Raw genomic sequence first — 257,404 nt, 5'->3', positions numbered from 1 at the left:
GGTCACATCGTAAAAACCTCCTCCGGGGAAATCCTGCAGGCAGTAAATGTCCGCAGCAGTGAACCCACAACAGTCCAACAGGACCCTCTTCACGAAGAAGGTGCGGTCCACAGGTGCACCTTCATCCACCTTCTTCACAGAAACACGGATGGTGTTCCGGACCCCCTGATCTGGGGCACAAGCACTTGCCGCAGCCATCGTTGCAGGTTGGCTGCTCCCCTGAACCAGCGTTCGGCCGAAGCCAGCATTAAGATCCACTGGTTGCAAGGGAGCACAGCCAACCCGACGTCCTCCTTTCACCTCCAAGACAGCACTCTCCTCCTCTCAGTCCACAAGAGAGTGGGTCTTTATTTTGTTCCAGATGTAAGCTGGTTCAGTGAGTTTGAAGGTGTGTTCCCAGATGTTTTGTCACCTTTTTTTTATTTGAAAAAATATACTTTATTCATAGAATGTACAAAAAATAAAACATTTATACACCTACCCAGTCATGCAAGCCACTCCGGGTTACCCGGGGGTACGTACACCAACTAAAAGGAAAAAAAAACAAAACAGAGAAAAAAAAAACAAAGCAAAGAAACCGCCCCGGCAGTCGTCACCCCGCACAGTCCCAGTTGGCCCCCTGACCAGTTGGGGAAGGCGCCAGCTGGGCCCAGTTACCAGATAGGATTCTTTTCCCTTTTCTGGACGAGGGGGCTCATACGGTGGTCTTTCCCCACCGCGCCTTGGCGGCGGCTGCCCCAAGCTTTAGCGCGTCCCTCAGCACGTAGCCCTGGACCTTGGAGTGCGCCAGTCTGCAACACTCAGTCGGGGTCAGTTCTTTCAGCTGGCAGACCAGCAAGTTGCAGGCAGACCAAAGAGCGTCTTTCACCGCATTGATGGTCCTCCAGGCGCAGTTGATGTTGGTCTCGGTGTGCGTCCCCGGAAACAGCCCATAGAGCACGGAGTCCCGCGTCACGAAGCTGCTCGGGACGAACCTCGACAAATACCACTGCATCCCCCTCCAGACCTCCTGCGCATAGGCACACTCCAGAAGGAGGTGATCAACAGTCTCGTTCCACCCGCAGCCACCTCGAGGGCAGCGTGCGGTGGTGCAGAGATTCCGGGCATGCATAAAGGATCTCACTGGCAGAGCCCCTCTCACCGCCAGCCAAGCAATGTCCTTGTGCTTGTTTGAAAGTTCTGGCGATGAGGCATTCTGCCAAATGACTTTGGCAGTCTGCGTGGGGAACCACACGACGGGATCCACCCTCTCTTTTTCCCAAAGGGTCTCGAGGATACTACGTGCTGACCACTGCCTGACGGCCTTGTGGTCAAAGGTGTTTCCTTTCAAAAATTTCTCCACGAAGGACAGGTGGTAGGGGACGGTCCAACTACTCGGAGCGTTCCTCGGCAACGAGGCCAGGCCCATCCTTCGCAACACCGGGGACAGGTAGAACCTCAGTAAGTAGTGACACTTGGTGTTTGCGTACTGAGGATCTACGCACAGCTTGATGCAGCCGCACACAAAGGTAGCCGTCAGGGCGAGGGTGGCGTTCGGTACGCCCTTTCCCCCATTTCCCAGGTCTTTGTACATGGTGTCTCTGCGGACCTGGTCCATCTTCGACCCCCAAATGAAGTGGAAGATGGCCCGGGTGACCGCAGCGGCGCAGGTCCAGGTAATAGGCCAGGCCAGCGCCACATACAACAGTACCGAAAGCCCCTCGCACCTGACAACCAGGTTCTTACCCGCGATGGAGAGGGACCGGAGCGTCCACCTGCCCAGCTTCTGCTTCAATTTGGCGATACGCTCCTCCCAAGTCTTAGTGCATGCCCCAGCTCCACCAAACCAAACACCCAGCACCTTCAGGTAGTCTGTCCTGACGGTGAACGGGATGAAGGAGCGGTCGTCCCAGTTCCCGAAGAACATGACCTCGCTCTTACCCCTATTGACTTTGGCACCCGAGGCCAGTTCAAACTGGCCGCAGATGTCCAACAGCCTACTCACCGACCGACGATCGGTGCAGAAGACGGCGACATCATCCATGTACAGGGAGGTCTTGACCTGAAGGCCTCCGCTGCCTGGGATAGTCACGCCCTTCAGGCTCACGTCCTTCCTGGTGGAGGCGGCGAAGGGCTCCACACAGCACACGAACAAGGCAGGAGAGAGCGGGCAGCCCTGCTTGACTCCAGATCTAACAGGAAAACTGTCTGATTCCCACCCGTTGATCGAGACTGCGCTAACGATGTTGGCGTAGAGCAGCCGGATCTAATTGCGGATGCCCTCCCCGAAACCCAATTTGGAGAGGACGTCCCTCATGTAAGCATGAGAGACCCTGCCGAAGGCCTTCCCCTGGTCCAGGCTGACGAGGCAGGTGTCCACCCGCCTGTCCTGTACGTAGGCGATCGTATCCCTGATGAGCGCGAGGCTCTCAGCGATCTTCCTGCCCGGCACAGCACAGGTTTGGTCAGGGTGAATCACTGACTCCAGGACAGACCTGACCCGGTTGGCAATGACCTTGGCCAGGATTTTGTAGTCCACGTTCAAAAGTGAAATGGGACGCCAATTCTTAATTTCTTCCCTCTCCCCCTTCCTCTTGTAAATGAGGGTGATGATGCCCTTCCTCATGGACTTGCACATTTCCCCTGCCAGAAGCGCACTAGCGTACACCTCCAGCAGGTCCTGGCCGACCAGGCCCCACAGAGCAGAATACAGTTCGACCGGTAAGCCGTCACTTCCGGGAGTCCTATTCCTCTGCAAGGACTTGAGGGCTCTGGCCAGCTCGTCCAGGGATATCGGCCGGTCCAACCACTCCCTCGTGCCGTCGTCTAAGACCTCCGTGATAGACGACAGGAACGACTCGGAGGCCGTGCTGTCCGTGGGCTTCGTGTCGTACAGTCCGGCATAGAAGGATCTGCTGATCCTCAAAACGTCGGGCCGAGACGACGTCACCGAGCCGTCGTCCTCCTTCAGCCGGCTAAGCACAGAGCTCTCTTTGTGCACCTTCTGAAAGAAGAAACGCGAGCACGTCTCGTGCTGCTCCACGGAGCGGACCCTGGACCGGAAGATTATCCTGGAGACCTCCGCGGCGAAGAGCGAGGCTTGCTGGCCCCTCACCTCGCGGAGGTCCTCCGTGACATCGACCCCCATCAACTGCAGAAGGAGCAGGTTCTGCACCCTTTTCTGGAGTCGCGACAGCTTTCCCCGCCTCTCTCTTGCCTTCTGAACACCCTTGAGGACAAAGAACCTCTTGATGTTCTCCTTCACCGTCTCCCACCAGGCGCCTGGAGACTCAAAGAGGGGTTTCACGGTTCTCCAACCGGCGTACTCCCTCTTAAGCTCCTCGACGTTCTCTGGGGTCAACAGAGTCATGTTGAGCTTCCACGTCCCCTTCCCGGCCGTCTGGTCGTCCTATAAGTGACAGTCGGCCAACAGGAGGCAGTGGTCAGAGAAGAACACCGGCTCGACACCGGTGGATCTGACCGAGAACGCCCGTGACACAAACAGGAAGTCTATCCTTGAGCGGATAGACCAGTCTGGCCGCGACCAGGTGTACCTCTGCTGCGCTCCGTCTGCAGGGGTGCTGAAGACGTCGAGCAGCTTGGCGTCCTTCACCGTGCCCATCAGGAATCTGGACGTGACGTCCAGTTGAATCCCCCCACCCGCTGTCCCCACGCCGGATCTTCCATCTGCATCAATGATGCAGTTGAAGTCTCCGCCTAGGATGACCGGCCTGGACGTAGCCAGCAGGGGTGGAAGCCACTGCAGGACGGCCAACCGCTCACTCCGTACCGCTGGGGCGTACACGTTGATCAGCCTCAGGGGAGCATTCCTGTAGGTGATGTCAGCCACTAGGAGGCGCCCCCCCACCACCTCCTGAACTTGAGAGATGGCGAAGTTGCGCCCCCGCAGCAGAATAGCCAGGCCCGAGGAGCGACAGTCATTACCCCCCGACCAGATCGAAGGCCCACAGGTCCAGGCGCCGGACCATTTCCCGTACCTGCCGAGGTGCGGTATCCCGCACTCCTGCAGAAACAGGAGGTCCGCCTTGATGGTGGTCAAGTAGGCCAACGTGGACACACATCTCGCGGTTGACTTGACGCTGCGCACATTCATGCTCGCAATTCGTACCCCCATTGTGGGCAGTGACCGCAGTACCCTCCCCAAGTCCAAGGTCCAGTCCCTCCATCTGTCCCTTCATGCCCATTGCCCGGGCTAACTGCTGGACGCTCTCTGGGCTCAGGAAACTGTCTGTGCTGCCTTCCGGGTGGCATCCCCCTGTCAGGGGTGCGGAGGCAGGAGGGTCCGGCTCTGGGTCAGGCTGGGGACGTGCTGTTTCCTCCTTCCCGCCTGGAAGTTCCGGTGGGCCCTCCAGTGCTCCAGCGGCACTTGACTGGGTGTCGGAGTGAGCCTCAGGACGCCTCCCGTCACCTGGAAGCGGGGTGCTGCTTTCCTTCCCCCTCGAGATCTTTAACTTCTGCTTCGGGTGGGCCCTCTCCGAATCCTCCTCGTCAGAGGAGCTCTTATAGCCCCCCTGTAGCTGCCTCTTCCCGCCTGATTGTTGCGGTTCCTGGGCCCGTCGACGCACCTTCCTCCTCGCTTTCCGGACTGTTGTCCACTCCCCTGGGTCGCCTGTCGCCGCCTCCATTGGCTCCGGGTTGTCGGGGGGGATCGGAGCCTGCAGGGGTGCTTTGCTGGCCTCAGGCCCATCCTGCAGGGCTGGGCCCTCCTGCACGGCCTGGCCCTCCTGCACATTAGTGGGGTCCTTGCTGGGCCCTGGTGCCTTCCTCTCCTCTGGGGGGGCTGGCCCCGCATTTCCCCTGCCGGCGACCTGGGCGTAGGTGGTACCCCGCCGTGGGCATGCCCTATAGAAGTGGCCCGCTTCCCCGCAAAGGTTGCAGCTTCTCTCTCGTGGGCAATCCTTTGCAAGGTGTCCCTCCTCCCTGCAGTTCCTGCAGATGGTGGCTTTGCAGTCGGCCGCCATGTGACCTGACCTACCACAGGCATGGCAGACTTTAGGTTGCCTGCATAGGTCAGGTAGCCCCTGCTCCCGCCGATCGCGAAGCTGGACGGTGGGTGTGCGACATTCCCGTCTGCGTCCATCCTCAGCATCACCTTGACCTGCCTCTTACTCGTCCAGATGCCAAAGGGGTCCACGATGTCAGTTAGGTCCCCTTCCACCTTCACATACCTTCCGAGGAAGGTCAGGACATCAACTGCTGGCACATGCGGGTTGTACATGTGTACAGTCACCATACGGCTCCTCTGTGCTGGCATCACAAACAGTGGGACAGCGGTCAATACAGAGAGGGGGCCCTCACCTCCTTTCTCCTTGCAAACCTCCAGGAAGCGCTCGCAAAGCTTGGCACTCCAGAAGGTCACATCGTAAAAACCTCCTCCGGGGAAATCCTGCAGGCAGTAAATGTCCGCAGCAGCAAATCCACAACAGTCCAACAGGACCCTCTTCACGAAGAAGGTGCGGTCCACAGGTGCACCTTCATCCACCTTCTTTACAGAAACACGGATGGTGTTCCGGACCCCCTGACCTGGGGCACGAGCACTTGCCGCAGCCATCGTTGCAGGTTGGCTGCTCCCCTGAACCAGCGTTAGGCCGAAGCCAGCATTAAGATCCACTGGTCGCAAGGGTGCACAGCCAACCCGACGTCCTCCTTTCACCTCCAAGACAGCACTCTCGTCCTCTCGGTCCACAAGAGAGTGGGTCTTTATTGTGTTCGAGATGTAAGCTGGCTCACTGAGCTGTAAGGTTTGTTCTCAGACGTTTCGTCACCATTCTAGGTAACATCATCAGTGAGCCTCCAATGAAGCACTGGTGTTACGTCCCGCTTTCTATTTATCTGGTTAGGTTTCCTTGGGTTGGTGATGTCATTTCCTGCGTTGGTGATGCCATTTCCTGTTCATTTTCTCAGGGGATGGTAGATGGGCTCCAAATCAATGTGTTTGTTGATGGAGTTCCGGTTGGAATGCCGTGCTTCTAGGAATTCTCCTCCATGTCTCTGTTTGGCTTGTCCTAGGATGGATGTGTTGTCCCAATCAAAGTGGTGTCCTTCCTTATCTGTATGTAAGGATACGAGTGATAGTGGGTCATGTCGTTTTGTGGCTAGTTGATGTTCATGTATCCTGGTGGCTAGCTTTCTGCCAGTTTGTCCAATGTAGTGTTTGTCACAGTTCTTGCAAGGTATTTTGTAGATGACGTTCGTTTTGCTTGTTGTCTGCATAGGGTCTTTTAAGTTCATTAGCTGCTGTTATAGTGCTATTATACAGCAGCTCATGAACTTAAAAGACCCTATACAGACAACAAATAAAACGAACGTCATCTACAAAATACCTTGCAAGAACTGTGACAAACACTACATTGGACAAACTGGCAGAAAGCTAGCCACCAGGATACATGAACATCAACTAGACACAAAACGACATGACCCACTATCACTCGTATCCTTACGTACAGATAAGGAAGGACACCACTTTGATTGAGACAACACATCCATCCTAGGACAAGCCAAACAGAGACATGGAGGAGAATTCCTAGAAGCACGGCATTCCAACCGGAACTCCATCAACGAACACATTGATTTGGAGCCAATCTACCATCCCCTGAGAAAAAGAACAGGAAATGACATCACCAATGCAGGAAATGACATCAACAACCCAAGGAACCCTAACCAGATAAATAGAAAGTGGGACATAACACCAGTGCTTCATTGGAGGCTCACTGATGATGTTGTGTAGTATGCTGATGAAATGTCTGAAAATGAACCTTCCAGTTCAGCGAGCAAGCTCACATCAGAACCTCAACCTGAGCTACAAATCTTCTCAAAACTCGCTAATGCATCAACAGTGGTGCTGGGGAGTCCTTGTTGAGGAAGAAGGTGGACATTTTGGAGGCTCCCTTGTTGAAGTTGGCCTCATTTGGGCATATGCAACAGAGACAGAGGAACTGAGAATGGAATGGAGTCTTTCCAGGCAGCAAGGTATGAAGATGTATAGACCAGGTAGCTTTGGGAGTTAGTAGGTTTGCCGTTGATATTAATGGCCAGTCTATCCCCAGAATTGGAATCAGAGATATTGAGGAAGGGAGGAGTCAGAGATAAATCATGTGAAAGTAAGTGTGGGGTGAAAATTGGAAATGAAATCAATGAACTTTTTCAATTCTAGGCTATCCCCACCTATTGTTTACTCCTGAATCCTTCTTCCTCCCAACTGTAATTTTTGCATGTAAACAGACATTTTTCTAACTACCATCAGTTCTCAGGAAGGGTCACTGGACCCACAATGTTAACTCTGATTTCTCTTCACAGATGCTGCCATACCTGCTGAGCTTTTCTAGCAACTTGTGTTTTTGTTTCTTGACAGACTGTGGCCATTGAAACTGTAAAAGTACATGATCTAATCTTGCTGTGTACATGTGTGGAACTGTGTGTGTGAGAGAGAGGTAGAGAGAGAAATGTCACATTTAATTTGGGGTACATGTGGCAAATCAATAACATGCTTTATTTTCAACTCTCAAAATGTTGCTGCTGAATTGATTTAATTGGGAAACACAATCCAAGGATAAGAAATCATGCATGTTTTACACAACAAGTAATACTATTCATGGGCAGTCAGAGTACCCACATTCTGTCTTTGGCTCCCCCTTGCTTTTGTACTCTGTGCATCTATTTATGAATTATCTGTCCATTTTTATGAAATGGACATCAAAGCAAATATTCTGCCATCTTTGGAATCTTTCTGCACATCCTGTCAAGAACCCTCAGATCATTTCTAAAATGTTTGTGCCCAGAGCTGAATGCACTACTCCAGCTGTAACTGAACCAGTTCTTTATAAATGTTACAAAACCAAAATACTGCAAATGCTGATAATCAGAAATTTAAAAAGAAAATGTTGGAAATAATTAACAAATCAAGCAGTGCTTTCTTTTCCCTCTACAGCTGCTGACTGACCTTGAGTATTTTCAGTATTTTCTGCTTTTTATTTTAACATGACTTCCTTGTTTTAGTTTTCAATATCTCCATTTTGAACCCCAAGACCCTATATTCTTGGCTCACACTGCTGCCTATAGGTCCTTTCACCTTCAAAGCTCTGTGCACATGAACCCTCAAGACCCCCTGTCTGTGTATATTTTTTATAGCTGTGTCATTAAGTCTATGTTGTCTCTTCCTATTGCTGCTACCAAAATGCACTCTGTCACATCTGTTTGTATTGTTTCATTTGTTACCCATTCTTACATTGTACTGCATTTATAACATTGTCATTGTTTGACACTCTTCCAAGTCTGGTATCATTGTGAAAATATTGAAATATTACTTTATGAATTTTGAAATTTAAACGTACTCAGTGACAAATGTATCTGTGGCCCCAGCACTGATTCTGGGGGAGCTGCGGTTTGAAAAGCAACTATTTACAATGACTTATTGTTTTCAGTCCTTTGGTCAATCTTTCCAATGACCCTTCTATTCCCAAGCTTCAGTTTTGTTAATCAGCCTTTTTGTGATACATTGACAAATGCTTATTTAAAATGCAAGGAGGCAAGATAAATTGCTGTACCATCATCAACCTTCTCTATTCCAAGTGGCTGTTGATTTGTCTGCATAGATTTTAAAGTAGAGATTGACTAGGACATCTTATCAAGTGCCTTACTCAACTGGTTTAGAGTCAATCACATTGTTGTGTAACTGGAGTCACTCATAGGCCAGACTGGATAAGGATGGTGTATTTCCTTCCCTACAGAGTATTAGCAATGCATATGTTTGTAAAAAAAAAAAATTAGTTCAGGAGTTTTGTGATTATATTTAGTGAAAATATTATTTCATTCCAGATTGATTAATTAAACTTGCATATCCCCAGCCACCACACTGGGATTTGTCTCCTGGTCTCAGACATTACTGCTGTATGACTGCATCCCTAGACCATTTATCACATTAAAAGTGAGATGTACTACATTGAAAACAGTCAGGCTGTCATAGCAGATGCAAGCCAAGGTCAGGAATGATAATTGGAACACATATACTGTAGGCTAATAATCTTTTTGATGAGTAACTGATTGATGTATTGGGATTGCTAAAAGTAAGGGTTCACAGCTGGTGAGAAATCAGGGAATTTCCTGAAAAAACTTAGTGGTTGAAGTCTCAGATATAGAGAGAGCACAGATAATTCCATGTTTTGAAAGGATAATCATGGGCATCAGTCGAAGAATTTATGTTCAGAGTGGGATTGATTTAGAGGAGGGCTGGCCAATCAGTGAAAGTTAAAAGAATTAGGATAATAAAATGCTAATTATGAAGTTCTACTCCTCCAACTTATTTGCAGTGTTATTTTCACTTATCATTATACATCTACAATCTACATGCTGAAAGAATGTATGTAAAGCAGGTTGTGAAGTGTCAGCTGCCTTTATTTGTCACTCTGATGCAAATATTGGCCATACATCTCAGCAGTTTCCCAATTCAGGTCCTTCTATAAGGGGATTTCAATAAAGACATGGAGCAAAGAGGCTACCACCAAAGTTAATGTGAAGTTCCACTATTCTGCTTCCTCCAGCATTTCAGTAAAGATGTGCCACCCAGTGGCTAAATTGAGAACTAGTAAAATGAATCCCAAATTATTTAAAGATAACAAGGTGTGGAGCTGGGTGAACACCGCAGGCCAAGCAGCATCAAAGGAGCAGGAAAGCTGACGATTCGGGCCTAGACCCTTGCATTTCCCGCAACTCATCCCTCACACCCCCTCCCCGTAATAACAACCAAACCAGAATCATCCTCCTTCCTCACGTACCACCCTACTAACCTCCGGATCCAACGCATCATCCTCTGACACTTCCGACATCTGCAATCCGACCCCACCCTAATCTGCTTTCTGGATGGACCACACTCTCTGAGACTCCCTTATCCGTTCCACACTCCCCTCCAGCCCTACCACACCTGGCACTTTTCCCTGCAACTGCAGGAATTGCTACACCTGTCCCTACACCTCTCCGCTCACCCCCATCATAGACCCTAAGAAGACCTTCCACATCAAGCAGATGTTCACTGCACATCGGCTAATGTGGTGTACTGTATCAGCTGTTACCGTTTTGGCCTCCTCTACATTGGGGAAACCAAGCGGAGGCTTGGGGTCTGCTTTGTGGAAGACCTATGCTTGGTTCGCAACAACAAGTGCACCTCCCAGTTGCGAACTACTTCAATTCCCCCTCTTACCCCTTGGACGCCATGTTCATCCTGAGCCTCCTGCGGTGCTACAACGATGTCACCCAAAGGTTGCAGGAACAGCAACTAATATTCTGCTTGGGAACCCTGCAACCCAATAGTATCAACGTGGCCTTCATGAGCTTCAAAATCTCCCCTCCCCCTACCACATCCCAAAACCAGCCCAGCTTGTACCCACCTCCTAACCTGTCCTCCCATCTCAAGCCCCACTCCCTCATCCCACCTCCTTGACCTGTCTGTCCTACCTGGACTGACCTATCCCCTCTCCAACCGCCGACCTACACTCACTTTACTGGCTCTAACCCCGCCTCCTTGTCCTGTCTGTCCCCTCTCCACCTATCTTCTCCTTTATCCATCTTCCATCCACTTCCCCCTTTCTCCCTATTTATTTATTTCAGAACCCCCATCCCCTCCCCCATTTCTGAAGAGGGGTCCAGACCCAATACATCAGCTTTCCTGCTCCTCTGATGCTGCTTGGCCTGCTGTGTTCATCCAGCTGTACACCTTGTTATCTCAGATTCTCCAACATCTGCAGTTCCTACTATCTCGGTATATTAGATTGGTTACTTTTCTATAGGATTAAAAAACATAGGCCAGACAGTGTTTCAGGAGCTGTGACTTTTCCAGCATGTGTCAGAGAGCACAGACTATGGGAGACTGTTTTTACTTGGAGAGATGAGGTAAACATTGAGAACCATTGATTTGTTTTTGGTTCAGTATAATCCAGCATTGATTTTAGCTTAGAAAACCCATCAAGTAAAGGTTTTGGAATATTCCTGAGATCATAAGTAACTACAGTTTAACTCCCAAAAAAGGACTGTAGAACAGTTTGGGGAAAGCACAGTTACCTCAATAGAAACATTTAGACTTTCAACTTCCGAATCAAGAGTGTTATATTCGACATCTGGAGGTTACGAAAAGCTAAGAACATCTAAGCGTTCCTTCTTGAGTGTAAGAAGATGTCATTATGCTCAATAAAAGGCAAGGAGAAGATTTGCTTTAAAGTGGGGGGAGCTTCACTGGATTTGAATTGCTGAAAATGATGGTATTGGGGAATAGGTTGGAACTTGGTTTTTCCTGTGTGTTTTAAGATTAATTTCTAACTGCATTCTATGTCTGCATATCTTTCTTTTTTGTTTTGTTTTTGTTTTTGAATGAAAAGGTGAAGAAGCCATAATCTTACCAGACACTCGGGCTGCTGTCTCCAGGTGGTGGTTTAACCTGAGGGTCATTGTGTCTCAGGTGAGGGGACAGGCTGAGAAGAAATCCTTTAAGCTAATCTCGGTCGGTGAGGGAATTGAACTTGAGCAGTTTGTATCAATCTGCATTGCACACGGTTGAGTGGATGGCTGGTTTTGTGTAGTAACCTTCTTTTGGTTAATGAAGAGCTGCAACCTCGTATGAATGTGATTCAGTGACTGACTACTGCATTAACTAAAATTTTATAAAAGACCCAGCAGGCCACATTCATGCTGGCACCTGACTCGTCTGTTAGTCCCATCAGCTGAGATCATAACAACATTAAAAGCATGACAAATAGTTTGACCAAACAAATTAATTTTCTGGAAGGCATAAATGTCAGAGGCAGAAAAGGGAATTTTGGAGTGAATAATCTAGATAGTTGAAGCATGACCATTAATGGGAGGGTGAAGGAGCATACGTGAAATGTCGGAGTCTGTGAACCAGAGTTCAGTGTGGTCAGTACAGCTGGAGAAGGCTATAAGTCATTAAGGAACAGAACTATGAACTGATTTAAAGACAAGAATGAGAATTCACAGTTTGGGCAATAGGAACCAATGTCAGCCAGTGAGGACAGGAAGAATGGGTGAATGGAACCAGATATAGCCAGTCAAAATTTGAATGAACTGGCATCTTGAGGTTTGAGCAACAAGGAAAATGTTGTAATGGTTCAAAATACAAGCAATGGGTGAGTACTTAAGGAGCACACGGCCTGAGGTTAATTACAAGGTTGGAGAGTAGTTCTCTAGAACCATTGTCAAAGGAGAGAAACTATCTTGGGAGAAAGTCTGGGTGGATTTGGGGAGGTGATCAACAACAGTAAGCCAGAGCGAACTGGCAGAAAAGAGAAGCTTCATTATCTATAGACAGAGTGCAGGAGCAGAAGCTCATGCCCCTAAATGGAATTGAATGGCATTCTGTAGCCTTGAAAGTTATCCCTTAGTGTTGACAGCATGTTGAACAACGATTTTATGGTCTCTTTGACCCTCTGTAAGGAAGCCTCTAAAAATAGAAGCTTTTATTCTAACCTGGCAAATCCTAAGATGGGTGTCACAATTTTCACTGAGAAGAATAGAATGCCCTTTTTTTTCTCAGTATACTGGTGTCCAAAAATCCACCCGACCCTCTCTGGGATCTGAATCAGGAACTCATGGTAGAGGAATTTCTGCTCCCCTCCACGTTAATGACCTTGCTTGGGGTGGTTGGAGGGTTTGACCTTAAATTTTACTGAAAACTCTTCTATTTAATCTGCCCTTTGTGTACAATCTGTGCACTGATGTAGTTTGGATTCTTCTTGCTGAATGCTCCCTGAACTTGTGAAAGGATATATTAGAAGGCTGAGGATTTTCTAGCCCTATTTAAAAATAAAGAAATGAATTTTATGTTCATTATTGATTCCAACATATAAGGAAATGTATCAAACAAAGCATTAAAATCTACAATGGTAACAAAGTATGAAGCTGGATGAACTCAGCAGGCCAAGCAGCATCTCAGGAGCACAAAAGATGGCGTTTCGGGCCGAAACCCTTCATCAGAAAAGGGGGATGGGTAGAGGGTTCTGAAATAAATAGGGAGAGAGGGGGAGGTGGACCGAAGATGGATAGAGAAGATAGGTGGAGAGGAGAGTATAGGTAGGGAGGGGATAGGTCAGTCCAGGGAGGATGGACAGGTCAAGGAGGTGGGATGAGGTTAGTAGGTAGGAAATGGAGGTAGGGCTTGAAGTGGGAGGAGGGGATAGGTGAGAGGAAGAACAGGTTAGGGAGGCTGGGACGAGCTGGGCTGGTTTTGGGATGCAGTGTGGGGAGGGGAGATTTTTGAAGCTGGTGAAATCCACATTGATACCATTGGACTGCAGGGTTCCCAAGCAGAATATGAGTTGCTGTTCCTGCAACCTATGGATGGCATCGTTGTGGCACTGCAGGAGGCCCATGATGGACATGTCATCTAAAGAATGGGAGGGGGAGTGGAAATGGTTCGCGACTGGGCGGTGCAGTTGTTTCTTGCGAACCGAGCGTAGGTGTTCTGCAAAGTGGCCCTCAAGCCTCCGCTTGGTTTCCCCAATGTAGAGGAAGCCACACTGGGTACAGTGGATACAGTATACCACATTGGCAGATGTGCAGGTGAACATCTGCTTAATATGGAAAGTCACCTTGGGGCCTGGGATGGGGTTGAGGGAGGAGGTGTGGGGGCAAGTGTAGCACTTCCTGTGTTGCAGGGGAAGGTGCCCTGTATCCACTGTACCCAGTGTGGCTACCTCTACATTGGGGAAACCAAGCTGAGGCTTGGGGACCGCTTTGCAGAACACCTCCGCTTGGTTCGCAATAAACAGCTGCACCTCCCAGTCGCAAACCATTTCAACTCCCCCTCCCATTCCTCAGACGACATGTCCATCATGGGCCTCCTGCAGTGCCGCAATGATGCCACCCGCAGTTTGCAGGAACAGCAACTCATATTCTGCTTGGGAACCCTGCAGCCCTGTGGTATCAATGTGGACTTCACAAGCTTCAAAATCTCCCTCTCCCACCCCCCCCTCCCCCTCCCCCACTGCATCCCAAAACCAGCCCAGTTCGTCCCCTCCCCCCACTGCATCCCAAAACCAGCCCAGCTTGTCCTGCATCCCTAGCCTGTTCTTCCTCTCACCCATCCCTTCCTCCCACTTCAAGTTGTACCTCCATTTCTTACCTACTAACCTCATCCCGCCTCCTTGACCTGTCTGTCCTCCCCGGACTATCCCCTCCTCATCTCTCCACCTATACTCTCCTGTCCACCTATCTTCTCCTCTATCCATCTTCAGTCCGCCTCCCCCGTCTCCCTGTTTCTTTTCAGAACCCTGCCCCCATCCCCCTTTTCTGATGAAGGGTCTAGGCCTGAAACATCAACTTTTGTGCTCCTGAGATGCTGCTTGGCCTGCTGCATTCATCCAGCTTCACACTTTGTTATCTTTGTATTCTCCAACATCCGCAGTTCCCACTATCTCTGATCAAAATCTACAATGGCTTTATCCAGAAAGCAAATCCTGTGTTTTCAACATTACTCATGAATTTGCGTACATATTTTCCCACAGTTTTATGAGCGAAAGAACACTGGCAATATCTACAGCTTAAACCACAAGTCCTCAACATATTACGACATCAGACAAACCTAAACAATGATGCACTTTACTTTGTGGAACTAAAGAAAATGATTTCAGGTGCAAAGTTCAATATTTTGCATAGTGACATTCAAAACACTATTTGTTAGTAAAACTAGCAGCATTTACAACAGGAATAGGACATATACTGGCTGAGATAAACTAGTTAATCTTTCTTTCCCAATATCCAAGTGCAGGGCACTCCAAACTTACTCCCTTTAATTTGACTCCCCCTTTCTCTCTCTCTTCCAGGTGGTGCTAAGGCACATTGTGCAAAGCATTGCTCTAGAACAGCATCACTGAGTTACATCAAGAGTTTTATTAGTTACTTTTTTTTTCAAGAAGCCCACCCACCAGATTAATAATCTGAAGTATATTTTGAATAAAAAGACCCATATTTATGATAATGTGTTTTCTATGAGCTTCTTTCCTATATAAGTAAGAATTATATTAATTACTTGGCATGGGGGACGGAGAATTAACCTCCTCCTAGAAAGCAATCTCTTACATTAACAATGACAATGAAACATCACTGCATGCCAACTGGGTCACCGTCCCACAGCTGGAAACATTTTTCATGTGCTTCTTTAGTTCAACTCAATGTTTCACATAAAGGAAAAGCATATTGTGGGAGAGCTATGTGAGATGCATCCACTTTTTCATGAATAATACGGTTAAAACTGTATTAAGGATTCAGCATGCAAATTTTCTAACTTATAAATCCACTTAAACTCACTTTTTTAATCGAATTCACCTTATGTAAGTATAATGGATGTATTAAAATGCAATTTGTGTAAAAGTACCATATCTTGATAAATCATGGTTCAGTGGTGAGCATTGCTGACTCACAGTACCACAGACCTGGGTTCAATTACACCCTCAGGTGGCTGTCTGTCTGTGTGGGTTTCCTCCAGGTGCTCCGGTTTCCTCCCACAGTCCAAAGATGTGCAGGCTAGGTGGATTGGCCATGCTAAGTTGCCCCTAGTGTCTAGGGATGTCTTTGTTAGGTGTGTTAGCCATGGGAAATGTAGGGTTACTGGGAAAAGGTAGGGGATGTGTCTCGACGGGATGCTCTTCGGAGGGTCAGTATGGGCTTGTTGGGTCGAATGGCCTGTTTCCACACTGTAGAGATTCTAAGACTCCTGTGAAGGAAAACCTATTATTATTTATATCACTGAATGTATCAGCTGCCTGTTAATGCACATCATGAGTAATCCTTACCAATCTACTCCTTCTACAAGCATAATGAAACTCTAATCGACAAGCTACCAAACTCGGACCCACTTGTGTCAATCAAAGATTAAGTAGAGGTTAAACTAATAGAATTTTCACGACAGAAGAATGGTATTAAGTTGATTGCAGCTGTACATGTGCTCATTTGATGATAATATCTGCTTTGAAATCCCTGTGCTTCAAATGGATCTACACCATACTTCAAACCATTACAGTTAACCTCTGCAGTATATATTTTTGCATGAAATTTTAGACATGCCAATACATTCTGAATTCAAGTTAAAACTATTAGTCATTTCTTAAGGAGGAGAGAAAGAGTCAATAATAAAAATTAATTTTGAGGGAATTAAGCTTGACGGTTGTTCATATCACTTTAGATTTTCTGTACTGACTAAATAATTACCTCATGGTTTGGCGATGTAATATAAGTTCATAATTACAATTTTGGTAAAAAGCTACAGGTTCAAGCCAAGCCAATATATATTAAGTGCATAAGCTATGTCAGATGAAATCCAGCCAATGTGAAACTCACAAATGTAATTGTGAAAATACTCATTTGGAAGAGTACTAATTTTAGTGAAATTGATTAAAAAGAACTGGCCCACATAGGTTAGAATCAACATTTGTCAGGTAAAGCAGCAAAGGATGTAACATGAGTACAGACCAGACACCTTACCAATAGTTCGATAGGGAAGGAATGCAGAGCTGAAGTCTCCTAGTTACCAACAGACACAGGGTTTAAAATGAAGCAGAACAAGGGGCTTCTGATAAAGTCAGATTCATAAATCATTACAAGCTGAACAGAAAGTATAAAAGGAAGTGAGAAAGAAGACAAATAGGAACAAAGAGCATATGTGAGGATTGCTTGACTAACAGATGAACATAAAATGAAAACTCAGATATCTATAAAACTATGAATAGCAAGAGTGAAACCATGCAAAGTTTATGGTCTTTGGAGGCACAGGCCATGATTGAAATAAATGCTTTGTATTGGCCTTCATGAAAGAAGACAGCACTGCCAATACCACAGTAAAGGAAGTGGTAACAGACAAATTCGGTATGTTAAAAATAGGTAACGAAAATGTCCTAAAACAGTTAGGAGTGCTCAAAAAGGAAAGGTCACCTGGTCTGAATGGGACACATCCTAAATTGTTCAGAAAAGTAAAAATGGAAAGAGTACAGGCTCTGGCCATGCACTTCCATTCCGTTTTGGATACGGGAAGGGTGCAAGAATAAGAGAGAAACTTCAAACATTACATCCATGCTCAAAAAATGGGAATGGGATAAACCTGACAATTTGAAGCCTGTTAGACTAATGTTGGTGGAGAAACTCTTAGAAATACACTACGACAAACTTAATTTGCATTGGGAAAATATGCTTCAAAAAATGAGAGCTAACACTGATTTCTTAAAGTCAAATCATATTTGACTAAGCTGATTTTGAGTTCTTTTGAAAGTAATGGAGAGCACTGATGATAGGAGTGCTGTTGATGTTTTGTATATGCACCTTCAGGAGGCACCTGATAAAAGTGAGGTCTGTGAGATTAAGGGGACAGTGGATAGATGGATAGGAAATTGAGAAAAGGAGAGAACTTGACAGCAGTGGTGAACAAGGTGTAGAGCTGGATGAACACAGCAGGCCAAGCAGCATCTTAGGAGCACAATGGCTATTTTTCAAATGGAAAAGATGTATCCAGTAGTAAGCCTTAGTTATTGGGACTACTGCTCTTCTGGATCTATATCAAATACCTGGGACTTGGTTCGGCAGAGCATCATTTCAATGTTCAAAGATGATATGAAACTTGGAAGTGTAGCAAAATAGTGAGGATGACAGTAAGGAACTTCAGAAGGTCATTGATTGGTAAACTTGCTAAAAGACATGACAGATAGCATTCAATGCAAAGAAATGTAAAGTGATTCAGTTAGATTTGAAAAATGAGAACAGATAGTATAAATTACATGCTGTAATTGTAAATGAGACAGAAGTGTGTGTGTGCACTCTTGCGTGCACATGCACATCTGTGTAGATAAATGAGATCCCTGGTTGTATAAATAGATACTTTGCTTCTGTGTCCTAGGACTTTATACTAAACCTCTATAACATACTGGGTAGTTCCCAGCTGAAGTATTACATCCCTTTCTGGGCACCACAACTTAAAATGGATGCCAAGACCTTAGAGAGTGTCCTGAGGAGATTTATTAGAATTGTTCCAGGAATTAAAGACTTCAAACATGCAGAAAAATTAGAGAAACTGGGGCTGTTCTGTTCATGATGTAGGAAGTTGAGGGGTGATATGCTAAATGTGTTGAAACTCATATACTGTTTGAATAAAGAAGGAGAATTTGTTTACAGAGGCAGAGAGATTGGGAACCAGCAACAGAGGTTGCCTAATTTTAACTTTGCCAATTGTCTACAATGAATTGTCGCATGGAATGCACACCTGAAAGGACTATGGAAGCATATTCAATAATATCTTTCAAAGGGAATCAAGGAAATACCTGAAACAGAAAAATTAAGAGTCTTTGGAAAAGAGCTCTGTCAAACATCTAGCACAGGAACTTGGTCAAATAATCTCCTTCAACAGACTCTGATTCCATCTGTTTGAAAAATAAAACGGATTAAAATCTTAGTTCTGTGTGCCTAAATATGGCTGAGTGTAGTAAAAATTATGATTGCTTTGTTCCATGTAGCTTTCATATCTTTACAATGTAATAGGGCTACAGAGAAAAGTCAAATGTCTTTCACAATAATTTCTGACATGATGACGGGGGACAGGCAGGTGAGGTGGGTCAAGAGTAGTCAGGCTAGAGACTAGTCAGCTCTGGTTAGCCAATGTTGGAAAGTGGTCAGAAAGAATGATTGACTTAGGTTGGGTGATAGGCATGCTTGATCAGGGCTGTGATCAAGCGGGCAGACATTAATGTGGTATGTAGTTGGAAGGGGTAGTCATGTTATGTCTGACAGGCAGTTGAAGGCTCTAACATCAACTTCAGTAGAGACTTTTCCAGACAGTCCTGGGAAGCAGGGAAGCCTCGCTGGAATTTCAAACTTCCACGGGAATTCTATTGAATTTGTTACCCATCTTGGTGTGTGTGTGCATTTTCTGACATGGAGACCAGAATGATGGTCAATTTTGTTTAACTGTACCTCTAATCAAGTCATAATTTACACAGTGCTGTTCCCAAGGCGACCTCTAGTCTGCACTGCAGCATAAAGTGCATCTGAATGTTGCAGAAGTGCAGCCCACAGTATGTATCTGGACAATAATGTCAGCTCTACGATTTCATAATTTTTAGGGCTCCAGCTCATAATTTAAGATGTTCAGTATAACAATCATGTGTTTCTTTGCATTTGTGGGGATGGCATATGTGTCACTTACTGTTACCCTATTAATGAGCACAGTCTTTGCTAAAACGCAAACCAATTTAAATTGACAGTTGGTTTATAACTGATTTAAACCACCAGTCGTCACTCTCTCTAATAAGAGCTGCATATGGTCCACTGGGACTATATTGACTTTGTCTTTTATCTTAAGCCTTATTAGTGATTGATTTATTCTCATACTTTTTACACAAACAATTTCCATACATCTGAAATAGTGATCAGAGATAATGGGAACTGCAGATGCTGGAGAATCCGAGGGAACAAATTGTGGAGCTGGATGAACACAGCAGGCCAAGCAGCATCTCAGGAGCACAAAAGCTGACATTTCGGGCCTAGACACTTCGTCAGAAAAGGGGGATGGGGAGAGAACTCAAATAAATAGGAAGAGAGGGGGAGGCAGACCAAAGATGGATAGAGAAGATAGGTGGAGAGGAGAGTATGGGTGGGGGGATAGTGAGGGGATGAGGTTAGTAGGTAGGAAATTGAGGTGCAGCTTGAGATGGGAGGAGGGGATAGGTAAGAGGAAGAACAGTTTAGGGAGGTGGGGATGAGCTGGGCTGGTTTTGGGATGCAGTGGGGGGAAGGGAGATTTTGAAGCTTGTGAAGTCCACATTGATACCATTGGGCTGCAGGGTTCCCAAGCGGAATATGAGTTGCTGTTCCTGCAACCTATGGGTGGTAACATTATGGCACTGCAGGAGGCCCAGAATGGACATGTCGTCTAAGGAATGGGAGGGGGAGTTGAAATGGTTCACGATTGGGAGGTGCAGTTGTTTACTGTGAATTGAGCGGAGGTGTTCTGCAAAGTGGTCCCCAAGCATCCGCTTGGTTTCCCCAATGTAGAGGAAGCCACACCGGGTACAGTGGATGCAGCATACCACATTGGCGGATGTGCAGGTGAACATCTGCTTGATGTGGAAAGTCATCTTGGGGCCTGGGATGGGGGTGAGGGAGGAGGTGTGGGGGCAAGTGTAGCACTTCCTGCGGTTGCAGGGGAAAGTGACGGGTGTGGTGGGGTTGGAGGGGAGTGTGGAGCAGTCAAGGGAGTTGCGGAGAAAGTGGTCCCTACGGAAGGCAGACAAGGGTGGAGTTGGAAAAATGTCTTTAGTGGTGGGGTCGGCTTGTAGATGGCAGAAGTGTCAGAGGATGATGCGTTGTATCTGGAGGTTGGTGGGGTGGTATGTGAGGACTAGAGGGATTCTCTTTTCGCGGTTATTGTGGCGGCAGGGTGTGAGGGATGAGGCTTGGGAAATGCGGGAGACACGGTCAAGGGCGTTTTCGACCACTGCGGGGAGTGGGGCGGGGGGTGGATGTTGCGGTCCTTGAAGAATGAAGACATCTGGGATGTACGGGAGTAGAATGCCTCATCCTGGGAGCAAATGCGGTGGAGTCGAAGGAAGTGGGAATAGGGGATGGAATTTTTGGAGGAAGGCGGGTGGGAGGAGATGTATTCTAGGTAGCTGTGAGAGTCGGTGGGCTTGAAATGGACATTGGTTTGTAGGTGGCAGCCTGAGATGGAGACTGAGAGGTCCCGGAAGGTGAGGGATGTGTTGGAGGTGGCCCAGGTGAACTTGAGGTTGGGATGAAAGGTGTTGGTGAAGTGGATGAACTGTTCGAGCTCCTCTTGGGAGCACAAGGCAGTGCCGATACAGTCATCAATGTAATGGAGGGAGAGTGGGGTTTCGGGCTAGTGTAGGTGCGAAAGAGGGACTGTTCCACAGAGGAACCTACAAAGAGGCAGGCATAGCTTGGGCCCTTGCGGGTAACCATGGCCACCACCTTTGTCTGTAGGAAGTGGGAGGAATTGAAAGAGGTTGTTTGAGGGTGAGGATGAGTTCGGCTAGGCCGATGAGGGGGACTGGTCAGGTCTGCGGGACAGGAAGAGGCGGAGGGCCTTGAGGCCATCTGCATGGGCAGTGCAGGTGTATAGGGACTGGACATCCATGGTGAAAATGAGGTGTTGGCGACTGGGGAATTGGAAGTTGTGGAGGTGGTGGAGGGCATGAGTGGTGTTGCAGACGTGGGTAGGGAGTTCCTGGACCAAGGGGGAGAAAATGGAGTCCAGATAGGTGGCGATGAGTTCGGTGGGGCAGGAGCAGGCGGAGACAATGGGTCGGCCAGGGCAGGTGGGTTTGTGGATTTTGGGAAGGAGATAGAAGTGGGCAGTGTGTAGTTGGGGAGCAATGAGATTGGGGGCTGTGGGTGGTGATGAGGTCATGGATGGTATCGGAGATGATGGTTTGGTGTTCGGGGGTGGGGTCATGATCAAGGGGGCATTAGGAGGTGGTGTCGGAGAGTTGGTGTCTGGCTTCAGCAATGTAGAGGTCAGTGCACCATACTACCACTGCTCCTCCCTTGTCTGCGGGTTTGATGGTGAGGTTGGGTCTTCGGTCCGCCTCCCCCTGTATCCCTATTTATTTCAGAATCCTCTCCCCATCCCCCTTTTCTGATGAAGGTTCTCGGCCTGAAACGCCAACTTTTGTGCTCCTAAGATGCTGCTTGGCCTGCTGTGTGCATCCAGCTTCACACTTTGTTATCCATGCATCTGAAGTTGCTGTACAAATATTTTTTCAGAAATCCTCTCTCTTGGCCAAATGTTATCATAATGCAATTGGAGTGGAGGTGACTAAATGTGACATTTATAGGAACATAAGAACAGGCAAAGGCCATTCAGTCCATCAAGCCTGATCCATCGTTTAATGTGTTCGTCGCTAATTAAGCACTTAAATTCCTTTTATCCATACTGTTGCCAGAACCCTTTACACCATTGGTAATCACAAATTTAACCATCCCTATGTTAACACACTCAAACATTATTAACATTTGCACTGAGTTTGCACAGCCCTTTATTACAGAGAATTCCTAAAGTTAACAATCCTGTTGGTAAAAGAATTTCTCCTCTTCACAGTCATAAATGGCATATTCCTGCTGTTACATTGTGGCCTCTAGTTTCCCTACTTTGAGAATCATCTTATCCACATCTGCCCTGTCTTAAGTATTTTGCTGGTTTCAATGAGATCACCTCTCATTCCTTGAAACTCCAGGGAATACAAGCCCAGTTTGCCCAATGTACCATTCTGTCTGTGGCATTAATATCTTACCTAAGATAAGTAGAACAAAACTGCACACAAAATTCCAGGTGCAATCATATCAAACTTCTATACAGTTGATGTAAATCTTCCCAACTCCAGGACTCAAGCCCTCACAGTCATAGTCTTTAGTGGAGGTCTATGGCACAGAAAAAGGCCATTCAGCCTATCAAGTCTGTGCCAGTGAAAAACAAGCATCTAAATATTGTAAGCCCATTTTCCTGCACATAGCCTATAGACATGTATGCTTTGGCATCGCAAACGCACATCTGAATACTTCATAAATATTATTATGCTTACTGCCTCTACCACCCTTACAAGCAGTGAGTTCCAGATTCCCACCAGCCTCTGTGTGAAAACAACTTTACTCACATCCTCATTAAATCTCCTGCTCCTTACCTTAAATATAAGCCCCTGATCACTGATCCATCCAAGGGGAAAAATTCCTTTCTGTTTACCCTACGTACGGTCTCATAATTTTATCCATCTTAAACATGTCCTCCCTCAGTACTCTCTGCTCCAAGGAAAACAGTTCCAGTCTGTACAATTTCTCTTCATAATTGAAACACTCTAGCCCAGACAACATCCTACCAAATCTCCTCTGCAGTCTCTCCAGCAGAAGCACATACCTCCTCTAAGCTGGATTCCAGAACTGCTGACAATACTGTCCCTGTCCCTGTGTCTGTGTAGGTTTCCTCCGGGTGCTCCAGTTCCCTGCTACAGCCCAAAGATATGCAGGTTAGGTGGATTGGCCATGCTAAATTGCTCAGAGTCCAGGGATGTGCAGGCCAGGTGGATTATCCATGGGAAATGCAGGGTGGGCTTGGGTGCGATGCCCTTTTGGAGGGTCGGTGTGAGCACATTGGGTGAAATGGCCTGCTTCCACACCGTAGGGATTCTATTGTTCTGAAGGGTATAGCTCCACAAACATCAACATCCTCAGTGCTAGTAGAGTATGAAAATATGGCTGGAACATTTAACCTCACTCGGACATCTGCAGACTCACCATCACAGCTGTCAGTTTTCAGTGTAAAATGTCCTTAGCATTAGCAAAGGATTGCCTAATGCTTAATTGGTGACTATGCCCTTGATGAACACCATGTAAGGAAATGCTCTGTCACTTATTAACTCACATCTATCCTCAGGTGAATTTCTACGCTGACAGTAAGGTATGCACTGTCACTTATTGCAGGAGGCACTCAAATTGATGGATATAGATTCAATGTCAAGCAGTTAGTTTGTTCCTGAAGAACTAATCCACGATTAAGTTAAATCTTAAAATGTGTATTTGCAAACATTCTCAGGATGAGGTTACACTGCTCCAGTAGTATCAAAGGACACTTTAAGATTGATCACTTTAAAACCCTGACACTGTTAAGCTTTGCCAGGTGATATGTTAATATCTGATTTGATATGCTTTAATTGCTCCCTTACATTTGCATATCTTAAAGCTTTATGGAGTAGTTTCTGAATAAACCCTTTGTACATTACACAAGATTTTCTCTGCCTCTTTGCACAAGCCACCAATCTCAGACAGATTACTGATGTTCTGCACATTTACTTCATTTCACATCATATTAAGTTTGTTTATCCAAGCAGGAGAGCCACAAACCTGCCCCAGGTGGCCTTTTCACCATCCTCCTGCCTTCTACATGGGGCAGGGGGGATTACTTAAAGGTTATTTCCAGTCCAGCCTCAATTTTGAGGTAGGAAGGGGAAACATAGGAGTGGGAAGAGGCCTGGTCACCTTGCTTAGGCTTCAGGCAGGAAGTGAGGAAAAGGGTTTCATCATCGTCAGGGATCTCCTTTTTACACTTGGTGATTTCCCCCACCACTCTTTATGATTTGGTCCCATGGGTGCTCTCTCTCCCCACTGGTCTGTCCATCAAGACCTCCATAGCCTTCTCTCTATTCAACCGCCACCTCCTCCCCACAACTCTCTTCATTCTCACCTCTCCTTTCTCTCCACCATGAGATCCTACCATAGTTACTCGTCCTGGATTGAATCTCAGGGCAGCAAAACAACTTTCGTGGAATAATCCAGTTTCAATTAGCATAAGTATTAAGCATGATAACTTATTATTGCAGAAATGAAGAGGTATTTTGACCATCGATTTTCACTTACTACACCATATGCTTCATTTAAACGTTATAATGGGGGAAAACACGAGGCATGCTGTAATCAGAAAGAAAGACAAAGCAGAGAACAGCCCATGATTTTATGCTTAGGTACAGTGCCTGAGGATGTTGTTTAATCTGAAGAAACATTCAAATAGCTCATAGAAGATGCACATAATATTAACTTGCCAAACAGAATTGATGTTGTTTTGGGGTCAGCATCATTTTAAGTGAGAGAGAAAGCATGGGAATTGCTGCCAGACAATTCCTACAGACGCAGTTGCAGATGAATACCGTGAAGTTCAAGAATGTTGTAATGATAAGAATCCATGTCACAGTTCTTAATCCCCCCCACTTATTTTTGTAAGTCATTTTTGACAACTAGAGTGCCTTGTAGAGTTAGTTGAGTTCGCAAGTAATTAGTGTTCATGCAATAAATTACATAAGTTGCATGGGGACCCTGTGAGATTCCCCCATCGTAGCAGATTCTGAAAAGATTGCCAAGAAACTGCATTTTCTGTTGTAGTCAGTTCCTCTCCTAGAACCCTCCAGTTGTCTCCTTTTTAAATCAGAGGATTCAGAGAATTTTGGTGAAATTAAGTGAAATAGTCACTCAGGAAAAGGCTATTAAATAGATTGTGAAAACTCAGTAATTATGAAACTGACCTCATGTTGACCTCCCACACCCCAGCTGCTTCTCCCCAGATCCCTAATATCCTGTAGGCCCGACCTGACAACAGCCCTTGCCTCCCCTCCACCTGGGATCTGACATCCCTGGGGATCCAATACCCCACCTTGCTCCATACCCGAGCTCCATCTGTTGCTGCCGGACTCAACCACTGAACTCTCCCGCCACCGCTACCAGACCTGACCCTCGAGTTATCTGTTGCTGCTAGAACCAACCCCCTGAACCCTGCTTGCTGCCTATGTCACTGCCAGACCCCACCCCCCAAAACCAACTGACCGTCACCACCACCAGACCAGGAGGCAATGGCCTAGTGGTATTATTGCTGCACCATAAATCCTGAGACCCAGGTAATAATTCTGGGACTCTGGGTTTGAACTCTGCCATGGCAGTGGTGGAATTTGAATTCAATAAATATCTGAAATTAAAGAGTCCAATGATAACCATTGTTGGAAAAACCTATCTGATTCACTAATGTCCTTCTAGGGGAGGAAACTACCATCCTCACCTGGTCTGGCCTACAAGTAACTCCAGATCCACAGCAATGTGATTGATTTTTAACTGCCATCTACCCACTTAGGGATGGGAAATAAATTGGACCCATCACGTACACACACTGCACTCCGCCAGACCTGATTTCTCTCGTTCACTCTGACCTACCTAAAACACTGCACCATTACATGGACCCCTGGCAACCTTGCAGTCTAACACCCTTCCCAGTTGGCAACCTACTCAGAGAGGACCCTAACCCCAGCCAAGATGACAAATTAATAGCTCTCACTCTACTGGGCTGGGACCTTACAGCCTGCCCATCTGACATCATAATACATGGCGTATTACCCCTGCTCACTTGGCAGCGTAACCCCTTCCTATCTGGCATCCTATTCTCCCAACACCCTAACATCCTGCTGATGTAACTAGCTTTGGACAGCAGCTGGCAAAGTAGCTGTCAGAATATGCCAGCTGACTGCCGTGAAAGAGGGCATGGTTGTCTTCCTCTGACGGTAGTATGCTAGAAATGAACTGGCAGAATGGAAGAACAGCTCCTCATTTCTGAGGGGCCAGTGAGCAGAATCTCCTGTCATAAATGCAAAACTTTCTTTTATCTTTTTCTCATCAGTCCAAGGTGGTTTTCAACTGCACGGGTATGGAACACAAAAATGTTGTAACACATGGTGACTCCAATTTGAGAATCACATTCCAGTCTTCATGGGCACAAAATTAATTACTGAAATAGAAGCTGCTAAAATACAGAGGTGTGCTCCTGCCTGTCTAAGGTACAGAGGGGGGGCAATGGCCTAGCAGCATTATCGCTGGACTGTTAATCCAGACAATGTTCTGGAGACCCAGGTTCAAATCCCATGATGGTAGATGGTGAACTTTGAATTCAATAAAAATATCTGGGATTAAGAATCTAATGATGACCATGAATCCATTGTTTTTTGTCAGGAAAAAAACCCATCTGGTTCACTAATGTTCTTTAGGGAAGGAAAACTGCCATCCTTACCTGATTTGGCCTACAAGTGACTCCAGACCCACAGTAATGTGACTCTAAGCTGTTCTCTTGGCAATTAGGGACGGGTAATAAATGCTTCCTTGCCAGTGATGACCTCACCCATGAATGAATAAAGAGGAAAAAATGCCTGTTATCTACATTGCAGGGCTTGCTGCTTGCACCAAAGGCTATGAAATGGCATTTGTTGTTTAGTTATCCCTTATCTGTGCTCCACAGCTGGTGGGACACACATCCTTGAAGAAGCAGAGGGCAAATTGAGAGCACATTTGCTACACAACTCTGTTCCACAGAGGCAGCTGAGACACATTGTGAGATTAGACTTCAGGACTGTGCTAGGATATTTCCATGGCCTTAAAGAATCCCAAGGTCAGGATTCAGTGAGGTGGCTGGGGTGTCCCAAGCCAATCCTTGCCAGCAGCAAGATCCAGAGCGGCCAAGGCTCCTGATTCTACAATGCACGTAGTGGGCTATCCCACCATAATACATTCTTATACCATCACTGGTAAAATGAGGGATGTTCAGAGGACGCTGTATTTAGATGCAGGAATTTCAAGGGGCATTTGGTTCAAGGTGGAGGGGAAACCAGTCTGGTGGAATCATTTAGCTGACTTCAGCCTCAAATTTGATGCAGAACAGTAATGGACATTGAGGCACGATAGCCCTCCTGGCATTCCCTGCCCACCTCAAAATAGTGACTGGGGCAGGAAGCAGGCATTATATCATCTCTAGTTAACCACTTCAGGGACTCAATGGGAGCAAGAACAAAGGCATAGCCCTATGATTTGCTTTCCCAAAGAGGGATAAGAGCATACATAAAATTTTACCTTCTGTGAGCTCACCAGTGGGCTCTGGTGCAAGTGGTGGTCAAGGTAGAAATCCTCACCTCAAGTGCTACAACCTGTGAGGTTTAGGACAATGTGTTGGTAAATGGGATTTAGAATGGGCGGCTATGACTTCAGCTAACACAGACACAATAGCCTGAACAGCCTCTTTCTGCATAGTAACATTTATATATTGGCTATCATGGCCACTCACTCACCTTGCAATCCAAGCCAGTTTTATTTGCTCGAGGCTCAAAGACAGAATTCAGGTGCATCCCGAAACCTGATGCCTTTTTCGATCACCCGCAGGAATTGATGTTTTGTGTTTACACTGCTTCATGAAACCAGGCTTAATTAATGATGCTTAATTGTTTACATTGCATGTGGAAATTTCCCTTCAATTTTTCAGTGCTAATTTCCCAAATGCCCTCTGATTTCTGGATTTTGTTGAAACAATTATTTAATTGATTGTGACTTACTGCTGAGACACAATTTCAATGGGAAAATCCAAGTATAAATGTAATATGCATCAAAATCTTAAATGGAAAATAATTTATCCTTGCATGAATAGTCCTTGTACCACTTGCCTTTTCTAATTTTTTTTCCCTATATTGTATTATTGTGGAAGGAATGTTATTCCAAAATTTAATCTCGTTATTTTTCTAATTTATTACTATGATTTCGTACTTTTGAAGGTCTGTGATGCTGGACTTTTATTTCTTTATTTTTCTAATTGTTTTCGCTAGGAATTAGTATTTAAGCATCTGTACCTAGGTATTTTTGTACCTAAAATGGCACCTAAATAGTGATATTTAAACTCTTCACTATATTCATGTGTGTGTATATGTGACAATAAAGCTAATTCTAATTCTTTAGAAATGTCATGACAGATATTGCTGGAAATAAACACCAACTTTGATTGCTAAAGAACATAGAGAAAGCTGGGCTATAGTTGCATGTAGATGTGTCTCCATTAGAAATCTATTTCCGGAACTTTTTTCACTAGTGTGTCACTTCACTTAGGCAGGACAATGTGGGAGGGAAAGTGACCACTGAAACTTGATTTCATGTTTGTATTTGCAGAAGTTAAATTACAATAATTTAATAGTTCTGTATTCCGCTTCCGTTGCCATGTGTTCAGAGGATATATGACAATTGATTAGATACTGTACTGTACGTGACTTTCAATTCTTACGACGACTCATAAATATATTTAAAGAATAACAGAATTCAAACTAAATCCAATATATTACTGTCAGCAACATACAATGGAATAAAATTGCTGGTCTTTCATAAATTGTTTTGTTTAACATGAATATTATGGATTCTTTTAACATTGCTTGGAATACAGCTACTCCTTTGATGCAATGTATCACTTTCACTTCATTAAATGTGATTCTGTCATAATCGTCCACATATCATATACTGTCCAAAGTTGAAACACTTATCCCTTATACATTCCTGACATTTTCCCTAAGAACTCTGGAGTCACATTTGATCTCAAGGGGAACCTTCAATTACATAGCCAATTTATCACTAAGTGTCAATTTTCACCTCCTGAGGCATTGCCAACTCTACCCCTGCCTCGGTACAGTAACTGAGAATCCTAATCTACACCCTTGATAGCTCTAAACCTGAATATTATGACGCACTTGTACATCTGCCACATTGAAGCCTTTAAAAATTTCATGTCACCCACTTCCTAACTTCACACTGAATCCCATTCCTCAATCTCTCTGGTACTTGCTGACCTACGCCAGCTACTAGTTAAGAAACAACTGAGTTTTAAGATTCTAGTCTTCATTTTCAAAACCTTCCTTGGCCTTAGCCCTCAGTTAAACTCTGTAATTTCCTCTAGCCACACAATCCTCTCACCATTCCCAATTTTAAATACGCCATCATTGATATTCCTCCCTTCAGCTACCGAGGATTGAACCTTTGTAATTCTATCCCCAGAACACACAACCTCTTCACCTCCCTTTCCCCCTTTTACATAAATCTTTGCAACTTTAACTTCCTTGATCAAGTCTTTGGTCGTCTGTTGTAATATCTCATTTATCTGGCTTGGTGTCAATTTTCTTCAATAATGTCACTCTGAAACAAGCTTTTATTAATAATTCTTACTTTAAAGGTGCTACATACATCAGCATGCTTGAGGTGACCATTGACCAGAAGCTTAGCTGGACCAGCCAGATAAATACTGCAGCTACAAGAGTAGGTCTATGGAACAAAAGACAAAAGTAAGTTATTCATTCCATCAAAGCCACCATTTAATAAGATCACAGATAATGGGAACTGCAGATGCTGGAGAGGACCGAAATGTCAGCTTTTGTGCTCCTAAGATGCTGCTTGGCCCGCTGTGTTCATCCAGCTCCATACTTTGTTATCCTATATTTAATAAGATCACAGTTGATTTAGTTTTGGTCTCAACTCCACCTTCCTGCCTGACCACAAAACTCTTGACTCTCTGGTTGATCAAAAGTCCATTTTACTCTGCCTTGAATGAATTCAAAGACTCAACATCCTCTGTCTTCTGGGTTAAAAAATTCCACTGACTAATGATATTCTGAGAGAGAGTAATTCTCATCTCCATATTAAACAGAATCACAGATTTGTTGTGGCCCAGAAGGAGTCTTTCAGACTATAATGCCTGTGCGCGTTCTATTATCTATTGCCAACCTGCCTTTCCTTAAAGGAATCTGATTCTGTGGTCAGAGGCTATAAATTCTGGGGTAATACACTTGTTGTCTCACCAAAGCCTGTCCAAAGCTTGCAAGGCATAAGTCAGAAGTGTGATGGAATATTTTCCACTTGCCTGAGTGTGTGCAGCTCTAACATCATTTTAGAAGCTTAACACTATCCAGGATGAAGCAGTCCACTTGGTCAGCATTGCCCTGATCTCCTAAGATATTCATTCCCTCCACCATTGCTGCATAATGGCAGCAGAGTGTGTACCATTTACAAGATGAACTGAAATAATTTGCTGAATCAACTTTGACAGCACCTTCCAAACCTGTGAACCTTACCAACTGGAGAAAACAAGGACAGCAGACATGTGGGATCACCATCACAAGCAAGTTCCGCTCACATCCACACATCATTCTGACCTTGAACTGTGCCAGTGTTTTCTCACTTATAGCTGGGCCAAAATACTGAAATACTTTTCCTTACAGCTCTGTGAGTACACCTACACCACAAAGGTCTGTGGTTCAGGAAGGTAGCTCACCACCACATTCTCAAAGGCATTTAGGGAAGGACAATAAAGGCTGGCCTTGTGAGTGACTTTAACATCTCAAGAATAATTTAAAAAATATATCTTTATCCATTTTTGAGATTTACCAAGCCATATGTGTATTCCTGGTTATGAGAGATGGCAAACATTTAATTCCGGCTCTCTGCATTTAACAGACAGAAGGGAATTCTAAGAAGAAAATTTGTGAAGATTTCCCTTTTGTTTCAAATGAGCCTTGGTATTTCTAGTTAATAAATTGTGGGGTTTTATGTTACTATCCTCTCAACTAACTGCTCAACTGAGCTTTAGATATATTCAGTGATTCTACACTAAGGGTAAAATCAATGAAATTCAGCAATGTGATCAGACTTGTTGCTGTAACTCATAAACATATTTTCAAGAATATAGGACACATGATTCAAATTTAATGGAACATATTGGAGCAATGCATGAACATGCTGTTTAATAATGTCACTAGTGTTCAATTCAGAACTTTGGGTTCCACTCATAGGGCATCAAAGGATTAGCTACACTCTAGGCAATATTGAAATTTCTAATGCTTCATAGTAAATGTGTTTCCTTCATGATCATTCATGTGACTACCTTACTATATTTCAGTAATATTTGTTTAAATGTAGTAGGATGCATTATTGTAGATATCTTTATTGTTCTTTTGAAGTGAAGCACAATTGCTGAGATATGAAAATCAATAAATATTTAAGGATTAGGATTTTACTTCTAGCCAGCTTCAAGTAAATATATAAAAGCAGGACAAAGATGACAGCCCAAAACCCATAAAGGTTATAGAAAGTAACTATCGAAAGGTTCTCCGCTTGGAGGAACCTTTACTTTTCTGCTTGAAGAACTGGCAGGGATCAGTATCTTTGGTTTTACCATTCATTGACACAATATGTGTTAGAATCAGCCTCCTGATGTATATATTTGACTTAAATAAGATGAGGGAAAGAAGCCTACAAGTCACAACAGGGAGTAACTGAGAACATTGATGCTATACAAAGTTAGTTGAAGAATCAATTACAGAAATTAAAGAGATGGTAAATGATTTGTGCAGGTTTTTTGCATTCACTTTCATGGTAATGGATACAGGGAACCAGAGCAGTCAAAGCCAAGAAATGGAAGTCAGGGAGGCAATCGGGAAAATCTCAATCACCAAGGAAGTGGTATGGAATAATAGTTGATAAAGACATTTGATAAAACATCACATCAAAGGTAAAGGGATGTTAAATGAGCTGGCAAAGATATGTCAACTGGTGTATAATGTGGAAAATGTGAAATTGTCCATATTGGCAAGAGGAATAAAAATGAAGCATGATAATTAAAGGGTTAGAGATTATGGAGCCCTGAGATGTAGATCAATCTGCGTGTCCTAGTGTATAAATCACAAAAGCTTAGTATGTAGATACAGGAACTAATTAGGGCAGCTGATAGAACATTCTAATTTATTGTGAGGGAAATTTGATATGAGAATAAATAGATTATGTTTTAGTTATACAGAACACAATGAGATCTGGAATACTGAGCACAGATTTATTCGCCTTATTTTAGAAAGGATTATATGTGTTGGAAGTTGTTCAGTGAAGATTTACCAAATTAATAGCTAGAAAAAGGGGGTTGTCCTGTGTGGAAAAGGCTATGCTTGTGTTGGTGGAGTTTAGAAGAGTAAGATTTGACTTAATTGAAATTTACAACATCTGGAGGGTTCTTGATAGGGTAGGTGCAGAGAAGATGCTTCCTCTTTTGGGACAATCAAGAACTGGGGTCACAATTTCATTTAAAACAGAGATTAGGCAACAAAATTGCAAACAAAAGATAGTTGAGTTTCTGAACCCATCCTCCTGGGTGGAAGCAGAGCCTTTGAATATTTTTAAGGCAGAAGTAGGTAGATACTTATTAAGCAAGGGGGTTAAAAGTTACCACGGGTATGTGAGAATGCAAACTTGAGATTACACTCGGATCAGCCACGATCCTATTGAATGGTGAAATAGGCTAGGAAGCTGAATGGTCTACTCCTGCTTGTTCATAACAAAGACAAAATTGATTTCATTAGCATTCATTTTCTGGACACAGTAGGGGTTGAAGTGCTGCTAACTTGGGTCCACAGGGCACACACATTTTTGGAGTGAATCATCTGATGCCACAGGGGTGTGGTCATTAGTGTGCATTGTTACAAAATTGAAACATATTGACTATTGGCCTTTAATTCTGTTGACTAATGTAATACTTGGGACTTTGGTTTGAAGAGAAACAACTTTAAAAGAGTCAGGACGCTATATTTTAAAATGGCTGCAGAAGGCTCCTTAGGCTGCAAGCTGTCAAAACCCCCACAGAATTACAAAACGGATGCCCAAACAACATTGCTAAAGAACTGATTGGCATTAAGGTAATTGAGGCTAAGGTTAATTACTGCCAGACATCTCTCCCTAATGAGAACAGCCTTATGATCATTAGGATTATGGTGACTTCACCTTTTAATTGAAACTGATGATGGTACAGACCCTTTGTTTACATAGCCCATAGTTTACATATCACCTTTTGAAAAGCTTATATCGTCATAGAGGGTAATTGGAATTATAGCTGAGATTAATAATCAATTACCTTTGGCAATCATATTGGCTAACAGAATATTAATGTATTAATTGACTGTCTGTGTTGATGGATCTTCCAACAACAGGTGAAAGTGAATCCCATTGGGTTATGGGACTATGACTATGCCGTTTGAATGCCAGTCATGACAGCAGACATCCTTCTTGCAGACAGAAAAAAAAGGAACTAAAGTGAACTTTAAACAAAGCATAAACAGCCATGGTAACAGATGAAGCGCTCCCAAACAAGGTCATTCCAACAGTTAGAGATTTCAAAATAAGTACACAAAATTCTCCAATTTCAGATTTTCAGACCTAAGTTGATAGAAAGAATGGTCCAGGTTTCTAATCTAAACAAAATTTACTATTTATAGCAGTATTTAGACTCGAGCTAAAGGCAAGCAATTATAATCTGTTACTGTCCTTTACACACATGCACTCACACAGAAGTAGATTTGGAAAAATGTTGTGAATAAAAGAAAACTGGGTGGCAAATCAATGGCTTCCATTCATGAGTTGCTGAGATGATCCTTATGATTATCATACGGATCGTGGCTTTTCAGCCACCTTTCTTCAGATGCTTGATTCTGTGACTCCCGTTTCTCTCACTGTGTAAATCTCCGTTTGGGACCCTATCTCTAACTTGGTGTAATACATCAGAAGGATAAGTAATTTAAAAAGAAAAGTAACTTCTAGTGCCAAAGAAACTACTCTGGAAAGGGGTGAATTACAGTTAGAGACTATCACCTAGGGAAAACCAACTCAGAGCTTAACTCTTGGCACAGACCTCCACAGTTACCTGCTTCCGCAACTCATCCCTCACACCCCGTCCCCAGGCCCCAAGAAGACTTTCCACATCTGGCAGATGTGCACCTGCACCCCCCCCCCCAACTCCCCGCATTCCTTAGACAACATGCCCATTCTGGGCCTCCTGCAGTGCCACAACGATGCCGCCCAAAGGTTGCAGGAACAGCAACTCATATTCCGCTTGGGAACCCTGCAGCCCAATGGTATCAATGTGGACTTCACAAGCTTCAAAATCTCTCCTTCCCCCCCCCCCCCCCCCCCCCCCGCCCGCCACTGAATCCCAAAACCGGCCCAAGCAGGTTCCCTAACCTGTTCCTCCTCTCACCTAACCCGTCCTCCCACCTCAAGCCATACCTCCATTTCCTTTCTACTAACCTCATCCCGCCCCCTTGACCTGTCCATCCTTCCCGGCCTGACCTATCCCCTCCCCACCTACACTCACCTCTACAGGCTCCATCCCCACCCCTTTTAACTGGTCTGTCTCCTCTCCACCTATCTTCTCCTCTATCCATCTTCGATCCGTCTCCCCCTCTCTCCCTATTTATTTCAGAACCCTCTACCCATCCCCCTTTTCTGATGAAGGGTCTAGGCCCGAAACGTCAGCTTTTGTGCTCCTAAGATGCTGCTGTGTTCATCCAGCTCCCCACTTTGTTATCTCCATTAGCATTTGAGCATGTTTCAAGATGACCTAACTCTCTGCAGATACAGGACATCTCTCACACTTGCCACGCCCACCATCCAAACCTTTAGTGCACAGTTCACAAATCTTGGCCATTGACTCTATTCCATGCTCTGTTAATAAATACACTTCCTGTGTACTGCCAGCTCCTGCTGCAGTGACTCTGCACTTCCCCTTTAAGAGGAGCGGGCTAGAATAATGAGTGTGGACTAACTTTTGACTAATGTAAAGAAGTTGTAATTTTGAGCCTTGTGCTTTTTTTATGTAGCCTCATGAGCAATGTCGTTAGTGGCTGCACACAGAAATCATTTAAATGTGCAGATTTGATGATGCCGGCATCCTGTTTTCATTATATTAAATGGCCACAAGTTAACACACAACTAGGCCACTGTGCTGGTTTCTGCACAGTTCCACTCTACTTCCCAATTTCAGGTTTATAAAGTAAAAGAATTTTGACAATATCTTGTTCATCCATCTGGAGGCATTCTGTGGTATTTTGAACTCATTATCTCTAAATGCAGCCACATGTTTTTTCTTTTCCTCTAAATTGCACTAAATATTTTCTGCAAGCCAGATGTATATTTACATAGTTCTAACTGCATACAGAGTATATAAAATTTCCAGACATACTCAAGGTGATGGCTCCCACTAATAGATATAAACCATTTATATGGTTTATAGGATGTCATTTGTGATTAATGTTCTTTCCTGTTGACCTTCCACTCAGATAAATACATTCTAAATAGTGGTGACAGTCTTGCTTCTCATAAAGTAATGGTTTGCATCAGAGTAGTCAACTCTCTGTTAACTGTCACCTGTTGTAGTTCAGGTGCTCCATTCTAGGATGGCACTGTTGCGGGTCAAAAACTTAAACCTCTCTCCCAAACATCACCATGGGTATGTCTGCACCAACTGGACTGTCTTATGAGGAAATGTTGGATAGACTAGGCTGGTATCTGTTGCAGTTCAAAAGATTGAACCATACAAGATCATTCACTTAAGGCACTTGGAACGGGTGTTTCTGCTTGTAAAAGATCATGCTTGAGGGGTAGAGTAGCCAGTCTCCTAATTTGTTTGGATGTTCAGATGCCCTTCCAAACAGTAAAGCTCCAGAAGCCACAACCTCTGCAATTGTTTCAGTAACCATCAATGTCCACCATCTTGCTATCCTACCTGCAGCTGCCCTTATAGTGGAGATTTGCATGAGTGGAGATTTGTGACTCAGTGGGCAATATATAGAACAAAAATGACTTTGCATACACTGCTGTCATCCATCTGATTTTCATGACTTAGCAATGAGTGGATGCTGTGGGAATTCACAAGGTCTAGGAGCATTGGGTTGGTGACCTTTTTCCTGCCAAGGCATACTATGGATACTTCTGAGACAATGAAGATACAAACTGTTTTGTCTTTTTTCCTGCTTAGCACTGTATGCTGACTCGCAGGTCAGTTTCTCACTCAGCTTTTGATTGTTCCACACTCTCTTGCTTAGCTTGGACATGATGCTGCAGCTTTTATAATCCACGTGTTGTTTTCACCATCAAATGTTAGTGATTGAGGATCTTAAATAGGCAAAGTTGTCAACAATCTCCAGTGTCATGTTTTCAATGTGGCAAGATGGTGATATGGAAACATCCTAAAAATGAATATCATTAGAAAGAGCATCTGCAATTGTATTTTACCAGACTCTGAATGTTAGTCCCTTTATCTCTGGAAATATAATAGTCAGGTAACAACTGAAAGAACTGTGGACGCTGTAAATCAGGAACAAAAACAAAGTTGCTGGAAAAGCTCAGCAGGTCAGGCAGCATCTGTGAGCCGCTCTGAGGAAGGGTCACTGGACCCAAAACGTTAACTCTGTTTCTTGCTTCACAGATGCTGCCAGGCCTGCTGAGCTTTTCCAGCAACTTTGTAATAACGTCAGGTGTTTGACAGGCTGTGACAACCTGCTGTAAATCCCACAAGTTTGCACACTTATTTCACTTCTCCCAACAGTAGGTTGTGTTCTATGTTCCCTTTAAAATGTGTTGTATACGTTACAGATTTCCCCAAGACTCCCTCTCCACAATTTACCTCCATGCCTTTCCTTCATATTCTCCTGCTGCTTAGTTTTATGTATTTTCCTGCTGGCCAGGCAATAGTATTATGAGGGAAACTGACCACGTTCAATCTTGTGTGTCTCAGCCAGTCTAGGCCAGAACTGTTTGCCACTTGCCTCAATTCCCACTTCAAAATTTGACCTTAATTACTTTTTGGCTTGAAATTATATTGATGTAAATCAGCACAAAATTAACAAACTACATGCATGAGATTGACTGACTGACTGACTGACTGGATCTCATTAGAGTTAACTCCCTTCTTGCTGGATGGGAAAATAATAGAATGCAGAGGGAATGTATTTGGGTCAAGGCCAAAAGTCTTGAGTGCTGGAAAGAAATGATGAAGTAGTTTTCACCTCACAAGTCAAGTAAACAAAAAATGTTTGCTCTTTTCTCCCATCAACTAAACATTGCAGGTTGGTGAGGACAGTGAACAGCAGAATAAACATGAGGATTGTTTCCACTGCCAAAACATGAGCAGCAGGCATGTGGGAACACCTCCACCTCCCTGGTTTTCTGCAATCGACACCCTGTTAAACTCAAAATAGATCACTATCACTTTATTGAGAGAGATAATGGGAACTGCAGATGCTGGAGATTCCAAGATAATAAAATGTGAGGCTGGATGAACACAGCAGGCCAAGCAGCATCTCGGGAGCACAAAAGCTGACGTTTCGGGCCTAGACCCTTCATGGGTCTAGGCCCGAAACGTCAGCTTTTGTGCTCCCGAGATGCTGCTTGGCCTGCTGTGTTCATCCAGCCTCACATTTTATTATCACTATCACTTCATTGTTGCCAGGTCAAAATGGAAGAGCTCTGCAGAGCTAGTTGGCTGCAGACCAGAGTGGCGGTACTTGGCATCAGTGAAATTTCATTTCAACAACTTCCACCCTCTTCAGACACAATCAAGCGCATTCAGTTGGAGGGAAAATAAGCATGGCAGAAGTTTGAAACTCTATCCTGCAAATGAGAGTTGATGATGGATCAGTTGTTAAACTTAAATGCTACATTTTTGTTATGGTGTTGAGGTACTATATTGGGCTGGGGCAGGCAAGGTCAGAAGCCTGACCAGGTTATAGTGAGGAGACAAAGGGGCAATGTTCTGAAAGCTTGTGGTTTCAAATAAACTTGTTGGACTCTAACCTAGTTTCATCTGACTTCTGACCATATTTTTGTTAACCAAAGCAGTTAAGAGAAATCAGGAAAAGGCAGAAATAGAGTTACATCACAGATTAACCATGAGCTTACTGAATGGCACAGTGGATTGTGAAGTTAAACAGCTTTCTCTTGTTCCTAGGAAGCATAAATTTTTCAAACAAAAGAGAAAATGTTCAGGGTCATGATTCATGTTTACTGCTTCTCTATCCAAGTGTCACCCATCACACTAAGTCAGAGCCATCTCTTTCCAATTATCTGTCAAAACAGTACTTATAATTTATGGAATTTATTTAGAAGCACCAGGGAATGTAAATGTTTTTAATTGACGACCATCTTGACATAAAGTACCATATCTTTGGACACACAGAAATCAATCTGCTGTGTTACTCAGAGTCAGAGTTTTGTGGCAACATGCACTTTTCCATGTATGTTGTATATGGAGTTAGAGATCAATTTGGTAGGGACTTCAGCCTTCTTTTCCTCACACCAGTAGGAATCCCCTTACATTTACCAACTGTGCCATTGGCATGCATTGGAAGAATTTGGAGGTTGATAATGTGTATAATCACATTATGAATGTATCTTGGCCATCAAATCCTGAATTGGGAGTCAATGCTAGAGCTTCAGGCTCAGGGTCAGGAAAACTACTTATTGCACCTCAAGATCTCCAGATGATCTTGAAGAGAACAGTAATTCTTTTATTATGGAATCAATATGAAGTGCTCGTATTCATTCCCAGGACATTAACCTGCTGAACGGCATGGTGGCTCAGTGCCTAGCACTGCTGCTTCACAGCGCTAGGGACCTGACATTTTTAGAATGTGCCGTGCATCACTTCTATTATATATAGTGTAAATAGCAATGAGACAATTCAGCTGAGCGATGTATTGGTACAGTGTTGTACTGGAGTGGTTATCATCTATCCAGCCTAAGCAACCCTTAACCCCATCCAGCCAAGCTTGGGCTGGACTGTCCAAACCAAAAGCTGGCAAGATCTGAAATCCAGCACAGTGGTGGACCCAAGGTCGTAGGGTTTGAGACACTACACCTGTCAAGGTATGACACAGAACCTGATGCAAGCTGGTCCATCAGACTTCTGTTTTCCACACAGAGAAATTTTCTAATGTCTCCACAATGATCCTAACAATTAGGAACTAACTGACAGCAAACAGTTCATCCCTCCTGGCCCCAGTAACAAATGCCTAAAGATCAACAGATCGTTAATTTGAAATGAACAGATTACCATTTCCTTATTCATGCCACCTCTTGTAGATATTCAAAACTGCTTCTGGCTTCTCTTCTCTTTACCTCTCTCCTTCTCTTTCTCTCTGATAGTCACAAAACTTAAATCAGCAAACACATTCATGGTTATCTCCTAAACGGCCTGCCGGTTATATAACTGAAATCACAGGACTTCTTGCAGGTGCTGTTTTGAATTCACTGCTCAAAAATTATTTTCTGAGCTTTAAAATAAGGTTCAACTAAGAACATAAAACTAGGAACTGAACAGCACAGGAATACGCCCTTTTACCCACCATGTCTGTGCCAGCCATGATGCCATTCTAAGCTAATCCCATCTGCCTGCACATGACCCATATCCTGCTATTCCCTGCCTACTCGTGTGGCTTCTAAATGCTTCTTGAACATTTCTATTGTATCCACTTCTGTCACTTTCTTCTCAGCATGTTCCAGGCACCTACCACCCTTTGTGTAAAATACTTGCCTCCTTTAAATTTCCTCCCCCTCACCTTAACCTATCTCCCCAACTAGTATTTGACATTTCCACCCTTGAAAAAATCTCTAACTATCGACCTTATCCATGTGTCTATTTATTTTGGATATTTCTATCGGGTTGCCTTTCATCTTCTGAAGCTCTCGCATAAACAATCCGAGTTTCTCCAACTCATCTTATAGCTAGTATGCCCGAAGCCGGGCGACATCCCAGGAAACCTCTTCTGCACCCTGTCCAAAGTCTATACATCCTTCCTGTAGTGTGGTGATCAAAATTGCACACGCTGCTCCAAATGTGGCCTAACTAAAGTCTTATGCAGCTGCAGTTTGATTCGCCAACTTTTAAACTCAATGCTCCAGCCAATGAAAATGCCTTTTTACCTCTTTATTCACTTGTGTTGCCACTTTCATGGAGGTAGGGACTTGCAGCTCAAGTTTATCAATGCCCATAAGGGTTCTGCCATTTGCAGTATACTTTCCTCTTGGATGTGACCTTTTCAAATGAATCACTTCACGTTTGCCCAGATTAAACTTCATCTGCCATTTCTCTGGCCAACTTTCCAATTGATCTACACCCTGCTGTATCCTAAACAATCTTCTCACTGCCTGTAACTCCACCAATTTTCGTGTCATCTGCAAACTTACTAATCAATTGCTTATGTTATCATCCAATTCATTTAAATACATTATAAACTACAGAGATACCTGAACTGATGCTTGTAAAACACCACTAATCACAGGCTTCCAGTCAGAAAAACACCACTCCACAATTACCCTCTGTCTTCTGTGGCCAAGCCAATTTTGTGTCCAACTTACCAACTCACTATGGATCCCATGTGACTTAATCTCCTGGACCAGCCTACCATGGGGAACCTTTGTCAAATGGTAATAATGCCCAGGAAGACAGCATCCATTGCCCTACCCTCATCCATCATCTTCATCACTTCCTCAAAAACCTCATCAAATTTGTGAGACAAGACCTCCCCCGCACAAAGTCATGCTGACCATTCCTAAAAAGCCCAAATTCAAATAAATCCCTTTTCGAAGAATCTTGTCCAATAATTTCCCTACCACTAATGTAAGGACCACTGGCCAATTTCCTGGATTATCCCTGTTGCTCTTCTTAGACAAAGGAATAATTTTGTCTATTCTCCAGACTTCTGGGATCCTGTCTGTGGCTAAGTGGATACAAAGGTTTTTGTCAAGCCCCAGGAATCTTTTCTCCCTTGCCTTCCTCAATATCCTGGATAGATCCCATCAGGCCTTTGGAATTTATCTACCTTAATGTTTTTTCTGAATGTGCAACTCCTATTTGGACTATCTGTTTATTGTTTCAAAATGCCCTCCTGGATATACCTAATAAATTCTGCCCCATCTTTAGTGCCAGGGGCTTAGGAGTTCCTGTCAATATTGGTGAAGTTAAAAATCACCCATTACAACTACTGTTCTTTCTACATATTTCTGTGAACTGCCTACATACCTGTTCCACTATCTTCCACTGGCTATGGGGAGCCTATAGCATAACACCATCATGAGTTCTACCATATGGCCTTGCTGGATGAGCCCTCCAGGATGTCCTCTCATTACAGCAGTGACATTCCCTTAATCAGTAATGCAACTTTCTTTTCCATCCCTCTTTATTTTGCCTGAAACATCGAAACCCTGGAACATTGAGAATGGCTTCAACATTGCAGTACCATGTACTAATCCGGGCTCTGAGCTCAACTGATATAACAGTGTGATATCACTCCCTTGGTGACATGTCTATCCTGGGCCTCCTCCAGTGTCACAATGACACCACCTGCAAACTGAAGGAGCAGCTCTGCCTCGGGACCTTACAGCCCAATGGCCTAAATGTGAATTTTACAAGTTTCAAAATCTCCCCACCCCCTGACCTCATCCCATAACCAACCCTCCATCTCTCTCCACCTCCTTGCTCTGAATCAGTCAGTCCTCACTCCTACCTATCCGCTCCTCCCACCTCACTGATCAATCCCCATCACACTCTACCTGCACTCACCTATCACCATCCCACTTACCTTCCCTAGCCCCACCCCTCCTCTCTCCTATTTCAGACCTCCCTTATCCCTCCCCTATTTCTGAAGAATGGTCCCGAGCTGAAAAGTCAATTTTCCTGCTCCTTTGATGCTGCCTGGCCTGCTGTGCTCCTCCAACCCCACACTGTTATCCCTGACTCCAGCATCTGCAATTCTTACTATCTCTCAGCTCATCTGCTTTACTTGTAATCCTCCTTGCATAAAAATAAATGCACTTCAGACTACCAGTCTCACACTGTTCATTAACCTGACCATACCTGTTCTTCCTATTAGATTTACTTGCTTTAACCTCACCCTCCACATGCTGACCTACTGCTCTGGTTCTGAATCCTCTGCCACATTTGCTTAATTTGCATAGAACTGAAAAATAAACCTTAATTTTTCCTCCACTGTCGAACCCAAGTTTTCTAATAGTATATTATGAACTTTCACAGTAGTTAAGATTGTAATATAGGTATGTGGCAGCCAATTTTTACACAGAAAACTGTCGTAAACAGAATGTGATACAAATAGCTAATCTGTTTTTGTGATTTTGATTGAGGAGAAATTATGAGGAGTGCCAAAAGTGAAAACTGCCCTGACCTCCTGCAGATAGATTTCTTTTAACATTTATTCATGGGGTATGGGTATGACTATCTAGGCAAGTAATTATTGCCTTTCTCAATTGCCCTTGAAGGTGCTGCTCAGCCAGCTTCTTAAATAGCTGCAGTTCGTTTGGCATAGGTGCAACCAAAGTGCTGCTTTGAAAGCAGTTCCAGGATTTTGTCTCAGCAACAGTGAACAAACAGCAATATAGTTCAAGATAGTGTGGCATACCGTGATGGCATTCCTATGCATCTGCTATCTTTAACCTTCTTGATGGTAGAGGTCACAGATTTGAAAGGAATCATCTAAAGAGTTTTTGTGCAAATTGCTGCAGTACATCTTGTAGATGGTGCACGCTGTGTCATGTTGGTCAAAGAGAGCGAACATGAATGTAGTGGAGGCGTACCAAACAAGTGGACTGGTTTGTCCACAATGATGTCAAACTTATTGAGTGTTGCTGATACTAAACCATCCAGGTTCAGTGATGGGCAGTCATGCTTGACAAATCTGTTAGAATTCTTTGAGCAAGTAAAAAGCAAGTTAGACATAGGAGAGTCAGTGGATGTGATCTATTTGAACTTGCAGCAGGCTTTTGACAAGGTGCTGCACAGAAGACTGCTAAATAAAAGTCCCAGGTGTTAGGAACAAGGTTTTGGGATGGATAGGGGATTGGCTGACTTGCAGAAGGCCAAGAGTGGAGATAAAGTAGTTTGTTTTTGGGATGGCAACCAGTGACTGGTAGAGTTCTGCAGAGATCACTGTTGAGACCACAACTATTCACGTTCTACATTAATAACAGGCACAAACATTGTTGTTAAGTTTTCAGATGACACAAAGATAGACAGAGGAGTGAGTAGTATTGAGGAAACAAACAGGCCACTTGGACTTGGACAGGTGAGGGAAGTGGGCAAGGAAGTGGTAGATTTGAATATAATGTCGAAGTGTGAGGCAATGCACTTTAGTACAAAGCATATAGGCATAGCCATTTACTTTAATGGGGAAAAGTTTTGGAAATCTGAAGCACAAATCAGTCCTCATTCAATAACAAAAGTTGCTGGAAAAGCTCATCAGGTCTGGCAGCATCTCTGAAGAAAAGTCAGAGTTAACGTTTTGGGTCCAGTCACCCTTACTCAGAACTGATGGTAGCTAGGAAAATGTTGGTTTATATGCAGAAAATAGTGAGGGAGAAGGGGTATGGAGTAGATGTTAGGTGGGGATAGAGCACAAAGAGAGAACAGCAGTCAAAGGATTTGATAACTATCTGGCTAGGAGGGTAAATAGTTGTTAATGGGGACTGTTAATGACTAACAATCGATAGTATGTCACAGCAGGCTATGTGATAACAAGAACCAAAAGAACTGCGGATGCTGTAAATCGGGAACAAAAACAAAGTTGCTGGAAAAGCTCAGCAGGCCTGGCAGCATCTGAATGGAGCTCTGAGGAAGGGTCACCGGACCCGAAACTTTAACTCTTTTTTTCTCCTCCACAGATGCTGCCAGACCTGCTGAGCTTTTCCAGCAACTTTGTTTTTGTATGTGATAACAAGGTTTGGTGCGTGAGATAGGGAGCTAGGACATGGCAAGGTTTAGGCCCTAAAATTGTTGAACTCAATATTGAGTCTGAGGGCTGCAGGGTCTCCAAGTTGAAAATGAGGTGGTGTTCTTCCAGCTTGTGTTGAGTTTCGCTGGAACATTGCAGTAAGCCTGAGACACAGATATTGGTCAGGGAACAGGGTGGTGCGTTAAAGTGGCAGACAACAAGTAGCTCAGGGTCTTTTTTGCAGGCAGAACGTAGATACTGTACAAAGCAGTCACCCAGTATACACTTTGTTTCCCCAGTGCAGAGATAACCACATTGTGAGCAGCGAATGCAATCAACTGATTTGAAAGACCAGGTCGCTTCACCTGGAAGGTGTGTTTGGGGCCTTGGATACTGGGGAGGAAGAAGGTAAATGGGCAGATGTTACACCTTCACCAGTTACAGGAGAAGGTGCCGTAGGGCTGTGGGGTGGTATTGGAGGTGGAGAAAGTCTCACTCCATTCTCTCACATCCTCTGTCTCTGTTACACATGTTTTTGATGAGGCCAATTTCAACAAAGGAGCCTCCAAAATGCCCTTCTTCCTTAACCAAGGCTTCGCCAGCACTATTGTCCACAGGGCTCTCAACCGGGTCAGACTCACCTCCTGCACTTCCGCCCTCACCCTTCTCTTCTGTCCTGCAACAGAATGGGTTCCTCTTGCCTTTACCTACTATCCCACCAACATCCACATCCAGAAGATTTTCAGCTGCCATTTTTGCCATCTCCAGTAAGATGCCACGACCAGACACGTATTTCCCTCCCATGCTTTGTTCACCTTCCACAGAGATTGTTCCCACCGGGACACCCCATCCACTTTTCCTTCACCCCCAACATCCCCCTCCCAGCACCATGGCACCTTCCCCTGCAACCAGTGAAGGTGTAACACCCACCCGTTTACCTCCTCCCTCCCCAGTACCCAAGGGCCCAAACCTAACCTCCTAGTGAAGTAACGCTTCATCTGCACATCCCAGAAATGAAGTGTACACTGGGTGCCGGCTTCCAAGAACACCTATGTTCTGCCTGCAAAAGACCATGAGATCCAGTTGCCTTCCAGTTAACGCAACACCATGTTCCCTAGCCAACATCTCTATTTTTTCCAGCAAAGCTCAGCACAAGCTGGAACAATAACACTTCATTTTCCTCTTTGGGAACCCTGTAGCCCTCCGGACTCAATGTTGAGTTCAATAATTTTAGGGCCTAGACTCTCCCATGTCCTAGTTCCCTACCCCACGCGCCAGGCCTTGTTATCACATAGCCTGCTATTACATACTATATATTGTTAGTTACTAACAGTTCCCATTAACAACTATTCACCCTTCTAGCCAGATCATTATCAACTCCTTTGTCTATCCAACTGCTCTTCGAGCTCTATCCCCAATTAACGTTTACTCCGTACCCCTTCTCCCTCACTATTTTCTGCATATAAATCAACATTCTCCTAACTACCATCAGTTATGAGTAAGGGTCACTGGACCCGAAACATAACTGACTTTTTTTCTTCACAGATGCTGCCAGACCTGCAGATCTTTTACAGCAACTTCTGGTTTTTTTGTATCAGAGATATCATGTTGTTTCGGGCCTAGACCCTTCATCAGAAATGGGGGAGGGGAAGAGGGTTCTGAAATAAATAGGCAGAGAGGGGGAGGTGGATCAAAGATGGATAGAGAAGAAGGTAGGTGGGAGATGAGACAGACAAGTTAAGGAGGCGGGGATGGAACCAGTAAAGGTGAGTGTATGTGGGGAGATAGGGAGGAGATAGGTCAGTCCGGGGAGGGTGGAATGATGAACGGGGCAGGATGAGGTTAGTAGTTAGGAAATGGGGGTGTGGCTTGAGGTGGGAGGAAGGGATAAGGGAGAAGAAGAATAGGTTAGGGAGACAGGGATGAGCTGGGCTGAGATGCTGCTAGCTTTCCTGCTCCTCTGATGCTGCTTGGCCTGCTGCGTTCATCCATCTCTACACCTTGTTATCTCAGTTTTTTTTCTTTGTTCCTGATTTACAGCATCCACGGTTCTTTCAGTTTTCCTAAGTCAGGATTTTCTTAAGGTTAACATGCAGATTCAGTTAGCAGTTAGGAAGACAAATGCAATATTAGCATTCATTTTGAGAGGGTTAGAATACAAAAGCAGAGGCGTACTGCTGAGGCTGTATGAGGCTCTGATCAGAGCGCATTTGTAACAGTGTGCGTAGTTTCGGGCCATGTACGTAAGAAAGGATTTGCTAACCTTGGAGAGGGTCCAGAAGAGATTGAGAAGAATGATTCTGGGGTTGAAGGCCTTGACATATGGGGTATGTTTGCTGATTCTCGTCTGTATTGGATGGAATTTAAAATGATCATGGGAATCTCATTGAAATTTATCAAATACTGAGAGGCCTGGATAGAGTGGATGTGGAGAAGATGTTTCTACTACTGGGAGAATATGGACCAGAGGTACAGCCTCAAATTGAAGAGATGACCCTTCAGAACTGAGATGACCGGGAACTCCTTAAGCCAGAAGGTTGTGAATCTGTTGAAATCATTGCCACAGAAGGTTGTGGAGGTTAAGTCACCCGAGTGTATTTCAGACAGAGATAGATAGGGTCTTGATTAGTAAGCAGATCAAAGGTTATGGGGAGATTGGGATTGAGAAACATATTAGCTAACGTCAAATGGTGGATTAGACTTGATAGGCAGAATGAATTAATTCTGTTCTTCTCTCTTATGGTCTAAGTAGAGAGAATTCCAAAACATTCCTAACATGCGCCTTGTGATGGTTAACAGGCCCTGGGAAGACAGGAGGTGAACTACTCACTGTAGAATTCCTAGCCTCTAATCTGCTCTTATAGCCTCAGCATTTCTCAAGTTAGTTCAGTTCAGGTTTTTAGTCAATACTAAGATGTTGATAATGGGGGACTTAGTGATGGTAATGCCATTGGATGTGGTTAGATGCTTTCTTGTTGGAGATATTGAATGCCAGTCACTTGTAAAGTGTAATTGTTTTGCCAGTTATCAGCCCAAGTCTGACTGTTGCCTGAGTCATGATGCATGTAGACACGGACTGGTTCGGTGGTGCATGCTCTGACCATTTCAAATTCACTTAAGATGGTAAGTAGAACTTCAGTTTAATATTTCACTAGAAATGCAGCACATTTGACAATGCAGAATTCTATCAGTAGTGTGTTCGTGTTAGCTTGATTTTTGTGGTCAAGTCCTGGAATGGAAATTAAACAAGGACCTGGTAATTTACAGCGCTACCAAATGAGCCATAGCTCAGCATCAGTTTAGAGAAACCAAGATCAATCTGTGTAAAATGTTGGTTAGGTCACAGTTACAGTGATGTATATAACAGAAATGATGGGCTGAAGTTTCCAAAAGATTGGCTGTCAATTTTGCTAAGTTTCATTAAGGTTTCTCTGAGTTGTAGTAAGCTAACTCATGAAATTCCCCACTATTTGCCTAATTATGTATGCACCACGCTCCAAGGCATCCCATCCAAACTATCATGCACTGTGCAATAGTGCACGTGTTTGCCATTGTCAGAACCTCCCAGGATTGGCAGAATATTTAAATTCAGGTGAAGTGCTGTTATTCAAGAGCTTCCCTTTATACTACATGTCGTGGAAAGAAAGTGAAAAAAAAGTTTGAGGCATATAGGTGACACGTTGTTGTAATAAAAACTCACATATTTTAAATTTTATAATTGACTGACTGACTGTGTCGTTTTAACCGCAGCTACAAGAATCAAGCTGTGTAGGCTACGTATCTTTCATGCCAAACCATCTGAGAATTTGAAGGGAGTACTACACTTTCCCTAATGCCCTGCCTAGCTTGATATCCTCTTATCATTCAATCTGGCTACACCACATGTTGGAAAGTCTTCAAACAGTTGAAAATGTTAAGCTTTATTGACCAGCAGCAAAAGAAAAGAAGAAACAAACAAATGAACTGTATTTGTTTTTGGAAACAAACAGTAACTGCTGGCTTTTCAAGCAACAACAAATTTACAGTCAATAAATGGCTACTGCACCCAGCTTACATCTAGTGCAATTGGATACCAATTAAATGCTTTCTGGCTTGTTGTCCCCTTGCACTGTTGAGTCATGTTGAAAATGATGTTCCTCTTCCAAATGACCTCATTTTCTTCCTGAAAAGATTGCTGGTGCCCTCCCATCTCTTCATTGTCCATCACATCTGCTCTTGGCCTGCTCTAGTTACGTGGGGCACAGTATGCTAGGATTATACAGCATACTCTGTTTGTTTGGACTGAACTGTAAAGCTACCCCAGACTGATCTAAATATCAGAACTTCCTCTGCATGAGGCCTATCCTTTGCTTCACAATGGTCCTGGTGGAAGAATAGATTGCAATGTATCCACACTCGGCTTCAGTGTTTGTGTGTGTGTGTGTGTGATAAACAAGTCATCAGCCATCAGAGATAATGGGAACTGCAGATGCTGGAGAATCTGAGATAACAAAGTGTGGAGCTGGATGAACACAGCAGGCCAAGCAGAAGGGTCGAGGCCTGTAATGTCAGCTTTTGTGCTCCTAAGATGCTGCTTGGCCTGCTGTGTTCATCCAGCTTCACACTTTGTTAAGTCATCAGCCATGCTTGCAGAAGGTAGCCTTGTCTCCTTGTAACCATCTTTGTAAGGCTTCTTGTAATGAAGCAGAAACTTGAGAGATCACAAGGATATAGGCATCATGGTAGCTTCCAGGATACCTGGTATAGACTTCTAAGATATGGTAGATATGGTATCAATGATTACAGATGACTTGTACATTGATACAATAGAACTCTTTCCTGTTGATGAAATCTGCTGCATCAGGATAAGATGCCCCCAATAAAACATTAATCTAGAGTTTATAGTGCTCTGCATCTGGGGGAAGCCAGTTATGTTGGCAAAGCCTACTGCCTGAGCTGCAGCACTGACCTTGTCATGGGAAAACAACATGAAATGGTGCGATCTGGCTTAAAATGCACTGGCAACATCCTTTGGTGCATTTGTAGGTCGATTACTGATATGCTCCATCCAACACCCAGGAAAGGCAGCATTGCATGTAGCAGCATGTTGGTGAATTCTTACAGCTCAAGGCGAAGAGATGTACAGTCTGAAAGACTTTTGACTTTGTGAATTGTGACCCACAAGCAAGACTTTTTAAAGTCATCTGTGTTTTCTTCTGCTTCACAGAGATGACAATGATCAATGACGTGGTCACGATTGCTTGCAACGAGGATTTGCACCTCAGAGTTGGACATTGCATGCATCTCACGTGCAGAATTCTATGACCACAGATGTCTTAAACCTGTACTGTGTAAAAACTTGATTACTTGAATTGTCCCTTGAAGTGCCTCACATTGTTCATTAATAAGCTTCATGGGCTCAAACAGAACAAATTTTTAAACTCATCCAGTGTGGGTGTGGTCACAGTCATTGTGCATTTACAATTCAGCAGTGTATAGAAGGCAACACAGGTCATGCTTGGCAAACTGAACCACAGACTCAGCCTGGTAATCAAGGGGGCCTCCCTAAAGCTCCATGGTCCGTCATTGTACTTCCAGTCAGCCCCAGCAGTTCTGAGCTTCTACTCATACCAGTCAACTCTTCCATTTATGTCACTGTCTCCTAACATGACACTCTGACCCCCTGCCCTTCAGCCTCACCATGCCAACCACAGTGCTGCACTAACGCCATCAAGGCCAGAACAAAAAAAATGTTGCCGGAAAAGCTCAGCAGGTCTGGCAGCATCTGTGAAGGAGAAAACAGTTAACATTTCGGGTCTGGTGACCCTTCCATCTATAAGATACTGTGTAGATTCACCTAATATGATGCCAACAAAGGGGGAAGATATGGTTATGAGCATAGGGAAGGTGATGGCCTAGTGGTATTTTCACTGGATTGTTAATTCAGAGACCCAGAAAATGTTCTGGGAACCAGAGTTTGAATCCTGTCATGGCAGATGGTAGAATTTGAATTCAATAAATATCTGGAATTAAAGCATCTAATGATAACTATGAATCCATCGTCAATTGTCAGAAAACCCCAGTTGGTTCACTCATGTCCTTTTAAGGAAGGAAGCTGCTATCCTTACCTGGCCTGGCCTACATGTGACTCAAAACCCACGGGAATGTGTTTGACTCTTAACTGCCCTCTGGGGAAATTAGGAATGGGCCTGGCCACTAACGCCCTCATCCCAGGAGGAAAAAAAGAAACTAGAAATACTGAGACAACAAGATGTAGAGCTGGACGATCACAGCTGGCCAAGCAGCATCAGAGGTACAGGAAAGCTGATGTTTCAGGTCTAGATGCTTCTGCAGAAAAAAAATTGACAAAATGACAAAAATATTGCCTATTTTGCATTTTTAAAACTATTCCATCAAATCCAAGTCAATTGGCCCTGATTAACTCACGTTTTTTTCAAATCCTTAGTGTTTTCCCTTATTGAGGATTTTTGTCATTTTGTCATTTTTTTTCTCTCAAGAAGGATCTAGACCCAAAAAGTCAGCTTTCCTGATCATCTGATGCTGCTTGGCCAGCTGTGTTCATCCAGCTCTCCACTTTGTTGTCTCAGATTCTCCAGCATCTGCAGTTCCTACTATCTCTAGAAATATTGCGATTACTTCAGCTGAAGGAGAGGAGGTCAAAGAGAATCAACAGAAATTCATACAATTATGAAAAATTGTGATTCTACAAATAGAAAAAGACTACAGAAGTGAGATTGGTTTATACAAGCAGCATGAAACAGGCCTGTAATAAATCAGTGGCTGATGTTCTTTCCACTGAAGTTCACAGAACATAAACTTCATAATTCTTACAGACTTGTTTCTTTATCATTTTTACTTGAATTGAAATTTTAAAATTTGGCAACATTTTCCAGGTAAATAAATACAGGGGCAGAGAGAAAAAGCTGCAATCTTGTACAAACTCATTTTGCATTGTTGGGCCAGTCCCTTTATCTGCTAGTCATGGAATTAGTGATAAGAGTCTATAAATGAATAAGGAAAGAGGTTAAGCTCAGTGGTTTTACACCCAGTCTGGTTGTACAATAGAACATGTCACCACAAGACATAGTTCATGTTGAGATCTTTGCATCTTTTACTGGAGAAATAAATAAATATTTGAGGCAGGGACAGATACAGAGATAATGGGAACTGCAGATGCTGGAGATTCCAAGATAATAAAATGTGAGGCTGGATGAACACAGCAGGCCAAGCAGCATCTCAGGAGCACAAAAGCTGACGTTTCGGGCCTAGACCCTTCATCAGAGAGGGGGATGGGGGGAGGGAACTGGAATAAATAGGGAGAGAGGGGGAGGCGGACCGAAGATGGAGAGTAAAGAAGATAGGTGGAGAGAGTGTAGGTGGGGAGGTAGGGAGGGGATAGGTCAGTCCAGGGAAGACGGACAGGTCAACAGATACAGAGCTGTCTGGAGAAAGGAAGGCAGTGAAATTAATTTGGTTTGGTCTGTTGAAAGATTGGCACAGTTACAACAGATTGCTACGTCTGTGCTCCAAACCCTGAAGTCTGAATCTAATAACACTTGCAGTATACGTGTGTGGATGTATATATAAACCTTTATTTCTTTCCATGCGAAACTTTAATTTGGTACCTCTCACTATGCTTTTCATAGAACAGCCTAAAAATCCAAAGCATTCTAACAAAGCATTATGGCTTATAATTTGTTAAATCACCATTAAGTTACATGCAGTTTTCTCAGCTCCCATCGGTACTGCCTCACTTCCCAAGACGCTACAAAACTGAAACCCCTCAAATCCGAACCTATGTTGTAACCTTTCCCATTGCATTAATTTCTTTCCTACATTAAGGAAAGCAAACTGCACAAAATCTTCCAACTTTGTAAATAAGCTTTTGTATAAGCTCAATATTATTTATTTGTTCTTTTGTATTGTATACAAAATGAAGGACTCTGCTTTTTATTGCGTAAGCTTGTTGTTGTGCATGTGCACACTCGAATTGTTCTGCTCCCCTAGCCACTTAAAACCTTCTTATTTAAAATGTATTTTTGCTTCCTATTTTGCCTTTTTAAAATTATTCCATCAAATCCAAGTCAACTGGCCTTGATTAACTCGTTTTTTTTTTCAAATCCTTAGTGTTTTCCCTTTATTGAGGAGTTCTGTCATTTTTGTAACCATTGCCTGCAAGTTCCTTCTCTTCCTTCCGGACTTGGAACTACAACACTGTTTCCCGTTGCTGGGCCAAAATCCTGGACTCCTTCCTAATGTCAGGATGGGTGTACCTACAATTCTTGGACTACAACAGAATATGCAGATAATAATTACATACGTGATAATGCTACTGTGGCTTCAGCAAAGCAGAAGAGAGCAGCAGAGGAAAGCATGTAAAGTGCAAGGCATATTGAGACGCTACACATTCAGTAGCTGTAAACACAGTAATTTGGATAAAGAACGTTACAGTACTAAAGAGAGTTGGAGAGCCTTGCTCAGGATAAGGATGAACTGGAGATGCAAGCAAGTAAGAACAGTAGTAAACAATTTTAAAGGGAGTATCCACTCAATGTTTGTTTATACAAACAATGTCCAGAGATATGCAGAGGTATGTATGCAGCCATGAAAGCAGCATATCAAAGCATGGCAAAAATATATTAAAGCATGATAGGCTTCAAAATAGACGCGTTGAAGTCAGATTACGAGATGCAGAAAAAAGAAGGAAGACTCTGAAGGGCAGAACAGAACCTCAGAACTTCAAAGACAAAACAGCAGAATAGGAATACTCCATTAAGCAAACACAGATAATCAGATGAACTTGAGACAATTCAAATACTGTACTTTAACCAGATCATGGAAGCTGCTGCAGTTGAGATATTTCCACTGTCACAGCAATTTGAAAATGCTGAGGGTCCACACCGAGGTCAGGAATGGGAGCTCTGGAAGCAGCACTTCCAGAGGTACTGGACTGTATCAGGGTTGCGCACAAAGGAACAGACATGTGGTGGGTACATTTGTGTATGCTGATTATGCTGTCACACTCCCACAAGTCCACCAAAATGCCAAAAGAGTAGAAAACAGCATTACTGTCGAAAATAGGCTGGTCTTAAGGTGTGGCTCAAGGCAACAGCACAACTGTAATGAATGCCCTGCAGGGGGTGCTGATTACTGTCAATGCTGGACAGTAAAGCATTTTGCAGAGCAGCAGCACCTACATGAGGGAAACCGAGGAAAGTAAGTTATAGGGATGAAAGTCAACAAAATAAGGCAATCTTTCTCGGTGTGATTAAAAACAGCCAGCAGATTTTTGCTTATCATCTTAAAAGCATAAGGGTTTGAAATAGATTTTAGGCTTGATATATGTTTAATCAGTAATATCTAATTTAACAATGTCTGATTGCTTACTATGGTTAAAATCAACACATGCTCAACCTACAAGGGCCAGGGATATTAGATCCTCAGGAGCGTGGTAATTCACCACTGGCAAAGACATCAGTGAGATGGTCTAATTATTTGAAGAATCAGCATATTTCAATATGACATAGGAATGTATGCATTCAGCAAGGTCACCTGGAGAGAGAATACAGTGCTCCAAAAGAAAAGCGGAAGAAACTTTGGCCAAAAATTACCAATGGTGTTCAGAGACTTAAGCAAATTGAAGCAGAAGAATCATTTCATTCAGTAAGAAGCTGTTAAACCCATCTGCCTTAACATACTTCACCCACTAAAAAACAAGACTCAGTCAGATAGTATGTTTAATAAGTGGGGTCACTTTGCTAGTGACAGACTTGACACAATAGTGTTCAGGACTGTTAACAGTTTCCAAATACAAACTAAGATTCTGCATGGATTTCACTCAACTGAACAAAGGGGTTCTTTGGTTGATGAATTTGGATTATCATCTCTAAGACAGTTTGGCTATATTGCCCAGAATCAAATCCTTTACCAAATTAGATGCAAACAGCAGACTTCGTCAGTAACTTTTAACTAATAAGGCTGTCTGCCAATGTCCATCAGGCAAATTAGACAATTATATTTCAATCATCTACCTCTCCGAATTTCATATACACCAGAAATCTTCCAGAGAACAATGTTGATGTCTTGAAGGAAAATTCAGGTCCATTTGTCACACTGGCAATATTCTAGCACATGGCCAAAAAGAGTTCAGTGTGGTTTTAACAGCATACCAAATTGCAGGTTTTGCACTCAGTCAGAAATTTCAATCCTCAAAGACAAAAATCGCACATTGGGCCTCATCGTACAGGAGCATGGCAGCACCATGAAATCACAAAACTGAAGCCTCTCAGTGATTTTCCACAACCGAGGGTTATAATCGATGTACAGCTTTTCTTTGGAATGGTGAACCAAGTGGGAACTTTCCGAAATTACCCAGTCTCACTCAACCCATGAGGAAGCTTTCAAAGAAAGACCAACATTAGTACTGAAGGCATGGACAGATCATAGCCTTTCAAAAGATTAAGGAAAAGCTCATTTCTAAGACTTACCAGCTCACCATAACCTAGGCTTATTTATCATTATTATTATGATTATATAGCTCACTGGACTTGATACAGTTCTCATTCACAAGGAAAATGATGGGACCAGGAAGTCAGTATATTTTGCATGAACAGCATTGTCAGAAACTGAACAGAGATATGCTGCAGCTGAAAATGTGGCATTGACAGTTACATTGGATGTAAGGAGTTTGCAGATTATTTCACAGGATTGAGATTCATAGAATCGTACAGAACAGAAATGGCCTTTTCAGCCCATCCGGTCTGTACCACCAACATACTACTACATGCATGAGTCCCATTTTCCTGCACTCGGCCAACAGCTTGAATGTTATGATACTTCAACTGCTCATGCAAGTTTTAAAGGTTGTGAGGTTTCCCATGACAACTCCCTCCTCAGCAGTCTATTCCAGACCCTTACATTGATCTAGTGAAAATGGTCTACCTCAAACCCCCTCTAAAGCTCCTGCCTTTCACCTTAAAATTGTGCTAAAATTCTTCTTAGTTGAAACAGACAATAAGCCCCTAACTACGTTACTGGGATCAAAGGAAATGGCAAAAATGCCACTGTGCATACAGATTCAGACTCAGAGTAATGTGATATGACTATGTGATAGTCAATGTCCCAGGCAAAGCGCAGATTAGAGCTAACATGCTATCCAGGACAACAGTGGATCAGGCAGAAAATCCTCATTGAACAGTTGGAATCGTATTCTATTGCAGTTAACGGTGCACTAACATCCACTAAGATGAAGCTTGAAAAACTTGGGCTGACAAAGTAGACAAGGTGTGTAAAAATGAATTTTGAAAATATCAACTCATGAGATGGGAGCATTGCTAGCTAGGCCAGCATTTATCACCTGTGCCTAATTGCCCAAAGAACAGTTGAAAGAGTCTTCAGTCACATCAGGTAAGGATGGCAGATTTTCATCTACAAGAGTATTAGTGAACTGGATGTTGTTTTTACAATAATCGGTAGTCATTATCCAACTACCATATTTCAGAGTTTTATCAAATTCAAATTTCATATTCTAATAATGGTTAGATTTGAACCCCTGTCCCCAAGATATTAACCTGGGATTGCTGGATTAATAGGCATTATGACATTACCACTATGCTAATATCTCCCCATCACTTCACACTTTGAACACAGGAACAGGTGTAGGCCATTCAGCCTGCAATGATGAGTCAGAAAATGGGAAGGAGATAGAGTGCTTGGTGTCTTGATGTAATGATAACGATCCCTCTCTCAATGTCAGCAGAACAAAAGAACTGATCATTGACTTTGAGGAGAAAGAAGGAGGACACCCCCTCATCTACATCAATGGAGCAGAGGTGGAGAGGATCAACAGCATCATGTTCCTAGGAGTGAAAATAACCAAAACTCTGTTCTGGACTTCCGATGTAGATGTGACAGTCAAGAAGGCACAGAAACACCTCTTCTTCTTCAGGGATGCTTAGGAAATTTGGCATGTCCAAAAGGACCTTCACCAACATTTACAGATGCACCATAGAAAGCCTTCTATCAGGGTCAATAATGGCTTCGTATGACAACTACTCTACCCAGGACTCTAAGAAACTGCAGAGAGTTGTGTACACAGCCGAATCCATCATGAAAGCCAACCTCCCATCTACTGACTCCATCTACACTTCTTCTCACCGCAGAAAGGCTACCAACATCATCAAAAATCCCTCCCGTCCTGAAATTTTCTGTCAGGCAGAAGATACAGAAGCTTAAACACAGGTACCAATGCGTTCAAGAACATCTTCTTCCCTGCTGTTATTAGACTGCTGAATGGACCTCCAATTTCAAACCTAATCTTGATCTTGCTTTTATGTACCTCCTGTGCAGCCATAAATGTATGGTCTGCCTAAACACCCAATGTTTGTATGTCCTTATATGATCTGCCTGGACTGCTAGCAAAACAAAATCTTCCACAATATGCAGGTACACATGACAACACTAAATCAAATCAAACCCTTGAGCCTGTTCCCAGGGCAGAAATGGCTAGCACGAGGGGTCATAGTTTTAAGCTGGTTGGTGGAAAGTATAGAGGGGATGTCAGAGGCAGGTTCTTTACGCAGAGAGTTGTGAGAGCATGGAATGCGTTGCCAAAAGCAGTTGTGGAAGCAAGGTCATTGGGGTCATTTAAGAGACTGCTGGACATGTATATGGTCACAGAAATTTGAGGGTGCATACATGAGGATCAATGGTCGGCACAACATTGTGGGCTGAAGGGCCTGTTCTGTGCTGTACTGTTCTATGTTCTATGTTCATCTTCCTGCTGGGAGGCCACACATGAGTAGCAGACATTTGCTGTCTATTTGAACTGTGTCTGGAAGTGACCAACAAGACCTGCAGATTATTGAGTGAGGAGCCCATTTCCCAAATGCATTTGTGACAACTCCCGCTGCCGTGTGCCATCTTTCAGGTGTGAGATGTTAACAGAAAATTAAGCCCACATTGAAAATATCAATCAAGGTGAGACAACTCTGTCAGAAGGATGGTGGAAGGGTCAAGTAGATCAAAGTTGAAGAGGTATCATGAACAGAGCAACATTTAACAGTTGTAAAAGACCAATCTGGTATTTGATCACTAATAATGATGTTGATGAGGCAAGAAATCCTGAAACAACTTTTTGGCGTACATTTTGGAATCACAAAATGCAGGGTAGAGCTCAACAGTCATTTTAGTGGCGAGGTATGTGGTAGGTAATGGAAAATTTCCTCTTGTGTCAGATGTGTACCATCCACAGTCAGGTATCAACAGGGCCATCAATATCTTCAAAACATCTGGAAAGGCCTTGGGAGAGGCTAGCAACAAATTTATTAGACTTCAAAGGAAAGACATATTAAGTCTAGGAGACTAATTTTCAAGGTGAATTGTATTATTACAGTGGAAATGATATGAGACAGAAAGGGACAGAGTTGCAGTACACAGTTGCCCTGTGGAAATAGTTTAGGATAATGGAGCTCAATTGTGAATGAAAATTCTGGAAGTTCATTACAGAGGCAAGCATCAGACCAGGTGACAAGCTCTCCACTTCATCCTCTGTCAAATGGAGAAGCAGAGAGTTTGTTCAAAACTGCGAGGATTGGTGTTAGCATTGCACAGTTGCAGAGTGACACCCATAGACTGTGAATATTTACCAACAGGACTACTCGTGGGAAGTTTGAAAACAGAAATGTCATTGTTAAAGTGTAGTCTCAGGACAAACATATATTGTGTCAGGACCATGAGAAGGTCAAGGAGATGGTAAAAGACCACAGATGGAAACAACATAAGTGGTGTAACTTGAGACTCAGGACAAAAACATTTTGACTTTGACACTAGTCAGAAAGTCTGCGTAAGGGTCAGAAAAGCAAGGCAAAAGCCTAAACAGGAACAAGATTTTTGAGATAATTATGATTGTACATCTGAAGGAATATTAGGAGACACAGGAAGGTACTGATCTTACCCAAGCTAAGAAGTGAGCATGCTCATTACCGGATGTGCAGCACAGCTAATCCTAATACATCAAATACCATACAGAATAGTACAGAAGTTCCAGGAGTAGTAGAGAATCTCTATTGTATGTGAAAATCAAGTGAATTAGAGTCAGTCATATAGTTAGAGTTCCAAATCATCTCAACCTGAGGGAAGGGGTGATGGTGATAATGTAAAGAATTTAAAACAAATTGCTGGAATTATGTAAACCACATCAGAAAGAAAATTTCCAGGGAGCTGCAGTCAAATGCAATATGCATGGAAGCAGTATTTCGAAACATGGTGAAAACCTATTCAAACAGATTGAAATCATCAAGAAAGAGTGAATAACAGCACATTCTTAAGGGTAAATGGGGTTGGACAACAAAAGTTGGTGCATGCCAATGATGCCCATGTCCCAAGAACAAATATAGAAATATGTGGGGAGGCAATGGCCTAGTGGTATTATTGCTAGATCATTAATCCAGACACCCAGATACTGTTCTGGACAGCTTGGTTCAAATTCTGCCATGGCAGATTACGGAATGTGAATTCAACAAATATCTGGAAGTAAGAATCTAATGATGATGAATCCATTGCTGATTGTTGAAAAAACCCATTTGGCTCACTAATGTCCTTTTAAGGAAGGAAACTGCCATCCTTACCTGGTTTGGCCTATGTGACTCCAGACCCAGAGCAATATGGTTGACTCTTAACTGCCTTCTGGGCAATTAGGGATGAGCAATAAATGCTGCCTGGCCAACAATACCCTCATCCTGTGAATGAATAAAAAAGATCCTCCAAGAGATTTTTTAATGTCCCCTATTTTTTAAATCACTGCCTATTGACACCTGTGCTTTCATCTACCAAGCTATTAATTCAAGATTCCCTTCATTAGCCTCACTAGTTATTTTTCCTGTTTCAAGATGCTCCTTAAAGCTTGCTTCATTTGGCCTAATATTCATTACATGGGCTGGTGTCAAATATTTTGTTTGATAACATTCCTGCAAAGCATGTTGGAATTTTTTTACTGTAATGAAGTAATACCATATTTCGTACAGGTTATTGTTGTATTCCTCTCATACGTTCTGGCATGTAACAACTTTATAAAATTTTATATATGCGTGTTCTCATATAATCTGAACCTAATCTTGTTATACTTTAAAAAAAAATTAAAATTGCTCAGGAGAGCAGGTTTAAGTCCCTAGCTCTTCAAAATAGTGCCAAGGGATCAATTCTATCCACTTTGGACAGCAGGCAGGGCCTCAGATTCACCTGTCATCCAAATGACAGCAGCTCTGATACTGAAATGTCAGCGTCACTTTTTTTGTGCTTAAGTCCTGAACTGAATCTTGAATCTGTGATTCAGACATAAGGATGCCGTCAACTGAGCCACAGCTCAGAGAAACAGAAAATTCTGCAAACACTGAGCAGGTTTGGCAACATCTGTGGAGAGAGTAACAGTTGTTGTTTCAGGTCGTGACCCTTCACCGCAATTGTTGCCACAGCTGCCAGCTGAATCCTCTTATTTCAGATTCCTAACATTTGGATTTGTTTTCTTTTCTTTCCAATTTTCAAAATAATATATCCCCAAATCAACCCTAACCACAATGTTGAAGCAATAGTTCTCCTGTGGATTGAGTTTTATGCCAAAACACATTTGGGCTGTATGGAAGGTCAATTCACAGTCTGCTCTCAGCAGGCACTGCTTTTGTTCGGGCTAGAAGTAACTTACTACTGTAATTCTCCTTGGCCCATCTCTTGAAAAATTGACAGTACTGGAAATGAAAGGAGAAAATTAGATCACATGTGGCTTGCAACGGCCTCAGAGGATGATGAGAGCCTGCGTCTGTCCGGGAAGCTGGTCTCAGTTGAGCCGTTATCCGCTCTGAGTCAGACCCTTTCGCAACCACTACTTCAGGCGTAGGCAGTAAACTCAACCACTAACTCGCTTCTTCCCCGATACGCGATTTCTCTGTTGGGGGAGAAGCCCATCAGATTCAGGACTGTGTACATGGAGAATAAACTAATCCTTGTCTCGCAGACAGCTGATCCGCTTTGATCTCATGGAAATTTAGAGCCCTGTTATTTCCCAGCAATTGTACGCGAGTACAACACTGGCGACTAGGTAGTGTGGAGTGATTAAGAACAATTAAGAACAATTTGTATTGTGGTTCTCACTATCAGAAAATACCCCACTGCGGTTACGTTTCTCCCTCAAGGCTATCTATTCCTGGAACTGCATGAAATATTCTACCAACTCTGAACACAACGCAGTGCAGGAGTATTATTGCCTTAGGCAAACCTTCGGCAGGGTTCCCGCCCTCCCACTGTTCCAGGAAACACAGCAGAATTGATTTCACGAAGAACCAGCAGCAAGGCAACAAGTGTGTGAGTGCCTGGAACCCGGGATAACATGAGGACACTCTGCTCCCTCTCTCACTGGGAAATCTAAACAGTCGGCTGTGTGCATGCACCAAAGCCACCAGTAGGTTCAATCTCTAGTGTTTACCTTCACGGGAATAATGCGAGAACCATTGTAAAAAAAAACATTAACATCAAATCAAACAAGACCCAAAATCCTCGCTCGTGCCCATTGCAATCAGGTTTATCCAATGAAACAAAGAGCGTGCAAGCGCTGGAGATCTGAAACAAATTTTTAAAAAGTTGTTGTATTAACGTAACGTTTATTAGTCTGGTCTCGCTGTTCGCTTCAAAGGAAATTCAAAATCCACCAATGTCACTGTAGTTCGCGAACGTCCCAAACACCCTGAGACCCGCTTGGTCTGCTGTGTTCAGAGATAATGGGAACTGCAGATGCTGGAGAATCCAAGATAATAAAGTGTGGAGCTGGATGAACACAGCAGGTCAAGCAGCATCTCAGGAGCACAAAAGCTGACATTTCGGGCCTAGGCCCTTTGGCCTGCTGTGTTCATCCAACTCTACACCTTGTTATCTCAGAATCCCACTATCCCCGAAACGTCAGCTTTCCTTGAGACCTTTTCGCTTGTTTCCCCGGATTTAAGGAGGTTGGAAATTTGATCGGGTGCTGCTACATTTGGTACAAAGTGAACCCGCGGCAATACCTCACCATTATATTAGTTTCTTTTCCCCGTGACCTATGATCAAAAATGGGGCCGATGTGCTTGAAACGTAAGATTTCAGTTCCTACTTTTTAAACAAAATCGGCACTTTTTGCCACCTTTCCAAAACGTGCTGTTTTAGGCGAGTACCTAGTTGCTGAGAGGTCGCCCCGGCCCTTAAGGTTACGCCTCCTGACTAGAGACCCATTTGCCAGGAGTTTATGTGACAGCTGCTTGGACCATGTGAGAGATAATGAGTAGAATTGGGTCCCGACCCGAAATGTCAACTTTCCTGCTCCTCTGCGGCTGCCTGGCCTGTTGTGTTCCTCCAGCTCCACGCTGTGTTATCTCTGACTTCAGCATCAGCAGTTTTTGCTGTCTCTGGTTTCTGTAAAATAAGGGCTACGGTGGAGGAAATGGAGAAGTATTTAAGCAGCCGTAGAACAAAAGGGTCAAAGTTCAATTTGATAGACATGCTCGGAATCACGAGGGATCGCGACACAGCATATGTTCAGGGCGGAACCGTTCTCGATGATGGAAGGATCGAACATCCGAGAATCTAGGTTACAGCAGGGAAAAAAACATTGGCTGCTTTAGGAAAACTCCTTTTCACACGGTGTAATAAAACTGTGGAAGAAATTGCTGAAGAAACTCAGCAGGTCTGGCAGCATCTGTGGGAAGAAAGCAGAGTTAACATTTGGAGTCTGGCGATGAAGGTCTTACGAAGGGTCATAAGACACTTTTTGCTTTCTTCCCGTAGATGTTGCTAGGCCTGTTGAGTTTCGCTAGTAATTACTGGTTTTGTGCCGTTATACACAGCGAATGGTTAGGATTTGAAATGCGTTGTTTGACATTTTGATGGAACAGGGTGAACTGAGGCCTTCAAATGAGCACTACATAATCATTTAAAGAACAGGAAAAAAAAGCAGGGCTACATGGAAAGGATAAGGGGAGAAGTGTGACCAGCCGAGTTACTTTTTGAAGGTCTGAGGAAGGTTAACTGGACCCGAAACGTTAACTCTGATTTTTTTTTGTTCTCAGCTGCTGCCAGATCTGCTACGCTTTTCCAGCAACTTCTGTTTTAGTTATTCTTGGAGGGAACTGACACAGACACAGCACGAATTGGCCCTAAATTACTGTATAATGCAAAAATCTATTTAAGCAGACAATAGGCTTATGTCTGTTGAGTGAGTTTCACCCAAGGATTTTCTTTTTATGAAGAAAAGTTTTGCAAACCAAATTCAGCCACTATATGTTTCTCCCATTGGACTGCATTGGCGACAGAAGCAGGGCTGCAGGTCCCAGAAATGGCCAAGGCGGAGCCAATATGAAGAGCCTCCTTGATTGGCTGCAGGGAATCGAATCAGATGACGTGGCCCGTGTTTCCGGGTTTCCCCCCTCTGGAGGGGAGAGGTTACTGTCGGTCATTGACACGCTGTCGTTCCGGATTCAGTCTCCCAACAGCTTGTGGAGCGGAGAGACGTGGTAAGTCCGGTCATAGGTTTTTTTGTATCATTAGAGAAGGAGAGAGAATTTATCATGAATTACATCTTATACTACGATTCTACTTAAATTTTATGAGAACCGAACATGCTGGCGAAAATTTATTTCACTGGGCTATTTGGGACCACGACGTTCTCCTAGGGACCCTCAGAGCCTCTCGATTTAGAGCAGAAAATGACTTTTAAGCCTGCTGTCTCACTTTTAATACGTGTATGAATATGTCTGTGAAGTTGACCGATTTAAAAAAGGATAATGATGTGATATCATTGCGCATTAAGTGCTCATCAGCTCTCCTGATCACTCATGGCTTTTTCCCGGTGCTTCTGTGAGGATCTGTTTCTGATCAGTCGGTGAATGTCTGGCTGAACATTTTTTTTGTTTCTTTTGCAGGCAGCAAGCGAGCAGCTCAATTCGAAAGGAACGCTGCTGAGGTGAAATCTGGCGCCACGTTCTAAATTGGAACGCTGATACATCCTCCACGTAGCTGGATACAAGCAGGTAATATAGTTACTCCATGTGTCATTTCCCCATTAGTTCACGGCGCACTCTTGGACAGATTTACTGAAACCTGTAACATCCATGCGTCTTACAGTGACAGCATGGAGCCCGTTTTGCCGCCTCCTGTCGAATTTATTCACGCATTGAGTCATCGTCTGATGAACGCGTATTTCTGAGTGTTCATTCTTCTCCCACTTGCGTTGTGGTTTCCCAAGGTCGGAGAGGATGACTTTACGTGTCTAGGCTTACGACTGTATCCGGGGTTAAGACTGGCTGATATGCTAATGAAACGGGACAAACATCGCAGGAAGTGAGAAGTGGCATATTCTCCTGCCTGCCCTCTGGTAGCCTGGTGCCAAGATGAAGCTTAAGTAAAGTTAATGCTTCACAGCAACAACTCTCCCAGGCTCTTTCAACAGTGTCTTCTGAACCAACAGCCTCTACCCCAAAGGATGAGGATAGCAGATCTGGGGGGACACCACCATTTGTAAGTTTTCTGATGAAGGGTCTAGGCCCAAAACGTCAGCTTTTGTGCTCCTAAGATGCTGCTTGGCCTGCTGTGTTCATCCAGCTCCACACTTTGTTGCCACCATTTGTAAGATTTCTTCCAAGCCACGCAGCTACCTAACTGGAACTAGATCACCAGTCCTTCACTGTCCTTGGGTCAAAATGCTGCAAGCCCTTTTCTACCAGAACCATAGGTGTCCCTACACCCTTGAGGACTGCAGAGATTCAATAGAGCGGCCGTTAGCTTCTCAAAGCCAGTTTGAGAGGAGCAATAAATGTTGCCCTAACTATCAATACACACACCTTGTAAATGAACAAAATTAACATGAAAAGATAAATTATAAATCTAGCCTCTTTCTGTGGCTTTATACTACCTTCCAGCCTTTAAGCACCAAAAGTTGTTTTAAGTTTGCACTTTATTTCTGGCAGTTTTTGTGCCTTTTTCTGTCCAGGTTGCCTATTTGTAGGTGGGAATTCTTCATTGTGTTCTCATTTTCTTTGATTTTATGATCTATCAGGTTTTGCTTTGAATCAGGCTGATTGGATTATTTGAGCAAGTGTCAAATGGATCCTAGAGTTGTCAGGAACTGCATAAGACGTTAACAAAACACGGGTTAGCCTTTAAGATCATATAACACAGTAGCATTTGGTTGGCCGTTGTTTGCAGGAACACTCCAGTTTAACTCAACACCTGAGCTTTACTCTCTCATAACATTGCAAATGAGCAAAGATTTATTCATTGGCGCCTATCACTGCTTCTCTTCCCACTCCTGCATTGTTAATTTCTATCACTGAAGGCTCTATCCTTGGCATCTGCTCAGCTGCACATTGTCTCTTGGCAATGTCATCTCACACACGTGTATTGACAAAATCCAGCCGTAGCTCACCACCACCCCTTTCGACCTCTGTACTGTTGAATCTTTTAGACTGTTTGTTTGCCCAATGTCCAACACTGGGTAAACAGGAGAAGAATTGGGAAGACCAAAGCCATTACCTTCAGCCTCTGCCACAAAACCTGTACCTGACCCTGGTGGTTGTGGCTGAACCACACCCTTTGCAGTCCTAGTGTCACATTTGACCTATCACTGTCACCTGCGATGATCAGTCACCTCCATCCCTACATCAGTTTGTCTGCTGCTAAAATTCCTGTTTGTACTTTTATTTTAAAGCTCTGACTAGATTATTCTGAAGTGTTTCTGGCTGGCTTTCCACATCCAACTATCTGTAAACTTAAGTAATCTGAAACTCTGCTACCCATTCTATACTCTGTCACCAAGTTCCATTCATACATCAGTTTCCAACTTACGTTGGCTCCCAGTTAAACACTGCCTTTGTTTTATCTTTTAGTTGCCATTCTTATTTACAAATCCATCCATGGCACTGCTCCCTATCTCTTCCAGCGCCACAACCTTCTGAGATACCTCCACACCACTAATTCTAACCTCTGATATCCAGATATTTGTATCGGTCTGCCATTGCTGGCTGTGCTTTCAGCTACTGAGGCCATGAACTCTCACTTGCCTTTCAATTCAATTTAGAATTGACTCCATCATTCTCTTTCATTGACCAAGCTTTTGGACATCAGCTATAAACTCCTGTGGCTTGGTGTTCAATTTTGTTTCACAGCATTCCTGTGAAGCACATTGAGCATTTTGCTACTACAAAAGTCATTATACATTTACAAATGGGTGGCTGAAAGAACACCTTCTGAGCTGCTGTACGTTGTGCCGAGATGTTCCGTGTATAATTTAATTTGCTTTGTGGACGGTTAAAATTCTTCATAGCCATTCTCACTGATCAGATGCATGTCCGGTAGCTACAATGCGCCTGTTGAGTATATTTTCCCCCCACATGTCCAGGTCATGCTGCCCTGATCTTAGCAACCGACCAGATAAAACAAGTTTCTTGCTAACCTGTGATGTCTCATTACAGACTCATTTGCTAGCGGAAAAGGTTTCGAAGGTACAGGTAAATTTGATACAGTAACAACCTTTGGTGTTCATTGGAATGCGTTCAGTCAGTCGACAATTCAACTGATAGTCAAGGAGCTAGATTTTTAAAGAGCTCCTCAATTTCAGAAATTTCTGAAATTACCTGATATGAAAGAAAGCTGAGGTTCTCACCACTGCAGAATGAATCTTATGGTGTAATGTTCAAAAGGAAGTATTAAAATGATCAAAAGCTAGTACAAATTAGATAAATCTATTTTCAGTTGTTGAAGAACGAGAAAGGACCACTAATACAACATCAAACGAGAGTTGGAATAAAAGGTAGCTGAATTATTTATGTCCAGAGTTGTGAGTGTATGGAGTATGCTTCTGTGTTTATTTGGATGTGAGTATGAAAAATGTGGGAAAAATAAGCTGGATAGTTGGCTCTCTAAATGAGTAAATCACTGTCACAATGTTGACATGAACTTTTTGGGTTGAATGCAGTGTTTCTGTGTTGCAATCTCAATATTATTTGGTATATGTGCATGCATCTCTAGTGGCACAAACTCAGTAATAGACCAAATTGAGATGGCACTTTATTAAAAATCTGCCTGTTATTAAGTGGATGGTTTGTTTGCTCAACTTTAATTTTGTTTTTGGTTACCTGTTGCCAAGGTGTACTTTATCCATGATGTTAGCAGTTATAATCTGAATGAGAGTCCAATTTAATTCGAGTTGACTAATCAGCAAATGTGCAGCTTGAGCTTGTGGATCTTGTTCAGCTTCAACATTAAACAAGAGCTTTTTAATCAGCGGTTTTGCTGAAAATGTAGACTTGGCCATGGGGTATGGTGCCAGAAGTGCTGTCTGTTCTCCGCTTCATTAAACACCAAGTTATGGGTGTAAGCAAACACTTAATTGGGAGGCAGTTTAATGTTTGGGTGTGTCACTGAGTGCTGTGTTGGTCTCATCCAACATTCTGTCTCATCCTTTCCAACGTGCATTAGGAACATTTTCCAACTCCCAGCTGGTGTTCCACACTGCTTATATAGATGTTGATCTCCTCAACCACTTGTTTCACTGCGAACCAGTGGAGGGAAACATATCTCACACTTGCTGTTTCCATGTTCCGCTAACTTCAATCCCTTGAGCTAAGAAGCACAAATAAGGTGATCGCTAATGAAGAGAGCAGTGGTTTAGTTGTCAAGACCAAGTGTGAATGAGCCACATTGAGTGCAGTTTCTCCACTCTGCATCCAAGCTGCCCAGTCTTCTATGCCCTGTGGCAAAGATGCCTGGTTTCTCTTCCTCTACCAAGCAAACCTAACATCCTGTTCACTGCCCCCTCCACTCCCTCAAAATCTGAGGAGCTTATTAACTTCTTTATAGTTGTCCATACCCATGCCATTCCAGTACTTCTCCTGTCTTTAAGTAAATTCTTCCTCCAATCTAAATGCTCCTTTCCTTTGCTTGTGCCAATTTCCTTTCTGCTGCCACCACATATTGTCATCAGCTGTCTCAATTTTGTGCACAGGATACCGCTGCCTAGCATTTGATCTTTTAGACATTTTTTTTCTGTCATTTGCATATGGTTCTTTTTCAACCTCTTCTAGTATCCTTTTTCAGCTCAGTGTCCTTTTTGTTTTTAATAACTATTTGCTTGGCAACTAAGAATGGTTTCTCTGTATGTGAGGCATTATACAAATGCGAGTTAGTCTCAATCCCAGAAATTCAGAGGCAACTTCTTGCACCCTTAATCAAACTGACTTCACCCTGTCAACCCATGTGACTCCTGTCGCTGAGAGTGCCTCCCCAGTCAGAAGGCTAATGTAGAACGTTCAATACAATCCAATTCCAAATCTCAATTATTTTATCCTGCACACAATAAACTGGTCATGTCTGACTCCTCCTGTTTCTTGCTGCTATTGAATTTTAGTAATATTCACTGCAGAAAAAGTTAAGATAAAACAAAGAACTACAGGTGCTGGCAAACTGAAACGAAAGGAAAAACAAATTGCTGGAGAAACTCCAGGAGGTCTGCCAGCATCAGAGAAGAGAAAACAGTGAACATTTTACCTCCAATAATCATTTTTCAGAAACTTCAATGATTTTCTCTTTACAGGTGTTGCCAGTCCTCTGGGTTTCTTCAGCAGTGAAGAGAAAATCATTAAAATTTCTGAAAAATACTTACTGGATGTAAAATATTTACTGTTTTCTCTTCACTACTGCCAGACCTCCTGAGTTCCCCCAGTTTGTGTTTTGCTTGTGAAAGAGTTATGGTGCATTTAAGTTCCAAACCATTGATATCTTAAAATTGCCCTTGTACAAATGTATTAGTGTTTGCAGTTAAACTGCAACTGACAAAGGTATCAATATGATGGAAGGCATTCTTTGGTCTGTCTGAAACTTGCTGATCTTCCAGTGTAAAGAATGGGGCTCCACTGCCTATTACATATAGCCGGATTCCTGTGATTCATCCAGGACTTTAGTGTTTTGTTCACTCTGGTTTGGGCTTTGCTTAATCAGTAATTAGTACTGCTGGAAGCTGGTGTTGAGCCACGTACATACTGAGGGGACACTAAAGTTCGGGGGAGCTGCTATGGAGGTGCATTTGGGGATTAGATTATCCTTCAAGACCTTTTCAGGTATGGTGCACCAAGGGGCTGTAAAGTGGGTGCCCCTTAGGCTCTGTGCCTTGGAAATCATATGCAGATCAAAGATTGTGAAGATCAGGAGCAGTAAAATTGTATTTTGAGTCCTCACAGAATAGAACCTGGTGTATAAAGAAAAGTTTTGTTTCCATTACACTACTTGTGTTTTCCAAACTGAAATATTTTGCCATCATGCTGTATACTTAGCTAGAAATGTATATTGTAAATATTAAGTTTATTATTGACATTGAGTGGGACATTCTATATAGAAACAAGTTGATTTTATTACACCACAGTGCTGTAATATTCAAGTTGAAATGTTTTCTAATGTATTTTTACAGATTTTATGTATGAAGTGTTTCTGCAGATGAGGAATCACTGGATTTGCTGTAAATGGTGCAACAATTAGATTTATCAATGTTTTATTCAGTGTAGGTTTCATGTGTCATATTAATTCAATAGCCATTTAAATAGATTAAGGTAATTTGTTTCAGGACTGAAGTTGCCCTGAAGTGTTGGCAGTTTGGAATAATGCATTTGAGGGCATCTTCACTGGCAAATTTTATCACTTTTTGTGATGATCGTGTGGAAAACTCAAACTTTTTTTTACATAGCCAATGTTTAATTAGTGGCTGTTAATGCTGTTGGCCTTCTGGTTATGTGGCACCAGGTTGAAGTTAGCGGTAGATCGGTATAGTTCTTACCTCATATTTTTGAACCTTATGCCTTTTGAATTGCTTTGTTAACTCTTGATTTGTTTTGAATGAGTTGAACTTTGCTTCTTCCCATGCAGGTTGGTGTTGTGTATTGGTTTTGAGTAAACCTGAACTATGTATTTGGGTGAGTCACTCATCATTAATGATTGTGGCAGGTAAGACAAACAATTAAAGGTTAATGACACTTGAGTAATGAGACTTTAATATTAGTGAGCATACTTGACGCCCCACAGACAATAGTATTTTATTTCTGACATTTTTAATGCATGGAATTATTTACAAATATTTAGTGTATCCCAAGGCTACATGGTGTTCTGTGCATGAATTTGCTTACGGTTACAGGATCCTCCCTTTTTCCTAGACCTGTCATGCACCATTTTAAAAACATTTCTATTGCAAATAGATGCTTGATACAAATGAAACCATGCCCCAAATTCTTTTATGTCTGGCCATAGCCTCTTCTGCATTCCTTGTTCCAATTCTATTCCGGAACCACCTTACAACTCTTTCTCTAATGTATTGGTGATATCATTGGTGCTGCTTCCCTCAACTCCTACAAATCATGGCAATGCTTTTTAAAAGCATTTTGACTTCCATCACTCTCCTCCCTTTGTCTGACTTGGCATTCCTCCCCAAGCAAACTATAGACAAACTGTAATGTGAAAGATAGGCATTTACTGAGCAAAGTCATGTTTCAATTTTGATTTGTTCAAGAGGGATTTGAATTGGTGTAAATATTTACATCTATGAAAATTCCTGCAAATGAGCAGCAAACTAGGTTTGTCAAATAAACATTTGGTTTCAGAGCTTCATGCATATCCACCAGCAGTCGCCAAAGTTTTTCTAAAAGCTGGAAAGACTAGCTGAACAACTGAGACTCTGCAGTAAATTTAAGTGATATGAGCATTTGACATTCTCACTTCAAACCAATAAATTTTGGGGTGTTAAATGATTCAGTCATTGGCACTTCCTAAATTTTTGACGTGCTAGACTATCAAGGACAGGTGACTGAAACAAAAGTTTGACTGTTCAAGGCTAGGTTAAACTCTAATCTGTTGGTCTGTCCCATGAAGTTAGGGTTGGTATGCAAGGCAAAATGCACTATTTGTAATTTTATGCTTTGGTGCAGTAGAATTTAAGCTATTTTTATTAGAAAGACCTGTTTAAAAATATGTACAATTGAGTAATTATCTCTGAACATTGTATTTCTAGCATCTACTTTGAAAAAATTACATGCAGTTACAACTTGTATAGTTAATCCTGAGCAACTTTATCAAACATACGAACGAGAAGTAGACCATCTGATCTCTCAAACTTGCACCATCAGTTAGTAAGCTTATAATCAGGCCAGCCATGTTATCAAATCCATGTTCCTGACTACCTCTGATAACCTTTCATTCCCATGCATATTAAGAAACTATCTACCTCTGCCTTCAGAAATATTCAAGGACTCTCTCTTCCTGCAGAAACACTCAACACTCTGAAAACATGAGGCAAAATGTTTTCTCATTGGCTGAGCCATTATTTTTAAACATCGACTAACTCCCAGTTGTAGATTCTGTCAAAGGGGAAACTTTCCTCCTGCACCTTACCCTGTCAAGACCCCTCAGGATTTTAATTTTCAACCAATCTGCCTCTTCCAACAATTACAAGCCTAACCTCTTCAAGATTGCCTGCATAAGACGTCCTGCCTGTTCTAGCTATTAGTCAAGAAATAATGTGAACCATCTCCAATGCATTTACATTCATCCTTAAATAAGAAGACCAATACTATTCACCACACTTGCAGGTGTGGTTTCATCAGTGCCATCTATAAACAAAGCACAACCTCCCTATTTTTGTATTCAATGCCCCTCGCAATAAACAACATTCTGTTGCTTTTTTTAGTTACTTGCTGTACCTGCATACTCGCCTTAATTACAATTTTGCACAATGACACCCAGTTATCTCTGCATCTCTAATCTCTCACCATTTGGAAAGTCTGCTTGTAGCTTCAATGGTTTGGAGAATGCACTAAACTAATTATGTCAGAGACTGTTGTAACTATTTCCTTAACTGTAAATATCTGAAAAGAGGATTCATATGGTTAGGTGAAACACTGAAGATTTTCGGTTGCTCCAGCATTTCCTGCTGTGAACTGGATTGTCTGAGTAATATCCCCGTTTTTGATTCACTTTGAGTATTTTCTGTTTAGTTTGGTTACATGTCATATGAGTCAGCTGTTATAATAGATTTTTAACTTAAGGTATTATAGAAAACGGTGGTGGCGTTTTATCAGCATTCCTGATCCATATGTGATAATATGTGGATTTGGAAATCTCCTTCCATCTGGTTGTGGGGCAGCTGCTCTTTGCTTGTCCTGCTGCAGGAGATCCAGTTTGAGTGCTGCATTGAGAAGTCACTTGCCCTCTGAATGCGATTAGAAAGGCATGGGTATGTAGTCTTTTCTTCCCCTGATATTATATTTACTCAATGTTTTTTAATCAAATTTCTGTCATTTTCAATTTTAAAACTTAACAGTAGTGACAATAAAATTCAGCTGTCCTCTGTACAGTATGTTCCACCCTTGGGAGCCTCAGTGTAGTGTAATAATCTTAAAATTTGCAACTTACGCTATATGTCAGGCACACAGCATGCAGACAGCAAATTTCAAATTGAAATGTTAAAGAATGGAAATAGCAATAGGAATAAAGTTTGTTGCGTTCTCTTAATCCTCAGTGTAATTTGTTCTTGAGCATTCAGTCTGTAGGATTGAAAGCTTCCAGCCCCTCAGCATACTGCAGTTGAAGGATTTAGACAGTGACCTGGTGCTACCGCAGAAGCTACCAGAATTTCTAGTGTATCACTTGGGACATCATCCTGAGGCATGTGGCAAGCTGCAGCACTCTGTGTAGGACCACACTTTGCACTAACAGCCATCCGGCTATTATGCAGACCAGAAATCATCAACAAAGAGTTGAAGGACCCCCCAGTCACAGATGACTTTCATCTCTGTGCATTCTTCAGGAACAACTCTGTGCAGCACATTGCCCTGCATCATGGAGCTGCTTTGGAGGAGTCTTGTCAAAAGCTGCTGAGAAATGGCCAATGGTCAGTTCCATCTTTTGCAACATGTGAGAATTTGCAGAACCTAGAGTGATATCAGATGGTCTATACACAGCTTGAGGCAAGGACATTTAGCAATCCTTACCTATTCTCAAGTAGGTTGTGAACAGTTGGGAATATTTCCCTTTCCTTCCAAAAGCAATTCTATTCGGAGTAAGCCTGTCGAATGGATTTATGATATGGAGGTACTGATGTTGAACTGGGGTGGACAAAGTTAGAAATCACACGACACAACAAACCTGTTGAACTATAACCTGGTGTTGTGTGACTTCTGACTTAATGGATTTATGCCGTAATCTGTGATTATATAATAAAGAAAATCTATTATGTTCTAAGTTTCTCAAAAAATGTAAGCAAATTTTTCCTTGTTTGAAAAGACAGCTGTCCACTGGAAGCTAGCAGAGCTGCAGGCTGAAGTTTATAACCACACCAGCCTGGTAACTTGTCTGTTTCAAGACCTGAATACATTTTGAAAATTATTCTTGAAAAATCAGGGCTACTTGACCAACAGATTGATTTCCTCAAAGGCTTGAAGTGCAAATACTACGTAAGTATCTTGTTAAAAGGAGGGGGGGAACCTCCTGATCTCTTTCCTAACTGAGTGACACCTTACTTTGAGATTGTGCCCTCTCGTCTTAGACTCTCCCACAAGAGGAAACAACCTCACTGCATCTAACCTGTCAAGTTCCCTCAAAACTTATTGTCTCAATTGCTCATTGTTATTTTTAATTGCTGCACAGTCCCTCCAAATCTGGTATCAACCTAGTGAACCTTCCTTAGACTGCCTCCAAGGCCAGTATATCTGTCCTTGGATAAGCAGCCAAACTGTTCGTGGTCTGACTAGTATCAGAGATAATGGGAACTGCAGATGCTGGAGATTCCAAGATAATAAAATGTGAGGCTGGATGAACACAGCAGGCCAAGCAGCATCTCAGGAGCACAAAAGCTGACGTTTCGGGCCTAGACCCTTCATCAGAGAGGGGGATGGGGGGAGGGAACTGGAATAAATAGGGAGAGAGGGGGAGGCGGACCGAAGATGGAGAGTAAAGAAGATAGGTGGAGAGGGTGTAGGTGGGGAGGTAGGGAGGGGATAGGTCAGTCCAGGGAAGACGGACAGGTCAAGGAGGTGGGATGAGGTTAGTAGGTAGCTGGGGGTGCGGCTTGGGGTGGGAGGAAGGGATGGGTGAGAGGAAGAACCGGTTAGGGAGGCAGAGACAGGTTGGACTGGTTTTGGGATGCAGTGGGTGGGGGGGAAGAGCTGGGCTGGTTGTGTGGTGCAGTGGGGGGAGGGGACGAACTGGGCTGGTTTAGGGATGCAGTAGAGGAAGGGGAGATTTTGAAACTGGTGAAGTCCACATTGATACCATATGGCTGCAGGGTTCCCAGGCGGAATATGAGTTGCTGTTCCTGCAACCTTCGGGTGGCATCATTGTGGCAGTGCAGGAGGCCCATGATGGACATGTCATCAAGAGAATGGGAGGGGGAGTGGAAATGGTTGGCGACTGGGAGGTGCAGTTGTTTGTTGCGAACTGAGCGGAGGTGTTCTGCAGCCATATGGTATCAATGTGGACTTCACCAGTTTCAAAATCTCCCCTTCCCCTACTGCATCCCTAAACCAGCCCAGTGCATCCCCTCCCCCCACTGCACCACACAACCAGCCCAGCTCTTCCTCCCCACCCACTGCATCCCAAAACCAGCCCAACCCGCCTCTGCCTCCCTAACCGGTTCTTCCTCTCACCCATCCCTTCCTCCCACCCCAAGCCGCACCCCCAGCTACCTACTAACCTCATCCCACCTCCTTGACCTGTCCGTCTTCCCTGGACTGACCTATCCCCTCCCTACCTCCCCACCTACACCCTCTCCACCTATCTTCTTTACTCTCCATCTTCGGTCCGCCTCCCCCTCTCTCCCTATTTATTCCAGTTCCCTCCCCCCATCCCCCTCTCTGATGAAGGGTCTAGGCCCGAAACGTCAGCTTTTGTGCTCCTGAGATGCTGCTTGGCCTGCTGTGTTCATCCAGCCTCACATTTTATTATCGTGGTCTGACTAGTGCCTTGTTTTGTTTTAGCAAAGCCTCCCTACTTCTGTATTCTCTTTTTGCAATGAAGGCAACATTCCATTGGTTTTCCCTATTACCTACTGTACTTGACTGTTAGCATTACTTGACTGTTAGCATTTTGTGACTGCTGCCAGCCAGATCAGCTCCTTTTTCTAATAGTTAAAAGCTTTCCATATGTTTGAGAAACCTCCTGTAGAAAAGTTGCTCATTGTAATAACTGGCAAATAACTTCTTGAAGCTTCAATAAAATTTGGAGCTGAAGAAGCGCAGCAGGTCGGACAGCATTGGAGGAGCAGGAAAGTCAACATTTTAGGCTGGGAGAGAGGGAAGTGAGCTTAGAAATAGTGGGGCTGGGGCAAGGTAGGTGGGATGGTGATAGGTGTATGCAGGTAGAGATTGACCAGTGGGAAGGGTGGTCCAGATAGATGGGAGAGAAGATGGATAGAGTCGATAGCCAGAGACTTTTCCCCACGGCGGGATTGACTGCCACGAGGGGTCATAGTTTTAAGGTGTTAGGAGGAAGGTATGAAGGAGACGTCAGAGGGAGGCTCTTCACCCAGAGAGTTGAGTGCATGGAATAGTTTACCAGTGGTAGTCATGGAAGCAGAGTCATTAGTGACATTTAAGTGACTGCTGGACATGCACATGGACGGCAGTGAATTGAGGGGAACGTAGGTTAGGTTATTTTAACTTTGGATTAGGACTATTCCATGGTACAACATTGTGGGCCGAAGGGCCTGTACTGAGCTGTACTTTTCTATGTTATTGCTAAGATGGACAAGTTGTGTTAGGCCAAGGAGGTGGGGATGAGAGAGGGGCTGGACACAGGATGAGGCCGGGAATGGGGAGATTTTGAAACTGGTGAACTCTATGTTGAGGCCATTGGGCTGTAAGCTCCTGAGGAGGAATGGTACCCTTTGACAGTGGAGGCAGCCTAGGATGCACGAGTTGCCAATGGAATGGGAGGGGACATTGATCTGGCTGGCAACCAGGAGGTGGTGTTAATTGGTGTGTACAGAGCACAGATGCTCTGCAAATCAGTCCCCGAGTCTGCGCTTGGCCTCTCTAATAACTGGAGAAACGGATGCAGTGGACCAGGTTAGAAGATGTAGAGGTGAAATGCTGCCAGATTTGGAAAGATATTTTGGGGCCTTAGATGGCGTTCCGCCAAGCGAATGAGTGTTGGGCCTGTGGGAGAGGAAGAAACAGAGGGCTTTTGAACCATCCTCAGGATGGATACAGGTGTAGAGAGACTGAGGGCCCATGGTGACAATGAGGTGTTGGGGCTGGGGAATTGAAAATCTTTGGAAGGGTGGGGGGGTAGGATAGGAGTTCCTGGACCAGAAGGGAAAGAATTGAGCCGAGGCAGGAGGAGATGAGCTCAGTGAAGCAGGAGCAAGCAGAGACAATGGGTCAATGGGGAGCTGCCAGGTTTATGAATTTTGGGTAGCGGATGCAAAGGGGAGGTGCAGGGTTAGGGAGCCATGAGATTGAGACATCTCCCAAGGTGATGAGGTTATTGATGGTCTGGAAGATGAAGGTTTGGTGATCAGGGTGGGGTCATAATTGGGGTCAGTACACCCATTGGTTTATTGGTGAGGTTGGAATTGGAGTGAGGGACTGCACATTCTGTGGGGGAGGAGTTGAAGTGAGTGAGAGGGGCGGGCAGATTGAGGCCATTGATATCGAGACGGCAGTTGGCGATGAGGTCGAGGGAAGGCAGGAGGATGGGGTGTGTTGAATCGGGGAGAGGGGGCCATAAGGGGGTGTGTTGGACTTGTGTTCAAACAAATAGGTGCGGAGGCCGCGGAAAAAGAGTTTGACGTCTAGACAGGTGTGTAGTTCATTATGTGGGCGCATGGGAATAAAGGTGCAGCTTGATCTATCTTGCTGTTTCTATGCCAGGCCTCATCAAATTAGTTCCTGAAGAATCGGCCTTGCACCATAAAATTTTATTCCTGAATACGGCTTTGACTGCCTTGGTGTACATAAACCTGTCAAACAGCTGTAAGTTGAACTTTGAACCAGCTGGAACGGTTTCAATTGGGCATTGCAACATTCCACAACTCTTTCAGAATGTCTAGTCACACAGCCTGTCGTATCAAGCGTTTTCTTCAGCATCACTCAATGCAATCTAGAATAATGATATTCTTCCCTTCTTGTGACATGTACCCTTCGTAACAGAGGGAAGGTTTTGTCAACAGGTTACTGTTGTGGCGTTTTGAGTTGAATGTTGCTCTTACCGTGACAATAGGGCCATCCCATTGAAACAGATGTCCTTGTCAGGCATTCCGCTGTGTCCTTCTGCAGACTTCACAATGTCTGACTTATCCTGTCATTTTTCAGCTGGTGTTGTGTTCTCGACATATTTTAGTGCTGTCGTCCAGTATAACTTACAATCTGTGCACATTGTTCTTAATTTACTGAATAAACCAAGGTCTGAAGAATTATCTTTCTCCACTGGTTCAAAATCATGATCTGGTTTTAACTCTGCAGCAACCATCACCTGCCCCACTTCCATAACCAGTGTCTCCCTGGTACTTTCTTCTTTCTTTGTGGCATTAGATCTAAAGTGTTAAATAAACTTTTTTGCTTTGCAGTCTGTTAAATTTGTAGATATTGAGTATCACCATTCTTCGGTTAGCCTGTATTGTGATTTGAACACTTAAGTTGCAGGGCTGTTTATAATTTTATAGAGGGTGAAAAAAAACATTTTTTTGGTGGAAACCCATATTTTTCTCTTCCATGTCTGAACTCCATTCTGTCCCACTCTCCCTACCTCCCTCCATCCCCTGGCACCTACCCCCAAGCCAATTCATTGTCCATTTCAGCAGTCATTGGAAAACCTGTCATCATTTGGTGTGGATGGGGATTGTTGGCAATCTTTAAATTGCACCAAATGTTGGTAATCTTTATAACTTACCAGATAAGTAGACACTACAATGTTAAATGAATTTCAATCTTGAAACTTGAGAGCAGCAAAAATAAAATTTAACATCGGTTTAGAATTTTCATGGCCAATTCAACCTCCTCCGTTAATCCTACTTACTTGGAACTGTTTTTGGTAGCAGGTTCGACTGCTTTGAAATGACAGATATCTTTGTGACAGGAGTATGGTTTCAACTCATTTGGCATGATATCTGAGGAACAGTAACTTTGGCTACTGCTTAATTTATGATCGTTGTAGTTCTTAAAGTATACAAGCATTGAGTACTGTTCTAACACACATTACTGTCGACTTGGTTCTTGGCAACAGATCATGCTTAATCCAGTAATGTTGTTCACCTGCAGTTATCAAATTACTTTGCCCTTTGTGTGACTAATGTGTGTGAAAGGTGTGCGTGGTTGTTGAATGTGTATATCTCTAAGGTTTTTGGTGTTGAAACTGTGCTGAGGTACCAGTGCAAAGGCTGAAGAGGGATAGGTCTGAAATTGTGGTTTCAGCTGTGTAAGTGCATGCAAAGACAAGAATAATTAAGATAATGTTCAGTTGTTAGGGTGCATGACATTTTTCCTAAATGTGGCCTTTCAATAAAGTTTTTTGGTGGGGGAAGGGCAGAGTATGGCTGTTGTCACCACCCATTAAGTTGCCACTGACGGAGGAGGGGGTAAAAATGGAAAATTTAATGGGAAAATAAAGATATGCCTGCAAAAATGGATTTTTGAGGTACAAAATTGATAATCAGCTACCACAAATATTTGGCAATCTTGCTTAAAGTTGTTAACAGAGATAGCAGGTACTGCCAATGTTGGAGTCAGACATACTTGTGAAGTGGGAGGAGTACAGCGGGCCAGGCAGCATCAGAGGAGCAGAAAAGTTGACGTTTTGGGTTGGGACCCTTCAGAATTTTTTGCTGGTCGTCACAATTGGGAATTTCAGCATTAGAGGTGCCATTTGATCCCACTGTTTCTGTGCTGGTACATGCTTCAGTTTAGAAGATACTTCTTCAATTTAATTTCTTTGCCCTTTCCCTTTGACCGTGAATAAGTTTCTTCTTAACATGAAGCTTGAAATAGATCCGGCTGAATTAGTAGTTTTGTCAAAATGTGCTAGGTAGATTACTTTCTGCTAATGCTGCACATGTTTCTATCTCCCCGTTCACCTTTTGCATAGATTAGGCTCTGCTAAAAGCTAAGGGCGGAGTAGTGGAAACAGCCATTCCTAAAAATTGTAAATTTCTGGAATATTAAGTGACAAACAGTTCAGGGAAAAAAAGGCTGGAAACGAAGAGAATCTTTTGGTTGGCTGGAGATTTGCTGCCTTTGTAATTGAGCTATAAATCATTTCATACAGTTTGCAATATGAATAATCATATTTATATGATGAATGATGCTCATTGTTGGTGCTGTTTTCTTCTTGATGCTTGCTTGTCAGTTGACTGGCTTGAAGGAGGCATCTGCCTTGAATTTTTAAACACCCACTCTCTCCAGGCAATGGCAGGGGGTTATCATTGGTCATTGCATGTACCGGTGATTCAAACAGGGAGAGCTGCCAGTTTTTGTCTTGTATTTGCTGTGGAAAATTTGTCGTAACATAACTAACTGCACACTATGAAACATATGAAAATTATACACAGTATTTGTCTGATGTTCTGAGTAGCATGCATGGAATATACTATGATGGAAAGATCAAACAATCCTTTTGGAATTCAGACGACCGTTTTATCAGAATTCCAAGGGAAGGGTTGCATGTAGCACCAGGTTTGATACTAATATGATGACATGCATATTTTTAAATTTTCTGTTGAGAAAATATGTTGCATCTCTCTAAGCTAAACCTACAAACTTTATTTAGCTTGTGAATCTACAACATAATTCATACCTTCTAGATTTTTCAGATTGTAAAAGCTGTGATATACAATCTATATAAAGAAGTTGACAAACAAGCTGAAGTTGGTTTGTGAAATGTATCTTCCATCTCTACTTTGTGGTGATCTGTATCAAATGTGTTATTAGCTTGAATAAAAAAATGAAAGAACTGCGAATGCTGTAAATCCAGTGTTATTTGCTTTGTTCAGTTAGCATTTTCTGCTTTACTGATTTGTAGGTTTTTGGTTTGAAAGCTTGCTCTAGGAAGTGTGTTATGAAATTGGAGAGAGTTCAGAAAAGATTTACCAGGATGTTGCTGGGACTGGAGGTCCGAGTTCTAAAGATAGGCTGGGACTTCTTCCAGTCGGTTGAGGGGTGACCTTAGCTTTATAAAATCAGGAGGGGTATCGGTAAAGTGAATAGCAAAGCTCTTTTCCCTGGGTTTTTGGAATTCAAGACTAGAAGGCATATTTTTAAGGTATGTGGAGAAAGATTTAAAAGGGACCCGATGGGTAATGTTCTCACAGAGTGTGGCTCATATGCAGAGTGAATAGCCAAAGGAAATAGTAGATGTAGGTATAGTTACAGCATTTAAAAGACATTTGGACAGGTATAAGAATAGAAAAGGTTTCGAGGGACATGGGCCAAATGCAGGCAAGTCGGACCAGATTTAATTTGGGAAACTTGATTGTTGTGGACGAGTTGGACCAAAGAGTCTGTTTTGGTGCTTTATGACTCTGCGTTGAGGCATTCAACACACAAGCAGCTGAGTTGGAATATCTTGGGATGGGGCTTGTGTCAATGAAGATGAACTGAATGGTCTCCTTCTGTACCGCAACAATCCCAAGATTCTGTGAAAAGATTCTGAGAAGGTAGCAACTTTAAATGCTGAGGATACTAATTAAAAACTTCACAAGATTACCCCCTTAATAGACATAATCTGTAAAAGATCTAACAGCAAAACTGTGATCACTGCTTTTCTTCAAGGTTTATGTTTATTTATCTCTGATCTTTTTTTAAAAGCTTTTCAGTGAAGTCGGCAAATGCTGTGATCCTGCTACATCGCTCTTCCCTCAATTCAAGACGGTTAGGGTGTCATTCCTGTGATGATGATATTCCAGGGCCAAAGTAGCTAAACTGGTGTTTTAAATATAGCGTCCATTACAATGCATAGAATGCAACATGAGACATCTATCTTGGAATATTGAGGAGGGCAGAGCTGGGTCCGGTGGGGGGCTGGGGAATAGAAGATTTAAACATTTGTTTCTGGGCGAGCAAACTGCACTGAACTGAATAGCTTCCCTAATCCACAACTATCCTGTGCTATCGCTGAGGGACGTCTTTGATCACTTACTAGAAAAGTTGGTCCGAAACTGAAGCTCTGCAAGCAACAGTGGACAGAGTTCTAATTTTCTTTCTTAATCTGTCTAATGCAGGTTGACAGCTGGTTCCTGGTTTCGGGAGCTCCTGCTTTATATTTCATTTCCCTGCTTTGTGTTGAGGTTATTTCCTCTGCCAGCAGTTGAGTGCTGCCTGCCTGGCCAATCAGCAGGCAGTTTAATGCTCACCCCACTGTATACGACACTATCTTCCCACCCAGTGCCCGCAGGTGCAGATGACAAACGCCATCCTTCCCACATAACAGTATCCAGCAGCCTGCAAGCAAGTCTGATTCAAATCGATACAATAGCAACAAGCAATTCCGCCTCCCCCAGAATATTTTAGGATGTGGTTATGTGTACTATTAAAAGAGCTATAGTACATTTAAACCCTTTACTCTTGTCCAGCAAAAGCAATTCTTGTGTCTAAGAATTGCAGTAAATGTTTTAATTTTCTAAAAAATGAAATTTCAAACATTGAAAAAAATCCCATTAAAATGGCCTGAAACTTATAACATGTAAAAACTTTGAAGTTTGATCAAGGAAATATGTCTGTGGTTTGTAACTGGGCCAGTTTATTGCCTCTGAAAGCCTCAAAAGTTCAGGGTTTTGCCACAGCCTAGTACTATTCCAAGAATAGTTGACTTCATGTAACCTCTTGTGAAATTAGATATGGCTGTTCGGACTTCAAAATGCAGTCTTTTTTATCTCGACTCTAGTCAGGAAGCAGAATTGCCAAACCCTCCGTGAAAACTGAAGGGCATACAAATTGGGCACTTGGAATGCAGTCAGTTCTCAAATTGTGGTATTGGATATAATTAGACTAGCTGCTATGTTGTGGCAATATTCCTCTATAGGGTTTGCCTAACAAAGGAGATTGTGTTAAACAAACAGCATCTGTGTTGTGCTCTTCTCTGACCAGTTACAAATCTGAAAACCTTCGACTGTGTTCTAAATGTCCACTAAAGCTGAAAGCCCAAATGTGCGAATCGCTCTTCAAGCTAAAGCTAACGTTTGCAAACAGCCACCTCAATATTGTGTATCGGAATATCTCTTGTGTTGCATTTTGTACGTTGTCCGGGACACTGCATGTTTGAAACACAAGTTCAGCTACCCTGACCCCTGAAAATAATATTATCGTAGCAGAAGGATCACCCGAACAATCTTGAATTGTTTGGCGAGAGTGCTGCAGCAGGGTTACAGCTTTTGCTGATTTTGTTGAAATGTGTTTAAGGATTGGAGATAAAATAAATGCAAACCCCTTGAGCGAAAACATCAATTGCAGTTTTACTCTTGTCTGTTGGAGGGTGCTTTTGTTGTGCTTTTATTCTAAACATGAACTTTCAGAATTGTTGTTTTCTTACAAACCTTTTACAGAATAGTTATGGTGCAGGAGGAGGCCATTTGGTCCATCAAGTCTGTACTTGCCTTCCAACTGAGCAGCCTGAAGTAGTGCCATTCTGCAATTTTTCCATGCTCTTGCATGTTGTTGCTATTTAATTGATCTTTTGTTGCCCTCTTGAATGTCTCAATTGAATCTGCTTCCTTCACACTTCCAGGCATTTCCAGACCCGAACAAGCTAATGTGAAAATATTTGTTTTCATACATCATATTTGCATCTTTTCCAAATACCTTAAAACTTTGTGTTTTTGATCTTGATCCTTTTACAAAAGGGTATAGTTTCTTGCTATCCACTCTATCCCAGCCCTCACGTGATTTTGAAAATTTTCATTTAGATTTCCTCTTCACCGAGAGGAACAGCCCAAACCCTCAAACCTATCTTCTTCATTGAAGTTTCTCAGCCTTGGAGCTGTTCTTGTCAATCACTTCTCTGCATCTCCTATACTGTACATTCATATCCTTTTGTGCGCACACAGGCATATAACACATATCCTCAAAGAAACCCGATTCCCCTCTGCTGAGATTTTCATTCTCATAAAGCAACACTTTTTGGCCATGAGGGGTCTTCCTCGATACAAAAAAAGAGTGAGACATAGATTGGGCTAATGTCTGTCATTACGGTGTTCTTAAGGCGTGAGCTCAAGTCACTGAACGTGCACAATTGTTTCAAGAATCTTGGCACTTAAAGCTTGCTTAGGAACTACACTTGAAATGCTCCTTCAGTCACTCGCCCAGATAAACGTGTAGGTTTCACCTGAACACACTCATGGTTTCTTTTTAAATTTAGTGATCAGTCGGGCAGCCATTCCTCAAAATCTCCCTGTTTCCATCCAGATACCAGTAGAAACAACTGGCCTAATGATGTTAGTAATAATGGGAACTGCAGATGCTGGAGAATCCAAGATTGGCCTAATGGTGTTATCACTGGACCCTTAATCCAGAGATAAAAACAAAGTTGCTGGAAAAGCTGAGCAGGTCTGGCAGCATCTGTGAAGAAAAAAATCAGTTATCTTTTCAGGACCCTTTCTGTCAATCCAGAGACCCAAGTAATGCTCTGGGGACCTGGGCTCAAAGCCTACCATGGCAGATGATGGGGATTTAAAAAATTGAATTTGAATTCAATAAAAAGTCTGGAATTAGGAATCTAGTGATGACCGTGAATCCATTGCTAACTGTTGGAAAATTGGTCTCGTTTATGGAAGGAAAATGCCATCCTTACCTGGTCTAACATATGTGTTTTGGGTCTGGTAACTGCCCTCTGGGCAATTAGGGATGGGCAATAAATGCTGCCTGGCCAGTGATGCACTCATCCCATGAATAATTTAGTAAAAGCTCTCTCCATCAACTGCAGCAGGGATGTAAAACAGTTATCATCAATCTTGTTATTTCTAGCGACCTTTTTTAATGCAATGTATGAAGTGACTAACTCAATTACCTTTTTAAATAAACTGGCTCAGATACTTGCACAAAATTTCAAGCTGGTTTTTCCGCAGTCTTCTAAGAAATACTGAATGTGTTGCATCTTTGTAATTGCAGCATGTTGCTTCTTGTTCCTAAGTGAATTAAAGTGAAGTACTACAGATCCTGGAGATCTGGAGTGAAAGCAGAACGTGCACGAGAAAATCCACATGTCTGGAAGCATTTGTGGAGAGAGACTCAAAGAAGAGCTCTGTTGGACTCGAAGCACTATATCTGTTCTCTCTCCACACACTGCTAGATCAATTGAGTTTCTCCAACACTTACTTTTTAATGAGTTAGTCATATGATCATCATTATTGACCAGAATAGTCCAAGGAAGGCTCTTCCTTTTCGGCAGTTTGACCTGTGAGGGATTTGCTTGAAATGTGATTAATGTGCCTTTGTGAGGATTGTCTTAATCCTTTGTGAGGCTGAAACAATTTGAGCTTTAATATTTCAAAATGGGAACTAAGAATTGATTTTTCAGTGTTTTCAAACAGGTAGGCTTGTTGCAATTTGCCGAAACCAAAAAGAAGAGAATGTGTTGGGTTTTATTTTTAAGAAGTATGGGTGTTGTGTGATGCTGATGGATAATGATACATTAGGAATAATCATACCTTGGGAGTGCGCACGTTTTTTAAATTCTTCTGAGCACTTTATTGAAGTAGAGCTCGGTGTAAATTGCAGAAGCATATCCCTTAGCATCATGGACACTGATTTTCATGTGAACAGCTTTTAAATTGTGCAATATGCAGGAGCTGCCTAGGGTTTTGACAACATTTTAAAGAGTGTGGAATGCTTTAAGGTACAGCTTGACTGAAAAGCTGTGTAAGTACTACAGTGCATTAGGAGGGGTGATGGTGGAGACAAAGTCCAGTTTCTTCGTATTCACAAAATGGGCTAGTTGACTGAATTAAAGGCAGGTTAAAATATTGTGAAAGTTGTCTTTCGTAATAGCCCTTGATCTGTCAAAATTTAACCTCAGAACTGACCTGAAGACACATTGCACTCGGGCTTTCACAACATCCCCTCTTCCATTTAAGACTCTCCTTAATAGCCCCAACTTTTCCTTCCAGCAAGTTCTTCTGAGTTGGTGTTCATTTTCATTTTATACCTCTCAATCAAACTGAAGTGTTTTTCTATGTTAAAGGAACGCTACATAGGCAAGTCATCAAATTCAGCTCCAAAATTCAGAGATGAACCTGAGAAAGAAATTGAATTTATTTTCATTCCATTTTGAGATGTGTTTATTTTCTGAGAAAACTCTTTCTGCCTTTGCAATTGGCTAAACTCAACTGCAAGCAAGAAGTTTAATGATGAATGTTTCTTTTTTTAAAAAATGTCAGGATTATAAATGCGCACTAAGTTTTTACTAAATTGACTTGTTTCAGTCATGAGTCAGATCATTTGCGTCCATCAGGAAAATATGGCATTGCATGAAGTATACAAGCCTTGTAAAAATCATTTTCTTCCTCTATAATCATTTTCCTATAAATCTGTTTTTCTTAAATTTCCAATACTGCAAATTTGTGATCAGAACTTGCTCGATCATGCATCTCTTAATAGATAGATAGAAACCATATTTAGTTTTAAATTATTTGTTCCTGACACCTGACTTCAAGTGAAACTAAGTGCTGTAAACTTGCTGTGTACTAAATATTTTACTAAGCAGTTGAGTGGTAGTTTCTTTTATTTCTAGATCAATTACAGAAAGCAGAAGCCTCTGAAATTTCTTCAACTTAAACGATTTTCATCAAACAATGACAATCCAATGTCCACCCTTTCATAACAATTTTATTTTCTGCACCACCATTTTAACACTAGCATTTAACCACGCTACATTTGCCACAGAAGTATAGATCTAGTGAAACAAGGAGATTGCTCAATTCAGATTACAGGCCATTATGCATTGGTTTTGTAAACCATGTGTTTAGCGCTACACGGCAAATACTTGTCAAACTGAGAATTTTCGTATTGGGCTTTATTGGTTAACTCAGCCTAACTTGCACAGTTGGCAAGAAATGCCATAGTTTGTTCCTGATAAATGTTCAATTTGCCTATTTTCATTGTTTCACTGCTAGTGGCTGTCGAGGGCGTAAACTGTAGTGTATTCTCTCAAGATAATAAAATGTGAGGCTGGATGAACACAGCAGGCCAAGCAGCATCTCAGGAGCACAAAAGCTGACGTTTCGGGCCTCGACCCTTCATCAGAGAGCTCTCTGATGAAGGGTCTAGGCCCGAAACGTCAGCTTTTGTGCTCCTGAGATGCTGCTTGGCCTGCTGTGTTCATCCAGCCTCACATTTTATTATCTTGGAATCTCCAGCATCTGCAGTTCCCATTATCTCTGTATTCTCTCAACCTTTTTTGAGCATTTGGTAATCTGATCAGATATCTCCTTTATGGGGCTAGGTGTCATACTTTGTTGTAAAATGCTTCAGTGCAGCACCTTGGGACATTAAAGTTACTTTTAAATTAAATCTGAGGGCAGGGATTGCGATGGAAATCTCACATGACAGCACAGTTCATTAACTTGGTTCACACCGTGTTCCCCTAGGGAACAAAATGTTGAAAACACAGTGAAATATTTATGAAAGAGCAAACATTTGAGTTACCTGCTTTTGTCTTTAATTTGAATGGCGCATTTACACTGGAGGAGAGATGGGGAGGCTGAAGTAATGACTGGTAGCAGATACTTTTATGATTTTAGCCAGCCTTTTATTTCCCTTCCCCTTTTCTTGCACCTCCTTTTGTGTTTATATTGTAAACCAGTTTATTTTAAACTGGTTCATGTTACTGTTGTCTGTGTGAAATGATGCCTCATTAGCCTTTTGCAGTAAATCACTTTTGAAGTGGCTCATGTTAGTTGTGTTGCCCAAATTTGCACTACCACTGATATCGCCAGAAGCCTAATTTGGTACATTTTGAGGTGGGAATTATCCAGCAGTGACTTCCAGCTGCCCATGTGAATTCTCTGCCCAGTTCTTGATCCTGAACTAGCCTGGCCAACTAAGTTGAGTACAAACTTAAGGAATTTGCACGGTACGGGCTGAGAAATGTGTAGAGCACCAAGAAAGGTAATTTGAATAGCTCATAGAATGGAAAGAGGGGATAAATTGGTGAAGTAGGGTTTGGTTGAGGTAGTCATCACTTAAAAGATAGTGACCATAATTCCATTGGACCATAGGGTTGCACACTCGTTAGAGGAAGTCAGTTGGTGGTGGTTTGACTTGATTCCTCAATGAAATGAGAGAGGTTAAGGAGGAAATCCTTCATAATAACCTCAGCCAGTGCAGGAATTGAATGCACACTGTTAGTATCCGTCTGATCACAAACCAGCTAAGAGTTAACACAAGGAGTATGAAAGAACAGAATATTATTTAAATGGAGAAAGTCCAAAGATGTGCAGGTTACGTGGATTCACTGTGCTAAATTGCCCATAGTGTTCAGGAATGGGTAGGCTAGGTGGATTAGTCATGGGGAAGGTGCAGGGCTGGGGTGGGTCTGGATGGGATGCTCTTCAGAGAGTCAGTGTAGATTTTGTTGGGCTGAATGGCCTGACCCCACTCTAGAGATTCTACAGATTTAAACGTTTCTATGGAGAAAAACTACAGAAAGCTTTAACATAGACTTGGTGATGCTTGTACATGAGACACAAAGCTAACACAAGATGCAGTAGGTAATCGGGAAGACTCATGGAATGAATGGAGTATAAGAATAGGGAAGTCTGACTACAACTGCACATGGTTCTGGTGAGACCACATGTGGAGTACTGAGAGTAATTTTGGTCCCCTTAATTAAGAAAATATATCATTTTAATTGGAGGCAGCTGAGAGAAGTCTTGCTAGGATGGTCCCTGGCTTACAGGATTGCCTAACGAACAAAGGCTAAACAGGTTAGGATTCTACTCACTAGAGCAGAATCACTACAGTCAGGACTCTAGAAGAATGTGAGGTGATCTCATTGAAGCATATAGGATTCTTAAGGGGCTTGACTGGGTAAATGCTGAGAAGGTGTTTCCCTTCATCAGACAGCCTTTGATCAGAGGGCATTGTCTGAGTAAAGGGACACCAACTTAAGACTGAGATGAGAGGAACTCCTCCTCTCTCTCATTGGGTTGGGAGTTTTTGGAACTCATTGCCAAAGAGAGCTGAGGGGGTAGAGTCCTTGTGTGTATTTATGGCTGAGATGGATTAATCCTTGGTTAGTAGGGGAATTGAGGGTTATGGGGAGACGTCAGCAAAGTGGATGTGAGGAATGTCAGACCGTTGATCCTGTTGAATGATGGAACAGGCTCAAGGGGCTCAATGGAACATTTCTCTTCATAGTTCTTATTGTCTTAGTTGAGCTAACCAAACCCCTAAAGTTAATCTGCTGTAATGGTATCTAAGTGAGGAAGTGTGGAGGATGAATTACCATGTTCTTAACTAAACGTTTTTCACTAGCTTACGTAGGAGGAAGGATACAGAAACCAGCCACTAACTGGGAGAACAAACTGTTTTAAGAGAGAGCCTACTTAAGTTTTATTTTTGTGCTAATTGTTACCCAGTACTTCGAATGGAAGGAAGGCAAAAGCTCTGTTCAGTTTGTGTGCAACTTTATAATCCCAGCAATCTTTTAGTTTAAGGTGCTGAGCTTCACCTATCAGTAGCTGCTCTCTACTCCACACTCCACGGTACAGTAATCTGGTGGATGCAGCAATGATGAGGGAATGGATATGTTTGTTTCTAAATTGTACTTTTTATTCTTGGCTTTTCCCCACTCTTCGTTTAGGACGCTGAAAGCAGTGGGGTGGTGCCAACACTGGCTCAGATGATGAGAGTAGATTTGTTGCTGAGCTTTTAGTTGATCAGTGCTATTTGTGACATTTCCTTGCTGCGAGTCAGCAAATTCCAAAGTGTAATTAACCATAAGTAGAGATATGCAGCACAAATCAGGCAGCCACATCTAATAGGAGGATGAGATGCAAGCAAGTCATGCATTGATACGGGTTTGAATTAAAACAGAAAGGTAATATGTTTGCTTGTACTTGAAGATTTTGTTTTGTAACTTTTGTTCTCTGTACCTTTGTAGAAAATGTCTGGCAAATTATATTTCACCTGGAAGGATTTGCAAATCTGGCTGTGGGTCCTTTAACTGATTTTTACCAAAAATCACCTCGTCGTGTCACTTCCAGCAGGATTTCCCTCTCTGAGCTCTGCCATGTTTTCTCATGCAAGCGCCCACCACTCTCCCTGTTAGCTACGCACCCACAGCCCACCTACACTCACTATTGTACGCTCAGCGACAGCAGCAGCACTCACCACTTTCTTGGAACCTCCAGGCATAATTTTTTTAAAGCCAGTCATGTATGACTGGGGAGCTGCTGTTTTGATAATGCACTGAGTGGGAGGGGAATGATAAAGAAATATTTGAGGTCTCATACCTGGCACAGTGGCATATTATTGCAAGCACCAGCTCTCATTTGTAAATATATTCCTGTTTCACATCAGTGCCTGTCTGATCCACCACCCTTGCGACAGGAGCAACATGAGTCAAGCTGTGCAGCTTCCTCGCCCTCGGTGCCGTACCATCTTTGAATTTTGTCCAGTCAAGTGCTGCTGTTTCCTTTTAATGCCTGGTATAGTACAATACCATTGCTCAATGTGGCAGCAGCACATACGGGAACGCCTTCGAAAAGTTGAAAACGTTTACTTCGATTCAGTGGCAGCAACAGCAAAGGAAAATGTTAAAGAAACAGCTGCCTGTTCTGAGGACAAACAGGGAGGCTGTTTGAGCAACAACAATTTTTACAGTCAATGATTTGTAGCGCCATGGCCATCATGCCCATATTCCCCAGTGTGGATGGCTCCATTGCTCACTGTTCCAATGTCCCTGCATGGGGGATGTCCAAAACAGAACAAGTTCTTCATTTTTGTGAGCGGTTGGTGTTCACACCACCAAAATAAAGGTTTGGAGTAGACTTCCGTTCCATGGGGGAGGACACGGAGGAGCCCTACAAGGAGGACCACACAATGCCTTCACATATATCAAATGATGGGCAATCTAATCCAGTGTATGCATCACAAACCATGTCATGCAAGTAGGGGTTTGAGTGCAATATTACATGTTGCCTCTATTACATGTTCCCACACAAGTCTTAAATTTATGTCGTCCTCTCCCGTCATTGCCTACTGGTCCCCTGCCGTACAACATAGTCATGCCAGCCATTATGCTGTACTGTTAATCTTCTCCGCCCAGCTGCAGGCCAAACTGGGGTGGAGGTGACTGTGTTGCTGATACCCACCAAACCTATTCCGCTGATATACCGTAATCACCCACCCACTGTGTTGAGTCGGACCCGGTTATTGTCCCCTCGGCATCCCTGTATGCCACCTCCAATCCCCACAGTCTATTTTCCCAATTTGCCCATCACATCCCTTGACTTTCAGTGAGCGTAAGCCCCAGGACTAATCGTGGCCCACCGCCCTAACCAGTTTGGAAGGACAGCACTGATGGAGTTACTGGGCCCCCAAATGATTTCTGTGCAGCCCCCAAGTGATACCTATGAAATCTGTGGACAGGACCTGCAAGACTGACTGTGACCAACCCTTGGACTGCAGTGAAACGCAACCCCTGAACCTGGCCATTGTGACTGACTGCATCCGTACTCCTGCATTGAGCTTGGGCACTACCTCTGTGTACACCTTCACTAATGACTGTCACCCTTGACTGAGGACTACTCCCCTCTGCAACATCTCCACCTGCTTGACTGCTGGTAGTCTTGACAAACTGCCTGGCTTTGTGGCTGTAATAAACAACAAGGCTAGTCAAAAGTTTTGTGAGCCTTTAAACTCTGAATGAAGTGCAGCAGGGCAAAGTGATGATGCTGTGAGCATTCAAGGAGTGTCAAGTGAGTGAATGCTAAGAGAACAATCAAGGAACCCAGAATTATATCCTGTTCTAATCCAGGAGCTGAGTGCATGTTCCTGTGCACGGTGACTTGGCAGCAACACTACACTGCAAGCTGCTTGTCTGCCCCAGTGTACAGTGTTGTAGTGAACAGCTGTATTCTAAATGATGCAGAGATATGCTATGATGTGGTAAAGCCTGGGGAGCATCCCTCTCTGATGAAGGGTCTAGGCCCGAAACGTCAGCTTTTGTGCTCCTGAGATGCTGCTTGGTCTGCTGTGTTCATCCAGCCTCACATCTTATTATCGAGCATCCACTGCCAACCTCTGGTCATTGCCTGTGGCGTGTACCCTGAGATGCTGGGACCACTGCCTAAGATGGAGGCCTAGAGGAGCAAGTGGAGAGTTAGAACTTCCAGGTATGCAGTCTGACTTTAATGACAAGAAGTGTTGCCGTCTAGCTTCTCTCCATGTGGGACAACAGGAAATTGCATACAGCTGATTTGGGATTAGGTGCTAATGAGATGTAAATGCATGCCATGCCAATAGTGTTCTCTCTGCTCATTTGTGAGACCCTCGTCTCTCCATTCCAGGCTGTTTCCAGGTTCCTCTGGAGGCAGCAGGTGTAGATTTAATACTGGGTCTGCTGTGTCAATCAGCAGGGACTATTGTGAGCCTGTGTAAGCTTTCAACGTTGAATTCCTGGTGGTGCATCATCTATCATAGTTGTGATTTTTTTTTGTCTTTCCTTCAGAACTAATGTTGCAGGTGTTCCTCTGTTTGCTGTCAAATCCACCCACTTATTAAAACGTGATCAGTTCCACAGCATTGAAAACTGAAAAGCAATCAGCTGAGATGGTAGTGGTGGAGTGGTATTGTCACTTGTAGAGTCGTATAGCACAGAAACAGACTCTTCAGTCCAACCTGTGCACACCGTTCAGGATCCCAAACCAAACTAGTTCTATCTGCCAGGGAAAGCAAGAACTGATGTTGTCTCTGACTCCAGCAATGTGGAGCTGGTGGACCACAGCAGGCCAGGCAACTTCGAAGGAGCAGAAAAGTCGACGTTTTGGGTTGGGACCCTTCTTCAGAATTTTTTTGTTTCTGAAGAAGGGTCCTGACCCGAAGTGACAACTTTCCTGCAGCTCTGATGCTGCCTGGTCTGCTGTGCTGCTCCAGCTCCATACTGTTATCTCTAGTTCCACCTGCCTGTGTTTGGCACATATTCCTCCGAACCCTTCCTATTCATGTCCTTACCCAAATGTCATTTAAACGTTGTAACTGTACCGACATTCACCACTTCCTCTAGCAGTTCTTTCGACACGCTCCATCAGTTTTAAAAAAATGCCCTTCACGTTTTTTAAAATCTTTCTCCTCTCTCATTTCAAAAATGTCCCCGCCCTCGGGAAAAGACACTGCCATTCACCTTATCCATATCCCTTGTCTTGTAATCATGAGACTTGTGCAAATCCCTCATGGCAACTGGTGGAATTTAAATTCAATTGGTAAAGATCTGTAATTGAAACCTAGTGTCAGTAATGGTGCTATGAAATGATCATTGATTGTCATAAAAAAAACCAACCTAGGAAGGAAATCTGCCATCCTAACTTGATCTGGTCTACATATGACTCTAGTCCCACAGCCATGCAGTTCAGTCTAGGCTGTCCTCTGGAATGACCAAGAAAATTACTCCATTTGTGGGCAGTTGGGGGATGGACAACAAATAATGGCATTGTTGGTGATGCAAGCATCCTGCGATAGAAATTTTAAGAAAAAAGACAACCGCCAGTGAAAGCAATACGGCTTACCTCAGCTCCTTCATCCCACAAAACCCTGTGGACCTCTACATTCCATCAAAGCAGCTATCTGACAAACAATTCCACCCTTTTTTTCATTTCTGTAATTCTACTGGTATGTTGATTTCTGTATTTTAATCATTCTGTGAAAAAATCTCTAGATTTGCTGGGTCCAGTCTCTTCCCCTTTTTCGGGCCTTTGCTGTTCAGTTTCAGCTTTGTATTCAAGATAAAAATCTGTTGCGATGTGAATCAAAGATTAACCGTCAGAACAGTACAACATTCTCAACTTTTGATGCCCTGAACTGATATCCTTTAGTGATTGGGGCTCTTGAAGATCATATAACTGACTAAATGCTGTACTCCAGAAGAGATCTAACCAATAAGCTGCCAGTTTGACCATTCCTTCCTTGTCATTATTGTATTGCAGTTCATTTGCTCTGCCGAGCACTGCTGCTGAGTGAACTCTGTCTTTTTGACTTCGCTTGGCTGTTAGTTGCCCGTTTTTTTTTTCTCCTGCACACAGCATTATGAATACGTGGAAATGAAATTTTAGTTAGTGCTGCCCTTACCTACTTATTTTAATGGTTTTGTTGATTGCACAGAGCATTGGCTGCCACGGCCCCTTAAGTATCTGAATTTGATTGTCTGTCTGTTTTTGTAGGCCGCACGTGTTTCTAAATGTTTTCGTGTTCTGAGCCCAATTGTTTGGTCTGAGTGTTAAGTTTTTGATTAAATTCAGGCTTCAGGTTGACGACATCTTTCTTGAAATTAAAAAGAAGCCATTCATAGTAGCACTGACCTCAGTCCAGGAATGTGTCTCAATCCACTGCAATTGTGTTGTGTGCAGCTTTCTTTGGGAGTGCTGCTTCATTATCTGTGATTGAAAGTAGGGCAAAAAGCAAGGTATTTTGTTTTGGAGATAATGGGAACTGCAGATGCTGGTCTGATGAAGGGCCTAGGCCCGAAACGTCAGCTTTTGTGCTCTTGAGATGCTGCTTGGCCTGCTGTGTTCATCCAGCCTCACATTTTATTATCTTGGTATTTTGTTTTGATTGGGTTAACGTTGTTTGGTTTGAGTAGTAGCCGGGAGGAAATCCGTGCTCACAAACAATTTGTCTATCTGGCCTAATTGTGTTTCCAATTTTCGTGCTGTGGGTAGTTAGGTGGGATGTTTAACTCCTGTTGTAAACCATTCCTGACCTGCCAATTTATAAAGCATGGCTTTTTGAAAAAAAAATTGAGGCTGTTTGGCTTATTTCAATGAGAGGTTTAATTTTTTTAAAGCTAATTTTCACCTTTCTGGTTAGCTTCTGTCGAGTGCAACAGCCTAACTGGTGAGTTGAGCTGCTAAATGCTGGGTGTAGATTTCAGTCCATAGAAAGAAGCTGCACTGGTGTATTCGCAACAACATGTCAATCAATGCAGGATGTCGTCAGGATTTGAATCACCAAGCCTCAATAACAAACTTCTGGGCAACTTTCCACCCAATCCCAAACAATGAGTTTTTGAAGCCTTGCCTTGGTTGACAGACCTTTCCACCTGGAGGGTTTGAGCTGGCGGGTGAAATTATGGCTTAAAGCTCAAAGACGCTAATCTGGCTCCAATCTGTGTGTTCAAAGGAGGATCCCACTGTTTCAGTAGGCTGCTGTAGCTGTGTGCACAGATGATCAGAACTGGAAATGACTGAATTTTGAATGATTAAATCACTGGTGCATTTTAATTCCTCTCCCACCTAGTTTCTGCTGACTCAGGCAGGGTTGAAATCCTTCTCTTAGTATTAACTCTCTTGCCTTGAGTTGGTGACTACACAGAATTGGTGTAAAGGGTACTGTAAAATGGTGTATATGGCCCAGCCAAGATTATGAAGCTGCTGGAGATCGTGGCCATGTCTGTATCCTGTTATCTGAAAAGTTTACAATACAAACCAACTTACTGTGCTGAACCGATTGCCTTGAATGACCTTTTCATTGTATTAATTGAAATAATCAATTACATTTGAATTCAAACTCAGTTGTAGCCTCGTCTTTGTAACTTCTGCTTTTTATGAATAAAGCAGCCTTACTTTATGACAGTAGGATTTCCCAAAATGAAGCTGCAGTTGCCATGGTGATGTAGAAAACAGGAAAGCAAGTTACACACAGAAAACTCCCACAGTCAACGATGTGATGATGAGCAGAGAGTCTGTTTATTGTATTCCTTCTGCGATAATTTTCCAAAACTCCAGAGGAAGCTTCCTTGACTTTGGTGCCTTTGGGAACATCTGCATCCCACTGGTGGGGCCTTAATTCAGTGTCTCCTCCAAAATGGCCTGTGCCAGCAATGCAGCTGCCCTGAGCACTGAGTGGTAAAGTTTGTGCTCCAGACTCGAGTGGGTTCTGAACCAACAATCTCTGGTTCAGTGGTTGAATTGCTCCCAGCTAAGCATGACGGTTCACACATTTAAAAAGACAGATTGAACCCTTTGCTATCAGTCATGCTGATTTTGTTTTCTTGATCTCTGAGATACTGTATAAAGCTTAGAATAACTCCACCAAACATTCTCAGCTTTGTCTGACGTAATATGCCTACTAATGGTGTGTTTTTAAGGAAAATGTCTATACTGACAACATGTACTGATTTAAAATTATGAATCACTTCCTGTTCAACCTTACTGCCATCATTTAGTAGTAAAATTGTACAGAGGGTTCATTGGAGGGGTGTGTTGTGTTTTACAGACATATAAAAAGAAAGTCTTCTGTCTCGATGCTGCATTTCAGACCCCCTCAGCTGGCTGAAAGAGTTGGAGTATAATACTATATCCTTCTGGTAAGGTTAATCATTACAGTATGAAGTATTTCACATTTTACAAAAATTCATAAGTGGTGACGTGGCAAATAAACCTTAAGGTGACATTCTTTTTAAGGTTTTTATTTATTATTTTTCTGATTAGAATAATCGATCCACCCGAAAATTGCTGCTCAATGTGCATGGCTGATCTTTGACTTGTTTGCCACTTGGGGAAAATCTTGCTTCTGTAATTTTATATCTCCTTTCGGACAGCAGCAGTCTTCAAGCAGCTTGGCCTGTGAGTCTTTGGCAGGGTGCTTACTCAAAAATGCACCAGTCTGTATGGACACAGAAATGCTGCTGAACTTGTGGGCACTTTTAACCATGCGTGCTTCAACATGAGTGGTGTAAGGAGTTATCCATGTTGTACTCAAACTGTGCCTTTGTAGAATGCCACTAAGAATGGGAGTGGAACAAGCCAGCGATAGACAGCATTTTTTCAGCTAGCAACCTATAGCAGCCTACCGTGATGAAGGTGGGCCCACTGGGGGGATCACTGGGAAGTGGTCACGGAAAGTTTAGAACGTCAGAGTGTTATGTCTGATTTGTGCCCTAACCTGTGGGAGTCAGATGGAAATGATTTACTCAGGAATTTGGTTACAGTGATGCAGTCATGCACTAATTTTCTTGTTGATTATTTCTTTCATCGGGGAGTTAATGTTCTGTGCCTTGCTGCATGTTTTATTCTGTATCTATCGTGCTGGATTAACTGTTTCCTACCTGAATACTCTGAAGTTATCTATTTCGCAAATGCTTGTATGGGACCTATTATAGGAAATGTGTTTACTCAAGTGGCTTGCATTCTCTCAAGTTTAGATAGTGGAAAATTGTTCATCAAACAATACAACAAAGGAGGATGCCTTTCAGCTCTTCCTATCCGTGCTGATCATTTGATGGAGCTCTCTAATTAATTCTTCTCTCGGCTGTCTTTTCATTTTTGCTGGTTCAGAGCCGGAGGATGATTATGTTACGTCCCATGCCTATTCTCCATTCAGTGCATTGTTAACTCTGTGCCTCAACCTATTTTATTTGCCTTCGATCTGTGTTGCTCGATAACGTTACCCAACAAAAAGCTATTGAGCTCTGTCTTTTAAAATTTTAAGTGAACCAACATCCACATCTTTAAGAAAGAGTGCCCTAGAATTCCGCTGCTCTTTGTATGGGGAACATACTTCCTGATTTCCCTTCTAAATGAAGAAAGAAAGGGAGAACAATGAGGAGGATTAGTTGCAGAGCTCCATAAAATGATCAGCAAGGATATGATGGGCTGAAAGGCCTCCTTTGCACTATAGTTCTATGATCATTTTTCCACCATTTAAACGTGAGTAGATTAAGCAATTAATGAAAACAGGCTTTGTAATTGAGCTGTTTAAGTTTTGGGAATATTCTGGTGAATCTGTACCATCACCCTTCCAAGACCAGCCTATTTTGTTTCCCCTGTTCTAAGGAAAGGCCAATGGACTTGGTGTTCACTTTTTTTTTTGCTCCGCAGATGCTGCCAGACCAGCGTTTCTCCGGCAATTTCGGTTTTTTTGTGTTTTTGAACTCCAGCATATGCCAGTTTTTTTTTGCTTTGTGGTATTTTTCTTGTGGCTTGATTCACAAATTGAACCTGATACTCGAGTGTAATAAAAGGCAGATGCTGGAACCCAAAACAAAATCTAAGCACTGGAGAGATTCTGACACTGTCTGTGGCGAAAAATACTGAGTTATTGTTAAGTCCCATTCAGAGCTGGTACTAACCATAGTTCTGTCCAGAGATTATGGGAACTGCAGATGCTGGAGAATCCAAGATAACAAAATGTGAGGCTGGATGAACACAGCAGGCCAAGCAGCATCTCGGGAGCACAAAAGCTGACGTTTCGGGCCTCGACCCTTCATCAGAGAGGGGGATGGGGTGAGGGTTCTGGAATAAATAGGGAGAGAGGGGGAGGTGGACTGAAGATTGAGAGAAAAGAAGATAGGTGGAGAGAGTTTAGGTGGGGAGGTAGGGAGGGGATAGGTCAGTCCAGGGAAGATGGACAGGTCAAGGAGGTGGGATGAGGTTAGTAGGTAGATGGGGGTGTGGCTTGGGGTGGGAGGAAGGGATGGGTGAGAGGAAGAACAGGTTAGGGAGGCAGAGACAGGTTGGACTGGTTTTGGGATGCAGTGGGTGGAGGGGAGGAGCTGGGCTGTTTGTGTGGTGCAGTGGGGGGAGGGGACGAACTGGGCTGGTTTAGGGATGCGGTGGGGGAAGGGGAGATTTTGAAGCTGGTGAAGTCCACGTTGATACCATATGGCTGCAGGGTTCCCAAGCGGAATCTGAGTTGCTGTTCCTGCAACCTTCGGGTGGCATCATTGTGGCACTGCAGGAGGCCCATGATGGACATGTCATCTAAAGAATGGGAGGGGGAGTGGAAATGGTTGGCGACTGGGAGGCGCAGTTGTTGGTTGCGAACTGAGCAGAGGTGTTCTGCAAAGCGGTCCCCAAGCCTCCGCTTGGTTTCCCCAATGTAGACGGAGCCACACCGGGTACAGCGGATGCAGTATACCACATTAGCAGATGTGCAGGTGAACCTCTGCTTAATGTGGAATGTCATCTTGGGACCTGGGATAGGGGTGAGGGAGGAGGTGTGGGGGTAAGTGTAGCATTTCCTGCGGTTGCAGGGCAAGGTGCCGGGTGTGGTGGGGTTGGAGGGCAGTGTGGAGCGAACAAGGGAGTCACGGAGACAGTAGTCTCTCTGGAAAGCAGACAGGGGTGGGGATGGAAAAAGTCTTGGGTGGTGGGAACGGATTGTTGATGGCGGAAGTGTTGGAGGATGATGCGTTGTATCCGGAGGTAGGTGGGGTGGTGTGGGAGAACGAGGGGGATCCTCTTTGGGCGGTTGTGGCGGGGTGTGAGGGATGTGTTGCGGGAAATACTGGAGACGCGGCCAAGGGCGTTCTCGATCACTGTGGGGGGAAAGTTGCGGTCCTTGAAGAACTTGGACATCTGGGGTATGCAGGAGTGGAATGTCTTATCGTGGGAGCAGATGCGGCGGAGGTGGGGGAATTGGGAATAGGGGATGGAATTTTTGCAGGAAGGTGGGTGGGAGGAGGTGTATTCTAGGTAGCTGTGGGAGTTGGTGGGCTTGAAATGGACATCATTTACAAGCTGGTTGCCTGAGATGGAGACTGAGAGGTCCAGGAAGGTGAGGGATGTGCTGGAGATGGCCCAGGTGAACTGAAGGTTGGGGTGGAAGGTGTTGGTGAAGTGGATGAACTGTTCGAGCTCCTCTGGGGAGCAAGAGGCGGCGCCGATACAGTCATCGAAGTACCGGAGGAAGAGGTGGGGTTTGGGGCCTGTGTAGGTGCGGGAGAGGGACTGTTCCACGTGACCTACGAAGAGGCAGGCATAGCTGGGGCCCATGTGGGTGCCCATGGACACCCCCTTAGTCTCTAGGGAGTGGGAGGAGTCCAAAGAGAAGTTGTTGAGGGTGAGGACGAGTTCGGCTAGGCAGATGAGGGTGTCGGTGGAGGGGGGCTGGTCGGGCCTGCGGGACAGGAAGAAACGGAGGGCCTTGAGGCCATCTGCATGCGGAATGCAGGTGTATAGGGATCATCTGCTAATGTGGTATACTGCATTCGCTGTACCCGGTGTGGCTCCCTCTACATTGGGGAAACCAAGCGGAGGCTTGGGGACCGCTTTGCAGAACACCTCCGCTCAGTTCGCAACCAACAACTGCACCTCCCAGTCGCCAACCATTTCCACTCCCCCTCCCATTCTTTAGATGACATGTCCATCATGGGCCTCCTGCAGTGCCACAATGATGCCACCCGAAGGTTGCAGGAACAGCAACTCATATTCCGCTTGGGAACCCTGCAGCCTAATGGTATCAATGTGGACTTCACCAGCTTCAAAATCTCCCCTTCCCCCACCGCATCCCAAAACCAGCCCAGCTCTTCCCCTCCACCCACTGCATCCCAAAACCAGTCCAACCTGTCTCTGCCTCCCTAACCTGTTCTTCCTCTCACCCATCCCTTCCTCCCACCCCAAGCCGCACCTCCATCTCCTACCTACCAACCTCATTCCACCTCCTTGACCTGTCCGTCTTCCCTGGACTGACCTATCCCCTCCCTACCTCCCCACCTAAACTCTCTCCACCTATCTTCTTTTCTCTCCATCTTCAGTCCGCCTCCCCCTCTCTCCCTATTTATTCCAGAACCCTCACCCCATCCCCCTCTATGAAGGATCTAGGCCCGAAACGTCGACTTTTGTGCTCCTGAGATGCTGCTTGGCCTGCTGTGTTCATCCAGCCTCACATTTTGTTATCATAGTTCTGTCCAACTGCAATGTCACTTTACTCTCGTGACCTTCTTGAGGTAAAGACCAACATTTAATTTGCCATTGAGTATTTTTGGGAGTAAGCTTGTATGATAATTGTAAATGCTGATACAAATTCCATCACTCCTCCATAGCGTCTGGTCTGTCACTATGGAGAAAATACTTTTAATTTGCTGAATTCAAAGTGTATTGCCTCCTTTCACCCCACTGTCTCTGTTTTTCCCCTCTTGATCTATGGCTGTTTATAATTTCCTGTTCCTATTCACACAATACTTCAGCTGTTCCAAAGTACACTTGCCCTAGTCTGATTTCCTTTGTTTTGTAGTTTATTTCCTTTTTAATACTTGATTGGTTTTTGTCATGGATGGTTAAGGGGCTTTCCCGATTTCTCTTCAGCAATTTACAAGTCAGTTGTCTGCTTTGGGCAGATTTGGTTATTTTGTTTAAGCGAGGCATAAGCTTCATGTGAAACTTCATGTAAATATTCTGTTATTCTTAGAATAACTTTATTCTTCTATCGCCCTAATTTCCTAAACAACAATCAATGCATTCTTGTGACCTAATGTTATTCAGGCCTCTTTTAGAACTGTAGGCTATAGTTCAACTTGCACAGCATCTGAAAGTGTGAAGCTGGATGAACATAGCAGGCCAAGCAGCATCTTAGGAGCACAAAAGCTGATGTTTCGGGCCTAGACACTTCATCAGAGAGGGGGAATGGGAAGAAAGTTCTGAAATAAATAGGGGGGGGGCGGGGGCGGGGGAGGTGGACCGAAGATGGATAGAGGAGAAGATAGGTGGAGAGGAGAGTATAGGTGGGGAGGTAAGGAGGGGATAGGTCAGTCCGGGGAGAATTGACAGGTCAAGGAGGCAGGATGAGGTTAGGTGGGAAATGGAGGTGCGGCTTGAGGTGGGAGGAGTGGACAGGTGAGAGGAAGAACAGGTTAAGGAGGCAGGGATGAGCTGGGCTGGTTTTGGGATGCGGTGTGGGAAGGGGAGATTTTGAAGCTTGTGAAGTCCACATTGACACAATTGGGCTGCAGGGTTCCCGAGCGGAATATGAGTTGCTGTTCCTGCAACCTTCGGGTGGCATCATTTGATTGGACATGCTTTTCAGACTGGGGTTTGAGAGCTTTTATTTACAAACAAAATGCACAACCTGTACTCTGCTGCTAAGAAAAGCCAAATCATGCAGAAAATAAAGCTGTAAGATTTTATTGAGAAGAGGAAGGATAATATATAGTTAGCCTGTCATAGCTGAAGGTGATGGGAATCTGGAATTTTAGATGTGCAAGAAACATCTCTATATGTAGGGTTAGGACCATGTCCTTTTTATTTTAGCGTTTTTAGAATCTGTGGACTAAAATGATTCCAGTTTTAAGTGTATGGAAGCTTATCTGCAGTATTGAAAGAAGTAACTTGTTCTTATTACCTGCCACGGATATCATCTATTTGAACAAGCAGGAATTGAAGTTCAGAAAGTAGACAGCATGGAGCTAATGGTGTGTAATGATCCAGCTCTTCAGTCAATCAGTAAGATGTTGTTTGGACTGTGAACCTGTGATGGTTATCGGTGGCAGAGCCCTTTTTGCTTGCCAGCAGCTGTGTGGTTGGTTCATGGCTGGTTGAGCAATGTGGAGCTGGGAGCAAGTTACAGAGAGAGAGAGAGAGATGAGCCCGGAAGCTACTTGCACTCTACTGTCTAAAACACGTTTGTAAACTTGAAGAAGACAATTTCTTTCCCTTCAGTCGTTGCTATAGATTGTGACTTTTAAACTGATAAATCAAACAGTTTGAGTGAAGCAGCCACTTCTGCTTCTTACAAACCAGTGGAAGCTTCCAGAGAGGGCCATCTAACCACCTGATGATGATCTGGCCAGCTAAAGAAGAAACATCTCAACATTGGAATCAGGAAGCAAAAACCACTAAACTGGCTTTTTCAGTTTTTCTACCCCCAGCAGTGATCTATTCTCCCTATTTGGTTGTCTGTGTTGGGGGGAGCTTATATGGGATTAAAACTTTATTTACTGTTAAACGCCAGTGGCTTCTACCTGTTGCTTGTGGCTGTAGCCTAGTTACTTGTACTAAAGTAGAATAAGCATTCAATACAGGAACTTGGTCCATCCTTTCTATCAATCTCGGTCTGAAAATCTGGTAAATTGAGGTACTGTGTGTACTTTCAGAACAAAACTTTAACATTTGATGTGACTCCAAGGAGAACAGAGCTCGATTTTATGGCATGTGGTCCTAGTGCGTTGTAACAGTAGCTTGTGGCTTTTTCTGGGAGTAGGTGACTGTATTACTGCTAGGCTTTTAATCCAGGGACCTCAGTACTGTTCTGGGGACCTGGGTTTGAATCCTGCTATGGCAGATGGTAGAATTTGAATGCAATAATAATCTGGAATTAGGAGTTTAACGATGACTATAAAACTGATTGTTAGGAAAAAAAACCCATCTGGTTCACCAATGTCCTTTTGTAAGGAAGGGAATCTGCCAACTTTTCCTGGTCTGACCTACATGTGAGTCCAGGCCCACAGCAATTTGAATTGCCCTCTGGGCAATCAGTAATGGACAGTACATACTGGTTCAGCCAGTGACTCCCACATCCCATGAATAAATTTTTTTAAAAACATGAAATTGAACTTTCTTCTTGGGAGGAGAGTATTACCTTTTTCGCTATCTAAAGCTTGTATCTTGCCAGGTGGTTATAGAGAAGCTGGAGATTTAAAATGTAAGTTTTTTTTTGTCTGTCAGAGATTGCAAAAGCCACCTTTACAATATTTTTATTTATCACTCAAACTCAGATGAATTTTACCACAAATGTATTCAGACTCTGATAGTTGTCGAGAAACATCTAAGCAATGACAACCTGAAATAACCAACTTCTTCCCATGGCACTCAGCAGCAGCATCATTGAATTCCCCCACCATCAACAGCCTGGGATCATTGCAGCTCCCAGAACAAGTCAGAGCCTGGGTGTTGTTCTCAGTGGCTCACCACCTGACTTACCCCAAAGCTGCTCTCCATTTGAAGGTTACATGTCAGAAGCATGATGGAGAGTTATTTAGGTGGGTCCAACTACAGCAACACAATAAAATCGACACCAATCAAGAAAGCACCCTGCCTGATTGATACCCCATCCCATTTCTAATGTTAATTTCCTCCATGAATGGTATATGATGAGTGCAGAGCGTATAAGAGATGAGAAACACATCATCGGCATCTTCTAAACCCGCAATTGCCATTCGAGATGTACAAGACTCAAGTGATGCACTTAGGGAGAAACAATATGAAGAATCACTACAGTCTCTCAAATTTTGGACAGCAACTGGTGGCAGTGATTCTGCTGCGGCATTGTACATCACATGGACCTTTATTTATCTCTTTATTATTTTTTATTTGCCTTGCATTCTCACCCCTCTTGCCATTTTGTCTTTAATACCTTCCAACCTATCTCAGATCTGTTTTTGTATACAGATGCTTTTGGCTGTCACACTTAAAAATTTGTATTTCATTGCTATATGCTCCTGTTTCTTCTATAGATACTGCCCAACCCGAATGCCTGCAGCATTACCTGTGTTTATTTTGGGGCAACTCTAGTGTGCTCAGTGCTCATGTTTAGTATAGTATAGCCTTTTTGAGGATTAAAATACTTTAGCTGTTTTGACCAGTGCAGACTTGTTGGGCTGAAGGGCTTCCTTCTGTGACACTGACAGGAGTGTGATTGGGTGCACACTTGCACATTCTTGAAGGACTTGATCCCAGGCAGGCATGTGAAAGATTCGGCTTTCCAAACTGTGACATTGAAAGCAAAATGGGAAGTCGTGCTAAACGTTTCTAGGTAACCAGTTAGGCTTCACTTGGAAGTGTTGTGTTCTGTTCTAATGTCCTTTAGGGAAGGAAACTGCTGTGCTTCCATGTGCCTCCAGATTCACAACAAGGTTGTTGACTCTAAATACCCTCTGGGCAATTAGGCAATAAATGCTGGCCTAGCCAGTGACCCCCAAATTCTGCGAATGAATTTAAAAAAAAAACAAGTTCCGTGTCCTATAATTTAGGAAGGAAACTGAGATCTTGAGGTTTACCACGGATGGAGGAATTTCAGTCATCTAGAAAGATTGGGGAAGCCAGTGTTGTTCTTCAGAAAATGTCAAGAAGACAAAGCTGAGGGCTTTTAGCATATCGGAAAAGATTTACAAGGATTTTGCTAGGATTGAGGAGTTTGAACTGCAGAGAGGCTGAAAAGTCTGGGACTTCTTTCCCTGACGCGTTGGAGGTTGAGGGTTGACCTTTTACAGAGGTTCATAAAATCATGAGGGACATGGATAGGGAAAATAGTCAAGGTCTTTTTCCCAGGGTGGGAGAGTCCGAAACTAGAGGGCATAGGTTTAAGGTGAGAAGGGAAAGATTTAACAAGGACCGAAGGGGTAACTTTTTCATGCAGGGGTGGTGTATGTATGGAATGAGCTGCTAGAGGAGGTGGAGGCTGGTACAATTATAGCATTCAAAAGGCATCTGAACGCGTGTATGAATAGGAAGGGTCCGAAGGATAAGAGCCAAATTCTGGCAAATAGGACTGGATTAATTTAGATGAACTGGTCGGCGTGGACAAGTTGGACTGAAAGATCTGTTTCCATGCAGTTCATTTCTATCACTGTAACCTGCTTCGTTAGGCAAGTGGGCTTGGAATCCAAAGGAGTGGCAAAAGAAGTTGAAAGGAACAAGGGGCAATATTACTTCTCGCAGGGTGTTAAGAGCTGGAGTGCACCTCCTGATACCAATAAAATTGGGAATCATGGAAACTTTTAAAACCTAATTGATCACGTACCTGAGGAGGATTCATTTGCATTGTTCTGTGGAAAAGGCTGAGGCATGGGTCAGGGCATTGTTTTTCAAGCGTCAGCATGGATATGACTGGCTGAATTGTTCTGCTTTACTTGTAAAATGTTACGATTTTTCACCAAGTTGCAAACTGTACTGGCTTGAATTTGCCTTAGTTAAAATGCTGACTTTCATACTTTAGAGCACTTTGAGGGTATTTTCAAGATTGCAGCATTTCAAGAGTCTCAGGGAAGTGGGACTGGGTATGCCAGTCGTACCCACTTCCTGAGTATAATTTGTTTTTAAAGTTTGGAATAAATGTTTGTGGTATAGAAACTCACATTTTATTTTTAAATAATTCAGTGTAGTCAATTAGATAAGCAAAGTATTGATTAAATTAGTAAATCATCTACTTGATATTATTTCTGTAGAATATTTTTGTGGAAATAATGCTTCAAAGCAATAAATGCAAAGCGAAATGCATTCACATTCAGGTTGGGAATTGAGCTGCATCTTATGGGTCATTTTGTAAACAGGTGGTGTGAAAGGATGAATGGAACGTGCAAATGTTGTTAACCTAGCAGCTGATGGTCCAATTTATTACTTCTTTCTGTAATCCTCTTCACATTCTTCTAAGGTCAGCAAATTCTTCAGATCCAAAACTTGCTCCGCAAGCTCGCAGGTTACACCTGTTAAGTGGGCTTGTGTTAAATAGTGCTTGAATTCAACTCTTCGATTGTAAACTAAAATAGCATTTTATTGATTTATTGTTCTATTGACCGCTTGACAATGTAATGTGAGCTTGGTTCAATTTGGTAGCCCTCAGTCAAAAATAGTTGAATCCAACCTCTGCATAAGAACGCGAACCTTTATGGAACTGGTCCTGTATTTTGGAGGAGATGCACAAAAGGGGCTGAGGCTGACAATTCAAATAGATATATAAGGCACCATGACATTTAGAAAAGAATGATTACCCTGGCCAATGTTCCTGTCTCATTCAGAGCCACCAACAGCAGATTGCAAATGTACACTCTCTTTTTTGCTCTTCGAAGGCGTCTTATTTCTATGACCTGGATTTAGAAATGCCCATTTGAATTGCACAGATTTGTAGATAATGATAAACCACCTGGGGGGCACAGAGGAATGAAGGAAGCATTCTGAAAATTGCAGAGGTGGGGAAGGTGTCACACATAATGGGAAATAAAACCGCCAATGATGTGAATGGTGAGAGAGAAAATGGGAACTGCAGATGCTGGAGAACCTGAGATAACAAGACGTAGAGCTGGATGAACGCAGCAGGCCAAGCAGCATCTTAGGAGCACAAAGGCTGACGTTTCGGGCCTAGACCCTTCATCAGAAAAAGCTGAGTTCATCCAGCTCCACACTTTGTTATCTCTAATGACGTGAATGGTATGCAGATCGTAGAAACCGATTGTTGATAACTCGAAGACACAACAAGTTCCATGAACAGAGTAGGACTGAATTAAAATAATACGCTATTGAACTAAATCATCAAGTTATGTTCAATTCTAAATATGCATCCAGTCCTGGTCAGCAGGAAGATTTTGGAGCACTGGAGAAACAGCACACTTCTTTAAAGAGATAGTAGGAACTGCAGATGCTGGAGAATCTGAGATAACAAGATGTAGCACTGGATGAACATAGCAGGCCGAGCAGGAAGGCTGACGTTTTGGGCCTAGAAGGGTCTAGGCCCGAACCAGAAACCTTCCAGCTCCTCTGCTACTAGGCCTGCTGTGTTCATCCAGCTCTACGCTTTTTTTTGCTTCTTACATTGCAGCAGCAAATGTACTTAATTGGCTTTTGAGTATGTTGGGATGTCCTAAGGTTGTGAAGGGTGTTATGTGAATGTATATCTTTTAAGCTGATCTTCGGTGGCCGGTGTCTAAATTATGAGGAAAAAATTGAAGAGTCTCGGGCTTTTATATAACCTACAGAAAAGGGTTTTGAGAGGTCTCTTTTGTAAGATGGTAGGGGAAAAAGGTTGATCTGACAAACAGTAAGTAAACTATGGCAGAAGGAGTAAAGGATTCAAGCTAGCATAAGACCATTCTTAAGACAGACCAAAAGAGGTGGTTCTTCATTGAGTCAGATTGGAAAGGTTCAGTCTGGGATGCTGGATAGATGAATTGAAATGGAACAATTGACTTTCATCTTTAAGTGTCTTTGTAATCATGTCCATTTTTCGTCTAGCACTTTGTTTTGTCTGAAGGACAAGGCTTAAGTTAGACACAAAAACAGAGGTTGCTGGAGAAACTGAGCAGGTCTGGCAGCATCTGTGGGGAGACAACAAAATTATTGGTTTCTCTCTTCTGACAGGATGCTGCTAGGTCAGCTGCATTTTAGCAATTTTTGGCTTCTGTTTCAGATCTCTGGCATCCATACTTCTTTGTTTTATTGTACTAAATTTAAGTTAATTCTCATCTGAAACTCCTTTTAAAGTGGTTTGATCTAATGAAGGACTGTTCTGGAATAAACTAAATTATTCGAAAGGCTAATTGGATTGGTAGCAGCGGGTATCTTGTTTTCTAAACTACTTCCTGTTGATAGGTGCTGTGCTAAACATCCTGCTGCGGCACAGATACAGTGCATATGATTGGCTATTAATGTTCCTACATCTATAATTCGATGTGTCTTTTTCATTGTGGTAACGTTACTGTCCTAGTAACTCAGAAGTAGTAAAGTTCTTGCAACGTGGATTTAATAACACCAGGGGTACCTGATGTTTGAGTTCTGTTGATTTTAAATGGTCTGGAATTGAAAACTGGCTTCAGTAATAGTGACGGTAAGAATATCACCAATCTGTTACAAACACCCGTCTAGACCATTAATGCTCTTTAGAAAAATGAATTTACCACCTTCACTTGGTTTTGCCTGTATGTGACTCCAAACGTAGGAAGGAGCTTCCCTGCTCCACACATAATGGCCTAACAAACCACTCCATTAAAGGCAGTTAGAGGCTGGCAAGGCCAGTGTTAGTAGTTTATGATACAATTTCAAAAAAAAACCTTTAAAATGGCAACTGGAGAAGTAATACATTGAGCTCAAACTATTGGAAAAAAAACTCAAGTCAATTTGAAAAACATGATTACTGGATTATGAAGGTGTCGGCATAAATCCACACTGCATGAATTTAACTGGCTATGGCAGCCAACCCATTATAAACTTAGATTTTTATGCTGATGCACACCAATGTATTTAGTGCTTGTGATAAGAGTAGTTCAGTATGTACACCCTAGCTGCAAAGACCAATGGCACGTGGCTCTTCAGCTTGTAAAGATTGCATCGTGCAGCAAAGATTAAATTTATCAATTACATCAAGACCCTTTGAAGCTATCTGCAGTCTCTCAGGAAAAAAAATAGATTTGCAGATTGGAAGTTGACTTTTTTTAAAAAGTGGCATCTGACCTTTTCAACCAGATTGAAATTACTGTGAGGGCATTACATCTCTATAAATCGTCAAACTCTTGGTGTATGTAAAATAGATGGAACCATCATCTATTGTGCACTTATTCTGTGTTTTTTGAAATACTGGTGTCATCACTAACTTTCAATGCCTTCACACAAGTGTGCTGGTTACAAAAACACAAATCGAATGTTTTAACCAGGTTGCAGTGGTCTGGCAGTGTGGCCGTCATCCGTTTTTGGGGGTGAGCACAAGAATGTGTCAGGTATCCATTATGATCTCTAATGTAACTCAGTACAGTTGAGATACTCTAAAATTATCCCACTGACACAGCACACTCCAAGGTATACATATCAGTTTATAGACTGTTTGTTGTCTATAGAAACTGTCTTTGACTGTAAGCAGGTTGATGTTGAGACGAAGACTGAATCTCTCTCTATTAGGAGGGGGGAGGGAAGGAGTTGCTGGTTGTGATGGCAGACTTACTGCTTGATGCTCTGTGTCATGGCTCATGATTTGAATACCATGCTTTTTCATTGTCATATCATTAATTGGAGCCCCAGGAGCTTTTTGCAATGATTTTAGTTATGATCGTTAATTGCAAGTGCAGGCTTGAATTTTGAAAGAGCACCAAAACAGAGATTTGATGTGACTCCTAAGCCTGAGCTTGTCCTTCAGTTGCTGCACCGTGTCATATTACATGAAACACGTGCATTACTCAGCGACTGAGTATGTTCTCCTTTGGGCTATAAAATCCATTTGCACTTTCATTCAATCACTAATTGCGGTCCATCCAGCATATCAGACCTTGGCTTTATTTGTGACGTTGCAGTTCAAAACCCCTCTATTATTGTGACTTGGGTATGTTCTGTTCCTGAGCAATGAGTACTTCTGGGAAATTGCATGTGGCAGGAATTTTGTTTTAAATATGTCATATTTAAAACAATCTTCTGTTATGAGAGTTTGTTTGCAAACAATGTGTAGCAGTGAAAGCTCTCTTGATGAAATGCAATAGATCACTGTGGAACAAAACTCAAAAAGTCTAATTTTGATTTTCAAAAAACTTTCTCTCTTATCACTAACAACTTTCTTTTTTATAACCAAATTTTTTTTTAACCAATTGAAATAGAGTTGAAATCCAGCTGTTTCTTTGGTTCAGCTGTATGTATAGTTCAGCATGAGGTTAGAAATATTATTGGCTCTGCACCTGAGGTTTCGAGTGGCCAAAGCCTCGCATGTGTTGTTTGAAATGGCAGTGAAAACTTTCCTATGCATCTCTTGACGTTGCACCAGCTGCTGAAACTGATTTTCCGTTGGCCAGGGAAAACTGTTAACACAGACCTCAAGATTAATTATTCTTCAAATTCTGCTGCACACCGCGTAGAGTAAAAAATCTGTTTGTGAGCAGTTTATGGTAGGCACACTATTTGCATCCTAGTTATACAATGTATTGGTGCTGACTGCTTCTTATCCTACATTATCCAGGTACTAAACTGAGAGGTGGAATTCAACAGTGACTAATGACTCCTGATTTCTTTAGCAAAGCGCAGTAGTGGAAATATTCACACTTCTCTGATTAAAATAATCGGTGTGTGGGTATAGATGTTCCTCTAAATGTGGGCAGTTGGGAGAATGCATTTTGACTGATTATTCTGAGATAACGTTTGGATGGTAATTGGGTTGGAGATAATTTCAGATGATTGTGTCAAGAATTTTGCAGTGCAGAAGAAGAGAATTCAGCATGTCACCTATGCTAGCCCTTGGCATACACATTCTACATTCATTGCTTGCATTTTCCAAGACAGCAGTTACTCATATAATGCAAGGACATCTGAGGCAGCCTATAAAAAGAAAAAGTATGTTTTATGTGTGACTTATCACTGCAGTTAAACAAAAAGAAACCAGTGTTTTGATTTAAAGTTTAAAATAAAGAAAAATGTGCCGTTTAGCATTCACTCTTGAGTTAAAAAAAGAGAATTGATTGACTTGTCAGACTACTTGAGAAAACATTAAGATGATCCAAAAGACACTTTTTTTTAAAAGAAAGCAACATGTGGAATTCAAAACACAAACTGATCAGCCATGCTGTTGTTGAATGGCAGAGTTCCAGGACAAAGGGGATTCATGGCTTGTTTCTATGTCTGGAAGTCTGTGATCAACTGTGTTCCACAAAGATCAGTGCTGGGACCCGTTTGTAATTTATTTAAATGACTTTGATGAGAATGTAGGTGATCTGAATACCAAGTTGCAGACTGCACAAAAATTGGTGAAGTTGTGGATAGTGAGGAAGGTTGTCAAAGGAAATGGATCAGTTGGAAATTTGGGTGGAGAAATGCCAGTTGGAGTTTAATCTAAACAAGTGTGAGGTGATGCATTTTGGGAGGTCAAATGCAAGAGGAAAGCACACAGTAAATGGCTGGACCATGTTAAAAGCATTGATGTACAGCGAGATCTCTCAATGAAAGCCCATAGTTCCCTGAAAGTGGATTGTTGGAGGCTGAGGGGTCACCCAATAGAATTATATAAAATAATGAGGCATGGATAGTCCGAGTCTTTTTCCCAGGGTGGAAATGTCAAATACTCGGGGGCATAGATTTAAGGTGAGGGAGGGAAAGTTTAATGGAGATTTGTGAGGGAAATATTTTTGCACAAAGGGTGGTGGATCCTGGAATGTGCTGCCAAGGGAGGTGGTCGAAACAATGTTTGAGGTATTTATTACAGGCACACAAGTAGGGAGTAGAGTGATATGGACATGTGAAGACAGATTGGATTAGTTTAGAAATGTAACCTCGTCAGCATTGACATGGTGGGCTGAAGGATCTGTTCCTCTGCTGTACTGTTCGCATGAAAATATCAGTTTGTTAAATAAGTTGAGAGCATGACTGCGCTAGAGTAGTTGGATTTATTTTACCCTTCCAGGGACATGTATGTGATGCAGATTCTCTGTTTTGCTGATTCCACAGGCCAATGTAGTTTGTTTTACAACTATTTGTATCATGACAGCATTGATCAAACACATCAATTATCCTTCTGAAGGCTGCTGTTGGCTCACCTAAAATGTAGGCCTGAGAGATGGGCTTAAATATATGTCTGAGCCATGGAGCTGAAACCATTAATGTAGTGACTGGGCAGCATGGTCCTTCCAACTCGCACCACCCTGGCAATGTATCCAGTATTCTATCTGAGAGCAGAACTGTTGGTCAATTATCTTTGAGAAGTCAGAACATCCCACTTTCTTTTCAACTTTTTCTATCATCCCTGTTAGTCGCAACAAATGAGGTTAGGCCTGGGCGACATTGGCTGGCACCTCTAAATCCTGAGTAACAAATCAAATAGGCAACACAGCCCTCACTTCTATAAAATCTCTCAAGTCCTCATAGTACCACTTCCTGGCTAACTGTGAAGTGTGGTTTAAATGCTGGCAAATATGGTGAGCAATTTGCACCCAGCAAGGCTCAACAAGTGAATATTTTGTTAACTCCAGTGAAGCGGTCGGTTTTTTTTCCCCGAGGGTGGAGGTAGCTATTACGAGGGGGCATAGTTTGAAAGTGAGTGGAGGTAGGTGTAAGGGAGACATCAGTGGTAGGTTCTTTACTCGGTGGTTGGGGCGTGGAATGCATTGCCGGAGAGGGTAGTGGAGTCAGCCTCGAGTCGCTTAAATGTCCCTATTAGGTAGGCATATGGATGATCGTACAAGGTAGGAGTGGAGGTTAGATAGACCTTAGGTTTAGGGTAAAAGTTTGGCATAGCATCATGGGCCGAAGGGCCTGTACTGTTCTATGTTCTGTATTCTATTGGTCCGGACACACAGTTCCTCTGCTGTTCAAATTGCGACGTGGGTTTAGCTTCTCACTGATTAGGTGGCAACTTTAGACAGTATGTCACTGATTTGATTTGATTTTATTGTCACGTGTAGCTAAGTACAGTGAAAAGCGTAGTTTGCGAGCAGTACAGGCAGGTCATAGTAAGCAAGCACTTCCAGATCATAGGGTGCTTGGACAGAGCTGGGCATGCAGGTTACACTGCAATGTGTAGCAAAATCAACGGGGCACGTTGGGCTATGTGCTGGTTCAGATTTGCTGAAACCTCTGCAGTAGGGCTTCATCCATACTACAATAACTCTGAGCCAAACGTATCACTTTTCAGCTAAAGTTGGCATCTTTTTCGTTTGGCAAGAATATACTGAGCAGAGCATAAATGCGAAATCGACTTTGTTGTCACAGTTATTTTGTTTTGCTTCAGGTTGAGATCTGTCCAGAAGGAAAGGAATTCCAAAAGCTCTTTAAATCTTTCTGAAGCTGGACCTGCTGTAAGTAGTCACTAGCTTTTGCTAATGCAGTAACTAGAAATGGTGCCTAATGTTCTGTTTGCCTGTACATCTCATTTCCAGCTGGATTGTTAGCAGTTGGTGAGGTCAATATGTTTAATCTCCTCCCATAAATATTTTGCGACATAATGCTGAAGAAACACATGATTCAAATGAGGGAACTGTTCTAGTAGATAGTGGAAGTAAGCTATTTTAAATGTCAGTGGGGGAAGTGATTCATCACATAGATTTACGCAAGATCACTGATTTCACTGGCCTTTGAGAGACTTAAAATTTTCAGTGACAGTGCACTAACTAGACACAGCAGTATAGAATCTGGTTTCTTATGCACATTGAATGGTGACATTTTTTTATTAAGTTGTGTAAATGGGAGGTTATGGTGGTCCTAGTCTTATTCTGGATTATTTGCTTTCTTTCCAGCTTAATCGAGTAGTTATTTTACCTCCTGTAGTGAATTTCAAAGTATGCCATGACCTTTTAAGGAGGTTGTGCTTTGCCTTTCTATTCTGTATCCACACGAGGTTGAGTAAGAAAGGAGAAGTGACACCACAGTAGCGGAGCTTAATATTTATTCTGTGCCTTGTTATCTGTCTCTGTGGTCTGCATTTTCTTTGAAATCCAAAGATATCGGAATTGCAATTGTTTTGTGGCAAATTGACCCCCTGCTTATGCTGCTAGCATCGAAGTTATAATAAAAGTGTTAAACTTTAATGCAAGAGAACTCTGAACCAACTTTAAAAATAAAAGTTACTCTGGATGGTAAATTGCCTCTCTGCCTGTACTTTATTTTCCTTTACCTGCAGTACATGTGGGGTTGAGCTGATTTTTGTGCCAAGACACGTGCATAATGAAAAGCCACTGATTCACAAAACCAACATTGGCAGCTTAATTTGGTATTTCCAGTGAATTTTATAATATTGTTGCAAGCTGACACACATGCAGAGACACACCGTCGTCTTTGAGCTATATTCTGTCTGCCCACAGTGCCAACGGTATGTTTTCCACATAACCATCTCTAGTTTCTTAACTGGTAGATTGTCTCTGTTATGTGACAACAAACCTTTTCACTGATAAATGTGTTGCTTTTATGTGTAGTGAGTATGCTAACTGTGTACTAATGTGTCCAATTTTTCTCTTCTCTCTCCCATGCTCAAATTGCTGTGACTTGACCGGTGTCTGCTGTTGGCTCTTACAGCATCGGTGTAGACTTTACCTGTGCCTTTTTCCTCTTTGTCTGTCAAACTCGTCACTCTTCGACACTGCTTTAACCAAACTGCAGCTCCTTTGCCACTTTCTGGGACCGAAGCCACGCTCATCAACATCCAAATAGTCAGTTGAGAGTGAGAACGCCAAGTACGTCCTAGAAAGAACCTTGCCTTTGGTATTTCCAGTATCTAAAGGGGTGGGGGGAGGGGGGGTTAGGGAGAACAAAAGTCCAAACAATGAAGCTTAAACAAGAAGTGCACTGCATTTTCTTGCTTCCTATCTACCTATTGATGTGGCTTTACACAACCCTCACCTTTATCCCATGGTATTTCCTCTCTGACGCAAAGACAAAAAAGGCAATGGCAAAACGAATCAAGGCCAAACCCACATCCGAGAAACCAGGCAGCCCATTCCGTTCCGTGGACCACTTTGACTCCCTTGCCAAAATGGACTTCCCTGGGCTGGACACACTCGACAAACTCTTTGAAGCGGCTGTGAAGAAGTTTCAGAAGCAGAACTGCTTGGGCATGAGAGAGTTGCTGAGTGAAGAAAATGAGGTGCAGGCCAATGGAAAAATCTTTAAAAAGGTAAGCAGTATGCTGCGATGTTGAATACTTGCTGGTAAAATATATCCATTGCATGAGCGAGGAGGCTTGTTTCCGCTGTAGCTATATTTTTGTGTGCATGTGCACCTAGTCTGAGGTGGCATTTTGTGTTAGCTAACTGGAGGTGTGTCTCTAACACAACTTGGTCAATTAAGTTCTTCCCGTCCAACCTCTCCACATTGTTTGAACGCATCTAATTATTGGAGCACATGTAAGAGGCCTAAATACTTGATGCTGATTCATCCCCATTGACTCCATCCCAATTTCCTACAGGGTTAAAGGTTAAAAGCAGTAGGTGTACATGCTCTTGCCATAGACCTCCATCTGAGGCTTCTTCAGGGTACTTCATGGGCCAAGAATGGTTACGTTAAACCTAGGGTTTCTGGTGTCAAAAGGACCTTGTATTTTCCTCTTTGGGGGTTAATGTCAAATATTGGTTCTTTATTAACCATTTCCCATCAAGGCTTTGTCGGACGTTACGCAGCATGATGACAAAATGCCTGAACAAAACAAGCCAGCTCATCAGCAATGAGCAAGTCAACACCCTCACTCTCAGCCTGAGCTACAAATCTTCACTGAAACCTTAAGTTTCCCGTCCCCTTCTACAAAATAATCTTTATGCCAAGTGTAGTTTGGTCTTGATCTTAGAGGACAATAGAGATTTGGAGACTAGGATCCGTGGGCACAGCCTTAAAATTAGAAGGGGTAAATTTAAAACTGAAATGAGATGACATTTCTTCAGCAGAGAGTGGTGGGCTTGTGGAATTCATTGTCGCAGAGTGCAGTGGAGGCCGGGACGTTGGCTGCCTTCAAAGCAGAGATCGACAAATTCTTGATCTCGGAAGGAATCAAGGGCTACGGGGAGAGTGCAGGGAAGTGGTGTTGAAATGCCCAACAGCCATGATTTAAATGGCGGAGTGGACTTGATGGGCCGAGTGGCCTTACTTCCACTCCTATGTCTTCTGGTCTTACGGTCTTCCTTTCAGCACCAAGATCATTGCCATCTGTGAGCTGTTGCGAAATATCTCTTGCCTCCTTTTGCCCATTTCTTCTTGCTCCCTTTTTTTATAAATTTCGCATCCTTCCATGAAGGAAGCTGAAGACCCATGCCTGGTCCTCCCCAGTTCATCTCTGGTTGGGGTGGGGGTTGGGCATGGGGAAGCGACAGCTCAAAAGAATTGAAAGGGAAGAGGTTGAAATACTGCTGGTCTAGCAGATCCATATTCAGTATGACTGTGGTCAGGGAGATGTTCCAGTATTTGGAACTTCCTTGCTTTGTTAGGGTGTGTACAAGAATGCTGTTTCGTCAATGGTTATTTTTCACTCCCATGAATGTATCAGCTGCTTAAAGTTAGATATAATGGCTTGTCTCTGCGTTTGAAGAAGGGATGTATACCAAATTTGCCAAGTATTGTCTGTATAGATCGCATAAGTTTTAAGTGAGATCACATTTTCAGTGCACCCTGAAAATAAGGCCAATGCATGTTGGCATATCCTTGCTTGATTGACAGATTAATGTATTTTTACTTAATCTGCAGCTAATCCTGGGGGAATATAAATGGCTAAGCTATGAAGAGGTAAATCAGCGAGTAAACTGCTTTGGCATTGGCCTGTCGGCCTTGGGACTGAATGCAAAGGATATGATTGGCATCTTCTGTGAAACCAGGGCTGAGTGGATGATTGTAGCACAGGCCTGCTTCAAGTACAATTTTCCACGTAAGTATTTTCGCAATTGCCTTACACTGTGAGAGAACTGTGGTTAGTGGAATCAAGCCAATGATGCTACTCACCAGGATGACCTGGGCACTGTGAAGAGCATGTTTACTCCTGTCAAATCTAGTTGGACGTCCAAGTTTTCCAGAAAATGAAGCGAAGGGCAGATACTGAGATTTTAAAAGGGTTGCAAGTGTTAAGCGAAGCCATTCTTGAAAGAGGGGACATGCAGCACGCAAGATTTTTTTAAAGAAAAGATAATGGAAATACTACCAGATCAGTGCAGTATCTGTGGACAGGATAAACAAAGTTAATGTTTGAGGCTGTGACCTTTTTAATCAGAACTTGGGAGGCAAGAAGCTGTATGTAAAAGGTTGAAGCCACTGGAAAGTGGGAGAACGAGCGAATGGGCAGATCTTTGAGGTGAAAGTTTAGAGGGATTAAGTGCCAAATGGAAGTGCAAAGAAAACTGAGATGTGTCTCGGGAGTGAGTGACAGAATGATGAACCACTGCTGTCTGAAAGCAAAAGTGAAAAATGAGTAAAACCTGCTAAGTGAAATGAAGATAAATAGGAACAGCGGTTTGAGTCTGAAGTTGTTGAACTCGCTGTTGAGTCAGGATGCTATCAAGTGCCTAAAGTGAAGATGACTACTGACGTTGGAATGTCATTGTGTGTCGTCAGCCTCCTGCAGTATTTCAGTCACCATGCGAACAAGGGGTATTGAGGGATTGTCACTAGATGTTGACATTGCTAGTGATGCTTGCATCCTTTGAACAGATGATCCAAAAAAAAATCCCCACACTTCAGTTTCTGAGATGTGCTGCTGTTGTGGAAACTTACAGGACAAAAACTGGCAGTTTATGTGGAGTAACTGGAGACCTGTCTCCTTGAGCTGCATTTTGGAGTTCTGACCTGGGTTCAGGGCTAGCCTTGGAACTAACTTGTAGGGCCAAAATGGGGGAGAAAAATTATTTGGATGGGCAGTCACCTCCATTGGGAAGGCAACCTTATATATGCATCCTCAAAGGAAATACAAGTGAAAGAGTTAACGGTAGCTGATGAGTTGAGTTGAAGGGCATGTTGAGTTCTCGTAAAACATTACAAAGAAAGAGCATTTGTGTTTGCTCTTTGTGACCTCAGTGTCCCCAAGTGCTTTACAGCTGTGAAGAGTAATTGAGAGTGGAGTTTGCAATAGGAAATATTGTATCAATATTGGTTAAGCCATGACTGTGAGCATAATGGATATGAAAGGATTAATGAGTTGTGCCTGCAGAGTGAAGATCACTAGCCCAAGATATGACCTCGGAAAGTGCTACAATTCCATGTTAACTATCTGATACTTAGACTCGAGCATGTCCCAGTTGTTAACACGATTTTTGTTCAGTTAATTCCATTTATTCGCCACAGGCGCTAATGTGCAAAACTGCATAGCAGATTTTTTTTTGTAAAAAGTGCACAACTTTTTCCATAAACACATTTTTTCCGAGTGGACATTGTTGGCAGCATCTAACTTGTTAGAAGCCAAAGAATACTCGATTTCCCAAGAGATCCCAACAGTAATGCTCGCCTTTCCGGAATTGATCGTCATATTGTTTGGAAATAAGCACACGCTTTCTGTGCGTCTTAGGAAGCTGAGTAATAAGTATGGGTGACTCATATCAACCGTGGGAAGAGCATACTCATTTGCCAAGTGGATCAGATGTCACTGGAACATGTCGCAATTGTTCTTCCATTTGATTTTAAGTACAACTTGCAACATTTCCTTTAACCGTCAGTTTGAAGTTTGAGATGAGGGAAGGGTAGTGGAGGTTGCTTTAGTACCCTCCTGAGTTCTCTTTTACCCCCCCCCACCCCCCCCAACCATTCCCCAGCAACTAGTTCGTTTAATTTCCATGTCTTCCCTGCCCCACATTCCTCAGAGTTACGGCATGCTTAGGGAGGGTGGATTGTGAGGAACCCAGGCTCGTCACATTCCCTCACTGCACAAAATAACCTTGTGATACTTTCTACTGATCCTTGGGCATAGATGATGTGTTAGGCTAGATCATAAGAGTCATCAGAACCTCACTGACGCAATTATGCTCCAATTGTGCAGTTGTAACCTTTTTTTGGAAAGGGTAGAAATCAACAGAACAGTAAAACATTTGGAAGGGTAGTGGAGGTTGTTTTCAGATTTAAATATTTTTCCAGCTTGATGTCACCACGTCAACAAGAAACTCAATCTTGCGTTTTGGTCCTGCCCATCCCTCAAGTAACAATGTGTGCAGAATATTTACTTCCTCTTTCCGCTTGTATATGCTTGTCAGTCCCTGACTTGCAGATCCAAGTGTTTAAACAGTCTTCTGCACAGTCATTTACCTTTTTTTGTTGTTGTTGTAGTAACTATGTTAAGAACGCTGGTATTTTTAGAGAAAAGAAAATCTGTGGCCACGACTGAAACTCCACACCAATTCTGTTTTTGCTTGATAAAAACTGAAAGTACTGCGGATGCTGTAAGTCAGGAACAAAAACAGAAGTTGCTGGAAAAGCTCAGCAGATCTGGCAGCACCTGTGAAGAAAAAAAAAATCAGAGTTAACGTTTTGGGTCCAGTGACCCGTCCTCAGAATTGATGGTAGCTGGGAAAACATTGGTTTATGTGCAGAAGACAGGGAGGGAGATGGGGTAGGGAGTTAGAGATAGGACAAAGTGTAGAGCCCAAAGAGACAAGAGCAGTCAGATAGATGAAGGATAGACAATCTGGCCAGGAGGGTGAGGAAGCTGTTAATGGGACTGTTAGTGACTAACAATAGGTAGTGTGTAATGGCAGGTCAAGTAATGACAAGATAACAAAGTGTGAAGCTGGATGAACACAGCAGGCCAAGTAGCATCTCAGGAGCACAAAAGCTGACGTTTCAGGCCTAGACCCTTCATCAGAGAAGGCTCTCTCATGAAGGGTCTAGGCCCGAAATGTCAGCTTTTGTGCTCCTGAGATGCGGCTTGGCCTGCTGTGTTCATCCAGCTTCACACTTTGTTATCTTGGATTCTCCAGCATCTGCAGTTCCCATTATCAGAAGTAATAACAAGAGTTGGTGTGTGGCGGGGTGGTGGGACATGGGAGAGTTTCGGCCCTAAAATTATTGAACTCTATTTGAGTGCGGAGTAACGTTTTAACACACCACCCTGTTCCCTGGCCAACATCTGTCTTTGTCTTTGGCTTGCTGCAGTGTTCTGGCAAAGCTCAGCACAAGCCAGAAGAACAACACCTTGTTTTTCCACTTGAGGACCCTGCAGCCCTCTGGACTTGATATCAAGTTCAATAATTTTAGGGCCTAAACTCACCCACGTCCTAGTCCCCTACCCCACACACCAGGCCTTGTGCTCACGTAGCCATTATAGGCTACCTATTACTAACAGCTATTCACCCTCCTAGGCAGATAATTATCAACTCCTTTGTCTATCCAACTGCACTTCTGTCTTTTTGGTCTCTATCCTTTGTCTTATCTCTAACTCCCTACCCAATCTCCCTCCTTCTCTTCTGCACACAAGCTGACGTTTTCCTAGCTACCATCAGTTATGACGAAGTGTTACCAGGCCAGAAACATTAACTCTGATTTTTTTTTTCCTCCTCTTCACAGATGCTGTCAGACCTGCTGAGCTTTTCCAGCAACTTCTGTTTTTGTTCCTGCTTTTGCTTGATCCTTCTTTTCTGTCCATGGCCAGGAGTGCACTTCATTCAGCATTTAGAGCCTGGTGTTGGTGAAAAGAGGCAGGTTGTTCAGATCAGTAATGTGACTAGAAAAATATAAGTTTCATGTTTTTTAAAAACAAAAATTCTGATATTTAAACGTAAAATTTCAGATCTCTTTCACTTTCTTCTAGCACCCTCTGCAAATACAGAAATGGACCATACAGATGCGAATTATAGCAAGCCAGTCATCTATATAAGATGATGGGAATACAGCATATGGAAACAAATGGGGCTGCAGTTTACTTTGTGCCGTTCTCTTTAGCTGATGCCTGAAGAGATCAGAGTTTCTGCCTCCAGTATCATGTATGAAGTAGCTAACAGGTTTCATTAGTAGAATGTGTTATATGTTGAAAACTTCTGTCAAGTCACTGTAGCCAAGGATCACCGTAGCGGTGTATAATCAGCCCACAGGTGAAGTCACCATTTCCCTCTCTTGTCAGCTGGCTGTAAAAATTAGCAGTTAGGGCCTTTGTACCTCAATTGGAAGCAGAGCTGTGGTTGCCCTGATTTGCAGGCTCAAGCAACCTCCCTATGTTGAACATCTTTGAGTATTTGACCATCTCCTGTCTTGCAAACATGCCTGAGCTCACTAGGTTGCCTCTCCCTGATGAGTACCAACGTACCTGGGGAAATTTGCCGTCGTGAGCATTACCACGTTCGTGGTTTTGCCCATGAAATGCCTGAAATAATCTGCATGCATGAATGTTTGGATGTAAGATCTCATGTAACTTTACTCTCTCTCAACAGGAATAAGTGTGGCCATGAATAACGGTGACCATTTGAAAATGTGGTCCAAATAAACTCATGAATTGAGTTAAAATTTAGCACTTCACCGATGCATTTTAAAAGTTTGATATGTGTGTCTGTTGAGTTAGTTGGTTACTCTTGGTTGGAATGACTGGTGAGCCACTCGATTGACCATCAATGAGACTAAGATCCAGCTTGGTTATTATACGTATTTCATTTTGTAGCCCATTTTAGTGGCCCTTCTCTATGACTTAAAGCAACGTGACCTTATCCTTTTTAGATGGAGACTAAAAACATTGGAATGGAATAGCTTCAGTTGATATGCCATCCAATCCTCATTTTATCTTCGTACGAAAAATCTGTTCACCGTCTCCAGATGCTGTTACAATGCCTTGGAAGATCAATTTTTCTAAAATTCCTAAATTCCTTTCCTGATCGATCCTCTAGTCCCAGCTTCTATTACTCCAATAATTTTGCGTGTCCTTCATTCCTCAGTGTATGTCTTCATACACTTAAGGGTGAATTGCCACAATACCCTGGATTGTAGTGTGAGTCTGTAAGCGATAGAGTTGAGATGTGTGCAATTATTTGGCAATGGCTGAAGTAAGCATTTTAAAATTGTAAGTCCATGATGCTTGACAGCTGCTTCTGATTAAATGAAACGCAGTTCCTGTAAAGATTCTTTCCCCTGGTGTTGAGATTGACTTCAAATTAATCACCAGAAATAAACAATGAATCCTGGCCTTTATCTCCAGAAAGAGGCCACAGTTCATTTGAAAGAATGCACTAGAGCTCAGCAGGTATTCATTCTTTCAGTTTGAGCATGTTTTGAATTTACCTCTTTCGCTCTTCATGACTGATTAGTTCTTTTGAGCAATGTCTTAATATTCCATGTTCACCTTTCAGAATTCCTGCTTTCCCAGCATTCCTAAATTAGGACAGAATGGACTTAAATTTATACAGCACCTTTTGTATTCTGTAGGCACTTTTGAGGTTTGCATAGAACCAAATTGCATACATCTAGGAGGCTAGGTAAGTGATCAGTTGGTGTGTTTTGATTGCAGGATAAGCACTACCCCCGATACCGTAGATAAGAGAATTTGCTTGCTGCTCTTCAAATAAAGGAATTAGATCTTTTGGTAACTCAGACATACAGACTTAATGCCAAACCTGAAGGGTCATGCCCTGATTGATGCAATGCAGTGGAATCCATCTTGATCATGTGCTTGAGCCCTGAAATGGAGCTTGAACCAATGATTCTTTGAAATAATCCCTCAAAATGGGCTGAAATAAATAATCAAAAACATGACACATTTGACTTCCTGTTTTTAGCTACTTGTTTTGGGAAACTTTCTATTTTCCTGTTTACAGAGTTATGTCAAATTTTAAGTTAATTTTGATCACACTACATGCTGTGGAAATTGCGTCCATTTCAGTGCAAGTGTAACTTGATTATTTTCTTTCATTCCTGTCAGTTGTAACAATTTATGCAACCCTTGGAGAAGATGCTGTAGCTTATGGGCTAAATGAATCGGAAGTAACACATCTCATCACGAGTGTGGAACTCCTTGATACCAAGTTGAAGGTGAGCTTTGAAAAATCTGCATGCCACATCATCCTTACGTAAAGATTTTGGATGAGTGGAAATACGAAAGATTTTGAAAACTAGGAATCCAGTGTGCACTCAGTTCAGGCTTGTTCTTTTTGTACCATGTTGGAAATTCTTGAGCAGTACATCCTCCATTGTTAATTTCTTCACCTAATCTTTCACAACTAAAGAAAAGCCTTTTGTTATCCTGTATTTTCACTGAATGTTAGTGTGAGGAATATTGTGAAACTTGCCTGGAAAAGCAGTGTTCTATTACAGCAGCATTTATAGTGTTTCTATGTAAATAGATATAAGCTTGTTTTTGATCCTAATATTCAGGTTCTTTTATAGGTGACAACAACACATTCTAAATTTGAATTCCAAATTTGACTGATAACATTATCAAGGTTGTAAAAACTAATTTTCACTTCCAGTCAAATCAACATGTTCATATGATTGTCAATCCTGAAAAGAATTTACAAGTTTAATATTAGTAAAAAGTTGTGTGACAGTCCAGTCAGTAACATGCAAATCTACTTGCAGTCGATTTCTGCCAAGCTGATCTGGGTTAAAGATGAAATGTAGAGCAAGGTTTGTTGTAAAAGTTTCAAACACTTCAAAAACAAGTCAACAGTGCCACTTTCACATGCAAAATGTAGAAGGAGATTAAGTTTGACCTCGGTCTCATGAAGAATATGTACACTGCATTGTGTTACCAAGGGAAAGAGAAATAATCGAAAGGGTTAAAAATGAAATTGAAAGGAAATGATCACATCCTAAAAGGAATGGAAGCTTTCATAAGCACACAAAGAACGAGGAAAAAAAACTACTCATGGATTAAGTGGGGAGCCTTATTGTGGAAATTCGATTACATTAAGGGCATATTTTGCAATTTTTTTTGCCAGTAATGGTGGGCATGAGAGATTTGAAGTTAGAGGTGGCAGTAGTCAAGTCACCATATTATCACCAGACCATATGGTTGCTGTCATTTAGAGAGTGCGATGACTGATAGTTTAATCTGAGGGTTACCACACCTCAGCGAAGGGAGAGGTTAAGGAGAACCCTTCACTGTAACCTTGGCCAACGCAGGAACTGAATCTGTTGCTGGCATCACTCTGCATCACAAGCCAGCTATCCAGCCAACAAGCTAAACCAACCCTCAATTTATCTATAGGAGAAGGAATTGGTTTTGAAAGCTAAGTAGGGTTTTAGGTGGAAATTACCTAGCTCTGTTAATTTCTAGTCTGTGGAAAGACATCCAAGAGCATTGCAGAGGTTTGAGATTTTTCAGTTCTTGAGTTTCTCCTAAGTACCATGAATTGAGCTATGGGACCGGAGAGTAATCTGCAAAGTGCCCCTGTTTAAGTAGGGTGGAGTGTGATAAACTGGTTCACTGTAGAAAAGTTAGTATGGTGACACTTGTGAATAAGCTTGTAGAATCTGTACAAAAACTGTTGCTGGAAAAGCTCAGCGGTCTCACGTCTGTCGTCTGCAAGGTGTTAGAAAGGATTCTGAGGGATAGGATTTATGACCATCTGGAAGAGCATGGCTTGATTAAATACAGTCAGCACGGCTTTGTGAGGGGCAGGTCATGCCTCACAAACCTTTATCGAGTTCTTTGAGGATGTGACTAGAAAAGTTGACGAGGGTCGAGCTGTGGATGTGGTGTATATGGACTTCAGCAAGGCATTTGATAAGGTTCCCCATGGTAGGCTCATTCAGAAGGTCAGGAGGAATGGGATACAGGGGAACTTAGCTGTCTGGATACAGAATTGGCTGGCCAACAGAAGACAGCGAGTGGTAGTAGAAGGAAAATATTCTGCCTGGAAGTCAGTGGTGAGTGGTGTTCTACAGGGCTCTGTCCTTGGGCCTCTACTGTTTGTAATTTTTATTAATGACTTGGATGAGGGGATTGAAGGATGGGTCAGCAAGTTTGCTGATGACACGAAGGTTGGGGGTGTCGTTGACAGTATAGAGGGCTGTTGTAGGCTGCAGCGGGACATTGACAGGATGCAGAGATGGGCTGAGAGGTGGCAGATGGAGTTCAACCTGGATAAATGCGAGGTGATGCATTTTGGAAGGTCGAATTTGAAAGCTGAGTACAGGATTAAGGATAGGATTCTTGGCAGTGTGGAGGAACAGAGGGATCTTGGTGTGCAGATACATAGATCCCTTAAAATGGCCACCAAAGTGGACAGGGTTGTTAAGAAAGCATATGGTGTTTTGGCTTTCATGAGCAGGGGGATTGAGTTTAAGAGTCATGAGATCTTGTTGCAGCTCTATAAAACTTTGGTTAGACCGCACTTGGAATACTTCGTCCAGTTCTGGGCGCCCTATTATAGGAAAGATGTGGATGCTTTGGAGAGGGTTCAGAGGAGGTTTACCAGGATGCTGCCTGGACTGGAGGGCTTATCTTGTGAAGAGAGGTTGACTGAGCTTGGTCTCTTTTCATTGGAGAAAAGGAGGAGGAGGGGACCTAATTGAGGTATACAAGATAATGAGAGGCATAGATAGAGTTGATAGCCAGAGACTATTTCCCAGGGCAGAAATAGCTAACACGAGGGGTCATAGTTTTAAGCTGGTTGGTGGAAAGTATAGAGGGGATGTCAGAGGCGGGTTCTTTACACAGAGTTGTGAGAGCATGGAATGCGTTGCCAGCAGCAGTTGTGGAAGCAAGGTCATTGGGGACATTAAGAGACTGCTGGACATGCATATGGTCACAGAAGTTTGAGGGTGCATACATGACGATCAATGGTCGGCACAACATTGTGGGCTGAAGGGCCTGTTCTGTGCTGTACTGTTCTATGTTCTATGGTTCTGCAAGAATCTGTGAAGAAATAAAGTTAAGGTTTCAGGTCCAGTGACAGAACATATGTTCTGAGGAAGGGTCACCAGACCCGAAACGTTAACTGTTTTTCCCTTTTCCGATGCTGTCAAACCTGCTGAGCTTTTCCAGCAACTTTGTTTTTGTTCCTGATTATAGCATCCACTTATTTCTGTTTTTATTTTGTAGAATCTGTAGTTTGGGACATGTCAACAATGAGAAATTAACAAATTCTCTTGCCTTTAATCAAGGGCAACCAATACTTTTGTTTAAAATCTATTTGAGTTTGAAAAATAGTTTTTTTTTGGAGAAGTGAATGTTGGCTCATTACAGAAGACACTTGGAGCACATATGGATTTTTCTGAAGGCAGTCGTTAAGGTTGCTCAAGATTTGTGAAGTTAAATGAAGTGCAGCAATAAAATAAAGTGGATGGATAGCTGAGTGCAGTAAACAGGGTTGAAATAATCGGCTTTTGCTCAGACTAGGCTTGAATTGGAATCTCTTAGTTTAGCTGACTTCAGAGTAGTTTACCAAAGAGTGAGAAGATTTGAAGACCCAGTTTGGAAGAGTAAGTAAACAGGTAGCCAATGCAGTTTTGAGAGGCAATGACGATGATAATGTTGCTGGACTAGCATCCCAGAGGCTTGGGTATGTGGTGGAATTTGAGTTGAATGAAAAGAAGTCTGCATTTAAGACTACTGATGGCTATGAAATAATTGTCAATGATACAATTATCAATGATTGTATAAAAACACAGTTGGTTGACTGATGCCTAATAAGAATGCAATCCTTCCCTCACCAATATGTGACTCTAGATCCATGCCAATACATTTTGACTTGTAACTGAAATGGTTGACTGTGAAGTAGCCTGGCAAAGCAGTCAATTTAAGGGCAACTGGGGATGAGCAGCCAATGCTGTCCAAGCCAGCAATTCCCGTATCCCATCAATGAATGAATAAAAAACACAGGCTTGAGATGATATATTTTGGGATGTGGTAGATTGAAACAAGGGAGTAAGGAATGGATGCATGATAGACATAAAGGTATGGATAAATAGAAATTGGCAAGTATCAAACTGTAGTCTCAAGTATGTCACAGCTAGAATACAGCGTTGATTCATTAGAATAATGGCAAGGTGGGTAAATACAGTTACAAGTAGAAATGGGAAACTCTAGGATTGAGAGAGTTTTAATTTCACTGACTAGGAAAAAGACCATTTTTCTCATGGCAATAGTTGGTATCAAGCTCGATTTAAAATCTTTAATATTGAGGAAAGTCAGGTACTTCTCTAAATGAGGCGGCTAAAGCATTTTTTAATGGGCAAATTGGACTCGTAATTGAGCGGGAGGATAGTGAGGCTGTGCTAGAGAGAACAGTTTAAAAAGTTTAATTTTGAACTGCTCGAGTTCAAGAATTGGCAAAGCATTACTGATGAAATGACCACTTCGTGTGCTGTAAACATTTTGGTTACATATGGAAAAAGAAAAATAACTGCGGATGCTGGAAATTCAAAACAAAAACACAACATGGTGATGTGGGATCTGAAGAAGGGTCACTGGACCCGAAATGTTGACTCTGCTTTCTGTCCATAGATACTGCTGGACTTGTTGAGTTTCTCCAGCTAGGATTGCACGTGATTTGATGTCGATGTGTAAAACTGCAACCTTACACATTTTGCACATTAGTAATCCTTCTAATCATGGTTTTAAACTTTATTTCTTCAGAAAGTGCTGCCAAGGCTTCAGAAGTTGAAGCATATCATTTATGTGGACAAGAAAGCCATCAGTACTTCAGAATATTCAGAAGTTCTTCAGATCCACAGTATGGCTTCTGTGGAAGAACTTGGAGCCAAACCTGAGAACTGTACGTATGTAGGCAGCTTCTCTTGCTGTCACTGCATGTGACAATTCTTTACAAGTAACTAATTGTTACTCATTTTTACTATTACCAATTTTAAAATTCTCAATCTTGTTTTTAAATTCCTCGGTGTCTCCGTTCTGTAATATCTGTCAGTTGGACTCTTGACTATCCCCAGTTTTATTTGCCCTGTCATTGGCAGCCAGGCCTGCAGCTGGATGAAACCTCAATTCCCTCCTGAAGCATCTGCACATCTCTACCATTTCTTTTCGTTCTTTGAAACACGTCTTTAAACCTATCCCTTTGACCAAGCCTTTGTTCGCCTGTTCCAGTATACCCCTCTGTAACTCCTTTCAGCTTTACTTGTGAAGCACCTTAGGATGCAGTTTTGGTGGCAGTGTTGTGAACGAAATAATGTTTTAGTTTCTCTATTCTAGCAACTTCAGAGCCTGCTTTGATCTGTTCCAAAGTGTTGGCATTTGGGAAAAATTGGAGTTACCCATATATAATCCTGACAGTGTGGAAGGCGGCCGTTTGGCCTATGGACTCCACCTCAACTCTCTGAAGAGCATTCCACCCACCCAGAAACATCCCTCCGCCCTGCCCCTGTAACCCTGCATTTCCCATAGCTACCCACCTAGCCTGTGCATCCCAGGACACTATTGGCAATTTAGCACAGCTAGTCTACCAGATCTGCGCACCTTTGGACTGTGGGGTGAAAACAAACCCCCCCCCCCCACAACCAGGAGAAACCCATGCAGACACGGAGAATGGCTGCGTGGAGTTTGTACAGAGGATGGAAATGAACTGTGGTCCCTGGCGTTGAGGCAGCAGTGCTAACCACTGAGCTACCCTGGTGCCCAGATGAACAAACATATCCTTAGTGCAACAAGTTGGACAACTGTTCAAGAATTTTTGTATTAGATACAGGTTTACACTGTTTACTTGGCCGTTGTGGATTTCTCCTGCTTGTTGTATACCAGATATACCTGGTTAGTTTCCCTATCCACCTCCCAGCTCAGTCTCTTCCCTTTGCGTTCACATTCTAGACAACCCCATCCACACAAGATTATTTAAACCAGACTTTGTCTCCCCCCACTGCAACAATATTTTTACATAGCTACTCGAGACCTGCAACTTCTTCTGGATCATGGTTTTAAACTAAATTCAGTGTAGGACCAAGAAAGCCTAACATAGTCAGGCTGCTGTTTTAGAGATAATGGGAACTGCAGATGCTGGAGAATCCAAGATAATAAAGTGTGGAGCTGGGTGAACACAGCAGGCCAAGCAGCATCTCAGGAGCACAAAAGCTGACATTTTGGGCCTAGACCCTTCATCAGAGACTTCACGCTTTGTTATCTAGGCTGCTGTTTTAGACAATGTTACTCAAGTTCCAGCTCCTCATAAATGTATTTCTGATGCTCCCATTTATATGTCAGTGTCACTAATTGAAATCACTGAGCCATGCATTCTGAGGCATTAAACAGTCTATCCTTTAAACTTGTATGTACATTTGGAACTGAGCAATATAATCATGTGGAGGTTATTTCATCTTGGTATGAAAATTCTATTGTGTAACACTGATAATGGTGTCTCTCTCCTGCACAGCAAACATAACTCCATCGAGGCCTGTTCCGTCAGACTTGGCTGTGGTGATGTATACAAGTGGTTCTACAGGTCGTCCAAAAGGAGTGATGATGGTACACAGTAACCTGATAGCGGGTATGACTGGCCAATGTCAGAGGATACCTGAGCTGGGGTAAGTGATAAGCTGATTTTAGAGTTTCACTGAATTTTCAGAGATACCCAACTTGAGTCTCTCCTCCCAAGCTGCCTATTTAAATAGTAACAATGTCAAACTTTTTTTTAAGAACTGAAAAGAAGACTTAAGCCCGAAGCTACTCTTCAGTGATAGGTACCTGGAAAGGGCACGTAGGTTTGAATGTTAAGAACAAAAACAAAGTTGCTGGAAAAGCTCAGCGGGTCTGGCAGCGTCTGTGAAGGAAAGTTCTGAGGAAGCATCACCAGACCGGAAACGTTAACTCTGTTTTTACTTTCACAGATGCTGCCAGACCCGCTGAGCTTTTCCAGCAGCTTTGTTTTTGTTCTTGATTTACAACATCCACAGTTCTTTCGGTTTTATTTCGGTTTGAATGTTCGCTGAAAGTGACAAATGCTGGAGATCACAGTGGGTCAGACAGCGTCCATTGGAGAGAGAGCAAGCTAACGTTTCGAGTCTAGATGACTCTTCTTCAGAGCTCTGGTGAAGAGTCATCAGGACCGGAAATGTTAGCTTGCCGTCTGTCAGCGAGTGCCACTGGACCTGTTGTGATCTCCCAGAATTTGTTGTTTTCAGAACAGATTCTAGCATTGGCAGTAATTTGCTCCTATCTAGGTTTGAATGTCCGTCCCTGCTGAAATAGACAATATTTTACTTTCTCCTAAAGCAAGTGATCATTTGACTGTGGGAACTTGCTGCATACAAACACTTTGCAACAGAAAGCTGAAACAACTTGGCTTCAATAATGTGCCTTTCCTTTGGTTTAGTTAAAGTCATGTGTGCAGCTGTCATAACTGAAAGGTACGTTGCTTGACGCTGGTACAAAATAGCCCTGGTCATTAAACTTTTGCCATCTTCCATTTAGTTAGGTTAAAGTTGGATAAGTTTCGTCATTATTTCTGCAGGCTATGCATGTGGCTTTCTGCCTTTTCACAAGAAAATCTGCCTGGAAAGTTGGTTCCAGGTTTCACATTTACTTTTGTTTATCATCTAAACATTTGTTGGTTTAGCTGAAATGTTATGTGTCAAATATAAAACACAACTCATAACTATTGCTGGAACTCATTATATAAACTCCATCCTTGGCTGTAGCTCACTAGTAATGCCCTTGCCTCAGAATCAGAAGGCTGTGGTTCAAGCTCCACTCTAAAGCACACAGTTGAGACTAACGCTCCAGCATAGTACTTTGCAAGTGCTGTGCTGTCAGAGGTGCTGTATTTTGGGTGGAATATAAACTGAGGCCTCACCTGACCTGAAGTGGACGGGAATAATGTAGTGGCGATTATCTGAAGAAAAACATGAGTGTTCTCTACCAGAATCCTGGGCAGAATTGGCTCTCAACTTAACTTAAAGCTGTGATCATTATCTCATGACTGTGTGTTTCTGGAAGCTTACTGTGTACAAATACATTCCAACAGGACAATATTTTGAAAGTATTTAATTGGCTGTGAATACTTAAGCAATTCTAAGGTGTTAAAAGGCATTCTAGGTATGAGCGATTCAGGACAAGGTGTGCCAAGTATTCAGAAGTTAGAGGTGCGCTTTTTTTTATTGTTGTCATCTCTACTCTATTTGGTTTGGGGATTTTTCTGTTTTAAACCTCTCCTTTGTGTTTCGAAGATGGATTGTTTATACTTTACATCCATATTTCCTGTCAGAGTATGTCGGAGAGATCTGATCTCGGCTTGCTTTTAACAAGTTGCTTCCTTTCCAAACTCTCAAGTTTCCTGAAGATGTCCTTTATTTTAATAAAAGGGTACAACTTAAAATGTTGAAGCATAAATTCTAGCCTTTTAGAAATTTCATGAGTATTCCTTAAATCTTGCAATGTTTAAGTATGGAATTGTTCAGGATTAAGTGTTTTTGAGCATAAGAAATTAGTGTTTCTGCAACAGTCCCTTGTAGAGCTTACTAAACATTTGGTTTTATTTTCTAGGCCCAAAGATATATATATCGGATATCTACCATTGGCTCATGTGCTGGAGCTTACTGCAGAAATTTCCTGTGTTGCTTATGGCTGTCGAATTGGTTATTCCTCTCCCCAAACTCTGTCTGATCAGGTGAGCAATGTCTCAGACCATCTAAAGGTCATGACCACTCTGGTGAAGGGTTTTTGGTAAGGCAGTGAAATTCCTGGCATACAACGATAGAACTGCAGACCACTACAAGCTGGAGTGGGTTAAGAAGAGATTTACCAGGATGTTGCTGGGAATGGAGGGTTTGAGTCATTGGAGAGGCTAGATAAACTGGGACATGTTTTAAAGTGTAGGAGGTGGAGGTTGAAATGAGGGGCATAGATAAAGTGGATGTCTGGTGTCTTTTCCCAATGGTGTGGAGTTTTAAAACCAGGGACACGTGCTTAGGATGAGAAGAGAAAGATTTGAAAAAGGCATGAGGAGGATCTTTAAGACAGTGGTTCCTATGTGGAATTAACTTCTAGAGGAAGGGGTGGATGTGGGTACAGTTAGTGTTTAAAGGACATTTTATATAAGTATATGAATAAGAAAAGTTTGGAGGGATATGGGCCAAGCGTAGGCAGGTGGAAGTAGTTTAGTTTGGGATTATGGTTGATATGAACTGGTTAGCCCGAAGGGTCTGTTTCCTTGTTGTATGACTCTATAATAAGGAAAATGAACAACATTTCCTGGTGCACAGATTATAATTCCCATCAAACCAATCCCAAGCATAAATGGACATTTTTATTGAAAATGGGATCACAGTGCTCACTTTGCACTTACTCTGCACTGTTTTCTGGACTTGTATGCTACTGCACTGATTTAGTTTGCTAACTGCTTCAACTTTTACATCGATTGAATGTAGAGTTGAACAAGTGTGTGTTGTCAGTGTACTAATCTTACGTTCGTGTACTATTTCACAGTCAACTAAAATCAAAAAGGGCAGTAAAGGTGACTGTTCTATCCTGAAGCCAACACTGATGGCAGCAGTTCCAGTGAGTAATTAATCTCAACTTTCATTGTTCTTTCAGCCTTTAAGTACCTCCTACGGAAATTGCATTTATGCATGTAGAATGCTCTGAGCTGAGGAAATTGGGTGGTTTTCATTCAAAACATTTAGTTTACTTTTTAGGTTGGCTATAATATATCCATTTGGTGCATAAATATGTAATGCAATGGAAGGCATTGAAAAATGTTCACTTTGTTTCTCAATATGGTGATAATTGATCCAGCATTACAGTCCCAAATGGATTGTAGCTCAGTTGGTTAGATAACTGCTTTTCAACAGTGACCCCAACATTGGGGGTTCAGTTCCTGCACCGAATGAGCTTACCATGAAAAACACTCTGTCTCAATCTCTCCCCTCACCTGTGGCTTGGTGACCCTCAGGTTAAACTACCTCCAGGTCACATCCCTCAATGAGAGAGCAGCCTTTTAGTTTGCTAGAACTGTGGTGAATTCGCAGCTGGAGTGTGACATTTCAATCATGTCAAAAACTCTATTCTTACCTTTCAGGAAATCATGGACCGAATCTATAAAAACGTCATGAGCAAGGTGCAGGAGATGAACTATTTACAAAGGACTTTATTTAAATTAGGTTATGATTATAAATTGGAGCAAATCAAGAAAGGTTATGATGCACCCCTCTGCAGCATGTAAGTAAACTGTGTGGCATTTCACATAAATTTCATTTCCACTCATTAATTGCTTTGAGTAGGCTAAATATCACCAAAACAAAAGCATCTCCTTCTGCTGTACTTATTAAAAATTTCTACCTACACCACATAGTCTGCACAAGGCCATCAGCACTTTGTTGAAGCTACTTGGGGATTGGTAATGAATAATGCTGGTTTTGTCAATAATGCTCACCCCTCAGTGATTGATTTTTTTTTAAATTATAGCTGATTTGGATTTTTTCAGTTTACTGAGATCTCAGTACTCTGGCGTTGCCATTATTTAATTTATGCAGCAATTTATATTTAAATAGTCTCTGTTTGTACGATAAAATATCTCAATTGTTATAGGCCATTTGACAAATAAATTGACAGAACCGCAAAAAGAGAGGGGGTGAAAATCTTGGTCAAGGACAGGTTTAAAGGAACATCTCAACAAAGAGTTTGAAAGACAGATGTTTAGGGAGGAAATTCTGGAACTTGGAACCGAAACCTCTGAAGCCATGGCCCTTGTTGGTGGATCACTTGAGAATCAGGCCTGTACAATAGGCCAGAATTAGAAGTGCTGAAATTTCGGAGGGTGATGGGGCTGGACTAAGTTGTAGAGAGGGCAAGGAGCAAGGCTGTGGAGGGAATTGAAGCCCAGAGTGACTGTTTTTAAAAACAATGTGTCATCAGACATCAGGGTGATGAGAATGGAGTTAGGATGTAGGCATAGATATGGATGAACTCCACCTTACAGAGAATGTCAACTGGGGCTCTAGCTTGGAGAGAATCTTAACATGTCATCAGCTTATTCCAAATGCACAAGTCACTAGTTTGCCCAAAATACCAAGTTGTTTTTTTCCTAAAATACATCTGGGAACTCTTAATAACAGAATATGACAGTTTTATGGCTTCTTGTCCTGTTCCAGCACCGCTGCCTCTGATGTACACCGAGGATCTTTCTCTGAGTTCCTCTTTCTCATCTGCCAACAGCATTCTTGTAATATAATTTGAAGAGACAGCATTGATTTTTCACATGTACACCGACAATACCCAGCTTTATTTTACCACCGCCCCTCCCTTTCTCTACCATTACTGAACGATCAGATGGTTTATTCCAGTTCCACACTGGAATGAACAGGAATTTTCTCCGATTAAATATTTCAAAAACTGAAGCCATTTGTTTTTGGCCCCGATTCCATTTTCAATGCCCTAATTTCAAAAACACCACTGTTTAGAAAGAATCAGAGACTAACCAGTCAATTAATAATCTTAGTTAATTTTTGACCTGGTACTGAGCTTTTAACTGCATGTTTGTCATCACTAAAAATTACGGTGACTTATTTCTGCCTCACTACATTCACCACTATCTCAGCTCATCTGCCACTGAAAACCTCCTTTCGCACTTTTGTTATCTAAGAAAAGATAAGCTGGTATTGGCAGTCCAGAGAAGGTTCACTTGGTTAATCCAGGGTGTGGAGCGATTTCCTTATGAGGAGAAGTTGAGTAATTGTTGGACTTGTACTCACTGGAATTTAGAAGAATGAGAGGAGACCTTATTGAACATAAGGTTTTTAGTGGACTTGACAGGGTAGATGTGGAAGCATTGTTTCACCTGGTAGAAGAATCTAGAACCGGTGGGCATCATCCCTCCGTAAGGGGTTGATGATTTAAGTCACATCTAAGACAGAGATGAGGAGGAAATTTCTCCTCTGAGGGTAGTGAATGTGTGGAATTCTTTACTGCAGGGTACTGTCAAGGCTGAATCTTTGAGTATATTCCAAGCCAAGAGCAATTTGTAATCAGGAAGGACATCAGGTGTTCATGGGGTTAAGGCAGGAAAGTGGAGTTGAGGAATATCAGATGAGCCAGGATCTCAGTGAATGATGGAGTTGAGTTAGTGGGGCAATGTTCACTTTAAGCTGTGCATGTGCATAGCTGCTCTGATGTTCTACACACAGAGATCAGTGTCAATGTGCCAATCTTGTATTGACTTCAATTTCCAGATGTAGCTGCTGCTCACTGCCTCGAGACCTGTAGTCAGTAAATTTAGAGGGAACTCTTGTCATTGGGTGAAACGACTGACATCTGCTCTTACACCTTATGGTCTTGTTACCTCTAAGCTCGAATATTTTGACATATTCTTGATTGCTTACCCACATCCTACTTTTTCTGAAATATTGAGTTCATCCAAAAGTTTGATTGAGATTAACTGACAGTGAGGTTTGTTTCCTTATGCCTGCTGGTCTGTGTAGATTGCCAGTCAAACAGTAGTTTGCTTTTAGAATTCTTGTACTTATTTTAAAACCTGTGGCCTCTCATTTCTCTACTTTTTGTAACCCTTTCCAACCACAGAAGCCACTATGATATCTGTACTGATCCTTGATTTAATCACTGCACTGTTGACAATAGACAATAGGTGCTGGAGGAGGCCATTTGGCTCCTCGAGCCAGCACCACCATTCGTTACGATCATGACTGATCATCCACAATCAGTATCCTGTTTCTGCCTTATCCCCATAACCCTTGATTCCACTATCTTTAAGAGCTCTACCTGTCTCTTGCTTGAAAGTTTCCAGAGAGTTGGCCTCCACTGCCTTCTGGGGCAGAGCATTCCATATATCTACCACTCTCTGGGTGAAGAAGTTTTTCCTCAACTCTGTTCTAAATGGCCTACCTCTTATTAGACCCATTGGTAGCCAGGCCTTCAATTGTTTAGCTGCAAAGTTTTCTCATACCTTCCATACACCCCTCTACCTCAATTTCCTCCCTTGACAATCTCCTTAAATCTACCTCTTGACCAAGCTTTTGGCAATCTGACCTAATATCTCCTATGTGGCTCACTTGTTTTTTGGTTCCGTAATATTCCTGTGAAATATCTCGAGACGTGTTTGTGTTAAGGCTGATATGTAAATGCAAGTTGTTTTTTTTTTCTTTGTGCTTTATGGGGACACAGATTTGTACACACTTGATGTCCAAGTGTTGTTTTTTGGTGTTTGGAACCTCAATACTAAATATCACCTCTGACTCTAATTTAAATTTTTTGCTGTTTTATAATAGGATATTATTTAAAAGAGTGAAAGCCCTGTTGGGGGGAAATATTCGAATGATGCTGTCTGGAGGGGCTCCTCTTTCTCCACAAACGCAAAGGTTTATGAATGTGTGTTTCTGCTGTCCAGTAGGCCAAGGTTATGGCCTGACTGAGACATGTGGGGCTGGAACCATCACTGAAGGTGAGAGCAATGAGAAAGTGGTGCTTCTTCACAAGTGAAAAGTGCGTCTGAGAGATCAGAACTAAAATCTGAAAATATATAATAAAGTGGAACTGTTGAAAAATGGCAAAATCTACACTATTAGCCTGATCAATTTGAGTGATATTTTTCTAATTTTTATTTCATTCAAATAGTTTCCAAAATTCTCGTACATGTATTAAAAGTAATTCACCATAGTGCCAGAGGAGCATACTGGGGGTCAGTTAGCTTGTGCCTGGGTTGTGAAAGCTCACTTCCTGAACCAGCTAAGCTTCCCACAAAAGTCTTGCCTCCTCAACCTTCCCCTCTGACTGAAACGTCATCACTCTCCACTCCCTACTGGTCAGTTCTGAGGGAGCAGCCTATGATCCTAAACTATGACCTGTTTTCATTCTTTGGGTTTGTGCTTTTACTTTTAAGAAATGGAGAGATGCCAATGAGAGAAGATCTTTTTCTCGTCTCATGTGCTCATATATTAATGTTTTCAATGTTTCCAATGAGGAGCTTTCAGCATTTAAAAAGAGGAACATTGGGGAGATGGTCAGTCAATATCTAAACAGTACAGCCTAAAACTTTGATTAACTCACTCTGAGCTGGTCATTGCTCATGGCTGCTCCTGCTTTGGTGCAGTGTTTCAGGGCTTTGAATGTCTGTGTTGGTGTTCAGAGTGTCTACCATGAGTAATACTTAGAAGCTATATTTATGAATATTATTAGCACAGACTGTTCAAAGTTCATTGATATTTCTGGGAAAGACAATTAAAAATGCAGTTTCTCTCCCTTTTCCGTGCCTTCTGTCAGTTGTGAGGGTCAGTTAGTTCAGTTAGCTGGATGGCTGGTTTGCAATACAATGTGATGCTAACACTGCCTGAATCAGCTGAGGTCACCAGCAAAGGATTCTCCTCAACCTTTCCCTAACCTGAGGCGTAGTAAACGTCTCATGAAAAATCAGTACACTGGTCTGTTAAGGCGATTGGTAACTTTACTGCTACCTTATCTACTAAGTGACAGGGGCAATGAAAGCATCTGAAAATGAAGCCAATAAACTGAGCTTCAGTATCACGGTTTGAAGTTGTTTTATAAAATATTTAGTCTTTTTACACTGAAGTATTGTTTAAACCCAGTTGTCATCAGTGAGTAGATTGCAGTCATCCATTGACCTTCTGCCGCACTATATGTATTGCTGCACATGCAGTTGCTTGTATGAATTCACCCTTTTCCCTGGTATGAATGATGTTTGTCGAATGTTGCACTGTGTGCTGTGATGGATATGTTATCATTCAGAAGTCCTTACCTGAAGAGGAATGTGTTAAATACCAATCTTTCAAGTGGAAAGAGGTTGTTGATCTTGATGGGTCTAATGCATGTCTGAACACAGAAACCTGTTCGTATGCAGGCACGCGTAAAAATTCGATTTTTATCTACAATACTGGCCCAACAATAAGGTGCAAATGTATGTAGCTTAAGGTACCATTTATTTAGTTTATTACTGGTACACCTGGAAGGATTCTAAATTCTAACTCTCTGGTGTTTTGTAATTTTAGTACAGGACTACAGCACAGGCAAAGTTGGAGCCCCGCTGATCTGTTGTGAAATCAAGCTGAGAGACTGGGAAGAAGGTACTTGTTATAGTGTTCTAGATATCAGCTCACCTTGGGCTAACTCTGGAATTCTCCTTCCTGTAGACATCAGGGTCTTGGCACTGTAGCATTATATGCAAAAATTAAAACCCTTCGAACACGAGGCTTGTACGTTTCTAGACCAGATGAAAAACAAAGCGATCAAATTGAGCCTCAGTAACACAGTTGTTTGATAAAATATTTAATCTTTTTACACCAAAGTATTATTTAAACTCAAACTCAAACTCAAGTGTCATCAGTGAGTAGATTGCTGTAATATATTGTCCCTACGCTGCATTACAAATCTGTCAAGGGAACAATACAATGACATTGTGGCTGGTGGCTCAGGAGCACTGCCTCAAGGTTGGAGTCAACCCCCGTAATCAATCATGCTGGCTTTTTAAAAATACAGTGGCATTTCCTTTTCAAGTGGACAGTAAGATTTCATAAGAGTTGCAATCTTTCTACTTTGCCCAAGTCACTGCATCAGCAGAAATACCTGGGACAGAACCAGGGAATGAAACCAAATGGATTATTCTTTCAAAGAGCTAACATGGGCGTGATGGGCCATTTACTACTGTGTAACTATAACAATACAGCTCTGAGTTGAAGTTTGTGTGACATGATCCTGCTGTTTCTGACAGGGTCATTGGCTAATGGTGAGGTATAGAAACTTGTTTTGTCTTTCTCTTGCCATGGACCTTCAAATCCTCTGTACCCATACCACTACCAGCTTAAAGTGGCACAGACCAGGGTTCAATTTGGCAGGTACACTGAGCTATTCTAGTTTATTGTGCATTTGCCAAGTGAGTCGAGCAGAATTTTGTTTCGATAAACAAGTATCAAAATGGATTACAGTGCTAACTTGTCATTTATAATCTAAAATAAACTATCATTTGAGGAAGTTAAGAGCAACATGGTGGCTCAGTGGTTAGCACTGCCGCCTCTCAGTGCCAGTGACCTGGGTTCAGTTCCACCCTCGTGTGACTGTCTGTGAGTTTGCACGTTCTCCCTGTGTTTGTGTGGGTTTCCTCCGGGTGCTCAGGTTTCCTCCCACAGTCCAAAGACGTGCAAGTTGTGTATTGGCCATGCTAAAGAGCCCGTGGTGCACAGGGATGTGTAGGTTAGCCATGGAACTGCAAGGTAACAGGGATACGTGGGTGGACGTTAGGAGGATGGATCTGGGTGAAACATTGTTCAGAGAGTTGGTGTGGACTCGATGGGCCGAACAGCTGCTTTCCACCCTGCTAGAGATTCTATGATTCTACAGTTTGTGTGTCAGGGAATAACCAAGATGTTTTGTTAAATGAACAACAAGTTTCTGAAAGCTCAAGGGAGTTGAGCTGTAGGTTTAATACTCATTGATCCTCATTGTCACATTGAAGGAGGATACACCACTCGTGATCAGCCCAATCCAAGAGGAGAGATTCTGATTGGTGGACCAAATGTGGCTATGGGGTACTTCAAAAATAATAAATCCAGCGATGACTTTTTTGAGGATGACAGTGGTCAGCGTTGGTTTTGCACAGGAGATGTTGGTGAATTCCACCCGGATGGCTGCTTACAGATAATTGGTAAGTGACATTGAGAAGGTGTAACCTGAGTGGAAGGACAGAGTTTGATGTTGGCAAGGGAAATCCCAAGACTAAACATGAACACCTATTTTTCTTTGAATTCTGGAAAATATCTGTTCCTTTTGTTATTCTCTTTGCTGTCGTATGCTGAATCTACAAATGATTAATAGTGTAACATTAAGACTTGATCCCTATGCAAATGAGCAAATTTTCTCTGGATGCCAGTGAGCAGCTGCAGTTGCTCTGACAGGGAGGTTAACAATACATTGCAGCTGCTGATCACTACCTCATGCTCCGTGTTCCTGGACTTTAGATGAGTATACAGTCTAGATAGGTTCCTCTTGTGGCACAGTGGTAGTGTTCTGATCCCTGGACTGGGAAGCCTGGGTTCAAGTCCCATCTACCCTAGAAATGTGTCATAATATCTCTGAACAGGTTGACTTTTTTTTTGAAAAAAGGTCAAATTTTTAAAAAATTATACAGTCTGGTTGAGCAGTAATACCATCCCTGTTGACAAGCATTTTTGAGTTATTATCTGGGCTTGCTGATGAACAGTAATCATTTTGAATCTCTGAGTTGATACTCGCCTTCAGTCAGCTGCTTTGGAAGAAGAAAATGTGAAGAATGTTATTTCAGTGATGACATTTGTTTGTTTTTAATCTTCTTTTCAGAGAGTTTTGTAAATTCCTTTACGCTTGGTACGTAAGATTTTTTTTTTCAGTTTCTGTGGGAAAGCAGAATTTGATTGCTAGTTTTGTCCTTACTTATTAAGAAGTTGGTTTTCCAAGTCTCTAAACTCTGCTCAGGTTTGGCTGTTGTGATTTGATATCAGCTTGAACACCAGGAGAAGGTGTATGTTTTTCTCAAATTTGAGGCATTCTAATAATCACTTATCTAGCAATCTCTGTCTGTTTTTTTTCAGGAATTTGAATTCATGTTGTAACATTATAACTGTTTGCTCTATAGATCGCAAGAAAGATTTAGTGAAGCTACAAGCTGGCGAATATGTCTCTTTGGGCAAAGTTGAATCTGCTTTAAAGAGCTGTTCCCTCATTGATAATATCTGTGCATATGCAAACAGGTAAGATTAAATATCTGTCACTGTCTGGTAATTATATTGTGCAATTAATTGTAACACTTTTCTTATTTTTTTTTGTTTCACTGTATCAGATAGCCAAAGGGGACTCAAATATTTTTTCTCTTTCAAAAATGGGTCAGTTGAAGGCAAGAATAAATGAGGGCCAAAGATCTGACATTTCTTAAGAACAAGGGGTGTTAATTGGAAGTCATACCTTGTTCTGATCAGGGAAGAAGCTAGAGGTTCGATGTAGTGAAAAGACAAATAAAATTATTTTGTGCCAGTAATTTCCCCTCCTGTGGAGTGCTTTGTGCCATGTTGTTCACCATTAAACCAAATATGTTAGGCTACTTGATAAGTTGAGAGCCCATGGTGTTGGAGGTAGTATGGATACAGGATTGGCTAACTCAGTTGCGATAAGGGAGGCATTTTTAGGATGGCAACCTGTGACGCACCATTACTTAACAAGAATCAATGCTGGGACCACAATTCTTTAAAATATATGTTAGTGGCTTGGATCAATAAAGTGAAGGCAATGGCCTAGCGGTACTTTCACTGGACTGTTAATCCAGAGACCCAGATAATGTTTTGAGGACCTAAGTTCGAATCCCGGCACAGCAGATGGTTGAATTTGAATTCAATAAAAATACCTGGAATTAAGAATCTAACAATGACCATGAATCCATTGTCGATTATTGGGAAAACCTGATTTGTTCACTAATGTCCTTTTAGAGAAGGAAACTGCCTACCTTCCCTGGTCTGGCCTACATGTGACTCTAGGCCCACAGCAATGTGCTTGACTCTAAGCTGCCCTCTGGGCAATTAGGGATGGGCAATAAATGCTGCCTGGTCAGCGATGCCCTCATCCTTTGAACAAATAAAGGAAAAAATAAACCTACCACCATGTTTGCAGATGCCACAAAAGTAGGTGCAAAGGCAAGTGGTGAGGACGACCCAGTCTACAGGAGAATATAAACAGATTAAGTGTGTGGGCAAAATCTTGGCGGATGGAATAAAATGTGAGGCATTCTGAGGTTATGGACTTTTTCAGGAAGAATAGAAAAGCTGAATAATACTTAAAGGATGGGAGGCTGGAGAGCAGCATAGAGGGATTTGAGTGTCCTTGGTAATGAATTGCAAAAAAAAACACTAGCATCCAGTTCAACAGCTAGTAGGAAAGGCAAGTGGAATGTTGGCCATTATTTCAAACGGAATAGAGAAGTCTTGTAACAACTACACAAGGCATTAGTCAGACCACAGCTGAAATACAGTGGACAGTTTTGGTCCCTTATCAAATGAAAAATATCCTGGCATTAGAGGCAGTCCAGAGAGATTCATTTAGACCAGGTGGGTTTGGAGGATCGGTCTTAAAAGGCCCAACCAACTGGACCTCTACCCATTGGAGTTTAGAAGAATGAGAGGCAACCTTATTGAAACACAAGATTCTTAGGTGGCTTGAAAGATTAGATGCGGAAAAGTTGTTTCCCCTTGCGGGAGAGTCTGCGATCAGAGGGCATGATTTTAAGACTGGGACAAGGAGGGATTCCTTTTGAGACAAGTGAATCTGGAATTCACTGCCACAGAAGGTTGTAGAGGCTGGGTTGCTAACTATATTCAAGGCTGAGATCGACAAATTCTTCAACAGTAAGGGAGTCGACAGGGAGAAGGCAGGGAAGTGAAGTTGAAGATTATCAGATCAACTGTTATTCCACTGAATAGCAGCATAGACTCTGGGCTGAATCACCAGCTTCTGCTCCTTTGTTTCATAAAAAAGGAAAAATTATATTGTCTGTGACGATGTGCAGATTTAACCAGGATGAATACCTCATCTCGGGAATCCTAATTTGAAGAAGGACTAAAGAAATTGAGATTGGAGGTGATGGGGAGGGAAATGAGACTGCTATCTAAGAGGCATTGTGAAAATTGTAGAGATATTTGATTTTAAAGTAAACATGAAATGTCGCTAATGCTGCTAAGATGAAGTAAGTTAGCAGAGAAGATTATTGAAACAAACAACTTGCATTTATATTGTGCCTCAAATATTGTGAAGCACCTGGGATATTTTAGTTAGTGGAAAAGCTCAGCAGGTCTGGCAGTGTCTGTGAAGAAAAAAATCAGAGTTAACAAATTCTGAGAAAGGGTCACCGGACCTGAAACTTTAAATAATTTATTTTTTTCTTCACAGATGCTGCCAGTCCTGCTGAGCTTTTCCAGCAATTTCTGATTTTGTTCCTGATTTACAGCATCTACAGTTCTTTCAGTTAGTATTGTCAAATAAAATCTGATGCCAAGCAACATAAGCAATTATTAGGATAGATGATCAAATCTATAAAATTTGGTGAGTGTCTTTAACAGAGACAGCAGCTTAGAGGGAATTCCTGACCTTAGGGTGTAGTTAGCAGAAGACATGCCACCATTAATGAATTGATTAAAATAAAGCGTGTAAAAGAGGCCAAAATTAGAAGGTGCAAAAATCTCAAGAATATTGTAGGGATGGAGCACAGTGCAGAAATAAGTCAGCACGATGTTATTGGAGAACTTTTTTGTAAACATCTTGCACAACAAGAAGAGGCAGATCTGCTTGTGGGAGAAAAGGGTTGGGCAGAGGCGGTGTGAAGGTGAGGTCCAGGGCCAGTAAGGATGGCAGCCCTGTGACCCAAATAGCATTTTCTCCCCTGTATATTGTGTTGTGACTCAAGCGCAAGGTTTACACTCATTTGACAATGAGTAGAGAATATACTTACTGTTTGTTTTAATTAAAGTCATTACGGCTTTGAAACGTAAAATCACCCATGCCAAGTGACTCGAGTAGTTGCCTTTAATGGGAGATTTGTGAACTTTAGGATGTTTCTTTAAAGTTTGACAGTAATAAATCTGGATTGGCTTTACAGAAGGGAGAACAAAATACAGCATAGGAACAGATGCTTTGGCTCTGAGCCTGCACCAGCATGTTTTACCCTTCAATACCATCTTCACTTTGAGGATCTGTATCCCTCTCTTCCCTTCCTACTCATGTCTTCATCCCGATGGTTCTTCAATGCTGCTATTGTGTCTGGTTCCACCATGTGGTAGCACGTTCCAGGCGCTCACCACCCTTTGTGAAAATCTTGCCTTGTACACCTGTTTTTAAACCCCACCACTACCATATCCAAAACCCCCGCACAAAGACATGCAGACATGAGCTTTGACCCCTCCACTGTGGGGAAACAGCCTCATACTTTCCACTCTATCCATAACAATCTCAATCTTTGAATTTCTGTCAGGTTGCCCCTCAACCTTCTGCATTCCAGTGTAAACAAACCCAGTCTATCCAATCTTTCTTCACAGCTGAAATCCCCCATACCGGGCAACATCCTGGTAAACTTTTTCTGTATCCTCTCTAAAGCATCCACTCCCTTCTGGTAGTGTGGTGACCAGGACTATACGCAATACTCGGTGTGGCCGAACTAATACTCTACAAAGCTGCAGCATAACTTGCCTGTCCTTATACTCAGTGCCCCTTCTAATGAAGGTACGCATGCTTAGGCCTGTTTTACAACTTTATCTACCTGCGCTGCCATTTGCAGGACCAGCACACTCAGATCCCTCTGCGTATCAATACTGCAAAGTGTTCTGCCATTCACTGTATAACATACACCAGTACCTATCCTTCCAAATGAATCACCTCACATTTGTCCTGATAAAATGCCATTTTTTTGGCCCATGCCACCAACTGGTCTATATCCTGCTGTATCATCTGACAATCCTCTTCACTGTCCACAACTCCACCAATCTTTACATCATCTGCAAATCCACAGATTTGAACACTTGGAATACTTTTATATGGCTGTATACAATGTTGGATTTCAAGGGTTTTCCACGTTTCAATTTGTTTTATCCTTGCCCCTATTGTGGTGAACGCGCTGGAGTTCGAGTAAAGATGCTGCCCACTTACTGCAATGATGGACATGTTGATCTCTCGCTAAACAAGGCGGCACAACAGCTCAGTGGTTAGCACTGCTGCCTCACGGCGCCAGGGACCCGGGTTCGATTCCATCCTCGGGTGACTGTGTGGAGTTTGCACGTTCTCACCGTGTCTGCGTGGGTTTCCTTCGGGTGCTCCGGTTTCATCCTACAATCCAAAAACGTGCAGGCTATGTGGATTGGCCGTGCTAAATCGTCCAGTGTTCAGGGATGTGTAGGTTAGGTGGGTTAGCAGTGGGAAATGCAGAGTTACAGGAAAAGGGTAGGGGATTGGATCTGGGTAGGATTCTTTGTGAAGGGTCATTGTGGACTTGTTGGGGCGATTGGCCTGTTTCCACACTGGGGATTCTATGATTCTGAATGTAGGGAAGAACGAATATTGTACTCAAAGAAACAAAGAAACCTACAGCACAGGAACAGGCCCTTCAGCCCTCCAAGCCTGCGCCGATCAAGATCCTCTGTCTAACCTGTCATCTATTTTCTCACGGTCTGTGTCCATTTGCTTCCTGCCCATCCATGTGCCTGTCCAAATATATCTTAAAAGACGCCAATGTGTCTGCGTCTACCACCTCCGCTGGCAACGCGTTCCAGGCACCCACCACCCTCTGTGTAAAGAACTTTCCACGTACATCTCCCTTAAACTTGCCTCCTCTCACGTTGAACTCATGACCCCTAGTAATTGAGTCCCCCACTCTGGGGGGGGGGGGAAAAAGCTTTTTGCTGTCCACCCTGTCTATACCCCTCATGATTTTGTAGACCTCAATCATGTCCCCCCCTCAATCTCCGTCTTTCTAATGAAAATAATCCTAATCTACTCAACCTCTCTTCAGAGCCAGCACCCTCCATACCAGGCAACATCCTGGTGAACCTCCTCTACACCCTCTCCAAAGCATCCACATCCTTTTGGTAATGTAGCGACCAGAACTGTACACAATACTCCAAATGTGGCCGAACCAAAGCCCTATACAATTGCAACATGACCTGCCGACTCTTGTACTCAATACCCCGTCCAATGAAGGAAAGCATGCCATATGCCTTCTTGACCACCCTATTGACCTGTGTTGTCACCTTCAGGGAACAATGGACCTGAACACCCAGATCTCTCTGTTCATCAATTTTTTCTTGGACTTTTCCATTTACTGTATAGTTCGCCCTTGAATTTGATCTTCCAAAACGCTTCACCTCACATTTGCCCAGATTGAACTCCATCTGCCATTTATCTGTCCAACTCTGCAGTCTATCTATATTCTGCTGTAATTTCTGACAGTCCCCTTCACTATCAGCTACTCTACCAATCTTAAGTGTCATCAGCAAACTTGCTGATCAGGCCAACTACACCTTCCTCCAGATCACTTACATACATCACAAACAACAGTGGTCCCAGCACAGATCTCTGTGGAACACCACTGGTTACAGGTCTCCAATTTGAGAAACTCCCTTCTACTACTACCCTCTGTCTCCTGTTGCGTAGCCAGTGTTTTTATCCATCTAGCTAGCACACCCTGGACCCCATGTGACTTCACTTTCTCCATCAGCCTGCCATGGGGAACCTTATCAAACGCCTTACTGAAGTCCATGTATATGACATCTACAGCCTTTCCCTCATCAATCAACTTTGTCACGTCCTCAAAGAATTCTATTAAGTTGGTAAGACATGACCTTCCCTGCACAAAACCATGTTGGCTGTCACTGATAAGCCCATTTTCTTCCAAATGGGAATAGATCCCATCCCTCAGTATCTTCTCCAGTAGCCTCCCTACCACTGACATCAGGCTCACCGGTCGATAATTACCTGGATTATCCTTGCTGCCCTTTTTAAACAAGGGGACAACATTAGCAAGTCTCCAGTCCTCTGGGACCTCACCCATGTCTAAGGACGTTGCAAAGATATCTGTTAGGGCCCCGGCAATTTCCTCTCTCGCTTCCCTCAGTAATCTGGAATCTGGGATAGATCCCATCCGGACCTGGGGACTTGTCCACCTTAATGTCTTTTAGGATACCTGACACTTCCTCCTTCCTTATGTCAACTTGACCTAGACTAAGCAAACATCTATCCCTAATCTCAACATCTGTCATGTCCCTCTCCTTGGTGAATATCGATGCAAAGTACTCGTTAAGAATGTCACCCATTTTCTCTGACTCAGCACATAACTTTCCTTCTTTGTCCTTAAGTGGGCCAATCCTTTCTCTCGTTACCCTCTTGCTCTTTATATATGAATAAAAGGTTTTGGGATTTTCCTTAACCATGTTTGCCAGCAATATCTCATGTCCTCTCTTAGCCCTCTTAATGCCTCGTTTCAGATTCGCTCTACATACCCGATATTCTTGCAAAGCTTCAACTGTCTTCAGTTGCCCAGACCTCGTGTGCTTCCTTTTTTAACTTGGCTAGTCTCACAATTTCACCTGTCATCCACGGCTCCCTAATCTTGCCTTTTCTATTCCTCATTTTCACAGGAACATGTCTCTCCTGCACGCTAATCAACCTGTCCTTAAAAGCATCCCACGTATCAAATGTGGATTTACCTTCAAACAGTTTCTCCCAATCTACATTCCTCAGATCCTGCCGAATCTTGGTTTAGTTGGCCTTCCCCCAGTTTAGTACTCTTCCTTTAGGACCACTCCTATCCTTGTCCATGAGTATTGTAAAACTTACGGAATTGTGGTCACTATTTCCAAAGTAGTCCCCTACTGTAATATCACCCACCTGGCCGGGTTCATTCCCCAGCACCAGGTCCAGTATGGCCCCTTCCCAAGTTGGACTACATACATACTGCTCTAGAAAACCCTCCTGGACACACCTTACAAATTCGGCTCTGTCTTGACCCCTAACACTGAGTGAATCCCAGTCAATGTTGGGAAAATTAAAATCTCTCATCACCACCACCCCGTTTCTCCTACACCTTTCCATTATCTGTTTACATATTTGTACCTCTATCTTACGCTTGCTGTTGGGAGGCCTGTAGTACAGCCCCAGCATTGTTACTGCATCCTTCCTATTTCTGAGTTCTACCCATATTGCCTCACTGCTTGAGTCCTCCATGGGGCCCTCCTTCAGTGCGGCTGTGATATCGTCTTTGACCATTACTGCAACTCCTCCACCCCTTTTACCTCCCTCTCTATCCTGCCTGAAGCATCGATATCCTGGGACAACTAGTTGCCAGTCATGCCCTTCCCTCAACCAAGTCTCAGTAATAGCAATAACATCATACCTCCAGGTACTGATCCAAGCCCTAAGCTCATCTGCCTTGTCTACTACACTTCTCGCATTGAAACAAATGCACCTCAGACCACTTTGTCCCTTTGTGTTCATCATCTGCTCCCCAACTACTATTCCCTTTAGTCACACTGACTCCATTATCTAGTTCCCTACAGGCTTTCGTTTCTACCTCTTTTCTGTCCAATATTCGGTTCCCATCCCCCTGCCACATTAGTTTAAACCCTCCCCCACAGCATTAGCAAAAGCATCCCCAAGGACATTGGTTCCAGTCCGGTTCAGGTGTAGACCGTCTAATTTGTAATAGTACCACCTTCCCCAGAACCGGTTCCAATGTCCCCAAAAATCTGAACCCCTCCCTCCAACGCCATCTCTCAAGCCACGCATTCATCCAAGCTATCTTTCATTTCTGCACTGACTAGCACGTGGTACTGGTTGCAATCCTGAGATTACTACCTTTGAGCTCCTACTTTTTACCTTGGCTCCGAACTCCCTAAATTCTGCTTGTAGGACCTCATCCCGTTTCCTGCCTATATCGTTGGTGCCTATATGCACCGCGACAACTAGCTGTTCGCCCTCCCCCTTCAGGATGTTCTGCAGCCGATCGGAGACATCCCTGACCCGTGCACCTGGGAGGCAACATACCATTCGGGAGTCCCGTTTTCGACCGCAGAACCGCCTATCTACTCCCCTTACAATTGAATCCCCAATGACTATCACCCTTCCACTCTCTTTCCCGCCCTTCTGTACAGCAGAGCCAGCTGTGGTGCCGTGAACCTGGCTACTGCTGCCTTCCTCTGGTGAGCCGTCTCCCCCAACAGTATTCAAAACGGAATACCTGTTTTGGAGGGAGATGACCAAGATGACCACAGGGGACACCAGCACTGCCTTCCTGCTCTTCCTCTGCCTTTTGGTCACCCATTCGCTATCTCCCTCAGCAATCATAATCTGCGGTGTGACCAAATTGCTAAACGTGCTATCCACGGCCCCCTCAGCATAGCATATCCTCCAAAGGGAGTCCATCCGCAGCTCCAGTGCCGTCATGCGGTCTAACAAGAGCTGCAGCTGGACACACTTCCTGCACGTGGAGGAGTCAGGGACATCAGCCCTGTCCCTGAGCTCCCACATTGAGCAAGAGCAGCTTAGATAAATGAAAAAGGAACCAAAAGGTTTTTGGCAATCACTTGATATATATAAAGAAATGTGAAATAGAAAAAGCCTTACCTTATCTACACACCACAGAGTTTTTTTTGGTTGGAGGAGGAGGAGGGCGGGTGGGAGACACTACACGTGTAGTGTCTCGGGTTCAGCCGCTGCCCAAATAATTGAAGACCGCTCCCGCTCGAGGTAAGCTTTTTAAAGTGGTTAAAAAAAAGTTACCTTCCCGGCAGCCTCCTGGTGCTCTCTCTGTCTGGCTCTCTCGCTCTCCTCGTGAAAATTAAGCAATTCACGTTCTAACTGCTTAATTTTATTGGCATCTTGCTGATTTGTTTGATACTCAGAAATGCTTCAAAGCCTCACAATGTACAATCACAGAACAGGGAGAAAACCAAATGTTTAATAGTCGCACAATTTGAATCACAGGAAACATGGCAGATATTTCATGTGAATTGGAAGAAATATTTCCGGTGTACCAGTCCCTGGTTGAGGAAATTACAAAGCATCGATAGCAGGGACAAAATTAATGCGGAAACTAAATAGTCACATCTTACCCTCTGGCATATACCTTGTGGTTGGACCTAAACCCGCTTTTTTTTTTGTTTCCTTCGCAGTGAACAATCCTACGTGATTAGTTTTGTGGTACCCAATCAGAAGAAGTTGACTGCCCTTGCGGAGCAGAAGCAAGTTCAGGGAACGTGGGAGGAAATTTGTAATGATAGCCAGATGGAAGCTGAAGTGCTGCGGGAGATCAAAGAAGCATCAGCATCCAGTGAGTACGCTTCATCTATTGGCCTCCTGTTGGCACTCAATCAGCACTTTTAGGAACAGACCATCTGATGCGACTGTGTGGATTTTTTTTTCTTTCATGGGATGTGGGGGACACTGGCTGGGCCCATCACCAGCCTCTTGAGTAGTCAGTGGTGGGCTGCCATCTTGAATCATGTGCAAATGGACAAAAGGTCTCCGTGCAGAGTTGTTGAAGTTTCCTGACTTTGACTCCACAACAGTGGACAAAGTGATGATTATATTTCCAAATTGCAGACTGAAGGGGAACTTTAAGCAGGTGATGTTCTCTTGTATTTTCTGTGCTTGTCCTTCATGGTAGAAGTCATCAGTTTGAAGGGTGCTGTTGAAGGAGCGTTTTAATTGGAACACGTGGCCAACACTAAAATATATTCATCTCAGTGAAATACTTGTAACAAAAGTTTAAAAAAAAACACTAGAGAAACTCGGCAGGTCTGGCAGCATCTATGGAGAAAAAGCAGAGTTAAAGTTTAGAGTCCAGTGACCCTTTCGGAATTCAGATGCTGCTCGACCTGCTGAGTTTCTCTGGCAGTCACTGTTTCAGTTCTTTGATTTTTAACTGAAGTGTTTATTCACTAATTTAATCATCAGTTTCTGCTCTTAAAATACATATGGTGCAACCAAAGTCACATGTTCTGACTTTATCAGATCGTTGTCAGGCTTCGATTAGTGTGTGTAGTATCTCAAAATTAAGAAGAAAAATGTTGGTGGCTTCATTGCGCAGCAGGTTACAGAGTTAGTGCTTCACCATGATATTAATCAGATGAGTAAGATGTGATGTTACAGACATGATTTCTGATGTTGCTGAGTTTCATGAATCATCTCAAAGTTAAAGGAAGGAAGGCTGTGACATGATTTTAAAGGAAGGGCTTAATGGGGAGAGATACGCTGAAAGCCTACAGGTTTTTAACTACAAGTTGCATCCGTGTCTTTTTATCTCAGGTAAACTAGAGAAGTTTGAAGTCCCTGTGAAGGTTCGTTTGAGCCCAGAGCCTTGGACTCCTGAGACTGGATTGGTAACAGACGCCTTCAAGCTTAAGAGGAAAGAACTAAAGAACCACTACCTCAATGACATTGAGAGAATGTATGGAGGGAAATAGATTCTTCAGACTCCTGGATAATATATTTATAGTGCAGACAGAAAGGTAGTGCATCTATAAATTGAGAGAACAGTGATTAATTCTAAACAGAAATTAATGAACCCCAATGGGCAGTGTTCCACCAAAAGGTTTTTTTTCCCTCCAATGTATTCACTCTTACTTGAACATTTAAGATTAAAAAAGACAAGCAATTGGAAATTTTCTTAAAGGTTGTAAGGTTTCACATGTACCTACCTTCGACTGATGACCATTGTCCTGTTTCATGTTTGTTTCTTTTGAGTCTGCTTTTTAACCTTTTTTGGTTTTTTTTTCTTTTGTGTGGGGATGACCAGCTGGCTATACAGGAAATGCTGGTGAGCAAGAACTGAAATTGTTAATGTAAATGAGCTTTTGTTTTGAAGAAAAGTGACCATTTTCTTTCCTATATTCTTTTGTTTATTTAACAAAGAAAACAAAACGAGGTTTCTCAGTTCAGCTTAAACCTCTCGAATCCCCAATCAAGTGGTGGCACCAGTTTTTGATGTGATGTTTGCACTAGAACTATTTCATATTTGTATAAAATGTTGCTGAAAGTATTTTGGTTCTTAGAAATGCATAGAACATTTTTTCCTATTTACACCACAGTTGTTTAACTGTCATGATTGCAGATTGATGTTTTTTTTTAAACTTGAACCTGCTGAAAATTGATATGACTGAGCATCTTTTAATTGTCTTTGTGATAATAAATAGTGGCTGCGTAGTTTGCCAGTACCACAGTAGTAAAGTGCTCACTGGCCTTTTCCTGGAGGGACTTAGCTAACTCAATGTGTCTTCGTGGCGTGGTATCAACTTAACCTGTAAAAGAACAATCCTTCTGGTCCCCAGAATGCTCTGTGATAAACGTTAATGGACAATGACGGTTAGAGTGGTTTCATCAGATAAGTAATCTATCCACTACGAGTAAATACCATCTCTGAAGTTCATTGCTTTGGAAAAAGCCCAAGTCTTTTTTCCAAAGGTGTCTCCACACATCCTTGATTATTTTCATGTTGTGAACAAGCATTGCATGAACCAAGAGAGACCAGGCTTTGGAGCTGCTGCTACTTGATCACTTTGGAGAGACTCCTGTGGACGATAAACTAGTGGATGTTCATTGAAGAGAGAATTTGCCTTCTACGTCATGATTGTGAATGCATGTGCACAGATGTCAATAGCTTGTCTAATCCTTTCACTCAGAGGAACCATTTGACTTGCTGGAGAGAGGCAACCGATATTTTGTGCAGCTTTATTCAGGGCTGAGTCAGGAGCCTTTTGAGGAGAAGGGAGAAGTACCTTTGTATGATAGCTAGACTATATTTAATTATCTACTTCGGGTAACCTTGCGGTAATAAGTATCTTGTAAAATTATCCATTGGGCAAGCACCTTTTGGGTTGTTAAAATGCATCTTTAATTATGCATTTGACTGGTTTCTTTGACATTTTTGGAAGCAAGGCACTTCATTACTGAGTTTTATCTTTTTTTTGTTCTTACCCACCTAGAAGGCTGTATTGAATCTTGCTACTCCATTCCCCTCCCTGAACACACTTACGCTATTAGCATGCCGTTACCTAAGAGCATTGAGATGCTTTGGGTGGCCAATAATTGGGCAAAATGAAAATCTGACAGAACATCAGCTGGTTTTCCAATGATTATCCTTTTTTTTAATAAAAGAAAGGATGTGCCTGGGAGGGAAACCCTTGATAAGTGGTTTGCTTACGGTGAGTTACCTTGTATATGTAAAAGCTGTCTGCTTTACATTTGTGTGATATACCATCTTATGTTTGGCACAGCCTTTCTGAAACAATGCTGGTACTATCACGTTTGCACTGGGTTCGGCCATGGCAGTCATTCATGTATGTATCATCTATCTGAGTCAGGCTTAAAGCTAATTCACAAACAAGAGATTGTCATTTTAAGGCTGTGACTCGAACAGTTTGTGCTGAAAAACAGGATGTTTAAAATCCAGTTAGTAATCAGTTATTGAGTCATTTGTATCGAGACCTTGTATCAAATTTCAACAACTGGAATATAAATTGAATGCTTTAAGATTCCACCCAGGCCTGAATGCTCGTTAAAGATCTTTTCCTGAACTCAATTTAATTCGGTGACTGTGTCCCCTTTAAGATAGTTAAAAACAAGTGGCTGATGTAAAATGCTGAGTGAAATTTAAATGCTGTACATTTTTTAATGTCTGGTTTGGAATGAAACGGGTCAGGGCTTAATACAAACGATTGTTTGTTTATATTTTGAGTTTTAAATTAGTGTTTTTATACATCTACCAGCTTTCTGAAAGCTGGTCCTTCAGAGAAACATTCTAAACATCAGTACAGTCTATATCAAAAGTGCTTATGTGGGGATTCACTTGTGACTGTAATTTCTGTACTTAACTATCAATTGTCTTGTATATATTTAATGTGTAAATGGGAGGATCAAACACAAGTTAAAGTTTGATTATTTTGAGTGTTTTGAGGTTTCCTATTTTAAATTGCTCCTTTTCCTTTGGAGCAGTGAGAGTGTTGATTTGTGTTCCATTTCCAAATGGCCCATTATGCTGTATAAGCACTTTTGCAAGGTTTCAGAAAATTCACTGTCTAAAAAGCACTTAAGTCAGTCCTGATGGTCTCATGGATAAAAGTACTGCTGGTGTGGTACCGAGCTGCAGTCGTCACAAACAAGGTTTGTACCCTAAACTCTGCTAATTATTGATTTAGCCCCCTGATGGCCAAGTAACCACATTTTGGGTTAACAAGTGAGAAAAGGCAAAAAAGACTCCCCATGAACCATGGTTCATGCTCCTGATTATTATCCAGTGATCTTTTGGGAGGCCTGTTGGATGTTGGGCAAGAGCAGTACCCTCACCAACAAGACGACCACCTCTCACCGTCAAGGCGCTCCTAGAGAATAACTGTTTTGTGTGTGTGTGTGTGTGTTGCAAGCAGCCCCCAAGGCACCAGTATCAGCTGAAGAAATGGAGCGAGGGTGCATCATAAAAAGGTTCACAAATACCCCGAAAAGTACAGAAAGAACATTCTGTAGTTTCCATTAGCTGTCTCTTGGGGTCAAGTGCTCCATCTGCTGGTAAGTCATTGTAATGGCTTTGGGTTTCCAGAAGCCCTTTTTTCCCTCTCTAGCTTTCACCCCTCTGTTTACAGTAGACATCCTTCTGTTGTGTTGAATGTACTATCTCTATATTCCTAATGAATGTGTGCAACCAGTGATCCCAACAATGGGCACTGCCGCCTCCAGTGGTGGAGTTGGAGCTTCTCTTTTCAGTAGCGACGTGGCTTTTGACAGTGAGCCTTATTTAATTTCTCCTTTTTACATATCATTGAACTGGCTGTGTTATCTCAGGCAATTTCCTGCTCCTCAGGGTCCCAAAATGTAACTGTTTGATTGTAGAGGTAGGAGGGTGATCTTGGAGTAAATCTGTGTGTGAAAAAACTTTTATTGATCATTTTTAGCCATGGGTGGTGAGGGGGAGTCTGCTTAGAAAAGCAAATGTCATATAAACATGTTCTTTCAGATGTGACCCATTTCCTTTTCTTAGGGGTACCCTGGTATCAGCAATGAGATGCAGTCAGTGACAAGAGGCTGTTTTGCCAAAGACTTTGAGCATTCATAAATATAGCCTTCATTCCATCCATAATTCCATCAACATCAAGATCATGCCTAAATATTTCTATTCATTTGTAATGATTTTCCCTTCTCACTATCTTTGGGCTGATTTGAAAACATCACTGCTCTATGATGATGACTTACTTTGTCTTTTGGCTATTGAATATTTGTATAACAGGCATAATTAAAACTCGGTTATTTATCATTCATGCATTTGAATTGCTCGTGGCTGTTTTCTTGATTTTTTTTTAAGCCTGCATTATGACAGCCAAATATAAAAAATAAAAAATGTTTCTGTGGAATTTTAGAGTGTGAACCACATCCGCCTGACGGATTTATATAAATAAAAAGAAGTTTGTCGGCACAATCACTGGTAGTTGCTGTTCTGTTCTATTTGGAGATTCATCATAAAAGTGCTCGTTGCGTGTTTTGTGCTCATTGTGGGATGCTTCTTATCTCAGCGGTTTGGTCACAGTAGCTGTATTGGGAAACACCCTGTATGACTGACCTGAGGATACTGTGTTCAGTGCCTGATCTGTTTTGTTAGCAGATCTTTACTAGATCAATTGGTTGAGCACCACCCTGCTAAAGGAAGAGGCTAAGTTAACCACCAGTCCCACTTCTGATTGCACCTCTAATCTACAGAGAGCAATGAGCTTGGTGTTATTATGGGTAGTCCTGGAGTGACTACCTTTTATTGCCCGTTTCTAGTTCTTAATGGTTAAATAACTCGCTAGACAAAAGAGTCTTGAGAGTCGTCATCAGTCAGACTGGGTAGGAGTCTTGTGCTCCTTTTGCCTGAAGAGAATTAGTAAATCAGTTGTAAATATGGTGTTGATCCAGAGAAACTGTTTCCCATGGGGAGATAAACTTGAAATAAGAGCTGGGGCATTTGAGTAAAATCATATCATATAGTGGAAACCTAGAGTCCTACTTCAAAATAAATTTAAGACCCAGGTTGACATGCTGGATTTGAAAGAAAATCAATCCAGAGAAATGAAACAAAGATGGGTAGATGAAATTACGCTTCAAATTGACCAAGGTTGACAAGACAAGCTTGTAGATCTAAACGGCCTGTTCTTATGTTCCTTCATCAGAGAGGGGGATGGGGTGAGGGTTCTGGAATAAATAGGGGGAGGCGGACTGAAGATGGAGAGAAAAGAAGATAGGTGGAGAGGAGAGTATAGGTAGGGAGGGGATAGGTCAGTCCAGGAGAGACGGACAGGTCAAGGAGGTGGGATGAGGTTAGTAGGTAGGAGATGGAGGTGCGGCTTGGGGTGGGAGGAAGGGATGGGTGAGAGGAAGAACAGGTTAGGGAGGCAGAGACAGGTTGGACTGGTTTTGGGATGCAGTGGGGGGAGGGGACGAACTGGGCTGGTTTTGGGATGCGGTGGGGGAAGGGGAGATTTTGAAGCTGGTGAAGTCCACGTTGATACCATTGGGCTGCAGGGTTCCCAAGCGGAATATGAGTTGCTGTTCTTGCAACTTTCGGGTGGCATCATTGTGGCACTGCAGGAGGCCCATGATGGACATGTCATCTAAAGAATGGGAGGGGGAGTGGAAATGGTTTGCGACTGGGAGGTGCAGTTGTTTATTGCGAACCGAGCGGAGGTGTTCTGCAAAGCGGCCCCCAAGCCTCCGCTTGGTTTCCCCAATGTAGAGGAAGCCACACCGGATACAGTGGATGCAGTATACCACATTGGCAGATGTGCAGGTGAACCTCTGCTTAATGTGGAAAGTCATCTTGGGGCCTGGGATAGGGGTGAGGGAGGAGGTGTGGGGGCAAGTGTAGCATTTCCTGCGGTTGCAGGGGAAGGTGCTGGGTATGGTGGGGTTGGAGGGCAGTGTGGAGCGAACAAGGGAGTCATGGAGAGAGTGGTCTCTCCGGAAAGCAGACGGGTGGGGTTGGAAAAATGTCTTGGGTGGTGGGGTCGGATTGTAGATGGCAGAAGTGTCGGAGGATGAGTCGAATTGTAGATGGCGGAAGTGGATGGCGGAGGTTCACCTGCACATCTGCCAATGTGGTATACTGCAGCCACTGTACCCGGTGTGGCTTCCTCTACGTTGGGGAAACCAAGCGGAGGCTTGGGGACTGCTTTGCAGAACACCTCCGCTCGGTTCGCAATAAACAACTGCACCTCCCAGTCGCAAACCATTTCCACTCCCCCTCCCATTCTTGTCCATCATGGGCCTCCTGCAGTGCCACAATGATGCCACCCGAAGGTTGCAGGAACAGCAACTCCTGTTCCGCTTGGGAACCCTGCAGCCCAATGGTATCAAGGTGGACTTCACCAGCTTCAAAATCTCCCCTTCCCCCACCGCATCCCAAAACCAGCCCAGTTCGTCCCCTCCCCCCACTGCACCACACATCCAGCCCAGCTCTTCCCCTCCGCCCACTGCATCCCAAAACCAGTCCAACCTCTCTCTGCCTCCCTAACCTGTTCTTCCTCTCACCCATCCCTTCCTCCCACCCCAAGCCGCACCTCCATCTCCTACCTACTAACCTCATCCCACCTCCTTGACCTGTCTGTCTTCCCTGGACTGATCTATCCCCTCCCTACCTCCCCACCTATACTCTCCTCTCCACCTATCTTCTTTTCTCTCCATCTTCGGTCCGCCTCCCCCTCTCTCCCTATTTATTCCTGAACCCTCACCCCATCCCCCTCTCTGATGAAGGGTCTAGGCCCAAAACGTCAGCTTTTGTGCTCCTGAGATGCTGCTGGCCCTGCTGTGTTCATCCAGCCTCGCATATTTTATTATCTTGGATTCTCCAGCATCTGCAGTTCCCATTATCACTTTTCTTATGTTCCAGTAGGTATAATATTTATGAATATAGCAATTAGAAATGTGTGGCCCTTTGAGACTGTTGTGCCATTCAAATAAGATCCTAGCTGATCTGATCACTCCACACACTCCTGCCTGCCCCAATAACCTGACCTATCATGAACTCCTCTACCTCTGCCTTAAGGATATTAAAGGACCATCTCTTGAAATGGTGATGAAAGCAGCTCTGCAGGCTTGATACCCTCAGAAAACATTTCTCTTCATCTCTATCTTAGGCTGAACATTTGTATTTCTAAACAGTAACTTCCAGTTGTTGTTTATCCCTTGGAAGATGTTCTTTCCACATCTACCCTGTTGAGTCTCTTCAGGATTTTGCATGTTTCAATCAAGTTGCCTCTTGTTGCTCTCAGCTCCGGTGGATATGTGCCCAGTCTCTCCAACCTTTACCGACAGAGAAACTTTCCATTTTAGTAAACCTCCAAACTGCTTCTAATGTATTTACACCCATCCTTAAATAAGGAGATCAATATTGTATGCAGTGCTCCAGATATGGTCTCGCCAATACCTTGTATTGCTGAATCATCATCTGCTGCTTTTCTATTCAATTCGCTTTGCAATAAATGACAATGCTATTTGCTTTTTTTTGCTGTACCTGCATGACAACAGTGTTCAACTCATATACTAGGACAGCCAGTCCTTTACCATTTTAAATAATTTTTATACTTTGTACTCCAATAGACTATTTATATGTACCCCATCTGCAAAGTCGTTGCCCACTTACTTATCCTTTCAATATTGTTTAGTAGTCCAATGTCCTTCTCACAAGTTATTTTCTTATCTACTTTGTGCCAGCAGCAAATCTAGAAGCCTCCCCCCGAGTCTCTTACTAAGTCATACAGCACGGAAACAAACTACACAGTCCAACTCGTCATGAGGACCCAGTTTCCCGAAGTGAACTTGGCCCATATCCCCCTGAACCTTTACTATTTAGGTACCCGTCCAAAGGTCTTCTAAATGCTGCAATTGTACCTGCCTCTGCTTCTGGCAGTTCATTCCACATATGCACCACACTCTGTGTTGGAAAAAAATTGCCTGTCAAATCCATTTTAAATTGTTTCCCTCCTCACCATAAACCTCTGCTTTCTAGTTTTTGACTCCTCCCCCTTGGGGAAAAGACCTTGGTTATTCAGGTTTTCTATACCCCTCATGAGCTGAGAAACCTCTATGAGCTTCAATGTCCAACACTCCAGGAAAAACGTTCTATTCTGTCCTTCTAACTCAAACCTTCCAGTCCTAGTGATATCCTTAAATCTTTGCTGCACACTTTCCAGTTTAGTAACATCCTTCCTACAGCAGGGGAACCAGAACTGTACACTATAATCCAAAAGCAACTTCAAAGTGCAGTTCAAGGACAAAATGCCTGGTCATCCAGTGATGCCCACATAAAAATCACATTGTAATACTTTTACATTGAACTACTCAATTGAACAAATAGTTGATTTAACTTTGTTTTTCTTCACAGATTAATGTTTCAGGTCCGGTGACTCTTCCTCAGAAGTGAGGAAGAGTCACTGGACCTGAAACGTTAACTCTTCCCCCCCCCCCCCCCCCCCCCCCACCGATGCTGCCAGACCTGCTGAGCTTTTCCAGCAATTTTGTTTTTGTTCCTGATTCACAGCATCTAAAGTTCTTTCGGTTTTTAGTTGGTTAATCTGTTAAGTGTACCTATTAGTGTTTCCAGCTGTCCCAAATTTTTATACAGCCAACAACTTTATCTAAAGGCCAGCCAATTCTAGCTTCCAATGAGTATTTGAGCTCATGTGATCATGTCTTGAACACTGAACAAGGCCATTTGAGGATGTATTAGATGCAATTCTGGTCCCCTCGCAGCAGGAAGGATGCACTCACCATAGGGTGAGTGCAGCAGGGGTTCCCTAAATTGATTTCTGAAAATGACAGGATTGTCTAATGAGGAGAGACTGGGACTTTTTTCCTAGGATTTTGAAGAATTAGTGATGTTTATGAATTTTGTAAGAAGATAGCCAGGGTAGATGCAGAAAGGATTTCTCTTGGTTGTGGAGGCCAGAACCAGGGAACCACAGTCTCAGAATAAAGGGCAAACCATTTAACATTGAGGTAAATAGGAACATCTTCACTATATTGGGTGGATTTTCCTCTTAGGTGCAAGTAGCAACAGTTGGGAAATTTCCTGGCTTGACATACCTTGAAAGGTGAAGTTTACATTCAGAGAGTGGAGAAGCATTTTGGTGACAGCCACAGGCACTACTGTGTCAAGGCAGGATGGTTTTAAAAAAAACCTTTTTGCTCTGGAGCTTTGTACTAATTGCTTTGTTTAATGGTAAGCCTTCCAGCCCTCCCCACTCATCACTTTGTTTTTCTGCTCTCTTCCCCCACCATACGAACTCATGTCCCTCTACTCGTCCCTTTATCTTTCTCGTCCTTCATTGACCACCCCCCCCAAAAGGCCCATGTAAAATCCATGCCAATTTTATAACCTATTTATCCTATCCAGTATGTAAAACCAATTATATTGTAACAATAACTTATTAGAGCTTTTTGACAGAGGCCATGCATTTTGTATGAAGACATGTTGAGTTGTTTATGTAGTTTCTGCGATTGGTAATTTAAAGTCTGGGGAATTAATACTTTCATAGTATTGCATTATCTCTAGAGCATCCACTAGTTCTGTGTCAGGTATATACTGGCCAATTAAGCATTGACATGCTGTAGTTGGACATGGACCATATAAGTAGATGTGGAAGTAAAGTGGAGGGACATAGGTTAGCATAGAATACATGCGAGGACATAGGGGGTGAGTGGAGTAGCATGGGTGTATGGGTAAAAATTTGAACTTGCCTATCAAAACGTTTCCTTCTTCAGACTATGGCTCATGATACCTCTGAGGTGCACTGAACCACATGTCCCTGAAAAGCTGACCCAACTCCACAGAAATTGCAGGGGACAAAGTGATGCTCATCTCTCCAGTGGAGCTGGGATCCCACCTACCATCATGAAAGGGTGTCACTAACTTCCTGACTCTGAAAATCCAGCCTGTTCTGTTTTCCCTTCCCTGGCCATATGGTGCTGACAGTGATTTGTAGAATCTTCACTATCTGAGCATTTCTCCCTCTTAAAGAGGAAGAGTTAAATTTAGAACTTCCTCACTCACTCACTGGTTGGATTTTTCTCTTAGCACTTTATATTTATCTACGGGCCCTGATTCATTTAGTGGAGTTGTTCCAATGATGTTAAGTTTCAATTTTGATACTGGAACATCCAAAGCCTGAAATATTGATTAATGCTGTTAAAGGAACATCAGTTTCAGATTGTGTTAATTGGTCTGTGTACATAAACTTTTCTAGTACTTGGCAGTTTTAAAACTTTAACTTTACAAGAATTTTCTAAAGATTATTAGGGGTCCAGTTGCGTTTTACTGTAAGTCATTTGAAGCCATAGTGCTCTCAAATCTCTGACCTTCCATTGATTATGGCCCCAGTTCAAGAATGGTTCTGCAACATTTGCTTTGTTGTCTTACATTATTGTCGTATTTCATGTAATTCCATGCAACATAATTTTTGTATGTTTCACCTACGCATTGTGTTTGTCTGTAAAACAGCTTCAAAGAAGTAGAACCTTATCACCAAACTATTAGGTGATCTCTTGTCATCCATTTGTCAGTGTACTGCCACTCCTATTGGTTTATTTTGGGTTTTGATGTTTCATGTGTCAAGTTTAAAAGACCATTTATATCATAGAACCATTAAATATTCTTAGCAATGCTAAACCTGCTGGTAACTTTTGCTTCAAAGATAATCAATGGACGAACACTTTGGATCATCTAATAGCTTTTTACTTAATTATGATCAAACTAAAGTGATAACTGTTCAATCAAGCACACATTTCATGGTCTAAAGCAAGTTAGGAGTGAAGGGAACTTGGGATTTGTGGTAAGCGAATGAGTCCCTGAAATGTTTAGAGTTTAGGTGATGGGAGCATATAGTCCATATCAGAGTTTTTAGTAGGAATCCTAAAACTCCTTCAGTATATGATTAGCCCCCAAGCTTGAAGTCACTACAATTATTTCTACTTTATTAAAAGTTTTAAATAATTCAAGTCAGTTTCTGTATTTCATTGTATTTAATGAACTTATCTGTAAAATTCCATAATTGAATGTGCACCTGTATTTTTAAAGTTTCTTTTAATATAAGTGTTCGGGGTGCTTCACAGGACTGTTAACCATGTTTAGGAAGGGAATGCCTGAATTTGATGCCTGGTTAACTGAATACACAGCTGCCAGTAGTGGAGAAATTAAAATCAGCAAATATGCAAGAGGCTAGAATAAGGAGACTAGATGTATTGGAGGGCGTAAGGTTAAACAATGTTATGGAGATGGATATGCAGCAAAGTTTACAAATACAAGTAAAGAGTTGAAAATAGCAAATATTTCCAAATTAGAAATGCCAAAACCACTAAACTACTAAATGGAACTTAGAAACAGATGGACTTCTGAGCAGTTTTTAAAACAAAAGCATGTGATTTAATCGATCGCCTTGTGGTAAAAGTGGGAAGACAATATATAGATATCAGCTTAAATGTCAAATGGAAACAATACATGTACTGCCAAGCAATCACATTGGAATTTGTCACTTTTCATTAAATGAACACCTGATATGGAATTTGAATGTAGTGCATTACAGTTTTATTTCACAAAGCTGTTTTAGATTTCTCCAACTATGACTGCAGTGAGTACTGATGCTTGCAGTGATACATGTGCAGTCCCTTAAGAACATCCAGAATTAAAGCAATTAGACTGTAATATTAGGGGTTTATCTGGAACAATTAAGAAATACAATAATTCAGTCTGGACTAAAACTCCGGGGTCATTGGTTCATATCTTCTCATGTATCTGGGTAATAAATCTAGAATTTAAAGCTGGCTTCAATGGTGGCGACTGAGAGTTGTCATTTAGAAAGAAACCCATTCAGTTCACTAATGACCTTTTATAGAAGGGAACCTCCTGTCTTTACTTGGTCTGATTTAGATGTGACTTCAGACCTACATCAATGTGGGTGCCTCTTAACTGACCTCTGAAATGGCTTAGTGAGCCACTGGCATTCACATCCCATGAAAGATTAAAGAAAACAAAATTACCCCATTTATCTTTAATTTTAAAATGTAGCCTGTTTGAGTCTCATCTTACCAAATCCCATACATTTATACACCTGGCTGAGGGCTGCCTTGCACTTTCCAAAATGACCCAAGTCACCTTGAATATAGCTTTTTTAAAAAAACCATGAGCTTTGCCAAAATTTATCCAAATATGGACACACAAGATTTTGCATTCAGGCACAGGCTTTGGGCTTCCTTTACCTGCTTTCAACCTTGTCACTTTTTTTCTTTTGTTCTATTTTTGTAGCTTTTAACACAACTCAATCTTTAAGTCAAGCAATTGAATGAAATAAGATTGCTTACATTAGAATTTATTTCTCCTTAATTCCAATAACAAACAAACCTGCATATTAGAGAGCAAAATTAATTTGCAATGTGGCAAAGATGTTTATGGAACAATAATATAATGCAATATACTTAATTATAATGTCACAAGTTCTCACAGGTAATCCTTGAACAAGAAAATAAATTTCCCAGAAGTCAATGAACAGTCAAAAATCCATATCTGTTTTGCATAATGGAATCTTTTTTAAAAAAAATGTGATTTAATGCTTCTGATCATGGTTTAAGGTATTCCTAGAAAAGTGTGAACACAAAATGAAACTAGGCTTGATACAACCCAAGTTTTATCTTAATTTTTGTTTACTGTGCTGGTCACTGGACATATTCAGAAGTGGCTGCCAATGTACTTTTAACAAAAGAATGTAAGCATTTATTACATGCAAGAAAACACCAAACATTTTACACTAAATAGAAAATAATTAAACAATCTTACCATAAGTATCAGAAAAGATTTGACACTCTTACTCCAACAACAACAACAACTTTATAAACACCTAAATCTCTGGGGGAGGCAGACAGCATAGCTGTAACTGATTCCCTCTAAGTGAATTTCTTGTCAAAGTCACCTATGCAAACTTCTAACTCAGTCAACTTACAACCAGATATGCCTTAAATTCAAGTCTTCAACAGTCCTGAGAGCTTCAACAATCTCTCTTCTCTGAAACCTCAAAGACATCTGTTTCTGAAGTATTTCTCTTATTATGGTGGCTCAGTGGTTAGCCCTGCAGCCTTACAGTGTTAGGGACCCAGGTTCAATTCCAACCTCAGGTAACTGTGTGTGCAGAGTTTGCACATTCTCCCCATGTCTGCGTGGGTTTCCTCCCACAGTCCAAAGATGTGCAGGCAAGGTGGTCAGCCATGCTAAATTGCCCACAGTGTTCAGGGGTGCATGGGTTATAGGGGAATGGGTCTGAGTAGGATGCTCCAAGGGGCAGTGTGGACTTGTTGAGCCAAAGGGCCTGTTTTGACACTGTAGGGAATCTAATCTAACTTCTAAACCTTTTGAGACTGTTGCTAACAAAATTTCTGCTGAAAGGTGTTCCTGTTTTCTGAATGAACCTACATACTGTCTGACTTATTGTGAATTGTTCTGACTTTGTCCTAATGGTCTCCAGGCATCAGGAAACAGTTTTTCCTCTCTACCCCTTTTTCTAAGTCAGAAGTCGCACAACACCAGGTTATAGTCCAATGGACTTAGTTGAAATCACAAGCTTTTAGAGCACTGCTCCTTCATCACCTGACAAAGAACCAGCACTCCAAAAGCTTGTGATTTCAAATAAATTTGTGGGACCAGAGCCAAGTAACATGTGACTTCTGGACTCTGTCCACCCCAGTCCAACACTGGTACATCCCCATCATGTTGCCCCCTTTTCTCACGCACTGACCTGCTCACCTCAAGGTTTAGGGACCTAATTCAAATGTAAGATATCAGAACTACTGTCCGGGCACATTGTCAGCACCCAAAATAAATCAAAGGTGAAACTAAAAACAGAGGCCTTCGCCTTCAGGAATGAAAAGTCAAAATATTACCTTTCTGAGAAATGAAATCGAAGAAACAAAGGTAATTATGTGCACAAATTACTGAAAACATCTTTAAAATGTTTGTTCATGGAATGTGGAGTGTCACTGGTGCGGTCAGCATTTCTTGCTCATCTTCAACTATCCAGGGGCCAGTTTCGATTCAGCCAAATTGCTGTGGGTCTGGAGTCCCATGTTGACTAGCCCAGGTGAAGATAATAGATTTCCTTTACTAAAGGGCACTGATAAATTAGATCTTAAACAAAAAATGGAATTGCCAGGATAGCTGGCTAACATTAGAGTGGTTATTAATTGCAGATTTTTATCGAATTTAAACTTCACCAACTGCCGTGATCCAGAACATTAACCTAAGGCTCTAGGTTATAGAAAAAAATACGCGGAACGTTTCGGGTCAGGTGACAGTTCTGAGGATGGGTCACCGGGCCCGAAAAGTTAACTCAGTTTGTTTTCCTTCCGGGATGCTCAGACCTATTGAGCTTTACCAGCAACTTCTGTTTTTATTCCTATGCATGTCATTGTTTAAAGAAAGGAGTGCCTGACAAATTCACCACAAAAACACCAGGGCTGAAAGGTGAAGCTGTGACTTGGGTTTGCACAAACGTGGCTTGTACTCTCCTGGTTTTAAAAGGTTGAGGGAACACAGGTTGATGGATCTCTTAAAATGTTAGGCAGAGGAGTGCAAATTAGTGCGATGTTCTAACGGGAGGAAAGTGACAGAATGCTGTCCTCCAATAAGACAAAGAACTGCGGATGCTGGCGATCTGAAACAGGAACAGAGAAATTGTTGGAGAAACTCAACAGGTCTGTGGAGGGACAACTGAGCTGATGTTTCAAATTCAATGATCGACATCAAAACTGTTAACTCTTCGAAATGTTAACTCTGTTGCTCTCGCCTGACTTTCTCCGGCAATTTCTGTTCCTGTTTCCAGTCACGTCCTGCATTTTGATTGTCTCAGTTAAGATCTTTCTCAACTTGCTGTCATCAAACTTGAATGTTCACTGCAGAGCTCCGTGACTCGAGTTTACTCGGAGAGCCTGGCGGGGCGTGATTGAGCTGCTGGAACAGATGCGGTGCGAGGAGGACTATTTCCAGCTGCTGTAACAGGAGGGGACAGTGGCGCTGTTCCTCTCATCTCGCAGCACACACGAGCAGCGCTGGAAAACGGAGCCTCCTAAGTATTTCTCTTTAATGAGTGCGGAGCTTTGGGGTAGCTATCCCCTCTACTCTGTTAATGCCGTGTTGTCTTCTATTCTTGTTCATCAGCCCAGTATCCAATTGTGTCGAAGTGCTGTGACCATGAACCGCTTACGCTACAAAAAACTTGTGTCTCTCTTAGAAGGACTTCTGACTGAGTTGAACAGGACATCCACATACCTGGGAAATCAGAGCTGCACAGAGAAACTGCCCAGTGGGAACACCAGTAATTATGCCTATCTCTACATCCTGCTGGTCATGGCTTTTTACGCCTTTCTAACTGGGGGGTTGATTCTCGCCTATACCCGCTCCCACAGAGTAAAATCTGAGGAAGACCCCATCTCCAGCCGGGACCGCTCCGTCCGCACAGCGAAACCTGGCGAGAAAGGCAACAGGGAGAGAGACCCTGTCAGCTTGGAGACCGAGCATTGAACACCTTCCTTCTCAAAATTATTCGCTGGGAATCTCCCGCTCCTCTCTGCGGCTCATTTCAAACGGGAATTATACATGACCCTCCAGGAACGGTCTACTTTTGTATCTTTTCAATTCCAGTCCAGCCTGGCACTCAGGGTCCGTTAGTGTGGAGCCCAATAATCCCTTGAACCGACCCTACGTCTGGATGCAGATCGGATGGTGAGTTGCTGTGGTGACATTCATCTCATGTCACGTCAGGTTGTACCCTGGACAGATCAAGATTTTGTCTCGATCTCTGAAAGAGAATGGTGATGAACGGGAAGCCCAGCAGAAACCTACTGGACCGTAGAGTTGCTCTCTCATCGAAGAGGCACAGAGGTGACTGGTGGCAATCTTATCCTGAGGACCACTATAGGAGCATACCCCCCTGACAGGGGTCAAAGACTCAGGAGGCAGGCAGGATTCAGGCAAGTGGAAGACTCATCACCTCAGGAGATCTCCCACCCACAACCTCCAATCTCATCATTCCCCAACCCTGCACCACCCATTTCTATCTCCCTTCCAATATCCATAAACCCGACTGCCCCTCTCAACCCATTGCGTCTGCCTGTTCCTGCCCCACTGCACCCATCTCCACTTACCTGGACTCTGTCTTTTTCCCCCTTGTCCAGGAACTCCCCACCTACATCCAGGACACTACCCACTACCCACCTCCTTCAAGACTTCCAATTCTCTGACCCCCAACACCTCATCTTCACTGTGGACAACCAATCCCTGCACACTTGTATCCTTCACACAGACAGCCTAAACACTGTCCACTTCTTCCTCGCCTACAGCCTCATCCAGTCCCCCTCCACTGACACCCTCATCCACTTAACAAAACTTGCCCTTACCCTCGACAATTTTTCCTTCAACTCCTCACATTTCCTAAAAAAATAAAGGGGTGGCTATGGGCACCTGTATGGATCCAAGCTACGCCTGCCTCTTCTTACATAGTCTCTCTTCCACTGTGACACTGACACCATCCCTCAGCTCTTCCTCCATTACATTTGATGACTGCATTGGCACTGCCTTGTGCTACCATGAAGAGCTTGAACAGTTCATCAACTTTACCACCACCTTTCACCCCAGCCTCAAATTCACTCTTTGACTTCTGCTCTTTATGATCTTTATAAATGACTTGGATGAAAAAGTGGAAGGGTGTACTAGTAAATTTGGTGGAGTTGTGGATAGCGTGGAGGACTGTTGTGGGTTGCAATGGGGCATTGACAGGTCAAAGAAGTGCAGATGGAATTTAACCCAGAAAAGTGTGAAGTGATTCATTTTGGAAGGTTGAATTTGAATGCGGAATATCAAGTTAATGGCAGGATTCTTGGCAGTGTGGAGGAACAGAGGGATCTTGGGGTCCACATCCATAGATCCCTCAAAGTTGCTTCCCAAGTTGATAGTATTGTAAAGAAGGCACATGGTGTGTTGGCTTTCATTGGCAGGGGACTTAGGTTTAAGAGCCGTGAGGTTATGCTACAGCTCTATAAAACTATGGTTAGATCACACTTGGAATGTTGTGTTCAATTTTGGTCACCTCATTATAGGAAAGATGTGGAAGCTTTAGAGAGGGTGCAGAGGAGATTTACCAGGATGCTGCCTGGACTGGAAGGCAGCTCTTATGAGGAAAAGGTTAAGGGAGCTAGGGAATTTTTAATTGGAGCAAAGAAGAATAAGAGGTGACTTGACAGAGGTGGACAAGATGTCAAGAGGCATAGATAGAGTGGATAGCCAGAGACTTTTTCCCAGGGTGGAAATGACTATTACGAGGGGGCATAGGAGCAAGGTATAGGGGAGATGTCAGAAGGTACGTTCTTTACACAGAGAGTGGTGGGCATGTGGAATGTGCTGCCAGCAGTCGTAGTGGAATCAGATACTTTAGAGACTTAGAGATAGGCATACAGAGGATAGAATAATGTAAGGTATGCAGGGTAATTTGATTTTAGGAGGATAATAGGTTGGCACAACATCATGGGCCAAAGTGCCTGTACTGTATTGTGCTGTATTGTTCTGTGTTCTATGCTGTATGTTTTATGTTCACCTGGACCATCACTGATACCTCCCTCCCCTTCCTGGACCCCTCTGACTCCAAATTCGGTAACTGTTTCAGCACCGACATCTTGACAACACCTCCTCTCACCCACGCTCCTGCAAAAATGCGATCCCTTAATCCTAATTCCTGTGTCCCCTCCACATCTGCGTCCAAGATGGAGCATTCCACCCCAGATGTCCTCCAACTTCAAGGACTGTGACATCCCCCCTCCGTTGATCTAAAATGCCATCAACCGCATCTCTTGCATTTCCCAAACTTCTGCCCTCAAACACCCACCCTCCAACAAAAATAAAGACAGAGATGCCTGGTCTTCACATACCACCCCACCAATCTCTGCATCCAGTGCATCTTCCTTCTGCCACCTCCAATCTGACCCCCAACACCTACTAGATATTTCCCTCCCTGCTCCAATTGGCCTTTCATAGGGACCATTCTCCCTGCAACTCTCTCATCCCACTTCACACTTCCCATCAACCCCACCAACTTTCCCTGCAACCATGGGAAGTGCTACACCTGGCCCTGTTCCTCCGCCATCGGCCCCAGACAAACATTTCATATCTGACAGGTGTTCATCTGTACATTCTCCATTTTGGTCTACAGTATCTGTTGCTCCCAATGTGGCCTATTCTGTACTGGTGAGACCAAATGTAGACTTGGTGACCGATTTGCACAGCACTAGAGTTCTGTATGCTATAATTAGCAACACCTTCCAATCGCTGACCGTTTTAACTCCCCCTCCCACTCTCTGGGTGACATATCCATCCTGGACCTCCTCCAGTGCCACAATGACACCACCTGCAAACTGAGGGAATAACATCTCACATTCTGCCTCGCAAGTCTACAGCCTGATTGTCTGAACATAGAATTCACCAGTTTTAAAGTCTCCCCAAGCCTGGTCTCATCCCAGGTCCAATCCTCCCTCTTATCCCCACTTCCTTTGACCTGACACTACCTATCCATTTTCTTTGCACACTCCCCCCAGCCACCCCACCCTTCCCAATGACCAGTCCCCACCACTCCCTACCTGCATCCACTATTGCCATCCCACCTACCTTCCCCCAGACCCATCCCTCCTCCCTCTATTTATTTCCCAGCTCCCTTCCGCCTCCCCAGTCCTGAAGAAGGGTCTGAACTTGAATTTCCTGCTCCTCTGATGCTGTCTGACCTGCTGTGTTCCTCCAGCTCCGCCCTGTGTCGACTCTGACTCCAGCTTCTGCAGTGGAAATCTTTTATTGAACTCGTTGTTGCTGGGGAAGAGCCAAAAGATCTTCCCCAAATCTGGCCTCGACGTGGAAAGCAATTTTTCCCTTAATCTTTAGCTCAGATCAGAAGAGATATCAATGACACACTCTGAAATTTATGGTGAAATACAGCATTTTATATATTTTGTATTACAATGATCAAATACAGCATGGATACTGTCTTTCCCCCTGAATCCACACACCCAATTCCATGGGACACCTAATCAATGATGGCTATTCTGATGGACAGCCCCAGGTTCCCACAATTTTGTGCTGTTTACCAGGCATTGTACTCCCTAGGCCTTGGAATCTTTCTATCTATCCAATTCATTCTTATTCCAAAATTAGTGCCTGTACTCCTCTGGATCTGTCTCAGGCTTGCTTATCTCGAAGGACAGCTTGAATTGTATTTCATGTGCTTATCTTTATCAAATTCAGTTATTCTTTTTACATTTCTGTCTCAATTCCATTTGTAAAAGTATAAAAGACAGTTTTAACTAATTGCTTTAAAGGTTAATTTCTGTTATAAAGTGTAAAAGTATACAGCTACTTCTGCTGTTAGCACTTTGTAATGAAAGGACTGTGAACAATCTATTCTGTTCAGGGTGTAAAGGAAGGCTTTTCCTAAGACTAATTAACTTTCTCATCCAGATTTAAGTGTTTTTATCCCCCAGTGCTATATATACTTTGGTTACATTTGTGCCTATCCTCTATGTTGAAAACTACATCTATGAGTTTCTGAAGAATCTTTAATTAGAACCTATTTCTTAATATTGTGAGTAACTCCAAAGAAACAACAATTTACCACAAAATAACTTTAGCTGTTGTTTTTGCAGCTGCTTAGGGAGTTAATCTAGCTGGTTCACATGCTGAGGCTCATTCATTTACTGAGGTGATCATCCTTTCACTATTTAAGCTGATATCCATTGCTTGTCTATCCTTAGGCATCCTCTTATCAGAACTGTCTCAGGTGGTTACTTGCAGGGGCCCCTTTGCTGACCTTGGAGTAGTCCTGTTCAAAGGTGCCACTATGTTTCACTGTGAGCAGGCTGTTTAGTTTTGCTTAGCTTCTGTTTGACATTTGGTAAGTCGGCATGGGCCGTTTAGTATGGACAGGTACAGGTCATCCCCACACTGCCAAATTTATGTTGATCTGGCTATGGACCAGTCTGGTCTGGGATCATAACATTGCTACAGCAATGCATACCCGGCTAGGTGCTATTAATCATAAAGGATAATGAGGCAAATAACTGATTACACCAGGTTTTCATTAATGCAACAATAAGAGGCAGTCTATAAATTGTTATTCAGTACAATGTCATCTAATTTTTTTTAGTCTCATCACTGATCGGTCCTTGTATTAGGTCCGGATTATTAATCCGGATAGTGTAAATTCAGATATCACTTCATCAGTTTAAGAATTTTTGAAATCAGAGCCTGGTAATTAAAAAACTAATATCAATGGAACCTGGGGAAAAAAGTCCAAGTAATTCACTAATCCCTTGGTATGGAAGGAAACCTACCATTTACCGGTCTTCAGGTCCACAACAAACACCTCAGTAAAGCAGTCTCCTAAGTAGAGAATGAATTGGTCCAATAAATCCATCAAGTTTTTTTTAAAAGGATAGTAATTAATGTCAACCTTATCAATGGTACCAACAAATAAAATAATTAAATATACAGAGTGGCTAGGATTTTAAGTGGAAGGTGCTTTTGTACTGCTACTTACAAAATGGCACCTTTTATATCGTCATCACAGTGCAATTTCAATTAGTCTGTCAATCCAGTTGTGGCAAAATTGTCAGACATTCTTGCTGCAGAATAGAAAATCCAATGTAAAGTTGCCCATGACAAACAGAAGTGGCGACTGATAATTCCAGATTAGCCAAATTCCTGGACACTTTTCACATGTCTGCATCAACCAACCAGCTCAGTTAAGCTATTTGACAGCACAAAATCAAAGGCAAGCCTATAGCAATGGCTGCAAAAAGATTTTGCCCAAATCCTAAATGAGTATACATCAAGAGACATTTTTAACACTGATGTAATCAGATAGTTTTACCATTGTTTACCAGATTGCTCTTTAATACTTAGATGAAACACGTACTGGTGATAAACAAAGCAATAAACCCATCACTTTTATGTCTTTACAGATGGCACTGAAATGTGGTTGTTATGATTGGAAAGCCCAAGCAACTACTTGCTTTGGGAGTCTCAAGGCACTATTCATGCATTAGGAGGCTAAAAAAACATGCCTGCAAGACCTCCAGCACTTTTGAGGTCTGAATCAGGAAATTGGACAAAATGTAACAGAAGATGATCAACCTGACGGCACCAAAGAATCTGGTGAATGCCTGCTGCTCATTAGCCTGTTTTCCCAGCTGAAGCTGCAAAGTCTGTAGAGATTTCGCAATACAGCTGAAAAATAGAAAAAATGCTCAACTGTACTGTAAATATGATGCAACTCAGCCTCCTCTTGAGGTCCTCAGCATCGCAGCTGCTATGATATCACGTGATAAGAAGTGGCTGGAGGTCATAGATATGGCAGAGGATGTGGGCTTTGACAACAGGTAGAACCCTCATATTAGATAAAATAGGAAAACTAGTCCCAGATTAATTACACAGTACAAGAAACATAATTCCATCAGGTTTGTGGGGGATACCAAATATACCACCAAACTGAACATCCATGCATGCAGGTTGATAATTTTATGTTCCAGTACAAATATTATTTTATATTTATAATGCAACCATATTGTTTTGAAATTTTGCCTCAATGATTGAGGAAACAAGCTATATGAAAGGTGTGTGTTGATTTTTTTTTGCTTTGATGTGTTATATTTTGTTCAGCTAGAAGACTAGCAATACTCACTTTCTGAGCCGATACAGGGATGTCCATTGGAACATGATGCCAAGGGTGACCAGCATTAGTACAACCACAAGCAGGGCAGGCTCAAGTTGCTAAATAGCCTGGTCATATGCCCCAGCAAACACAGGGAAAATGTGGAACAATGCATTAAGCATAAATACAGAACCTAAAACATGAGCAATACAAGATCAGGAACGAATTAGTTTATTTACTGAAGTCTGTTTCAAACAGCATGGTATATAAAGCAAGTGAAAACAATGATAATATGTGTCAGATTTCAGATTAAAATCACAAATTATAGACCTCAGAGTATGCTGTTGTCAAATACTATCTACAAAACACTGATTATCAGTATCAGATGCAACGGCCATAAGCTTCTCTATGAGAGGATGACCCAAGGTGTCCTTTCTCCCTTTTTGTTACTTCGGTCACAATGCTTCTCACAGTTCTTGTACTTATTATTCCTTAGCCTTTTCCACCATTTACTTTCAAAATAAATCCAAAGCAGTGTCAATTCATCACATTCCTATTTAAAATTACGAGTTAACTGGCCCAGTCCTGAAAGCGGAAACAATCACTTGCAATTTTCCACACTGTATTTTGTGGGGTTACTTGCGCTGTAAGCAAGAAATTTTGATTGAAGTATCGCTGTTTATTTCCTTCAAATTTCACTGTTCCACAGGTGACCACAAGTACAGTGGTCTGCCCTTGAGTAGCTTGTTCTAGGGAAAGAGAAAATAAAAGCTTCACCACAACATGGCTGAATCAGGAAATCACAAAATAACCTTCAAGCTGAACAAAGCTGACAGTTACTCAATTGTTAGATACACAATTTTGCTAAGAGATGATTGTATCTCTTTTTAAACACAATAGCATTGAACACTACAGAAATTTCACAGTGGAAATCTTTCCTTCAAAATGCTTTGCTTTCATATTTTTCTTGACTTTAAATTGGTTTTCACTCAGAATCAAACTCTTGGAAGTACAATGCTTGTTGCCTGGTCTTTAATACACAGGTAATTTTTGACAGGTTACAACAGCACAATGCAAAAACCAAGAAAACCAATCATTTAGCTGCCATCCCACTATGCCTTACAGAACATAATGGAAAAAAAATCATTGGAACTGAAATTATTCAGGTCAGTGTGCAGAGATGGAGAAGAGAAAAATACAATGAACCCCATTCATCTTTACAGCCAATCTCAGAAACAGGGAAAAGTGCTGTCATTTGTAAAAGTAAAGATCAAAACGTTAGACATGACAACTATTGTTCCCTTGGTACAAACGTGATAAACTGCGTTGAACACCTTATCTTGACAACACAATGCCTTCAAAAGTGTACATTTTGCAAACACCCGAGAAATTTGTTGGAGAGCTAGATGATCTGTAATCGTTCTGCCACAAGCAAAAATATTAGTAAAATATATATGCTTAGCACTCGCTGGAGTGCAAACAAACTAGCCCACTGGTAGGCCACTTGCCTTCTGCTCTTAGAGACAAGGTAACAAACACTAAAGTATCCCACGAACTCATCAAAGAACAGTTTTTCTAGTATTAATTGAATCCAGGAACAGAGACAAAATAAGCAAGTGTTTTTATAGAACATAGAACAGTACAGCACAGAACAGGCCCTTCAGCCCACAATGTTGTGCCGACCATTGATCCTCACGTATGCACCCTCAAATTTCTGTGACCATATGCATGTCCAGCAGTCTCTTAAATGACCCCAATGATCTTGCTTCCACAACTACTGCTGGTAACGCATTCCATGCTCTCACAACTCTCTGTGTAAAAAACCCACCTCTGACATCCCCTCTATACTTTCCACCAACCAGCTTAAAACTATGACCCCTCGTGCTAGCCATTTCTGCCCTGGGAAATAGTCTCTGGCTATCAACTCTATCTATGCCTCTCATTATCTTGTATACCTCAATTAGGTCCCCTCTCCTCCTCCTTTTCTCCAATGAAAAGAGACCAAGCTCAGTCAACCTCTCTTCATAAGATAAGCCCTCCAGTCCAGGCAGCATCCTGGTAAACCTCCTCTGAACCCTCTCCAAAGCATCCACATCTTTCCTATAATAGGGCGACCAGAACTGGACGCAGTATTCCAAGTGCGGTCTAACCAAAGTTTTATAGAGCTGCAACAAGATCTCACGACTCTTAAACTCAATCCCCCTGTTAATGAAAGCCAAAACACCATATGCTTTCTTAACAACCCTGTCCACTTGGGTGGCCATTTTAAGGGATCTATGTATCTGCACACCAAGATCCCTCTGTTCCTCCACACTGCCAAGAATCCTATCCTTAATCCTGTACTCAGCTTTCAAATTCGACCTTCCAAAATGCATCACCTCGCATTTATCCAGGTTGAACTCCATCTGCCACCTCTCAGCCCATCTCTGCATCCTGTCAATGTCCCGCTGCAGCCTACAACAGCCCTCTATACTGTCAACGACACCTCTGACCTTTGTGTCATCTGCAAACTTGCTGACCCATCCTTCAATCCCCTCATCCAAGTCATTAATAAAAATTACAAACAGTAGAGGCCCAAGGACACAGCCCTGTGGAACCCCACTCACCACAGACTTCCAGGCAGAATATTTTCCTTCTACTACCACTCGCTGTCTTCTGTTGGCCAGCCAATTCTGTATCCAAGCAGCTAAGTTCCCCTGTATCCCATTCCTCCTGACCTTCTTAATGAGCCTACCATGGGGAACCTTATCAAATGCCTTAGTGAAGTCCATATACACCACATCCACAGCTAGACCCTCATCAACTTTTCTAGTCACATCCTCAAAAAACTCGATAAGATTTGTGAGGCATGACCTACCCCTCACAAAGCCGTGTTGACTGTATTTGATCAAGCCATGCTCTTCCAGATGGTCATAAATCTTATCCCTCAGAATCCTTTCTAACACCTTGCAGACGACAGACGTGAGACTTACCGGTCTGTAATTGCCAGGATTTCCCTATTTCCTTTCTTGAAGAGAGGAATTACATTTGCCTCTCTCCAGTCCTCAGGTACGACTCCAGTGGAGAGCGAGGATGCAAAGATCCTCGCAGGTGGTGAAGCAATTGCATTTCTCGCTTCCCAAAGCAGCCGAGGACAAATCTGGTCCGGGCCTGGTGACTTGTCAATCTTAATGTTTGACAAAATTTTCAGCATATCAGCTTCCTCTATCTCTATCCATTCCAGCATGCACACCTGCTCTTCAAAGGTTTCATTCACTACAAAGTTCGTTTCTTTCGTAAAGACAGAAGCAAAAAACACTCATTTAGGGCTCCCCTACCTCCTCAGACTCCACACACAAGTTCCCTATGCTATCCCTGATCGGCCCTACTCTTTCTTTGACCATTCTCTTATTCCTCACATAAGTGTAAAATGCCTTTGTGTTCTTCCTAATCCGTTCTGCCAGGCCTTTCTCGTGCCCCCTCCTGGCTCTCCTCAGACCATTTTTGAGCTCCTTCCTTGCCTGCGTGTAATCCTCTCTAGGTGAGCTTGACCCTAGCTTCCTCCACCTTACATAAGCTACCTTCTTCCTTTTCACAAGAAGCTCCACCGCTCTCGTCATCCAAGGTTCCTTTATCTTACCCCTTCTTGCCTGTCTCAGAGGGACATATTTACTCATCACTCGCAACAACTGTTCCTTAAACAGTCTCCACATGTCTATAGTTCCCTTACCATGGAACAATCACTCCCAGTCCATGCTTCCTAACTCATGTCTAATCGCGTCATAGTTTCCTCTTCCCCAATTAAATATCCTCCCATTTTGCCTAATCCTCTCCTTCTCCATAGCTATGTAGAATGTGAGGCAGTTATGGTCACTATCACCAAAATGCTCTCCCACCACAAGATCTGATACCTGCCCCGGCTCGTTTCCGAGCACCAAGTCTAGAATGGCCTCTCCCCTCGTCGGCCTGTCAACGTACTGCGTTAGGAAACCCTCCTGAACACACCTTACAAAAACAGCTCCATTCAAATCTTCTGCTCGTAGGAGGTTCCAATTCATAAATAGGAAAAAACGATAAAGGGAAACTAAACAACAAAACCAGACCATGGACACAATGAAGAAAGCTGGTTTGTCCTTTCCAGTTACAATTTATTTTTCCAGAGGCAATTCAATCTTTATTGCTTTTTTGCTGAGGGCGAAGGGGAATGGGGGTGGTGACATAGCGGTAATGTTACTGGACTTCAAACCAGGAGCACAGGTTAGAACAGAGGAACATGGCTTCAAACTCCAGTACTGCAGCTAATGGAATGTGAATTCAAATCATGTATTTAAATATCACGGTGAACATTAAATGACTATCAGGGAGGGAATGGCCTAGTGGAATTATTGCTGGACTGTTAATCCAGAGATCCAGATAATATTCTGGGGACCTGAGTTCAAATCCTGCCATGGAAGATGGTGAAATTTGAAGTCAATAAAAATATCTAGGATTAAGAATCTTGTGATGACCATGAATCCATTGTCAGAAAAACTCATCTGGTCCACTCACGTCCTTTAGGGAAGGAAACTGCCACCCTAACCTGGTCTGGCCTACATGTGACTCCAGAACCACAGCAATGTGGTTGACTCTGAAATACTCCCTGGGCAATTAGGGATGGGCAATAACTGCTGCCTAGCCAGCAATGCCTTCATTCCATTAATGAATAAAGGATTGATTGCCATTAAACCACAACTTATCCCATGTGCCGAGTCCCAACGTCCTTCCAGAAAGGCCTACCAAGCCACTTAGTTGCACAGATAAAGTGTGAAGCTGGATGAACACAGCAGGCCAAGCAGCATTTTAGGAGCGCAAAAGCTGACGTTTCAGGCCTAGACCCTTCATCAGAGAGCTCTCTGACGAAGGGTCTAGGCCAAAAACATCAGCTTTTGTGCTCCTAAGATGCTGCTTGGCCTGCTGTGTTCATCCAGCTTCACACTTTGTTATCTTGGATTGTCCAGCATCTGCAGTTCCCATTATCTCTGATCACACTTAGTTGCACAAAATGGAATGTGAAATATCGCCTGCTATCAACCAAGATGGAAACAATGGAATACTTAGCCCCACTGATGCTGGAAAATCTTCCTTCTAACATCTGGGCTGGTGCCAAAATCAAAAGAGCTGCCTCACAAACTAATCAAGCAACAGCTTGACATAACCATACTGTACAATGTCCCAGACACTGTCACTACCATACCTTGGTGTGTCTTGGCTCTTCAGTGGATCAGACCCACCAGAGGCAATGGCAGAGGTATAGTCAGGAGGGAGGTGCTCTAAGAAACCTCAACATTTGGATCCCAGTCTCAAATATATGCCAGAGAATCAGCTGATTACCACACACTGCTCTTCCTTAGCTGATGAATCAGTAATCTTCCCATGTTGAATACACCGGAGGGTGCCAAGGGGACCAGGTGTAGTCTGGGTGAAGGAGTGGCTCAGCCACACCAGTTCTACCCAATTCCTAAAAGACAGAGCTATCAGACGGAGTCTGTGGCAGGTAAGAAGGGAACCAATGGAAGATAAAAACTTACTTGACCTCATTCTCACCGATATAACTGTCATAGATACATGTGCACATAAAAGTATTGGCAGGAGTGGCCACCCATACAGCCAATGCTTAGGCCAAATCCTGTCTTCACACACAGGATACCTCCAAGTGTGGCACTTAACTCGTGCCACTTATAGTGGTTCGGCCAGCACAAGTAACACAAAACTGGGCACTTATGAGGCACTACGGACATTCAGTAAAACTTTATCCAACCACAATCCAAGACCTCATGTCTAAACACATTTAATGTTTACAATTTACAATTACCATCAAACTAGGAGATCAACCCTGGCTCAATGAAAAGTGCAGGAAGGTAAGTCAGGAGCAGCATACCTAAAAAATGAGACGTCACCTGGTGAAGCTACAACGTAAGCCTAATTGCATGCCAAACAGCAAAAGCCACATCTCAGACAGATCGAAGCAATCCAAGCTCAGACTTAAGCTTGGCAGTCCTGCCATATCTAGTCCTGAACAGTCAGAGATAATTAAACAACTGGAAGGGGAAGTTCCACAAATGTCTATAGGGAAGTCTAGCACAGAAGAGAAGATTGAACCATTTGTGATTTTTTTCAGCAAGAAATGATTAGTGAATGATCTATGACAGCTTCCACCCCAAGTCCTCAGTGTCACAGATGCCAGTCTTCAGTCAACTTGATTCACATCACATGATATCAACAAGCAAGTGAGGGCACTGGATACTGCGAAGGCTCTGACAACAGGTTCAGGACAGCCACAACACTGGCACCTACTCAAAATTTAGAAAATTGTTGTTGGGCAATTATGGATTATCAATAAATGCTAGCTGAGCCAGTAATGCCCACATCCTGTAAACGAATGAACAAAGAAAGCAGTAAAGATGAAAATTCATGGGCAATCCACACATCTATTTTTCTTGTTATTAAAGGTATGAACAACTTGCAACTTAAAAAATATTCAGTACTGCTGAGTCACTGCTAAGGTCTCTGGTACAGATTCTATTATTACTGAATCTAGCAATTCATTACATTTATACTTGATTCAGTTCTCATCAGGAGTAAATGCAGCATACCATGAACAGGTTGACAATCCAGCATGTTTACTTGAAATTCACTAGAAGGCAACATTTCAAAAAATTCAGCGAGTGCTTGATGGCCTGATATTGCATTCCCATTCCACACTAAGTTTGCTGTATCCAGGTATAATTTTGTTAAGACCTAAGAAGAATAAAATCAAATGTAATGTGATAAATGCTAATTTTTAATAGAAGGCAAACATTTGGGAAATGCCGATCATATATAGGAAACAGTTTAGCAACTTCTTTTCCCTTGAGGTAACTAATGAAAGAATGCACTGAGTTGTGACATTTACAAAGCTGAGTTCTACATAACATTTTAGTAGGAAGGCAGGATGAAACTAAATGCATGAACCATGTGTAAAAACAAACCCAACCTCAACTTTCAACTACTTAAGTGTCTATTCTTCAGATGAATCTCAGCTTCAGCATGGATAATGGGATGTTGATAAAGACAGTGAAAACAAGCAAGCACATAACAAATTCTGGAAAAATTAAAATGACCAAAAAGATGCTTTGAAGTTAGGAAAAACTAAACTGAAAACAGGGCACAAGCGTGAATAGAAGGAACAAAATCGGAGAGGAAAAGAAAAGGACAAAACTTCTTTAACAAGCACACTTTTAATTAAACAAAGGTCAACACTGGCAAAATTACTCCCTGGGCTGCAGTTAACACTTATAACATACTGGATGGAAATTTCAGATGCTACACAGATCAAATATTAACAATTGGTAGCTCAGGGATCGTAGAAATCCTTGGAACTGCGAGAGACAAGACATGCCTGGAGAGACCACTTGCATGTTAAACAATATCCAGCAACCTCCAATATATAATTATATTTATTGCACCAATAACTGGGTGGCATGGTGGCTCAGTGGTTAGCACTGCTGCCGCACAGTGCCAGGGAACCGTGTTCGATTCTACCCTCAGGCAACTGTCTGTCTGGAGTTTGCACATTCTCCCCATGAATGCTCTGGTCCTGCATGCACTGTAGGGATTCTATGGCTCTATGATTCTACAATCAATTTTGATTTTAAGTTCAATGCATATGGCCTCAATTAAGGAACCTTCTAAGAAAATCCTTCCTTATTGCATAATTGACTCTTCAATTAACACTGCAACACCATTTCTTTACAAACCCTCCCCTGCTTTGAAGATTCTATGCTCTAGAATGAGTTGCCAACCCTGCCCCACCCTCAACTACAGAAAAAATATATCCCCTTGTTAACCAGCACCTTCAACTCATCTGCCTTACTTGCAAAAATACTTGCATTAAAATAAGTGATATTGATCCTTGTCATGCTCCCTTGTGTCTTAACGTGCGTAGATATCCTGTATCTTTCGCACTGATTTGATTTTCATTCCAATTTTGTCTGTATATCACAGAGGTGGGGCGGGGGAGGGGGGAGAATCTCATAGAAACCTATGCAGTTGTAACAGGACTAGGCAAGACTAGGCAGGAAAGATGTTCCTCAGAGAGTGGTGAGTGTGTGGAATTCTCTGCCACCGAAAGCATTTGAGGCCAAAACATTGAATAGTTTCAAAAGGAGGTAGATATAGTTCTTGGGACCAAAGGGTTTAAAGGTATGGGGCAAAAGCAGGAAAACAGTACTGAGTTAGCTGATTACCCATAATCATATTGAATATTGCAGCAGGTTCAAAAGGCCAACTGGCCTATTCCTGTTCCCATTTTCTATGTTTCTACGGATGACTTGGAGGGGCCAAATTCTTGAAATGTATAGAGGACAGCATTGTAACACATTACATAGAAACCCCAAAAAGACAGGGGATGGTACTGGACCTAATTTTGGGGAACACAGCCAGGCAAGCAGCAAATCTGTCAGTCTGGGAGCACTCTAGGGAGAGTGACCATAACTCTAAGATTTAGGGTAGTTATGGAAAAAGAATTCTATTCAAAAATGGTGAACAGGAGATTTTTTTGGTTGTGAGAGCTACTCTTGGTTTTGAGGTTTCTTCAGTGCTCAGCTGGATTTTACTCACTTCCTTGGGGTAGTAATTGCTATTTTTCTTTTGCAAGTTGAGCACTGTTTTTGGAGCTTTATGAGAAAAGATCAAAAACAAGGATACGTTAAATGGGTCGAAGCAGAGTGTTTTGGGAGAGCAACCATGTGGCAAGTTTGGAAACTGAAGAAGTATACAATGCTCAGAGATTGGCTTTTCATGAAGCAGCTAACCTGTCTAGTTTCACAGGTATAGAATTAAGAAATTGCATAATGGCTCTGGAAATCAGGTTTTACTGAAATAACAAACAATCATTGCACCTTCACAGATTACGTGGGAGATCTAATATCCAGTTTCATGTTCAGCTGTAGAGGCATCAGTAATTTAAACAAAAAAAATCACTGTCTGAAACTAAAAACGACAGCATTTGGTCCTTCAACCTGATCAGCTAAGTGTTGATTTTAAGACATATGCAACTTTCAACTCAGTTTTTTCTTTGTAAATCTATAATAATGAGTAAGGTGAGGGCTTTCTTTAAAACTTATGTTATATGCCTTTCGATTGACTTTTAATGTTAAGGATTGGAAGGTATCCCAGAGCAGTGTTTTTGAGTTGTAAGACTGTGCTAACACTGTTTTTGAACAAAGTGTGTTGTGTTTGTTGTTAGGCAGTTTCTGGGTCTGACATAGTCCAATTTGTCAGCATCAGGCCTGAATCCTTCTGAACCCTGCTGATTCATATACCCATCCAGATGCTTTTTAAATGTTGTAATTCTACTAGCCTCCACCACTTCGTCTGGCAGCTTGTTCCATTCATGCACTGGCCTTTGCATGAAAAAGTTATCCCTCAGATCCTTTTAAATCTTTCCCCTCTCACCTTAAACCTATGCCCTCTAGTTTTCACATGCTCATGATTTTGTAAACCTCAGCCCTCAGCCTCTGAGGCTCCAGGGAAAATAGCCCGAGCCTATTCCACCTCTCCATTTTACTCAAAACCTCCAAATCACTGCAACATCTTTGTAAATCTTTTCCGCACCCTCATAAATTTAACAACATCCTTCCCAGAGAAGGGCAACCAGAATTGTACGTGGTATTCTAAAAGTAGCCTCACGAATGTCCTGTACAGCCTCAACACATAGGAGATTTCATTAGCAAGTTTGCTGATGACAATTTGTTAGTGTGATAAATGGCAAGAAGGAAAGCTTCAGGCTTCAAGAAGTCAGACAGGTTGGATGGAATGGTGGCACATAGAATTTAATCCTGAAACGTCCGAGTGATGCATTTTCAGTGGACTAAACAGCCAAGGGAGTGCATATTGAATGTTTGGACCCTGGCTAGTGCTGGGGATCAATGATATCTTGGTGAATGTATACAAAGATCCTTGAAATCAGCAGGACAAGTAGATAGGTTGATTAAAGCGATACATACAATACTCTTCTTTATTAGATGTGGAACAGAATACAAGAGCAGAAGATTTTGAAGAAGCTGTACAGGACATAGGTTAAGCCACAGCTGGAGTGCTCCTTGCAGTTCTGGTTGCTAAAAAGTCATGATTGTATTGGAGAGGGTGAAGAGATTTACCAGGATGTTACAACGGCTGGAGTGCTTCAGCTTTGAAGAGAGATGACACGGTCTGGGGCTGTTTTCATTAGAACAGAGAAGGCTGATGGTGGGACCCATTTGAGATCTACAAAATTATGAGGGGCATAGATAGGGTCCATGTAAGTCCACACTGAGCCTTTTCCCTCAGTAGAGGGGTCAATAACCAGATGACATAGAGTTATGGTAAGGAGGTGGTTTAAAAGGGATTTGCTGGCCCAGACAGTAGTGGGTATCAGAATTCTGTCTATAAGTGTGGAAGCAGCAGCAGAAACTATCACAACATTTTAGTATTTAGATAAACAGGTGAAACGTAATAACATAGAAGTCTACAAGCCAAATGCTGGGAAATAGGATTAGATAGATATGTGACAGGGACAAAAGTGGCTGAAGGGCATTTTTCCACACTGTAATACTCCAGTAACTAAGAAGACATGCCCATAAAAACCAGGAAGTCTTTTTGGCCACATATGCTATTAACTGACATAAATGGTAACAAAGATAATAGGAACTGCAGATGCTGGAGAATCCATGATAATAAAACGTGAGGCTGGATGAACACAGCAGGCCCAGCAGCATCTCAGGAGCACAAAAACTGACGTTTCGGGCCTAGACCCTTCATCAGAGAGGATCAGATCTCTCTGATGAAGGGTCTAGGCCCGAAACGTCGGCTTTTGTGCTCCTGAGATGCTGCTTGGCCTGCTGTGTTCATCCAGCTTCACACTTTGTTACCTATAAATGGTAACAAAACCTCAGGGAATCTCTCTCCCACTGCAACTGTCTTGTAACCTCTTCAGCCTTGAAACTGCTCGACCATATCCTGAAGCAAACCAGGTACCACAGTCACATCACCTTGCTCAGCACCTGCCTACAGAACCGGATCATCCCCATTGGACTACAGTCTACATTCAAGCCTTCCCAATTTGGCCTCAACCGTGACCACCTCTACACCCAGAAAATTCAGACCCTTCAGAAGCTTTTCTCCCTGCAAGTCCTGAAACAGACACTCACAGCCATGCGCCAGCATCTCCAGGCACTGAAATCCAACCTGCCCCAGCTCAGAACCTCCCTCTCCCAGACTTGCAAAGGACCTCTCCTGTTTTTTCAGCTTTTGTGCTCCTGAGATGCTGCTGGGCCTGCTGTGTTCATCCAGCTTCACACTTTATTATCTTGGATTCTCCAGCATCTGCAGTTCCCATCATCTCTGTTTTTCTTTTCTTTGGTTCTGCTCTGTTGTCTCTCCTCAGTCAAAACAAATTGAATAGTAACATTAGCAGGAAAAAGAAAACTACGTATTGTTCAGAGTGTACTTACTCTCCTCCTCTTGTCCATGGTGTCATAATAAATATTGACAAATTCATCTGCTGCTCTGCATGCCTGGTCCGCATGGGTTTTGAAGTCCTGAAAATTATAATTTTTATGTAGAATGTAAAGATGGAATACTAATTTATGAAATGCAAACTCCACTCCATATGGCTGGTCATCTACAGCACAAAGGTGCGCCTAATGTAGATGAATCACAACAGGGACTGCAGGGTTCTTCGTATTTTTTTCCCCAATCAACCTGTTCAGAGATTATACCACACACCTCTGGAGCAGGTGGGACTTGAATGCAGGCCTCCCTGATCCAGGGCAGGGACAGTACCACTATCAATACACTAACAGGAGAATCTGGGTGAGGCTACCTCACCCATCAGCAAGTGAATACCGTGTACTATGGTGAAAATGTTAGGGGTGGGGAAGGAGGTAACACGAGGAGGGGAAGGGGAGGATGTATGAAGGTGGTGGTGGTGAAGAGTGAGGGTGATGGTGGTGCTGGTGGTGGCGCTGTCAGGGGTTAGGCGGGGCGGGCGTTGTCTGGGGGCCGGCGGGGGCGGGCGTTGGTGCGGGTGGTGTGGAGTGGGGGGGTGGTGGTGGGGGTTGTAGGGAGTGGGGGCGGTGGTGGCGGTGGGGAGTTGGGGCGGTGGTGAGGAGTGGGTGGGGGTGGTGGAGGGGAGTGGGTGGGGGTGGGGAGTCCGGGGGGGGGGGGGTGGTGGGGAGTCCGGGGGGGGGGGGGGGGGGTGGTGGGGAGTCCGGGGGGGGGGGGGGGTGGGGAGTCCCGGGTGGGGAGTTGGGGGGGGGGGTGTTGGTGGAATTCAACGCCCCACGTTTCTACTCTCACCAAAGAACCGGCCATGAAGTGCCAGAGACCGAAGGCCAAGACCAGGCTCCGGGGCCGCCGCCACTTTCCCTTCAAATAAAACTCCGGCTCCTTCCGCCTCCCAGGCACAAACCGTCCGGCTTACCGCTTCCGGTGTACGGCAACGATCAATCTTCCGTCCAGGTTCCTGAAACCTCGGAACCGCAGACTCAGTTCCGGCCTGGTGACTGCTCCCTGTCTGGGAAATGCTGGCAACGCTTCGTGAGGACAGAAAGTCTGGACTTTTAAAAATCACCCTCGCATGAACGAGTGAAAGCCAGAATCATTTGACGAATCATCAGATTGTTAAATAAAAACCGAAAGAACTGCGGATGCTGTAAATCAGGAACAAAAACAGAAGTTGCTGGAGAAGCTCAGCAGGTCTGGCAGCATCTGTGGAGGAGAAAACAGAGTTAATATTTCAGGTCTGGTGAATAATGTTCTGAGGAAGGGTCACTGGGCCCGAAACATTAACTCTGTTTTCTTCTCCACAGATGCTGCCAGGCCTGCTGAGCTTTTCCAGCAACTTTGTTTTTGATCAGATGTTTAAAACTTGTATACAACACTAAAATCAAACTATTTAGAAGTGAGGATGATTTGGATATTATTATGCATTGATATCTGCAAACATAAATTATTTGCTTCCAGTCACACATCTAAACCAGTTGCAGAGATAGTAGGAACTGCAGATGCTGGAGAATCTGAGACAGTAAGGTTGCAAGTTTCGATCCTTCTTCAGAAATTGGTCTGATGAAGGGTCTAGGCCTGATACGTCAGCTTGCCTGCTCCTCTGATGCTGCTTGGCCTGCTGTGTTCCTCTAGCTCTACACCTTGTTATCACTGATCTAAACCAATCTTCTTTCTTCGTAGGTAGTGGGACCTGTACTGTGTATGTCCCACATATGTACTTTTTCTGCTTTTTCAAATTTAATGGTTCTATTTTAGCTTTACTGTAACCTTCAGACCTCTCAAATGGTACACATTGCCAGCTATTCAATAAAACAACTGCAGATGCTGGACATCTGAAACAAAATCAGAAAGTGCTGAAGAGTCTCAGTAGGTCAAGCAGCATTTATGGAGAGAAAATCAGAATGAATATTTGAAGTCCAGTCACTTTTCCACAGAACAGGTGTTATTCAACCATAACCATCACATCACCTAAACAGACTCTCCAGTATCCATGTGCTACACACACTGATAGGGCTGGATTTTACAGGGTGGAAGGGGTCTGATAATTGGCCACATAAGGGTCTCATCTGGCCTAAAGGTGGATATTTGAGTGCAGAACATTATCTGGGTCTCTGGATTAATAATCTAATGAAAACACCACTAGGCTAATGCCCACCTTCACATAGAGAATACCCTCTATCATGTTGTGTGGCATTACCAGCATGCTAAACAGATCTAGCCCCATGGGCATCCATGAGGCACTGTGGGCCATCAATAGCTGCATAATCGTACTCCACTAAAATCAGACCTCGTGACCCACGATATTCCCCGCTCAATGATTACCGTCAAGCCAGGCGATCAACTCTGGTTCAGTGGAGAGTGCAGGCGAGCATGTCAGCAGCAGCACCAGGCATATCTGAAAATGAGGTGACAACCTGGCGAAGCCACCGAACAGTACTACTTATTTACAGCATAGGCAGCAAGTGATAAGCAGAAGTGAGCACTGGAGGAGGAGGCTGCACAAATATCACCATCCTCAGTGATGGAAGAGCCCAGCAATTCATTGCAAAAATTAAAGCTGAGGCATTTGCAGCGATTTTCAGTCAGAGGTGCTGAGTGAATGATCCATCTCCGTCTCCTCCAGTGGTCATAGCGTCCAGGTACCAATCTTTAGCCATTTTATCTCACTCCACATGATATCAAGAAATGAAAAGGCACTGGATACTTCAGAGTCTGTGGTCCTTGATAATATTCTGGCAGTAGCACTGAAGACTTGTGCTCCAAAACTTGCCACCACCACAAGTTCTTCCAGTACAGTTACTACACTACCTGGCAATGCGGAAAATTACAGATATAGTAGGAACTGCAGATGCTGGAGAATCTGGGATAACAAGGTCTAGAGCTGGATGAACACAGCAGGCCAAGCAGTATCAGATGAGCAGGAAGGCTGACATTTCGGGCCTAGACCCTTCTTCAGAAAATGTTGTTTTATCCAGCTAGGAGGGTAAACTGATTCTTTTCTTTGATCCATTCTTCCACTAGTCACAACAATTTCTGAATTTAGGAAGAGAGGTGATATTGTTAATTTTCAGACTGCATATGTGTCAGAAATGACGCAGCCACTTTCTTTAAGTAACATAACTGCTTACATTATTACACGCAAAAACATACTTGAGCAAAGATGAAATGAATACGAATGAAAGGTTTAACCTATGCAGATATATACAACTACCCTTTAAAAAGATAACGCACACAACCTCAACGTTTGGGAGGAAGACAGAACTTTGCAGAATGTTATCTTGAGTATTTTAGGTAAGTAACAGTTAACTTTAGCAAAGAAAATCACAAGTGGTTTTAGGACCATTCCCATTAATGGGGAAGACAACAGCCTAGGGATATTATTGCTGGACTATTAATCCAGAGACTCATGTAATGTTTTCAGGGACCTGGATTCAAATCTGGCAATGGCAGATGGCAGAATTTGTATTCAATAAAAATCTGGAATTAAGAGTCTTATGATGACCAAACGTGAGGAAAAGCCTGTCTGATTCACTTTAGGGAAAGAAACTGTCATCCTTACCTTGTCTCTATGTGATTCCAGACCCACAGCAATGTGATCGACCCTTAACTGTCCTCTGGACAATTAGGGATAGGCAATAAATGCTGGCCTAGCCAGTGACACCCAGATCACAGGAATGAATAATAAAAAACATTGTCCAAATTTTGGCCTGTAGCTCAAATTATTTCACACAGCAGTTGACACTGTGACATTTCCTGTATCAGCTATGATTGTCTGAAAATGCTTTTCAGGAGACAGTTGTGTAAATTTCAAATTCTCCCTAAGGAACTCTCCAATTGTACTGATGAGATTTTGTGAGGATTTCTGAATTCACAAAGTTTTATGACAGTGGTTTAAGAAGAACAGAGACAGAGTAAATTTGTTGTTCATGAGGCAAGCTACCTTTGACTAACACCCATCTTAGCCATGTGACTGCTCTCTGGAATTATTGTTAACTCAGTGACTCCAGTCAAGCAGCTTGTGTTCTTAGCAAATGCAATATGATTCCTGCTACAGCCTTTGCAAAGTGTTCTGTCTGAGAAACTCCAGGATGTAGATCCATGTCCAGTCAATGTTATTCTAAATTAATATTTTAAGATTATTATATCTTGAAGGAAAGAAAGTTTCATAGTAATGAAGGTTTATTAATAATGATTTAAAAAATACATTTTTTATCATCATAAACTCCTCACAAATAATATGATGTACAGATAATCTTTTCACTTTCCACAATTATAGACCTACACATATCGTATTAGCAAAGCTATGAAAATGTATCTGAAACAATGGCAAAAAGCAAGTACGATTAGCAGGTTTTGTACATGATAGCATTAATATAATTCAGTTCGATCTTTTATCCTATGTTCTTCCTCTAACACCCCAACATATGTTTCAATTAAGCACAGTGCTCAATTGTTGCTCTTTTCATCAGCAGTAAATAGGCCTAACTTTGTCTTTAGTTCATTTCAGGACTCAAGTGGCAAATTCTCATTTTCAGTTAACAGCATCGAAATGATTTCTTTGTGTGTTAGCAATTGATCTCTCCTTTGACCAAAATCTCTTATGGCTGATTTGAGAATGTTATCGGTATGCTTTTCATTTTCAAATAAAAGTGTTTTGTATGACAATTGGCTTTGATTTTTGAACATTTTCTCCTGACCCATCTTTTCCTGAGCAAGGTCAATAATATTGCTGTTCGAGACTTTTTCTTTTCTCCCATCCCTTGAATTCTCGTGTGGCTTTTTCTCACTTTTTTGTTAGAAACATGCTTTCAAAAGATGCTTCAAGTTTGCTCTGAAAAGCATATATATCTAGTGACAACTAGTTTTCAAAACAGCTATTTTCCACCACAATGAATTTTTGCTATTTCACTATTTCAATTCATACCAAATGAATAAAGCGAGTTTACTATCTTCACTTAAACCGTATTCTACTTTGTGAGAGGACTGTCACAGTTTTCTGCACACATTATTTTTCTTCCCACTGCTGTTCGAAAATGGAGCCTTCATTTTCACTTCTTCCACAGTTTCCTACAAACTTTTGTTTTCATTTTTATTTTCAAATTCATTTTCAAGTTCGTTGATCTTTTCATTCAGCTAACTGTTCCAGTCAGATTAGCTTTTGTGCACCTCCTGTGCCCTATATGCCTTGCTGTGTCCAAACACCCCATGCTCTGTATATCCTTGCATGTTATGATCTGCCTGTATTGCTCGCAAAATAAAAACTTTCCACTGTATTCAAGTACATGTGACAATAAATGAAAACAAAATCTATGCTTTAAAAATCTTTTCTCTTTTGCCATTTTTCTACACATATCAATTTAAGACCCTTATTCATTTCTATTGAACACTGCCTAAGTAAAATTCACACTGGGATTTAGCACTGCTGGATAATTGAGCCAAATCTTAAGGTCATTGTTTCACGGTCCCGTCAGAATGATCATGACCAATTTCTTGAGATGCAAAATAGAAATTTCAGAAACCAATTTGATTGAGCCATTTTGGTGGCCAGGGCCCGGGACTATATCTCACCAGTTGATACAGCAACATTGAGTAAGAAACGTTGCGAACAGGAAGAAGTGTGTTTTTAAAAAAACTCTGCTTATGTCACTAAAGTGTCATAAATTCATGCAGAATTCTTTTCTGCTGTCTGAACTGCACTAATTAGTCAATACGCAGCTTATTCCCTGCTGTTATTAGACTGCTGAATAGACCTCTCTAATTTCAAATCTAATGTTGATCTTGCTTTTGTGCACCTCCTCTGCCCTATATGCCTTGGTCTGTCCAAACACTCCATGTTCTGTATATCCTTGTATGTTATGATCTGCCTGTACTGCTCGCAAAATAAAATCTTTCCACTGTGTTCAAGTACATATGACAATAAATAAAAATAAAGTCGATATGTTTTAAAAATCTTTTCTCATTTGCCATTTTTCTACACATATCAATTTAAGGTCCTATTCATTTCTACTGAAGGCTGCCTAAGTAAAATTCACCCTGGGATTTAGCACTGCTGGATAATTGAGCCAAATCTTAAGATCATTGTATGTAGGTCACTGAGAAACACTGCTCTGTTACATATCTGTTTAAAGGATTTACTATTCCTTGGTTACAATACTGCCTGTAAGCTGCAGTCTGTACTATCCGAAACACTAACCTTTCATAAGGCAACTGTTTGTCTCCAGTTCATAGAGAAAGAAATGCATGTGAAAAGAATATTTTTGACATGTCCACCAAAATCAGCATGGTATGAAAGAAAAGAACAGGAATTACAATATTAGTATTGAATGTTGCAAATTGGTAAGCAGGTTGATGCGATAGAATTTAATCAGATCAGTCACTAAAGTCTGAGACTTCGTTAAACGAGCCTGAGAGAAAGTAACTTCACGTCTTCACCTGAAAAATCGGTGAGTTTAGATTTTTCTTCACTATTTTAAGAGTTTTATAGCAACCTCAATAACATTCAAATGTAAAATAGTTTAGATTATGATCTTAATGGAGTAATCAGGTTTGGTATGGTTTAACTTAATAAAATGTACAAGTGGGTTGCAGTGTAGCTGCAATAAATTGAGTTACAATTGCTGTAAGGTATCAGTACAGGGTTTGCCAAATTCCCATAAAGCTGTCAACACACTTTAACATGTCATGTTAAGATTCAGGAATTCTTTTTCTGTCTGTCTTTCACTATCCTCTTGGAGCAATATTTTAAAAATATATTTAATATACGTTCCATTGCAAAGATTCTTGGAAAACATGTTCACTTTTACAGCATAAGGTGTATTCAGTTGTGCAATACGTGAGAGTTTAGGCAGAATAGTTTTGCATATTTTTTTCCTACAGAAATAGTAAATAAGCATCAATTGAAATTCAGCTCTGTACTGGAAGGTCATTTTAGGATTTTATTCAAATTGAGTATTGCTGGAAAAATAGAAAGCACTGAAAAAACTCAGCAGCTTTAGCAGAGAGAAAAAAAGAGTTAATATTTCAGTCATCCTTCTAAAGGCAGAACATGGGTTTTGGCTGTGAATAGAGGTAATAAAAATTTATATAGTGCGCTGCATTGAGCTAGTTGTCTAAATGTCAAATTTTATTGTACAACAATGGTCAACAATGTAGGATAAGGGTTGAAGATGCAGGAAAGAAGGTCAGATCAATCAAGATAGTAGAAAATCAGTTATGCCTACCCTTGATTTTTAAGGATTGAAGGAATAAGAAAAGACGGAGAAAAATATGAACTTCTGTAGTTACTGAGATATTTTAAAATAACAGAATAATGTAAGACATGTTGCAGTGAATATTTCAGGGAAAGTTTCTCGTCCATTGTGGCACATAACTCCTACAAGTGGAGGTGCGGGTGTTGGACTGGTGTGGACAAGGTCAGAAATCACACAACACCAGGTTATAGTCCAACAGGTTTATGTGACAACACAAGCTTTCAGGGACTCGCTCCTTCTGCTGGTGTTAGTGAGAGAGATGGTATCGACACAGAATTTATAAGTAAAATATCAAAAGGTCACACCACTGAGAAAATGTGTGTGTGTCTGTGTGTGTGTGTGTGTGTGTGTGTGTGTCTGTGTGTGTGTGTGTGTGTGTGTCTGTGTGTGTGTGTGTGTGTGTGTGTGAGTGAGGGAGCATGGTGGGATCACCTTTAGGCATGGTATATTGGCAAAACTATGCAGACGCTACAACGGATGAACGGTCACTCCGCAACACTCGCCAAACAGGGATGTTCCCTCCCCAGTGGGGGAACATGAGGCAGTCAAGGGTATTTGGCCTCGGATCTTCAGGTAAACGTCCTCCAAGGCAGACTTTGGGATACACAACAACGCAGAGTCGCTGAGCAGAGGCTAATAGCCAAATGCAGTACCCCTGAGGACAACCTCACCCGCGATCTTGGGTTAATGTCACATTACTGGTGACCACACCTTACTACACACTCTCACACACACATACACTCATACACACACACTCCATCACAAACACACTCTCTCATACACACACAGACTCTCGCTCTCTCTCACATACACACATATGCACACTATCCCTCCACACGTATTGTCACTGTCTTTTCCCCACTCCCTGCTCACTCTCACACATGCATTCGCACTCGCCACACACAATTATTCTCTCTCTCCCCTCGTCCACACATGCAAGCACACACGCTCTTTCTCTCCCCCACCCCTTACACTCAAACACGGACACACACTTATTCTGTCTCTCTCCCCTTGCCACACACCCACAAGCACAATCTATGGGGTGAATTTGTATTTGTAGATACATTCAATCTTGTTCAAAAAGCACACAATTTATAGACTGTCAGTTAATGTAATAAAGCCAGTCTGACTCCAAACCAAAACACAGATTCTAAACAAGGACTCACACCTAACATGCATTGCCTGTCCTAAAATGTCACCTCTTTTTTACACTGATAAAACCTTTGGCTCTCTCAAGGCAGTGGCTTGAAAGAAATTAGTGGATTTACATATACATATAAATCAATTAAAGATGTAACAGCATCTTAAATTTGTTTAAGACATCCTGATCAGTTGTGTTGATCCTTTACTTATAAATTATTTGTTCTGTGTTCTTCTTTCTCAATTCAGCTGATGAAGGGGTTACATTCTGAAAGCTTGTATTTTCAAATGAACTTGTTGGACTATAACCTGGTGTCATGTGATTTCTGACCATAACTCGTAGAAAGTACATTGAAAGAGTTAGAGATTCACAAACCTTGTTTTAAAACCCATTAAATTGATGAATGGTTCCATGATGTGCATATTCTGGATGCTCCCCTCCACTGGCAGCATTGAATCTGCCACCAACTTTGGGGTAGAGAAGATGTAAGAATTAAGGCGAATGTGAAACGTGTGTGGGTATATTTGAAGCTAGAAAGATTAGCCGGAGCTTTGCAATATTAGTTGTAATCAAAACACAGTCAAGAAAGACAGTGAAAGTGAACAAAAATGTGTAGGCATTCACAGGTGGGATGAACTGAATGAACGTAAGTCTCTTTTTCTTTTTGCAGAGCTTTTGCAAACATCTCGGAAATAACTTGGATTAATTTTTAAATTTATTCCCCGACTAAATGTTCTGGACTGCTGTAGGATAGCCATGTCATATCATTCCTCTTGTTTCAGTAGGTTTACACTGAAATTATCAAACCCTCCAATTTGGGTTGATACCAGAAACCAATGGCTTGCTTCATATTCACTGTTGCCCTTCCCCCTGTTTGCCATCATTCTGTTGAATTTGACACTTCCACATTCGGTACATTGTGCGATGTACAAAGTGGGCGTCATAGGACCCTGGAGATGTGACCCAATGTTTGCTAAAGCTCTTCCAAATGTTGCTGCCAAATTAGCTGTTGATCGAATCAACAAGGATTCCTCCTTAAGCCTTGGCAACCACTTTGATTATGTGATTCTAAATGAAGACTGTCAAACCTCCAAAGCTTTAGCTGCTTTTCTTGAGTATTCAGAACTGGCATCTGGATTCATTGGCCCTACAAATCCAGGCTATTGTGATGCAGCTTCCCTCCTGGGAAAAAATTGGAATAGAATTATATTTTCGTGGGCTTGTGTAAACTATGAACTGGACGATGCTCTGAATCATCCGACCTTTATGAGAACTTTACCATCTCCAACAAGAGTTCTCTTCTCAGTGATGAAAAGCTTTCGGTGGGCCCATGTAGCCATCATCTCATCAACGGAAGACATTTGGGTGGATACAGCTGCGAAAGTGGCCAGTGCCCTCAGGAGACAGGGCCTGCCAGTGGCAGCTGTGTTTTCAATGGACAATGAACCAGGGAGTGTCAGGAACATTCTAAAGAAAGTAAAAACTATTGAGAAACTTCACAGTATGTATAGACTTTTTTTATTTGGTTCATCAATTAGTGACAGGTAGTAAATGCTGACCATCAAGTAAATAAATAAAAATTCAACCAACCTTTGAAGTTAGCAATTTGTAACCTGTTAATAGGAATACTGTTGATATCTGAGAGCTGTTCACAATGAATTTTGTGTAGATACTTCAGCATTAGTTTGTCATTATATCGGGATCAAAATGCTCTCTGGGGACCAGCAGAAGAGATTTCTGGTTGAATAATAATGATTTCATCCATATAGTGTCTTTCACCACCACATATCTCAAAGCATTTTTCAGTCAACAAAATCAATCTAAATGTTGTTGTGATGTAGAAAACACAAAGCTAATTTGCACACAGCCAGCACTGTCCCCCTTCAAAACAGCAATGTGATAACTATCAATTACTCTCTTTAGTGATGTAAATTGGGGAATAAATATTGGGCAGGATACTAGGAAATAGCTCCTTGGAATAACTTACAACTGTCTGAGAGTACAAATAACATCTGGGTTTTTGCACTGGCTGTGCAGTACTCCCATAGAACTGCACCAAAATTTCAGCATTCTTGATCTCTGCTCAGGTTCTGGAGTAGGGCTTGAACTTTCTAACTTGGAGGCAAGTGAGTTATCAACCTATAAACAGCTGGCTGTCTCTTTTTCCTCTATTTTCATGACAATCCATGTATTTCTTTTCCCAAAATCTTTTCTAATATTTCGCCAAAATTCCGAATAGAGCACACATTACCCCATCCCACTATGGACATATATCACACCATCTCTTGTTCCACATTCTTCCTTTCCTGGAACTTCAAAATTGAGCTATTTCTCAATTCTGTCAACTACCTACTCTTCCACCTGTGGTGCCCTTCTTGTCTGATTCTATCCTGATATTACATCATGCCAGTCTGGAAGACTCTCACCATGCAGTGAAAGACCAGTATCCTTGATACCTGCCTTCTGAAATAACAACTGAAGGACCAGCATCCCTGTTACCCACACTATAATCAAAAGGCCACATTGCCCCCAGACGAGACTGGTATCCCCAAACTGCCTTGCTGGATAATAGACAGTCATTCTGAAGATGTCAGAGAATTTTGAACCTGTGAATCCTGGAGAAGTGGGTGGTGTAGAGGAAGGGTGTCCTCTTCTCAGGGACCAGCAGTGGTGGCCACAACACCAGACCCTGGCAACTCACTGCCATCCAAAGGGCTCATAGGCTCATACAGCATGGAAAACAGACCACTTGGTCCAACCAGTCCATAATCTCAAACTAAACTAGTTCGACTTGCCTGCATTTTGCCCGTATTGCTCCAAACATTTTTTAATCATGTACTTACCTAAAAGTCTTTTGAATATTGTAACTGTACTGCATTCACCACTTCCTCTAGAAGTTCATTCCACACACAAACCATTCTGTGTAAAAATATTGCCTCTCACTACTGCATTATAAAAAATACACTCCCCAATGTGCATCCTCCCCTCCCCCCCCAACCCCCAACTGAAGCCTGCTGACCAGCAAAGCCAGGCCAGGTAAGGCATTAATGGTGACAGCAACCAACAGTGTAACCTGTGCAGCCGTTGGAAGTCCAGCGTATGCTAATCACTGATGATTGGCTTCCACATCTGACCATGCCTGAACCTCAGACATTCATGCAGCAGCAAAAACAATTATAGTGAACACCAACTCTGAGCAAGTGGGCAGTAAGTGACCGAGTGTGAGGACAGCAGGCGAACAGCTCCAAGATGCAGCCTGGTCCAATGCTTGCCTATGTGCAAAGTTGCCCATTCACCCTGCAGTACAGGTCTGTGCATCCTAAGCACCCTCCAGGTCCATTAGATGGTGCCATGATGATCATGAGGCATTGGCGAATGTCAGATGACTGTGGATGATGGATGCGTGTGCCTGATACCTATGCCCTGAGATACATTAATCTCTTTCTCTTTGTCCTTACCATTGATATAGATTGTGAATCACTGAGGTCCCAGCACTCATTTTTGTAACACTCCACTAATCCCAACCTGCCCACTTGAAAATGCCCTCTTTATGCCATCCAATTGCTTCCTGTCCATTAAACCATTGGATGCTAATATATTACCAACTTCATGAGCCTTTATTTTGCCCATTAACTTAATGTATAGCACCTCACTGAATGCCTTTTATAAATGCAGGCATATTACATCTACACATTACCACTGTATCCTCCTTGAAACATTTTAATAAATTTGTCAAAACTGGGGGAAACTATTTTAATCCCAGTACTTATAAAGAGAGAAAACAGGACTTCATAGACCAGTTAGCACGTTTCAGGGAAAATGCTAAAGTCTGTTATAAATGATTTAATAGCAGAGCACTTGGAAAACAGTGACAGGATTAGACACAATCAGCATATTTTTATGAAAGGGAAATCAAGCTTGGAAAATCTATTGGAATTTCTTGAGGATATAACTAGTAGAACTGAGTTGGGGAGCCAGTGGATGTGGTTTGCTTGGACTTTCAGAAGTCTTTTGATTGGGTCTCACAAAAGAGATTAATGTGTAAAATGGAAATGCATTAGATGGAGAATAATGTACTGAGTTAGAGAACTGGTTGGCAGACAGGAAACAAAGTGTAGGAATAAATAGGTCATTTTCTGAGAGGCAGTCAATGAATCATCAGGTACCACAAGGTCCAGTGCTTGTACCTCAGACCTTCACAAAATATACAAATGATTTAGATGAAGGAACTAAATGTAATATCTTCAACTTTGCACATTGCACAAAGCTGTGTGGGAGGGTGAACTGTGTAGAGGATGCAGAAATGCTTCAGGGTGATTTAAATAAGTTGAGTGAGTCAGCAAATGCACGGCAGATGAATTTTTACGCAGAGAGCCGTTTGTAAGTAGAATGAGGAAGTGGGTGATGCAGGTACAGTTACAACATTTAAAAGACACTTGGATAAGTACATGAATTGGAAACGTTTGCACGGGCAAGTGGGACTGGTTTAGTTTGGCAATAAGATCAGTATGGAATAGCTGGACCAAAGGGTCTGTTTCCGTGGTATACGACACGATGAATGTAAAACTCTATAATAGAAAAGCTTATTCAAAAGGTGTGAAACTTGTAAATATTAATCTTCACAAGAACCTAGATCTATTATTATATGAGGAACAAGAGGTTTGCATGTAGTTGCAGAAAGCAGTTATGAAGTCTAATGGAATGTTAGCTTTCATTGCAAGGGGGAGAGTAGAGGAGTAACAAAGTCTTGTTAAAATTTTACAGGGCTTCGCTGAGACCACATCTGAAAAACTACATGCAAATTCTGTCTTCATATTTAAGGAAGGAGGTGTTTGTATTGAAGGTGGTGAAGTCCCATTGATTGGCCCCTGGGATGAAAGGATTGTCTTATGATGAGACACATACTGTATTTTGCCTATAGTATCTGGAGTTTAGATGAATGATATGTCATTAAAGAGTACAAGGCTCCAAACGTTCTTGCCAGGGTAGACATTTAGAGATTGCTTCTGCCAATTGGGGAATTTAAAGCATGGGGGTCCAGTCTCAGAATGAGGTGACAATCAGTTAGGACTGAGATGAGGAAAACTTCTTTCATTAAAAAGATTATGAATTTTTGAAATTTGCCATCACAGAGGCTTCTGGATGCTTCATCATTGAGCATTTCAAGACTGCAATAGAGACTTCTGGTTTCTCAGGAAATTAAAAGATACAGGGAGTGGGTGAAATTGAAGATCAAGATCAGCCATAATAGACAATAGACAATAGGTGTAGGAGTAGGCCAGTCAGCCCTTCGAGCCAGCACCACCATTCATTATGATCATGGCTAATCATCCACAATCAGTATCCTGATTGTAATCATATTGAGCAGGATTGACTGGCCCCATGGTTTACTCTTGATCATACCTCTCATGATTTTGTCTTAATACAGTTAGGTAAGAGAATAAAAGACTGCGTTTGTTGTAGCATTGAGCTTAAAAGTGGCTTCACTAGCACTAAAACAGCATTGCAGGCTGTTTGCCATTGCCAGTGCTCTATGTTTTCCATGGATTTGAGATGAATACACCAGTGTCCACACCAAGATAGTGTCCAATGTGATCTACAGACACTGTTTTTGATCCCCAAGTAGTACACATAGAGCTGAAACCACAGGAAAACCCAAATTTAGACACGCAGCTCTCAAACCAGAAAATAAAATGTCAAATCATGTACAAAAAACAAACTAAAGAGAGGGAGGGATATGTAAAACTGGTAAAGATAATAGGAAGTGGGAAAGAAGTAAGCAAAAATTATTTTTTAGATAATCTGCAAAATAACAATAAAAACTTAAAGAATGAGATTCCACACTTCGAAAAGTTAATTCTCAGTTACAGTGATTGTATTGCAGTAATTAATAACATTGTCATAATTTTAAAAATTCATTGGAATGGACCAATTGTTATCTGTGCAGCCCTGATTATCAGAAATGTTTCATGTAATAACAACAAAGTTATGCATTTTGTTGCACTATAATACCATGTCTTTCCACCAGATATTAAGAGACCAAAGTTTCTGGAGAAGCAGGATAACTCTGACAGCAAAATCCCGATTTCCTTGTGTACATATGCAGAATTAAAGGGTTGTGCTGTTGTTGGGTATCTTGAGAACAAAAATTGATAGATATTTTGCTACCAAGAGAATGAAGGGGAATAGAAGTAGTGCTTGGAAATGAAACTAACTTAGAAGGTCAGTCATTTTGTATTGAATAGTGGAACATACTTCAAGGGCCGGCTATCCTCTCCAGCTCTTGTTTCTTATGTTCTTATGTAGTAATATTTTGAAAGTAGCAAATTAGATTTATGAATCTTGGATCTCCACTAAAAGCTTGATAACAAAACCCTTCTGTGTGTTTTTCAGTGATAATCATGTGTATGCACTCAATTCTTATTGGTGGTGAGGTACAGAAACAGCTTTTGGAAAGTGCCCATGATTTGCAGATGACTGAAGGCAACTACGTGTTTATACCATATGACACTCTTCTTTACAGTCTCCCATACCAAAACACTCCCTACCCAGTATTGGTGAACAATTCAAAGCTCCAGAAGGCATACGACTCAGTGCTAACAATCACTGTGGATTCTGCAAAGGTGTCATTCCATCAGGCATTTCAAGAGCATGTGCAGAGCCAGGAAATTATAACACACTTGAAGCCTCACCAGGTACCCTTTATTTGTTGTTTTCTTATCTTCAGCTATTTCCCACTTCTTCAATTCACAGTGATGTATGCTGGAGTTCTAATTCTTCAGGTCTTTGCCAAGTGACCATTCATTATGGACGAGTTGGGCAATGCACACTGGAAACATTTTATGATTGCAACCAAGCCCAAAGCCCTCCATGCATATATACCAAAGGTAATTGGAAATGGTCATTAGGAGAAACACAATACAGGCTGTTTTGTTTTTAGAACCAGAGAATGATCACAGAAAGAGATCATTCAGTCTTTCATGTCCTGCAGTAGGAACTCACCTACCCCTTCTCCTCTGTATGGCATTGAATTTTAAATGATAATTATCCAATGCCATTTTGTAAGTTAAGAAACCATGCTTGACTTGTTCATTTGTGGATTCTTTTTAAACCGTGACAAATTCTCTGCCTCTAGGCCAGGAGGCCTAGGTTCAAGTCTCACCGAACAGGTTGATAAAAATACCTAGAATCTGTCTCCACTACAGTCAGGCAGTACATTCTAGACCTTACACACATTTGCCTAAAAAGACATTTCCTCATAATGCCATTGCTTCTTCTGCTGATCACCTTATATCAGCATCTTCTCATTTTAACACTCCCATCAACAGCAGCAATTTCTCCCCATCTGCTCTGTCTATCTTTCCTGCACCCTCTCCAATGCTAATTCGCATCCTTCCTAAAGTAAGGAGCCCAGAACTGGATGCCGTGCTCCAGCTGTGGGTGAACCTGATTATGAAAGTTTTATGGCCCTTTGATAGTCCAATGATAGTAGTGCACACCAGTACACAATTTTGTACTGTATGGGCTCAGTAACCACTCCACTCTGCGTTCAAGATTAGAATCACCCTTAGGTGTTCACAATGTAATTAAATCTTTCTGCCAGTAATGGCATTACCAGGGTAGATTGTGAAACACTTTCTTTTTGGTCACCAGGTATCCCCATTGTTTGGTACAATCTATAATGCAATTTATTTTCTCGCCAAAGCTATGGAAAACAATAGAAAACACCAAGCCTGGGTCTCTGGCAGCAACATAGCTAAGTTTGCGAAGGACATAAGATTTGATGGCTTCAGTCAGAAGATTTGGACTGATAAAAATGGGGACAGCTTCACTGATTATGTAATCCTGGACACTGATGGAAAAGGAACAGAACTGTATCACACATACACCATAGATATAGAAACAGATCTAATACGATTGACAGGGCGAGCAATTCATTTTCCCAATGGAGTCTTACCAAAAACAGATTCTGCATGCTGGTTTACTCGTGGGAAAATCTGTACTGGAGGTAAAGTGACATTCTTAAAATCTTTTATTTTTAGAGTTGTTTAGTGCCTGTTGGAAGTTTGTGCTTCTTTTCTGGGCCAAAACATGAAGTTTAAGATTTCATGGATGCCAAAAATCATACATGTTCCCAGAACACAATGGGTCATGATTTTCTGTCAGAATATGTGAGCAGTATAAATGTATATATTGACTGCCAGTGCAAGTGAACAGTGTAAGAGTGCACATTAACAGTGCAAGTGAACAGTGTAAGAGTGCACATTAACAGTGAGAGTGAACAGTGTAAGAGTGCACGTAGTGCAAGTGAACGGTGTAAGTGTACACATTAACAGTGCGAGTGAGCAGTTAAATATGAACATTCACTGCCAGTCTGTGAGCTGAGAAAAGGGTACTCTTGAGAAAAGATCATGGTGAATTTTTTTTCTGTTCGTACACCATCTGCCTTTATAGCTCTTGAATGAAATTAATAATGTATTGCAAATTTATGTTGGACTGCTGCCAGTTTCGTACATGGTGTTCAATCAGCACAAACTGAGTTTTTTTCACTATTTTACAGCCATCAGAAAGTAATCTTTACACCGATTTAGACTGAACTTTAATTCAAACATTAATCTCAACGATGTAAGGTCAGCACTCCCACTCTTAACTTTAAAAGATAGGCTCAAAGAATACTTTTGAGATGACAAAGTTCCTTTATTCTATCTCAGTTTAGAACTATGGTCCTGGCTACCAATGTTTAGGATTATGGATGAAGTAGGGTGATGAAAATAAACCTCCATAAAATTACAGGATTCAACACTTTTATTTCTCCTTTATTCTATTGTCATGTTGTTGTATTTATTTCTTATTTTAGGAATTGATCCTTTCTTCGCCATAACAGTGCCATTGATGATCATCTTTGTGGTGCTTTTCAGTGTGGGTCTTGTCTACTGTATAAGGTATAGCATTTGGTGAATTACCCTCAGCAGTAGAATGCTTGAGCTCTAAGGTTTAATTAAGAGTTATTCTTAATCTATCGCAAATATTAATGCGTATTTTGGCTATCCCGTGATTTGAATCAATAGCAGAACTGAGTTGGTGGGGAGTTAAAACTAGGCAGAGCACTTCCTGCTTAGATCCTGATACTAACTCACACAAGCGATCAGACAGTAGCCTCACAAACCTGTACAAACAGAGCTATTATTGGGAGACTGAAGCTCCAATACAGATTTATCTTCGGCTTGAAAGAGGAGACTACCATGGTTGTAATGTGCCTTTTTTTTTGCATCCCATTACAGATCAATTAAAAGGTCTTTTGACTCAGTGGGTACTATCTCTGGTACCAAGACTGAAACTCTGGGTTCAGATCACATTTCTGGACATTTTGACCTTGGAGAAAACAGTCATGAAATAGGTCAACAGGCCTGCTCCTTATAACTTTTCTCTCCTAGGCCCCACAGATATAAAAGATGAGTGTGAAGCTACAAAGAAACATGGCCCAATTGATTCATTGACTTAGCAGAGAGGCTGGACCATTTCCCATAACCGATGATTTACAGGATGGTGCCTGCTTAGGGTCGTCAGCTCTCTAGTGGTCCATTCAAATGAACCCAAATCCAGTTGCTGTTCAGACTTCCTGACATTACCTCTGGGGAGCTGGCAAGTTCACTTCACCAAATTCAAATCTCTTTTTGGATGCAAATAGGAAATAAACTCCGTTATAATATTGTTAACCCCATACCTCAATAATCATGAAACAGTGTACAATATCTAACAATCTACTGGATTGCTGCTAACAGTAACACAGAATAAATCTAACATTGCAATAGAGTGATGCTAACTTTAAAGCATAGCATTACTAATACAACAAAGAGCTAATAGAGCAACAAAGTTCCAAAAAGCCATGAGCAGATGAATTGGGAGTATATGTTGGCCACTTGTTCCGTCATGTCTGCTTTGCCATTCGATAAGATCATTCTTGATTTGACAATTACACATTCTCTCCTATCTTCAATAACCTTCTGACCCTTACTTATCAAGCATTTGCCCACATATGGCTGAAAATACTCGAAGACTCTACTCCCACTGTGTGATGAGGAACACAGCTCCAAGACTCCTGACTTTTTGCAAGAAAGAAATTCTGCTTATCTCTTTTAAATGGGTGGCACCTTATGTTGGGAACAATGTCCCCTAATTCTAGACACTGCTACAAGAGGACCCTGTGCACCCTGTCAAGACTCCTCAGAATCTTATATGCTTTAATCAATCCACCTCTTACTTTTCTAAACTCTAACAGATACAAGCACACCCTGTCCAACCTTTCCGTATAAGTCAATCCACCCATTCCAGGTATCGTTCTCAAAAACCTTCTCTAAACAGCTTCTGCAATATTTACACATTTACATAAAAAGATAATACTGAGCACAGTTCTCCAAATATGGCCTCATCCTTATGTTGCACTCAAAACAAACAATACTAGTCGATTATCTTTCCTAATTGCTTCCTGTTTAGGCATTTCGTGGTTCATGCATAAAGACATCTAGATCCCTCTATCTCAGAGCTCTGCAATCTCTCACCATTTAGACACTCGGTGCTAGGGTAGTCGAGTGGTCTAAGGCGGCGGACTCAAGGAGTAAAGCCCTTCCACAGAAAGCTGGGTGTTCTGGTCTCCAGCTGGAGGTGTGGGTTCGAATCTCACTTCTGACACACTTTGGGGTGGCACAGTGGCTCAGTGGTTAGCACTGCTGCCTCACAGTGCCAGGGACCCAGGTTCAATTCTACCCCTGGGTGACTGTCTGTGTGGAGTTTGCATGTTCTCCTTGTGTCTGCATGAATTTCCTCCGGGTGCTCTGGCTTCCTCCCACAGTCCAAAGATGTGCAGGCTAGGTGGATTGGTTGTGCTAAATTGCCTGCAGTGTTCAGGGATGTGTAGATTAGATGGGTTACAGGGGGAATGTTCTGGAGGGGGTGGTGTGGACTTGTTGGGCCGAAGGGCCCGTTTCCACACTGTAGGGATATTATGATGATAATTTAACAAAACTGTTGCATTAAAATACCATCTTTCATAACCTTCCCAAAATGTTTTTACTTGAAATAATTAAATACTTGTGAAATCTTCTCTGTTGTGATATAGACTAATGCAATTATATACAGTATGGTCCCACATAGAGCAATGATAAATGAACAGATAATCTGTTTTACTGATAATGGCTGAGGGGTAAATATTGGCCAGGACGAACATCCCAAACCATTTTTTGAAAAGTACCATGGGATTTCTTACATGGTAAGAGAGAGCCATGGTTTATCCTGTCTTCCAGAAGACAGCTCCTTTGACCATACAGCAATTTCTTAGTAATGTATGGAAATGAGAGCCTGGATTGGGTGCTCCATTCTGAATGCTTGGCTTGCTGACTTAAAAAGTGTAAGTTTTACCACTGTAAAGAGGCTGACACCGTAAGGATGGTGAACAGGCAAAAGGGAGCCACTACCATTTGCTGCTAATGTTTTTCTTTTATTTACAGTTTTCCTATGGGCTAATTTCAGATTTTAATTTCCAGACGCAGAATAATTCAAATAAAATTACTGAAGGGTCCTGATAAGATATTGCTGACACTCAATGATGTAACATTTATAAACCCACAGCTCAGTAAGAAGGTTGGTAATTTTGCTCAATATTAATTATATTGTCACTTATGTATACGTGAAAATATATGAAATATCAATCTGAATGTTAAAAAATAGTGAGTTAAATCAGTAGGTCTTCATAACCATATGTGTGTGCTATCGTTTCCAATTGGCTTTAACTTTCTCCTGTTGATTTTAAGAAAATCAGTTGTGAAGATAGTCAACTGAGTGAAGGGGGACAAAGCCTATCTGAGACCAGAAGTAAAAAATCTCCCATGTGGTCACACTCAATGAGAAGTCTTACTCCTGCCACTCATGAAAACTCAAACGTAGCAGTTTATGAGGTAATTACTGTGTTTTATATATGTGTGTATGTGTGTGAATATTTGCATACAATCTTTTAGGTGCAGCATTCACAATTGTAATGCGTAATAATAAAGAAATTGGCATCAATCTGGTTGCTATTAAATCTTCCATGATGGCTTAAAAAGGGGTCAAGGATGCCTGGTTAAAAGTAAAAAAAGTCACATTTGGGGCTGGTTCTAATGTTATAGTGGCGTTGGGACAGGGGTGTGGAGTACATGCCCAGTGTGCCTGTGTCCCTTTCAGGAAAAGTGGTAAAAGTAACTAAACAGGGCTTTCATGGTGCAAATAGGGGTACAATTTAAAGGCTGGTGCAACCTGACTGCTCATTGGAGATGGGAGTTGCTGGCTTCACAAGGTAAATATATTTGAAAACTCTCCTTGTGGGCCAAGAGAAGCCACACCCATCCCTGAGCTTGAACCAAACCCTGGCTAAACACAGCCATTCCTCTTCTTCACCTTCATCACCCTCCTCCCATTCCCACTATGCGCATTCCCTATGATCTTTCCCACTCTCAATTTCTTGGCTCCAACATGCTCACCACCATCCTTCTACGGTTAGAGAGTCATGGTGTGGAGGTGCGGGTGTTGGACTGGTGTGGACAAGGTCAGAAACCACACAACACCAGGTTATTGTCCAACAGGTTTATTTGAAAACACAAGCTTTCGGAGCCGCACTTCTTCCTCTGGTGTTAGTGAGAGAGATAGCATCAGGCACAGAATTTATAAGTAAAAGACCAAACGTTCACACCATTGATCAGGATGTATTAAGCAAACCTGAGGTGCAGATCAAATCTTCAGTCAGTTTGAAGGTTTTAATTGATTAATATGCACCTTTAAATCCCAGAATACCTCACAAGTCACTGTCATGAGAGAACCAAAGGTTTTATCAGTGTAAAGAAGAGGTGACATTTTAGGTTAGACAATACATGTTAGGTGGGAAATCTTGTTTAGAATCTGTTTGTGTTTTGATTTGGAGTCAGACTAGTTTTATTTCTAAAAATTTATAAAACACCACATTGACAGACTGTCTACAAATTGTGTGCATTTTGAACAAAACAGAATGGATACATTAAAACGTTTCACTGATTGAAGATTTAACAGCATCTCAGGTTTGTTTAATACATCCTGAACAGTGGTTTGATGCTTTGATATTTTACTTTCAAGTTCTCTGCCTGATACTGCCTCCCTTACTATCATCTGAAGAAGAGATGAGACTCAGAAAGCTTGTGTTTTCAAATACGCCTGGTGGCCTATACCCTTATCCTGTGTGATTCTGACATTATAGAGTCATAAAGTCATAGAGTCGTACAGCATAGAAACATACGCTTCAGTCCAACCAGACCGTGCTGGCCATAATTCCAAATTAAACTAGTTCCACCTGCCTGCACTTGGCCCACATCCCTCCAAACATTTCTTATTCATGTACTTATCAAAATGTCTTTTAAATGTTGTAACCATATCTACATCCACCACTTTTTCTGCAAGTTCACTCCACACATGAACCGCTATGTAAAAAAATGCCCATTTTTAAAAAATGTTTTTCTCCTCACACGTTAAAAATATGCCTTTAGTGTTGAAATTTCCCACCCTAGGAAAATGCACGTGCCATTCACCTTATTGATACTTCTCATGATTTCATAAACTTCTTTAAGGTCACTCCTCAGCCAATGTTCTACTGAAAAAAGTCCCAGCTATCCAGCCTCTCTTTATAACTCTCCATACCCAGTAAACTCCTGGTAAACCTCTTCTGAACCCTCTTCAGATTAATAATATCCTTACTATGACAGGGCAACTAGAACTGCACACAATACTCCACATGAGGCTTCACCAGCGTCTAGTACATCCTCAACATAATATTCCAAACCCTACACTCAAAGGTCTGAGTAATGAATGCAAGCCTGCTAAACACTTTCTTACTCACCCTTTCGTTATGTCATGCAAACTTCAAAGAATCAGATACCAGAACCCCTTGGTCTCTCTGTTCTTCTAATTCTTCTTTTAATTGTATAAGCCCTGCCCCTGTTTGTTGCTGCTATCATGCAATATCTCCTGTTTTCTGCTAGTTGCCTGAATGTAGCAGGGCCACCTGCTTTGGGTCAATTTAGTAAGCTCACCTGTAAAGAATGAATAAGGACAGCAGGTGCTTTTCTGAAGAAAATCTGTTTCAGTAGATTAAATGTCAGATAAATGAATGAAAAGATAAGCGGATTTAAAAATCCCAGAGAAGGAGCTGGCAGGAATTCACAGATGACAAAGCAGAGACGTTTCAAATGCATATTGTCTCATTAATGTCATATTACTGCCAGCAATAGTCTGCTTGCTGGAAAACAGTTTTAATTCCTCCTGTCTACTTAGCTCCTGACGTCATTACAATGTTGGTCCAAACATGGATGGAAGCACTGAATTTCAGAAGTGAGGAGTGAGTGGCAGCACTTGATATCAAGTTTGCATTCAACCAAGTATGGCATCAAGGAATCTAAACAAAACTGAAGTCAGTGAGAATCAGTGGAGAAAAATAAGTCATACCTAGCAGAAAGTTGGTTGGAGGTCAATCATTTCAATCTCAGGATATTGCTGCAGGAATTTCTCAAGGTAGTGTCCTGGACATAAACATCTTCGCAAACATTAATGACTTTCCTTTCACCATAAGGACAGAAGTGAGAATGTTCACCCATAATTACACAATGTTCAATATCTTTCACTATTCCTCTGATTTAAAGCAGTCTGTGTCCAAATGCAGTATGATTTAGACAACATTCAGATTTGGGCTGATAAGTAACAAGTAATATTTGTGTCAGACAGGTTCTCAGCAATAGCCATCTCCAACAAAGGGGAATCTAACCATTTTCCCTTGACATTCGATGGCTTTGGCATTGTCTGCAAATTCTGTGTTATGTAACTCACTCCCTGACTCCCAAAAGCCCATCCACAATCTACAAGGCATAAGTCACAGAATTATTGAATCCCTCCAGTGTGGAAGCAGACTGTTTGGCCCATCGAGTCCACACTGACCCTCCAAACAGCATCCGACCCAGACCCACCCCTTACCCTATCACTGTAATTCTTCATTCCCGATTGCCAATCCACTTAACCTATACATCCCATTGTGGGCAATTTAACAGGGCCAGTCCACGTAACCTGCACATCTTTGGACTCTGGGAGGAAACCAGAGCACTTGGAGGAAACCCATGCAAACTCAACATAGATAGTTGCCCAAGGGTGGAATGGAACTCAGGTCCCTGGTGCCGTGAGGCACAGCAGCGCTAAGCACTGAGCCACCATACTGTCCCTTAGTCACGAGTGTGATGGAATACTCCCTACTTGCCTGCAGCTCTAACAACACTCAAGAAGCTCGACACCATCCAGGACAAAGCAGCCCGCTTAGTTGGCACCACATCCATGACCTTCAACATTCACTGCCCTAGCTCTGACACACAGATGCAGCATGTGTACAACCTACAAGATGCATTGCAGTAACTCACCAAGGCTACTTTGACAGAAGCCTCCACCCAGAAGGACAAGGAGTGCAGATACATAGGAACATCACCTCCTACAAGTTCCTGCCTAAGCTGTTCATCATCTTAACTCGTGACTGTATCATCTTTCCATTGATGTTGTGCATCAGAATACTGGAATTCCTTACCTAACAGAACATAAGAGAGCACCATCCCTATATGTGCTGCACTAGCTCATGATGGAAGTTCATCCCACTTTCTCAAGAGAAATTTAAGATGGGCATTAAATGCTTGCCCAGCCAGCAAATACCTGCACCAAATGAGAAAATGTGAGAAAAGAAAAAAAAATTTTTGACTTTTATACCATTACAATTATTTCACAGACAAGCATTTGCCAATATTTTTAATAACAGTATCCCTTTAACATGTTTCTGATTGTCTTTCTTTCTTCTGCTATCGGTAAATGTGACTAGAGCTGTGATAGTTCATCACTAGGATATCACAACTTGAAATAAAGGAATTTCTTTTTGCAGGGTGATTGGGTTTGGTTGAAGAAGTTTCCTTACAAAGAATATGGAAATATTACGCCAGGCGCAAGTGCCGTGTTTGAAATGGTATGTTTAAGAGGGAACAAAAAAAAACCCATCTTTTTGTGTTCATCACATTGTAGATTTGTGATTAGTGAGTTCAGTTTCTGCAAATAGCACTTTTTGAAGATCTGACAGGGGAATACCAAATGAATATGGGAACAGGAATAGGCCATTCAGCTTCTCAAGCAAGTGCCAAAAACCTAAGCCAAGGATTCCTTTTGGTTTGCCTTTAATCAATGGAGACAAAGCCTGTATAGTATAGCCAGCCAAGACAATAATTCAAGTCACAGGGGTGGGTTTACTGTTGGAGATGTTATATGAATGCTTAACATACTTGCACCAATTTCTTTCTCCACCACTTTAACAAAGGGCTTTAAATCCTTATATGATAAACACTGCTTACAGTTATTTCTACCTTATTATTTCATGGTCCAAACATTCTCTTTTTACTTCTGAGACACTCCCTCCTTTTTTACAAAACATTCTGAGAACTCTTGTAACATGATTTGTTTCTTTTAATAGAAATTAGTTGCACAATTAAAATGAAGAGCCTGCACAGGAACAGTGGGCTGATTGGTCTCCTTCTGTTCTCTATAGAAGTATTTAAGATAATCCATCACATTTGTAAAGTCTGAGTCCAAGTCGTGCCATCCTCCAAATAGCTCACCTGGAAGAAAGACTTCCTCACAGCTACATTTAACAATATCTTAAATCCATTTGTAAAGACCAGGTACAGAGGTACCAGGTACAATTTGGCTTATAGTTGCACAAGAACTTGAAATAACTCTATGGAGAACAATATACCATCACCAAGTCACCTTTTACATAAGCATGCATAGTAGATTCATTCTGACCAGCTAGCTCAGAGTCAGTCCCTAGAGTGAGAAGGATCCCTGAATCTCCTGTTTATATCTGTCAGCCAGGACTTCCTGATAGGCCCATGTTAACAGCCCCAATCAGGGAACTCATACTCAACAAGATCCACCTGGCCAATCACTACAGAACCCTACTCCAGACCATCAGATATCTCAATTAAATAGAAAAGTGTGACTCAAGAAATCCACTAATATATTTGTACTACTTAATATGACATGCGCCAAATTCTGACTGTATTTGTGGATAGAATTTATTTCTAAATAATATAGCATTTTATGCAAAGATTTTACAAATTCAAGCATATTAAACTCAGAATATACTCAGAATCAGGAAGTTAAAGCATTCAGCCATTTAGCTATATTTATCATCACTGTGGTTACAAATTCTTTAAAAAATTCACAGGTTTTACTTCTAAATCTGTCAGAAACAAGAGGCTGAATCATGTGCTTCTGGCTAAGTGCAAGTTGTGCCCAGTTTTTGTAGGATTTTCACTGCTAAACCTAGTGAGTTTTCTAATTGTGTCATACCGAACTCACCTTCATTAACTACCAATCCTCATAACAACTCTTAAGTCCAATTCCAGCGCTATCTTACCAGGTGCCATTCCTGGAGAAATTTTCCATTACTGGAATATTCTGGAATTCACCAGCAGCTCTTGTGCCTGCGCCAACTTTACTAGCTCATTGTGCACCTCGTGAAGCCCTGTCAGTTTGGAGCTGACTTGCACAGTTCCTGATATTTGCCTTGGACATTGCAGACAGGGGATACTATCATACCTGCTTGTGCACATGGACCTGGTGGTACTGCTGGATAGGATTGTGTGGAGTCACGAATTCCTCTTAGACCCATAGATTCACATAGTAATACAGCACAGAAACAGGTCCTTCCACCCAACGTGTCCATGCCAACCAGGTATCCTAAACTGAGCTAGTCCCATTTTCCTGTGTTTGGCCATGTACCTGTCCAAATGTTTTTTAAATGTTGCCATTGCACCTGCCTCTACTACTTTCTCTGAGAGCTCATACCATGTAGCGCAAGTGGAAGCTGCGACACCAGACCATGCAAACCTGGTCTGAGATTTCTACCCAGGTTACAGCAGCCACAGCCATCTGGAGGCATGCCCAGAGCATCAGAAGAAGGTCAATAACCTTTTCAAGTTCATCAGCTAAGTTTTTCATTTCTGGGGCCATTCTCATGAACCTCCTCTGAACCTGCTATAGGGCCAATACATCCTTTCTGAAGTAAGGGGCCCAAAATGGCAAACAATACTCCAAATGTCTGGTTTTCTCATTCAGCAAAGTGATAATTGTAAACACGTACATTATTTCAAATCACTTTTTATCTATCTAAATCTATCTTTCCTATGGACACACCGATTGATTATCATTGACTTAGATGAAAGATTTTCGACATGAAAACATAAACATTTTCCTTGGATTCTTCTTTGACTATGGGATGCTTGCTATTGTGACTGAGTTCTGTACCCGTGGAAGCCTGTTGGATCTGCTGAGAAATGAGGATGTGAAATTGGACTGGATGTTCAAATCATCACTCCTGCTGGATCTGATCAAGGTTGGTTCTATATCTGGTTTCTTTGGCACTTCCATTCCTTTCAACATTGCTGAGATTTTTATCGGTAAATGTTTGCAGCATTGTCTTACAGTAGAGGAAAGGTCAATTTCACATTGCAATAAAGACATGTGCTATTCTTTCTTCCTAATTAATCATTTGCCAAGAGAGTAACGGAGGGAATGTCTATCAACGCAACTAACAAAGGCTGTCAGGCACATAGCTGCATTTTGGTGGAACTTGCTTAACGATGCCTGAGTATTTTAGCAAATAGATACATAAGGTTCAGATAAAGAAAGGCTTGCGTTTCTATTTATGACTCTTGTCAAGAACAAAAGATTTCATGCAATAACAAGGTGTAGAGCTGGATGAACACAGCAGGCCAAGCAACATCAGAGGAGCAGAAAACTGACATTTCGGGTCTGGACCCTTCTTCAGAAAAAGGGTCCAGACCCGAAACGTCAGCTTTCCTGCTCCTCTGTTGCTGCTTGACCTGCCGTGTTCATCCAGCTCTACACCTTGTTATCTCATACTCCAGCATTGGCAGCCCCTTCTATCTCGAAAAGATTTCATGCATTTTTTTTACAGCCAATGAAGTACTTTTTGAAAAGTAGCTTCTTTCAAATTCATTCATTGGATGTGGGTGATGCTGGCAGGGGCAGAATGTATTGCCCGGCCCTGTCACTGTTGTAAGAACTAAAGAGGAAAAGAAGACAGAGTTCTTATTCCTGATTCTGTCGAGTGATGCCTGGTGGAAATACGTATGGCTGTGACCACTTCACAAAGAAAGAATCAAGTTTGGCTGCAGGGCCTGAGTGCAGTATTTGACTTATTTTTAAAAAATATTGATAGTGTGATGGCCCGACAAAGTCCTCTCAAAATATTTATAAGATAGTCTAGGCCCTAACATTTCTTATTTTAAAGGTAAACATAAGGTGTTGCATTCCAGATGCAAATTGATTGGTCAAACTACCAGATTTAAAGCAAAACATACTTGAGATTCACTATGGTTAAAATAGAATAAAAAAGAAGGAATTGGAGGAACTTAACAACTGTACAACTTAATAGAATAATAGATACCGTAACAATTACTAATTAACTGTTCCAATCTAGTAATGTCCCACAAACATACCCTTGGCAAAAGGCAAATTCAGAAAACAGATTATCTCACATGCAACACCTGCAGCAGGAAGAGAATCCCCAGCTTTTGGCTGCAACCAAGAGAAGAAAAAAATAGCTTCCACTTCTTTAAGACACCAACAGCAATTGCTGAAAGCTAAAACTAAAATCCCTGGTCCTGTGAAAGTTAAAACACACCCATTCAGGCTGCTTTTATTATTACAACTTTGAAAAACAAAACCAAGGTCTCACAAGCTGGTTACTTTAGTGGCTCTCATTGATGACTAGTCTGTTCTGCCTAAAAACCTTTCTTCAAAAAAGATAGGATAAAATACACTTCTTAAAGCCACAGTATCGTCACATTTGTTTTGCTCTTCTGTAAAACATAACCTAGATGGAAGAAACCTGATACTACATGTTACCTTAGAAGTATTTTATTATTTAGTTGGACATGCACGGTGATGCATCCTCAACAAAGTGCATCCAATTTCAACCCAAGCATTATAAAGTACCCTGATCTCCAGTAAGTGTGACATTATATAAAATATATAACCATTTGTGGATTGTTTGTTAGGATTAGTAAGAATGCTTTAAGTGTTATTTAGTCTGGAAATGGATAATTGGATAATTTTCTAACAATTTACTATTGCAGGGCATGAGGTATCTACATCACCGAGAATATGTGCATGGAAACCTCAAGTCAAGGAACTGTGTTGTAGATGGACGCTTTGTTCTAAAGGTGACGGACTATGGATATATTGATATGGCCAAAGCCCAGAACATTCCATTGATGGAACCTCCGGCAGAAGGTAAAGAAAAAGCACTGGCAGTTAATGTAGAGCTTCTCAACCTAATCCATACTGGACTTATATATACAAGCCATGTCAACTTTTCCCATTGAGCAGGGTCAATCTGCCATTTTTTTGGTGTAGTGTAATCACTATCATGTAATCAAATATTTTCTTTATAGAATCCCACAGTGAGGAAATAGGCCATTCAGCCCAACAACCATACCAAAACTCCAAAGATCATCCACCCAGACACATCCCCCACCCTCTCCCTGTAACCCTCCATTTCCGATGAAAAATGCAGTTAACCTATACATCCCTGAACACTATGGGTAATTTAGCATGGCCAATCCACCCTGAGCACTATAGGTAATTTAGCATGTCCAATCCACCCTGAGCACTATGGGTAATTTAGCATGGCCAATCCACCAAATTTGCACATTTTTGGACTTGCACAATTTCAGGCTTGAAATTACACCCTATGAAGATTACTTAATGTATTGTTCCTTCTTTCATTTTTTCAGTAGAAGCATCAGATTGCCATTCAATTGATTTAAAATAAATGGATTTGTGCATATCTTAAATGACATTGCACAAAAACATACAGTATCCATACGTTAATCCTCATAGAATACCATTTAAAACCTTATGTCTAACAGATCTTTGGATCGCAGAAATTTCAAAATAATTGCTTCTACAATTTTATTTCAGAAATTACAATGCTGAGCTTTTATTATGATTAGAGACAGTAAATTAAAATGAAGTAAGGCTGTGTGGATCCTTGTATCAATCTGCTGGCTCAGTCAAATAGCTACTCATTGTAAAGCCGAACTCGTCCTCACCCTCAACAACATCTCTTTCGATTCCTCCCACTTCCTACAGACAAAGGGGGTGGCCGTAGGCACCCGCATGGGCCCCAGCTATGCCTGCCTCTTTGTAGGTTACGTGGAACAGTCCCTCTTCCGCACCTACACAGGCCCCAAACCCCACCTCTTCCTCCATTACATTGATGACTGTATCGGCGCCGCCTCTTGCTCCCCAGAGGAGCTCAAACAGTTCATCCACTTCACCAACACCTTCCACCCCAACCTTCAGTTCACCTGGGCCATCTCCAGCACATCCCTCACCTTCCTGGACCTCTCAGTCTCCATCTCAGGCAACCAACTTGTAACTGATGTCCATTTCAAGCCCACCGACTCACACAGCTACCTAGAATACATCTCCTCCCAAGCACCTTCCTGCAAAAGTTCCATCCCCTATTCCCAATTCCTCCGCCTCCACTGCATCTGCTCCCAAGATGAGGCATTCCACTCCCGCACATCCCAGATGTCCAAGGACCACAACTTTCCCCCCACAGTGGTCGAGAACGCCCTTGACCGCATCTCCCGCATTTCCCGCAACACATCCCTCACACCACGCCCCCGCCACAACCGCCCAAAGAGGATCCCCCTCGTTCTCACACACCACCTCACCAACCTCCGGATACAACGCATCATCCTCCAACACTTCCGCCATCTACAATCCGACCCCACCACCCAAGACATTTTTCCATCCCCACCCTTGTCTGCTTTCCGGAGAGACCACTCAATCCGTGACTCCCTTGTTCGGTCCACACTGCCCTCCAACCCCACCACACCCGGCACCTTCCCCTGCAACCACAGGAAATGCTACACTTGCCTCCACACCTCCTCCCCCACCCCTATCCCAGGCCCCAAGATGACTTTCCATATTAAGCAGATGTTCACCTGCACATCTGCCAATGTGGTATACTGCATCCATTGTACCCGGTGTGGCTTCCTCTACATTGGGGAAACCAAGTGGAGGCTTGGGGACCGCTTTGCAGAACACCTCCGCTCGCTTCGCAATAAACAACTGCACCTCCCAGTCGCAAACCATTTCCACTCCCCCTCCCATTCTTTAGATGACATGTCCATCATGGGCCTCCTGCAGTGCCACAATGATGCCACCCGAAGGTTGCAGGAACAGCAACTCCTATTCTGCTTGGGAACCCTGCAGCCCAATGGTATCCATGTGGACTTCACCAGCTTCAAAATCTCCCCTTCCCCCACTGCATCCCTAAACCAGCCCAGTTCGTCCCCTCCCCCCCGCACCACACAACCAGCCCAGCTCTTCCCCTCCCCCCACTGCATCCCAATACCAGTCCAGCCTGTCTCTGCCTCCCTAACCTGTTCTTCCTCTCACCCATCCCTTCCTCCCACCTCAAGCCGCACCTCCATCTCCTACCTACTAACCTCATCCCACCTCCTTGACCTGTCCATCTTCCCTGGACTGACCTATCCCCTCCCCACCTCCCCACCTATACTCTCCTCTCCACCTATCTTCTTTTCTCTCCGTCTTCGGTCCGCCTCCCCCCCACTCTCCCTATTTATTCCAGAACCCTCACCCCATCCCCCTCTCTGATGAAGGGTCTAGGCCCGAAACGTCAGCTTTTGTGCTCCTGAGATGCTGCTTGGCCTGCTGTGTTCATCCAGCTTCACACTTTATTATCTTGGATTCTCCAGCATCTGCAGTTCCCATTATCTCTGTTAAAACCTATAAATTATTTAGACTTTAGGAGGCATTCAAAGACGTCAGTCATCCTCACACAATACCCTCATTATCTGTCATGTCTTTTTAAATCCAAACTGTTCCTGACAAATCTGATGCTTTCCTCATCTATTTCTCAATTATTTCTTTATACCATGCTATTATTTAAAGTGGATCTGCACATATGGAAAACACTTAGCACTTTTTTTAAACATAAAGCCTTTTAAGAAACTCCTATACATTATGCAGCTCTTCTACAATACTCCACACAAGCCAGGTTACAATGCACATTTACTGCCCAATATAAAGTGTTGGCTGCAAAAACTGTATGTGTTTGTAGTTAGCAGGAACAAATTTTCGCATATTGCCTCAAGACAGAAAGACACCATGAAAAATGGCCATAAACTAGCAAACAACTAACCTCAATAAAATTAATGGTAGTTTTATTTATAAAAACCATTTCCACTGAGAATGTACTTTGTAAAGTCAGAACATTATTCATAATAGTGAAGTGGTGTAATGGAAATTAATGACACAATGCACATGTCTAAACAATTGATTACACCCAACATAAGAATGCATTATTTATGTGTTAATCATGCACCTAAAGCATATAAAAACTAATATGCTCAACAGGTAAATGTAATAATTTGCTTTGGCAACATTTGCGCTGAGTAATTACTTTCCTTTACAGCATTTGACTATGAGCTGTAATGGTGAGTGTTAACTTGAGGTCAGAGTGGTAATGCTTCTGTATATATGAATACAAATAATATGACAAGTGTTTAACTGAATTTCAGACATATTTATATCTGATCATAGAATCTTTACAGTGTGGAAACAGGCCCTTCGGCCCAACAAGTCCACACCGACCCACAGAGCATCCCACCCAGACCCATACCCTTATAAACCCACTTAATTTACACATCCTTGAACACTATGGGGCAATTTCCCTTGGCCAACCCACCCTAGCCTGCACACCTTTGGACTGCAGGTGGAAACCAGAGCACATCCACGATATTTTGCATCTGACAAATACAGTCACTATGGAAGAAGGGTGAAGAAATCATCCTCTGTACACAAAAATGCTCTTTACTATGGTCCACATTCTGGGTTTGATTCAATATTTGTTCAAATTATTTTGACCTCTGTGCCTCTTTTGCAGTGTCTTATCAAACTCAGCTTCTCAAATTGAAACCAATACAAAACAACAGTGAAAGAATGAATGAAACAAAGCTAAAAGCAGGAAGCAGAAATGGGGAAGTGAATGAGAATAGACAACCACTGAACTATAAGGCAAAGATTGATCTGAAAGCAAAGCAAATTCACGGAAGGCCCAACAGCCTTTCAATCACTTTCACTTATTAAGAATCTATCTATCTGCCTATTCGACATTTCTTTTCATTCACATTTCCTTGCAAAGCACATCTGATTGCACTTTAGACCCAATGTAGACTGTACAATTTAATGATCATCACAGGTCATGTGCTTCATGTATTTAAAAGACTTTGCATAAAAATGTTCTGCCTTACTTCTCGTATGTATGGATTCATTATTTTTTATTTGTCCTGCATTGTTCAGTCAAAATTGTTTTCTAAGCCAGTAATTTCAAGTAAACAATGTAATTAATGTTGAAAAGCGGAAATGTAGGTCAGATTTCTCCTGTCCCTGTGGTGTGAGTAATGATGAGGAAGGTTGGAAAATATCATGAGAAAGAAAAAATTAGATTCTCAACATTGAGAGCTTTTTCTCAATTTTGTTTACCCTCAAGACTTAAATGGTGACTTCAGAATCTCACCAGTGAGCAGCAAACACCGTATTTCCAAACATATGCATCTCATGAAAGCCGTAACAAGCCTTATTTATAAGCCATTTCCAAATCTCCTCTCTACTGAGTAACTAGACAGCACCAAATCTCAATGTGTACATAGGAACTGACATCTGGTGGCTGCAGTTTGCCAATTGTCCTGGTTATCATCAAAATGCTTCTTTAGAACACTGTTACTGCATGCTCCTTGCCCTCCTTATCCTCAATCTTTCATCCACAAATTACAACATTAGCAAACCATCAACCTCAGAACATCATCATGCTTGCTCTTGAAACAACATGTACGCCACTTCAGCACTTCAACATTTCGCTCAGGGACAGTAATGACTTGCATCCTTCTACCAAGTTGCTTTTCCTGCAGGGACAGTCATACATGTAATGCACCCACACAGAGTGGTACTTTGTTTGTATGACCACAGGCATCTCATGAGTGAATGGGGGAGGCAATGGCCTGGTGGTATTATCACCTGCCTACAAATATTCAGAAACTCAGTTAATGTTCTTGGGACCTGGGTTTGAAACCTGGCTACAGACAATCTGGGGGTACCACTCGAGTCAGTCAAGGGGCTTTCCCTATTCCAGTCCACAGCATTGGCCATGGTCAATAGGCACTTGGTCACACCACAGTATGGAGATCTGTGGACCTTGCAGTCTGCTGATTGGTCAGTCCTACAGGGCCAAGTACAACCAAGCCAGTGCATTTATAAATAAATCATCACGGTACTGTTGAGACAATGATTTGGGCCAGTTTTTCTTTCGGTGAGACAAAGGGAAGGGATTGAGTATAATGAAGTGAATATAAAAGCATTTAATAGTAATACCTTTAGGAGAGATAGTGACCTGTTGCCAGTGGGTGAGTGGGAAGCGCAGAGAGGAGGAAGGGTTTGTAGTTTGGGAGGTTGAGGTAGAGTGGATAAGATGTATACAATAGTGAGAGTTGTAGTCCATGATTCTTGGTAAAATGCATATGCATTGGCAGGTTTAGAGTGAGTGGCAGTGCTATGAGTATGAGGTAGCAGAGACAACATTGTGGAAATTAACCTTGAAGAACATAAAGATCATTAACCTTCTTCCTGCATCACTGGGACTCCTGCTTCAATCAAGACAGTGCACTGACCTGGGCTGTAATTTATGTCAAGGAGGGCTTCATCTGGTAGTGTGACCTCCTGTGATAGTCACCTAGGAAAGGACTGCCTTCCTCACCACCAAGCTGTCTGGCAAAAACTGTCCATCCCTGCGGGAGTGAACATTTCTTTCAGTTGGGCCATATGTTGAGTGTTAAGGGTCAATAATTGCAACAATTGGTACCTGGTTTGAAGTGTCTGTGGTTGAGCAGGGAACATGGCACCAGAAGGGTGAAAGCTGGAAGGTACCAGCAGTGGTAAGCGTAGCTGCATCTCCACTCACACAGTTCCCCAAGAATGGTCTTGAAGAGGTCTGTTACATGGTTTACGAGGTGATGATCAGAAGATTACCTGGCAAAAGTCATTCTGGCCAATGTTGGACTGGGTGTCACAATCCTCCCTTACTAAACACTTGCCATGAAAATGGGAAAATTCAGCTCTTAATGATAAAATGAAAGCTCACATAACTTGAATTAGGAGTAGACTGTGTTTGAACTGACCCTTAGAAGACAAAAGGTGGTAGTGGATGGAAAATATTCAACATGGTGCTCAGTTACGAGTGGTGTTACCACAAGGATCTGTTCTGGGTCCTCTTCTATTTGTGATTTTTGTAAATAATTTGGATGTAGGAGTGGAAGGGAGGATTAGTTAGTTTGTGGATGATATGAAGGTGGGTCAATTTGTGGATAGTGTGGAGGGCTGTTCTAGGTTACAAAGGGAATTGATAGCATGCAGAGCTGGGCTGAGAAGTGGCAGATCGAGTTTAACCCTGAAAAGTGTAAGATGATTCATTTTGGAAGGACAAATTTGAAAGCAGAATACAGGGTTAACGGAAAGATTCTTGGCAGTGTGGAGTAGCAGAGTGATCTTGGGGTTCATGTTCCCTGCAAGCTGTCACCCAGGTGGATAGAGTTGTTGACAAGGTGTATGGTGTGTTAGCTTTCATTAAGAGAGGGATTGAGTTCAAGAGCCGTGAAGTTATGCTCCAGCTATACAAAAGCCTGGTTCAGCCACATCTGGAGCATAGCATCCAGTTCTGGTTGCCTCATTACAGGAAAGATGTGGAAGTGTTGGAAAAGGTGCAGAAGAGATTTACCAGGATGTTGCCTAGAATGGAGGAAATGTCTTATGCGGAAAGGTTGACAGAGCTAGGGCTTTTCTCTTTAGAACAACAAAGGATGAGAGATGACTCGATAGAGGTGTACAAAATGATCAGAGGAATAGATAGAGTGGGCAGCCAGAGACTTTTCCCTGGGGTGGAGGTAGCTATTATGAGGGGGCATAGTTTTAAAGTGAGTGGAGGTAGATATAGGGGAGACGTCAGAGGTAGATTCTTTCCTCAGAGAGTGGTAGGGGCGTGGAATGCATTGCCAGAGAGGGTAGTGGAATAGGCCTCATTCGGCAGCTATTAGATAGGCAAATGAATGATAGTATAAGGTAGGAGTGGAGGTTAGATAGACCTTAGGTTTAGGGTAAAAGTTTGGCACAACATCATGGGCCAAAGGGCCTATACTGCGCTGTGCTGTTCTATGTTCCATGTACTATGAACTCTTCATAATAATCAGCAACTTTGCTGAACAAACTTCATTAATTCCCCCAATAAGCTTAAAAATTTACTGAATTTGAGTCAGAGTCTCCCAGAAAATGTTTGGCATGGACAGGCTGTACCAAAGGGTCTATTTCTGTGCTGTATGACTCTATGAGAACAAACCAAGTTACTTTAATTCTGGATGAATGGAAACATCTTCTCACTCTGTCCTGTGTCCTTTTAAGGCAACACCACCCTTGCTGTAATGCAGTGAACAGAGCTGCACTTGTGATAGTTTGTTCTGATTTGTAAAAAAAATATTTGACCCTTTGATCTTGCATTTCCGCAATAATAAATTATAATTTTACTTCAGAATTCCTTTGGATTGCTCCTGAGATACTACGGAAGCCTAATCCTTTAATGAACGGTACCTTCAAAGGGGACATTTACAGTTTTGCAATCATAATGCAAGAGGTGGTAATACGTGGTCCACCATACTGCATGTTTGATCTGTCAGCAGAAGGTAAGAAGCTCTTAGGTGAAGTTGAAGTATAGGCTTTCCAGTGTCTTAATTAATAGATGAACAATGCAGAATAGAAATGAGATACCATAGAATCCCTACAATATTGAAAAAGGCCCTTTGGCCCAACAAGTCCATACTGACCCTTGGAGCATCCTACCCAGACCCATGCCTTATAGCCCTCTACATCCCAGAACACTATAGGCAATTTGGCATGGCCAGTCCCCCTAGCCTGCTCATTTTTGGATTGTGGGAGGAAACTGGAACACCCGGAGGAAACCCACACAGACACGGGGAGAATGTGCAAACTCCACACAGACCGAGGGTGGAATCGAGCCTGTGTCCCTGGAGCTGTGAGATAGCAGTGCTAACCACTGAGACACCATGCCGCCCAATATGAAGTTATGAAGGAACTTTTCTGAAGAAGGGTCCAGACCCGAAATGACTGCTTTCCTGCTCTTCTGATGCTGCCTGGCCTACTGTGTTCCTCCAGCTCCACATCTTGGTATCTCAGACTCCAGCATCAGCAGTTCCTATTATATTAACCCTAGAACTCCTCTCATTGAGGTAGCAGCATGATACTGCAATGCCGTAACTCCTCAAGAAAGCAATTAAAATCTAACTTTTACCCAATGACCAGGCTGAAATAGTATTTGTGTGTGACCTCTGGGGTGGATAAAATCAAGATCAACTTCATATTTACTAAATTGAAATAACCTTTCATTCTTTTGAATGACAAAGGCATTTGACTGGAGTAAGGGAGGGCAAACGGAATGATAAAACTGGAATAAAGATAGAAAATATTGAAAGTATTACTGCTTTGTCGATTGGTGCAAGACACTGTTAATTAAAAGCCAGAAGGTGGTGGATTCACAATATATTGTGAAGATTTGGGCACAATCTCGGCCAACAGTCCAGGGTAATAGAGTAGGAAATCTGCACTGTCAGAGATGCAACCTTGCAGTTAAGACATTAAGCCAATGTGTGCCCAAAGATTACCAAATATTATTTGGAAGAAGAACATGGGAGTTGTCCTGGTTAATATTTATCCCTCAACCACTAGTCCAAAACAGATCATCATATTGGATAATAAAATGTGAGGCTGGATGAACACAGCAGGCCAAGCAGCATCTCAGGAGCACAAAAGCTGACGTTTCGGGCCTAGACCCTTCATCAGTGTGCTCCTGAGATGCTGCTTGGCCTGCTGTGTTCATCCAGCCTCACATTTTATTATCTTGGAATCTCCAGCATCTGCAGTTCCCATTATCTCATCATCATATTGGAACTTGCTGCCACTTTTTCTTCACTTAAATGTTGCTTAATTGGCTACAACATGCTTTAGAACATCCTGAGGTTGTGAAAGGCACTAGACAAATGCAAGTCTTTATCTCTTCTTTGAAAAAGGTGAAATCCAGAAAATCCAGTTGAGCCCTAAGCCCAGGAGAAAGAGTATTTTGTTTCCAACACTACTAAATTGTGTAATTATTTTTCAGCTTTCAGTTCTGGCCAGACTTACACTTAACAGTGAACCTTTCTTTTCTCTTTATGGGCACATCTGCATTTTCATGGGCTTTGTGTCAGGGATCTAACATTTGCGATGTTTCTTTTTCCTTTGGATTTTGTGAAACTGAACTCAGGATGTGTCAATGCCTTCAGTAAAGGAAAAGGACATAATAATCAGAGGGGTGGATAGGGAGAGGCTTTTCCCTAGGATGGTGACGGCGAGCACGAGGGGGCATAGCTTTAAATTGAGGGGTGAAAGATATAGGACAGATCTCAGAGGTAATTTCGTTACTCGGAGAGTAGTAAGGGAATGGAACGCTTTGCCTGCAACAGTAGTAGATTCGCCAACTTTAGGTACATTTAAGTCGTCTTTGGATAAGCATATGGACATACATGGAATAGTGTAGGTTAGATGGGCTTGAGATTGGTATTACAGGTTGGCACAACATCGAGGGCCGAAAAGCCTGTACTGTGCTGTTATGTTCTATATCATGTGTATGAACAAATTTAAAACAAGAAATAATTAACAAATTTTGTTGAAATTATGCTAATACATGTAACTATTCTTTTCCAGAAATCATCCAGAATATAAAAAAGCCCCCTCCTTTGCTCAGGCCAATTATTACCCAAGATCATGCTCCCATAGAGTGTATCCAGTTATTGAGCCAATGCTGGAATGAAATACCTGAAAGAAGACCATCCTTTGATGAGATCTTCGATAATGTAAGATTTTACCAATTTACCCATGAGCTAACCTAACTGCAAGCAATGAATTCAACTTTATTCCATCACCTCTTACGTTTCTTTGGATGCTAATCACAAAGTGTACATTTCATCCACATACTTGTATCTCCTTCTACTTGTGCAGTTCAGGAATATTAACAAAGGTAGGAAAACCAATATCATCGACTCTATGCTGAGAATGCTTGAACAATATTCCAGTAATCTGGAGGATCTCATTAGAGAACGAACTGAAGAGTTAGAAATAGAAAAGCAGAAAACAGAGAAACTTCTGACACAGATGTTACCTCCGTGAGTATAACCATTAATTGTGTTTATTTTCACATTACTACGTATTTGCCCCAAATCTTGACAGAGATTTCTATATTAATTTCATCCTGGCTATTTTTCCTGTAAAATGTTTATAAATGGCAGAAGAAATAAATTCACAATGAGATGCGGACAATCCTGATTTTACAACTGAAGACTGTACTGTTCTAACTGATCTCACACATGAAGCAGAGCTGTACAATTGACTTTAGGGTACCTGGTTATAGAGAAGAGAAAATTCATCAAGGTTCTCACATCTGATTATGATTCATTGAATCCTATTGATGGTGCCAGATTTATGGATGTTGGGCAAGGAGGAGAAAAAGAAAAGATGTCATTGGTTCTCATGTTTGGTTAACCTATCAGCCCTCCTTGTCTTAGTTCACTCGTATCAAATGGTCACTTGGGCAAAGTAGTGTAGGGGTGCAGTTACCTATGACCTAAACACCAACAAGATGTGGCAAATAGAGAGATACATACTGGTGACCACAAGATGCTTTTCCAGGCGTTCAGCAAAGACACACCGTTTGGCCAAAATGTAGGAAGCAGCACTGCAGCTAGCTACACTACACAAGACCAGAGTGGAAACAATTACCACCATTAAGACATGACTCAAAGATTCAGACACAAGAGTTATGACATACTTAATTTACAAAAGCTGCTGCGTATATAAAACTGTGGCTTCCTTCTAATTTTCTAAAAGAAACTGTGGGAAATACATATTGTGCATTTCAGACCCATCAGGAGAAGGTCCAAAGCTGCTGGGGATGCTTGGAGAGTTAGGTTACTATTTTTGGAAATGTCCAGGTACACCTAGAAGCCAAGGTAAGATGGCCTTTGGGAGAAGCCAGATGCCCTTGGGAATTATTAAACATAGATATCACCGAGCATAACAGTACATTAACTCATTGTAGCTGTCAAGCCGTCGAGTGAGCTGTATAGCAAACTGTGAAACCGTCAAGAAGCCTAAATCACCTAGACTTTACATTTTTGAAAGAAAACTATCCACAGTGTTTGAAGAAGTATTAAAAAAATCATTGCTTTCTGTTCCAGTCTGTCTATTGACAATAACCTGAGGTCTATTATTAGGCAGAATGGCTGATTTTACAACCTATCTTTATCAAAGTGGGGTATCTGTTGTTCATGTTTTGATTAGCACCTCCAAGTTCCTAAAAAGTCTTTGTGATAAGGCTGCAAGTGCAAATGTTTATAAAAGGGATTATGTAATTGAAAAACGCTAAATATAGTGAATGGGAACTAATCAATGAGAATTTTTGAATAGTGAACTCATCAGTAGACACTTAAAATTAATTATCATATTTCAGTTTAGAATGGCTGGGTTCCAATGTTTGGCCCATTATTGGATACTGGCTGATTTGGCATGGAGTGTTTAAGCATAAAGGATCCTAAGTAAAGTAATGAGTTGACCTAAATTTTCATAGGTGCTATAAAGTCCCATGGAATGGATAGGTGGGCATATGGTAGACAGAGGTATGAGGAACCAAAAAGAATGGATAGAGAGACATAAGTTGACATAGATGGGGCATTGGGGTATACTTCGATATGAGAGCCAAGGGTTATATGGCTGTTTTCTGATTCTCTAGTTATCTTGCCAGATGTGATTAAGTTATTGAAGTGGGCTTTTCCCTCAGCTATGCCCACTTTTGGCAGCACCTGTGGCGGCCTCTGAACTCTTTATGAGGTGTTGGGTTCAACTCCAATTAGCATCGCAACCCCCATCCTGGTTGAAAATCCAACTGCTCAAGGTGCTTTCTCCGAGTTGGGTTATGATTAGGGTTAAAGTTAGGGTTTGCATTAGGGTTATGGTTAGGAATAGGTTTAAGGCAGGGGTTAAGATTAGGGTTATGGTTAAGAATAGGTTTAGGGCTGGGGTTAAGATTAGGGTTAGAGTTAGGTCTAGGGATAGGGTTGGATTAGGGTTAGGGCTAGGGTTGGGATCAGGGTTTGAATTAGGGCTATGAATAGGGTTAGAGTTAGAGCTAGGATTAGGGCTAGCATTAGGGTTAGAGTTAAGGTTAGAGCTAGGAGCCAGGAATTTTCCAAGTCTGCAGTTTTGACTTGGGAATTAAAGTTCAGGCCTGTGTTCTGATGTGCTTTCTGACTAGTTTCCTTCTTATCAATCTCATGGAAACATTAAGTTTCACTCAGTTTCTAACTTTGTATCAAGACACAGCTTGGATGAATGGCTGTCTGCCTTTCAAGCTGATTTTATGACCCATGAGACTCTTGGCCAGAAAGCAATGTTGCACACCAGTGACCTTGTTGGGAGAAAACAGCCTGCAGATTTTAGCAGGTTATTTTACTTCAAAAAACCATGTTTTCTTTTCGAGCGTACAGTAGCACAAAGCCTTTCAGAATTTTGCAGTGTAATAAAGCCTAGTTAAGCCTTCCCATATTGATTTCCTAAATTGTAAACCAATAACATGCTGACTGCTATCATATGAACAAGGAACAAGAGCAGGCCATTCAGCCCTCCAGGTCTGCTCCACCTATCAATAAGGTCATGGCTGATCTGATTTTAACTTGAATTCTACATTCTTGAATATTTTTGATCATCTTTCACCTCCTTGGTAATCAAGAATCAATCTACCTCTGCCTTAAAAATATTTAAAGATTCTGACTCCGTTGCCTTTTGAGCAGTCACAACCCTCTGAGAGAAATATTTTTCCTCATCTCTCTATTAATTGGGTGGCTCCTTATTTTTAATTGGTGACCCCTAGTTCGTCTAAGATGAAACATCCTTTACACATCCATCAGGTCAAGTGCCTTCGGTATCTTATATCATTCAATTAAGTCACCTCTAACTCTTCTAAACTCCAAAGGATACAGGACTAGCCTGTCCAGACTTTCCTCATAAGGCAATCCAGTGATTTCAGATATTAGCCTAGTAAACCTTCTCCAAACTGCTTCTGACATATTACCATCCTTCTATAAGTATAGTGACCGTTACTGTGGTCTCACCAACACACAGATACACCAGTGTAACTGAAGTATAACCTCCCTATTCTTGTATTCAATTCCCTTCACAAAAAGAAATAGCATTTCCTGTTGGAGATAATAGGAACTGCAGATGCTAGAGAATCCGAGGCAACAAAGTGTGAAGCTGGATGAACACAGCAGGTCAAGCAGCATCTTAGGAGCACAAAAGCTGGGGGGAGGGGGAGAGGATTCTGAAAAAAATAGGGAGAGAGGGGGAGGCGGACCGAAGATGGATAGAGGAGAAGGTAGGTGGAGAGGAGAGTGGAGAGGTGGGGAGGTAGGGAGGGGATAGGTCAGTCCAGGGAGGACTGGCAGGTCAAGGGGGTGGGATGAGGTTAGTAGGTAGGAAATGGAGGTGCGGCTTGAGGTGGGAGGAGGGGATAGGTAAGACGAAGAACATGTTAGGGAGGCGGGGACAAGCTGGGCTGGTTTTGGGAGACACCTTAAGCCACACCTCCATTTCCTACCTACTAACCTCATCCTGCTCCCTTGACCTTCTGTGACTCATGCACTAGGACACCGAGAACTCTCTGTATCTTGGAGCTCTGCAGTCTCTCACCAATTAGATAATGCATTTCTATTTATTTTTTCAGTCAAAATGGACAGTTTCTCACTTTCCCTCACTGTACTCCATTTGCCAAATCTTTGCCCATTCACTTAACCTATTTAGGCACCTTGTGTTCTATTCACAACTCATTTTCCTAGCTATCTCTGTCATCACCAAATTTAGCGACCGTACCTTTGGTCTATTCATCATTTTATATAAATTCTAAAGAGTCGAGCCTTCAGCACAGACCCCTGTGCCTCACGACTCATCCTGGCAGCCTGAAAAAGACTCAGTGAGTCTTACTCCCTACTTCCTGTTAGCCATCCAATCTCTTTGCATGACAATATATTAACCCCCTCATGCCATGAACGGTTATGACTGCTGCTAACACTGTGGTTTCAATTCCTGTGCTGGCTGAAGGACTTTCCTTCTCCCCTTGCTCGAGGTGTGGTGACCCTCAACTTAAACCACCAGAGAGCTGTCTCTCTCCAATGAGTGAGGTGCCCAACCGTCCAGGAGGACTTTGATGGTGTTGCTACTTCCCTGGTAATTATAATTTTTGTGAATTCCTCCATCCTTTTCAAATCCTGATTTACAGATATTTCTTGGAAATTATTTGTATCCTGTCTAGTGAAGGCTGTTGTAAAATATCTGTTCAATTTCTCTTCTATCTCTTTAGCCTCCGTTACCAATTTCTCAGACTCATTTTCTACAGCTCCAGGACTTACTTTGTTCGTTTGTTTTAAAATATGTGAAGAAAGCTTTCCTACCTGTTTTTATATTTTTGGCTAACTTTCTGTCATATTCTAAATTTTTTCCCCTCCTTATTAATATTTTCATCATTCTCTGCTATTTTTATATTCTGTCCAATCTTCTGACTTGCCACAGTGAATCAGCATATATCTTTTCTTTGAGTTTGATACAATCTTGGCCTTTTTTTAGTCAACCATGGATGGTAGATTGTACCTTAGAAATTTTCTTATTTGTCAGAATGTGCAAAAATTGTCAACATCTTGCATGCTGGATATTTGGATAAGAAGGTCATGTTTAAATTTAGATCAGTTTCAGAGTCCCTGAAAACTGGCTGTACTGTTGAGCCTGAATACTTTGACCAGGTGACCCTGTACTTCAGTGACATCGTTGGTTTTACAACTATATCAGCAATGAGTGAACCTATCGAAGTGGTTGACCTCCTGAATGATCTCTACACACTTTTTGATGCTGTGTTAGAAAATCATGATGTTTACAAGGTATGTAAATAGCAATAATAATTGTCAATTAATAGGCTTAACTTTTGTTTCAAATTTACTGACCTACAATAGCCTCAGTAATGCTGCAAATATCCCTCTTTCTAGAGCATTATCTGAGTTCTATAGTTTTGCACATATGGAAAGTGGAATGTGTTCAAGGTCACGAGAAAAGGAGTTGACAGGTGAGAGGTTGTACATGGACCTGAACCATCACTTCAATCTCCTGCATTTTGCTTCCTCACTGCAAGAGCTGTGCAAACCTGCTTCTACACTCCAACTACACTTGGTTCACATCAAACTATTGGCAGATGCTGGAGGTTTGCTAAAGTGTACTTATCTTCAATTTCCTCTGCCTTACTGTGGGAGCATGACTTGCCTTGACTCAAGTCGTTCAGCTTCCTCAAAGGTAGAAATTGTGCAGCGAATAAACCTGTACCCTTACCTACCAAGCTGCATACCAAATCTTAACATTGAATTTGGGTAAATTCACAGTCCTGAGCACAAATGATCTGGTGCCTTACAACGATGCCTGCACTTCTAAAAGCCATTTACTTGGCCTTTGGTTTGAGGCTTCCAGTAGTAATGAAAAACGCTGTGGAAATACAAGTCTTTCTTGTTTTCTTTTCTTTTAACTTTGTCACTAATTTGCAGACATTTTGCTATGAAGGTTATGAGAGATAAATCTGAAAATTGTTAACATGTCTATTTGATACACAGGTGGAAACCATTGGAGATGCTTACATGGTGGTCTCTGGCCTCCCAACAAGGAATGGTAACAGGCATGCAGCTGAAATTGCAAACATGTCTCTGGATATCCTGAGTGCGGTAGGCACTTTTAAAATGAGGCATATGCCGGATGTGCCAGTTCGCATAAGGATAGGTCTGCACTCAGGTAAGGCACTCACTGTTGAATTGTAGAAAAGCAAATCCCTGCACATGTTGGAAATCCAAAAAACAGTAGCTCAGGTAGCATCTGTGGAGAGTAACAGATTCAACTTAACAGCTTGATGACATTTCGTCAGAACTATTGAATCACATTATGATTGATAAATGAAATTGATAATTAAAGTGAAAGCCATCAGACATGATTGTGTGTTTCACTAATCACTTTTTGGTAAAGTGATCAGTGTAAACAGCTAAACCATAAGCAAATAATATTGAAAGTTCACAAGACTGTTTAGCAAAGGAGTTGCATCAACAATTGGCTACATTTATTGGTAGGGCAATGGAATGGCTGATGTCAGGAACAAAAGTGCTGCTCTCAGTCTAATCACAGCAGGATAGAGTCATGAGCCTTGGTTCACTGATGTCGATGGAAGTTTCACCTCCTGCTGAAATGATCACTAAAAACATTTCAATATAAGTTTAGCTCATTGGGATATCAGGTTTATTCTATTCCATCAAGCTCAGTACTTGTGGCTTGTTAGTTCCTGCATCAAAATGAGCATTTTGGAATCTCATTACAGTTTTGAAGAATAGAGCATCCCATTATCCCTAGATATTCAGGGGATTTATAAAATGGAGTCAATTGAAGTCAGGCATAGCAAAAATGAGGTCAGGAGTCCACCAGAAAGAAAAAAATCCCTACAGATTGGGAGAAAGTTCAAAATTTTTGTAAAATATGTGCAGGCTGGGTGAAGCAGAGTCTGCTGTAGGCCCACAGACCTGGGGAAACAGGGGCTGTGGTAGGCCCACAGACCTGGGGAAACAGGGGCTGCTGTAGGCTCACAGACTTGGTGAAACAGAGACTGATATGGGCCCACAGACCTGGGGCAACAGGGGCTGCTGTAGGCCCACAGACCTGGGACAACAGGGGCTGCTGTAGGCCCACAGACCTGGGGCAACAGGGACTGTGGTAGGCCCACAGACCTGGGGTAACAGGGACTGCGGTAGGCCCACAGACCTGGGGAAACAGGGGCTGTGGTAGGCCCACAGACCTGGGGAAACAGGGGCTGCTGTAGGCCCACAGACCTGGGGCAACAGGGGCTGCTGTAGGCCCACAGACCTGGGACAACAGGGGCTGCTGTAGGCCCACAGACCTGGGGCAACAGGGACTGCGGTAGGCCCACAGACCTGGGGTAACAGGGACTGCGGTAGGCCCACAGACCTGGGGAAACAGGGGCTGTGGTAGGCCCACAGACCTGGGGAAACAGGGGCTGCTGTAGGCCCACAGACCTGGGGAAACAGGGGCTGCTATAGGCCCACAGACCTGGGGCAATAGGGGCTGTGGTAGGCCCACAGACCTGGGTCAATAGAGGCTGTGGTAGGCCCGCAGACCTGGGGAAACAGGAGCTGCTGTAGGCCCACAGACCTGGGGAAAAGATACTGATGTAGGCACACAGACTTGGGGAAACAGGGACTGCTGTAGGCTCACAGACCTGGGGAGACAGGGACTGCTGTAGGCCCACAGACCTGGGGAAACAGAGACTGCTGTAGGCCCACAGACCTGGGGAAACAGAGACTGCTGTACGCCCACAGACTTTGGGAAAAGATACGGATGTAGGTTCACAGACTTGGGGAAACAGGGACTGCTGTATGCTCACAGACCAGGGGAAACAGGGGCTGCTGTAGGCCCACAGACCTGGGGAAACAGGGGCTGCTGTAGGCCCACAGACCTGGGGAAACAGAGACTGCTGTACGCCCACAGACTTTGGGAAAAGATACGGATGTAGGTCCACAGACCAGGAGAAACAGGGGCTGCTGTATGCTCACAGACCAGGGGAAACAGGGGCTGCTGTAGGCCCACAGACCTGGGGAAACAGGGGCTGCTGTAGGCCCACAGACCAGGGGAAACAGGGGCTGCTGTATGCTCACAGACCAGGGGAAACAGGGGCTGCTGTAGGCCCACGGACTTGGGGCAATAGGGGCTGCTGTAGGCTCACAGACTTCGGGAAAAGATACAGATGTAGGTCCACAGACTTGGGGAAAAGATATGGATGTAGGCCCACAGACCAGGGGAAACAGGGGCTGCTGTAGGCCCACAGGCCAGGGGAAACAGGGGCTGCTGTAGGCTCACAGACCAGGGGAAACAGGAGCTGCTGTAGGCCCACAGACCTGGGGAAACACGGACTGTCAGATTGGCCATAATGCCGGCTATTTTTCTCCCAGATGCAGGAATGAGTTGAACTGTATACCAATTGGATTCTTATCATCTTTTTGGGATGGAGAAAGTAAAGTTTGATTCAGTGAAGGTGCTGAACCTGGGATGAAAGGGTTCCACCTCAGCTGCAGCCCATGGGAATGCCAAGGTACTGTTTGGTGAGTGTAAGAAGGTAGGTGGGGTCCCACAGGAGTTGATGCGCCATGGTGAAGAGGGTGCTGTCGTGGAGCTGTGCACTCACCAGTGCAGTCTGTACATGAGCAGATAGAGGTGCCCATGTTGCCACTGGTTACACACATGCTGTTGATAATTAGAAAAGGAACACTGAGGATGATTCTTTGATGCAGTCTCATTATCAGTAAGCTGAAGAAGGGGAGAAGGACACAAAATTCCCCAAAGTTCTAATTTCAAACCAGAAAATAAATCAGAGTTTATAGTTAAGGAGTAGGCACAACTTGGAATGTGCTCTCAAAACCTCACCCACCCTTATGACTGAACTATTACAGAAGATAAGATGATACTTTGCCTTTTGTAGGACCATCTGTTGCAGGAGTTGTGGGTCTGACCATGCCACGGTATTGTCTATTTGGAGATACAGTCACTACAGCTTCACGCATGGAATCCACAGGGCAACGTGAGTATCCAACTTCAGGTCATGGCCTAGAAATGATTCATTGGAAATCATTGTATTTCTGTGTTCACAATATTCTTTGTTATAGAATAGCTTCTCCTCCTGCTGTGCAGTGAAATTTCATAGTTAAGAACGGAAAAATGCAATTAGAGGGTGAAGTTTGAGATTGTCTAGTAGAATCTGACACTGCAGTACTACGTGTTACACATTGTTATGAGGAGTATCCTATGAATAGGATAACACAATTTCTTGCCTCCAGGTGGTATATTTTATATACTGTGTAAGGCTAGCATTATAAAAATGTAGAAGCTGCACTCTTTATGGGTGGGATGGATCATGGTTGAAGTTAGTGACTTTTCTCCATTTCATTACACATGTCATTGAATTTACATGAGCATTTTGGGGTTTTCGCATGTTTTTCATGGTGACTTTCGTACCTGTAAGGGGTGGTGGGGTGGTGGAGGCAGATCATGGCAAAGGTGGACTATGTCACTCAAAATGCTCCATGACTGACAAAACCAATGGCCACAGAGATTCAAGCTCCCACTCCAGGACCAAAGAGTGTTGAGCACTGGACTTCATGTTGTTTGCTTTTGTTCTTGCTCTTGCTTTTGAGCACATTGATGCCACTTGAGGGAGAAGGTGCATTTCTGCTTGAGCTTAGTCCCTCTGTCTACCTGGGCCCACTCTGTTTGCACCACCTCTACTGGTTGCTGAAGGTTCTATCTACTTCTGTCCCACCCAATGATGTGTGCCCTGTCTGCTTCCAGGGCTCGGGGAGAGCGTCATATTCCACCCATTGAGTCACCTAATGCTTGGCAGCTTTGAAATTGCTGTAATTCATCTCCTGACTAGGACTGGAAAAATATCAATGCCTGTTTCTGCGCCTAATTGTTATCCAGATTAAGTGATGGCAACACCATTGAATGTCAAAAGGCATTCACTCTTGTTGGAAATGTCCTTCATCTGGCTCTTTGAATGTTAGTTGCCACTTGTCAGCCAAACTTGCTTACTATCTGAGTTCTGTTTCATTTGGTCATGGGCTATTTGAGAAGTGGCAAACGATGCTGAACTTTGTGCAATCATCTGCAAACATTTCCACTTCTGACTTAATGATGGGGGGAAAGACATTATTGAAGCAGCTGAATATACTTGGGTCTAAGACACTACCCAGAGAACCACAGAAATAGACTGGAGTTGAGTTGACTGCAACCGTTTTTCTTTGTACCAGGTATGGCTCTAAGGAATGGAGAGTTTTTCCTCTGATTGACTTTGGGTTTATTAGGGGTCTTGAATGCCTCAGTTGGTCAAAAGACCTTGATATCAAGGTAGTCACTCTCTGCTTCATCTCTAAAATTGAGCTCTTTTGACAAATTAAACCGAGGCTGTAATGAGGTCAGGAGCTGAGTGGCCCTGGCAATACCCAAACTGGGCATCACAGAGCAGGTTATTTCTGAGCAGGTGCTGCTTTGTAGCACTGTTGATGACACCTTCTGTCACTTTACTGATGATCGAGAGAAGCCTTCTGGCATGGTAATTGGCTCGGTTGGATTTGTCCTGCTTTTTATGTAGAGGACGTACCTGGGCAATTCTCCACATTGTTTTGAAAGTGTTGTAGGTATGCTGGAACAGCTTGGCGAGGAATGTAACAAGTTCTGGAGCACTAGTGTTTAGTACTATTGCCAGAATATTGTCAGTGCCCATAGCCTTTGCAGAATCCAGTGCGACCAACTGATTTTTGGTATCATGTGGAGTGAATTGAATTGGCTGAAGATTGGCATTTGTGATACTGAGGATGACTGGAAGAAGCTGAGATGGATTAACCATTCGGCCCTTCTGGCTGAGATTGCTCTGAATGCTTCATCCTTATCTTTTGTACTGATCTGCTGGACTCCCTCATCATTGAGGATGGGGATATATGTTGAGCCTCTTCCTCCAATGAGTAGTTAAATTGTCCACCACCATTCATGACTGCATGTGACAGGACTACAGAGCTTAGATCTGATCCATTGGCTGTGGACTTCTTAGCTCTGTCTATCATTTTCTGGCACACAAATGGTCCTGTTGCATAGCTTTAACAGGTTGAAACTTCATTTTTAAGTATGTCAGGTGCTGGTCTTGGCATGCCGTCCTGTACTTTTAATTGAAACAGCGTTGATCCCCTCGTTGGATGGTAACAGTAGAACCAGGGTATGTTGTATGGGGTTACAGATCATGTTAGTGTGCAATCCTGCTGCTGCTGAATACTGTGCTGCACAAAATCCCTAATGCGTGCCCAGTCTTCAGTTGCTACAGTTGTTCAAAAACCATCCTATTAGGCACAGTTACAGTACCAAACAACACAACGGATGGGGTTTCATATCCATAATGTCTGTGTAGTGGTCACTCTTACTGAGACTGTCATGGACAGATGCATTTGTGGCAGATAGATTACTAGGGTTGAGGTGAAGTATGTTTTTACCTCTTGCTGGTTCCTTCACCACTTGCCCCGAGCCAGTCTAGCAGCTGTGAATGCAGTTGTTATTCTCATAAATCTGCATTACATTCGGTCCAAGACGTGGCTATCAGTTAGGGTGATGGGGGAAGGAGATGTGGGGGACCCTAGTGACTGGTGGTGGTTTAACCTGAGCATCACCACACTTCAGGTGAAGGGAGAAATTGAGGGTGGTCCTTTGTAATAACTTCAGCTGGTGCAGGAATTGAAAGTACATGGCTGGCATTAATCTGCATCATAAGCCAACGGAACATGACTCCAATCCTCAATGTACTGAAGCCACTAAGTCTCTTTGAATCTCCACATTTTCTATCTGCTCATATTCTGGAAAGCATCCAGGTCTAACATTTTTATGCCCAAAGTAGACAACGTCATATTTGATTACAGTGAAATCCATTTTCCACAGTTTTGTCTGGTCACTTCATCTACTGATAAGGCTTTGTAACTTTACGCTTCCACCTATCTTGCTTATGTTGCTGCCTGTGTTGAGGTTATGCTGAAAGCACTTCTGGGCATGAACGAGTATAACTCAGTTCAAGGAGTGCTATAGCTGATTGTGATGTATTGATAAAATAATATTATTTCTCTTGTCTATCTATACAGCTTATCGTATTCATGTCAATCACACGACTGTTAAAATTCTTATAAATCTGAATGAAGGTTACAAGCTGGAGCCCAGAGAAAGAACTGAACTGATGGTATGCAAAAACCATATCCCAGAATAAGAACTTCCCCAGTCTTGTTCTCAGTGCTTCTGAAATGAAAACAGTCAGACATCATTCTCCATTTTCTTTCAAAAGGGCCAAGGCTTTGAGCAGACCTACTGGCTGGTAGGGAAAGAGGGTTTTACCAAGCCATTACCGAAACCTCCAGAATTGAAGCCAGGGTAAGCAAAATAATCAGAGCCTGACCAGCACATTTGCGAATGAAATGCAGATAATCAAAAATATTGCTGTCACTATCTCACCTCATCCCAAAATGTTCTTCCTCATGACTCTGTTCCCACAGGCAAAATACCCATGGCTTGCAAATGGAAGAAATGGCAAGGTACAAACAAATGAAAGCACAAAAGCAGCAAAAAACAAGTTTCCAGGTATTGCTGTGTACACTAATGTCTAATGATCTCTGTCTTGTGTATTTTCCTGTTCATTTTAACATTTTACAACATGACAATAATTTTAAAAAATACCTAGTTACTATTTTTATTTGATCACCTTAAAATGTACGTCGAGGGTGGGTGGGCAGGGATCGGAGTTTTAATTGGTTTTTGGGTGGATTGTACGGGCAACAGGGGTATGAAGAACTGAATCTCTCTGATCATTATGATTTCATAACCCAGATTATTTTATCCATTGGTGGCCTGGGCTTCATTTAAAACTGCTGCCTGTTTGCCTGCCTGAATTGGGTAGAAAGCCATAACTAGTAAATGAAAATTAAGTTACACAAACTTTATCATCAGTGTTCAGTTAGAGCATAGTGGGTGCAGGAAGACAAGTGAGATGGTGGGGAAGGGGCGATATAGTTGTGGGTAGAAAGAATGGGAGGTAGTGAAAATCAAATTTCCCTCAATACTGTTATAGTGAACAGATGTAGGAACCCAACAACAGAAGGGCAATAGACTTTTGGAGGCAATTTTATCTGTGTAGGCCCACTCCCTTTCATACCTGCTTGCTGGGTTAAAATTAGTCTCTTTACTTCAATTCAGTGCTACTCAGGAATAAGTTACAATGGACTGTAATGAATTGGTCCATGTTCCTTCTTGTAACTGAAGCTGATTAAGTCTCCCCTTTCTGGAGCTTCTCAATTCCAGGGGCAAATATTGCCCCAGCGTATTGTTTTTCCATTATTTATTTCCCATGGTTAATGCTGCTGTGTAAGTAGATAAGGGAATCTCTTATGAATATGTGATATGTTTATCCTCTTTGTATGATCAACGTCAACTTCTAAGTATTAATGTCTGGATTAAACAATGTTATGAACCAGACTAAACCCCGTTCAAATACATCAAGGAAATAGCCTAGATCCTAACATTTTCTTATGCTAAGGCAATTGTAAAGTGCTGTGTTCCAGATATAATTCAATTTTAGTTCTATAAAAAAAATTTTCATGAAAGAAACAAGACAAAATACACCTTTTAAAGCCATGGTATTATCACAACAGTGGATGTTAATATCTCTGAGTGGGTGTTAATAATTGTCCAATCCAAAGACCCAACCATTCCATTTAAATACAGATGGAGTCACCCTAAATTTCAAATTTATCTGAAATCACACCATCTCTTAATTTGCTTTCGTGTCCTTTAAAACATACAACATTTTATCATTACATGTTGACAATGTTGTGCCATGCCAGAACATGTGCTTTAGTGATGTATATAATGTCTACACTGACATTTGGTATTTTGGAACAAATTTGAAGCTGTCATTTTCTTTAAAATGCACCAACAGCACTCAACACTGAAGGTGTCGGGGGGACTGGAAAACCACAACATTGTGACATTGGGAAAAAATTCAGGTCATGGTTCCTGCTCAAAATGACATGTCTGGAGCCCAGACACAGCGATGATACTCCCTAAGGTCCTAATATTATCCTGTAACCTCATTGTGTTGACGGATACATGATGAATGAACACTCTACCGGAACAGGACAGATGGGATCATTCTTTCTGATTGCTTTCAGAGATGAAGAGAGTAAACTGAGTAAAAATGATTATTCCAGTGGTTTACTGGATTAACATAATGCTTAATAAGCTTGAGCCGTTCAGACTAAGAATTTTGGAGCTCTGCTTCATGCTGTATTAGCTAGCCTCCATAAAGTTGATGGTAGGATTGGCATAAACAGCATCCATGTTCCTGGTTTAAGGAAGGTAGACAATACCAGCTGAGATTCCAGTTCCTGATCACTGTCTATGAACTGACAACAGGCAGTGAGCTATGTTAGGACTCAACTATAGTTCAGTCAAATAACCTGCTGATATTCAACACTTTGGAGACATATCCCAGCATTAATCAAGTAAATAATATCATTATAAACTGACTGCACAATCATGATTCCCAAACCTGAGCCTCTTTAACACTCACTGTGAGGTCATGTTTCTACTTTATTGCATTTTTAGCCAATGAGTCCATACACTGTTGCTCAGTGGTAGCACTTGAGGTATAGGGTTCAAGCCCTGGTCCAGGAACATGAATACATAATTCCAAGTGCCACTTCATTGCATTGGATTGCAAGTCTCCACCAAACCATAAAACAAAATTTCTGACTATCTTATATCATTTTTGTGGGATCTTACTATGCAAAAAATAGCTGCCACATTTTCTACGTTAAAGCAGTGACAACATTGGGAAAAGTGCTTCAATGTCAGTAAAACATTTGGAGCATCCTGAAGTTGCAAAACCATGCAAATTTTTCTTACCGTTGCATTTGTATATATTAAGTCTGCAGAAGAAACTTCAAAGGCATGAGCATCCTTAGGAAGAATCAGATTGGCTCAGTATTTAGCACTACTGCCTCATGGTGATAAGGACCTGTGTTCAATTCTAGCCTTGTTGTTATTTTTCATTTCCAGCCAGTTTCTGTGGAGTTTACACATTCTCTCAGTGTCTTTATAGGTTTCCTCTGGGTGCTCTGGTTTCTTCCCACAGTCCAAAGATGTGCAGGTTAGGTGGAATGGCCATGCTAAATTGCCCATAATGTGGGTGGATTAGCCATGGAAAATGCAGGGTTACAGGGATGGGGTGGATCTGGGTGGGATGCTGTTTGGAGTTCCAGCATGGACTTAATGAGCTGGATAGCCTGCTTCCACACTATAGGGATTCAAAGATGCCAAACCTTTACTCCATGAGTAGAACTGATTAGAACAGAACATTGGTTGAACAAATGGTGGTGGAATGCGAACTTCACTTTTAACCCACGTTTTCACCTTTACTTCTAGCGTTGACAGCCTGAAGAGAAACGATCTGTCTATGAAGAAGGCAACATACATGCATCATGTGGCAGCACAGCTTCCACAATAAGAGGACAATGATAGCTTCACATATGGCAAACTTAATCTTCATCCTGTGATTAAAAGGCTGCATCTGATTAACAAGGACACTGTGAAAGGTTATTCACACTGGTATTAAGACTACTGCAGCAGATAAATCAGAATCAGATTATTAAAATTAATCTTGAAGGAAAATCTAAAATTCAATATGATGCCTATTCCCCACAGCATGACAAATACAGAAATTTAGCTACTGAATATTGCAAGAATGAAGGGCTTTTCATCTTATATAAAAATGATAAAAGAAAAATCCAACATGCAGCAGAGATATTTTACACTTGAATCTCAAGATTTCAGAAGAATTAAAGCTTCCTCCAACTGCAGTTTAAGTTTTATCTGTTAGGAAATTATTCAAAGACCAAACATCATGACCTGCTACTTTTCTCAAAGACTTTACACTGTATTTGATTATAAAGTGACATTAGCCCTGGAAAAAATCCTAACATATAGTATTGCAGCAATCCCAGAACATACACAGCACTACACAAATATAATGAAAAATTTGTCAAGTATGCATTTGTTCACATTTTCTAACTGTGGAAAGAATTGCTAGTGGTAGTATCTTACTTACACTCATCTTAACACTCCACTATGAATAGCAAACAGAGGGAGACTTCCTCTCGTATATAGTGAAGAAAACTTTATGTACCAATTCAGGTGTAGTAGCCTTGATGTATTGTAAAATGAAATGCCATCAATTATATTGTCCTAGCATCTACATGTTGCATTGTAATTTAGATGCTGAATGTATACAGTATTTTTTGGTATTGTACAAATTCAGGTATTATACCATTGCTCCCTCTACCCTGCCTTGTCTGTATGCTATGTAATTCTGTAAAACAAAGTGGTTGTATTTTTCCTTCCCCAAGTTTTCATGTTTCCATTCCCTGGCTTCGCCTTCAAATTACTGACTGACTGTGATAAATGTGAATAGGTGCCTCCAATCCTCCCCTACCTTATCCAATCAATCATTCTTCATGGGTCAGCCTCATGGTAAGGGTCACAGACTTTCACATTGTCTGATCATCACAGCCTTTCTGATCCAGCTGTTTGCCAACCAGTACTATCCAGCAGGGTAATAACAATGAGAAACTGGGTCCCTGAATAAAGTTGTATTTTTGTTCATCTCCTTAACACAGTGTGCTGAAGTGTGCTGAAGCCAGTTTCTGCCCATTAACCTTTTTGCTATTCAGTCTTTCCTGTCTTCCCCCTTATGACAGTTATCGCCTTTTCTTATTTCACACCCTCCATTACATCTTTGTCTTTTTCCAGCTTTCACAAAAGATCATTAAGGTGCAACATTGGTTCTGTTTCTTGTTTTCCATTTGTATTTTTGCCTCATTGAGAATCACCAGCATTTACACTGAAAGGTCCTGTTTTCAGCATGCATAATAATTTGCTTTTGTGGAATACCTCATCTGCTTGCAGTTGAAATCAGTAATTCATCGCATACCAGGCATTGATCTCCAAGTTCTACTGATTTGTAAGGCTCAGTTTTGGCTTGCCAGTGGTTTTCTCAAAAGAGTCATCAAGGAAGACCCGATAATGTACACGATTCACACGTATAGACTATATCCATTTTAAGATCTTGATTGCTGTAAGACATTTGTGAAATTTTGATGCACAATAACATCAAAATCACTTTATTAAATTAATCTTTCTACTTCTCCAGGAGCCATCTGCCATCCGTTTACACACGTGATTTCTTAATGTACTCAGGTACTCCCATCTGTCTAAACATTACTCATTTAATAGATTTCCATTACGATAAAATCTACAAAATCACCATGGCAATACTTATTCACACACTATTGGAGAGAAAACTATTTCTTAGCAACACCATTAAAAGGCCATTGCTAGGTGTCAGAATACTTGCACGGTATTTTGTTAGCTTTGTAAGCAGAATCCAGTTTGAATTGGTTAACTTGATGTCATCAATCAGGTTTGCAGGAACAGCTGTCACTGTAAGATCATTCATTTGATAGTCTTTGGCATCTCACATAAGTGTCCAATTGCCATATGTGAACCCAATCCTGTTGACCTGTTTTTAATTTTCTGGTACTTCACTGAGGTTACTAATCATTGAAAAAAAATTGGATCATAGGACTGAGGACTTACAAGATGAATTAACCATTTGACCCTTCAAGCCTGTTCAACAAGATTGTAGATGTTTTATAAAATCATGAGGGGCATAGATAAGGCCTTTTCCCCCAGGTTAGGGTAGTCCAAAACTAGAGAGCATAAGTTTAAGGTGAGAAGGGAAAGATTCAAAGGGAACTGAGGGGAAACATTGTGAGTGTATGGAATGAGCTGTTGGTAGAGGTGGATACAATTACAACATTTAAAAGATATTTGGATAGGTACATGGATAGGAAAGGTTTGAAGGGATATGCGGCAAATGCAAAGCAAATGACATTTCTTGGCAAGGACGAGTTAGGTCGAAGGGTCTGTTTCAGCAGGCCATATGATTCTATGACAGGAGTTGTGGCCTCAGCTGAATTTTCCTTCTGTACTTCACTATGGTTTTTGACAGCCCAAAGATCATGAAGCAAGGATTCTCTATTCAGGTCCTTGTAACCATGAAGGAACATTAAACACTAGAAGATATTTATTGTATTTTCATGGAGTGAAGTCTATGGTTTATATTGTGATGGCTGTCTGCTCCTTTCTCACATGAGTCTTGCTTATCCTCTAAAATGTACTTTTAAATGTATAGGGGGTTGATTTATCTTATTCAGTTGCCCATCCTCACCATTGCCACCCACTGTTGGAGGTTCTGTTACATCCTGACTCCCTTGTCTATTGAAATCCATCTAATGTAACCTTGAATAAGTACAACAACCCACCTCCATGGCTTTGTGAGATAGTGAATTCCATAGTCTAACTACTTTCTTTGAGAGTCATAGAGTCTCTTGTTTTTCTAAATTCAGTTGAACATAGGTCTAACCTGTTCACCATTCCTCATGAGATAATCTTTTCATCCCAGAAAGTGTTGATTGAACTTACTCTGAACTGCTTCAAAAGCAATAAACCTTTGTTTAAATAAGCTGTCCCAGACTTAGTATTGTATATTATTGTGGTCTCACTAACACCCTGTTCAGCTGTGTTCAAATCTCTCTACCTTTATATTAATAAATTCTTTGCCATTCCTAGTATAATAAACAACTATTTCACTTCCTAATCAATTTCAGCTCCTGCACACTAACTTTATGTGTTTTGTATATCATTTCACCCAAATATCCCTGCACCACTAGGTTCTGCATTGTCTCTCTAGTGAAATAGTTTGCAGTTTTCCCATTCTTCCTGCTGGGGAGTGTGAGCAGGCTGTCTGATTCACACACCATGACAGAAACATAACAATTATAAGAACAAGACTGCAACATTGTGTAGTGTAGAGTGTACACACCCTATTGCATCCATAACCCAGACCACTGCATTTGGGAAGAGTTTTCAAGTAGAGGTTTCAAAGCAAAGTGTTGTAGAATGATCCAGGTAATGGCTAAATCTGCCTGAACACTTAGTAATGCATCAACAAGGGGTGGAATTTGTTACAGCTCATGGACTGTGGGGATCTTTGTGATGAGAGGCCCAGTGACGCCCATCTCAATATTGGGAGCATCTCACTCCATCCTTTATATTTTTGATAAGCAGTGTAGTGAGTTTCTCTTTAGACAGCATGAGATGCCAACTATAGCTTGTTAAACATTTTGTTAACAGCTCAACTCAACTTATCTCACAAAAATTGCCAAATAAGTCTCATATCGAGTGACCTGGAGAATTCAACTTCCTGCCTGCTCCAAAGGACCTCCATGTTGATCAGTACCAGACAATGTCTCAGGGCACAATCCATGGCACCAGCAAAATGCACCCTTCCTCCACAGACATCGTGGCACATGGCTTTTGTCAACGCATCATCCTGGCACTTCTACTGTGCATTGGCAGGGTGCTCTGGAAGCACACACATGGCACACCAACACTGTGATTGAGAGGCTGCAGCAACGTCTTTGAGCATGCAGGGCAGTTTTGGAATGCCAGTGTTTGTTTGGGTGCATGGGCATCTTTTAAAGATGGTGCGGATTTAAATTACATAAAAATGCACACATATAATTTTTAACTTTCTTCCTGAATTATGGAAACTACTTAATGTTATTGGTAGGCCATTCATGTCCCTGTAATTTTATTCCAATTGCATTGCAGATGAGTTGTTTTCTCATTAGCTGACTGTGTTTTAATATAGCAAACTTTCATACTAAGTTTTCCCTTTGTTCATTGAGAGTTTCAAGTCCATTCCATTCGATACCAGCTGATGTTTTTTAAATTCATTCATGGGATATTCGCTAGCTAAGGCAGCCCAGGGTAAGGTGGCTGTGAGCTGCGTTCTTGAACAGCTAGAGTCCTTGGGATGCAGGTACATCAGTCCTTCATATTAAAAACTTCTCCTTCAACTCCTCCCATTTCCTACAGACAAAGGGGGTGGCCATAGGTACCGGCATGGGCCCAAGCTATGCCTGCCTCTTTGTAGGGTACGTGGAACAATCCCTCTTCCAAAGCTACACGGGCCCCATCCCTCATCTCTTCCCCTGTTATATGGATATCTGTACCAGGGCCGCCTCGTGCTCTCACAAGGAGCTTGAACATTTCATCCACTTTACTAACACCTTCCACCCCAACCTCAAGCTCACCTGGACCATCCCCGATACCTCGCTCTCCTTCCTGGACCTCTCTGTCTCCATCTCTGGTAACCACCTGGAAACTGATATCTATTTCAAGCCCACCGACTCCCACAGCTACCTAGAATACACCTCCTCTCATCAACCCTCCCGCAAGAATGCCATCCCCTATTCCCAATTCCTTCACCTCCACCACATCTGCTCCCAAGATGAGGCATTCCACTCCCAGACATTCCAAATGGCCTCGTTTTTCAAGGGCCACAATTTCCCCTCCACAATGGGCAAAAATGCCCTCTACCGCATCTCTCACGTTACCTGCACCTCAGTACTCACACTCCCTGCCTGCAATAACAGCAAAGACAGAATTCCCCTTGTCCTCACATATCACCCCATTAACCTCCGGATTCAATACATCATTCTCCACCACATCCAACACCTGCAATCTGACCCCACTACAAAGGATATATTTCCCTCCCTACCCTTATCTGCTTTCCGAAGGGATCGCGCTCTCCACGACTTCCTCATCCGCTCTACGCTCCCCACCAACCTGGCCCTTTTCCCTGCAATCACAGGAAGTGCTACACAAGCCCCTTAACCTCCCCGTTCACCCCCATCCCAGGCCCCAAGAAAACCTTCCACATTAAATAGATGTTCACCTGCACATATGCTAATGTGGTATACTGGATCCGTTGTTTCCAATGTAGCCTCCTCTTCATAGGGGAAACCAAGTGGAAGCTTGGACACCACTTTGTGGAATACTTACGCTTGGTTCATGACAAACGGCAGTACCTTCCAGTCGCGAACCACTTCAACTCCCCCTCCCAGTCCTTGGATGACATGTCCATCCTGGGCCTCTTCCAGTGCCGTAGCAATGCCACCCGAAGGCTGGAGGAACAGCACCTCATATTCTGCTTGGGAACCCTGCAGCCCATTGGTCTCAATATGGCCTTTGCAAGCTTCAAAATCTCCCCAGTCCCCGACCTCATCCCAAGACCAGCCCCTCTTGTCCCCGCCTCCTTGACCTGTCCATCTTTTCTTCCACCTATCCACTCCTCCCAGCTCACTGACCAAACCTCAGTCCCACTTCCTGCCTACTAGCCTCATCCCTGCCACCTTGACCTGTCCGTCTTCCCTCCCACCTACCTGCTCCTCCCTTGTCACTGACCAACCCCCATCCCAACTCCCTACCTACTCACCTTTACTGGCTTCATCCTTGCCTCTTTGACCTGTCTGTCTTTTCTCAACCTATCTGCTCCTCTATCCACCTTATATCATTGCCTCCCTCTCTATTTATTTCAGAGACCCCTCCCCTCCCCCATTTCTGAAGAAGGGTCCAGACCCAAAATGTCAGCTTTCCTGCTCCGCTGATACTGCCTGGCCTGCTGAGTTCATTCAGTTCTGCACCTTGTTATCTCAGACTCCAGCATTGGCAGTTCCTACTATCTTTGTCATCCATAATGCTGTTCGAATGTGAATTTCAGGATGTTGCCCCAACAACAGTGTAAGAATGGTGATATAGTTTCAAATCAGGATGTTGAACATCTCCAAAGGAGACTTGCTGGTGATGGTGTTCCCATCCATCTGCAGCCCTTGAGCTTTTAGATGGTAGAAGCTATGAACTTGGAATGTGCTCTATTGAACCTTGTTTAGTAGTTGCACTACAGCCTGAAGATGGTAAACCATGCTGCCACTGACGGATAGTTGTGGAACAAAGAACAAAGAACTAACAAAATTACAGCACAGGAACACGCCCTTCAGCCCTCCAAGCCTGTGCTGATCCAGATCCTGTGTCTAAATCTGTTGCCTACTTTCCAAGATAGTAGGAACTGCAGATGCTGGAGAATCTGAGATAACAAGGTGTAGAGCTGGGTGAACACAGCAGGCCAAGCAGCATCAGAGGAGCAGGAAAGTTGACATTTTGGGCCTAGACCCTTCTTCAGAAATGGAGGAGGGCAAGGGGGTTCTGAAATAAATAGGGAGAGAGGGGGAGGCCGATAGAAGAAAGGCTGAGGAGAAGATAGGTGGAGAAGAGACAGACAGGTCAAAGAGGCGGGGATGGAGCCAGTAAAGGTGAGTGCAGCTGGGGAGGTAGGGAGGAAATAAGTCAGCCCAGCGAGGACAGACATGTCAAGGGGGCAGGGTGAGGTTAGTCGGTAGGAGTTGGGAGTGGTGCTTGAGGTGGGAGGAGGGATATGTGGGAAGAAGGACAGGTTAGGGAGGCGGGGACGAGCTGGGCTGCTTTTGGGGTGCGGTTTGGGAAAGAGAGATTTTGAAGCATGTGAGATCTACATTGATACCATTGGGCTGCAGTGTTCCCAAGCGGAATATAAGTTGCTGTTCCTGCAACCTTCAGGTGGCACACTGCAGAAGGCTCAGGATGGACGTGTTGTCTGAGGAATGGGAGGGGGAGTTGAAATGGAGGTGCAGTTGTTTAGTGCGAACCAAGCACAGGTTCCTATCTACTTTCCAAGGATCTGTATCCCTCTGCTCCCTGTCATTCATTTATCTGTCTAGATACATCTTAAATGACGTTATTGTGCCCGTCTCTACCACCTCCACTGGCAACGCATTCCAGGCACCCACCACCCTCTGCATAAAGAACTTTCCACGCATATCTCCCTTAAAATTTTCCCAGGTCAGCTTGAAATCGTGACCCCTAGTAACTGAGTCCCCACTCTGGGAAGAAAGTGAATATTGAAAGTGGTGGATGGGGTACCAGTTGAATGGGCTGCTTTGCCCTGGATAGTGTTAAGTTTCTTGAGTGTAGTTGGTGCTTCAGCCATCCTACTAAGTGGGGAGCATTCCATCATACTCTTGATTTGTGCCTTGTAAACGCTAGACAGGCTGTGGGGAGTCAGGAGGTAGTAACTGGCTACAGGTTTCTTATCAGTTCTGTGGCCAAAGTATTTGTAAGACTGGTCCAGTTCAGTTTCTGTTCAACATCAACCCTTAGTGTATAGATTGCAGGGTATTCAGTGATAGCTATGGACATTCATCTCAGGGAAAGATGGCTAGATTCTCCATGTTGGATATCGTCTTTGCTTGGTATTTGTATGACCTAAAAGTTACTTGCCACTTATCAGACAAACCCGGGATGTTTTGCAAGTTTCGCTGCATTTGGATACGGCTTATCTGAGGGGTCATGAACAGTACTGGACATTGGTTTGTTGGTGTTACTACCAATTCTTAGTTTGATGCTGGGAGGTTTCTCCAGCTTCTGTCCTTTTATAGACATTGTGGTTTGATGGTGGCTGGCTTGGCTATTTCAAAGGACATTTAAGAATCAACCACATTGCTGTGGTTTAGGTGTCACATGTAGGCTAGATCAGCTAATGACAGCAGTTTTCTTCCCTTAAAGGATTCGAGTGAACCAGACACACTTTTACAACAATCAACAATGGTTTCAAGGCCACTATTAGGTTAACTTATAATTTCAAATTTCACCATGTATCATAATGGGATGTCCTCAGAGTATTCACATGGGCCTTTTATTATTGTCCAATGACATTGCCACTACACCACTAATTTTCTATCAGTGTATCCCATGGGGAGCTCAAATTTAAGAAGGTTTGTACTAACCAACCCTCATCGCCTCCTGGAATTGTTTCTGTCAAGGTGACGTTAAAATCTCACCTTTTACATTTGACTGCATAGCTGCAGAGTTTTATACTGGCAATTCTTCACTGTGGACCTCAACAAGGCATCAATGTATTCCTGGTTGTTTTCTTACATTCCACACACCTTAGACTTGATGCTATTCAAAATTCTGCTGCCTTCACATTAAGTCCTGTTCGTCATCTTCATGTGCTTTTTATTAACCTGTAGTGCTGGATTTTCAGGAAGATATTTAAAATGAAGGCAGTCTTCAAATCCCTCCATGGCCCTATTTTAACCTCAATCAGACCAATGCCCCTCTGCGAAATCAGTGCTCCTCTAATTTTGGCCTCCTGTACAACTGTGGTTTTAACAGTGAACCCATTTCATTCCCTCAAGCTCTGGAAAAGCCTCTTAAAATCTCATGATCCCACTACCTCACAATTCTTCTTTAAAACACTCCTTAAAATTTACCTCCTTGATTAAGCTTCCAATGGTCTGAACTAAGATCTATTTACATGACTTAGCATTCACAGCTGGTGCTTTATAATGCTCCTGTGAAGTATCTTGGAATGTTTTATTCTGTCAAAGGTGCTATATGTATTGTTAAAAAAAAACAAAAAATTGCGGATGCTGGAAATCAGAAACAGAATCAGAAATTGCAGGAAAAGCTCATCAGGTCAGACAGCACCTGTGGAGAGAAGGCAGAGTTAACATTTTGATGGAACCTTCTCCAGAACTTCACAGATGCTACCTGACTAGTCAAGGTTTTCCAACAATTACTGGTTTTGTTTCTATATACATTACTGTTAGAAAAAAAGACTTTCCTCTAAGGCTTGTAAAACCATTTTCAAAGGATAGGAATCCTCAGAGCAGCCACAGAGAGATTGTTAATTTGGCCTTTTCACCTGATATCCATTATTTTTAACATAAACTTTCTCAGTAACTTTAGGTAGGAAGAAAATATAGTTTAGGACCAGGCAACATCAGAGGAGCAGAGAAGTTGACGTTTTGGATCAGGACCCTTCTTCAGAAAGGCTTTCTGAAGAAGAGCTCAGACCCAAAACATCAACTTTCCTGCTCCTCTGATGCTGCCTGACCTGTTGTGTTCCTCCAGCTCCACACTGTGTTATGTCTGACACCAGCATCTGCAGTTCTTGTTATCTCTGGTTTGTTATTCCTTCATTTCCTTGAACAGCAGTCTCCATCTAGTGGTTGGCCTAAAGGTGACATACATTTGCTCCCATGAAGTAATCTTGCTCAAAGGGACATATTCACCTAGTTTCTGTGCTCTCTTCAACAATGATTTTCTGTTGGGAGAGCAGAATTGATAAAAAAAATACTTTTTACAGGGGAATCATTTCATGTTGTTATACACAAATAAGCCGAAAGAGTAGCATTAAATCTAGATTACTCAAATCAATTCATAGCAGTCATCAAAAATCATTAAATTCTTGAACAAAAACTGAAATTGCTGGAAAAGCTCAGCAGTATCTGTGGAGAGAAAGCAGAATTACCACTTCAGATCAAATGATGCTTCCTCGGAACCTGTGCTGCCAGACCCGCTGAGCGTTTCCAGCAATTTATGTTTTTGTTTCTGATTTCCAGCATCTGCAGTTCTTTTGGTTCTTACTAATTCCTTGAACATTGTTATGATATGCAGATAACGATGTTAAGCTCAACATTTGTTGAGAATGGATAGTGGAAGTTTTGTTCATGAAATTGTTCTAACAAATGCATCCTTACTTGAAGCTAACATTCTCTTCCTGATTGTTACTATTTTCTTTTCAGTTTCTTGTTGGTTCAAACAATCCAGTAGTAGGATGGCATTTGTAAAAGAAGTTGGGTGGCGTATTGTGACATCTATGTGAATAGAGAGCTGTAGACACATCGGTAGTTTGACTTCACTGGTGCTGAGAAGCAGAAATTGGAGCACCATCACTTCTCAAGTTTCTGATCAGGAACTACTCAAATTGACTGCTTCCAATCTGACATAACATGTCAGCAGTACAATAGAAAGTGTATGTATGAATTTCAGTGATACAAATATCAGAAGTACTGCTCTGCAGCAATCTCGTGGTATCTATGTCCCTTCAGGGTAAACTATGTCTAGTTTTCTGATTTTGTCAGCATCGTTTACAGTGTGAAACTTTGCATCATTGTCGTAAAATGAGCCTTCCGTTAGAATCAAACAGCTCTGTAAGACCATCAATATCACATTTCTAAGAAAATTGATGTTGAATAATTCTGTCAAGTCCTGTAAAAAGCCACAGAGTTGCTGGTCTTTTTATTTGATTGGTGAAAACTAATATATAGAGTGAAATCTTATAAGGGCTTGAGCAACGTGGACTTTGGTGAGATTTGTGGTTGCAACACACAAAAACTCCAGTGTGCCCTATCTCAATGTAGCACCTCGCCAGGTCTTTTAACTAACTCCTGGCATTGAGGCAAAATTCTCACCTGGAAATAATGTGATGCCTATGAAGGGGGACTATTGCTAGTTAATGACCTTATTAACTGCACATCTCACCTCAATAATATTCAGTTTCCTCTCTCACTACCTGCTGTGAGCAAACTTGATACTGAGAATTTGTAACATTGAAGTCAGTGTAGGTACTAGGCCACTTCTGCTGAATCCTTGCTGCAAAGAACCTCCATCTTGGACACTAGGCATAAAGCTCTCATGGCTCACTTCAATGGCACTGGCCACATGCGTCCCATATTCATGGACATTGGCACTGAAATGTGCCAGCCTTTAAGAACCCTCATGGCAAATCTCCAGTTCACTTACAGAATGTTTCTGTCCTCCAGTGCTGTACCTCAGGACAAATTTCTCCCACAAGGACATTGTGCACTCAGGGACACACATCCAGCTCATGGACTGGACCAGGTTATATCTCTAGGCCATTCACTTGCCCTGTTAGCACTCACTTACTCTCAGTGCTTCTTCATTCATAGTTAATCTTTGTTATTTTTATGACATTTAGACTTTAGTAAGTCATGCACAATCTCTGACACCAGTCTTAGGTGTGAGCTGTCAGCTGCTCGGGGCAGTTAGAGTCAGGATCCTTCCTCATAAAGGGGAGAAGCTGAAGGTTGGGCAGCCCACCGGCTATCTTGGCTGTTTCTGCCCTGTTATAGGCCGTTTTCCTCCTGCAATGGGGGACAGGCAGAAATTAAGGGAGATGAAACTAGTTGGTACATCTATTATGTATGGCACAGGTGAGGGTGTTTCCCAAGCGAATGTGTAGGTAATGCTGAGGGTGTGTAGGGTTGGCAGTGTGGGGTGCTGGGTGGGGTGATGGTGAATGTGGGAAGATGTACGAGTGAAAATGATAGAGTCTGAGACTTGACGGGAGGTGGATGCGATAAAGGAGACAGAGAATGAAGCATTGGAGGTGGTGGTACTTACATGGTGGTGTGGAGAAAGTCACTGACCTTCTTCCTACAGTACTGAACATTGCTCTAGATTGCCGAGACTGCACTGATCTTGGGGCTAACCGGGCTGTTATGGTGTGGTGTCATGACCTCCTTTGCCAGTCCTGGGAGAAGAAAAGATCCCTTACCAGGTTCCCACCCACAAGGCAGGGCACCAACTTTCCCACATCTACCATGTCTGGGGAAAATGACAGGAACCACACAGGCAGCCCTATTCTGGAGTAACAGTGCTAGGCCAAGTACATCCCTTAAATATGCCACCATGACAAGGGATAACAGTCCCTCTACTCATGGAGGAATCTCAAAACAATGAACATAGAATAAGGGACACTTATTTAAACTGAGGTGCAAAGGAATGCCTCTCCCCGGAGGATAGTCAATGTTTGCAATTCTCTAGAATGTCTTTGGCGCAGCATTACAAAGATAGTTGTCTGTGCATTCTAATGTGCGGCTTTGAAGTGCACAGGGTACTATAAGTGGATTTGTCGATGTGAGATGAGGATTATTAGAAGCTAGCATGTGTTGGATAATAATGTCTACAGACAAGGAGTATGCTTGGCTGGTGTGCATGCCCTTAGATGTTGGTGCCCAGTTAACAACATGGAGTCTGCTCAGAACTGAATCAGGTGCTCATTTTGATCTCCGTGTTGAGATTTTCCATTGTCTAGCTTGTTTGCTGAGCTTGGAAAGATGGGAGGCTGAATATTAATAAGGTGAGTTTTAAGTGGGTGTTTAACAATCCATGATCCCTATCAATTGGGCACTTGCCACTGCCTAGTTACAATTTCACCACACCATTTGTGAAAAGCATAAATGATGAAGCAAGATTATCCTGGTGTTGGGCCTCGTATTCTTTGCCACAATAGCCCACATCACTCAAGCTCCAGTAAGATTTTACCAAACGTCTTAGATGTGGGTTTATATTTGTTTATAAACATAATGGGCACTTAACTGATTACAACTTTCACATATCATTCCAGTATCAACTATGGTAAGTTTGAATTCAGGTTTTTCTTACACTGCTGAAAGTTTAACATTTAAAATGCTTAAATAAACTTGTGTCTGGGGTTTTGAATACAAAGCATTTTTCAAAAGCTCTCTGTCTCTTTAAATGTGATGTCACAATTGCCACACTCAAATACAAAGGTGTGACCTTCATAACGCTCTCAAAATATTGAGTTATTACCCTTAAAAACAACTAGAATTTGAAGTGAAGAGGTCAAAGGTTTGTGCATTGAATCAGAGCACTGGACTGCAATATATGATGAGAAGTAGACTCCATGATGTCTGATTCCCATTTTGGGGAGTTTCCATTCATATGACAATGCTATGAACAGACCAGGCTTTGCCACAAAAGAAGGGAAAATTGGAGGAAGGTCCCAGAAATTGGTTAGGGAAGAAAATGTATGCAAAATTTAAGAAAGAAATGGGGTTGCATTGAAGCCATCCCTCCCAAATAAAAACATGACATTTATGATAAATTTCCAAAACCATGACTCACATGAAGTGTAAATATTGCACAAGGCTAATGTATTTTAATATTGTGGGCTCACCACAGCATAGGGAGAAGGAGAAACCTTCCCTGACCTGCCAAACAAGGAACTGAAGCAGGAAGTATGGTATTGCTGGTATTAATACAGTTCTATTTATTTATATTTTTCTTCTAGAGTCACCATGGACCTGCTCAACAACAAATTGTTGAAGCTTTTTTTTTGGAGAAGCAGGTGAATTTTCTATGTTATATTTTGTAGCCAGCAGAGATGGGTAAATTGTTTTCTTTCATTTGGTCATGGATGTAGGCATCACTGGCACGGCCAGCATTTATTGCTCATCCTTAATGGCCCTTGAAAAGATGGTGGTGAATTGCTTTGATGTGCCATCCTAGGGGTACAATCGACAATCCTATTAGAAAGGGAGTTTCAGGATTTTCACCCAGCAACAGTGAAGTAAAAGCGATATAGTTCCACATCAGGATGGTGTGTGGCTTGAATGAGACTTTCACGTGATGATCTTCCCATGAAGCAAAATCCCATTTGGTACCTGTAAGAAACTCTTGATGAGATGAATTGGAGGAACCAATTTGCAAGGCAATATTGTCTTGAAATATAGGTCCCAGTTCTCTAGGGATTCTGTAATATCATTGGATTCTTGATAATGTAGCTGATATCTAGAATTATGTCTGTTTCTTTTCAGTTATGTATGTAATTTCCATTTGCTACACAATATAAAATAAACTTCCTTCAATGAGAGTGTTGTTTTTCTCTTGGTTAGTGACAATCCCATTCAATATTTTGAAGAGATCCCTGGACAATCTTTGCAGTGCGCTCCAGGAGTACACTGACATTTCCAAGAAGTTCCTCATCCCAGAGTAAAATTTAAAAACTGCTGCACAATTCTGTACTCAATATTTACAAAGAGCACATTTTATCTAATGCAAAAAAGACTAGTGTATCAGCTCTACCTCACTTGGTAGCCCTTTTAAGTTAGAAGTTCTTTATTGACTACCGTTCCACACGCACCACCACAAGCCCAAAAAAAATTAGTCTCTAAACTCCGAGACCTAAGACTTGGCCTTCCACTCTGTAACTGGATCCTCGACTTCCTGACCCACAGACCACAATCAGTACAAATAGGCGACAACACTTCCTCTACCATAATCCCCAACACCGGTGCTCCACAAGGCTGCATACTCAGCCCCCTACTATACTTCTTATATGCTCCTAACTGTGTGGCCAAATTCTGCCCCAACTCCATTTATGAGTTTGCTGACGATACCACCATTGTAGGTCGGATCTCAAACTACAATGATACCGAATACAGGAAAGACATTGAGTGCTTAGCAACTTGGTGTAAAGGCAACAATCTCTCTATCAATGTCAGCAAAAAAAAAAGGAAATGGTCATTGATTTCAGGAAGTGGAGTGGCGGGCACACCCCTGTCTGCATCAATGGTGTGGAGGTGTTGATGGTCAAGAGCGTCAAGAGTCTGGGAGTGATGATCAGCAACAATCTGTCCTGGGTTCACCCACGCCAACGCGATGGTCAAGAAAGGGTCTACCTCCTCGGGAGGCTAAGGAAATTCGACATGTCCACGAGGATTCTTGCTAATTTTTATAGATGCACCACAGAAAGCATGGTCTTCCCACTGCAACATATTATGGAGGGTTGTGCACACAGTCCTCTCCATCATGCAAACCAGCCTTCAATCCACTAACTCCATCTAAACTTCCCTCTGCCTCGGGAAAGCAACCGACAAAATCAAAAACTCATCCCATCCCAGTTATATTCCCTTTCACCATCTTTCATCAGGCAGAAATTAAAATCTTTGAATACACATACAAATGGATTCAAGAACAATTTCTTCTGCACTGTTATCAGACTTTTGAATGGACCTCTTAAATGTTAATTCTGATCTCTGTCCCTCTGCACCTTCTCTGTGGCTGTAACAATGGATTATTCACTCTGTTCTGCTACCCTGATGCACTTTGTATTTTGCAATCTCCCTGTAGAGCATGCAAAACAATACTTTTCACTGTATCTCAGCACATGTGGCAACAATAAATCAATCAATCAAGTTAGAAAGTTGTGAGTTTAACTCATATTCCAAACACTTAATGCAAAAAGAGTACAAGATAACATTTCAATGAAAATGTAGTGGTACATGCTACCTGTCAGGTAAGATGTAGCACTGAAGATCCTGTTTGCTCCACCACGTGAATGTAAAAAATTTCCATGGGCTTAATCTTACTTTCTTTGCCCATGTGTCATTGTTTTTGAGTTTGATGGAGGGTTTCTCATCCTGAGACCTAGCAAGTTCTCTCACCATATCTTCCCTCACCTTGTTAACTACGTATCTGGCTGCTACACCACTCCCCTCATCTGATTCTAACCCCATTCTACCACTTGGCATACCCAGAAGAACTTGCCACTATCAGGATTTCCAAGAATGGTCTGGCACCGCTGGTGTGTGCCATTGTTAAAAGACCATTGTCCATTTGGACAAGCAATGACCAGACTTGTCATGCACACTTGCTGACATTTGAACCAGTCATGGAGGAGAAGTGAAAATTGGCAACTGATTTTGTGGGCTCAGATCTGGAGATGCTAAGATCAGCCAAGGAAGGTGATGATCCTGGACTATGCCATCTGAGTCAGTGCAGTCTCAGCCATCTGGAGGAAGAAGGTCAATAACCTTCACCTTGCCAAACACTCAATGGCATTTCCATCACTAAATTCCCCACTATCAACATCAAAGGGTTACCGTTAGTCATAACTTGAACTGGACTAGCCATTTAAATACAGTGGCAACAAGAGTATGGTCATGTGTTAGAATCCAGCCGTGAGTATCTCACATCCTGATGCCCCAAAGCCTGTACCCCATCTACAATGCACACATCCGGAATGTGATGCAGAACTCTACACTTGCCTGGAGAAGTGCAAAGCAAGAAGACAGACAACATACAGGACAAAGAAGCCCAATACATTGGCACTGCATCCACAAAAATTTATTCCATTCACCATTAATGTTTAGTAGCAGCAGAGTGAATCATCTTGAAGGTGCACTGCAGAAATTCATCAAGCGTCAAACAACAGCATCTTCCAACCTGCCTAGCTACCATATAGAAATACAAGAGCGGCAGACACATGGGGACAGACCTCCTAGAAGTTCATCTTCAAGCCAGTCACCATCCTGACTTAGAACTATATCATTGTTGTACACCAAACATGGCAGCAGTTCATGAATTCAGCTCGTCAACACTTTTTCAAGGCAACTTGGGATAAGCAATAATTGCTGCTCGAGCCAGTGATCCTTCATCATGTGAATGAATGAAACAATCTGTTTTTTTAAATACCAACTGTTCTCTGATCTGTTAACATGAATAATTACCATGTTTATTAAATACTGGGAAAGTAAGTTTTAACTCAAAGCAATGGAGAGGCTGTGTTGCTGTCTGTATTTTGATGCTAGAATATTTCTGAACGTAGACTTGTTCAAACCCAAGAGAGAATTACTGATGTAGCCTGTCAAAGAAGTTACAACTGACTCTTTCAACCCTAACCCTTTTCCTATACTTTTTGTTATGTTTTGGAAATTCCCTGTCTATCCCAGATTCCCTGCCATATTAGTCCCTTGGTCGCTGATGTTCTCTAAGCGTCCTCTGAGGTTCCACATCTCTTATAATGCTTTAACTCGTTACTTCCCCACTCACAATCCCCACACCCATCCCCTCCCACTTGTTTAGTCTTTTCCTTCATTGTTGTGGTTGATCATTTACTTCCTACTTCCTTGCCAATTCACAATCGTACTTCAGTTTCCAGCAATTGTTCTCAAGTATGTGCAATTTGAAAATAAATCAGGTAATAGATTTATTATAGTAGCAATTACTTGCACTTATGTAGCATCTTTGAAATAGTAAAGCATTCCATAGGATGCTATGCAGCAGGATTTGATACCTAAACACATAAGGAAATTTTATAAAAAGGTAGATTATCAAATGCTTTATCGAAGAGTTTGGTTCTAAGTAGTGGATGAAAGCAAGAAAGCAAGGAGAGGTGTACAAGAAAATTCCAAAGCGGAAGGACTACATTGCTAAAGTATGGCTATTAACTGTAGATTGGTTAACATTGGAAATGCACAGAAGCTGAGAATTTTTTAAGCTCAGAGATCTTTGAGTATTGAGTAGAGAATACAGGTAAGAACTGGGCCAGAAAGGATTTAAATGAAGATGAAAATTTTAAAATCAAAGAATTGCCAACGTGGCTCAGTGAGCACAAAGACACAGTGGCAGTAGGATAGACAATAGAATCAATGGAGGTAGAATCCAGCCGTGGGTACACTGTATTAGTCAGGTTAAGTAGTAACAAACACAAGAATAAGTTAAATGAGCCTGGAATGATGACAAGTTATGCGACTGAGTTGAGAATAGGCTGTCGGGGGTGGGGCTGCAGGGGGAGGGGTGGAGGGTTGGAACGGATACATGGTTGAGATTTCATCTTGGGCTCAACTATGGCATCAAATTTGTGAATAGTCTGGCCCTACCTCAAATAGCAACCAAAGAAAAGGATAGAGTCAATAGTTGGGGAATTTTCTAAAGTAAACCAGAAAATGACTACAATCTTTGTAACGTTTAATTGGAAAAAATTGAAAAAGGAATCTAAAGCACTAAAGCACAGGCTGATGGCAATTCAAGAAGGGTGAAGAGAGATAATGTATCTTGTTGCGGACAGATAGGCTGTCATTTGGCACTTCAGTAAGTCGTATTTTGGGGCAGTGGCAGGGATGGAAATTTGATTTGAGAAATTGAAATATGGCGTTCTCAGAAAGATGGGTGCATATTTGGGAGGCAGCACCACAATACTAGATCTTTTCAGAGGAAAGGGAGTTGAAGATCAGATAGTAGTTTACAAAGATGGTGATGCCAGTTACGTTTCTAAGTGGGGCGGGGAAGAGAGGTTAATGGCAGATTTGCAGAAAAGGAACATTTACAATATCAATAAACCTTAAAGACAGGAAGGCAGATTAAGTCGTCAGAAATTTAGTGGAGTTAGGAGGAATTGAACTGGAGGTAGGTCCCATAAACAAATTGAGATTGGATATGGTTGGTGAGGGAATGTGAATGAAATAAGAAAACAATAAAAATTCAAGGCTGGGGCAGGGGAATATCTTAGAGATAGTTTGGCCCAAGCTAGTGTAGTTAGCATACTAGTGAAAGGAGAAAAATTGTGTTAAAGCCTTTGACTTCAAAGCAGTGCAAAACAGATAAAAATACCTTTGAATTATTTTTATGAATATTTATGAAGGACTTGTAATAGATTACATCAATAATAAAGAGATTGATTGTGATGTCCTTGGATGATAATAAATACTATTCATTATGACTTGGTGCCTCTTAACCTAGTAGCTGTGTCAACAGGATGGATGCTAAAAAAAAGGCCATATGACTGCTGGCACAGAGGAGCTACTGGTGAAGGCACAAATGCAGGCACAAAAAGAAAGCAGAGAAAGAGAAAATACAGAATTTTTATGAGAAGGAGCATATCATAGGGCCATAGAGTCATAGAGATGTATAGTACAGAAATAGAACCTTCAGTCCAACGTGTCTGTGCTGACCAGATATCTTAAATTAATCCAGTCCCATTTGTCAGTATTTGGCCAATATCCTTCTAAACCTTTCCTATTCATATGCCCATCTCGATGCGTTTTAAATGTTGTAATTGTACCAGCCCCCACCATTTTATCTGGCATATCATTGTCAGAAAGAGATTAATTTCTTTGTTAGCGAGAAAAGGAACCCTTGATGATATTATACAAGTTAGCTGAAAGATTTTAAGTCTGGTAAGCGGTCCAAATGTTTTAGACACACTAAAGAAGTGGGTGTTTTCCAAAAACTGGCCTAACATAATTGAGGGTGTTATTTTTCAGTCAGTTGAAACAAAAGTTGCAAACCAGAACTGTCTGATATGAGGTAGAACACGTTTATAGGAGTATCCTGTGGTAATGAAAGTCATACTCATGAAATTTAAGGATGAAAACTGTTGTTAGATAGGATTCCTGAACTATCTTGTGTGAATGAAGAACAGCACATTATGGTACTGTGTAGCTGCCACACATGCTGAAGGGAATGTTTATTTTGCATAAAATGTATTTTTGTCGTATTGACTATTTCAAATTAAATTTACCTTTCTATTTGATGGATTATTCGCTTGTTAATTCATTTTTAATTGGCATTGTTTCATTGTTTCTGATTTATGTTAAAGTAAAAGTTAGAAAAAGTCGACCTCATTTATAATTTCTTTATTTAAGAAATAGTCGGTAACTTTGGTTATTTTGATTCATGGTTTCCCCACAAGGATCAGAACAAGTGGAAGACCGAACTAATCAGTAGGTCTCAGTTTTAGTGAAAAAGACATCTATGAGCCCCCGGCACATATTGCTTGGAGATGAGGTGTGGAGTAAGCAGGTAAGAGGGGTATAAATGGATAGCTTACAATAAAGATAAAAAGCCAGGGGTTATCTTCTTATTCCAGTGGAGTAATTTCTCCAAACCGACAGGTTGAGAAAGGTAAATGTATGATGGAAAGAATTATTGTGTGATCTTGATGATCTGGCAAGAGGTTGATGAGAAAGCTTCACCAATGGTCAATAGGTGATTGGTGACATCTTGATAGGCATTTCAAGTGGCCAGAATGTCAGCTATCTACAGTTGCACTTCCCTACTGCTAGCCTTCAATGTGGGGGACAGCCTAAGCATTACTACTGTCCACTCTGTTGAAGGTCCTGGGCAAAGAGTTGCACCGCTGCTTGCTCTAATCACAGCTCAAGCTGTAGGAGCAGCAGCACCAGCTGCCTTCTCTTCACCTATATGCCCCTCCGTAGACTAGAGGGGGTGGACATCAAGATCCAGCTGAAAAGAAATAGACACACAGCAAGGAATCTGGAGGCAGAGAACCAGCCCTCCTGCCATGTGTGAGCATCAGTGTCTCAGGAGGATCCAACACTTGAGGTCTCAGTTTATTGCTGACATCTCCATCCTCTTGAACAAGACTTCCTTACCAATGCACCAAGTGGTCATGCATTAATGGCAAGGCCTTTGTTGCAAGAAGTTCACTCCCATTGCGCTGCCTCCTCCACTCCATATCTCTGTTTCTTATCAGTTTGTGTGCCGCTGAGTGTGAGTTGTCATAATGATTGTTGTAGGTCTTATGATTCAGTAGCATCCATGTCTATGAGACAATAGCTCTAGGTTCAAGTTCCAATCTATTACTTTCTGACCACAGAAGGAGTGTTCAGGATGAGATTCAATGGGTTTAATCAACTGATCAAGCCTACCCTACCACAGAATGTGTTTGCGGCTGATCAAATACCTAAATACCTTTTACACACCTCATCCTCATAACACTGTATGCCATCAGCAATCAAAACACTACCAGTCACAATTGTAAACACACTCAAAGGCTGACCTCGATGGTAGAGAATTCCAAAGGTTCACAACACATACCTAAATGGCATCCCCTTTATTTTTAGATTGTCCCCCTTGTTCAAGATTCCCTAACGAGGGAAACTTCTACTCTGTCTATCTCTCTGTATATTTTGGAAGTTTCAAAGATCACCTCTCATTCTTTGAAAGTCTGAAGAATAGAGGCACGGTTTGCCTAACCTGCCTTCATGTGACATTCCTGCTATCCTGGGAGCAAGCCTGGTGAATATTCTTTTTATTCTCTATAGCAATATTATCCTTGCCAGAACAAGGACACCAAAATTGCACACAATATTCCAGCTATGGTCTAATTTACATTATTGATGCAAAACTTCACTGCTCCTTTGCTCAAATCCTCTGGTAATAAATTTCATTTGCCTTTCTAATAGCTTGCTGCACCTTTATGTTAATCTGCAATGACTTGTTGACATGGACACAGAGGTCCTTTTATACAGCTACACCTTCCAACTCCTTACCATTGAATAATATGATGCATAGGCTGAAAAGAGCAGTAGAATGAGGACCAATGTAAGTGTTGGCTGTTTATATAATGTTCCTGAGAGAGAGGAATGAATTGAGCCCTAAACTGTGTTGATCTGAGACAAGCTGTGTAGGACACTGTTGGTCACAGTGTGGGTTTGGCGTCTGAAATGGTTATGTCACTCTCCTTTCCTGCCACTCTAAATCTTCGATTCTCTTAGCACTATGTCTCCAGGTTTATGCTCCAGCTGGTCACTTGCTCAGTCACTTCCATCCCTGCTTACTTAGTTGAAGAGCTTGTCCTCCATCTTACTGTGGGATGTCTGCTCTCTTCAGTCCATCAATGGTAAGAATGAGAGACCCAGCAAGGGGAGATCTCCCAGGATTCCTCTCTGTACCTGTGTTGCTGCAGCCTCAATAATACAAGTACTGATGGATTTCTTTAAAACATTCTGTGGCCATTTATACATAAATCCTTCCTGTGACATAGTGGCTGCATTAACTTTCCAGGCTGCCCTTGTAATTGGTCAGGGGCCTGGACAAGGGCTCTCATTGGCTTGGATCATCTGTAATTTTACGAGAAATTCTGTTCACTACACTTTAAGAAGGATGTGCTAATCTCAGAGGGACTGCAACATTGGGGTTTACCAGAATTATCAAATAATTTAATTACAAGAAGAAATTGTGTGAACTAGAATTGCATTTAGAAGCTTAA

The 257,404-nt window shown here is 42.3% G+C and overlaps 3 protein-coding genes across 12 annotated transcripts; 2 read left to right on the top strand and 1 right to left on the bottom strand.

Annotated features, from left to right (window-relative positions):
• The first annotated feature begins 62,340 nt into the window (after positions 1–62,340).
• Positions 62,341–152,769, top strand: acsl4a (acyl-CoA synthetase long chain family member 4a). Of its 5 annotated transcripts, none has more exons than XM_048544273.2 (18): positions 62,341–62,437; positions 62,846–62,953; positions 94,370–94,460; positions 111,269–111,335; positions 112,907–113,146; positions 114,703–114,880; positions 120,830–120,939; positions 125,492–125,630; positions 127,233–127,383; positions 129,341–129,464; positions 130,283–130,354; positions 130,875–131,014; positions 134,077–134,249; positions 135,811–135,885; positions 137,271–137,459; positions 138,426–138,540; positions 147,487–147,644; positions 148,622–152,769. In XM_048544273.2, the coding sequence occupies exons 5-18, from the start codon at positions 112,919–112,921 to the stop codon at positions 148,777–148,779; spliced, it is 2,010 nt and encodes a 669-aa protein (XP_048400230.1). In that variant the 5' UTR covers positions 62,341–62,437; positions 62,846–62,953; positions 94,370–94,460; positions 111,269–111,335; positions 112,907–112,918; the 3' UTR covers positions 148,780–152,769. The 5 variants fall into 5 exon arrangements, with proteins under 5 accessions (XP_048400230.1, XP_059507356.1, XP_059507358.1 ...); XM_059651373.1 differs by having other exon boundaries at positions 112,549–113,146; XM_059651375.1 differs by lacking the exon at positions 94,370–94,460.
• Positions 152,770–170,273: 17,504 nt separating this feature from the next.
• On the bottom strand, positions 170,274–182,534 carry nxt2 (nuclear transport factor 2-like export factor 2). The gene is made up of 4 exons (XM_048544800.2): positions 182,395–182,534; positions 181,548–181,634; positions 176,670–176,814; positions 170,274–170,807 (listed from the first exon to the last, which is right to left on the bottom strand). The coding sequence occupies exons 1-4, from the start codon at positions 182,407–182,409 to the stop codon at positions 170,629–170,631; spliced, it is 426 nt and encodes a 141-aa protein (XP_048400757.1). The 5' UTR covers positions 182,410–182,534; the 3' UTR covers positions 170,274–170,628.
• A 5,219-nt stretch (positions 182,535–187,753) lies between these two features.
• LOC125459034 (retinal guanylyl cyclase 2-like) lies at positions 187,754–238,641 on the top strand. 6 transcript variants are annotated; one of them, XM_048544922.2, is made up of 20 exons: positions 187,754–188,045; positions 190,664–191,494; positions 196,387–196,688; positions 197,647–198,001; positions 198,851–198,935; positions 201,534–201,630; positions 201,801–201,944; positions 205,955–206,035; positions 208,283–208,459; positions 210,228–210,384; positions 217,764–217,913; positions 219,988–220,136; positions 220,282–220,445; positions 225,068–225,260; positions 225,978–226,152; positions 228,896–228,994; positions 232,089–232,183; positions 232,286–232,371; positions 232,494–232,578; positions 235,420–238,641. In XM_048544922.2, exons 2-20 carry the CDS (start codon positions 190,750–190,752, stop codon positions 235,423–235,425), a joined length of 3,345 nt encoding a protein of 1,114 aa, XP_048400879.2. In that variant the 5' UTR covers positions 187,754–188,045; positions 190,664–190,749; the 3' UTR covers positions 235,426–238,641. The 6 variants fall into 6 exon arrangements, with proteins under 6 accessions (XP_048400879.2, XP_048400884.1, XP_048400883.2 ...); XM_048544927.2 differs by lacking the exon at positions 190,664–191,494 and having other exon boundaries at positions 196,517–196,688; XM_048544926.2 differs by lacking the exon at positions 190,664–191,494.
• The last annotated feature ends 18,763 nt before the right edge of the window (positions 238,642–257,404 follow it).

Source organism: Stegostoma tigrinum, chromosome 15 (genome assembly GCF_030684315.1).
Source record: "Stegostoma tigrinum isolate sSteTig4 chromosome 15, sSteTig4.hap1, whole genome shotgun sequence".
In the NCBI taxonomy this organism is placed as follows: domain Eukaryota; kingdom Metazoa; phylum Chordata; class Chondrichthyes; order Orectolobiformes; family Stegostomatidae; genus Stegostoma; species Stegostoma tigrinum.
The sequence above is the reverse complement of the archived record's forward strand: the minus strand, read 5'-3'. Positions and strand labels throughout refer to the sequence as shown.

What these genes read in the sequence shown, in the direction of transcription:
- nxt2 (XM_048544800.2), bottom strand. An exon ending in CCATGGACAAGAGGAGGAGA is followed by an intron (nt 176,815 to 181,547) that starts GTAAGTACACTC and finishes TATTCTTCTTAG; the next exon opens with GTCTTAACAAAATTATACCT. An exon ending in GGATTGTCAACCTGTTCATG is followed by an intron (nt 170,808 to 176,669) that starts GTATGCTGCATT and finishes CTCTTTCCCTAG; the next exon opens with AACAAGCTACTCAAGGGCAG.
- acsl4a (XM_059651374.1), top strand. Translation starts at nt 112,796, where the DNA reads ATGAAGCTTAAACAAGAAGTGCACTGCATTTTCTTGCTTCCTATCTAC. An exon ending in TCCTTGATACCAAGTTGAAG is followed by an intron (nt 120,940 to 125,491) that starts GTGAGCTTTGAA and finishes TTATTTCTTCAG; the next exon opens with AAAGTGCTGCCAAGGCTTCA. An exon ending in TGGAGCCAAACCTGAGAACT is followed by an intron (nt 125,631 to 127,232) that starts GTACGTATGTAG and finishes TCTCCTGCACAG; the next exon opens with CAAACATAACTCCATCGAGG.
- LOC125459034 (XM_048544922.2), top strand. Translation starts at nt 190,750, where the DNA reads ATGTCATATCATTCCTCTTGTTTCAGTAGGTTTACACTGAAATTATCA. An exon ending in CAAACGTAGCAGTTTATGAG is followed by an intron (nt 201,945 to 205,954) that starts GTAATTACTGTG and finishes TTCTTTTTGCAG; the next exon opens with GGTGATTGGGTTTGGTTGAA. An exon ending in GAGAAAGAACTGAACTGATG is followed by an intron (nt 232,184 to 232,285) that starts GTATGCAAAAAC and finishes TTCTTTCAAAAG; the next exon opens with GGCCAAGGCTTTGAGCAGAC.